Below are 276,276 nucleotides of genomic sequence, written 5' to 3'. Positions count from 1 at the left end.
GGCCTTCATTAAGAAATAGAATTGGAGCATCATCCACCACGCTGTCCCAATTTACTAAAGGGTTTATTATGGTACTGTTTGACTCTGTAATAATCACTATCGGATGTTTATGATTATGACAGCAACCGACGGCTGTCACACAACCGACTTTTCAACTCTTCAACAATCAAGTTACAGTATATTTATTTGTAAAAAAAAAAAAAATAAAAAAAATGCTATGGCCCGTATTCTCACGGAAACTGGTCTGATCACATGTATCATGATACCCCGGTATAGATATCATGATGTAATCTGCTAGTATTATACACGAAAACTATTCAATTCTTGCAAATACGTACTTCATAAACCAAAAATTAACATTGTGGTTTATTTTGCTTTATAGACTACAAGCCCTTGAATAAAAATTACATGTGAAATAAATCAACATGAATAACGCTTAGAAGGCTGTTACTATATCAGAAAATAACTCTGAGCACTATGCCGTCATTTCTGAGCGGCACGGTAGCTATTTTTAATACAAAAACGATATTCTCTGTTTACTGATACAAGACAAAATTTCAACGCAAACACAAGCCATGTTGTCGCTTGTGTTGCATAAATTTTCCTCAACGTTTATCTCGTGACCGAATGCTGGGAATAAAATGACAGCTGCATACGATTTTTTGATTTATTTTGTTTTTTAAGTATATTTTTTTACTTTGGTTTGAAGGCTTCATCATTCTCATGTAGCAATGTAGTCTATTCTTATATTATACAGTTATACCAATCGAAAGAAAAAGGTTCCGGGTTCATTGTCTGCGATTGACTAATGCATCTACCTTTCTGCATAGTTTAAATATGAATTAGTTTCAATGATTTTGGTATACAGATTAATACTTTTACTGAATTACTAATTATATACTTTTCAGCGGCGAAGAATTTATGGAAGTCGATTCCCGCCGGGTTACTTTTAAAAATCCATGCATATTCATGGTTGTACTAGATATATGAAAGACTTTTTTTTTATTCTTTACAAGTTAGCCCTTGACTACAATCTCACCTGTTGGAAAGTGATGACGCAATCTAAGATGGAAGTGGGCAACTTGTTAGGAGGAGGATGAAAATCCACACTCCTTTCGATTTCTACACGGCATCGTACCGGAACGCTAAATCGCTTGGCGGTACGTCTTTGCCAATAGGGTGGTAACTAGCCACGGCCGAAGCCTCCCACCAGCCAGACCTGGACCAATTAAGAAAACCTCATTCGGCCCAGCCCGGTAATCAAACCCAGGACCTCCGTCTTGTAAATCCACCGCGCATACCACGCCACGAAGGCCGTTGACTGGAGTTTGTATACTATACCTATGAATTTTCTTGTCTTTGCGACGGCTTACCTTCATCTAATTTACAGCCTCAATAGCTCAACGGTAAGAGTGGTCGGACTCATCACCGAGGGGTGGTGGTTCGGTCGCCGCCCCGTTGGTCTATTGTCGTACCCACTCCTAGCACAGTCTTTCCCAACTAGTTGGAGGGGAATGGAGGTATTGGTCATATTTAATACATATGGCAAATATTAAAAAAAAAATCCATCCTTCGCCACTGATACTTTTGCATTTTAATATTATTCTACAACCATCTGGCACGGACAGAGGCGACACGGGTGCCCGGACAGTGGAACTGACATAAAGCAAAGATTGCCTCGGCGGGAGTACCGTTAACAATGAGAATACTAACCGCGGCAGATTTCATTTTACCTTGTAATTTTGCTGATTTTTTATAGCAAAATACCAATAACAAGGTAAAATGAAATATAAAAATAAAATATATATACAATATATATATAATATCACCAAATCAATGTCACCGACATAGCTCAACGAGTTGCGAAGCTGAAGTGGCAAAGGGCGGGGCACATAGTTCGAAGAGCCGATGGACGTTGGGGTCCCAAAGTGCTGGAATGGCGACCCCGCACTAGTAAGCGCAGTGTTGGCCGACCCCCCACCAGGTGGACTGACGACATCAAGCGAGTCGCCGGGATTCGCTGGATGCAGGCGGCTCAGTATCATGATGTTTGGAAGTCCCTACAAAAGGCCTATGTCCTGCAGTGGACGTCCATCTGCTGATATGATGATGATGATATATAATCAAAGAAGACAATGTTTACTAAAATGTGAGTATTAAATCAAAACCACAACAGTATTGTTCGCATTTGTTCATCGTAATATTTATTTCTCATCTTATATTCATATATGCATGAGCACTGAAATGCAATGGCCACGAATGACCACTGTTGGGACTACAATATTTTAGATGCAGTTTCCAACGTTTCGTTTCATATTTATGAATTTTAGATTTTTATAGATCTGAGTCACAAAAGTTACGTTTCTTATAGTCCAGACTATTCTCGTCTTGGATGACTCAATGTAAAGAGAAAAAAACCGGCCGAGTGCGAGTCGGCCTATGAAGGGTTCCGTAGCAACAAATAACATAAACTTCTTTCTCATTAATTACATATACACATTATAGTAAACATATTACGATTACGATTTATGACGTACTTATTAAAAAAAACTACTTACAAGATCTCGTTCAAACCAATTTTCGGTGGAAGTTTTCATGGTACATACATACATACATGGTACATCATATATATATTTTTTAATTTAATCATTCTCTCATTTTAGAAGTTACATGGGGAGGGACACACATTTTACCACTTTGGAAGCTTCTGTCGCGCAAACTATTTAGTTTAGAAAAAAATTATATTGGAAACTTCAATATCATTTTTGAAGATCTATCCATATAATACCTCACACGTTTTAATGAAAAAAAAATGAGTTTCAGTTTTAAGTATGGGGGACCCCCATAATTTTTTCTTTCTTTTTTTTATATGAAAATCTTAATGCAGCTCACGGAATACATCAACTCACCAAGTTTCAACAGTATAGCTCGCAGATATATTACAGCACGGAATAACATATAGACTACTTTTCATCCCAAAAAAATCCATGGTTCCCGAGGGATTTGTGAAAAACTAAAGTCGCGGGCGTCCGCTAGTCAAACATAAAAGGCTTGTTCAACCTTTCTATCAAACAACAATAAACACAATGTCCATCCATCCACACGGGTGCATCACATCGATTTTTTCTATTTCTGCATTCATCCTTGAGACGCGACTGAATACCTCTCAACTATAAACGGAATGGCATTCCGAAAACCATTATATATTTATAGTCTTCGGAACCGGTCACTATGACAAGATGTGGTTGTTGATATTAATAAGCGATAACTTTTATCGTTCATTAGTATCATACTCGAATCGAGTAATAGCGGGGAATAGACTGTTCTGGTGTCAGAAATTCGGTTTATACCCCTATCCTACCCCTAACCCTACCCTACTCCTACCTACCCCTACCCTACTTTTCTGGTTGATTTTTTACACCTTGTGTCCGAAAAACTCAAATATCTTACGGAACCCTATTTTTTTTCCAAAATAAAATTTAGCCTGTGTTACTTGTGGATAACGTAGCTTTCGAATTGTAAAAGAATTTTTAAAATCGGTCTAGTAGTTTTAGAGCCTATTCATTACAATTAAACAAACAAACATACAAATAAAGTTTTCCTCTTTATAATATTAGTAGAGATAATATTATGCAACTAGCAAACCCCCGCGGAATTTTCCGCGTAGTTCCTCTTCTCGTAGGAATAGGGGGTAAAATATAGCATTAATGTTACTTTTTCTTATTATCTATTTACAGTAATCCCTTGACTACAATCTCACCTGATGGTAAATGATGATGCAATCTAAGATGGAATTAAGCTAACTTGTTACGAGGAGAATGAAATCCATGGATCCCGAGGTATTTATGAAAAAGTAATTTCCACGCGGTCTAAGTCGCGGGCGTCCGCTAGTCTTAATATATATAAATCTCGTGTCACAATGTTTGTCCTCAATGGACTCCTATACCACTTAACCGATTATAATAAAATTCACACACCATGTGCAGTTCGATCCAACTTGAGAGATAGGATAGTTTAAATCTCAAATTATAGTCGCAATTTTAATTTATTGCTAATTATTTATCTCTATAATTATAAAAGAAAGTCGTGTTAGTTACTCCACTTATAACTCAAGAACGGCTGAACCGATTTAGCTGAAAATTGGCAGGTAGTTTAGAGCCAGGAGAAGGACATAGGACACTTTTTTTGTAGGGGTAGGGTAGGGGTAGAGTAGAGGTAGGGTAGGGGTAGGGGTAGGAGTAGGGTAGTGTAAGGTAGGGATAGGGAAGAAGTGCAAATAAATAAATTAATAAGTCAAAGCGAAGCTTGAGCAGGTCCGCTAGTGTATAATAAAACAATGATACCGTCCAATTGTAGCATTATTTTATCGACGTCCAAATAGAGTAGTTACTTATGTCCATAAAAAAGTAATTGTTACGCTGAAACAATTATTTATTTATTGTACTTCAAGGTAAGCAATCAATCAATTGGAAAAAAACATTCTAGAACCTACAAATAGGTAAGTCACAATCGATAAACGTTAAGTCCGTTAGGTAATTTGAATTACTTGTAGTTTATTCATTGGTTCAAGCTTTTTTCGTTTAGTCCATTTTATTTACGTGTTCATAATTATCTAGAGTGGTTCTAGAACCAAACTAATATTACAAATGAGAAAGTAAGTCTGTCTATTTTTTTTTAATGGTGAAACGATTTTGATGATTTTTGGAACAGAGAATATTAAACCTTGGAGCAGGAAATTGACTTTTATTTATCCCGGAAAAATTCATGGTTCCCACGGGATTTATAACATACAGAATTTAACACGAACGTTGTTGCAGACACCCGGAACTAGACAATACGTAATTGTATTATATTATTTTTTTATTGTTTGACAAGTTAGCCCATGACTGCAATCTCACTTGATATTAAGTAACGATGTAGTTCTAAGATGGAAGCAGGCAAAATTGGAAGCGGTACAAATTTATAATAACTCTGACGGTCGGTATGCGGAGCGAAACGCTAAATCGCGTTGTTGGGCAGTACGTATTTACCAGTAGCCACGGCTAAATCTTTCCAGACCAAATCTGAGGCAATGTAGAGAATATAAACTCCTACTGTTGAGAACCATATTAATTGTGACAACTGTGACAACTTTTACTAGGTAGTATATTATTAACTAGCTGACGCCGCGCGGTTTCACCTGCGTATTTCCCGTTCCCGTAGGAATATGGGGATAATATATAACCTATAGCCTTCATCGATAAATGGGCTATACAACACTGAAAGAATTTTTCAAATCGGACCAGTAGTTCCTGAGATTAGCACGTTCAATCAAACAAACAAACGAACAAACAATCTCTTCAGCTTTATATATATTTATATAATAATTTTAAAAAAAAAAAAAAATTTAAATTATTGATTATTGATAACTCTGACTCTTCAATTCATCGATTCAAAGCCAGCCTCTTCAATGGCAGCCATCGCTACTTTGGACTTATCTTATCTCTCTTATCTTTACTCTTATATTGATAACATTGATTCTTCTAGATCTTTTCATTTCATTACTCATTTGGTCACGTAGACCTACAGACTACAGTAGAGCAACTAAATAAATCATGCTTACATTTAAATTACAGAATCACGTACTTCAGTAATGTATCTCGAGGCGAGTCATGTTTTATGAATGGCGTGAAGATTTGTACAGACCTCGTCGGTGTTTCCGTTACATATATTACACAATCCCTTGTAGTAGATTTTGTACACCAAAGGGAATCAAAGGATCTGCCCACACGGTTTACGTGAGTAAATTAGACACGATATCCGACGCTTCGTATCTAAATCCTTGTATCCTTATTTTATTTTTATGTTGAATCTTGCGATTATTTAAGTACGTATGAGTAATTTGCACATAGTCCTAAATTGTTGTCCTAATTTCTATAACAAGATCCCCAAGACTGTGATGAACCTGCCAATGCATAGCTTTAAGCAATGTGTTAAAAACATTTACTTAGTTGAGGTTTACACCATTGATGAGTTCCTTAAATATAAAGGCGCTTGGAGGCCATTGGATCAGCTTCCACCTTCACACAGGAAGTAAAACTATAAGAAATTGTTGAGTTTCTAGCCGGTTTCTTCTCAGCGTGGTAGAATCTTTACAAATAGTCAACTGACGTGTCAAAAGTGCTTCTAAACTGAGCCTACTTGAATTTAGAAAAATATTATTTTTATAATTATAATAAAGTAGCTACTGTTACATATGCTCAACACGATACTATAGACAGAGAGCGATACTTAGCATGTGTAATTGGAATGTTTGCTTCGAGCATGCTTATACAGAAGCATACTTGAAAATTACATGCTTATTGCTAGCAAATGTAAACTTATAATAAGCATGCTCGTATGGAGCATACTTAATAGATCGTTTTAGCATGCTATTTTAGAGCATGTGTAACAGTACCTTAAGGGCCAAGACGTCATTCTAATTCTAAAAATTTCTTATTATTGTTATATCTCATTTATTTTTGTCCTTTTTTAATTTCTTAACAATTTTTATAGGTAGGTAATATTAATATACATTATTATTATTACCTTCGAATTATTACCTTAGCGATAGAACATTACGTTCCGTAATTTCCACATACCCACGAGAAAAGAACAACAAACGCTTAATTAATTCCCATCGCTTTGAACACCACTTGTTTGGGATATTTGAGCCCAACTTTTCGGCATTAAGCCCCACACCAATTACGTATTTCGGGCTACTACGTAGTTAAGTTGAGTGCTACGACATGATCAAATAACAGAGTGGAATGAAAAATGTTTTTTCACTTCTCTTGCTTAAAATGTCCTTCATTGTAGCATACCTGACCAAAAAAACAGCATATTATACGAGTATTTTAGCTCTAGTGGAAAAAGTATTAGTTTTTTTTTATTAGTCAAAAAAGTATTTTAAACTAGATGACGCTCGCAGTTCCCGTTCTCGTGAGAATATAGCTTATGACACTCACAAATAACGTGGCTTTCCGGTAATAAAAGATTTTTTGACATTGATTCAGTAGATCCATAGATTACCACAACTTTGCCTATTTATAGTATAGATAGAAGAGGTCCGTCCATTAAGTCCGAATTTCATGAAATGTGACTTATATTCGTGACGTGACTGACTGGATCATCGACACAGTCCAAACTACCAAATCTAGAGATTAAAATTATACTTTTAATTTATAGTGTAAGCTTTCACTAACAAAGGCTTTTAGAAAATGGACTTTTTAAAACAGAAAAGAAGGATAGAGAGAGGATTATTCATTATACTCATTTATTTTTTACTTTTTTTTTTTGTTTGGCCCAAAGCCTTGCCATCCAGAGGGGTAATAGTGCCAGCGTATTGGGTACCTTACCTATGGGAGAACAATGAGGTGGTGTGTATTTCTTATAATTATTTTATTTATTATAAATTTAAAATTGAATATACTGTTAAAACCTAGTATTGCATTAATGAAGAAGAAGAAGCACAGAATACATATGAATTGACATTCAATTCATTGTACTTAAAAATATTGTATTATTCTTTTCTTTGTAATCGATAAAATTATTACTTTCATCATCATTAACAGCCGATAGACGTCCACTGCTCGTCATAAGCCTGTTGCATGGACTTCCAAGCAAAACGGTCTCGAGCCGCCAGCATCCAGCGGCTCCCTGCAACCCGCTTGACGTCTTCAGTCCATCTAGTGGGGGGTCGACCAACACTGCTTTCCGCAATATTACTTTAAAAGTGTAAAATATGTATGTACATAAAAGACAACCAACAAAAACCTACATCACAGTCAGCACGTAGTAAAGACTAGTCTACATTGTTTATACAGAGTGGCAGAGTTACTACAATTGTAATTTTCTCACAATGTTATTTTAGTGAGATGAACATATTCTTATTACCTTGGACGAATATTTTACTTAGTTAGTCATAATTATGTAAAATTATGTTATTCTGCGTCTAATTGTAGAATAATGTGCTATTATGTTTGACATTTTATTTAAAAATTCTTTCTAGTTAAATTCTATATAAAATATGTACATATTAAATTAACATGTACATATTTATGCATGACCATTTTATTTTCTACTACCACGAGATTTACTCAATATTGTATAGACTATAGAATATATATTATAGAATATAATACAGCCCTAGTCAATATTTAAGTTATGGTAAAATGTATAAAGGCTCAATTCTATAATATGTACCATAATGTTAAACCTACATTTTCATGAATAAAATATCAATATCAATATAAATAATATAAGGTTATCAAGTATAATACAATATACCTAACCTACCTACCTATTCAGCCGATGCAAGAGGCCTATGTTCACTGCTGGACAAAGGTCTCTTGCATGGACCTCCAAGCACAACGGTCTCGAGCCTCCAGCATCCAGTGCTACCCGCTTGATATCCTCGGTCCACCTAGTGAGGGGTCGACCAACAATGCCCTTTCCGGTGCGGGGTTGCCATTTCAGCACCTTCGGACCCCAACGTCCATCAGCTCTTTGAACTAAGTGGCCTGCCCATTGCAACTTTAGCTTCGCGACTCGTTAAGCTATGTCAATGACTTTGGTTCGTCTGCAGATCTCCTCATTCCTTATTCGATCACGTAGAGAAACTCCAAGCATAGCTACTATTACAAAATAATTCATATTATACCACACCAGTAACTACATTGTTGATTTTTATAAACTGTGATTATTCTACAGCTTTAATTTTTGAGCAACACATCTCCAGCATTGTTTGAACAAAGCTTTATGCACTTAGCGCATTTGCTTTAGACAGTGTGAGGTCACGATTTACGTGTTGGCTACAGTCTCGTAAATGCAGTTTCGTAGCGACGCCGTAGCTCGTAGCTTGACGTCACGTCATTTTTATGCAGTGAAAATAGAATGTGAATATTCTATGTTCTTATGTAGCTACGTAATAGAACAGGAGCCTGCCATCAGCAGCATACTCTGTAACGATGCTTTGTGTAACTTGCAAGTGCGAGTTACGAATTCAACTCTATCTTTCTTATTCTATAGTATCCTGATAAACAGAGAGAGATATAGGTTAATTTGTGACTCGCACTTGCTAGTTATTTAAACCCTTGACGTCACCAAATTAATTCAGCCAATATTGATATCTTTGTGTGGACTATTATTAGAGTTAATAGCTTACAAAAGTGCAAAATCATTCAAACGTAAAGCGTGTTTGTGTATATTTTGTTTAGTAAAATATGAGAAATTTTATCTTCAGTAGCCAGACACAAATTCTCAGCAAACCAAGCCAGATCCAGGTCTGGCTGGTGGGAGTGGTTATGGGTGGCAATTAAGAAAATCTCAATCGGTCCAGTCAGGAATCCAGGACCTCCGTTTTGTAAATCCACCGCGCATACCACTGCGCCACGGAGGCTGTCAAAAACTTCCAGCTTTTTTAAAATGACAAAGGTCTGACACCCACACGCTCTTTCTCTATTAGCTACAGTCGTGCAGCATAAAATGCAGTTTCGTAGCGACGCCGTAGCTCGTAGCTTGACGTCACGTCATTTTTATGCAGTGAAAATAGAATGTGAATATTATTCCATGTTCTTGTGTACGTAATGTTCTGTTGTTGCTATAGTATGCGCGTTATCATCTGAGTCGTCCGGTCATAAAAGTCAAAAAAGATAGGAATGTGCAGCGCGCCTACCTGCGCACCCTAATTATCGATAAACGGCTACCTGCGCACGTGCTAATGATGAGTCAATAATGATTTGGACGATTCTGATTGGTCGGTTTCTAATGTAATTGCATTGCGTATTTTTTTTGCTATAAATGTGTTTACTGCAATTAAATAAATACATTCATGTGTTACTCGTTGCGCACTATGGATACTTTATTTTCTAACGTTGATCTGAAGAAATTACATGGCGATATTAGCCCTCAAGCTCGAACACTGATTCACAACGTATTCCTGTTTCTCAATGAATTGAAAAGTTTATTTAGTTAATAATTATATAATATGAAATATGTATTATATTAAATCAAATATTGTTAATTTTTTTAATTTTGTGAACAAGATACGATAATAAACTTTACTTATCGATAATATGTCTTTCATTGTTACACCCTTCACTAGACGGCTCCATAAGACCCATAAGTGCAAGCGAGATAGATATAGAGAAATGATTTATGGCCCTAAGACTCAGTTGTTAACGATAGTAGTATAGCACTCGACTGTTGAGTCATTCCACCGAAATGCGCTCGAAAAGCTATCTTTATGTGTAAGAACAAACCTAGGTGAGTATGTATGTACTGCCGCATGGAAATATATTATGTAAATAGATTAACACATTGACATATTTAGCCCGGAAATAATTATAGACATACATTATCATTACTAACCCATATTCGGCTTACTGTTGAGCTCGAATCTCCTCTCAGAATGAGAGGAGTTAGGCCAATAGTCCACCACGCTGGCCCAATGCGGACACACGCAAAGAATTAATGCGGATTGGCTGACTTCACACACGCAGAGAATTGAGAAAATTCTCTGGTATGCAGGTTTCCTCACGATGTTTTTCCTTCACCGTTTGAGACACGTGATATTTAATTTTTTAGTTGTAGACATTACTTGTCCAATATTCGTGATGAATCTAAACGCAAATTATTGCCAAGTAATCCATTAAATTTCCAATGTGTTGAACTTTGGTATAGAAATATACATAGAGAAATCGGTTGAACATTATGAGGCTGTAAAAGGTGGAACAAATTAGACATAAAAGAAAAGAACCGCTATGTTAATTGGTGCGTGAAAATTATGCATGCCCCCACTTCGGGGTATTTGAGCATAACTTTTCGGCAGTAAACTTTACGCCAATTAGACAGGAATATTAGTAGAATGTTCTATTCATGAAAAATTGCATATACTCGTATGAAAATTCACGTGAAATTCTCGTCTAAAGATATTACGAGAATTAATTTTTAGACAGAACGGTTTTCATGTAATCGAGATAAAGAAAGAAAGAAAACAAAATTGCCTGTAGCTACGTGGCATGTCGATTCTCTTTCTACAAACGTAACGAAACTAAAAAAATGATGGAAATGACATTCGTTATCGACAGGTCACGTCACCAAGTTATCGATCAGTCATTCTCATATATTTTTTTAAAATTCGAAGCTTTATAGAAAGAGAACCGACGGGATGGCTACAGAAGTGGTCTTCATTTAGTCTGTGAAAATATGAAAGATATGAATATATGAAAATCTTGTAAGTATGGCACAATTCTATAACAGATGACTAGATTAATGAAAATGTAGAATAATCAGTAGTTATCTTTACGAGCCATTATTTTATTTTAAAGAAGTTTCATAGTTCAACAAATAAATGAAAAGTTATCGTGCACTGCTAACATTAAGTAAACGTAATAGCAAACAGGTCTTTTAAAATAAATGGCGTGTATTGTCTGAATAACAATTCAGTGTTTCTCACGATCACTGCATGTAAAAGCAATAAAAATGATCTTTTATGGAACATCCTCGAATGCAATTGCATTTTGCAATCATTTATGTATTTATTCTATTTACCAAAGGCAATGTAGACGTAAATTAAATACAAAATAGTATATACTAGCGGACGCCCGCGACTTCGTCGGCGTGGAATTCAGTTTTTCACAAATCCCGCGGGAACCATGCATTTTTTCGGGCCTCATCATTTTTAACTATGTGTTAATCCAGAGTAAAATCTATTTCCATTCCAAATTTCAGCCAAATCGCTTCAGCAGCCGCAGCGTAAAAGAGGAACAAACATACTTACACAACAGTACAAACTTTTGCCTTTATAATATTACTGTGATTAAAACTCAAATGATAACATTAAAGAATGTGTAATTATGTTGCCAGTCCATATAGTTGCAAAAAAAAAGAGAGAACACTGTATAATTTAAATACACCTGCTTATGTATTATACAGAGTGCTCAGGAGTATTTCCCACAACTTCAAGATATTGACAAGTCCACCTATAGGAGTCGAACAGCATAACTTATTTTTTTTTATGTTTTCATACAAAGTAATTCAAATAATTACGACTATCCATGTAACACACGCCTTTATCTATCCTTGCATCTTGAAATACATAATCGTAGTGGTAAGACTGTCGATATCGACGAAATATTTCGACTGGCACTCCGCACTTCACTAGTAAGGTACTTCATTATATTTATCAATGAATATGTTTGGCTAGGTAAAATAATTATAATACAATCAAATAGTTCAAGTATTTATGTGTTAGGCCACGAATATTTCGATCGACGTAGATCTTGCGATGCATCGCATCCTTATACACACAATTTAAGATCTATTAACAAAATTATTTTTTTTACTCCGAAAACATTCATTTTAGACCACATGTGCCTTCGACATCTTTAATTAATTTTCCTTATAGAATACAACCCTAGTATAATGAGAAAAACTCCCGAGCACCCTGTATATTATATAATAGCGCTTAACAACTCTGTTTGTCGTCCAAAGCTTTAGTTTTTTCGGTTGGACGTTTGCGTAACCGTCAAAGCGAATCTTGACAGGAATATGATGATTTTAACGCATCTACTCGTTGACCAGTAGTCGTGGTTGATCGTTAAAATAATATTGGAGTTGTTTAAATAAGAAAAGTATTATAAATTAAGCAGCCAAAATAAGATATTGGCTAAATTTCGTGTATCTTTCGGTGAGAAGTCAAGGGCGGCGCTGTGGGTCCCGGCGGGCTGATTTTCATAATAAAACCATCCCCGCAAATAGACCCCTTCGTTCCCGCGCCAATTTGTTTTACGCTCCCCTCCCTTTTACTTATTGATTTATTAGGGGGGTATTATCATGCGAGATTTTGTTTTTGTAATACGCTCCTTTTATTTACATGCTAAAGTTACACGTAATATCTTAGTTAATAGTATATTATGATATAAGCTCAAAATACAGAAAAACACGTAAGTACGTTGAAAATTACAGCCGAAGCGATATTGCAAGCTGGACCCTTAGGCGAGAGCTTTAGTAAGAAAGCAGAGGCTGTAATTATCAAAGCGCACGTATGTTTTTACGACATTTTATAACAAATTTGCGAGGAAACAAACTTTGAACACATTTTCTGAAAATGAATTTGTTGATTTTTCTGTTTTCCATATGATGACATCAAAATATGGAAAACAGAAAATATATCATCGATATTTTTGCACAGATAGCAAAGTGCGTTCGTTTTATTTTTTCGGCAAATGCACCAAATACAGCCAGTATTACTAATTAAGTAAATTAATATTTTCGTTTCTGTTACAGATAAAAATGATTGTTATATATTGTCAAAATTATTAAAATTGAAGAATTAAATGCTTTTTTATTATATCTATCTCACCAAGTTAATTTTATTCATAAAATTTTGAGCACTTTTCTAACATAAAAACTCTTTGCCAGGAAATGTACCATTGTATTGCTATGACCGTAATGGCTGGTAGGGTGGTAACTAGACACGGCCGATGGCTGCCACCAAAACAGATTTGAGACAATTTAGAAAATGTAAAATCCTATACAGACCGAGCTGAGAATCCAACCCAGGACCTCTGTTGCGCCAGAGAGGTCCTGGGTTGTCGTACTACATGGAAAACTTTCTTAGTTCCGTGTAACGCAGTATGAATCATTATGACTGTGACAAACATCGCCGCAGCCTCAGGCTACACTAGCGGAGGAAACACGAGTAAGTAACGAGTAATATATACTCATACCTTACCCAAGTTTTCTGTGCCCATTAATAAAATGGAGTTTTATACAAAAACTCCGTTCAAGTTAAAATTTTCGTCTTTCACAAACTTATGTTTTAATTCTAAATGTGATTGAGTTAAAACATACCTACCCAAAATAATATAATAAAAAAATAATTAATTTGCCTGTAATTTTGTTTAAGTATATTTTTAATACTTACAATGCTACAACTTAGCCCCAAAGTAAGCGTAAAGCCTGGTAGCGGATTTTATCATATAGGTATATTTATTAATCACAATTCACACTATCACACTAATATTATATTGGCGAAAGTTTGTGTATATGTGTGAAAGTGTGTAAGTATGTGTGTTCCTCTTTTACGCTGCGGCTACTGAAGCGATTTGGCTGAAATTTGGAATAGAAATAGATTTTACTCTGGATTAACACTTTTCATCCCGGAAAAATCCATGGTTGCCGTGGGATTTATGAAAAACTGAATTCCACGCGGACGAAGTCGAGGGTAGGCGCATAAATGCTCATCGGAGAAAAAAATAGAACACATTGAAAAAGGTTGACAAAAATACGATGAAACTTGGTTGAAAAGTAATACAATGTCATTGAACCTAGAAAAATTTAATTTAGAAAAGTTAATTTAACAAAAGTTTATTTTAAAAATTCTACAGAAAAAAACGATATTCATGGAGCAAAAAATACCAAAACAATTAACAAGTTTCGAGAATAAACGTTGAGATTCAATTAATTTGTATTGTTTGAACGCGCCGCGTCATTTGGTATTTAACAGAGAGATTCACAGTAATTGGTCAAACCTACTTCAGTTTAACTATATTTATATTCAAGTACAGTACAGTATTTTACATTAAAACAATGTTTTCCATTTCCATAGGGTTCCGTAGTTCACGAGGAACCCTCAATATAAAGGCATTGCTGACAAATTTATTTTAAAAAGACTGTATTATAAGTTTACAGTACGTATTGTAAGCGACAATAACAATAGGTTCCTACTGACTTAGATCAATAACTAGGAACGTATTCCTAGTGGTCAGTAGGTAAAGTTCATGTTAAAAACGTTTACCATAAGGAAACTTCTTTATTAAAAGAAATTTAAACCTATATGGCAAAATCCAAGATAAAACTTAAATAACACTAATATTATGAAGTGTAAGAGTTTCTTTATATATTGTATTTTTGTATGCTATAGCTTGTATATTCTTGGGGAATGACATATTATAGGAAAATAATAAAAATCTTTTATGAAAAATGACTGGGATACTACATTTAATTTGTTCAAAAACAAAAATTATGTAACAGTGTTATTCATTGTATAAGTTCCACTAACAAATCCAACGGCAAACTTCAAGTCTAGCAAAGTTTCACAGCGTGCAACTTGAGAGACGCAGTAAATTTAATACTTGAGTTAGACCCATTCATTATTTATTACATTATGTATTGTATTTGTATTAATGGCTTGTAAAAGTGTGTAAACATTTAAAAAAAAATCAAAAATTCATTTATATCAAGTAGGCTCAGTACAAGCACTTTTGATACGTCAGTTAATTATTTGTAAAGATTCTACCACCGGTTCGGAAGGCCTCGCGTAATTTTAATTTATATATTGCACGAACTGCTCTTTTCTGAAGTACAAATATGGAATGTATATCAGCAGCCTTGCCCCACAACAAAATACCGTATGACATTACGCTGTGAAAGTACGCAAAATAAACAAGTCTAGCTGTGTCAACATCAGTAAACTGTCTTATTTTTCTCACTGCAAATGCAGCTGAGCTGAGTTTACCTGACAGTTTTTCTATATGAGCACCCCACTGAAGTTTAGAATCCAAGGTCACTCCCAGGAAAACTGTGGAATTTTTTATTGTATTATTTGTTATATATACAATATACAACAGACCGTTCTGTGTCCATAGAGTTAGGAATGAAACATATATGTCAGTCAAATAAAATACTTCAAGAATTGTGACATCACATATTTATTCATTATTTACTATACTACAGATTGACCTAAGAACCGAATTGTAATGTTCTAACCTAACTTATCCTAACTTAACTTTAGATTTGACTAAATTATACGTATAATTAACAATAACAACATTTTACTAATGGAAGAACAGTGTTTAAAAAAAGACAGAAAAGAAAAGTGCTAAAGGAAATAAAAAAGTAGGAAAAAATCGGAATGAATGCCATAAATATAGCCTCTGCTATTAATAACTCTATGCACCTACAGTTGTTTTCTTAGAAATAGTAAGTTCAAACGTATAAAATCAATAGTGCTTTCAAGTTAGATCTCCCGTTGACCTGCATAAACTGAGAGTTCTTGTACAAACTTTACTGTGTACTTAGGATACTGTGCAATTGCGAAATTCAGTTTATTTCCACAAGTTTTCAGAAACTCAACGATCCCTATTTACCTAACAGTGATTTTGTGTAGAACACTGTGCTCCACACACGCTGTGACACAAATGTAGATCTTTTTATTATTATTTTTTTTTTATATTTTCCCCAAATTAGTTGACCATACAGCCTGGTCTTTTTATTAATTCCGTGGGATTCTGACATTTCTATTTACGTTTCAGTTGTTTCCTTGAATAACAGTTCCCATAAAAAAGATGACAAATTCAACTAAAACGAAACTTATTGTTTCGATTCTAAAATTTAAATTATTAAAGGCTTAAATTTCAATTAAATTATAAATCAATATAATATTTTCTTAATTTTATGTAATACAATTTACAAAATATCAAATTCTAGTTGATAAATTAAATCAAGAATATATAAATAAAATTAACAACTAAGAATAACCAGATATAGGTATCCTTCTCAAAAAACATACAGCAGAACATAGAAACTACTCTATAACGAAGTTGATTAAAAAGAACTAAAGAACACACTCTTACGCTCAATATTTTAGTTCCTCAAAGCATGATGTATTCATTAAATTCACTATAAATCAACATTTAAGAAAATTCACTATTTAACAGAAGTCGTTCACGGCAGATTTATTCGTGCAATAATTCATTCTAGGGAAGAAAAACTGGCACAACGCAGGAAAGTATTCCATTTATCTTACGGGCTGAAGGAAGCACTTGAAAAAATGTTTCCAACTCCTGGTCGGCTTTACACTAGTAGCTTGTATTACACGTACTTTATTTTTAAATGGTATCAGGTTTCTTATTATATGAATGCATAAAATGAGATTTTAGATACAAAAACATAAGCATGGACTCACAGATAGACAGAAACCTCAATTCATAAGTGCTTATGTTAAAATCTGTCTAGAATTAGAGGAGGATTGCGATCATTTTAAATAATATATTGTAGATTTATTTGAAAAATAATAATATTACAAATCAGTCAGAGCCAAGTTTTGTAGGATAAATAAAGAAATATCCATTATCGGACTATTTTCAGGGGCATATCTATATTCTAAAGAAGTACAGTTTGTACTGTTGGTAATAATCTATGAATCTACTGAAGCCATTTTGAAAATTCTTTTACCACTAGAGAGCCACGATATTTGTGAGTGTATTAGGCTATATTTCATCCTCTTAATCTGATGGAAACGGGAACTATGCGAGTGGAACTGCGGGGCGTTGGCTAATTTGTGATAAGTCTGAAAGATGGCTTGATAGAAAATTTTTCCATGGTTCAACTATGCAACTACCATGTTAGTTCATCATCATCATTCCACCTATTTTCGCCTCACTGTTGAGCACGAGTCTCCTCTAAGCATGAGAGGGGTTAGGCCAATAGTCCGCCACGGTGGATCAATGAGGATTGGCAGGAATGTTTTTCCTTCACCGTTTAAGACATGTGATATTTAATTTCGTAAAATACACATAACTGAAAAGTAAGAGGTGCATGATCCGGACTGAATTTGAACATACGCCCTCCGAATCGAAGACAGAGTTCCACTGGGCTATCACGGCTCTATCTCTGGTGTTAGTTATTATGGTCATATTAATTTGTATTCAAACATTTACTTGAGCTTGTTGAACGTGATTCTTGCAGCAAGATAAATTATGTCTGTATCGGAAATGGAAATGGCGCGACATAAATTGCTTTCTCGGTGAATAGCTGCGCTCACTCGGGGGATTGGTAATGGAAAAACAACGTGAACAATCCAAACGTTATTAATTTTTACCCGTGAATCGTGATACCCGTGGTTTTGAGTGGAATTGACGATTTATATTAAATACCTAAATAGTTACATTTCAAAATATCTATATCGATCTATAAAACAAAGTCAGTTTAGTAATTAATCTGTAATTCTGTAATTAAGTAATTATTTATTATTATTTCAATATGGAACAATTAAGATTCATCGTAATCACAAGTTTATATGACGTAATCTGGTGATTACGTCTGATATACAAAAAATCAGGTCCAGTATATCCCATGTGAACAACACGAATTTATCTTATATACAGATAAGATAAATTAGTTTTTTCACGTAGGAAAACTAAATTTATTACCTCGATTAAAGAAAAAACAATTATTATTATTATATCGCTTTTACTTATGCGGACTCAGAACACAGGTGAGACTCGTAATAACGGAGAAATTCCGCAAATAAGTTCCCGCGCTAATCTCACGAACTACTGGTCCGATTTATAAAATATTGCAGTGTTAGATAGCCCATTTATCGAGGAAGGCTATAGGCTATATATTAATCCCCGTATTACGGGAACGGGAACCACGCGGGTGAAACCGCGCGGCGTCAGCTAGTATTCCATAACACACATACTTATTCCATAACTAATTTACACTTCGTCAAATTAAAATTATCGAAATGGTCGTTTAAAAAGCACACAAATCAAAATCGGTTTTAAGCAACCCTTAGATGCAAATTCACTGTGTATTCCAATTTCTCCGTTTGTAATTTTCAAAAATGTTTCAAATCCTAGAATTGTGAATTGGGTCGGATGTAAAAGCGTTAATAGTTTCCGAAAGGCCTAGTTGTTGCGGAAACGCTGCGAACAGCCAAAGAGACGAAAATTCCTGTGCAGTTAGTGGCTGCGGCGATAAATAGCGCTTTTGAATTCACTTCAACATCTCTTTAGGAACCTGTGCTGAATTTCAAAGAATAATAGAGGGAGAATTTTTATTCCAAAATGGTTTGAGTGCATTTCATCGCTTATACCTACCTACACTGAGAAAAAATTTCTGAAGCACCATACTTAAAATACGTGGCAAATCAGACATTATTAGCCGGCGGGGCACTATTTTTAATATAAGCTCCTTATGTACAATGTACATGGTGTTGCTTCTACACGGCACAGTAAGCTGCATCATTACTAAGTATACGACATCTTGTACGTATGCTGTAGTAAATAGTAATTAATGTGCAAGCACCTTACATAAGTGACTCATTTAAGTAGCTTATTTTTCCCAGTGTAGTCATTCACATGAAAAATTCTATTAGGTAGATACTTAGATGGGAGCCGTAAGGGGAGCCCAGTGAATCTGACTTCTGGCTTCGATTCGGAGAGCGTAGGTTTGAGACCGGTTCGGGGCATGCACCTCCAACCTTTCAGTTATGTGCATTTTAAGAAATTAAATATTTCTAACAAAGAAGGAAAGCCATTGTGAAAAAAACCTGCTTATCTGAGAATTTTCCTAATTCTCTGCGTGTGTGAAGTCTGCTAATCCGCATGCGTGAACTATTAGCCTAACCCCTTTCATTCTGAGAGGAGACTCGTGCGTAACAATGAGGCGAATAGGGGATGATGATGATACTTATGATACACTTGAGTAGTATTTTGTCTTCTTCAAAAACACGAATTCGTTGAAAATTTTATTACTTAACTAACTTTTGCCTACGTCTCCGAGGTTTGTGTTTTATCCCATTTGGATTTGATTTTGCCCGCGACCTATTTTATCGGATAACACTGTAAAGAACACCTTGGCATCAAGAATGCGTAAAACTGTACTATAAATGCTAAGTTTATTAATACTTCTGTTTGCTACTGTCGAAGTCAGCAAAGGCTAAGTAAAATAAAAATAATGAATAACCTTAATTGGACAAATTTATATGTATCTGTTTTGTATATTTAAACCAATTCGTCACAATGAACCTAATCTGAAGCTATGATGAACGTTCTCAGAGGTATATAAATTAATAGTAGACCTCGCAAAATTTCTCTTAATATTATGTATATGTAGATAAAGATAAAAGTCTGAATAATATGTAGATAAAGATTAAAGTCCATGCCAATATGCTATGGGCTACTTTTTATGTTGATATTTCTTCTGGATATACACGGGTGTACCACATGGCACAACTAAATTAAAATGTACTCGTAGAAGTTAGATAAATTTCTCCTTCTTTGCCGTCACTAAAAATGTAGAGTGCCAAACAACGATATTTTATATTATACATATGTTTCATCCTTACAAAATCACCGCAAAAAGTTATCCGAAGTTAGCTACTCCACTGTGCGCACACATGCACAATTTTATGTTTACGTATATTTAAGTATATATAGTTTCCTGAACACACAGACAGAATATTTAGGTACCTATTTATTTTTTTAAATAACTTTCGTTGTACTACTAGAACTAAATGAAATTAAGACAATTACGCACATTTGTCCACCTCAGTTCTGATGCGCTAATGGCCTATCTCTAGTATAAAATATCGTTGATGCCAAAACATGAAACTTCGTCGCGTATTCATAAGGTGTTGTATTTCCCACCCACCTGCAGTCAAAGAGTTTCTAGAGAGTATTCATAAGTTTAAATTAATTAACTCTACACTGCGACACTTTGCGATTTCGAGACTTTATTTCAATTGCTAAACAGAAAGCACCGCATACTGAATTTTTATTTGCAGCAATCCTACTAATATTATAAACCCGAAAGTTTGTATGGATATTTGGATGTTTGTTACTCTTTAACGCCGCTATTACTGAAGCGATTTGGCTGAAATTTGGAATGGAAATAGATTTTACACATAGGCTACTTTTTATCCCGGAAAAATCCATGATACCCGAGGGATTTGAGAAAAAGTAAATTCCACGCGGATGAAGTCGCGGGCGTCTTTTAGTTGTAGATATTAAGCCTCATGGAGTAGAAAATTTATTATTGTAAATGTCCAATATATGATTACAATCAATAAATACCTCAATACTTTTAATTGGAATACTATTCCAATTACCTATCACTTCTAAATAGATTTTTATTAAAATTTAATTGCAACAGTATAAATATAAGCTTTCATTGAGTTCGGGCTTTTACAAATACAAATACAAAAATATTTGTTTCATAAAATATTGTTTACTAACAGTATAGTGATTAAAATCATCCCAGTAAATTTTATCTGAAACTAAAATTTTATAACCAAGTAAAGGAGACTAAAGTTTATATTAATATGTAGGTATAACCTTAAAATTACGAGTGTTTTCAAATTGTTGTTAAAGAAATCGTCACCACCAGACTGCCAGAAATATCATCATCATCATCATCATCATATCAGCCAATGGACGTCCACTACAGGACATAGGCTTTTTGTTGGGACTTCCAAACATAACGATCCTGAGCCGCCTGCATCCAGCGATTCCCTGCGACTCGCTTGATATCGTCAGTCCACCTGATGGGGGGCTCAACCAACATTACGTTTTCTAGTGCGGGGTCGCCATTCCAACACCTTGGGACCCCAATATCCATCGGCTCTTCGAACTATGTGCCTCGCGCATTGTCACTTCATCTTCGCGACACGTTGAGCTATGTCGGCTTAGCTCAACGGTTCTTCTGCAGATCTCCTCATTTCTGATTCGATCACGCAAAGGTTCTCCTAGTATACTCGTAGCTCATTTTAATCGCTCGCTGTGTGACTCCGAGTCTTCTTAGGAGGCACATAGTTAGTGACCAAGTCTCAGAACCATAGGTCATCACTGGTCAGCACTGTCGGAAGACTTTTGTCTTCAGGCACTGAGGATTGGTACGAAAGGATATCGCGAAGTTTCCCGAATGCGGCCCAGCCGAAATATAATAGGCACAAAATTCATAACGAATAAAAATCAATGCAAGGGAAATACGTGAAAAAATTTCATTTCTAATTAAAAAATAATTGGCATGAAACACTCAGCTCTCAATAGCGGGCATGCCTGCCACTTGGCCGAAATTTAACTGTATATGTTTTTATGTGAATAACTAACGGGCACCCGTGACTTTCTGTATCCACTTTGACGGCCTCCGTGGCGTAGTAGTATGCGCAGTGAATTTACTAGTCGGAGGTCCTGGGTTCGATCCCTGGCTGGGCTAATTTAGGTTTTCTTAATTGGTCTAGGTCTGGCTGGTGGGTAGCTAGTTACCACCCTACTGACAAGGACGTACCGCAAAGCGATTTAGCGTTCCGGTATGATGTCATGTACTCGTACAAACCGAAAGGAGTGTGGATTTTCGTCCTCCTCCTCACAAGTTAGCCCGTTTCCATCTTAGATTGCATCATCACTTACCATCAGGTGTAGTGATAACTTGTAAAGAATAAAAAAAAATAAAAATGAATGTTAATACAAAGTTTAATCCCCTTTATTATTGCTTTGATTTTTTATTTTCAAATACATGGTGTCTCTCTACATGCGTAAAACTTAGCGGATTTAGAAAGAAACGAAAATTTTAACAGGCTACATATCCATAAACAAATAAACATTATAAATGTGACAGTAAGCCTCCGGGGGTTAAAGAGTAAAAACAAAGTTATAAGAGCTTATTCATAAAAATATATATTTAATAACGGGCAAAACGGACGAAGTGATTCTATAAGGGGTATTCCTTTTGAAATATGGAACCCTAAAAATAGAGCACATACATAAATCAATTTAGTTGTTAAATATCCTAGTCTAAGTGTTCACTTACTACGATATATTACCTAAATTCATTCCACTCACACACACTGGAGGCACGACGACGTTGAACCCAATATCACGAGATTACAATTTCCTTGTTAGATTAAATCCGAAAGCTTTCATCTTAAACAAAGGTAAACGTACCTAAATATCGCTACAGCACTAAAAGTCCGCTTTATAGCACGTTATTTCGCGCAATTCGCTATAAAAACGCTTCCTATGGGCAGTTTGTACGCGCTATAAAAGCCGATGTGGGTGCTAGATTTAAATTTAATAAGTGCGCATTGCGCCTCTGCCTGCGATCGGAAAGCTATGTGTTTTCTTAATAAGTTTTTTCAAAATACATACAAGTAGGTATATGCCGTTAGGTAAAGATTGGCTTTTAATTCAACCTCCACAACGTTCTAAGCCATTTTCTGAAAGTGTCTCAAACGGTGAAGGAAAAACATCGTGAGGAAAACTGCATACTTAACGTTTATCTATTAACACTTAAACCACCTAAGATTTGACGGCTATCAGTTTAGTTTTCATAAAGTAAATATTTAGTAATGTTACCCATTAGTATTTTAATAAATCCCACTTTTCCAATCTATTAATAATACCTTCAAACGATCAATTCTTGTAATATATGTTAATAGGAACGATAAATCAATCGAGCCAGTGTTTCATTTGTAGAAAATGTGCCATATATCTCGGTCATCCACAAATTTAGCAAATAACATAATAATAAACGAAAATCCTTCAATTGAACTCTGCGAGATGAAAAAATTATGTTTTCAAAATTAGGTAGGTACTACATAAACCAAGTCAATGACATTTGAAGTAAGATTGCTTCGTTGCATATATTGCCTGGTTCATTTGCTTTTTTTAAGGCCAGGGATATAGCCTCAAAAGCAGATTTTTGCACAAATATAGCCCTTAAAATTGCAGAAATAAAAACCATCTGAAATAGAAAGTCGTACAGCCTGGCTTGCAATCATCAACGGGGTCAAGCATAGGGTATGGGACAATGAAGGGTTCTTGTAAAGAATCAAGAGAGTTCTGTTTCTAGTATCAGGATGTTGAATAGAGGAAAATTTCATATTGCAATAGTACCTACCTACATTATCAAAATCTGAATTTTAAAGGATTGAATTGATTTAAATTTAAAAGAAAATTTAGTTTAATAACTTGTATAACTAGGTATAGTATTAGTATACATATATTATAAAGAGGAAAGGTTTTTGATAGTTTGTTCATTTAATTGTTTGCATTGAATAGGCTGCGTAGCAGTGGCGTAGTGTGCCTTGGGCCCTCAATCAATATTATTTGGGGGACCCAAATGAAAAGTAAAGATTTCTTTGACAAAAGAAACAAAAATGCTCGCTTATTAACCTATGTAGGATGTTTCCAATTTTTGGGCGCACGCTTAATAAGGCAAAATAGAGATTACTTTTTTTGACTTGTTATTTCTGAAGTGAAAACTCAACAGTTTTTTCCCCGAGAAGAACCAAATTAAGTGAGAATGTTGACATTTTACTAAAAAAAAATTAAAAAATTAAACTGAATAAAAACTAAATTTCGCTTTCACACGTAAGGGGCCTCTGTCGTCCGGGGGCCCCGTATCATTGATATGGCCCTGCTGCGTAACTGTTGGGAAGCTACACTATCCCCGGGTGCTAAGGCTATATTTTATACCCGTATTCCTACGGGGTCGGGAACTACGCGGATGAAACCGTGTGGCGGCTGCTAGTGTCATATAAATATCGGTTAATTTATTTCCATATAGATGGTATGATGCATCTTCTAGGACCAAGGCGCGTTTGGAACCCTCGTAACTTTAATTTTAAGTTTTCAACTATTATTACCACCATTAGATTAAATTATGACTTAATCCTTACTTTTCAAAAAAGCTTGTTAACTAAGCCTAATTGAAATAAATGAATTTTTAATTTTGATGAAATTACTAGCAAACGTCCGTATCCTCCCGTGAAATTCTGTTTTTCCCAAATGTTTGTCTTGCAGGTAAATGGAAATTTCATGGCGACGTTAACAAGCTTTCCTCTAAAACAGTTTGCCAGTTATGGGGAAAATCCACCATGGAACCTTCATAGGCCTTAAATATTTAAACTCACCCTTAATAGCAGGTGTGGCGTAGAACTATTTTAAACTAAATAGTCACACACTCAGCCTTAAAAGACGTTCCTCAGATGTTGCGAGGTGTCTGTATCATCATAAAATAAGCGTCAAGACACACATCGCCATTTCACGCGAGAAAACCGTAAAATGTTAATGTTAATGACCACTCAGCCGTATATACCCTACACTCGAGCCTTACCCTATATGACATTGGAATAATGGGGTAATCAGCGAAAAATAATGCTAAAATATATTTTAACTTGACAAAAATAATGATGAAGTAGAGTTTACTTTGTTTTTCTAAATAAATATTATAAAGATGTACTCGTAAAGTGTGTGTGTTTAAGAGGGGTAGATCCAGTTTACCCCCTACATCGCAAACTTTAGCTCTTTATATTATTAGTATAGATTAGATTACATACAAAGTTTAAAAGAGTTACGATATCAATTAAACTCGTAAATCTGCTTGACTAATTTATTTATTATTCTAATTCTGCAAATGCTGTGTCGTAAAGTGCTTTAGCGTTTCGGTACAATGCAATTCGAAACCAGATTTGAAATTCAAAGTAATCTTTATTCGAATAATAAATGAGCATATCAATCATAAAATGGTAGGTAGATTCCTGTTTAATGAGTCAGTATCTATTTAACTACGTCTCTTAATATTTTTGACTAGCCGACGCCTCGCGATTTTACCCGCATAGTTCCCGTTCCCGTGAGAATATACCGATAAAATATAGGCAATAACACTCACAAATAACTTGTGGTACAAGAATTTAACAAAAACCGATTCAGTAGATCCTAGACATTATCCCCCTACTACTGCATCACAATCAAATAGATATAGAGAATAGGTATAGATAATTAAAAATTTTAACCTAAATCTACAGCTTGAGGGGTTTTAAATACCCATATGAAGAGGTTTAACACTTATTACGAATACCCATAAAATTTAGAAACAGTAAACCATTGAAAAGAGTTAAGAATATTTAAATACATAATATATCTCTAGCACTTCCTTGACCCTAAGTCATTGAATAATATCACACTAAAACTTCATAAATACACATTGTTTTTACTCAATCTAAAACGGCCGCCATTAATGGTTCAGTTACTAAAATCTTGAAGAACATTCAAAGAAAAACACGCAATAGTTTTTAACTACGTTAGAACGACAGGAGGTCGCCGATTCCAGCGTTTTTACATTTAATTTTAAAACAACGTTTATTTAAAGCTTTAGTTTTTCTTTTAACTCATGATCCCTCAGGATAAGCCGTCCTTTTGTTACGGATTCCAATAAAATGCAATTAGCTTTAGTGCACTTTATAGTAGATATTTTTTTGCTTGCTTATTCTGTTTTGTTCATTTTACTTATTTCTTATTTATTTTTCGATCTATCATTAGTTAGGCGGGTAGGTACTAGGTATATATTATTATGCTATATCACCTAATGACTGGCGACATCAAGCGAGTCGCAGGGATTCGCTGGATACAGGCGGCTCGGGATCGAGATATTTGGAAGTCCCTACAAAAGACCTATGTCCTGCAGTGGACGTCCATCGCTGGTGTGATGGTGATAATGATGACCTATAGCAATAAAATTAAATTTCCTCAAGAGTCGCAGTCCTCATGTGCGAGGGTTGTGACCACCATCTATAATCTTACTCCTTAAGGTGTTGTGCCATCTTTTTTCTATCTCCGGCTGTGTAGTCGCTTTTTTTACTTTGTGTCTTCATTGACATGATGGATTCCTTGTGATTATAATCACGGTGGGTTTCTTGGTCCTTTTTTACCAGTCTTTCAGAGGTCATTTACTTCTCTCGGTCACTGGTTACCGCTTCATGAGCGCTAGGTGGTCATGGTGTTGTCAGGCTATTTCCCTCCGCCTGAGCTTGGCGTTGACCTTTTTAACCGACTTCAAAAAAAGAAAGGAGGAGATTCTCAATTCGACGCGTATGTTTTTTTTACGTTTAAATTTCTTTTTAATTCTTTTTTTGTTTGAAAGAGTATACTTCCACGTCCAACTTTTCAGTTGTGTGCATTTTAAGAAATTAAATATCACGTGTCTCAAACGGTGAAGGAAAACATCGTAAGTAAACCTACCAGCATACCAGAGAATTTTCTTAATTCTCTGCGTTTGTGAAGTCTACCAATCCGCATTGGACCAGCGTGGACTAAAACCTAACCTCTCTCATTCTAAGAGGAGGCTCAAGTTCAGCAGTAAGCCGAATATAAGTTGATAACGAACGAATATACAAATGTTAGTATAACTCATAAGTTTTCAAATTATAACACACATTAGAATGTAATAAGCAACCAGTTTTATAAATTCGATAGCTTTAAAACTTGTTCCATTTCCCGGCAACAGCAACCCAATCTCCGGGGAGTTTGAAAGGTATCGAAACTCTGCTTATGCAGGTCAACGAGAGCTCAAACTTGCAAAGTACTATCGATTATTAGTTCGGTCTGATTTATAGGCTACGAATAAAAAAATACTAACTAGGGAAACTGTTAAATGGAGAGCCAGTTATTTGTTATTTTTACCCGACTTTTACTTTATTCTCGTGGGATAAATATATACCATATCCTCAGGTCTACAGTTCTTTGTAGCTGTGAAAAATTAAACTTCTAAGTTAACGTAGAATATACAGCTGTCTATGGCACAAACCATTCCATTGGTAATAATATCGTAATAAAAAAAAGAAAGAAATTAAGGTGAGATCATAACACTATAAAAAATTTACTTTCTTTCTTTTTCTAAAATCTATGACGTAATTTCATTACACAACAACACTTAAGTATTACTCCAATTTCCATGTACTTTTTTATGCAATTAAAACCTTATTTTCCAACACTGAAATCAATTGCGGAAAATAGGGGACGATAAGAGGAATTGCTGTCGTTTCATTTAGCGGGATGGTTTTATTATGACAAGCACCCTCGAGGGTCGACGGGGCTGTATGTAGTCATTTGTGCCGACCGTTCCATCTCTCATTGCTGCTCTGACTTGAACGTTTTTCAGTCCTTCGCTGTTGTGTCATTTGTCATGCCCCGTTTTATCTTGGGGATGAATATCTTATTAACAATTTGTAATAATATTACAAAGCGAGGGTCTATAAAAACCAGACCTTCGTAATTTCATAAAGTTGATTTGTCAGGCCATGATTGTAACTTATGTAAGCACGGTAGATAAAGATACCATTAAATATACAAATATGAATTTTGTATATTTAATGGTATCTGACTTATCTTTGACGAACTTGTTGGCCAAGTTGACAATAGAAAGGTTCTGGGTTCAATTCCCAGCACGGGTAAGTATAAGATTTATTATTTTTACTACCACCCTAATGTACCGCCAGACAAAGATGTACCGCGATTTAGCGTTCCGGTACGAGCGTGCGTGACTCAAGATCGTGAAGTCCCTACAAAAGACTTATGTCCTGCAGTGGACGTCCATCGGCTGATATGATATGATGATGATGACGGTTAACACCTAATAATAGAAGATCCCAGCCCAATCAGTTATGAAAACTTTGTAAAACAATAAACTATCATTTCATTTCATAACACTTAGGTACGCCTCAGCTTGATGCACACTGGTAGGTATTTTGTAGAACGTCTCTTGCATTGCGAAGTTTTGACGGCCTCCGTGGCGCAGTGGTATACTCGGTGGATTTACAAAACGGAGGTCCTGGGTTCGATCCCCGGCTGGGCAGATTGAGATTTTCTTAATTTGTCCAGGTCTGGCTGGTGGGAGGCTTCGGCCGTGGCTAGTTACCGGCAAAGACGTACCGCCAAGCGATTTAGCGTTCCGGTACGATGCCGTGTAAACCTAAAGGGGTGTGGATTTTCATCCTCCTCCTAACAATTTAGCCCGCTTCCATCTGCCTGCATCACCACTTACCATCAGGTGAGATTATAGTCAAGGGCTAACTTGTACAGAATAAAAAAAAAAGAAGTGCAGGTTCGTTTATTGGCGACGATTTCAGGTAGACAATTAAAAAAAAAATAGCACTAGTAAAACTACGTAATCCAAATAAAAAAAAATATTACTACAAAAACAAAAACCCGACTGCTTAATGAACTGAAAAGAGAAAAACAAGTAGGTATCACATTATCTGTATAAAGTTCTGACTAAATTCTTTATGATGTCGCATGCGGTGACAAACATTGGTATTTCATTGTTTGCCCGTAAGAAAGTATTTGTCCCCGCCTGCTGCACCAGAAAGAATGTAATAATTTAGTTCCTATAAAAATCTTGATAGATATTCAGTCGGGCAAACAGATACACAGACAGATATACACACGGACGGAACAACAAAGTGATGATATAGATGTGTTCCGTTTTCTTGTAAGGTAAAAATTCTGTTATAATAAAATCAAGTTAAGTCGTTGAGTAGTTTATAACGTAACAACCCTCAATATACTTGAATTTTCTTTGATATTATTATCTATAATCTAATTCATATTTTAAAATAATCAGCTATAAATGCAAAAAATATTTCAATAGTTGGGTACCCACTTGATCTTGATTGATACTTTAAAAAGAAACAAAGGAATACTACCTACAAAGATGATTTGCAAAGCTTGTGTGAAAGCTCTTACTTTTTCCACTTGCCTTGCTTATTTCTTTTAAATTTTAATCATCAACACAAAGTACAGGATATCCTACCCTTGACTCAGTCTAAGTGAAGGCAAGCGCCTTGAAGACGCTTGGAGTAGCTTTTGAGGTCAATGCTAAGGGCTCTCAGAGTAGATAAAAGATCACCGCTTTGCGAACAAAAACTGTAAGCGAAATGGGTTGAAAAATACCCATCACAAATCAGAAAATGTTTACAGTTTTCGTCTACATAACAAAAGTTTACTAACCTTGCAAGTTACTCGTATAATAAAATCTCCTATAACAGGGTTTCCCAAACTTTCAGCTCCACGAACCCCTGTTAAAATTTCCAAGTGACAGCGAACACCTTTTACGAAATGTTTTTGTAATATTAATGTTATGGATGTGCTTGTTACTTGTCGCAAATGGATTCAATGTTAGGAGTAATTTTGGACAATTTAACCTTAATTCTGACTAGGTATGAATTATCAAGCATTACGTAAATCTTGTCGCGAGACCCTGCCGCAAATGGCGAACCCCTAGGGGTTCGCGTACCCCACTTTGAGAAACCTTGTCCTATAATAATAAGCACAGGATATGCACAAGCATAGTGAAATCTGTTACCAGGGTCGTAGCTACCGCAATATCAGCTGTATCAATGATATGGGGCCCTCGGACTACAGTGCCCCTTATGTGTGAAAAATATAATTTACAATGTCACTTAAAAACATATAAATAACGTCCCGGAATAAAACATATAAATAACTGCCTCTATAGTCAAAATTTCACTTCAAAAAATATGGAAACTTCGTACATAGGCTATGTTATTGACATTTTTATTTTAAGCTAGCATTTTGCTTTTTATTGTGAAAATCTTTACCCTAGGCCCCTCCAACTCATTTTGATACAGGGCCCCTCCATGGCACGCTACGCCACTGTCTGTTACAGGATTAAACATAGCTTAAACTCGCCAATCAGCATTGGAGCATTGTGACGGGTGTAAACTCCAGATTCTCATATCAAGGCCTGGCCCTGTAGTAAACTAGTTTCGAAAATTTGCTGATAATGATAGTAAGTTTTTTGACGGCCTCCGTAGCGCAGTAGTATGCGCGGTGGATTTACATTGGCCAATTGAGCTTTTCTTAATTGGTCCAGGTCTGGCTGGTGGGAGGCTTCGGCCGTGGCTAGTTACCACCCTACCGACAAAGACGTACCGCCAAGCGATTTAGCGTTCAGGCACGATGTCGTGTAGAAACCGAAAGGAGTGTGGATTTCATCCTACTCTTAACAAGTTAGCCCCCTTTCATCTTAGATTGCATCATCACTTACCATCAGGTGGGATTGTAGTCAAGGGCTAACTTGTAGAGATTAAAAAAAAAGTAAAATTCAACGAAATTAATAATAATAATAAATAATCTTTATTACCATACTTATTACTAGGCATACATAAAATCAATTCAATTTTAATTATTGTGTTTAAGCTATAATACAAAAATTAAAAAAAAAAGAAACTAATTATTATTACTCGCCTACCTAGTAACATGGCCGCAAACTCAGCCTTATGCTGTGCAAAGTCATAAAATTATGGTCATAAAGGATCTAAAAATTTAGCGTGATTAAGCAAAATACTTTCATGTAACATTAATATACAATTTATGTTGAAATGCTTAAGAATTCAGTCCCGTTGGAAAATGTTGGCTATCGGTACATGCATTGCAGTTCCGCATATAAAGTAGAGCAGCGGCGGTCACGTATTCTGCTATGAAATGGAGGTAGGTGTGGCAGATGCGACCAAGGATAAATGTTATACGACAACTAGGACTGCGAAATACAAATGAGCATCGCTGTGGCATAGTTGTGGCGATGTTCACATTAGGTATGTATTCATTGAAGAGTTTCTCTCGAAATACAAAGAATATATATTTTTTTTTATTCTTTACAAGTTAGCCCTTGACTACAATCTCACCTGATGGTAAGTGATGATGCAGTCTAATATAGAAGCGGGCTAACTTGTTAGGAGGAGGATGAAAATCCACACCCCTTTCGGTTTCTACACGGCATCGTACCAGAACGCTAAATTGCTTGGCGGTACATCTTTACCGGTAGGATGGTAACCAGCCACGGCCGAAGCCTACCACCAGCCAGACCTGGACAAATTAAGAAAATCTCAATCTGCCCAGCCGGGGATCAAACCCAGGCCCTCCGTCTTGTAAATCCACCGCGCATACCACTGCGCCACGGAGGCCGTCAAAAGTTGTGAAGTGTATCCCAAAGAGTGCCCAATATAAAACCTCAGATTAATCACACTAATATATATATTATAACGGCGAAAGTTTGTGTGTAAGTGTGAAAGTATGTAAGTATGTTTGTTCCTCTTTTACGCTGCAGCTACTAAATCGATTTGGCTGAAATTTGGAATGGAAATAGATTTTGATATGGAATAACACATAGGCTAGTGATACTATAAAACCATGATTTTGAAATATTGTTAAGTATATACAAAAAGTCTACGAGCCAGACATGCCTCATTTTATAAAAGTTGACCTCTGCCACCGATTCTGGAGGGTGTGGATTCGATTCCAGTTCGGGCTATGCATGTCCAACTTTTCAGTTTTGTGCATTTTAAGATATTAAATATCACGTGTCTTAAACGGTGAAGGAAAAACATCGAAAGGAAACTTGCATTCCAGTGAATTTTCTTAATTCTCTGCGTGTGTGAAGTCTGCCAATCCGCGTTGGGCCAGGGAGGTGGACTATTAACCCCTCTCATTCTGACAAAAGACTCAGCTTTGAAAATGGTCCCTCAATTGTATAAAAAGGAAAATATAATAACAAATACTTTTTATACCTGGATAATTGAGACCTTCAAAACCTCCCAAAGCCAAACTCTATAGTTTCTTTCTGTACATAACTAAGTCAGGGCATACAACAAGCTTTCACCTATTATAATATACAAAGGTCTGACTACAACGGGCTTCCATTTTTTAAGACGTTTACCAAAAACCTTTACTTTGAAATATTGACGGCGTCATCTTTGACATATATCCATCAAAGGCGACACTTTAACTTTATGGCGGCTATTAACTATTTTGGTATTTATTATCAACTAGCGGACGCCCGCGACTTTGTGCGCGTGGAATTTAGTTTTTCACAAATCCCTCGGGAACCGTGAATATTTCCAAAATGAAAAGTAGCGTTTGTGTTAATCCAGAGTAAAATCTATTTCCATTCCAAATTTCAGCCAAATGGGTTCAGTAGTAGCGGCGTTAAAGAGTAACAAACATCCCAACAAACATCCATACAAACTTTCACGTTTATAATATTAGTAGGAAGTAGGATCTATTAAAAAATCATCAAATCAATTGACAAAATGTCATACTGTACAATTTCCACCAGTAAGCACCGGATGATATTTATTACATAGTCTCAATTACGGACATGGATCGGGTAACACGTATGGTTGATACGCTATAACTAGTACCTATGTAAAGGTAGAACTTTTCTATGTGGAATAAACCTAAGAGCGTCTGACAAAAAAGGATACATATTCAAAATAAATAAAACCACAGTCACATAAATAAACATGAAGCTTTCACACGTTACTATTCGATTCGGGATTTCGGGATTAGAGATTCGATGCTAAAAAAGTCTGTTAACTATACATCTATCGGATTCACTGTTCTATATGAAAATTCTAAAAGAAACTACAAAATGTTACGTTTCTAAAACAAAATAAATTTCCCCATCGCTGTAAATGTTTTCCGTTCATTCGTCGTTTCCGCAATAACAAATAAAGTAAGCAAACGAAGCATTTATTAATTCCTGCCTTTTGTAAATTCCGACAGCATTTTTGCATGCTATTCAATTTTGAGTTATTGCCTTACAGCCAACAGATTTATGTTCGGGAGACTAAAGTTTTATAAATTGTTTTTTGAACGTGTAATACTTTTATATCAATTCATATTTACATACGTACTGTGTAAATTGGTGTAATCTAATTTGGAATTCGCCAAATTATAATAGCCTCAATAGCTCAACGGTAAGAGTGGTCGGACTCTTCACTGAGGGTGGTGGTTCGATCACCACCCTGTTGGTCTATTGTCGTTGTCCCACTCCTAATAAGTACTGTCTTTTTCGAATTGTTCGAGGGGAATGGGAATATCCTACTTAAAATATTATAAACGCGGAAGTTTGTAGGGATGTTTGGATGTTTGTTACTCTATAATGCCGCTACTACTGAAGCGATCTGGCTGAAATTTAGAATTGAAATAGATTTTACTATGGAATAACACGTGCTACTTTTTATCTAGAAACATCAATGGTTTTCCGAGATTTGCAAAAACTGATTATTTTGATGATATGAATGTTTGTTACTCTTTCACGCTTCGACAACTGAACTGAATCAGCTGAAAATTGGTATTGAGATATATTATAGCCTGGATTAACACATAAGCTACTTTTTATCCCGGAAAAATCAATGGTTCCCGAGGGATTTGTGTAAAACTAAATTCCACGCGGACGAAGTCGCGAGCGTCCGCTAGTAAATGCTATAAATTTTAAATTCATTATCGTTATTCGTCATTATCAGTCGATAGATCGTACACTGCTATGCGTAGGCGGCCTCTTGTATGGACTTGTAAAGGACTTATATGCCTCACCTATTGCCAATTATTTATCGTTGATACTTTTGTATATATAACAGATTGTTTCTTTTAGGGTTACCGCATCACGATTACAGCAAATAGTTGTAGACAACATCAGTTAAACCACAGTACAAGGCAAGTTCAAGGTATGTACCTACAACACGGTCATTCGAAGAGAAATTTCAAAAAAAAAAGGGTTCATATTCTCGATGTTTTTTGAGTATTTTCAACACAATAACGTTACATGCATACAGGTTTCGCCACACAAATTAATAATATATTTGTAGGATACAGAATAATTTGTAAAAATTAATAATGATTTATTCAAAATTTAATATTAAATAATGCGCACTGCACCTCATCATTTAATATTAAAGTTGTTGTTTGCAATACAACGAAACGTGGGTAGGTACAGGTAGTGAATTAATGAGGCACTGTTGCCGTGTTCAGAAACTGCACACAGATAATTGATAACGATCGGTCTGTATTTTATTGCTGAATGCTCCGTTTGCAGGATAAATAAATAGGATCCGTTCAGAGGAATTGTATAGAAAGACTAGTAGACGCCGAGCGGTTTCACCCGCGTGGTTCTCGTTCCTATAAGAATATCGGGATAAAATATAGCCTATAGCCTTCCTCGATAAACGGGCAATCTAACGCTGAAAGAATTTTGCAAATCAGACCAGTAGTTCCTGAGATTAGCGTGTTCAATCAAACATACAAACAAACTCTTCAGCTTTATAATATTAGTATAGATTTCATTATACCCAGTGGCTTAAGTCATCATCATCATCATTACCAATCTATATTCGGCTGACTGCTGAGCTCGAGTCTCCTCTCAGAGTTAGAGGGGTTAGGCCAATTAGTCCACCACGCTGGCTCAATGCGGATTGGCAGACTTCACACACGCAACGAATTAATAAAATTATCTGGTATACAAGTTTCCTCACGATGTTTTTCCTTTACCGTTTGACACACGTGACATTTAATTTCTGAAAATGCACACAACTGAATAGTTGGAAGTGCATGGCCCGGACCGGATTCGAACCCACACCCTCCGGAATCGGACCGGACCTTTTAACCGACTTCACAAAACGAAATTTTGTCTCTACGCCCGCAAGAAAATCAGGGTAAGCTTTCGTTTCACTTTACAACGAATGAATTCCCGTGAATATAACTTGAAATATGTGACTTTCTTGAATAATTTCATCCCAATTTGTCTGTACCATTATCCAAAATAGGTAAAGCCATAAAAGCATAACAAACAGAGAAAAAGTCTTTCACATCTCGCATGTATTATAGTATGGATATACATCTACGGTTGTAGATAGAGGTGGGAGCTTACAATGGACATGCTGGAGTAAATTAATGAAGGTACTAAAGCGCACTTCAGTATTGTAATTGGATGGACAGCGATGAGCGTAATGACAGAGTTGCGGCTCGGTCTATAAATGAGATCACACTTAATGACATCTTTAACTGATGCAATTGCTTTAACTACGAAACAATTATGTTGCAAATTAACTATTAGCATGACAAGAGAGTACAACATATTAATATCTACCAGGGGCGATGGTTCCTAACAACCCGATTCCTATCGGGTTACCTTTTAAACATCCACGAGTTTTACGGACGTTAGTAATAATTTAACGTACTAAGCCAAAAACACATTCAGACTAAAAAACACATGAACGGGTTATACCTACTAGAAAATTTCAGTCTTCCCAACTGCTATCTACGAATATTTAAAAAAAACATAATATTTTACTAGAAATTTAACAGTAAATTAAAAATTAATGTTGGCAGATAGTATCTATGTACTCTTTGGATTAAGCAAGTTGAGAAAGATTTTTTATACAAGGCCTGGAAAATTTATGAAAGAATTTTTAACGAAAGGGATGTTTCTAAATAATAAAACGGTAGAAACTGAGTATCTGAACGATAAATTAACTAAAATAATTACAGAAAATTGTAGAGCGCTTAAAGAATTTTCACCTATTTTTCAAATAGGTACGAGTACCTATACATTACATATACTTACATACATACATGCATATACTGATTCAGTTTCCTTGAGATTCGTTGTAAGGAAAAAGAAATTCCTCGTTAAGGATATCGCAGACACGCTGGTTGTTTATTGGATAGACTCTAATTATTATCTAAAGACAAGTAAACAACTGTGTCGTAGCTCGGTCTAATATTTGCAGTAGCGTAATGACATTGATCGTTAAGCTCAGACTAATTATAGAAGGACCTGTATCGCACTCATAGTCACGAACAAAATTGTCTGTAATTTTCTGAGGAAAACGAGCTTAGATTTGGTATATATCTTATACTAAACTAGAAGTTTGTGCCCGTTTTTACACCATTCAATTACACAAAAAGATACTTTTACGGAGCTCTTTAACCGACGAACACGATTACAACTATGAAACATCGATTATATAGATACAGTTTTTATAATCGCATTAGATCGTTGATCATATACTTTGACAGAAATGTAACGTCTAACGAGGCAGGTCCTATACAATAATTGGTCTGAGTCGTTAAGTAAAGCTAGTGTGTCTTAACGTTGTTCCCCCTTGGCTAGTCCCGCACTAACCAGCACCGGGCACAGGGGTTCTATTTGAACCCCGGCCTCCCCTTTATTTCTTATTCTATAAATTAAAAATTGATAAAATAATATAACATGTGGCAATACAACTGTAATAATGTCATATATATAAAAATGAATTACTGTTCGTTAGTCTCGCTAAAACTCGAGAACGGCTGAACGGATTTATCTTATCTTGGTCTTCAAATGTTCGTGGAGGTATAGGGAAGGTTTAAACGGTGAGAAAAATTAGAATAATTGCCGGGAAAACCATAAAAACAACCCTTTTCTATTTCCCATACAAACAAGTCAAGGGGTAGGGTATGGTAGGGGTAGAGTAGTGTAGAGTAGGGATAGGGAAGAAGTGCACATAAGTCAAAGCGAAGCTTGACCGGGTCCACTAGTCTTAAATAAATATTATGTAATGTGAATATTTAATACATCCAGAGAGTTTAAAATCCAAAATAAGTTTATATAGAAGTAGATATAGATTACTGTGAGATTAGATTACTGTGTGACGTGGCCCAGTGGATATGACCTCTGCCTCCGTCGTGCCTTCTAAGTCGGATGGCGTAGTTTCAAATCCAGTCAGGGGCATGCACTTCCAACTTTTCAGTTAAGTGCATTTTTAGGAAACCACCATCATGAGGAAACCTGCATACCTGAGAATTTTCTTAGTCCTCTACGTGAGTGAAGTCTGCCGATCCGCATTTGGCCAGCGTTGTGGACTAAGGCCTAACCTATCTCTCAGACTCGTGCTCAAAAGTGATCTGAATATTTAATGTTTTTAATGATGACGATGATCATAGATTACTGTTAATAGCGGATGTCAAATCTTGTGGAATTACCCACCTACCTACCTACCTAACTATCTAGCATGAAAGAAAATCACTCACCGTTTAGTAATTGCAAATAGGTTACCTACAGTGTGATTGGTTGTTAAATGAGGGTGTTGCGGCTCGATCTAATTAAGAGGTCGCGTTGATTGACACTGAACATTAACTGATCTATGTTAAATAAGGTAGTGGATGCAATCACGAATAGTGGATAGGCCGTGGTTAGTGAATTGTAATGGTGCCGATCGATCTAATAGAGAGCTTGTTTAGAATGGGACTTATCGTTTAATTAATTATCGAACTAAGTAGATGAAATGAATGTATTAGATAAATAAATCATAGGCTGCACTTCATAGATGCATAAACGCACTGCATAACCTGAGAATTTATTACGAACCTGTATAGGAGGAGGAATTATCTATTTTGTACTATTTGTACGTACAGTGCCTACTTGAGAACACTGTGCACGCCACTGATCATAGGTAAAGCTTTTTTATTTATTTACCCACGTTTAGATAATCCATACTTAAAAAGTTCACTTAAAATTCAGATTTTTCACAAAACCCGCAGGAAAACGCAGTAATCTTGAAATTACAGACAGATACTTCATATGTGAGCAGTGATAGCCCAGTGCATATGACCTCTGCCTCCGATTCCGGAGGGTGTGGGTTCGAATCCGGTCGGGGGCATGCACCTCCAACTTTTTAGTTGTGTGCATTTTAAGAAATTATACCACGTGTCTCAAAACGGTGAAGGAAAAACATCGTGAGGAAAGAACCAGAGTATTTTCATAATTCTCTGCGTGTGTGAAGTCTGCCAATCCGCATTGGGCCAGCGTGGTGAACTATTGGCCTCTCATTCTGAAAGGAGACTCGAGCTCAGCAGTGAGCCGAATATGGGTTGATAACGATAATAATTATAATAATTATTGTATAATTTTATTGGAAATCCCTGTTCTCTCAAACTAAAATTAAAATATGTAGATTTAATAATTACAAATTCTAAAAATAACCTTTCGAATAATATTTCTTTCAGTTAGGTACAAATCTCGTTAAGAACTTGGTGTGTAAACAGACTAAGCATAGAATCTAGAACTCATCAAGCCATCTACTCATCTTTCAAACTCCACCGAGATTGAATTATTGAAAAATGGAATTACGTCACAGCTATCGAGTTTATTCAATAAAATATGCGATTTATTAAAATACACGATCTTATTATTCACAATGGTACTCTCTACCAGCGGCGAAGAGTTCATACAAGCCGTTTCCCGGCGGTTTACCTTTAAAATCCATGCATATTCATTGTTGTACTGTTTCTCATATTTTTACAGGTTCATCTGTAGATATATGAGAAACCGGAGTTAAAATTTCCTTTTCTTTGGGACGGCTTACCTTCGTCTAAATTCCATACTTCGCCACTGCTCTCAATTCTCATTACAATCTCTATTCAATCTACTTGTACAAATATTGAAATCACGAGCCCGCCTGTCCGCATAGGAGCAGCGTGGTGGGTCTAAGCTTCATATTCCTTTTCATATGATAGGCCTGGCTCTGTAAATGGGCCATTCAAATCTGATTATGATGATTCATAGCGAGAGCCTGCGCTAGCCAGACATGCGCCATTTAAAAAGAAACTGCCCAAATTCATCCCATAGTCCAATTCCCATATACCTACCTACTCAGCGTCCCCCCTATCCTTAAGTTGGTATTATACAAAGAATAATTTAAAAAAAAACCTAGGTACGTAGAATATATATGGTTTGTTCCTCCTCTGGAATCGGCACAACATGATAAGGACTTTCCGGAGGGTTTGAAATTCTTTCTAGACGGGGTGCTCCTAAGCAATTGCTTAAAAAGCTTAAATAGGCTAATCTAGGACTGGGTATATTTGTAAGAGAACTACGGAGGTCAGTGGCGTGCATAAGGTTGTCGATCAGGGTATGCACTAGTTATAAAATTAAGCAAACTGGAAAAATCTATGTTTAATAAACACTAAGAAGACAACTTTTAGGGTATGCAGTACTTTGATCAGGGTATGCACTAGTATAGTATAGTATATATATATATATATATATATATAAAATATGAAGTGCACGCCACTGACGGAGGTGGCATGTAAAGCAAGCATGCATGCATGCTTTTATGGCTAAATACATTAAGTCATCATTATTATCATCATCAGGGACATTATCTATCCGCCATTCTTAGTCCGCCTGGGAGGTTTTGCGAAATCAGCGTTTTTGAGGAAATCTCTTCTAGATTTTTAACAAAACAATGAGATGTTCCTAATTTATAGATCTTTACAAAAAAATCCGCTGGCATATATTATGTATCTATCTTTTAAGGCTAGCTTACTTTATTACACCCATTTATCTAAAACTAGAGGACGCCCGCGACTTCGGCCGCCCTAAGTCTACTTTAGCTATGTACGGATTTCGTGACAGGGTCACGAAATCCGTACATAGATAAAGTACATAGCGGACATCTAAAACGATTATAAACTATCTCCATGCAAAATCTCATCTTTGTACCGTCAAGCATTTCGATATTTCCTTTTGCTTTTATATTATAACTAGCTAACGCCGCGCGATTTCACCCGCGTGGTTCCTGTTCCCATAAGAATACGGGAATAATATATATACTATAGCCTTCCTCGATAAATGGGCTATCTAGCACTGAAAGAATTTTTCAAATCGGACCAGTAGTTCCTGAGATTAGCGCGTTCAATCAAACAAACAAACAAACTCTTCAGTTTTATAATAATAGGTACAATGTACAATGAATGCTTACACGGGACGGAGTCGCGATCGTCCACTAGTTTGACATTAAAATAATAAGGCTCTTTTTAAATGTGTGACATCTATTTCGGTTTTACCTAAATTGGTTCGTAAGCCAAAACATTTACATTAATTCACAGGTATCGTATAGTTAGGCAAAGTTTACCTGTTGATATAAAGTGGATTGATGGTCGACTAACTTCGGAGGTCCTTTGACTCCCAGATCACGATTAACCGTTGGACATTATTAACACTCGATGATAACCGTTACCTAATATCCTTTAAACCCAACAACCCGCATTGAAGGGGCAAAATGGATTTAACCTTTATATAAATGTCGGTCTCCAAACTGTGGTACATTAATTAGATTAGATTTGTAGTCGGTAATAGAAATAACATCCTTCTATTATATTTTCCTTGTTTAGGTCATTAGGTACGAGTATCGACAATGAGGATATTTTTGTGAAATCTACTAAACCGAGGAATATGTTTTGTAAAATGTCATGTGCTACACATTTTTTATTAAAGGTACTACTTTTTTTTTTATTCTTTTATAGGGTGATAACTAGCCACGACCGAAGCCACCCACCAGCCAGACCTGAACCAATTAAATCACAATCGACCCAGCCGGGGATCGAGCGGACCCAGGACCTCCGTTTTGTAAATGCACCGCGCATACCACTGCGCCACGGAGGCCGTCAAAAGTACACGTTTTAAACTCTATATTTATTGTTAAAAACTGCATTAAAATCCATTGAACCGTATTTTAAATATTTTTAGCGTGCAAACGCAGGAAGCGATAGCTGTATAGTATAGGTGGTATGTAAAAAATTAATAAATACCTAAGTAGGCTTATATAGGTACATAATACCAAACAAAACCTTGTTAAAGTTTTCGTGAAGACCTTCAAAATAACGTAGCAATTTTCATGCGAAGAAAATTTTACGGAACATTCTTCCGTAGCAATAAATAACGGCGCGGACTAAATCGTCGCGTGCATTGTTTCAAAAACATAATCACGTCCATTAAGCTCCACAAAACAGTAAGCGAAGTTTAACTTGCTTATTGCTATATTTTGATATTTAACTTCTTTCCAAATGTTTTCATAATTTATTTAGCATTTAGAACGTTACACTATGTTTGTTTGATTGGTTGAAGAAATTAACTACTACTTGATATTGGACTTTTTTGTGTTAGATAGTCCATTTATCGAGGAAGGAGGCTTATAAGGCTATCATCAGGCCACGACCAATAGGTGCGGAGCATCATCAAAAATGCGACAAAATCAGGAAGAGTTTACCGGGGGAGCAAGATCCCCGCGACGTGCAAGTGCAAGAAGACGAAAACAGAGTTACGCAAAATCATATAAAGCTTTGGTCTCTTGATCGCGCCGCACGCTTCAGACGCTAACTGCGACGGAACAAAAGATCACTTTTTCATTTATGAGCCGTGATAGCCCAGTGGATATGACGTCTGCCTCCGATTCCGGAGGGTGTGGTTTCGAATCCGGTCCGAGACATGCACCTCCAATTTTTCAGTTGTGTGCATTTTAAGAAATTAAATATCACGTCTCTCAAACGGTGAAGGAAAACATCGTGAGGAAACCTGCATGCCAGAGAATTTTTAATAATTAATTCTCTGCATGTGTTAAGTCGGCCAATCCGCATTGGGCCAGCGTTGTGGACTATTGGCCTAACCCCTCTCATTCTGAGAGGAGACTCGAGGTCAGCAGTGAACCGAATATAGGCTGTTAACGAAATTATGAGCATCGTGTTTTCGTTTTAAAAATAAATAGGTACTTAATTACTTACTTACCTACAGAGGGCACGTATATACCTACCTATTTTGTAAATCACACCTATGCTGAAATAATAATCCACATAAGTAATCACTTCGGAGCTTTCCCGGAAAACTAATTTGCACTTGCCTAACGCCTAAGTGAATTCAATTTCCACTGAGTCACACCTATCTGATGTGGCTGAGTGGAAAGGCAAGTTGCTTTTAAAACAGTTTGTTTCTAATGCAAGGATGGATAGCGCTTTAATCTTTATATTATAACTAGCGGACGCCCGCGACTTCACCACTTTAGGGATTGAATTTAAAAAAATCTTAAATCACATTATATTTCGTAATTTTTTTTATGATTTAGGAACCAATTTTTCAAATTGTAACTCTGAAAATGGACGACTTGCCAAACAACCCCTTCTATTTTTATTTTAGGGATAAAAAGTAGCCTATGTTCTGATCCAAGGTCCCATTTATCATAATACGAAAATTCATCTAGGTCGGTTCAGCCGTTTAGCCGATAAAAGGTAACAGAAAGATAGACAGACTTAGTTTTGCATTTATAATATTAGTATAGAATATGTTGAACGGATGCTGAATTAATATGAGAGGATAGTTGTGTCCAAAATATATCTACGAAATTTTTTTTAAATCGTATCTCGCAGTAATGATGATGGACCCCATTATATTTTCTAGGTGCATGTCAAGGAGACGCGTGACGTTTGGTTTTTGTGTGGGTTTCACCGGCTTCACCACGCTGCTTGTAAAGACTCACCCTGGATCATTCTTTACTCTGTGGCTAATTTGTACACATTCTGTTTGAAACAAACGTGCACTGATTGGTCTTTGTCTTTCCCACAATCAATAGGTTCGTTAAGAAAAAAAGTTGCCCGTTTAATTGCATTAGATGTAGGTAGCTGAAGCGACAACGTCGGATATAGTGGGGCTTAAATAATGAAATCATTATTCTGGGCACGTATGTATGCGATTGGTAGTGCGGTGGGATTGCTCTAGTTTCACAAAAGCGTACCATTCATTGCACGTTAGCGTCGTAGTGAAACAATAATGAAAACGATTATTGTATTGTCATCGGTCCTTAATAAGTGTGCACAATTTCATTTTGAAATACTGGAAAATCGAGCTCAAAGATTTGGTTAAATACTTACACGCTATTCATACTTACATTAATGCCTAGTTCGGACTACTTTAGTAGATATGTTAGTCGAGTATGAACGAATTTTGGGCGATACTTACATCCAAAAAATTTTCGTACTCGACTAAAATACTAAAGTAGTCCGAACTAGGATTTAGGCTACGTTTCATTGAGCAATCCGCGGGCCTATTACGTATTTCGGTGTACCATTGAAATTATGAGTCACTTTTTCATCGTACCTATTCGTTTTTGCCATCATATTGTGTTTTCAACTAAATGTCTTATTTATCGTTATTTTACGTAAAGTGGAATTACCTAGTAAAGTAAAGTAAAGTAAAGACTATAACTAAAAGACAAATTAACTTCGTCAAAGCAGGCTTAAAATCGAATCTCTCTAGTAAACCCTATTAGTAACCCTAGGGTCATTGGCGTATCTAGAATTATTTCCTAGGGTGAGCCTGGCCCCCGACATTAAGACTATTATTAGTAATATAATAGAATTCCATATCGGTAGCCCAGAATTACACACACAGACACAGATCCATTCTAGGGTGGGCACGGCCCACCCCGTATACCTACGCCCATGCCTAGGTTTTGCATCTGATTGGACTTTGTAATGGATAGGTACGTGTGAAAAACATTATAAAATCTCAGAGGATGTCGCTTTTCAAGATCTAGACCAGACATTTTCCCTTTTTCCAAACAAACTAAGCGAGAACAAACTTGTTGAGCTTACAGTGCCGTGGGAAACTAACATTCCAAAGGACCACAGCATAAAAGTGAATAATTAATATTATGAAGTACCTACCTGACTTAAAATAGCTATCTAGTTATTCTGCACGCCGTAGAAGTCGGTCCGAGAGGATTACCAGCAAAATCTCTCTATAACTTGCTTAAAGACCTTGGCCTCTCTAGAACTGCAGCAAGTTATATATTAGAACGGGTATCCAAAGCTGGAGCAATAGGACTCTTAATCGATTGAATTCCTTAACCCTATGTCCTTTGGCTACAAGTTGAGGACTCTGCTCGGAGTTTTTCTCTCTACCACTCGATGGACCCGGCATCCGCACGGTGAATCCATGAAATGCTAAGATAATCGTCTCTCTGATATTAGCACGCCTAGCACATAAACGAAAAACCACTTTTTACGTAATTTCGTTGAGATAGTCATGTTATATGATCGTAAAAACAAAACATCACTGTCGCTTGATTTAAGACGGTTGCGACGCTCACTATATTATAGTGAAATGGGAACCAGTGTGGTCTCAAGCGTAATCGTTAGGATCGGGAAGTGGAACGTAGCCTTAGGTTTAGGTTTAAATCAGAAGCTCAAAAAAACAAGAACTCAGAGCCTATAAAAAGTACTAATGTCGAATTCAGAGTTACCAGTTAATAAAGAATTACCCAAATTGCAGGAAATCTAAACACAATTTTGGATCATTTCCAACGTAGGGATTGACAGTACGTAGATTTTTTTAAATTTTGTATCTATCTTCAATAAGACTTTTAAAAATTAACATCGGTGTTTTCCAAATTTTCCAAGAAAAAGATAAACTATACGTATAATATGGCAAAAGCTAAAAATATGTTAATACTGCATTAAATAACTTTTTCTTTGATTTCTACATCTGGGGAATAAATAGCGAATTGGAATATTTTGATTTGTGGGGAAATAGGAAAATAGACATTGGCAATGCTATTTCAAGTTGTCAATGTCAAAACAAAAATTGATTCAAAAGTCAAATTCAAAACAAAGCTAAAAATTTGTATTTTGTAGCTAAAAATCAATAAAGAAGTATTGTTTCTTAGTTTTACTTTTAACTATTATGTATTAAAAATGTATGATGAATGTTAAACTCTAAACAATAAAAAACATTAGATCTATTTGAGTGAACTATAATAATGGTGCGCCGGCAACGTGAACCTAGTTCGACAGAGGACGATATTGTAATCGGTAAAACTATATTAATATTTTGCATGTTCTTTTATTAAAATTATATATGATTTACATATTAAATTCTCGTAGATACCTCACCACAAAAGAAGCACAAACGGCACAAACATAAGAAACATAAGAAGCGTAAACTCGACAATGCATACGACAGCGATACTTCGATCGATGTGGCTTACGAGGACATCGTAGACAAATCTTACAAAATGAAGAAGAGGGACGCGCCGAGCACTTCAGCGGCTGATCTACTGAAGGCCCAAACAAAGTCATCTTCGGATTCTCGCAAATCAATTCCTGGCTCAACATCCAGCACTCCACCTAAAGTTCCACCTAAGAAGAAAAAAGTTAAAGGTCGTGACAGTGGTACATCTAGTGAGGAGGAACGATGGCTAGATGCCATAAAGTCTGGAAAACTGGAAGAGGTAGTTTTTAAATTTATTAAATATTTATTACTGAATATTCAATTTTACAGATCTAAGACAATGTGACAACTTAATTATGTAAATAGGTTGAGCATAACATAATGTAATAGTTGTATAGGTACTTTATGAGTGGTATGGATGGTACTATACTGAGCAAAGGCCTCCTCCTTCCTCTTGCACTGTCTTTTTACAATTATAGACTTGTATGTTAACCCACTTTCAAACAATGTTGTATGACATATTACAGAGCTACAATATATAAAAAAGTAATAATACAGACATACAAGTTTAAATATATATAAATAAGACTTTTATTAATAAGTGTGTTGTAAAATTAAACAGCATTTGACGTAGACAAGTATTATTATAAGAAAATTTTTAATGAAGTTTTTATTTATATGTTACAGGTAGATGAGGAATTAAAGAAAATTAAACCAAAGGATCCTAAAATGATGACTGCCAGACAAAGAGCTATGTATGAACGGGGCACAGATAAAGAAACCATACCAGGAGGTGAAGTTCTGCTTGCATTACCTTCAGGTTATAAGGAAAAAGTTATGACAGCGGAAGCTATACAAAAAGCTGCATTGAAATCTCAAAAAAGAAAACAGTTAGCTGATGAAAAGAGAGAGAAAGATAAAAAGAAAACAATGGATCGTCTTCTCAAAAAGCAGGAATCAAAGAATCTTAAAAATGCACAGAAAGGCAAACTGCTCAGAAAGCAAGAACCAATGATAGTTTATAAAAATAATAACAATGAAATATCACTGTCATTACCTTTGGGTATCCCCTTTCCATTAGAAACTAAACCTCCAATTGAACCTCCTAAATTAATTACATGTGGTGTAAATGAATGTAACAACATTAAAAAGTATAATTGTTCTAAAACAGGTATACCTTTGTGCAGTTTAGAATGTTATAAGAAAAATTTGCTTTTAATAAATGTTTAACAATATACAATCAATTTATTACAACCCCTATTTTATACTGGAAACACAAAAAATTGGAGAATGTTGAATTTTTACCAAAACAGATAAAATTTAAATTTTTTGGCTGATAAAAAAAGCATTATCTAATGCACTGAATTTAAATGTGGTTTACCTGGCTAGATAATATTTTTTATTAAAGAGGAAAAGGTTGATAGTTAATTAATTGAATATATATTTAATATAATTAATTAAAAATATTAATGAATTGGTTTGTATCATTCGCTTTAATCTTGGGAACTACGGGTCCAATTTGAAAAATTATTTCAGTGTTAGATAACCCATTTATCGAGGAAGGCTATTGGTTTAATATTATCCCCGTATTCCTACGGGAACGGAAACCATGCGGGTGAAACCGCTTGGCGTCATCTAGTAGTAACTATGCTATGAGTATTCTATGACAGCAAATGGAGAACTAGATTAAACATTTACTTCATCATTATCGGTCCACTGCAGGGCCTTATAGGAGCGAGGATATAGAGCCAAGGCCATGGCCATGATGCTCCAATGTGGGTTGGCAGGCTCAAAGTGATAATGATTCTTTAACAACCAACATCAAGATTGACTAACTGCTCCACCCCAGATGATGCAAAGCCACAACGGTTAACCACTGGGGTCAATCAGGAATTATATATTCATCATCATCATTATCAACTCATATTCGGCTCACTGCTGAGCAGGAGTCTCATTTCAGAATAAGACTGGTTAGGCCAACAGTCCATCACTATGGCCCAATGCAAATTAGCAGAATTCATGTAAAGAATTAAGAAAATTCTCAGGTATGCAGGTTTCCTCACAATGTTTTTCCTTCACTGATTAATACATGTGATATTTAGTTTCTTAAACTTAAAAGTGGTAAGTAGTTAAATAAATTGGTAAACAAATTAGACAGCTAAATAGTGAGCATATATTTCATAAAAGTTAAGAGAATATTCATAAAGATTTACTGTTACATAAATAGATTAATATTAGACATTGTACAAATAAAACATTGTCTTTTGAAATAAAGAATCACATTAACAGATGCGCTTACTAAAATTGCTATAAGATAAGTAAACAAAAGAAATAATATATTCATGTTCAAACACAAATTGCAACAATAAAAATAAGAAATGAATAGCCTCAAATAGAATTAATTATAACCTCTGTTCATAATGCAAACCATACAAATTAAGGCCAGCCTTCATTATAAACAGTCGAGTGTTGCTTGCATAAAACTCATATGAACCATGACTAGTTAGATGTTACATAATCAAGAAATAAAGAGATGCAATTAAATTCAACAGCCAAATAATGAAATGCCTAGAAATTTTAAACATACATACTATTTGATGTATGTACATCAATCTCCTTTAAAAAAGTGGATGCACAATTAGCGACCAAAAAACGTCCCCACTCAATGAGTGCCAAACGCAACTTCTTGGCACTCAATTCAAGTAGTCGCATTTGCAAATTCAACCTTAAACTCAATCTTTAAGGTTCAATTTGCTCTGAATTTGGGATTTTGTTGAATATTGGACTATATTTAAAACTGTCAAAGTGAAATTTCCTACACGATTATGCATCCTTTTATTATAAAAGGTCAATGTGTATGTATGTTTAAAATGACTATTATTTATTGTAATAGGTACAGAATAGAATTTGCCACAGGCCCTAGAGGCTTAGATAGTCTAGTTACACCAGCGGTAATCAGAGCAAGCTACACTAACTATTAAACTAGTACACATACTGTCCGTGTCCATAGAATAGAACTAACTTGATTTATTTTCTTGTTTCAGTCATAATAACTACACCACAGAGCACTACTATAAGTACATACAAACAATACAAGAAATGGAACAATAAATATAAGACTAGACTTTGATGTCACAATCTTTTTTCCCACTTATTTTATTGGCATCATAAGATCACTATAATATTTAGACGAAATTACATACATCATAATTAGACAATTACCATTGAACACACCAATATAATAACATTTATTTATGATTAATTTGTAGCAATATCTCCTATTTTGAGAGAAAATTCATTGCACATTGTTGATCATTACACTTACCATGTACATTATATTTTCATAAATTCATCCACTATAATTCACTTGTCAGGAAATAGCTTCAATGTGTAAATGTCCACTAGCATGTCGCATCTTTGCTGCAATAATGTTATATCTCTAAAAACACTATTTTACTGGAGGCTATTTTTTTAACTTCCAAAAAAATTATTGCATCTAAACAAATGTGTTTTTTCCAGTATATAATATTATATTTATTATTATATATTACACTTGAAAAAACACATTTTTTTTAAGGTACTCCCCAATGAGTGTTTGATTGAGTGTTTACTGTACCTTAAATTAGAAAAATCGTAATATTATGTTACAGTCATTAATCTACTCACATTGAAAGCTATTTACGCACAAGTATAATTATGTATCCAGAAAATAAATAAAGTTTCTAAACAAACATGATCCTCATTTAATTGTGCCATATTTACATAAGACAAAATTTTAGATAATTGCACCTAAATATAAATGTAATTTACCAATTCATTAAGCCTAAGTTACATTGATTACAATTTATATTATGAGCTTTTTATACTATCTGAAGCTAGAATTTCACATTCATTTGGCAAATTACTTGAGCTTGTATCAAGTGTGACATTATTAATTATTAGCTATTTCCTAAATGTAATTTAATCAAGTGTATTGCAAAGTTTGCACATAATTATTACATTATTCTAAGATTAAGTATTTTATAATAATATTATTCAACTAGAATTTTACATTTATTTGTGAAAGGAAATTAGATGATATTGCTATTTAATCAGAGTAACATTTGATCGTGCAATAGGACATTGAAATTAGAAACATAAATAATTGAAATAGAATAGAAATTATATTGTGTAATCATCTTACATTTACAATACTGTTATAAAAATTTTAATTATATACAAATTAATAATGGACTGAATATGGAATATGTTTTACATTTTAGTTTATGGATTTTTAATGCAAAACTGAAAACTAAAAAATATGCTATACATTGTTATACAAGTCCATAATTTAGCAAAATGTTCTGTATTTATGTTCATTATAAACTGTATAAATATATTTTATGATGATGGAATGTTTTGCATTAAAAACATCATACTTTTCAATATCTACTAATTCTAGACACAAATATATTGTCCAATTCCCCAAGTTCATAGAGTAAATGCTTCACTTTGTTTATCTCAGAGGTCACAGGTATAGACAGACTCACAGAAAAGTTAATAGTTTAGTTAGGTCTTAAATACCAAAGCATGGCAGCCAGCATAATATTGGTAGGAAGTAACCGGCTTGGTATCAAACGTTAGTACGTTTGGAGCTCCTCAGGCGGGCCAAGCCTGACTGTAACCGCTAAGATTGATTGTTCTGTTTATTTGATCTTAGTCGGGCCAAACCAGAGCGCTCTTCCTCCTCGTCACTGGTACAAGAAAGTCCACCGACAGCACCTCTGGACGATGTAGCTTGTATTAAATCTTGATCTGGTCCATTACGACTCTCGTAAAGTAAAATTCCCAACGTTTCTTCATATATTCTGGCTTCAGGAAATTCAACTTTGGTATGCTTTTTATCAGTAGCGTACACAATTGAAGTGCAACACACTTCTGCACACTTTTTACCGTGCCCAAAAAATGACCAACAACAAATTTCATTGGATCCAATTACATCTTTTATGAAGAGAACTCGCCCACTGAACCGTAACGATAGTTTGTCAAACAGTTCAATATTCTTAAGCAAATTGTCATCTGATGTGCTTGTATAGGAATACTTGTTGTTATGCCTGTTGATGAGCAATTTTACCACAGGCTGAAAAATAAAATTGTGCATTTTAAATTGATTATAACATGAGATTTCTCATATTTTATTTTTTTAAATGTATTACTTTTTTGTAAATGTATATTCATTTTTAATAAAAGTAAATGTATATTCTTTTTTTATAAAAGTATTTTAGAATAGAATAGAAAACATTTATGTTGCAAGAATTTTACTGGAAGATACCTGTTTTAACAAGAAACATAAATAGGATGTGAACACCGGCCCATGCAACATCTGCCCAGGGATCCCAGGTATACCTCCATATAAAAGTATATGGAGATGATAATATGATGTATAAATAAGGATCTGATTAAATAATCGGCTTAATAAAAATATGTTTCTTAAAGAAAAATTTTTTTTTATCATTCTTCTAGGGCGAAATGTTCACTGGTGTACCAAAGGGGCGAAGTAACATTTGAAGCTGTATTATTTTTTTCCGTTGCCAACAAGTTTAACAAATAAGAAAACAAAAGTCTTCAAAAACATCGTAAAACTCAGGCTGACAACAATCTTAGCTAGTTGGACAAATTAAAGATGACTTTAAAATGTTGTAAAATGTTAAGTATAGCAAACTTTTTTTGATAAAGTAATGATTTCATTATTAAAGTAGATAGCTGGCCGGTTTGGGAAGGCGTGGGCCGGGGATGGGCTTTCCTTTCATATATTAAAAATAGGAATGGAAATGGTGTAGAGGAATTATCAGGGTTTCCGCTTGTATGTTTACAAAAATAAATAGGACAAACAAACCTTAGATGTGGACATAATAAGAAGTTGTTCCTCCTTCTGTGAAGTAATCAGTGGAACCCTACAAATGGGTTCTGCCTCCCTTTCTTTCTTACTAAGTGCTTGCTGGCAAGAATCTGTCAATTCTTCGATCAAGAAGTATTTCGCTTCTGCCAGAAGTTCCATAATTTCTCTATAGCTATCTGGTAAAGCAACTGTACCATCCCGAAGGTAATTCAGGATCGTACCAAAATGCTTTCCGCAACGATCGATCAGTATCCAGCCTAAAATTATAAATAAATCACAATATATACAGGCAATTATTCAATTTACTTAGAACTAAAAATAAATATCCGAGGGAATGAGAAATACCTTCTGAATCCGTGAGGACTTCCATTCTGCCACTAAACATGGTCCGTAGCATATTGTCACTTTTCGTTAATGTACCAATGGTGGTGTAAAATAAAGTACCACCCACATTTAATTTTACGTATTGAGATGGACTTCCTTTTATCAATGTTTTGTGGTCGCCCGACATTTTTAGTAATCGAGTTTTTAGACCTATCTATACTTTGGAGATCCGAGTCACTAAGCAAGTGACAATTCTTATGAAAGTATGATTTTATTCATTTTCTAATATCATGCTGTTTTTAATAATTTGTTTTTTGGAAGATTTTTAATTAAAACAATATTTATCGGACCACTTTTTTGACAAGTATTTATGACCACAGACTAAAATTACCTTCGATCCAGTACAGACGTCAGACTACTATAGATTATAAATATTGTATGCCATAAATAAATAAATCCATAAAAATCTATTGCCTATGAAAAATCTGTATTTATGAGTGAGTTACTTTTGTAATCAAAAAATTCTGAGAGATCATTATGGCTACGTTCCACTAAGCGATCCTTATGATGACGTTCACGACCACAGGTGGTTGCAATCACAAATTCAAATGGAATAGGCAACCCAGAGAAAAGCGCAGCCGTGCTTTTCACTGGCAGACCGGTCCCCCGTAACAAGCCCGGACTCAAAGAAGTCTCCCTTTACGGAGCTCCCATACCCTGGCAATGTACTGCCAAGTCCTGGCCAAGTACCTAGGCGTAACCTTTGACAACCGCATGAGCTTCTCCAAGTACATCAATAACACGAGGAAAAAGGCTGCATACGTAATGCACCGCCTACACGCGATGATTAACAAAAAAAGAAAATTGTTCTTCCGTTCAAAGCTAACGCTTTATAAAACCACGATCCGTCCGATCTTAACCTACGCTAGTGTAGTGTTTGCCCACCTTCCCAAAATGAAACTTAAGCCGCTCCAAACATTGCAAAACCGGTTTCTGCGACAAATCACGAGTGAACCCCCCGAATGGCCCTTTAAGTCGAGGTCCGAGTTTCATAGGAAACGCTCTTAGAGAGTCGTTTCGTCCTCTATCTTTATTTCAGCCTTCGGGTCTCATCAGGCGATGCTTCTGCGCTCGCCCAAACCCCCCGGTGATGCCGTAGTGGTCCCACATGGAGCGACACGAAAAAAAAGTTCTTTATATTCTTAGCATTTCTGTTACATTTAAAAATTAAAAGCGATAATCTCCATTTAAAATTGCTGCTGTTCTAAAATATTCCATTTGCGGAAATAGTAGCGCGGTACATAGACGAAAACGTCGGACATAGTAGTTCAACCCAACATTTTAGTATTACCTTCACTTCTTCTCCTTGGAGTACATATGCTTTGATCCGGCCCCTTGACCACAGAACTATTCTTATTGTTTTTAACTAAACTTTTGTTCTGTGGCAAAAACAGGAAGTAGACCATAGATAATACACTTATACTGGTATAGATGCGCAACGTTGAAAAAATTTCTAGTGTTTTTTATCCACTAAATATAGATGGTGCTAAATATTGAAATGTCTGCGTCGTACCAAGTAAGTCAAAAGATGGCGCTGTTTAGCATTACCGAAGGGTTTATATCGAAGTTCTACATCTAAATATTTTAAAGGCAATCATGGTAAAAATTTGATAACCTATTAGTTATTGTGTTACATACAACACAATAATATTACATAGGTTACCAAATTTTTATCATAATAACCTATTAGGGGATGTTCGTAAAATAAAACACTGAAATATTTATTTACTTTTATATTTAGAATGTATTTTATAGTACTGGTATGCGTGTGTTTTAATAAAATCATTTTCATTAAATTTCGCCATTTTACCTTTTAATATTTTATTTACCCCCATACACCAACTGTTAACAATAAGTTTTATTGACAATGCAATGATAAATTCTTTTAATTTAGAAAAATGCGTTGGACATTTTAAAACTATATTAAAATCGCAGTACATTTCAATGTGAAACTTTATTTCATTGGCTAATAGTCGAGACTCCGGTGATTCCTGCATGCACCGAGCGATTGAATGAAACACATCTTTCATCAATATTGAAAATTCATTACTTGGGTAATGTAACGACTTTTTGGTGTAGTCCCTTTCATATATATATGAAGCATCTTGTTTTTTTTTTGAAATTAGCGACTCGGTGCAAACAGGACATTTTTTAAAAACTATTCTTGCTTTTTTTAATATCCAGCCCGCCACATATTTTTTTGTTTCTTTATTAATAAAATTTTTACCGGTCTCTTGGCTGGGCTGGATAGGAGTCTCTAACTCTTCTAATAATAAATTTATACTTTGCACATTTTTACGACTTTCATTTTTGTCAGCGCAAGTTTCTTTCTGTAAGAAATTTTCCATTGATTTAAATAAAACATTATTGTCGTCCTCACAGTTGGCGTTTACAGAATGGGGGGTTCCGAAGCTGTTGATAATTAAAGTTTTATAAGAATTTATAAATTGATCACACGTAGGGTTTGTGTTTCTCACACCATTACTGCGAATTTTACAAAAAAAGTTTTCAAGTGGATCTTGATTTAAGTTTCGTGGGAGCAGGCTTGTCACGTTAAAGTTATTTTGTAAAAAGGTCCACATTTCTCTATATATGCGAATATTATGTATAAAATTCTTTATAGACGGAACTTTTTCATATACTGTGGTACCATTTCTCTTTTTTTTTTCATAGCCCATTGACCTTAAGACGGGTAATACCTGCTCCCATAATTTAAAATGTGGCGAACCATTTTTTAGGCAACATCTAAACTTTTTGCTGCTATCTTTATAATTATGTCCATTGAACGAATCAAATAGCTGGTCCATTATACGTAGCAAATCTGCTGTGTCTTCACATTCTTTTGGAAGGATTCCATGTTCTGTAAAAATAAAACACTGATATCATAATTTATTACTACTTACTATACAGTAAAAATGAAACATATTGAAATCCACAAACAATTATAGAAAATAACATATTATGCAGCATTTATTTGAAAGCTTGTTTTTGTGATTCAATGTTTGAGAAAAGTTTTATTAATTTTTTAATTTTACATACATTTCAGATAAAATAAACATACAAAATAGTAAAAATAGTTTAATTAAGCAAATGTTATTAATTTTAGCATAATACTTACTAGTGCAAAATTTAATAGCATTTGATAATCTTTGGCTGAACACCTGTGCAGCATACTTTACTTTCATTTTTGGTATTTTTTCTTTTATAACATGTGAATCAGTCAATTTATTGACTAGTCTTAATTCATCCTCTTCGTCATCTTTTTCCATAAACATCAGTAAATGTTCCCATTTACCCACTTTAACGATACCATTTTCAATGAATCTTAAATTCTTAAGTAATAAATTATTTCTTATACCTTTTAAGAGGTGTGGTGGGTCAAAGAGAGGAAATATTTTGATGCCATCAACTTCAAAGCTGTCACTTTTAAACTCTTCACCCTTTTTTACATATTCCTGCACAGTGTCCTCATGTAAACTTTTAATTGTGCTCATATTCGTGGTAGACTGGTCACACACGGTGCAAATAATTTTTAAGCCTGTTGAAGAAATAGCTCTTATGGATTCTTTTATAAGAATTTTTAAATCATCCTTTTTAGTGGCACTTTGACAAAAAGTAAATGAAATGGGCTGCTTAAATTTTCCCTTGATGCTTTTAATCATAATCACTAATGCATGGTCAGCTATTTTCTTCGTTTTTTTGTAACCAAAGTCTTCAAATCCAATTATTTCTTTACAGGAAGTATTATAATAGAGACCAGGTGATAAAGCAACTTCATCGAAAATAAGACTGCACAACCTTTTCTCCATTGGTAGTTTTCTCACTGCTTTCTTTAAATTCTCTATAATATGTAAATTAATTCCTGGCTTCATAACTACATAACTTAAAAGTTTTTGTAATGTTCTCTTAGAAGGCAGAACAAACAGCTTTTTAAGTAGATTATAGCCTTTAGGGCTTTGTTTCAAAATCGTCAAACAAAGTATTTTCTCTTTTAATGAATATTTTCGTCCCCTTGGCCTTTTTCCATGTTTTAACTGCATTGTCATGAAAATTTTCATGGGTTCTGGAAATTGTTCGATAACTTCTAAAAATGCTTTTGATTTAGAAATTCTTCCCGCCATTCTTATCATTTGGGTTTGAGTTTCACATTTTTTTCGAAGTTTCGTAATAGTTTCCTTAAGCGAATCAATTTTCTTTACAAGACCTGAAAAACGAAAATACAATAAAAATACAAACAAAAAAAATTCGGAGCAATAGATTAAAATTTCAAAAAGGGAAAGATATAAAGTAAATATGCCAACAATTTTTTAAGGTGGCACCATTCTAAAAAAACATATATTCGCTTTAGACTTTTATATCCCCATTTATTATATTTTTAAAATTACGTTTTATTTCTTTATTTATAGTTTTATTAGACATGCTGTAAAACACTTAGCTCTATACCTCAAAAACTACTAAACCAATTTTGATGAAACTTGCACTGCTCCCGGAGTATACCTTTACTACAGCCAAACTCCATGTAAAATGTTTTCTTTTTGTTTTTTTTTATTAATATTTTTAATTTTAAATATAAATATACTTAAACAATACACAAGACTATCTAGCCCCAAAGTAAGCATACAGAGTAGCTTGTGTTATGGGTACTAGGATAGTTGATATTATAATATTCGTATACATTTATATAATACATATATAAATTATAAATAAATAAATAAATACACACAGACATTGGAAAACACCCATGCTCATCACACAAATATTTTCCTGTAGTGGGAATCGAACCCACGGCTGTGGATGCAGCAAGCTACCCACTGTGCCACGCGGCCATGGTTTATCAACAAACAAACTAAAAATGAAGGTACAAAACGCAAGTTATTTAATTCCTAATTTATTTAAAATTATGTATTCTTTGTTTATAAAATGTCATTTGAAAGATATTAACTATACTCCTTATGATTAACGGTTGCCTGGAAGATATCACTTTAGAGATAAGGCTGCCGTTACACCATACCTGTTACATTTTTTCCTTTTAATTTAATTTGTAAAAGTCGAAAGTCCCAGTAAAATTGATTCAGCCATTCCAAAGATTAGCCCGGACAAACAGACAGAGAAAAATTTTAAAAAGTTCGTTTGTATTTGTTTATTGTGTAAATATATAAATATATGCACTTAAGAAAACAACAACTTCTTTTGAAATCACAGACAGACACTTCAAGTTTATTAATGTGTATTAATTTTGATAATATATAAGATATTTATATTATAAAATTTTTTACCTCTAGATTTATGTGAAGTGACCAGTGAAGCCCCATGCACACCTCTATATTTAGGCACTTTATTAGAAACTGAAAATAATAAACAAATGATTTCATTACACACATACTAATATTAAAAAGCTAAAGGTTTTGTTTAGTTAAACGCGCTAATCTCAGGAACTACTGGTTTGAATTGATAAATGATTTCTGTGTTGGATTATTCAGATAGACTGTATGACATCACCACATAATAAAATAGTAGTGGAATATCAATGGAAAATGGGACAATAGGAAGAAATTATTCCTCTTGAGAGGTATTAATAGGTAATGATTATGTATTGAACCAAACTCTGAATACTCAAAATCAATCAATCAAACTCAAAATATTCGTTTTTAAAGGTCTGAGATGAAACACCAAACTAAATCAGTAGGTGCACTGCATAGACAGTAACAAATATATAAAAAAATAATTAATGAGATTTTTGCATTTTGAATACACTATGTACTATGTATTTCATAGAATACTTTGAATAGTAAGGAAAACTCACCATTTAAAAGAAAATCAAAGTTGGTTGCAGGAAGAGTTGTAGCAGTAGTTAGTGTCACTTGTTCTTCAGCTGGATTGTTTAGAACAACTTGTTGAGGTTCCATTAAAGAAGAATGAGGTGTGCTTGTAGATGTTGCCACAACAGATCCCAAAGCTTGTGCTTGAAGACCTTCTGCTGCTAAAATGTAATTGCAATCTCAGATTTAGTACATAATCTTTTTCATTTGCTTCTTTATTATTTTATATACTCATAGAAGAGACATTCATAGGAGACCCATAGTTTGATAGTTGCATCATACATGACTGTTTTTCTCATTTTTAATAGGTATATTAAAAATGGGTTTTATATGGAAAGTGGTCTATGACAAGACAATATCTGGCAGTTAATTTAAAATAATTGCACCATCTTTTATTGAAGAAGCAATTTAAGAGTATACAATAAGTAGGATTACAAGTTCTTCATGGATTACAACTTTACAACTGTAGATAGATAACTGTAGGTAAAGATCTGATTTTTGTTAAATGTTACAGATTAAATTATCAATTCACTGTAATACTATTTTTATAAATAATATTTTATTAGTTTTGTAAAAGAAGCTTTGAGTAAAAGATTTTTTAGTCACTAGTTAGTACTGATCACCCATGTGGCCTCGTCAGATGTCCCCTTAATAAACAATAATAATCCTTGAATTTTAACATAGAGAAATTCATTTTGATCAGTTCAGCCATTTAGCCTTGAACAGGTAACAGACAGACAGACAGACAGACAGACAGACAGACAGACAGACAGACAGACAGACAGACAGACAGACTTACTTTCGCATTTATAATATAAGTATAGATTATTTATTGACTTACTTAAATACAATGTAGGTACTGCATTTCCGGTGAGCCGGTGACTTGGCAATTGAAAATATTTCTCGAAATGTCTGTAGCAGAGCCGGACATTATTGTATATATATTCATTGCCATATTCTTGAGTTGTTGAACTTAATACAGCTTTCCAAGAATTAAACTTTTCCTCGTGTTGGAATTGCCACTTTGGAAATCGATGCAGTGGACCTGAAAGTATGAGGAATTGAATATAAATAGCAGTTGCATTTAAGAATATAATAAGTTATAATAACCTTGCTTGCCCCACTGCTCTTAGAGTTTAAAACAAAACAAAACCTATAAAGTATAAAATAAAATTAGTCAGCTGGGCTCTCACACTATTTTATGGTTAATTTCTCGTCTTTATAACTTCATTCATAATTGCACAGACAATACCTTCAGTTTTCCCAAAGAAGTCACCAAATTGCAACCAAGATACAGATACAGAATTTGATCTACATGTGGCCCAGTAAGGGCCTTGTAGAATTGTACATGCAACTCCTTGCTCTTCCATATTGCCACACTAGCTTGGTTAGAGTAACTAATTACTATAGGCCTGCGCCATTTCTCTTTGCCAAGGGATAGCAGGGTAAGACCCTTGTCCACAGCAACAACATCCTAATACATATTTACATTCATCTTGAGAAAGTGATCTCTGACATTGCACACCTCACGATTATGGAGGTTCTTGGCATTAAGGAAACCACATCCTCCACACTCGCGAGGGAGGTACAACCTCATTACAGATGAACGGGGGTGATGCATCTGGTATGACATCAGCAGTTTGCGGACTTAGCAGTTCAGGGAATCCAGTTCTGTTTAAGTGTGTATGAGTAATGGTATAACCCAGCCATTGAACCTTGTTACCGCCTAATATAAGACTTTTTAGAACATTTTTCAGGCGGCTGGAGAAGCGTTCCTTTACTAACTGTTTCATATTTCCTGTCTCAATACCAAGTGCTTCTGACAATCCAAAGTATTTATAGGTCTCGCTTTCACGGAGTGGTCTGAGAATGACAGTTTCTGAAATAACTATATTCTCTGCACTAACTATCCTGCCTTGCTCTACATTGATAACCGCACACTTGTCTACACCAATGCCAATGTCATTGCTAAAGTTTAATTAATATTAAATTTTCATTTTATATATTTACCAAGGAACAAATTCAAAATGGAGGTAAGTGTATATCGCTAGTCACTTTATTACGGATTAGTACGGATTAGAGAAAAGAATCACATCATATAACACGTAGCTAACTTTAATAGAAAAACAAACTTAGTACTTACCATCTACAGTACACCCAAAATAACATTTCATCAGTGATATTCTGGGCATTTTGTCCGATTACGAATGCAGGTAAGTCGAATGAAGCAGGAAACAGAAACCAATATGAAAAGCCGGGTAAAATCGTTTTGTGAAGAAGATGCCGAGTCCAAATGCAGTCCAAGTCGTCGTTTTTTAAAGAAATCACTTAAAACACTAAAATACAGAAGGAGAGCGTAATCAAAATTCACCAAGCAAGCCACATTCCACCACAAACACAACGTAACGGCTTTCGAATTTTGAATGAAGTCAGTAATTTTTTTTTATAACCTTTTTACGGCTTACACTTCTAGCCTTTTTGGCTTTAGCCCTGCCATCTAGTCACGACTCTACAAAACTCAGATAAAAATTTTACTTCCACGAGCGCTAGATGTCGCTAATTTTTTTGTGAATATTCAACTCTGAATTTGTATGACTGTTTCACCCCCCTGAAGTAGACTTACTCTGTGACCTGTGTTGTCTATGAAAGTGCTATGAAGTTATGAACCTTGTGTCTGTGTTAGGTAACCCAAAAAAAGACAAAAAATAATTATCTGTAAAAATCGGACGGCTAGGCTTGCCGCCTGCGCGATTTTTTTAGGGAATTTCGCGCGTCAGTAATACATAAATTCCAACCTTTGTTTAATGCAATAACAAGCAAAATGGGTGCATATTTATCAGAGCCCGTTACTGAGAAAATGTCTAGTGATGAAGTTAACGAAAAACTTGAATGCGGTTCAAGCTCCATGCAAGGTTGGCGTGTCAACCAAGAGGTACGGTGGTGTTTCGTTGCTAATTATACCATTCAACGGTGCTTTCTACGTCGATTTATCATAGCTCTATTCTTTAAGCTCAATACGTATGTATAATGTAATTTAAATCAGGATCGTAAGTTTGATGTTGCATGATTTGTAAACTTAATTCACGTTACACTTACCGTACAGGATGCAATGCACAAAAGAGTCCTGTTTACTAATATTAACATAATTACACTTAGTTATTATTAAATCTATGTTGTGAGCTTTAATTTGAGTTATATGTACCGTTTCAGGATGCACACAACACTATCTTGGACTTTGACGAAAGTACGTCACTGTTTGCCGTATACGATGGGCACGGTGGCGCGGAGGTTGCTACGTATTGCTCACAGAATTTACCCAACTTCCTCAAAAACACCGACGCATACAAATCTGGAGATATGGTACAAGCATTGAAGGATGCCTTCCTAGGGTTTGATGCTACAATTGCCACTAAAGAGGTTATGGACATATTGAAAGAATTAGCAGGTGTGGTACCTAAGAACATTTTTGTAGATAGTTAACACTCTTCAATGTAATTTAAGTTGAAATTTATTTAAACACTCATATGAAATTGTCATACAATTTTGAATTTGCCTATGCTAACTTGTGTAAAAGTACCATAACATTGAAAGTACTGATCCTCTTATACAAAACCAGTCTACATAAATGAATGTTATCCATCCATCAGTTGTCAATTTCATTTAGGCGTGTAACTTTTACTAGTAGTCAACACCCCACAGTTCCATCCACATGGTTCCTGTTCCTGTGAGAATATGGGCATAAAATAGCTCACTTTTTTGCATATACAAATGTGGCTTTGTAGTGGTAAAAGAATTTTCATAATACAGGTCAGTAGATCCAGAGATTGCCCCCTACTATACCACAAACTTTACCTCTTTATCATATTAGTATTAATTAGTTACGTCAATGCACCTCCAACTTTTCAGTTGTGTGCATTTTAAAAAATTAAATATCACGTGCCTCAAACAATGAAGAAAAGCATTGTGAGGAAACCTGCATACCAGAGAATTTTCTTAATTTTTTGCGTGTTTGAAGTCTGCCAATCTGCATTAGGCCAGTGTGGTGGCCTAACCCCTCTCATTCTAAAAGGGAACTCATTCTTAACAGTCAGCAGAATATGGGTTGCTAATGATGAGTTTAGTTTGTCAAAATTGTCAGACCACCAAAATTTCCCAGTAATTGTGAATAAAATTTAAATTGTTTTTATTATTTATGAATAGGTGAAATAAACCCGCCTGGGCAAAGTGATAATGAAGAATCTGAAGATGAAAACATTAGTAACCTCTACAAAGATGCTAGGCTACCATTACAGGTAACATTATTGTATTATGTTATTTAAAAGTTATTTATAAAATAAACAGGCTTATGTTTAAAAGATAAAGCAATGTTTTCAATTCCGCAACTATTGGTGGACATTAATTTTTTCTCGTACATACATACATACATATCTCAAGATACCTACATAATATATTATGTTGTGAACAGAGAGTCAACATACTGGGCTAGCACTCCAAACAAGTGCTTGCCTGGCATGGTCAACCTGATTCAAACTGAGTTCTACCTTTATTTTTATGTATTACTTTACTTTTATTTTGCCAACAATATGATCCCTTAAAAAAATACATAGACAGCTGAACATAGAACCTACTCATTTATGGAAGACAGTTATAAACTTGCAACTGGATACTGCAAAGGTTCTCAGCACCAACATGTATTAAAAGCATGCTGGAGGTTAAAAAATATGATGATGATGATGATGATGATGATGATGATGATGATAGATAACAAGATTGTGTTTTATTGTAGGAAGTGTTGGCCAAATATGAAAACAAGTTAACAAATTTGCACCGAGCCAGGCTTGGTGACACAGCCACCCCTATGTCCCCTTGTCTGCGTGCCAAGAAAAATGGTGAAGAGCCAAGTGCTTCAGGTATGTATGATTATGACTTCATCCTCAATTTCTTTAAAAGATATGGATACTGATCTCCAATAGACAAAGGAACAAGAGCAAAAAAAAAAATGTAATGTAACACACACACATATCAGCATGAACATTTTGGTATTCTCACCAAAACTTCAATTTTATGAAAGGACATCACCAACCTGGCAAAATCAACATAGAAACATTTTTGGTATTTTTTTGTAAATTGTGATAGGACACTTACACAAAACAATAAATATCAAGTAATATGGTACCGCAAAGTACATAATAAGTGTATTTTTTATTATTGTCTTGTACTCTTAGGATGTTACTTTAATTTATTCTACCCATAAATACCACATTCATTGTGCACCACAATTTAGAAAAAAGCAAGTTGTTTATGCCTGCTTCCATACAAAAGAGTCCAAACCTGTTAATTTTTTAACCAACAAAAAAAGAGGAGGTTCTCAATTCGTCAGAATCTTTATTTATTCCTATATGTTGTAGGTACCGGTGCATCAAGTTCAAGTTCAGCAGTAGATGTAGCTGGTTCAAGCTCAGAACAAGTAGAAGATGAGGCTACATCAAGCAAGAATGGATTGTCTTCAACTGCAGAAGAGATTAAGACTGAGGAGGACTCTGGTGTTTCCTCCACAAATCTAAATGAAGAAGACAAAGAGGTTAATGGAGAGGTAATTACAGAAGGAATAACTTCTTATGGGAGGGTAAACCGCTTCGTAACATAACGCGTTACGGCGCCAGTCTATCTTGTTTCTCTTTCTATCAAGCATATGGCAGCAGGTATAGCTCGTAATTAAAACATAAGCAAGTCATAGACTAAATTTTAATTTTATTTTCTAGGTGTCTACTACTGACAACAATGATGCAGCAGAGACAACAGTATCTATGGAAATAGACAAAGCAGTGACCACACCAGATAGTTCTGGTGAAAATTGTAATCAGCCTGAACAAAGTGTTGACTCAAAGCCATCCGAAAATGGATCATCCACTTCTGATGTATGCAATGGGGAGGTGACAGAATCAAAAATTGATGGTGAAAATAACATAAGCTCCTCAAATGGATCACCTAAATCTGAATCCTCTAAAGGTATGTATTTGTTTATATAGGATCATATATATTTTTTTTGTTTTGTTTGTTTTGCTGGTGAACATGCCTAGGCCTATATGAAACCTCGGACACTAGGCGACAACCAAGACTTATCATTGGCCATGGTCTTAAAAACAATCTTAGACTGTGGCCAGATTGGCAGCCACAAATGTGACCAGTTATTAAGCTGCCAATATGGTAGTTGACTCATCAAATTTAATATAAACAATATTAATTTAGTGTAGTACATGGAATAAGGGTCTGAAATATATCAATATCAATTAATAAAAGTTAAGGATTAAAAACTTAATTTGAATATCACATATTTTATCAAATTTTCCAAACTTCAAAATGCTGTCGTCCATTTTGTGACGACACAGCAGTGTAACTTTACAGAATCCAAGGGCAGGTTATGGTCGTAGTAACTACTGTGTGAGATCCCTGTTTCGTAGTCTACTATTTGCCTATATTATTTTTAAATATTATAAATTTGTTATTTTAACAGTAGAGAAAGCGTCATCAGTCTCCAGTTCAAAAGCGGCACCAGAGAGACCGAAGAAGTCAATCCTCAGGCGCGCCGCCGCTGCCGTGTACGAGACACTGAGACAAAATGCAGCCGACGATGATGAAGAGAGTGACTCCAATGATGAGACATTTGAGGGTGGAGAAGTCAACTCCTCTGAGGACGAAAATGTTAATGGAGTTGAGGATTCATCTGAAGATGGTGAGTTATGAAAACATGAGGATTCTAAGTAGCTGAGTCTTTAGAAAGGACATTGAATCAATCTGGCATAATCAACCCACTGGCATTTTGATTTTTTATCGAAAATGTATTGGAAGTAGTATGAATAATGATTTTAAACTTATTTCGTGGTTGTTCATTATGAATGTTATTTAAACGGGTACATACCAATATTATTGTCGAAATATCGACAATAAAAATCTCGTCGTTTTATCGTGGTATGTACCCGTTTAAATAACATTCATAGTAGTATGAAAAGTTAGAGGACTTAAACAAAAATGTCAAGTGACATGGTAACCCTAAGTGTCACGTGAGTTTTTAAATTAAAAAATGTGTTTAGGTGAAGCCGAGGATGAGGATGAAGAAGAAGAGTATGAAGCAGAATCCAGTGATGAAGATGGAGAGGAAGACATCAGCATGACAGAAGAACCCGGCAATGATAGTGGATGTACTGCTGTTGTAGCAATGCTCAAAGGTATGTGTCTGAATTTTCAGCAGTTTTCTATTCTGTATTAAATGATCTGATCTTACGAGATGCAAGCCACAAGGTATCTTGTAAAGACAAAAAGACATTATTGTAGAAAAATGGCAGCAGTATCCATATAATAGAGTAGTGGTAGTGGACCCATTGATAACAACCCATTATTGTATGTGCAAGAATACACATACCTTGGACAAGTTGTTACCTTCAGGGACCAAATGACTAAAGAAATCAGCACGAGAATTGCCGTTGGCTGGAAAAGATATTGGTCCCTGAAGGAGATAATGAAATCCAAGGAACTGAGCATGGTAATTAAGTGGAAGGCCTTCAACACGTGTATCTTGCCATGCCTAACATACGGCTGTGAAACCTGGGCGCTCACCATGGCTCAAAGGGCTAAACTGGCCAGGTGCCAACGATCCATGGAGAGGAGCATGACTGGCCACAAGAAAAATTATAGGGTAAGAAACACTGACCTTCGAACTAAAACTGGGGTCACCGATGTTTTAACTCGTGTCGACCAGCAAAAGTGGCGATGGACAGGCCACATGCTAAGGGACACTACGGGGAAGTAGTGCAGACTGGTGACGGAATGGTACCCTAGAGATGGCAGAAGGAATCGGGGTAAACAGTTCATTAGATGGGAGGATGACTTAAAGCTCACAGCAGGTCCAAACTGGAGAAGGGTCGCATTAGAGAGAGAGCAGTGGAAGTCGCTGGAGGAGGCCTATGCCGAAAGGCACACTATGTTAAGAGATATTCTTTAAAAAAAAAAATTAAAACAAAATGTATTGTATATATAATTGTAATTTCTTAACACAGAATAAAGGGCTTATTATTATTATTATTAGTGGACCCATATCAAATTTAATAAATAGTAATATAATAATAATTAATAAAATAATAATAGTATAGTACATGTTTTAAGGGTCCGAAATATATCGATATTAAAGAATCGATAAAAGTTAAGGATTTCATACAAGACTTGATTCAAAAATTATGAGACGAATATCTTAGCATTCCATGGATTCACCGTGTGGGTGCCGGGTCCATCGCGTGGTAGAGAGAAAAGACCACGCGATGGACCCGGCACCCACACGGTTAAGTTAAGGATTTCATAGAAGACTTGATTTAAAAATTATGTTTTTAATAAATTTTTCTAACCGTAAAAACGCTGTCGTGTGTAGTTAATGTATTAAAAAATGTCACATTTAATGTAAGGAAGCTAAAACCGTATGAATTTTTGACAATGTCTTTTTCTCTGCAAGAGAGTTGTAACACCTCTGCTTTATAAATGTAAGGTCCTAGGTAATGTATAAGTTGGTCTAGGATATGTGTTGTTTGTACTTATTCTCCTTCCAGAATATTATTTGCACTGTACATAATTCATTATAATTTATATGTTTATAGGCACAGAGCTGTTTGTCGCAAACGCTGGTGATTCCCGCTGCATAATATGCAGAGAGGGTAAAGCAATAGACATGTCGGTAGACCATAAACCAGAAGACACTGCAGAGCTGGAGAGGATCACAAAGGCAGGCGGCAAAGTATCAAATGATGGCCGAATCAATGGTGGATTGAATTTGTCACGAGCTATCGGGGACCATTCATACAAACAAAATAAAGAACTGACTGCTACAGAGCAAATGATTACAGCTCTACCGGATGTGACAACACTTCAAATTGAACCTAAGAAAGATCAGTTTATGGTTTTGGCTTGTGATGGCATTTGGAATTTCATGTCTAGTCAAGATGTTTGCGACTTCATTCTGCCCCGACTAGCCGAAGGGAGGGAGAGGTTATCTCAAATTTGTGAAGAGGTATGTTATAGTTCTTTTTTTTGCCAATTTATTGTGTCCAATCAGAATATAGAATACACCAGAACCATGTTCAGCTGTGAATGTAAAGCTGGCAATGTGTATAAAAATTGTAACAACAACCCTCAGAATACAGAAAAACACCAGAAGAGGTGACCGTGCACACGAGTGAAGCCATTAAAAATACACTTTTTATGAATAAATACAATTACAAGTGATTAGTCACTCTGTGTATGCTATGTATGTGACAAATTTAATTAAATTTTGCAGTCTTCTGCTATTCCTTCGTAAAAATAAAAATGCCATTGGTAAAATAAAAAAACTATACTACAGCCTTTCTTGATGAGTACTTTTTACCAACAAACGAATTATAAATGAGGGTATAAATCACTAGTCATTTCACACTTAATAATGATTAGCTGACGCTGCGCGGTTTCACCCGCGTGGTTCCTGTTCCCGTAGGAATATGGGGATAATATATCCTTCCTCGATAAATGGGCTATCTAACACTGAAAGAATTTTTCAAATCGGACCAGTAGTTCCTGAGATTAGCGCGTTCAATCAAACTAACAAACTCTTCAGCTTTATTATATTAGTATTGATTATAATTAACTTGCTCTCAAATTAATGAAAATAGAGTTTATTAGTAAGCTTAGAACAATTAGATATGGTTAATATATTTTATATAACATTTATAATCAAACCATTTCCTGGTGTATTCTGTGTTGGTCCATATTGTATGTTTTGTACCTGTCTACATAATACATGTAGGTATAGCTACATAATACATAAGTCGCTTGGTTAGATGTTACATAGTAATATTAAATTGGATGATGGATTGGTTAGCTCGACTCCCCCCCCCCTATAAACAGCTGACATAATTTAAGTGCCTTTATTTATATTAAAATTGTATTTACAGATGTTTGACCACTGTTTGGCACCAAGTACTATGGGCGATGGTACAGGCTGTGACAACATGACCGCAATAATTGTGCGGTTCAAAGATGGCGTCATTGATGACATTGGAAAATATACAAATAACATTGAGGGTACAAAAAAACGTGCAGCAGAGGAAGAACCCAGTGATGACCTCCAAGAAGTGAAGAGACAAAAGGTCGATGACCCGTTATCAAGTTCGGACGTAACCTCCAGTGTTTAGACCTTGACTATACATTTTAAACGGAAAGTGTTCAAACTTCAGACTAGTATTGTAGAATGGTAGAGACATTCTAACGAAAAACGCTATTGTAGTACCAGATTCAAAATAATGGATTTAGCCCCTATTCGCAAGAGAGTTTTTTAACGGACGTTAAAAAAGCGGATAAATACAACAAATATATTCCCAAGTTCATATATGTTTGCACAACAATGTTTTTAAAACACAAATCTTTTTTTTGAAGCAGTGTTCATCAATCTCCTATTAAAAAGTGGATGCACAATCAGCGACCAAAAAACGTCCCCACTCAATGAGTTCCAAACACAACTTCTTGGCACTCAATTCAAGTAGTCTCATTTGCAAATTCAACCTTAAACTCAATCGTTAAGGTTGAATTTGCTCTGAATTAGGGATTTTATTAAACTAATATACTTAAAGGCCTAGAACTATATTTAAAGGCCTTTAGGTCTAATTTACTTTATCAGTAATTGTAAAACTGTCAAAGCAAAATTTGCCAGATAATAAGAGGTCAAAGGCAGTGTTGCATTTTCAATTTTGGGCGTTGGAAATAGACCTTTATTTGACTTCATACTTTGAACGCTTTTTCAACGCCCGTTAAAAAAACTCTCGTGCGAATGAGGGCTTAGAGCATGCTATAGTGAGACTTAATCATTGTATGATGGCAGAATGTGTCATCCTATGCTCCTACCATTGGTAGGTTTGGAAGGTACAGTACAATGTAAACTTTGTTGTTTCGGACTATCGTGCCTTATGCTGTGCGATGAGAATTTTTAGGTATCAACGGTAACGTAGCGACGCAACGGAGCCACACTGCGCATGCCTCTCTCCCATCCACTGTCTTGATTTTAGCGTACTTTATGTACTATCTGCGCGTAGCGATACATGCAGCTAATTTCCGTGACGTCATAAAGTTTGCATTGGACTGTAAAAGGTTTCAAAGTTCAGACCCTCAAGTGTCAAATATAAAGCATTTTTTTTTTTGAATATTTTTCTCTGTATATTACGAGAAATTATGTCCCCACTTTAACTTTATGACAGCCCTTCGAAAAACAGTTAAAGATTAAACTTTAAGGGCCTCTAACTTCATTTTTAAGCGTATCTAAGGTTGCCATAATGCTAAGGATCCTTATAACCCCAGGAACCCCAGGAAAATATCAAAATCTTGTGTTTTTTTGTACTCAGACATTTTAGGATGTTGATCCTTGCAACCTACTACCCTCCAAAGCCTCGTTTCAAACTCTATAATTGGCTACCATATTTATCTATGGTAAGAGCATAGACTAATTGGTTGATTTACCTGTGCAGGCTCTCGTCGTATAATGATCTTAATAAAAATAGACGCACATATTATGAGCCTGATAAACATATGCATATCTTTGCTATGGTTTCTAGGGCTAGTTTCATATTAGTAGGGGAGCCCGGGATGCTAAATCTGCAGTTACTCGAGCATCATGGGGACCGATTTGGTAGATTAAATTTATAGGAATAATAAGTGGTTATTTTCTTATTTCGCTTTTAGCGGTGGAAAACGAAAACTACAGACTTTAAAAGCAATTTTTATTACTTTGGCTTACTGAAATTGTCAGAAAATTTAAGCGATTCATTATCCATCAAAATGGGTAAAAAGTTAATCGCGCTCATAACTCGAAAACTAAAATATAAGGGTTTTATTTTGTAACTTTGAAACCCTCCCATTCCATTATGTTACACTCAAATCGTCAGATTTTCGACTCGGCTATCAACTCACCTACATTATCTTAATCTGACGTGCTGGTTGAGTATTTCTGAAGTTAGTTTTTTTTTTTGGTTGCCCTAAACGTACCAATATTTGGTGGAGGTACTCAACAACGTGCAAGATATAGTCCCTTATGTTTATTTGCCGCGCTCGAGTAACTGCAAAAATCCCCTCTTCGGCTCCCCTACTATAAGGTTGAATTGTGCTGTTAAACAACTGTTAATAAAGTGCGCTTTGCAGTGTTGAAATATGTGTTGTATGCAGCTAGTTAGGCTCGAGCTGTTTATTTTATGATATGGGATCAAAATAAATCATGCAAACACAGGTTTTTTGTTTTCAAAATCGAGTAGCGACTGATTTTTATGCTGTACTTTGATTCGTGCTCATCTTCGTAAATATTGTGTGTTAAATTATATTTTTTTGGTTTATTAAAAATTTCATTTCTGTTAACATTTTCCAATGGGAGCATAATTTATGGCATTGTCAATGAATCTTCACAACATGATACACTAAGCAAAAATGCCATTATTAAACAAAAATACCCTAGCTATTGCATTAAGTATATCTCAATATTATTTTGATGCATTCTTTACAACAATACCTTGCATCAATTAAGTTAATTTCTATATATTAATCGAACCCTTTGAACACCTTTTTGATTTTACTTTGATTAACACAATTTAGTTAAATACTTGTACTTTATTGCATTACTAGCGGACGCCCGCGACTTCGTCTGCGTGCAAATCAATGTAAATCCTATTTCACCACTTCGGGGGTTAAATTTTAAAATTTTTTGGATCACATTATATTTCGTATTTTTTTTGTGATTTCATTCATTCATTCAGTAGTTTCAGCGTGATGCCCGACCAAGAAAATCACGGACAGACAAAAAAATCGAAAAAAAAAACATTTTTTGCTTCAGTATCGATTATATGTATAATGCCCTTCAACAAAAATTTTCAAAATATCGTCATTAAACAGAATTTGTTACAGTTTTATTATAAGTATAGATAAACAATCAGTGATAGACGTAAGCGAAGACTAGCTGCATTAATAAATTATTATAGAACTGACTTGTTAGTAGTTAAGGAATAAATATAAGCCTATGGTAATAGTGTTTAGGTTCTTTTGTAAGTTAAGAAAGGACTATGAATTTCATAAAAGTTTTTCTGTTTGGTGAGAGTAGAGTGTGCTTTATTTTCAAAACTATGTTAGAGTGCGCGCAAGATAATTTGCGCGTGGCCAAAGTCGGAACTAATCAAAAGTGCCGCCATCTTGTCGTCTATCTCTATCTATCTTTTTGCGGGTAAAAGAGATCACTAACGCTGGCAACATAATGCGCGCAAGAATTTTGCGCGTGGCCAAAATCGGAACTAATCAATAGTGCCGCCATCTTGTCGTCTATCTCTATCTATCTCTTAGTGGGTAAAAGAGATCACTAACGCTGGCGACATAATTGCGCTCCAGTCGCGCGCACTTATCTTGCGCGCACTCTAGTGTTGTTTTTTTTTAATTTCAACAGTTTATTATAATCACAAGTGCCCAATTTTGTATTGTTTCAAAAAAAAAAAACATTGTTCTTGGTGATTGGTCAAACAATAAATTGTTATAGGTATGTTCCTACAAAAGATTTTCAAATCAAGGGATGTGAAATTTAAATACCTACAAATAATTAGTTATTATTATGTATGTTATTCCTTAGTCACATAAGAATTCATATTTTTATAATTGCTGCTAAAATTTTTAACTTATCAGTGACAGTGAAAAATTTACACATTTTGTTTCCGTTGCAATAACGGTCCACATAATTACATATTAATTTAAGAACTTTCCTTTTGTGAATTAAAAGAAATACATTTTTACAGACCCAGTTACTGTATTATTTATTTATTTGACAATTAAAAGAAACCGTAAGATACATATTATTTAAAAAACAAAACCATCAAGAATCGTAATTGTAATGTTAGCGATCGTAGAAAGAACTCTACGGCCTGTAGCCATCTCGTCGATTCTCTTTCTACAAACGCTAACGCTTCGAAAACCAACAAAATGTTACCTCACCGCGCCAGATAAGTTTGTACAACTATACAGTGTACTTGTATCGTACATTGTATATAATGGTAAGAGCGGTCGGACTCATCACCGAGAGGTGGTGGTTTGATCCCCGCCCCGTTGGTCTATTGTTGTACCCACTCCTGATACAGTCTTTCCCGACTAGTTGGAGGGGAATGGAAATATTGATCATATTTAAAAGATATTGCAAATATTCTTAAAAAAAAAACTTTGTATGGATAATGGACCTAAGGTGTCATTTTAAAAGTGACGTCACATCTTACGCTTCGTTGCTGATATTCGCGATAGTTGTACAAGCAAACTTTGGCAATGGCAAGTGTACATGATCATGTTATACGAGTAGGTATTGCAATTTATTCTAAAACAATCATGGTATGATATAATTAACAATAGCTCTATCTTAGCTGTGTCAAATATTCTATAGTTTCCATTTGGGTTGCCTCCAATATTTGTAAAGCATCATATTCACTGTCCAATTGTTCCAATACTATAGACTTGTCGCTTATTTCTGCCTGAAAAATAAGATCACTTTATAATTATAAAGCTATCTGAAGCTTAAACTACGCAAATTATTGCGTGCAATTATTACTTGTAGTTTTGCTTGTTCACTTTCTCTGTCTTTGGTGATAGATTTCAACAGATTAGTAGCACCTATGGCAGCCATCTTTTGCTTCTCTACGTTATCTCCCAATTCTTTAAGCATTTCCAACAAGGTTGTAATTATTTTGCCAAAATCTTGTACTTCTATAAAAATAAATTAAATTAATTTGAATAATGTGATTATTAAAACATTTATTTTATATTATAACAGTAATTATTTAATTAAATAAGACAAAATCGGTTTGAATCCTCCAATGCACACCAATAGCTATTTTTCTAGAGAGCTATTTGTCTACGAAAAATGAGATGTGCGATAGGGGAACATTACTTGTCTCATATTCTTTGCTAGTTTCCTTTAAATCCTCTGTTTCCTTAAGAACCACGTTTTCAATTATTCTAATTTTATTAATTTCATCGTAATAAAGGTAAGACTTTTGTAATTCGTCAGCCATTGTGAAGGGGATAAATATAATTTATTGAAACTAGTGACAAAAATACTTAAACCGTGCTTTTATAACTTTAAAACTATGGATTTGGAGAAATTTTAAAATCTTTCACTACTTTACTTTTTGACTTTGTCAGTTTGTTTTGTACAAGCAGTTGCTCGGCAACGGAACAAACGCTGTTACGCTGTAGTCGCGGCGAAAACGTCACTAATGACGTCATTATTACGCTCGCGATAAGCTCACAACGAAACGAATTAGATCAAAGTCACCAACACAGCTCAACGAGTCGCGAAGCTGAAGATGGACGTTGGGGTCCCAAGGTGGTGACAATGGCGACCCCGCACTAAAAACGCAGTGTTGGTCGACTTTCTAATACCAGGTGGAGTGACGACATCAAGCAAGTCGCAGGGATTCGCTGGATGCAGGCGGCTCAGGATCGTGATGATTGAAAGTCCCTACAGAAGGCCTATGACAGTTAAATTTTATTTATATGTATTGATGAATTTTGCCGGCCTCCGTGGAGCAGTAGTATATAAACTTCTATAGCCGCACGTAAAACGCGTCGCCACGGCATGCGTCGCCACGCTATGTGATGGTATATATCAGGGGTGGCCAACTTGATTAGACCCAAGATCTAATGTTTACTATTGAAACCCTGAATGATCTACTCGTATATATTAGTGTGAGTATTGCGTTTTTTGTATCCAATTCACTATGATCAATGAAATCATTAAACCGATAAATTGAACCAACTTCTCGAATTTCTGTAATCGCTTTAGCGAATTTCGAAGTCTGCTACCACTGCCCTAATTTCTGTCGTGTACTTCAAATAAATGAAGTTGTAGGTAAACGTTTTTACAAAATATCATCTTTGATATTTACAAATTGTTCAAATTTTTTCTTTTCTATGTCAACTTCTAAATCTTAAATTATATATTATATTTTTTATAAAAATTATACAAGATGATGCGTGAAGCAGTTGCCGATTACGTTGCGCAGTCTGGTCTACGTATTTATTTTTTTGCCTTGCCACGATCTACTGGACTAACAGTCGCGAGCGACCGGTCGATCGCGATCGACCTGTTGGCCACCCCTGGTATATATAGTATAGTAATATAGTAGTAGTATAGTATAATAATAGTATAATATATAGTAGTATAGTATAGTAGGTCCCTACAAAAGGTCCATGTCCTGCAGTGGACATCCTTGGTTGATATGATGATGATGACATCAACGCCCCAAATGCTTCATAAGAATTTATGATTGTAATGCTCGAAACTAACGCTTGCGAGCGATTGATACGGGGAAAAGTATAGTAGCAAGAGTGATTGTTGTGATCGCTTACGGCTTAGTAGAACATAGCCATAGTGGTTAAGGCTATGTTCTACTAATATCATTTATAATCAGTGTAGAACCTAAAGCCAAGCCATACAATATACAATCAGTTAAAAAAATATTACAATGCAAATGTCAATTATGAAAACAATGAATGTCAAATCAAATGGTGTCTCACTCTCACTTGTAATAAATATTCTCTCGCCTCTCGCTCATTTTATGTCAATTGTCATTCAAACACACAGTGAAAATTGAAATGTCATTGTCAAATCAAATGTCAATATAACGACGAGTCGACGAGTGTCGAGTTTGTGTATCGACAAAAACAAATTTTACTTGAAAATAAAAAACAAGCATTAAAAAATGACATTGCCCGAAGGATAATAATGATTCGATTATTATGTTGAATATTTATCTTTATTTTAAACTAATAATAATACTTGTAGTGACCTTCTAATAATTCCATTGTATTGTGTTGTTTGTTAAACATTTTATGGTCTGGTAAGTTGTATGATATAATACATATGATTATGTTTACGATTGCTATGATAAGCCATAATAGTAAGTATCTTTTTACATTGCGCATATGGTTGTCTTTCAGTGTAAATATGGAAAGCCTAAGTCAGAATGAAAAAATAATCTGGAACTGTTGGGAGGAGAAATCACCACGGGACGTAGTTCGGGAGGCTGCGGCGAAGGGGACTCATGTCAAGCTTGCAATCAAATATCTCATGATTAAAAACTCTTGGAGCGAATCAACAGCACAAGATTGGTTTATGGCAGAGGTACATACATATAGTGTTGCACATCCTTTAATCAAGCCTAGTGTAATGCGAGGGGTAGCTGCGATAGGGCATGTACCATCATTTTGTGGTAGAGGAAATGTCTCAAGCAGCTCCCAGGACTTCAGAATGCATTCAAACTCGTCCCCCTGCCCAACTTGTTATCTAATCTCCATGCACCACAAAACATTATCACACAAAATCACATGCTGCTCAACAAAGAACTGAACTGAAATCATCAAATACCCTTTTATTTATGCTATAATTGTCATAACTTTTTACGAATGCCTTATTTTTATAATGATATAAATAATGAATAATAACACCAACCATACAGAAAGAACATAACATCACAATACATCCATAAAGATATGTGTTGCCTGGAGAATCACTGCCTTCTGTATCCAACCCTTGATTCGGTAGTTAAGCCAAAGCTTCTTAAAGTGGTGGTCGAAGGAGGCGTCTCTTCTGCTGCAGATGTCAAGGGGGCCACATACTGCTCTGACGGCTACAGAGACAATGAGTCAAAAGATCTTATTATTGTTATAATTTGACAATTAATACTTTACCTCATCTGTCTAATGAAGTAGCTTATGTGCTATTCCTACTTAATAGACTATAATGTTTTTCTGTGCATTGTTTTATATATGATCAGATTTTATTGGTGTTTGGTTTTGGACATTTTGGTTATTTGCAGGTTAAAGCATGGACTGTACAGTTACTAATGCGAAAGCAAATATTTAAAGTTCTCCATATTCTAAATAAATGCAATATCAATCCAGAAGAACATTTAATAACTCTGGCAGAAATTTCACCTGTAATTGAATATAGAGATTTCATTGTGGCACACTTGCAGAAACTAGTAAAGGTGACTGTCATACTTTAAATTTTATATCTTTAGTTGTTTAACACATATTTGGATTATCTATCTATCTTTGCTGTATTCAATCAGAAAATAGAAATTGAATGTATGTTCATGAACATCTTTACTACACTACTAATAATTTCCTCTTTATTTCTACTAATTTCTCAGTATTCAAAATCTATTTTTTGTGTTTAAGGATATGAAAGGTGAAAATTTAAACAGATGGGAAAATTTCAAAAGACATTGGAACTTAATTCGCTATCTTGAGAAGTCATTTGAAGTTGATGGTACCTTCAAACAGAACAAAGTTTTTGGTACTGGCAGTAACAGAGTGTTTGTGAATGAGAGTGAAATTAAGGCTTTGACTGTTGAGAATATAGAAAAATATCCCCCTGACTGGAAGTGTAAGATTGCAACAACATTGTTCTTTGACACATTTGGTAAGTTATTTAGGAAATATGATAGTTACAAATTATTTCATAATAATATAATTATCAACCATTTGGGCTGCCACCACTTTTAGTGCACTGAAGCGGAACAAGACAACAGAACCGGAGAAATATTAAACAAAATCTCCGCTCCTCTTAAGTGGACAGGGACTTGCGAGCTAGTTTAAAAATGCATATAGAACTAGTAAGCGGAGCGGGAAAACGAAGCAGGAATCACGTGCGAAGTGCTCTGGTGGAAAGACACAGTACGCAACTCCGCTCTGCGTTAGTCTGTTTCTCTGATACGCTCCCTCGCTCCGCTCTGGTTTGAACATTGGTCAATGTTCGCTGACTTGTAAGTGCAAGTAATAATAAAGCTGGATGGTGGCAATGGACATCATCATTATCAGCTGATAATGATGATGTCCACTGCCACCATCCAGCTTTATCAGCTGATAATGATGATGTGATAAATGAATGTTTAATGCAAGTAAGTCAGTCAATGCAACACAGCATAAAAAAAGGTACCCACTACACATTACATTAAAGCTAATGTTACACAAACTCTGCTGTACAAATCAATAAAACAGCCTGTGTAACTATTTTTATTGTTTACTTGTTTCAGAATTTTCATTATTAGATTTTTCGACTCCTCTCACTGTGTGGAACTATTTAGTTGATCATAATAAATCCATGATACTTGTTCGTTGGATTAATGTTCAAATGTCAGAAGTAGTACGGGACATGAATGCTCGCTACATTTTTTTTAATAATGATAATTTTGTGCAGAAGCTACTGAATGTTGACACCAAAGGTTTCACTATAGAAGTCCTTGATACTTTAGATGAAATATTCCGTAAGTGGCCTATTTCATCAGAAATGATTGAAATCATTACTAATAGTGACTGTTTTGAGTACACAAAAATGTGTATTTATGATACTTTAGCTTCATATGGGATAATTGTTGAAAAGGAAAAGAAGGATTTGTACCAAATTATTGCTAGATTAACAAGAACTCAAAATTTGAAGCTGATTGATGATATTTTCTCTGAATCTTGTGCTACAATGAGTATGCAAGAGTTCTATTTAGAGTTGGCAAAATATTTTGTTAAAAATAAACTGTACAAAGTTTTGACCATTTGTATTGAGGGTCACATATTAGATACTGATTTATCAGAAGTAGAGCAAGAAGCTAAGGACTGCATACAGCTGTGGCTATTGTTTAAAAGTATCGAACAAACATCTGATAGACAGAGCCATGTAGTGCCTGTGTACAAAACTTGTCAACAAATAGCAAAGGATGATATTGATAATTATATTTCTTCTAATCCTCATTTAGTATTAGGTATGATTTTACTGGAAGACAACTTGAATTTGTTTGACATATTTTCAAAAGAAGAATTCTTGCAGTTTAAAGATTTTAAGTTACCAAATAAAGGTTACAAACATAAACATCCTCATTTGTACAATGTTTACAAAAAGCACAGTAGTGAAAATGAGATGTATGAATGTAAAGATGTAAATGTCTATCAGCTACTTTCTGGGTATCGAGGACTAGACGTTTCAAAGATATTTGAATTTCAAATATTAAACATTAACAGCAATAACCAGCTGCCTGATAAAACTGATCGACGAAGCTTAGGAAGTCTTTTATCAAATGATGTAGACATGCGTGGTTTAAAAGCATTCACTCAAAGATCAGTAGATATGCCAGACTTTGCCAATGAAAAACTTATGAAAAGATATGGATATGATGCCAAATTAAATCATACTTATTATTTGAAGCAATATCGTCCTTGCAATGCCAGCCAAGCATTTGTATCTCAGCAGTATCAAATATACAATCGTTTACAAGAAAAGAGTATTAAAAGCGCATGTTGCGAAGCACACGCTTTAGCTCTTCAGAATTGGTTCGATACCGCAATGACAGCTTGCGCCATCTCTTTCGTCGCAATGATCGGGTGTAATCCCACTAGATGCAGAGTTCATATATCAGCTACTAAAATGATAAAAAATCACCTGATTCATCGTAAAGGGTATCCAGAAAACGAAGCTAATAAAATAATAAATGACTTTATGATTAAATTGATTCAAAACAACGACGAAACTTCAAAAACTATTCTGAAGTATTTAGAAGAAATAACGTCATATAAATTGAGAGAAACTCGAGAAAAAAATGGAAAAGATGATATGTCTGTCGTGTTGTATGAATCTCAGACCATGGTGAAATTTGCGATGTTGCACAATTTACAACTACCGGAGATGCAGTTAAGGGAGTATATAAAAAGTGGTAGTTGGTTTAACTTTCTACTTTTCGGCGATGTATTTAGATATCCTCTGTCCCAAATGTTACAATTGTCGCAAGAATTCGAGAAAACATCCCACGCGGAGCATTTAAAACACATAATGCTCCATAAAAGTATTGAAGATGACAAAGAACAAAAATCTAACTCCAGCAATGGTCAACGAAGACTAACAAGACTCAATTCAGTGGAAACTGTGAGTGCACAAGTGAATTAAATACCATAAAGTAAACTAAAAATTAAGGATTCATGAATTATTCTTGTTTCAGAGTCCTACTCAAAGTGTAGTGTTTGATTTTCCGACTAGTACTTACATGGGCCGCGAACTGTGGGAAGTGGCGGCGGCTTGCCATGGACCGGAAGATCCTCCTGCTGCATTGCTACGTGCTGCTGACTTATACCGAGAACCGTTGCTTGTACTTTTAGCTAGTTGTTATGAGGTAAGACTCGGTTCTGTGAACGTTACTTGCGTTTTTAGCATAACTCATAAATGAAACAACTTTGCTGGGTAATATGAGACCGAAAGTTTTTTGAAGGTTATTTTAGTCATGTCATTATTTTTTAGCCAAATGCAGTGGATGTGCTCTGGGCTCACTGGATATTATCTTCTTTGGAACCAAACAATCGCAGTCGGGAGGCTCTACAAACAGTGATTGCTCAAAATGTACCGTCGCAGTTATTCCAGAAAGTGGCTGAAATATGTCTCACTGAAGGATATATTACTACATTGCATGAATCCATGTTGATATTTATGCCGGTAAATATAACGTAGACAATTTTCGTATAGATTCACCAGGTTCGTTGATTTTAATATTGGTGTGTTTATCTATTTCTATTTTTGTTACACAGGAAAGTCCTCTATCATTATTGACATCATTCCTTTATCGATGTATAAGGCTGCTCACTTTTGATTCTGTGACAAACAAGTATTTGACTAGCTTTCTGCAGCATTGTCAACGTCGATATAGCGTCGACGCAAGCGGCCTAACATGTAACCTCTCGAAGGAGTCCCTACAAAGAATAGCCGTGGCATTAGTCAAAATAACCCTAACACACATTTTTGACATGCCTTTTCATCAAAAGGAATTCTTGAGATGCCTCTCTGAAACCCGCTTTGGTAAAGATTTTATTGGTAAGTATATTTACAATGACTAATTAAATAAGACGGTTCTTAACTGGAACTTTTATAAGGTTTCACGACGTCGTTACATGGTACATAGTTTGCATTAAATAATATTGGAGTTTTTTTCAAATAGATACCTCGCCATAATTGATAACTTCTTTTGAAACCTAAAATGGTATGAAAGCTAAAGTGACATATCTATCTATAAATTTATATTTCAGTGCAATCGCCAGATTTTATGATGTTGTATGAAATTTTCGAAATAAGTATGGAAATTTCGTCTGTGATGAACATATCAAAGATGTTGGCAGATGATGCGCAGTCGTATTTCCTAGAACGTATTGAAATATATACGCGTGATAATAATTACGATGTAGCATTGAAAGTAGCTAAGTTAGCAAGACTACCGGTTGATGACATTTTGGTGGCAGAATGGGATAAAAAGTGCACAAGATTGACACTAAACACTGAAGATGAATTGGTTATTCATGATAAAGATTTAACGTTCACCGTTGCTCAATGCAGTGAGGCTTTTAAGGAAGCTGGTGTCACTTTCAACAGGGCGATAGAGTTTCTCGCAGGCGTCCCTCTTCATATTGAAGACCGAGAACAAAAGTTCTATGCATACAGAGTAATTTTGAGTTGGTTTGAAGAAAACCGAGTGTATGGTGAGAAAAGGGAAGAAATTGAACACGAAATGTGGGACGCGTATTTACATAGCAAAGCTAAAATTGTGTTCAAAGACTATAATGTTACCATAAATTTTGTTCTAAAAGATCAAACAGATCTTTCGTACCCCCAAAAAGTTAATTTGATGCATGAAGATAAGCCATTTTCGTTAAGTTTACACGAGATCGAGGTGGAATCGGATGTTGTGAATATAGAAAACGTGCAGTTGTTGGAAGATCCAGAACTAATAGATCGTTGGAAAAGTGCTGTCAATGATTTGTTGGAATCAAAACTTCTTGTAGAAGGATTCCGGTTGGCTGCTTTGTATAAAACGCCTGAAGAGTATCGATACGGGTCCCCTGTTTGTCCTGTGCAAATTATCAGAACCTGCCTACGTTTAGCGGAAGGGACATGTTCACCTTACGAATTGCCACAGGAGTTGCGGTTGGTGATTTCCTCGCCTACACTTCAAAACAAATTGACGGGTGTGTTTTCGTAATTTTTTATTATTATTTTGCAAAAATATAGTTCTATTTATAATATATTTTGCGTTAGTTTCAGAGGCATCCGAGACAAGTTTTGAAGAATTAGTTGTGATTCAGGAGCGGCAAGATGGGGAGAGTGTGCCTCATTTGGCTGCGCGGGAGGAAGCCGACCGCCTCTCCGCGTTGGAGGCTCTTGCGGTTCGCAGTGGCATCTCTGTTGCTAAACAGGTAATTTATAAACCTAAAACTCCGTTTAGCTTTGAGGATTGTAAAAGTCCTGGAATAGCTGGAATCTCTGGATATCAATTATTTAGAGTGGAAACATCAACCGAAGTTCTGCGACGTGGATTCATGTACGGTTATTCATTTTATCCAAAACGTGTCCTAGCTCTATAATCTTGTTAACATCATTTCGTGTCCATACACTCATATTGTGCACGGTTTATTGGCCGTCTCAGTTTATTCTATCATTTTTTGATGATAACAACTGATGTGTGAAGTATTCTCAAATATCCTGACTGTTTTAGATAACCAACTATTTCCGAATTGCGCTGCAAATAGGCTGGGATTATGCATCAGTGCTAAAGTATCAAAGCAGACCTTTGGACTTCATCAATTTGGTCAGCGGCAGAGCTCGAATGTCGTTGGCAAATCTTGTTTTTCGTACATTCAACATACCGTCAAAACAAGTAAGAATCAAAATGGTTTTTTACAATCGGTTGAGTAATTTATTTCGATATAACTGTTAATACTTATTATTTTTGGCCAAAGCTATGTGTATTCAAAATTATGTTTTAGATTGCAGAATATTTGTGCCGCGAGATGGTCGCTGCGATAATATCACCACATCTAGTTAAAACTTCGACGTTCAGGCAAAAGGAACATTTCCAGTACACGCTGTGGGGTTACGTTCTTGATTCGGACATCGAAATGTTTTTGAACATGCGTCCAGACGCTTGCAGCCAAATCGGTCGGTTAATTCTCGATCATTTGATGGCGTTCCAGAAGATTTATAAGGCGACAAGTGCCTTGAAGATTCCTGAAAACAGTTTGGATGATAGTTACCTTGATGTGGAGACTCTGATCGATGAAGAGTACCAAAACGTTGAGGGGGATGAAGTGGAATCAATAATGACTGAGGAAGGGACTATAATGTCCGCCGAAACAGAGTCAGTTTACTCAGTTTCCACTGTGTATAACGCTGGTAATAAGATGTCACGTGACTCCAGGAGGAACTTGTTTGATGTCATCTCTCGAAACAACATTCATATAAGATACGAAGTCAAATCGAACATCAGGAAGATTACCAAAGGCGCCAAATTGTCGACGAAACAGGTGAATATCGAAATCAAGCATTACTTATTTTTTATGATATTTGCCTTTTTAAACCGCGACCCAAAAATAGAGTAGACAAGAAGTGTTAATAAAAGATTAATTTTCCTATTTTTCGCATAAATATTTTGATTATTTTGAATTGAACGCGAAGAAAGAGAAAATGAACGACTTCAAGATTGTAGAAATTGTAGAATTTAAAACAAGTCTACCATAAAAAAAGTCTACCATTAAAAACAAGTTTTTTATTATTTGTTAATAAAATGAACTTTGAAAATGAAAGTTAAAAACCTACTAGTATGAAAATACTCGTTAAGACGACTCAAATGAGCCCAAACTCGATGGAGTTGTGTCGTTTAAATACGGAGTTCCTATGGCCACCTTCCAGCTCCATGATCAGGTCTATATCATAATAATATTGCATTGTCGTTTGATTTATATATGCATGCAAGATTTGATAACAGACAGACAACGGGACAGGTGAATAAACGCTTGTTTACATTGAAGGTAAACATAATATCGATCGAGCTGCTGGTGCTGGCGCACGAGTGCTTCTCATGTGCGTGTGATACGGAGGGCGTGGCCGTGGTGCTGCGGTCGGCGCAGGCGCTGTGTGCCCGCCTACTGGCCGCGCGCTCTTGGCGACTCATGGTGCGCCTGCTCACCGGCCTGGCGCGGTACACCGAGTGCGCCTACATCTTACAGGTATCACTATTACTTTTTAATATTTTTCTCTTTGCCAGACTCAGAGGCTTGGTCGCTGACTATGGGCCTTATTGGAAGGCTCAAAGTCACTCAGCGGGCGATGGAGCGAGCTACGCTTGGAGGTTTTGTGCGTGATCGAATCAGAAATAAGAAGATCCGCAGACGAACCAAAGTCACTGACAAAGCTCAGCGAGTCGCGAAGTTGAAGTGGCAATGGGCAGGCCACATAGTTCGAAGAGCCGATGGACGTTGGGGTGGGAGGTGCTGGAATCGCGACCTCTCACCGGAATGCGCAGTATTGGTCGACCCCCACTAGGTGGACCGAGGATATCTAGAGTTGCAGAGAGCCCAGAGAGTTGTGCTTAGAGGTCCATGCAAGAGGGCTATGTCCAGCAGTGGTCGTCTATCAACTAATAAGGTACTCAGAGGCTTGAAGAAGGTAAATCTGTTTATCTGTACTAAAGTTATAAAGAGGAAAGATTTGATTGATTGTTTGCGTTAAATAGGCTTCGAAACTACTAAACTGATTTAAAAAATTCTTTAACTATTGGGAAGCTACAACTACTTCTACAAATAGAGTGATAAATCTCACTAAATCTCACGGCATCTTTCTGTCTGGTTGCTGCCGCACGTATTTTTTAACCGACTTCAAAAAGGAGGAGGTTCTCAATTCGGTCGGTATTTTTTTTTTTTTTTTTTTATGTATGTACACCGATTACTCAAAGACGCCTGGACCGATTTCAAAAATTCTTTTTTTGTTTGAAACGGTATAGTCCCCATTTGGTCCCATTGCCATCATGACAAGATCTGATGGTGGAATCCTGGAGAAATTGAGGGGAACTTTCGAAAATTATATGGGTGTCTACTGTGTTCGTAAACTTTTCCATTTAGTACCTTTAAGAAATACAAAATTATGAAGGTTTAAAATCGATCTGATGATGGAGTCATAAAACAGACGAGGGAACTCCTTGGCGATTTACAGCAGTTACCTTGTGTTTGGGCTTGATTAATTTGTATTAATGAGAACTTTCCACATAGATAGGTTGTGACTGTCATTTAGGGGTGTGGTGATGAAGACTAAGGACAATTAAGGGAACTCCTTAACAGTTTACAGTAACTACCTTGTGTTTGGCCTTGATTAATTCGTATTGCTGAGAACTTTCTACCTAGATGAGTTGTGTTTGTTATTAGGGGTCTGATGATGAAGACCAAGGTCAATGAAGGGAACCCCTTGACGGTTTACGGTAGCTACCTTGTGCTTGGGCTTGATTAATTTGTATTGCTGAGAATTTTGTACAAAGATGGGTTGTGACTGTCATTAGGGGTCTGATGTATTCGTTTGAGATGAAATTTTACACTAAAAATTGAAAAATAATAAAAAATTTAATAAAAAAAATACAACCGACTTCAAAACCTAAAAACGTACCCACTAAACTAAAAAGCGAAAAATAACATCATAATATGTTCTACCTGCTGATCAGTAGAAGTCGGTGCTTAGCCGGTGTTGTCTTAATTTAAGCCATTTCTGACAGGACCACATGAAACAACACTGTCTGCAAAATCTAAATCTATAAGATATGCTCACATGGCTTGAATTAATACATCACCGGCTTAGCACCGCCTTCATACTGATCAGCAGGTAGAACATATTATGATGTTATTTTTCGCTTTTTAGTTTAGTGGGTACGTTTTTAGGTTTTGAAGTCGGTTGTATTTTTTTTATTAAAATTTTGATTATTTCTGATTGCTTATGGTTTGCCAACGGACAGCAGTCCCCATCGACATATACTCGTCATTTGCGACTCTCTTGATCTTGACACTTGATTCTTGACAGTTGCCACCCCACCACCTTGAAAACTTAACAGCTCCTGTTTTCCAGGGTATTCATTTAATTTACGATCACATTAGAGTTTTAAAATCTCAAAGCAATTATGGTTCAGTAAGTAAGAAGTTTTACGAGTAGTAGTTACTAGAAATAATATTTTGATGTATTGTTTAGGCCCTCCGCGACAACCACCAGTTCGAGTTCCTCCTCGGCCAATTCGACTACATGCTTGGCCAGCATCAAGACAAGATCGCCGAATTCAAACACGGCCTGCTGGACTTCCTGAAGACTCACTGCCCCGGCGATACAGACACTTACATAATGGTCGCATTACATTTCAACATGTACGCCGAGGCTGCGAACGTGAAGAAGAAACAAGCAATGGATCTGATTGATGACTTGGAGAAGATGGCGAGCGATACTTCTAAAACTTCTAGAAGATCCTCTCAGCCGGTGTGGCTTCTTATACATGATAATGTGCCGACGAGGTCGCTTCTGGATACGGCGTTGATCCACTGCACTGATGCCTGTGAGCTGTACCTGCAAGGAGGGTGTACGGGGTTTGCGGGGGAGATGGCGAGTCTGGCGCAGAAGATTGCGTTACAGATATCCCTTCTCAACGCCTCGCCTACGCGACTTATTCTCAACAGAAGCACGGAACAGACGTACAGCCTTGTGTCAGAATATTTGAGGTATGCAATGTATTTTGGTAAAGAAATAGAAATAAGTTTATTTGATTAAATTGTTACAACACAAGAACAAGATAAACTCGGTAACATAACATTGTGCATCAATAACATGAAAGCCTTTATGTGTATACAACATATTTTTACGCGAATAGCTTCATGGACTGCTCACTAAGAGGTCGCACAGACTACTTTAGTATTTTAGTCGAGTACGAACAATTTTTAGGCGGTAAATCCAAAAATTGTTCCTACTCGACTAAAATACCAAAGTAATCTGAACTAGGCCTAAAGGTGACATCAGTCGAGTTTCTTTGTTATAACTTCTAAATGAATACAATTTTATACGGTATTGTATTAATTCTGAGCAACACTACAACAGTCACTCCGCATTGGGCCAGCGTGGTGGGCTATTGGCCTAACCCCTCTCATTCTCAGAGGAGACTCGAGCTCAGTAATGAGCCGAATATGGGTTGATAATGATGACTACAACAGTAGTGAATATTTTTTTTTCAATTGTGGTATTCTTGGAGTTGAATGTAATCTAAAATTGCAAAAAAGCGCAAAATTGGAAAGTGTGTTTATCCTTGCAAGTCCATATCATATATATTGTTATTTATATATGATGATAAAAATATATGTTTTTTTTTCTCTTTTGAATTTTAATTCTATATTATGTAAAATTTTAATTGGCAACCCAATTGAATATGATATTGACACTATACTTATGTACTCGTATAGTCTACAAAACTTGAAGACGTGAATTTGGTATTAAAAGTTTTAAAATCAACATTTTGCTTTAATTTAAGTATATAATTATATTTTGGTATTCCTTATTTCGTACATTTAGTAGAAAATGATTTTATATTCCAGCTTTATGGAGGGGTTGGTGCTTCTATCAAGCAGCGGGAGCGCTGCGTGGCGTGAGTTGGCGTACCGCCGTTCGCTGTCCAACGACCAGGCGTACCTGCGCGACATGGCTGCGTACCGGCCCGATATAGCGCACGACTTTCTCAACAGGTAATCTATTTCAATCATTCATCCGTTTTTGCTAAAAGTCCTGTCTAAGTAGATATACTTTATTGTTATATATATTCTAAGAATTCTCAAAGTCACACCAACATTGGACTCTCATTGGAATTTTGTTTCTTAAATTTTTAGCAAAATTTTTTTTACTACGATTAATTTTTATTCATGATCGAGATGGTTCTTCATAATACAATTTTTTGTACTACAACTAATTTTTATTCATGATCGAGGTGGTTTATCATAATTCTTGAATACAATAAAAATCCAATATTCTACTTTTTTATTTTAATGGACAGAATTCATGTATTAAAGTTATTCTACTCACATTAATGATTCGGTAATGTAAATTTAACTTAGGACATTTTAAACTGTACCAGAGAGGTCATCGTAACGTGAAAAATTATAGCTTGGCAACTTCGTTCGTAACACTCTCGATGGTCCGCGTGGGGGGCGTGTAGCGATGAATGAAAAACCCACGACTGATGCACCTCACTTCCCCGCACGCACGATTTCACACACGCGCAATCTTTCCCCCCGTCGCCCGCATATCATGGGAGTATAATCAACGAACTTGCAAAACTATAGCAGTTTTCTTCTTTGCAGGTATAAATCCGATAAGAAGAGAACCCCTACATCTCAATTGGCTATGTCAGAACTGCGTGCTTTGATTAGATGATATAGGGCCAAAAACTGTAAACTTATAAGATCTCACTCTTAAATTCATAATCATAGAGTTTATATTCCAAAGTTAGTGATTTAATGTCTTTATACTCGTATAACTTATAGGCTTTAACATAAAATGACATATATCATATTTATAGATAGATAATATATTCTTAATGTAAGTGTATAGCTGTGATATTCTAAATTGACTGAGAAAATGATATTTTTATAGCTTTGTAGTAGAATAAAACCTTTATTATATTACGTCTTCTTTTATTTATTATTATCTTTAACTAATACGTATTTACCATTAGTATATAATGACACAACCTGGGAATTTGGTATTTTTAATACTTACCTACTGTAAAAAGACATTTTTTATTTCCATTGATTTTTTGGAGTTTCAAGTAAAACGTTTAAAAAGTAAGTTAGTTACACCATAACTACTCATTGATCATTGTTGTTGAATTTTGCAAGAGATGAGGTCTGGAAAATATTTGATATTCCAAAAAACTTATCATTACCTGCGACATATTATAGATCTAGGTAAGGTAAGGTAGTAGATAGGTAGCTAGTTTATATGAATGAAAACAAAATTGTTTAAAATATATTTTATTATAAATTAACATAAACCCAACACAAGATATTGGCTATATCTAGTACACAAAGTGACAGAATATAAAGCCCTAATTTAGGGTACAAGTGAAAAGAACCTCAGTCCTTCTAATACTCGACTTACACAGTTCATTTAAGTAACATAATTACGTAAAAAATAACTTGGCCTGTCAAAATGCGTGCACAATTTAAAAAAAAGTTATTGAGACGATTAGTTGCTTGAACAACACTATAGTACGCGCGTTAACAACTGAGTCTTAGGGCCATAAATCATTTCTCTATATCTATCTCGCTTGCACTTATGGGTCTTATGGAGCCGTCTAGTGAAGGGTGTAACAATGAAAGACATATTATCGATAAGTAAAGTTTATTATCGTATCTTGTTCACAAAATTAAAAAAATTAACAATATTTGATTTAATATAATACATATTTCATATTATATAATTATTAACTAAATAAAATTAATCTTCATCTGAGTCTTCATCATCAGAATCTTCGTCTTCTGCCAAATTTATTATAAGCGGCGCGTGATCTCTAATTAGAGCTTTTTGTAAATCTTTGTTTTGAAGTTCTTCGGCATGCCTAACACATTTGGCCCAGTCTTCTCGTGTGACATTTTCTATGGCTCGGTGGAGGTGATTTTCGACATCTGCTATCTTGAAGGTATTATTATTCTTCGCAACTTCTCCCTTTACTTGTGCCCAAATTAATTCTATTGGGTTATATTGACAGTGATATGGAGGGAGCCTTATTACTTCATGACCTCGTTCATTTGCCAGATGGTCTAAAGCGTAGACCTTCTGCGGGTTACTGGCTTTTACTTTTCTTATTAATTCTTCAATAATTTCGTTGCTGGAATATGGAATCTTTTTCTTTGTCAACCATTCTTGAATTTCAGCTTTCCTCGTGTTTCTTGTGGGTATCTTTTCCAACTGTATCGAATGATAGCTTGCGTTATCGACAATTATAACTGAGGGCTCTTCAAGTAGATTCAGGAATCGCCATGTAATTTCTTCAGATCAACGTTAGAAAATAAAGTATCCATAGTGCGCAACGAGTAACACATGAATGTATTTATTTAATTGCAGTAAACACATTTATAGCAAAAAAAATACGCAATGCAATTACATTAGAAACCGACCAATCAGAATCGTCCAAATCATTATTGACTCATCATTAGCACGTGCGCAGGTAGCCGTTTATCGATAATTAGGGTGCGCAGGTAGGCGCGCTGCACATTCCTATCTTTTTTGACTTTTATGACCGGACGACTCAGATGATAACGCGCATACTATAGGTACAATTTTAGACGGTTAAAAAACCGTAATTCTCAAAATTTGATAGTTAAGGTCACAACAGATTTAAACAATGTCCTATCCACAGGAATATACAGGGTGTCCCGTAATTAATGGATAAAACGCAAATAGAAGATACACTACCTAATTATGTAAAACTAATTTGAATTGTTTACAAAAAATCCTTAGGGTGACCATGTTATATTTTTTTTAGGATTATTCAAATTTTTCTATCTTGAATCAGTTTTTTCAATGCTATAGCTGCTGTAACTAAGGATTTTTTGAAACTGTTTAAATTAGTTTAGATAATTAGGTGGTGTATCTACCATTTGCGTTTTATCCATTAATTACGGGACACCCTGTATAATATGCACCAAACTTCTAGTCTGCTCGGAACACCAGACGTCTAGTCGCGCAGTTTAAGGAAACATCTCAGTCCGGCATATAGAATTCAACGTTAGAATGGACTAGAAATTTGACGCATACTATACGTACCTCCAAGTATATTTTAAATATTTTCCAAGTAAATTGTGCACATATATTAACGGGAACATACAAAATCTTTTCATACAGAGAGACTGATTTATAGTTAATATAAAAATACTGGAATATCGAGTAAAAAAAATAGAATTATATACTTCATAAAAATAACAAAAATTAATTCATAAAGAGATTCATTAAAGCGAATAATAAAACCGCATCTAGGTAGGTATATCTAAATCATAGATACCTATAATTTAAATCTTCGTCTTACTGCAGATTTACATCAATGTAGATTGTAGGTACAATATAATTGATCAAAAAATGTCATTTATAACACTATAGAAATGATTATTTTTACCTAATTGTTAAGAAAATAAAAATACAAAAGTTACTGTTATGAAAGGCAAGAAAATCTTTTAATATTTTTATTTACAAAAATAAATCACAAATAGGTAATCAAGGCAAGATGTAAAACAAAATTGTTGCACCTATAGGTGTTAGTACCTACTTAAAAGTAAAACATTTATAAATAGTGAACAAACTGTTCCATCATATTTAAAAAAAAAACAAAGTTAAAAATCATAAAAAAGGTTTACACCTGTCCCATATAAAATTTATAAAGCCTCATAGGTTTCGTATGTATTGTATTGACTTGTACACAGTTACGTATCTAGGGTGGGCCGATTAGTATCATAATATATTTTTATATTGGTAGCCCAGAATACTAGGGTGGACACAGGTCCATTCCAAGGAGGAACCCCCCCCCCCTTCCTCCCTATACGGCTATGCTTGTACAGTAGCGTAGCTAGGCGTGGGCGAAGTGGGGCCCCCCGTCCACAGCCTTGCACTATAGGTATTGTCCTGGGAGAGCATAAGGGAGATTTTATGGTGTGTGGAATATTATTAAAATAAAGGCATTTTTTTTCTTTCTTTTCTGGCATCGATGGTGGCAAAAATATAGTAGAAAAGTAAATCATGTCAAACAGTTTTAATGTTTTGAAAGCCATCTTAATAAGGTAATAGTTAGTTAAAAGATAAATTGTTAGTCAAAATGTTCACAATACACTACGAACTCCACAGTGACACTTCATAAATTATTATGAGACAGGATGTTTCAATAAAAAAAATCGGACTGAGAGTATAAAGATTGGAATGTTTATATGTATTACCTATTCTATGTATAAGAGGTAAATGCTTTAACGTATAAACATTACTGCTACAGAGAAAATATTTTATTTTTATTATATATTTTTATGAAGTTCGCTTAATTTGATCCCCAAGGAAATATCATAAGTAAAGGTTGCGTATTGTTGCATTGAGTAGTAATTAAACTTGTACCGTTATTTCAACAATATTATAAGTAAATAGAGGTGATATTTTCCATAATTTGGGCGTATTTCAAAGAAATAAGCTTTACGCTCTACAACTAATTGAGTTTAGGTGTATTAGCTAATTAGACAGCTTATAATATTTTCACCTTCTGGAGCCGGTATATCTGCCTCTTTCTATTTATAATATCATTTTAAAGACTTTAAATACATGGTAGTAATGCTAATTGCGTCTACATAAACAGAGCTAAAATATGACGCTTAATAGAAATCCTGCAATAAATTATTATTTACAGACATTAATAAAATAAACGTTGTTTTCTTCCTACATAATTGACACCGGTAACGCAGTATCTCACTCTAACATCTAGTTATTGTACTTCGTGGTGGCCTCGCAATACTTAACATAACGTGCGCTGCGTTCTTTCCGTTTAGCCGTCTATACAGTAAAGCCCCAACAAGGCCTACGGACTCTCGGGGCTCCGTAATGAATGCATGTTCATTTAAAAAAATAAAGAGAAGCTACAAAAGTTATATTTACATTAATTTCATTTGAATAAAAAAAAATATTCATTAAGTTATTGTTAAGTTTCAAGGGCCCCAATTCGTTGTGTCCGAGGATCCCCGAATGGGTAAAGACGGTCCTGACACGCTCTAAAAATAAATTGCTTTTCATTTGAGCAAATAAAATATCGAGTTTACAACTCCACCTAAAGCAAGAGAATTGAGTTTCATATAAAAAGGAATATAACACCGATCATCTAACAGAGATCAGAACGTTCTAAACGTTTCTGAAACATAGCCTTAATTTTTTAATACTTAACTATTTACAAATTGCAAGAGATTATACATACACCAATTTCGATTCAGTTTCGCGGAGCTAATAAGTGTAAATAAGTAACCGCAAATAGTAGATTAGAAATTTCATTTAAATTGTGCCTATTTTCTCGTAAGTCTAGTCGTTTGCGAGTGGACGTTAGGAAAAATCGCAAATAGGCTACATCTATCAATAGGGTAGATTTATTGACTTTAGTAAATTTTTACACTTTTGGGCCCTTGCAGAGGCGTGGCAAGGAGTGGATGATTTGGGCATTGTCACCTTACGGGCCTCATGTCTCAAAAAAGGCACAAAAAATGAAAAAAAGAGGCATGGATAATCCGGAAATAGCAAATAGTTCAAGACTTGATGCGATGCAGACAATCTTCACATTAGTGAATGTTTCCGCAAAATACCACTAGAATTCTCCCTTTCTCCATATTCATTGCATCGATGTAACTAATTCGTAATACCTTGTGTTATATTCTGTGGTAATAATTAGATGCACACAATACTCAATATTTGAATAACGATTAATTGAAAAAATTAACCATGCCTTTTAAAAATAAATAATAATTTTCTTCTAACCAACTTGTTACGATAACAGTTCAACAAGGAGGCATGTAAAGACAAAGATTTATTAAGACTTCCACGTTGCGAATTAATTGAAACTTACGCTTGAGATGCGGTAGTTCAAAGGGCCTATAAAGGTCATGACTTATTACAAGCACTCGAAACTAACTCCGCCTCGCCTCGTGCAGTTTGAATTGTTCTACAACCATACTCTCACTTTATCCTCTCTGTGCCTTAAGGATGCGATTGCATAACGGATTTGTTGCTTAAACCAATCAGATTATTATTAACAAATAAATTGATAATTCAACCACACCTATAATAATCTCATTGGTATGTAGAACTGACGCTTCAAAACTGAGCCCACTTACCTAAATGAATTTGATTTGTTTTAATTGCATCTGCTTCACAAAGCACACTATTACCTAATATCATACCAAAACACACATTTCATTCATTTTCAAATAACATCATCACAGTCTTTCACAGTTAACCTACTAATGCCGTTCCAAAACAAAAACTATTTACATATTGATTAATAAAAATATTTACACAAAAATTAAAACTAAAAAATACATGTATTACCTATAGGATACGTGAGAAATTACTTCTCTTATTAATCGATCTATATAATTTTACTACATAACTAAACTGGACCGTGTTTGTACAATTATACCTACTATTATGTAACATATATTGATCTGAGTAACTGATCAGAGCAATATTTCATTTCCGCTCTTTTTTAGTTGATTTGTATGTTTGTTACAGAATCATACAAAATATTTTTTTTATTTAAGATGATTTCAATTCAATTTAAAATCTCACGGTCCAGTGACCTGTGACGGGGACATAGTCGCGGGTAAAATATTAACTACAGTGAGTTTTTGCCTTTTACTTAACACTGATATGAAAAAAATACATTTTAATACTTTTTACAATTGAAAATAATAGATTTATAAGAAAAAAATCTTATTGTCCTACCCAATAAAATAAACAGAGCTGAGTTACGAGTTTTTTAAAAACTATATATGAAGGAATTTCATAGGTGTTGACGATACGAGTATAAAATATATTTTTCTATGACGTCATCAATATAAATATAACTAATAGACGCTTGTTTGATTACATCTTATTCTACAGTACTACAGTATTTACAGTAATAATTGCAAGGACTCTTGCGGAGTGCATTTTTACTGTAGATTTTTTAATTCTCAGCGTTAACAAGTAAACTTTAAGCAACCATTTAATCTTAACTATACAGAGGTAACATTTGATTTTTGGATGGAGCGATTTTAAAAATTCTTTCATCAATGGAAAGCTGTCAGTGAGTAATATATTTTTATCTCTGTATTCCCACGGGACTGGGAACTATACAAATAATGCTTGCTTCAGTTCTACTAGTCCCAACACTTTGCAGGATATGCAAGGAACTATTTTTTAAGTCCTGCCCTATGTTCATCTATCAAATGCGTACCTTCTTAGTTGCTAATGCCAACAATAAAAATATGTATTGATCGAAATCGTTTGATCGCTTTAAGTTATTTAGCTAATTCAAAAACTAACAGATATCTAATCTACCTTTCATACATTTTTAGTCAAAATATGAAAGTGCTGGCCAAAAAAAAGTGCTATATTATGTTAGTAGGCGTTTAAACATTTTTTTTTATAATGACACCTAAGTTGTAGAATCCTTGATTTTTTTTAAGTTCAAAAATCTATCTTTTTTGCTCTTAAATGAAATGTGTTTTTTCATTCTTTTACTTTTTTGAGCACATTACATAACTGTTTTAAAAGAAATACATGTTATACCTATACAAGCCTACAAGCCTTGCAATGGGTAAAATAGTCTATTCACAATAATGACTCCAGAGTTCGTCAAAGTTAGGTAATGTACTTAAGTAGGTAAGTATTTAAAAAAAAATAGAGGAGCGCTATACGCAATCAAGAAATAAACAAAATACCTATGTAACTCCATCAATCGTTAGGCATGATACAATTATATTTTAATACTTACATATTAACTTTGTGAGATTGCCTCCTCCGACCATTAATATTACTGTTTTTATTTTTATCTGAGACTCTTGTTTTTCATAAAATCACACCCACACTGTCCAATCTCCCGACTGACTGACGACTTGATAAATTCTACGCACACGGCATATTCCAGACGCATAGATGATGACATTCAACCCTAGAAATCTTTTGTACGCTAAAAACGTCATACAGGAATGTTTGTACTTTTGTTTCAATTAAAATACACGAGCATTGATGACGCAAATACATCATTTGTTTCATGTGCGAGTATTTAGAAATTAAGCTATGTTCGGTTTTTATAACTTCTACCTTGGCGTAAACTAAGTAGGTAAGGGAAATAAGATTTTATTTCATTACTCTACTTAATATTAGACGATATCACGTTTATCATTTAGTCGGTTTCAGGAGTTGGTGAGGTGTGGTAGTAGCTTATAATTACAACTCATACTAAGTATCATTTAAACCTTAAACTACATGAGTAACACGGTAAGAGTGTTTCTCCTCGATCACCGTTTGTATTGTGCGGTGCACATTCTCCGGTAAGTGGTCGAGAAGCATTCTAGGCATCACTTGCAGTTCCATGAAGTCCTCGGGACAAGCCCACCGCATCTCGTACGTTGGTTCCTGCGTGCGCACTTTCCTGTAAAATAAAATCAATATCAACATTATTTTTAAGTGAAATATAAATTAGATGGTAAAGCGTCACTTACGCCAGGCACACACGGTCAATTATCGAAATATTGTTTTCACTCTATATCCCTAAGCGCACTGCAGAATCGACAGTATACTTGACCGTGTGTGGCTGGTGTTATCTTACTGAAACATTAATAGTTTTACGTTTATGAAATACATGTATATATACACATCGATCTATTTAATGGCCAACTACAGAGCCCCCTTCTCTTTTAGCAAAATCTCCTAATTTAATATTATCTAGAAATGTTTTCTTACACCTTAGGTTACTTACATCCTTACAAAGTTTTAAGGAAATCGGTTTTTACGTGGGCTTAGTAGAATTGCACACGAAATAATGTAGATACCTAGTCAGTAATAGTCACCAAAAACTTATTATTATTTGAAATATAATATGTAATATGTATTAATTACCCTTCCTCGTCTGCTTCATTGCTTTGGTCAGACATAGACAAAAAAAAGACAATCGAATAATAATGTATTTATCATAATTAAGTAATTAATTAATTGAGTTAATACACGACTTAGTGAACTAAAAAAATGGGGTGTTTCTGCACTCTGTGTCATGTACAAGGTCATAGAGTTGTACGTGAATACGTTTCTCTTTTTGCGTGGGGGGTTAAAATGATTGATAAATAAATAAACAAGAGAAGAGCTAGCATACTTTTCGATTCCCATGCGCTTGCGTCGTACGATGTGTAAGATTCTGCCGGCTGTGAAGAGTCGCGCTGAGGAGAACCGCCGCGCGAACACATTCCGCGATACTAGCGCCGCCTCCTGCAACATACCACGACCAAGATCTATACTAACTGGATAGATGATGTTTATCGAAAATATGATGAATATGATGGCTGGGCTCACAATATGTCTTACAGGGCTAAGGACCAGTGGCGGCCATCCAAGCAGGGATGACTGCCCTAATTCGGCACGTCTCTAACTGAACCCGATGCTGCCCCGACACAGGATAGCGAGAATTCGCAGTCCGCGCGGGGCTACCGGAGTTGAAGAAGCACCAAACTCTTAGGTTTATGGCCTCAATCCCGGAAGGGGTTGGCAGATCACCGCGGGAGCGAGATCTTTGCCTCGAGGCCCGTACCCGCGCCCCGTTTACACGGGCTGGAGAAGACCCACACTTCGTTATCGAAAATGTTTGAAAATATCGACTTCCGAGTGGGCAAGAGACAGCGCCACTAATAACTGAGAAAGCAACAAATGTGAATGATACACCGCATGCGTTCGTCGACCTCGACCCATAGGCAAGGATGCCTCAGCCCCAAAAGGTTCTGAAATCACTGGGGTAACAAGTTTATCCACCTTTTACCAGGGCAAAGAAGTGCCTCCTCCTCGCGGCCGGTTCTCTCACCCGACTCATTCGAGAGAAGAAGACTCACACGGGTGCATGCGTCAGAAAAAGGGTGTAGGTTTAAATTAGTCAAAAATTGTCAATGGTGGTTACTTCCTCAGTAACTAGAGGCGCTGGTCGACTAAAAGCATTACATCGTCATCACTGGCCCACAATACTTTGACGTATGGCCGCAAGCCTGACAACGACGACATCGCATGCGCCTTACCATAAGACGGCAACGCCATGGCCATAGCCTATCGCGATGGCCAACGTGTATCCAGAATAAGCTAGATTTTGCTTTATTTGTGTGACCATACTGTAACGAACGGGGGAATGGAGATGCACAAAATTAATAAAAAAATGCAAAAAGGTATAAGGTAAACATGCTGTAAAACACAAAACAATTACTAATATTATATATCCACCATGAAAATTAATAAATATGTAAAATATATTCAAGCTAAACAAATCACCAAAAAAAAAACAATGAAAGAAAAAGATAGAATAGCTCTCGCTGGCGATTTCTTAGTTCTTCATACATTCCATTATGACAGTCATGTTTTGTCACCCACACCTTCACCTTTACTGCTCGCCTCGGTCACTATATTCAATTACCCAGTCAATTAAGTAAAGAGTTCAATCGATTAAGATAAGAAGTTGTAATCTGGTATACCTACACCTTCATGTTATGTTTTAAAAGTTGTCTTAAAAGTCTCATGAAATCTCGAATCTGCGTCGTAAGTCGTTGAAGGTCAAAGGTGGTCAAAGCCACAATAATTTTTTCGTGATTATTACGGTTTAGCTGCGATGATATTAACATTTACATATTATAAAATCTTTAAGGCCAGCCACACAAGATCAAGTTTAGCAGTGAGAAAAATATCGAAACCATAACCATAACTATACTTCGATATTTTAACTGACTATAGATATACTTACTTTAAATATAACTTACATGTAATTTTTTACCGGGGGTGAGCACAGAAAACATTGCGTGAGTAAAAATTTATAAAAGTATACTTGATAGTGTGTAGCTGGCATAAGTGTGTTATTGTGAAATATAAACGTTAGTGTCACTCACGACAACGATGAACACACAATGAATTGAAGATGCGGTGATTCCCAAGCGGACGGCACGGCACACGGCACACGACACACGACACACGTAACCTGGTAGAAATCTCAACTGACAGCACTCACGGTGGAGACGCTCTGCACGAGCAGCGCGTCCGAGTCGTCAGAGTTGTTCGCCTCCAAGTCCTCGGGCCGCCGCCATGTTGACTCCAAGTCGCGTGCTGGCACTCCGAACAGCGCGTAGCCGAAGCCGTTCAGCATTATCCGATACTGTAACAATAAGGTTAAACACCTTTTTTAGCAAAGTAATTATCTCCATTTGATGTTGAGGTGGAAATGGCATACAAATTAAATGTCGTCGGCTAAATAAACCATTCGCTTCTCTCATTTTTCAACATATCACACACGTGTCCTTTTCCACGATCCAACCACCTCTTCTTTGGCCTTCCTATCTTCTGGTGTCCTGTCATGTGAAATTTTAACATTCTTCTGGTATAACATGATGGCTATATGACAGAATAAAAAAAAACATATAATAGCCTACCACAAAAAATATTAAATTTATAAGTTATAAAAATTTTAATAAAAAAAATACAACCGACTTCAAAACCTAAAAACGTACCCACTAAACTAAAAAGTGAAAAATAACATCATAATATGTTCTACCTGCTGATCAGTATGAAGGCGGTGCTAAGCCGGTGATGTATTAATTCAAGCCATGTGAGAATATCTTATAAATTTAGATTTTGCAGACAGTGTTTTTTCATGTGGTCGGTGGTCCTGTCAGAAATGGCTTAAATTAAGACAACACCGGCTAAGCACCGCCTTCATACTGATCAGCAGGTAGAACATATTATGATGTTATTTTTCACTTAAAATTATTAAAATTTTTCACGTAAAATTTCATCTCAAACGAATTCATCAGATCCCTAAAGCCCCCAAGCACAAGGTAGCTACCGTAAACCGTTAAGGAGTTACCTTAATTGACCTGGTCTTCATCATCAGACCCCTAATATCAGACACAACTCATATAGGTAGAAAGTTCTTAGCAATACGAATTAATCAAGGCCAAACACAAGGTAGTTACTGTAAACTGTTAAGGAGTTCCCTTAATTGTCCTTGGTCTTCATCACCAAACCCCTAAATGACAGTCACAACCTATCTATGTGGAAAGTTCTCATTAATACAAATTAATCAAGCCCAAACACAAGGTAACTGCTGTAAATCGCCGTGGAGGTCCCTCGTCTGTTTTATGGCTCCATCATCAGATCGACTTTAAAAAATTGTAGTGCTTAAAAGTACTAAATGGAAAAGTTTACGAACACACTAGACACCCATATAATTTTCGAAAGTTCCCCCCAATTTCTCCAGGATTCCATCATCAGATCTTGACATGATGGCAATGGGACCAAATGGGGACTATACCGTTTCAAACAAAAAAAGAATTTTATCTCATAAAAAAAAAATACCGACCGAATTGAGAACCTCCTTTTTGAAGTCGGTTAAAAATGCGTTTGTATTTTGCATTTTTGAAAACGCCAAGAATATAATAACCTTTTTTGGTATCGGGAGGGAAACTTCGTCGTTCGTTTCGCCATGTTTCTGTCCGTATGTCCGTCCGCGGTTTAACTCTAAGACTATTGGTATTAATTAGATTATTAGTACCTAACAATATAAGAACACCAACAAAGACATAAAATAAAATCACGTAATAATTCAAGAGATCATTAGGCTCTTGAAGAATTTGAACAATGTAAATTAGCATTTGAAAATCAGATCAACTCAGAAGCACACATTTACCTTAATTATGATTATATCAAAGGCAATTGTTAGATACCTTTGGCAGTTTGGTGGCGTGTATGGTCTGAATGACCTTAGTGCGCAGGTTCTCTATACTGTGCACGCTGAGTCGCATGACCAGGTCGTCGCCCACGCCGATTGACAGGACGAAACTCTCCGTAATGCGCGCTGCTTCGCGGCTTATGAGGCCCGCTGGAATATAAACGACAGGAAATTCAATTAAAATGCACGTTTCGGTATGTATTTTACTTGTTGGCCCATCGTTTAGCCTATATGGAGATCAACGAGGTCGAACTGTGAAACACGGCTTATTTTCAGTTGAAATTTTCAGCCCGAAAATTGGTGGTGTGTGTTGCTTCGGAGAGTGATAATTTGGGGAGTGAAAACTCGGTAAATTGGGCCGAATCGAGGGTGGGCGAACTCGGTACTTGCTCTTTGCGTGTTCCCGGGATGCCTTGCCGGGACGGATAGTGTCGCTTGCCACCACACCTAAATGGCGACCACGACCAGAGTAGACGTGGACGCCATTTAGTTGCAGCAAAAAAGAAGAAAGAAGATTAGAAAGAGGCCTTTCCCTGAATGGGCTGTTGAATTAGGATGATAATGATGATGATGATGGTAATCCTTACCTGGCGTTGAAAACGCAAACACTTTTAGATGAGGATATTTTGGTCTTAATTTTAGCGCTACTAATACTGCTACTCCTGCACCGAGACTGTGACCTGAAAATAAAACAGATAGATAAAGTAATATAGATAACTTCCTCCTTGGTGCTATGGTTAGTCTATATGGCTTTGGATCACGAGTTCTAGAAGAAATTTTCAGCCAAATTTCTCAGCCTGGAGTTGGGAAGCTGGTGGTGGCGCCAGAGGCATAGCTAGGTAACTAAGGGCCGTGATGCACATGAAAAAAATGGGGCCCCACACTATCTAGACTGGTTAAGTTTTATCAAGTAAAAATATTAAATATATACAAGTACATAAAAATACCAAGTTACTTTATCATCAGCTCTGTTTCGTTTTCGAAATTTTCTAAGTACAGTTCGATCGCGATTTTTTGGTAAGGGTTACAGGGCCCCTGAACTTTAGGGCCCCGAGGCATTACACCGCCTAGCCTCTGGGTAGCTACGCCATTGGGTGACGCCCCCGTTCCTCAGAAATCAAGTTAAACCGTCGGTCCCGATCACTCTAGCCTGACACTTTAATGGACGATTAAAATTAGATGATATTAATGATGACTATAAATTAGTAAGTGCAACTGCAATCTGAACTAAAAGCAAGTAGATAGGAATACTAAACTTAGATCAAAAGCAAGGTGTAGCTTTGCTACCTACCTGTTAATATAAGATCGTAATGTGGGAACTGCTGGAAAGTTCTGTCTAGTACCGGCATGAGCCGCCTCAACATCTTGGCGGCGCCCATTGACATGCCTTTGTGAGCTGCCGTGTCTTCTGGTAATCCTGGAAAGTATGATTATTCACTGGTGAAGGATAAGACAATAATTGTTTTCTGTTATTTTTTTTTAAATTCGGTTAATTTCAATTCGTAAAATCAATCAATCGATCTTTGGGATCTATTTTGTTAATTATAATATCAAATACTATAATGAATTACTAGAAAAATTACGTCGATTGATCTGACGCTCAAATCTCTATTAGTAAAAAAATCGTGTCACCACCGTATTGTTTTGTTGGGAACGTCATATGTGGCCGCGTGTACCGATAATGGTTTAGTTAACAATACCTACTGAAAACGTAAATTACATGTTACATGTGATCTTATATTTTATTTTTATCTTATTTTCATATACATGTTTGCTACTATCTTACTTACCATCTGCTTCAAATTTTTCGGAACCGGCTGTTAAATCTGTGAATATATCACTCAATGATATGGAACCTCTGACGGCCACCACAATGCTCTCCCGATCGTGGTCAACTATCACGCAAAACGGTAACTATAACAACAAAACACACATTTTAGATGTTAGATAAGTAAAGTTATACCATACAAATATGATGTTACGTCTTTAAGCCCAAAACCGTTTAGTCATAACCACACGACAATTCATCATCATCATTATCAGCCGATAGATGCCTAGTATGGACTTCCAACGCCTCGATCCCGAGACGCATGCAGACAGACAGGAGTCGTATTTAACGATTTTTGATTCAAGGCTGACATGGTAATCTATTCATAAGCTAAATTACGTAAGTGTTGAGGATTCTGATGATAGATGAGGAATAGTGGACGAAGAAGACGAAAGTCTTCGAATAGTGAATGTTGCCAGTGATGACTTACGGATCCGAACTGTGGCCCTCATAAAAAGGCTCAAAATCACTCATAGGGCGATGCCGATGGAGCAAGCTATGCTTGCAGTTTCTATGAGTGATCGAATCAGAAATGAGGAGATCCGCAGAAGAACCAAAGTCACTGACATAGCTTCGAGTCGCGAAGCTGAAGTGGCAATGGGCAAGCTACATAGTACGAAGAGCCGATGGACGTTGGGGTCCCAAGGTGCTTGAATGACGACCCCGCACCTGAAAGTGTAGTGTTGGTCGACCTCCCCACTAGGTGGACCGAGGACATCAAGTTGCAGGGAGCCGCTGGATGCTCGCGGCTCGAGACCGTGGTGTTTGTAAGTCCATGCTAGAGGCCTATGTCCAGCAGTGGATGTCCATCGGTTGTTAATGATGATGATGATGATAATGAATGATAGATAATAATAGAATAAGCAATGTCTATTGGTTAATACTCAATATAGAATTACAATGGTATCCTGGCCTGGCCCTTAAATTATTATAGGTAAGCAGTGTTTTAAAGGCCAGATGTAATATACCGCCGATTCAAATGATTACCCAGGAACTGAAAGCATTTGAATCTCTGATATATCTATAATTTACAAAAGGAAACTCTATCATTTGCAGTATAATGTGGGAAAGTGCATAAATATAGAATGACTAATATAAAGAGCGCGTCATTCGATTTTATATCTACCGACATTGCCATATTTATCTCTCAGTAACAATGCATTTGCGTTTGCTGCTTTGGATATCTACCTACCTATTATGCAAATTGAAACAAAATTTTTCTTTGTTGTTATAATATTATTTTAATTGAAATATGTATTTCTCAAGACAATTTATCATTCAGAATCTGTTGTGAAACAAGACAAGGTAGCTGTTTTAACTCATCCTGATAAATAAATCAATGGAAGGTTATTTTAATAACAAGTGGTTAGTAAAAGAGATATCATTGATGCTGATTGATGAAAGCGAATCTCAACGTACTTCAAAGACGCGATTGTTGAATGATGCAAATATGATGTCATCGGCAGAAAGCTTCGACATGTATTTGACTCCAGCGAAGTGGCACAGGCAGCAATTGTCGTCTGTCACTATTGAGTTCTTTGGCCTGAAAGATAAGAAAAATTCTATAGTTTTTAGGAGCAACAGAATATAAATAGTGGTCGATATCATTAAAAATTATAGCTCGACCAGAAAAATTAAGTAGGTAGGAAGTACAGACGGCAAAAATACTTGTGGCGACCTTTCAAATTAAATCGAGTTTTTTTGCAATTATATGGTCCGTCGATTTGTTAATTAAATCAGTGTAACTATAAATTATTAATAACACAATTCATCATGATTGGACACTGCATTTCATCTACGATTTTTGTGTTAGTCATATTCAGCCAACTCTTATAATAACATGATTTCTTATTTCTTTGTAAATGGTTTCTGGATGTCTTCAACAATAGCTGTAAAATATGTTTGATGAATATTCGCCATTGGTTTTTATTGTTAGGTATCATTTAAATTAAAGCTTCCGTTTGATAGATTAAAAATTAACGGCGACTTGATGACGACTTCTTAAATCTAGACTTGAGTTAGCCAGACGGTATTGGTGCTAATTGTCCTTTGTCCGTTATAGGTTATAAACGGTTATAAGTATGTATATGCATATAGTACGGTACATTTGCAGTATAGTGTCATCATCATCATTAACATATTCGGCTTACTGTTGAGCTCGAGTCTCCTCTCGGAAAGACACGTGATATTTAATTTCATAAAATGCACACAACTGAAAAGTTGGAGGTGCATGCCCCGGATCGGATTCAAACCTACACCCTTCGGAATCAGAGGGTGTAGGCAGTGTAGAAAATTGTAAATGTGAATTAATGAAATAGATGCACTTCGTTATAGATCAAGCAAACATGAAAAAAGTTGTAGTTAAGTACTCATAAGAATACCTGGCAGCTTTATCGCTTAAAAGCGCTTTCTATTAAACAACTTTGTTGCCAAAGGCAAGAGAAATATCATTTGTAGGTAAACTGTAGGTAGTAAGTGAAAAACGAGTATGTAGCGGTAAAATCACGCACACACATACACATATAAATAGTGTCATTTAACTTTGTAGATGTAACTTTGTCAAGAACAACGAAGTATTAACCGATAATATTAAACTAACTATTAACCGATAATATTAAAGGTTTGCTATGGATCCTTTTAGATTTCGATGTTTTTCTCTTTTTTATCAGTTTAAGATTGTAAGGAATAAAAAGTTTTAGAATTTAAACTATCGTGAGTGTTATTCATATTATAAACACGTTTAAAACTGACGACTGACATGACTAAGAGCCCCGTATGGGTTCGAAACTAGTCGGGCATACTCCGACGTTGTCCCACGTGAGATATAGCCGTGTTAAAATAATATGAATAGAAAGTTCTTAACAGACACAGAAAACTCACCTACAACAACAACAGGTCAACTGTCGCGCCAGCTTGCAGAAGCCAGTGAAGCAATGTCGGTATAATACATATGGCCATCCGTAAGCAGCTATGGACAGCCTGAGATAGTGCAGTGCGTCGTCAAGATTCATCCAAGGCGGCGTCTCTGAGAATACTTTGTTGACGTCAGTTGTATAAATCGGCTCCTCGTCATTGAGCATTTGTATTCGACGCATCTCTCGTGTTTCCCGCTTTTGACGTACTCTGAGGAGCACGCATCCAGCCACTACGTCTGATGGAACCAAGTCCGTTGATCTGAATAAAGCGCTGAGCAATGCTGTAAAAGACAATACCGTTAAATACTACAAATATCTAGTCCAGTGGATATGACCTTTGCCTCCGATTCCGGAGGGTGTGGGATCAAATCCTGTCCGGGGTATGCACCTCCAACTTTTCCGTTGTGTGCATTTTAAGAAATTAAATATCACGTGTCTCAAACGGTGAAGGAAAACATCGTGAGGAAACCTGCATACCAAAGAATTTTCTTAATTCTGCCAATCTGCAATGGGCCAGCGTGGTGGACTATTGGCCTAACCCCTCTCATTCAGAGAGGAGACTCGAGCTCAGCAGTGAGCCGAATATGGGTAATGATGACTTCAAATATTACAATCGAACTAGCTAACTCCGCGACTTCGTCCGCGTGGAATTCAGTTTTTCACAAATCCCGCGGGAACCATGGATTTTTCCGGGATTAAAAGTAGTCTATGTATGTATCAATGAGGTAAATCTATTTCCATTCCAAATTTCAGCCAAATTGCTTCAGTATCCGCAGCGCAAAGGAGAAACAAACATACACACACACACCAACTTTCGCCTTTATAATATTAGTGTTATGTATAGATGTTTGTTACTCTTTCAAGCAAAAATTTGAAATGGAGATAGATTATACCCTGGATTAAAGCATAGTCTACTTTTTATTTCGGACAAATCCATAGGTCCTGTGAAATTTGCGAAAAACTGATAGCATGCGGACGAAGTCCCTTAAGTATTTATTATTTTTTAAATATCCTTTGCTAGTTCCTCAAAATCCTTGAATGTGATTAATAGATAGATAGCGTTCGTCAATTCTGCATCTAATGATACTCAAAGTTTGCAAATCGTTATGACTTCCGTGTTATTGTTTGCTAACCAACGATGTGTAAGGTTTATCACGGAGGCCTATCTTTGAAGCATAGGGTGTGACGAAATAATTGACACAAATAGTTTTTGCATAGTCAAATAAAGCTTAAGCATCCAGGCATAAACTCAAAACCTTAAGGCATCCCTGTTCGGCTACTTCTCATAGAATACTATAGCTTGGGAAAGTTCGTAAAACTCCCGATGGTATGTGATGGGGCCGAGAGGAGGTAGTAATGCCCCGCGCGCACGACTTCATACCCGCGTGCCCCCCCCCCCCCCCCCCCCCTCCTTCGTCGACCGCAAATCATGGGAGTGTCATCAATGAACTTGCCAAACTATAAATGCCAAAAATTAAAAAATCACATTTTAACCGATTTAAAAATGGAGGAGTTTTAGAGTAGATTCTTACCAGCAACTTGCTGAAAGGCCTCCTTTCCATGTTCGTCTCTCTTCAACCAACAAAAGGCCCACCTGAACCTTCGCGACCATAATCCAGTCACTTTCCTATGGTGTCGGACCTGGGTCGGCGTGTCTTGCATGTCGCCATAGTTCACCGACCCCAGGGGGTCAAACACCATGAACAGACCGAACACGGTCAGACCTAGTTGGACCCAATTAAATAGGACTATACCTGAAATAAAAAGTTACATTAGATTGTCTATAATTAATAAATTTAATAAAAAAAAATCAACCGACTTCAAAAACATAAAACGTACCCACTAAACTATAAATGGAAAAATAATATCGTATTATGTTCTACCTACTGATCAGTTTGAAGGCGGTGTTATTTATCCATTTTTAGTGTATTATACTAGATTTGGAAACCTTCCTTCCAAAAAATTAGAAAAATTCTTTCAAGGTATATTGCTCTGTGTAGTCATGTTAAAACCCCCAATGACAGTCACAACCTATATCTAATTGAAAAGTCGATTTCTCCAGGATTCCATCATCAGATGATGAAAATGGGAAAACCTCAGGAGCATACCCTTTCGAACAAAAAATAATTACTTAAATCGGTCCAGGCGTCAGTAATCAGGTTATATACAAAAAAAATATACGCTCGAATTGAGAACCTCCTCCTTTTATTGAAGTCGGTTAATAATTAAATAAATTTTCTTAATTTTACTTCATACATATTACTATGTATGAAGTAAAATTAAGAAAATTACTTATAATAAGATTGTCTTCAAAATTTATGTACTATGCTTAAAATTTCATTTTATTTAATAATTATGACCAAAGTACTTTAAAATACCAGGTAAATATGTATGTACATTTTAGGTAAAATAATGATTTCCTCTAGTATTAATAATAACGAGTTTGTACGTTATGTAGATTTCTCACCATTTTTTGTTTTTCTTTCAACAAAAGATAGATGGTGTTCTGAGGATCATAGTCTTTGATGATATTAGTTATACAGTAAAATAAAAAACTGTGTAATCATATTTCGAAGTAAAACCGGATTTTCAAGCTATTACGTAGCCTTTATCGCGGGCTTTGAGCGCAGCGACGGAATCAAGAAATTCCGTAACGAAAATAAACCTAACACCCAAGCCGAGAAATGTGTTAACTTGATGATTAATTTCGACGTTATCACGACTTAACTAGACAAGTGGTGTGAAACTAATTGACAAAACTTATTAAACCAGAGCTCGATTCCAGCCATAGTATCATCATTGTAATTATTTTTTTATTTATTTATTATTATATTTTTTATTCTTTTCTAAAGAAAAAAAACACTGCATAAATAAAATGAATAAATAAATATAAACGCATACGTTGATAAAAAATGCTATGCATGCTTCATCGCAGCAGTCCCCACGTATTTTTTTTTATATATTTTTAATCAGCTTGAAATAGTTTTAAAAGCTAGTTTATATAGTTACTTACTTTGTATAACAATACTAGAAAACTTATCCTTTACAGTACACTGTATGACTTCACAGAACATCCACATGGTCCCCATTACATTCAACCCAATCTCGGGCAGAACTAAAAATACTCTGGAACAAAAAGAGAAAATAATTTTAGCAAGATTTTTTAAGTTTACTCCATAAAAATCGGTTTTTTATATATAGCTCCCGGTATGAAAAAAAATTCGGCAGTAAAATTCAATGAACGAATGACGGCGTTACGTTTTTTGTGCGCAACCTATTCTGCGCACCTTTCACCATGCCCTGCTCCTCGATTGCGCACCTTTCAATTTTCAGATGTACATAGTGTATGCTGCGGGGCAACATACAGTTATTTAGACAGTCGATCTAAAAGAGTAAACTCCATTCGTGTGTCGGAGCTGACACACACTTTTTTTTATTCTTTATAAGTTAGCCCTTGACTACAATCTCACCTGATGGGAAGTGATGATTCAATCTAAGATGGAAGCGGGCTTGTTAGGAGGAGGATTCACACCCCTTTCGGTTTCTACACGACATCGTACCGGAACGTTAAATCGCTTGGCGGTACGTTTTTAGCAAGCCCAGCCGGGAATCGAACCCAGCACCTCCGTCTTGTAAATCCACCGCACTTAGCACTGCGCCATGGAGGCCGTTAAAAAAATATTTCGTTACTTGTTTTACGGAAAGGTATCTTGGATTTTAATTTAACTTGAGTTCAAGGGTATTTTTTACTCAGGATTCATTTATACCTTCAATCAAAAAGGGTATACAGATATCGTCGAAACAAATAAATAAACGAGCACAAAAACCCATCGACAAAAACGTGCTAAGTGCGGTACGTACATAGTAACTCGGCAATATTGTTGTATTAGGCCAAGAATATAATAAATGTGACTACATTTAGATTACGTATGGTATGCAACTAATTTCCGCCTTTTTAATAAGTTAATTTAGGAGACTCAGAAGTGATTTCAAAAATAAGAAAACTAATGTCGAACAAAGTATACGATTCACAACATTTGTCAGGACAACTTAATTAACAAATCAAACTGTAACCAAAATAAACCCCTAGAATGGCAGAGAATGATCTTGAGTGAAGTCACGCACTTGTGAATGATGTGTGTAGGGCTTAAGGCGCCTTTGACTGTTAACAAACACTCCCCTTTTCCACTCAAGTCACTCTCCCCAAGTAACCCATAAAGAATTACACAACAAAAGATGTAAACGGCTCGAACGCCACGAGCACACTGAAACCGTCCGTACCGCAAGTCGTTGCAACGCGGCGATAACAGATATAATTTATTTATTTATTATTCTACAAAATAAAAATTCATAATTTAAATTAAGTCTAACCATGATGCAACACAAACCACAGCTGGTTTTACTATGCACTAGCTGTTATTACTTATACTATATTAAAAAAAAAACATTAAACAACAAACAAAAAGAGAAAAGAAAAAAAAAACAATACAATCATTAGCGGGTTGTAATAATACAGCATTTAAGTAATTAATTCTTAGAAATTATTTTTCCTTTACGATTTTTTCTGGCGATTTTAAATACTTAGGTAGGTTGGTAGGTTGCTTGCTGATGGACCCTGGCTTAAATGACGCCCCGCGGTTTTACAAACGTACTTTCTGTTTCCGTGAGAACACGTGGATAAAGTATAGCCTATGACACTCACAAATAAGCGGGCGATCCAGTGGTAAAAGAATTTTCAAAATCGGTTTTTAGACTATAAGCCCTTGAACAAAAATTACCTGTGAAATGACCCAACGTGAATAATGCTTAGAGGGCTGTTACTATATCAGAAACTAGCAAACTCCCGCGACTTCGTCTGCCCTCAGACTTCTTTAATCCAGCCTTTACAGTAGTATCACTGTAAAAATGGTGTAACTTCTCCCGTTTTCCCAAAATTTCCCTTCACTGCTCTACGCTTATTGATCGTAGCGTGATGAAAAGTATACTATAACCTACCCAGAAATATGAAGAATAATTGTACCAAGTTTTATTAAAATCCTTTGTGTAGTTTTTGTTTTTTTATCGAACACTAGCTGACGCCGCGCGGTTTCACCCGCGTGGTTCCCGTTCCCGTAGGAATCCGGGGATAATATATAGCCTATATAGCCTTCCTCGATAAATGGGCTATCTAACACTGAAAGAATTTTTCAAATCGGACCAGTAGTTCCTGAGATTAGCGCGTTCAATCAAACAAACAAACAAACAAATTCTTCAGCTTTATTATATTAGTATAGACTAACTGTGAGCACTATGCTGTCATTTCTGAGCGGTACAGGTGAGTACGTACTTGTAGTCTATTATTAGATCCAGCGATTACCCTCTACAATACGACAAACTTTAACTCTTTATTAATATTAGTATATATTGAATCTGATCATATAGAAGGTCGAAGTTGTTTCCAGCCTGGTGGCACGTCGATTCTCTGTCTACAAACGTTAACGCTTCGAAAACTAACAAAATGTATGGGAGTGACAGATCCGATCGACAACTTGATCACGTGACCTGTCGATAGTGAATGTTAGTGAAATCATTCGCATACATTTTTTTTTCGAGGCGTTAGCGTTTGTAGAAAGAGAATCGATGTGCCGTCACATGGCTACAGGAACAAAGATGTTTATGAGGCATGGCATTAGTAGAGTTCAATTGTTCAAGAACATAACAATTAATGGTATGGATTCAAACAATAATTGAGTCTTGCAGATTAAAGCGTTTCTATATTATTTCTATAAACTGCTACATCATCGTGTAGTAGTAACTTCTTCTAATATTTTTTAACATAAAAATTAAACCAACTTCAGACATGTATTTCAGTTATTTTGATTTTAACACAAAATTACTAAACCGATTTTTATGAAAAAGCAATGGCACCAATCTGAAAGTATACTCTTTAAAACAAGAAAAGAATTTTCTAAAATTGGTTAATACTTATATGACGAAGGTGAATTGAGAACCTCCTTCTTTTTTCTAAATCGGTTCATAAATAGGTACAACAGAAATACATTATCTGTGAAAATCTTAATAGTCGTAACTACGACGGACCAAGGCGCGTTTGGAACCCTCGTAACTTTAATTTTAAGTTTTCGACTAATTATTATCACCATTATCTAATAATATTATTACCTGATGTTGCTTGTAAATTAAGCATAATTGGAAAAAAATAATTTTGATTTGATTTGTTTCATGTGATACATCCTAGTGACAGACCGACTGAATTATAGACAAATGGACAAACGGACGGACAGCGGAGTTTCAGTAATAGGAAAAATCATCAACATCAACCCATATCCGAATCACTGCTGAGCTAGGGTCTCCTCCCAGAATGAGAGGGGTTAAGCCAATAGTCCACCATGCTGGCCCAATGCGGATTGGCAGACTTCGCACACGCAGAGAATTGAGAAATCCTCTGGTATACCTACAGGTTTCCTCAGGATGTTTTGCCTTCACCGTTTGAGACACGTGATATTTAATTTCTTAAAATACACACAACTGAAAAGTTGGAGGTGCATGCCCCGGAACGGATTCGAACCCACACCCACCGGAATCGGAGGCAGAGGTCATACCCACTGGGCTATCATGGCTCTTTAAGTACGGAACCCTAAAAATTCCGGAAGCCTTTGTAAAAGCAACGGTAAAGTGAGCGCCTATTATAAGGGTATGATTAAGATAAGCACCGCTCTACACGCTTATCAAGATTTCTCTCATAGACAAAGATAATAATTAATAACAATAATCATTAATGGAAGCATGATATCAGAATATCCCATTAATGAAAGAATAAAACAATAGTTAAAGTAAGAATCGACCGTCATTTTACAGACCATCTAAATCTTAAATGAGGGACTTAGGTGATTACAGTTTGTAAGTAAAGATAGGCTATAGAATAATATAATAACCAATGATTTTAAACTGTTAGATATGTTACACGACTGCAAAAAGTGATCCGAAATTTAGTTACACTGACTAAACAACTAGCACATTGTAGACAATATTAAGGTAATATATATATTTCTTTTATTCTCTACAAGTTAACCCTAGATCGTACCGGAAAGCTAAATCGCTTGGCGGTACGTCATTGTCGGTAGGGTGGTAACTAACCACGCCCGAAACCTCCCACCAACCAGACCTGGACCAATTAAGAAAACCTCAATCGACCCAGCCGGGGATCGAACCGAGAACCTCCGTCAAGTAAATCCACCGCGCATACCACTGCGCTACGAAGGCCGTCAGAATAACTTTCGTTGTTTACTATGCAACTAAATGAAATTAAGACAATTAACCACCTTTGTAAGCTTCTGTTTCAATGCGCTAGTCTAATAGTATAAAATCTTTGATAATAACGGATGAGAAAAAAATATCTGATAATATAAAACTCATTTAACTAATCCATCAACACCGTAGGTACGGATAAACAATGCATATCATTAATACAGTAATTAAAATGATAATTGTTTCAGTAAAAACTAATCACACCACAGAGGAAATTAAGTTCCAGTGTCAGTGATTAGTGAAAATGGAACGATGCCGCCATTAATCCAAAGGCCAGAAGATACGTTTAGTACCTACGGAGAAACTCGTGGTTTTTATACACGCTTACTACAAACCTTGTATGCTTGTAATACTCTCTCCGATACGTACCGGAACGCTAAATCACTTGGCGGTACGTCTTTGCTGGTAGGGTAGCGCCGAAGCCTCAGACCAGCCAGACCTCGTTATCAACCCATATTCGGCTCACTGCTGAGCTCGAGTCTCCTCTCAGAATGAGAGGGGTTAGGCCAATAGTCCACCACGCTGGCCCAATGCGGATTGGTAGACTTCACGCACGCAGATAATTAAGAAAATTCTCTGGTATGCAGGTTTCCTCACGATGTTTTCCTTCACCGTTTGAGACACGTGATATATAATTTCTTAAAATACACACAACTCAAAAGTTGGAGGTGCATGCCTCGGACCGGATTCGAATCCACACCCTCCGGAGTCGGAGGCAGAGGTCATAGGCAGAGGCATATCCACTAGGCTATCACGGCTCCACGGCTTAAACCAATTAAAAAAATCTCAATCGGCTTAGCCGGGGATCGAACCCAGGACTTTCATTTTGTAAATCCACCACTGCGCCACGGATGCCGTCAGAATAATTAAATGTAGATAAGTATATACTTTCAGGCTATTTTGTAAACATGGTACTGATACAGGTACTTACTTAAGTAACAATAAAGGCGAGACGAGCCTCCGAACATCCGTCTCTGTGATGGTTCCCCTCGCCGACTGCTGCGCCAGGGCTGCCAGCAGCAGCATGAGGCACGCCTGCAGCGTCAGCGTGCCGCATAGATACAGCCGCACGAACGAGCCGCCGTGCCAGCCCTCCGTCTGACATTGCCATGTTATGGGGTACAGGACTTCCACTACCAGGGCGATAAGGACTAGCCTGGAAAGATACAAGCCTAAAGTTAGATTAGCCTAATAGTAGCACGAGGCACGGTTGCAGCGTCAGCGTGCCGATAGATACAGCAGCACGAACGAGCCGCCGTGCCAGTGCTCCGTCTGACACTGCTATGTTATAGGCAAAGATAGATAGTAAGTAGCCTAAAGTTAGATTAGCCAAGTGGCAGAATCAATCATTATCACGCATCATCACTTACAGCGTAAGCGCAGGACACCGATGACGTCGCATTCCGCGTGGCTCACAACATTGTATATGACACCGGCCCAGGATATCAATAAGCAAGCAAGTCCGCGTGGGGTACATGGACTAACACCCAAAACGACCCATAGACCACAAGGACACAGCCACGAATGGGGCTGGAAAAAAAACAGGGTAACAACATCCCCTGCGCCTTACCCGGACAAAGAAGCTAAGCCTCGAGGCGCGTACCCCCACCCGGATTTATCATCTAGGTGGAGATGACCTGCTTGCTGATGTGTAAAGATTGAATAGAGAATGAAAGTTACGCTGATTTTTAAGCAACCGGAAACGCGGGCATCCGCTAATATATTAATAATATTAGTATATATATACTTTCTATAACTAATCTATCAGCACATCGGCACCAATGGGCAGGTTCTAAGGTGTTAAAAATCAAGTTAACATTGGTTTAACTTTGTACATTTTATGATAACTTTGAATGATGAATTTACATCAATTGTAGACAAAGGTTGTATTCGCTCGTAGGTGCGGCCGTAAATTATTCAATTAATCTGTTGTCAATTTAAATATCAATTGACCTAGATTTACGAGCTCAAATGAAGTTATTATTAACTTGGCATATTTAATTATTTCAATTATATTCCTCACTAGCGCACGCCTTCGACTTCGTGAACGTGCAAACCCTGAACTACGACATTCGTTAAAATATACCTACGTATAAAATTCCCACTTGAATCACTGAAAATAGCCTAGTAGCCTAGTAGAACTAGGAACTAAAATATTTTATACAAAGATACAATATAAATTCAATGGATAAAGTAATGTTTATTGTTGTTAGTCTTTGTAGAAGGCTTTTGTCTAGTTGTTGACGTGCAACGCTTTTTGTTTTTTTTTCTAATTGTGTAAGTGCCGTGGGCTCCTTAATGGGACCCGGCGTCACCGGGGGATTTGGGCGAGCGTAGAAGCATTGCCTGATGAGGCCCGAGAAGCAGAAGAGATGGGCAGAATGACTCTAACGTCTATCGGCTGATAATGAAGAATGATGATCAGGGCCGGCCCGTCCATATGGCGAACGGAGCAATCGCTCTAGGCTCCAAATCTAATTGATAATCCTAGTCAACCGTAGACGGCACTGCGCCTGATTTTCAATTGGTTACCCCAGAGTATGGTCAAGATCTTCGCGTTCCATTCTTACTTTACACTCATAATTTGGTATAGGTATCTGCATATTATTAGGAACAAACAGGAGAGGCGCCACAATTGTATATCGCTCTATTTAAAAATTTACTTCGGGCCGGCGCTGATGATAATCATGATTTAGATTTTAGGCTAACGCTTGGCTGCAATCAGAAAGGAAGGGCATTCTATGTTTTGCAGTGCGAAACAGGAACAAGGAACTTAAAGCGTATTCTTACAACATATAATACAATACAATACAAATATAAATACAATGAAAAGAAAACAAAGTAGTGTGTATTGTTAGCATTTAAAAATAAGTGGCAAACAATCAAGTTCCATTATGTCAACTGAATGCTGAATTGAATAATAAGCAGGAGATGTCCAAAAGTAATGAAATGTCCGGTCGGGGTTAAGTGACCGAGAATCAGCAAATAATGGCAATCAAAACGATTCCGCGACAATTCAAAAGCCATTATGAAGCAATCAGACACTGGGGCGAAGGTCGCTGTGAGCTCGAGTATTACTGACAGATCATTGAAGAGAAAGTTCATTCATCCAGTATTTGGATCAAGTGAGCTATTTGATGAAAGCACATGATTATATTTTATTTTATCATTAAATAAAAATTAACTTAAAGCTTTAAGAAACTTGACCACCTCTGGTACGTTAGTAATCGTTTGGTTTTCAGTATACGCTGACAGATGATTGAAGAGAAAGTTCATTCATCCAGTATTTGGATCAAGTGGGCTATTTGATGAAAGCACATGATTATATTTTATTCTTATATACAAATTGAATAAAAGCTTTAAGAAACTTGATCACATCTGGCACGTTAGTAATCGTTTGGTTTTATACGCTGACAGATAGATCATTAAAGGATCAAATACTGGATGAAAGTTCATTCATCCAGTATTTGGATCAAGTGGGCTATTTGATGAAAGCACATGATTATATTTTATTTTTATATACAAATTGACTAAAAGCTTTAAGAAACTTGACCACACCTGGCACGTTAGTAATCGTTTGGTTTTCAGTATACGCTGACAGATCATTGAAGGGAAAGTTCATTCATCCAGTATTTGGATCAAGTGGGCTATTTGATGAAAGCTCGAGTTCATATTTCATTTTTATATACAAATTTACTAAAAGGTTTAAGAAACTTGACCACATCTGGCACGTTAGTAATCGTTTGGTTTTCAGTATACGCTTACAGATCATTGAAGAGAAAGTTCATTCATCCAGTATTTGGATCAAGTGGGCTATTTGATGAACGCACAAGCTTATATTTTATTTTTATATATAATTGACTAAAAGCTTTAAAAAACTTGACCACCTCTGGCACGTTAGTAATCGTTTGGTTTTCAGTAAAACTTGAAAAGAAAGTTCCTTTATCTAGCATTCGAATCAAGTGGGCTATTTTGTTTGATGAAAGCTCAAGATCATATTTTATTTTTACTATAATCAAAAGCTTTAAGAAAGTTGATGACCTCTGGAACGTTGCTAATGTTTTGGTTTCCAGTATTCAAAATATATCATTAAAGAGAAAGTTCATTAATCCAGTATTTGGATCAAGTGGACTATTTGATGGAAGCTCAAGATTATATTATTATTTTTATATCAATTAGCAGTTAAGGAAGTTGACTACCGCGTTCGCACGTTAGTAATACTTTGATTAGGCCTTTTTACAAGATAGCTCGCTACCATCTTTGAGTATTGTGTGAGAGTAGTGTAATTTTTTTTTAAATAATAATTGCCATATATTTTTTTAATTTGACCAATATTCCCGTTCCCCTCCAATTAGTTCGAAAAGACTGCGTTAGGAGTAGTTACGACATTAGTCTAGCGGGGCGGGGTCGAACCACCACCTCTTGGTGATGAGTCCGGCCCGTTTAACACTGAGCTATTGAGTCTTTAAAATAGAATGTAATACCAGGAGAGATCACAGACAAGAGCTGTGTCTTGCCGTTTATTTAACAACTAGCTGACGCCGCGCGGTTTCACCCGCGTGTTTCTCGTTCCCGTAAGAGTAAGGGGACAATATATAGCCTATAGCCTTCCTCGATAAATGGGCTATCTAACTCTGAAATAATTTTTCAAATCGGACCAGAAGTTCCTGAGATTAGTGCGTTCAATCATAAACAAACAAACGAACTCTTCAGCTTTATATATTAGTATAGATTGTATCTACTACATATCCCGTAATTTAGATATAGTTGCCATGAGGGCCCTCACTCTAACATGACAACGGTCTTAGTAAGCTAGTAAGAAGACCTTGAGTTGGACATATTAACTAGGCTACTTCACAGTTACTTCACTTACAAAACAAGGTTAAAATCATACTGCGATATTTCCTAACTATATTTAGTACTTGCTTCATAATTATGTACTCTGACTCAGAAATACAACGCCCATAAAATTATGCGTCTCGGATTTGCATATGTTTATATTTGGCAGATACTAAGGTGCAGTGATGTTCAGTGAGATTGGTTAATTAGAATATATGTAAAGTAATTAGAATCTAAATAAAGTAATAAGAATCTAAATAAAGTAATTAGAATATAAGTAAAGTAATAAGAATCTAAATAAAGTAATTAGAATATAAGTAAAGTAATAAGAATGTAAATAAAGTAATTATAATTAAGGTAGAGAAATAAGAATTCCAGTAAAGGTCAATGAAGTTGTTGTTTCTTTATCTATAGCGAAATCTCAGTCCAAAGAAGAACGTTTAACGGTGATGATCACTTCACCACTTTAATCTTCTTTTTTCTACTAGACATTCGAAAGATTTAACTTATCTATTAATTAGTCACGGTAATAATGCGTAGGAATCATCATCATATGAATGTATGTATGAATATTGTAAGTTAAGTAATAAATAGTACTTGGGGTTTCTCTGCGTGATCGAATTAGACTCCGCAGAATCCGCAGACGAACTAAAGTCACTGATATAGCTCAGCGAGTCGCGCAGCTGAAGTGGCAATGGACAGGCCACATAGTTCGAAGAACCGACGGACGTTGGGGTCCCAAGGTGCAAGGCGACCCCGCACCGGAAAGCGCAGTGTTGGTCGACCCCCCACTAGGTGGACCGAAGACATCAAGCGGGTTGCAGGGAGCCGCTGGATGATGGCGGCTCGAGACCGTTTTGTTTGGAAGTCCATGCAAGAGGCCTATGTCCAGCAGTGGACGTCCATCGGCTGGTAATGATGATAATGATGAGATATATTTACAACTGTAATAGATTTGTACAGAGAATATATTTAGGAAATAAAGAAATACTAAATAAAAGAAGATACTAAATTTGTGTTCAATTCAAAAAAAACATAGACAAGTATCCAATTACTTTTGGCTTAAACAGAATCATCTGTTTGAAATGTTTGTATTCTGTGTAAACAATATAGAAGACATTTTTATTCACAAAGTATTGCAAGGATAGTTGTGGCGTCATAAATTGTAATTCAAGCTTTCGATATCGACATTTTCTCGATTCAGTTGTTCATTTACTAGCAAATTAATGTCTTCTACTTGCTCTTGTTATCGTCGCACTTGGGAAATACTAACACTAACTAAGTAAACAAATATGAAATTTACTAAAAACTTATATTTTACATAAATATAAATAAAGTTCATATAAATTCAATCAACAACGATGGGATTTTTTTATTATTTTTTTTATTTTTTACTAGGTTAGGCCTTGACTTTAATCTCACCTGATGGTAAGTGATGATGTAATCTAAGATGGTAGCGGGCTAACCATATTAGGCACATGGCACGTGAAGAAGCAAGCTTGTGATAGGTTGTCACGACCCTCAGTAATGTGGAATACGACCTCAAGGAGGAGGAGGAACTTGTTAGGAGTAGGAAGACAATCCACACTCCTTTCGGTTTCTACACGTCATCGTACCGGTGGTAACTAACCACGGCCGAAGCCTCCCATCAGCCAGACCTAGACCTTTTAAGAAAACCTACATCCGTCCAGTCTGGGATCGAACCCAGGGCCTCCGTCTTGTATATCCACCGCGCATACCACTGCGCCGAGCAGGCCGTCAAAGGACATTGTAGGAAATTAAGGACCTATCAAAAAAAGTAAGATAGATTTATATTAAATTCAGAGAATGTAACAATAACAAACCCTATCTAAGAATTGGAATAAGGAAGTTTGGAAAAAAGATGAAAAAATACTAAGAAGTTCAGAAATATTCCAATAATGTATCAAAGAATGGTTAAATTGGTTGGAAGAAAAAATCCAATAAAGAGTTCGGAAAAGTTTTATTCGTAGGCCCGCAATTTCTTTCAAGGAAAATCACGTTACCCAATCAACTAATCAAGATATCCAATAACAAACATTAGGCACAACTTTTAAGATATATGTATAAAAGAAATCACTTACCAGACGAATCGGAAAAGAAGTTCGAATATACTCGGAAATACGAGATCGTCCGAGGCGGCCAGCCATTTGCGCCCCAGGAGCCGGAGCGCCGGCATTCTGCGACAATAGAAAATGTTCTTTATTACCTGCCATCAGGGGGGAAAGTGGCATGACAATGAAATAAAAACGAGATAAATGGTAGATCGCGCGTTTTACTACGGAAATTCCAGTTTCGTTGTGTAACCGAGCAAACAGCTCATTTTGCGTAAGTCCGTGCAGTAATTTGCGCAAATACCGAATACATCGAGAATAGCAACTTTGTGGTTTTTCTCGTCTATTTTCTAGCTACAATCATGGATTTTACTATGATTAATCAGTCTTTAGAATTGTATTTTACTCCTATAGTAAATAGGAATTTATTATCGATTGTCGTCAGATAATATTATCAATCAGTAATAATATTCAATGCAGTGAAAAAAAAACACGCTTTATTGTTTTTATTATCTCAGTAAGTAGTGTTGTGTAACTCAGGAAGTATTTTTTGTCACACGATAGTCGTCAAGCTGAAGAATCTGCATTTATTATGAGAAAAGTTAATATAAACCAATAATTTGCATTAATCCTATAATACATTTAGGTATATTACTACATACCTATAACATATTTAGGTATGTGTCACAAATTTCTAAAGTTTTAATTTGTGTCTTTTGAAATTTTGTAAAGTTTAATGCTGAAGAGACATGCTTTAAGGTGGTGCATAATGGTAGGATGATTTTTGTTTATTGAGAATAATAACATTTATTACTAACCTATCACGTCACATATAGGTAATAACTGTTATCGCTGCGTAGCAACGACTTACGGTACGGACGGCTTCAGTGTGCTCGTGGCGTTCGAGGCGTCCACATCTCTTGTTGTGTAATTCTTTATGGGTTACTTAGGATAGGCGGGGAGAGAAACTTGAGTGGAAAAGGGGAGTGTTTGTACACAGTCAAAGGTACCTTTAACCCTACACACATCGTTCACAAGTGCGTGACTCCACTCAAGGTCATTCTCTGCCACTTTAGGGTCTTATTTTGGTTACAGTTTGATTTGTTAATTAAATTGTCCTGACAAGTGTTGTGAATCATAACCTTTGTTCGTCATTAGTTTTTTTATATTTGTAATCATTTTTGAGTCCTATAATATAACTAATAAATATTTGCACAAAAAATTCGAAAGTTATACACGTAATGAAAAATTACAACTAACGTTGCAAAATTAAAGTTAATTAAGTGGGTTTTTGAGTGACAAGAAATAATATTGGTTGGGAGAACATTTTCCTTAAAATATCCTTGAAATATAATATTGACTGTGCCGAAAGCTACTCATTATTACAACGAACTGACACCGAAGTTAACAAGCTGAACAAACCGTCAGAAGATATTTTTGCGAAATTGTTTACTATCTGTCCAGATTAGTCAATTAATCTCTATAGAATAGAATAGAATAGAATAGGAATCATTTATTTCTTAACACAACACATAACTATATAATAACTTAAAACTAATACATATATATATAGAAAATATGTTGTGCCAAAAAAATGGACCTGACTCAGCTAAAATTTGTTGTGAGTACATCAGTACCCACAACGCTATAAGTATACTAATATTATAAAACTGAAGAGTTTTGTTTGTTTGATTGAACGCGCTAATCTCAGGAACTACTGGTCCGATTTGAAAAATTCTTTTAGTGTTAGATAGCCCATTTATCGAGGAAGGCTATATATTATCCCCATATTCCTATGGTAACGCGCGGTGTCAGGTGTCCTATATTTATATGAACGTAAAAACCGAGTGGCTTTATATTAAACTAACCGACGCGACGCCTCGTGGTATCACCCGCGTAGTTCTCGTTCCAGTGAGAATACAATATAACCTATGACACTTAGTTTCGACGCGCTAATGCCATATCTAATAGTATAAAAAAGCGTTGCCCCTACAGTACCAAGCCGTGACGGCCCAGTGGATATGGCCTCTGCCTCCTATTCCGGAGAGTGTAGGTTCGATCCGGTCCGGGGCCTCACCTCCAACTTTTCAGTATTATTAATTATTACGTGTCTCAAACGGTGAAGGAAGAACATCGGTGAAGGAAACTTGCATACCTGAGAATTTTCTTAATTCTCTACGTGTGCTAAGTCTGCCAATCCGCATTGGACCAGCGTGGTGGACTATGACCTATCCCCTCTCATTCTGAGGGGAAACTCATGCTCAGCAGTGAGCCGAATATGGGTTGACTTGCCTACAGTACCAAAAACTTTACCTCTTTATATACTATTAGTAGTTCTAGATAGATACAGTCTTTATAAGTAGGTATACTAGTCGAAATTTATTATATCTTCCTATTATTTATTAAATACGTAGGTATACGTATGCACCTTCTTGAAAATCTTCAAAAAAATCTGGGAAGCGGCTTAGTTGTACTATGTTAGGATAAACATATTAAGTATCTATTTTAAAAGATATTATGTGTCTCTTTTGTGCTTCTACTTTGATATACCTATAACGTTCTCTTTCGACACTGTCGTTTTCGTAACTGAAAATAAAATATAGTTTGTAAAAGATATCTACAGTTTTTTCCTACAGTTACGGTATTACACCAGTCCATTAAAATTTGATAGATGACTTTAAAGGAATAAGCATAAGATATTAAGTCAATGTGAAACGAAATAGTGGTAATGTATCTAACCGCGACATTCATCAATTTTAGACACGTATAATAAGAATAAAGGTCGTAACTCATTAGACCCGACCCGCACCGCCTCGCCTCGAGTGGTTAGTATTCTTCGTATGCACATCAACTCCGTACCATCATCGGATCGCCTCGATCGCGAGATATCCACGCACGGACTGCGAGTGGGCTACTCGATGATAGCTCGCTGTTGACATGGTTGCCTCGCATGAACCGCGAGTTGGCAACGCGCGGTTCACAGGTGGACAACGCGGCGTCTACTCGTGGTCCACCTGTCGACTCTCGAAAATTCGTTGACCACGCGAGGTTCATTAGTGGACAACGCGGCGTCCACCCGTGGTCATCTGTCGACGACAAGTGGACGCTTAATGACGAGGCGGTACGGGTCGGGTCCCGGGTGGGACTAATGAGCTACCTTAAACGCGAAAGTCTGACAGTATTTTATCTTTAAACTCATACAAAAATGTAGGTTTTACAGTCATTTTGCTATGCAAGATTATTAGAAATAACTTCAAGATGACTTCAAATATTTTTGAACGCTTTGGCTCCTTTAACTCGGACTCAAATATAGTGTGAAAGCTTTCAACACTTTTGCAATAAGCAAACTTGTGTAGCTATACGTGTCGCATTCTCCAATCCGCCTTGGTGTCCTACATTCTGCATCCAGTACGGTGAACCCGGACGAATATTTTGGGATCAGAAATCTTATTCAGTCTTGTTTACTAACTAGATGTATTCGATATAATCTCGCTCGGTCAGTGGGACTATGTAGATCGGGCAAATTTCAAACAATCGTGCGAATGTATTTATGCGTCCCAGGCCAATTCGCGACGACATGAAAATATTTTAACGAATACTGCGAAGTTTTCCCGAGATGATTTATTAGGGTGCGAAAAAAGGACAAAGACAATATATTTTTTTGTTTATTAAATGATTTATGGCGTATAAATCATTAGCACGTAATTGAGAAACCTTCTTGAAACTTTGGAATCATTAAAGTATTTTTATAGGTATATTTTGATTTGCGGTTACTGTCGCCTCGACCTTTAACATTTTAACGTTGACAAAGTTTTAAAAACAGTTAGCTAATAACTGATAGCTTGATTACCTACTTCTTACTGCTCGCTTAAATACTAAAAAGGCTAAGTTGTACGATCTGAATTTCAAATTGAAGTGGATTTCATTAACTAATTTTAGAGTTCTAGCCCGATTCCATCTTAGACTGCATCATTACTTATCATCTGGTGAGATTGTAGTCAACGCCTTTACCCGGCACATATAGAACTGGTTGGAACGATTTGGCTGAAATCTGGAATACAGAAAAAATTATCTGCTACTAGTCTTAGCTTAGCTACTTATTATCCCAAAAAAATTGATGGTTCCCGCGGGTTTTGTGAAAAACAGAATTTCACGCGAACGAAGTCGCGGGCGTCTGTTAGTATTCTATAAAATATCAATACGTTAAAGTTTACGGACATAACATCCAACTTCCTACTAATATTATAAACGCGAAAGTTTGTATGGATATTTGTATGGATGTTTGTTCGGATGTATGTTTGGATGTTTGTTACTCTTTAATGCCGTAACTACTATACCAATTTGGCTGAAATTTGGAATGGAAATAGATTTTACTCTGGATAACCACATAAGCTGCTTTCATCCCGCAAAAATCCATGGATCCTGAGGGATTTGTGAAAAACTAAATTTCACGCGAACGGAGTCGCGTGCGCCCGCTAGTTATGATATAAGTCAAGGGTTAAGGAATTCCATTATCAAGGAATTCCTTAATCCTACATCCATTGGTCACAAGTTCTGGACTTCGCTCGGAGTTTTCTCTCTGCTACGCGATGGATCCCGCACCCAAACGAACAATCCATGGATTGCTAAGATATTCGTCTCTCTTTCGTATAGTTAATTTTATCCAATTTATCCAATGTCACAGATTTGCCTTAGGATGGATATGAATTATGTAGAAGGAACGAAAAAAGCAGCTCTTTTACGAGCGTGCAAAATTGAATATCACAACTTTATCCTGATTTGTACGAAGCTTACCTAACACCGAAAGTATTAGGTAGGATAATATAACATCGTAAAATATATGCTGCGGCTTTACACAAATAGAATTTTCTTTTTCCCAGTCACTTTGAAAGGTTGAAGTTCAGTGTATTTTAGTGAGCGGTACGCAAGTTATTCACAACGTTCTCTATAAATAGGTACGCTATTATATATTATGTGGATGCTCTGAGAGGATAGGTAATTTAATAAATCTACAATAATGCAACCCTAGAACATCCGGGTGAAGTTTTATGCGAGTTATTGATCTCATAAAGGAGATTTTCAAGATTTTCTCTTCATAGATATTAAAGGATTGATTCAAAGCTCATCAGCCTATTTTAACAGCCTACGATAGGGCCAGGGGAGAGGAGGGAATGAATACACTACAGTTACATTAGAATATAGTTTACTGAGTACTCAAGCCTTCCTTATGAATCTATCTATTAGTGGAAATCGTATGAAAATTCGTTAACATTTAGTTTTCTACTTTGTTTCGTAATATGTATATTAGATGACGTTGTTTTATATTATGTATAGATAGTTATGATTACAATAATTAGGTGTTTTAAAAGTAAACATTTTCTAAAAGAAAATTTAAAAAAGAAGCGCCTGTCCTTCGTCAGATCTGTCAGATAAAACGAACAAAGAATACTTTGGCGTTGTACGAGTAGCGACTACATCAAATGAAAGGTAAAAAATTACAAAGTCACCTTAAAAGCTCAGTCACTCAAAGAATAAGGCGTCTTAGCAAAAAATATAGCCGTTTATTTAAATTCTTAGAAAGTCATTGAGTATGTTAGTCATTGTTCGATTGCCTGCGCTACGTAAAGTATATTGAATGTGTGTGGGCTCTCTTAAAGCTTTATTCCGTGACACGTGGATGGTAAGCAAATAGGGGTTGGGATCGTTAACGCCTACAGATACTTATTCCGCAATTTTGATGGGGTTTTAGTGCCGTATTAATAATGACGATAATCTGGTTAAAGCCGAAAAGGAAAAAGTATCAAAATACTTGGACCTTGCTCACGAGATTACCGCCATGTGGAATGTTGAGTCAACTATTATTGTTCCGATAGTTGTTTCAGTCAATGGTCTTATAGCGAAAAGCTTCGACCAACACCTTAAGAAGCTTTCGCTTAACTGTTGGATCAAGAGTCGGATACAAAAGGCAGTGATTCGTGAGACGGCGCGTATTGTGAGTAGTTTCCTCACTCTGGAGCCCTGACCACCGGTTGCTTGGGCACTCAAATGTCCCGCAGCGGGAGGGTTGATTTTTTTTTATTAGTTTTTAATAGTGTTTTGTATATTTTATGTATAAGATTGTTAAAAATTTTAAAAAAAGGAGAAATAAATAAATGAGAGACTAAAAAATGGTAGATTAAGTATAAAATTGAAAATATTAAGAAACCCCTGTGTCATGAAATTATTAATAACACTATCGATCAAGTCATCAATTCTCTTTCAACGCGCTTTCATTTCAGACCTCACTCGAATATATATGCAGACATTCGGTTATTTTTCCCCACTTTCACCCTTTACAACTTGTATACGGCTCAAACATATTTAAGAACACTCGCCCATCATCATTATCAACCCATATTCGGCTCACTGCTGAGCTCGAGTCTCCTCTCAGAATGAGAGAGGTTAGGCAAATAGTCTAAGATGGAAGCGGGCGAACTTGTTAGGAGGAGAATGAAAATCCGCACTCTTTTCAGTTTCTATAAGACATCGTACCGGAACGCTAAATCGCTTGGCGGTACGTTTTGCCGGTGGGGTGGTAACTAGCCACGGCCTGGACCAATTAAGAAAACTATCGACAGGTCACGTGTTCAAGATCTGTCATTCCCATACATTTTTCTAGTTTTCGAAGCGTTTGCGATCGCGTGAAGAGAATCGACTTACTACTTGGCTACAGGGGCTGATATATTCCAAAACAACCACAGTTCAAACTCCTTAATTGGATACTAAGCATTGAGTTGTTGAGGCTAACTTAAGTGTAATCTCCCTGTTCGTATGTCTAGACTAGTTAAAAACCCTATGCAACTAATATAGGTATGACGTACTAAAAAAAAGACAAAATAACGCAATTTAGCTCCAGAGCCTCCGGATAATAGATACGCTAACGTGATTTCCGGCAAATCTCATAAACTGCGAGCCGTGGAGTGCGTTAGCAAACAAGGGTTGGGGACGATAAATTTTATATTGTCGCTCGTAATAAACAGCGACGTCGAGAGCTCTGAAAAAACAACATCGGTAAATTATATGTGGATGTAAGTACCTATTTAACGGAAATAATATGTGTATCTGGTATATGTATGAATCGGTTGCACGAGGCGTTATTAAAACATAAGCGTATTTTGCAGTGCAATAGGGGTGATGACAGCTTTTAAAATTAAATTGTAAATTAGGAGTATAATAAAATAAAATATATTGTAAAAGTAACAGGATATCTGCGATCGTTCGGGTTCAACAGTGTCATATTTCAACTTGAAAAACGCCCCATACAAAATGGCACGAATTAATGACGTCGTTTATCATAATGATCGTTAGATTTGTATGGGCGTTCAAACAAACTTACAAACATCTTTGTTACTTATGGTTTATATATTGAAAAATGTCCTATTTAATGTAAGGAAGCTAAAAATATATGAATTTTCATCTAATTACGAAATGTTTAGAAGATTTTGAAATAAATAAAATTGACCTTGTCAAGTGTCAAGTGTCTCATAAAAACATCAATTCAAACCTAGTCATCATTCCCGTTATTCTCATGGGAACGGGAACTACACGAGTGAACCACGCGGGCTAGTTCTCCATAATAAACAAACATAATTACTACTAGGCCGCAATATAGCCCTTGAGTTCCATTTTCCAATAAAGGAATGTTAGAATCACTGCCCGACTGAAACTTACATAAAATATAGCCTAATTCAAACATTCTTCCACAAATTCTTCCTTTATATTGTAGGTTAAAGACATATTTGACCTTAAACTCCCAAAGTAAAAGGCACAAGGAGTTTACAAATAAGGGTCGGGCAATAAATTCCTATTTCTTCGCTTTTTTCTACTATCTGCCACAATAATTTTCTTAGCTCGCGCTAGGGCCAGAGCAAATTGTATAAGGTTTATATATACTTCTATACACAGAAATAGTGCTTCTATAGATATACGTATATTTCAAAGGCCTTTATGCCAGATCGAGAGCCTGCAATAGCCTCACCAGATTTGAAGAAGGCTAAAAGTCCAGTGGATATGCCTCCCTTCTCCGATTCCCGAGGGTGTGGGTTCGAATCCAGTCCGGGACATGCACCTCCAACTTTTCAGTTATGTGCATTTTAAGTAATTAAATATCACGTGTCTCAAATGGTGAAGGAAAACGTCATGAGGAAACCTGCATATCAGAGAATTTTCTTAATTCTTAACGTGTGTGATGGCTGCCAATCCGCATTGGGCCAGCGTGTGGACTTTTGCTCTAACCCCTCAGCAGTGAACCGAATATGGGTTGTTAACGACGAAAAGTCACCTATGCTACTGTACTGTACTGTGTGACTAGTACAGTATTCAATTATGGAGTTTAGACCGTAGTAGTTTAGATAGTGGTGGATGTGGAATTTAGTATCCTCAATTGTCAAAGTATAAAACGCAATTTTTTTAATACTTCCTACGGGATTTCATGAGAAATCATGTACCTTCATCCATCCATCCATCCATTCGCCAGGATATAAGCTTCCTGGCAACGTTTTGCTACCCTTAAAGTTTGATATACTATGACCGGTTTTAAAAAGTTGTTCCATATTTAAGTAACTGACGATTGGGGCATAATTTCTCCTATTATGTCGAAAAAAAGTAGGAAGAAAATACGCTTGCTTGAGTACGCGGGCAGTTGAGGTTCTGGCCCTTTCAAACCTTCCAAAGCCGCCTTGTTAAAGCGTTAGCTTTAGCGTTCTATGTTCAGTGGTAGGACCAATGAGCTGAACTTTTAGCATTCATAAAATGAAGTATGTGTGGCTAATGCAGGCTCATAGTTTATTAGAAGAGAGGGGGAGTGACAGCGGCGAATGTACTCATTTCTATTCTTGCTGGCTATTTTGAGCAAAAACTAACTGCCCGCTGAAATGATTTGTTGGGTCGAATGAATGCTTTGTAACGCTATATCACCAAAGGCTTTTCTAAATGACAGGGAGACATGGAAGTTGGCCGTCAGTCATATATTATTAAATAAACTAGCAGAGGCTCACGATTTTATTTGCAAAAAATCGATGTAATTTTACTTGTAACTTTTTTTCGAGGATTAAGTTGAAATTGTAAGCTAGATGAAATTCCGTTTAATAGTTTTTGAGTTTATTTATTTAAAATGCAGCTTATGTATCATGGTTTTGCTTCTAAACTAGTGGCACGTCGATTCTCTTTCTACGATCGCTAACGCTTCGAAAACTAGAAAGATGTATAGGAATGACATTTGCTATCGACAGGTCACGTGATCAAGTTCTGTCATTCCCATACATTTTTTTTATTTTTCGAAGCGTTAGCGATCGTAGAAAGAGAATCGCCGTGGCACTTGGCTAGGGCAGGACAGTAAGCTGCACCATTACTTTGTACATACAGCATTTATTTTACGTATGCTGCATCCGTAGTAAGTAGTAATTAGCAAGCTCCTTACGTAAGTAGCTCATTAAAGTAGCTTATTTAGCTCAGTGTAGTCTATTGTCCGCTTTGGCCGTTTATGTTTTTTTTTCAAACATTTTTTTATGGATAAAAGACGCAATATACTGTGCTTTTTTAAATACGTGGTACGGAACCCTTGATGTGCGAGTCGGTCTCGTATTTGCTGGGTTTTTATTTCAGATACCTATTTCCCGATGATTTATTATTTTTTTTAATCACATTTACTATTAAATCACATTTAATAGTTTACAGACGAAATGGTCATAATTCTACAGACGTATTAACTTAGACAAATAATTTATGTACAAAGGGATTACGAGCTTAAGCTTTAGTGAATAATTAATTAAAGTCAACAATATAGGTTGTAAGATTTGTCTTAAGTTTATTCGAAATCAGTGTACTTATACTTACTTATATCCAGTTTTCAACATGGAGGTGATATCTCTATGTCTAAATATTGTTTTTTTTATTTATGAAAGGAAAGCGCAGTGTTGGTCGACCCCCCACTAGGTGGACTGAAGACATCAAGCAGGTTGCAGGGAGCCGCTGGATGCTGGCGGCTCGAGACCGTTTTTTTGGAAGTCCATGCAACAGGCCTATGTCCAACAGTGGACGTCCATCGGCTGATAATGATGATGATGAATATTCTTAATCATCCGTTACATAAAAGACAACCATTAGTTGACTGATCTATCAACACACAGCTCACACCACTTAATGGATAGAGAATTTAGAAGTGGCACGCAGATATAGTATAGTGACATAGGCATCCGCTAAGAAAGGATTTTCAAAAATATACCACCTAAGGAGAGTTTCCATGGGATCAATATTCCAAATTCGAAGGCATCAGCATACACATTGATAATCAAGGGTCTTGATCCTCTATCATCCAAAAAGAAAATGCAATTGTTTTTAAATTTACTACGTGATACGGGGAACATCAGTAACCGGGCCCTTAGGAGTTAAGTTAAGGTAACTTGATGAAGCAATCTTCCCCTGTGTCACTCACAGGTCTCATTATCCTTGTGTTACAAATAATTAATTTACTCATGCTAGATGGGATCGGCACAACATGATTTAACGTTTTTTGAACTTTTCCAAGTTTCTAATATTTTTCTCGATTGTCTCTTGCTTAAATAGCTTATAGCCTAATCCAGTACTGACCCTTAACTTCGTTATGACCCTTCACAGGAGACCCTTGAAGTTTGATTGATCTTTAACGGCGTTTATTTGTTGTTTTAGGCTCATAATCCAATAAGGAAGGCCTTATCCTTCTGTGGGTATCGCTTCGTTATAAATAGGGTTATAATTGATGAGTATGGAACATATTCAATAGACATAACAAGTCAATAATTAAAAAAAATTAAATGGCGTAGGGTGGGGGTAGGGAGTAGGGTAGGGATAAGGAAGAGCTGCACTTAAGTCAAAACGAAGCTTGACCGGGTCCGTTAGTACTCAATAGATTTGATAGTGTCCCTCCATGGGTAATAACATCTCACTGGTATTAAAATGCTGATGAAGCTTTCAAAGCGCCCAGACGGTAATAGCTATTGATTCCACATTAAAGCAGCAGTGGGCTCAATAAATAAAATGGAGTAAAATGAGGGCTGAGAGCAACTGCCACGCAATTCTCTAATTAGATTTTCTCTTATTTGCTTCTTGGAAATAAATTCGTTTAAAAAAAGGCACCAACGACTTTTTGATGTTCAGACAACAAAAAAGGCAACAAGGTACAGCAAGGCAACAGATGGCTAACAATATTAATTAAAATAATAGAAATGTTTGTTCAGACTTTTATATAAAAGTAGGCTCTATAGAATGGCATTTTTAAACCGACCGACCGAATTGAGAACCTCCTCCTTTTTGAAGTCGGTTAAAAAATATATATTTAGGGGTAGGGGTAGTGTTATATATAGTACTTTAAGACTCGAGTGTGCAGGTGCTCGTAATCAACCAACACGGGGATCCTATTGTGAATTTCTAGGAAGTCTAAACCAAGAATATTTTAATTTAAGTATATGGTCTACATTTCCAGGACGGTCTGAATTATTTAAATTGTATCCGTTCGATATTGAATGTTTCAGTTCTAACCTTCATATGAAGGTTTCTAATATAGAGACTTTAGCGTATGAAGTGGTTTGTTTAGCATATATTGCGTTGCGCCTGATATTGCTTTTACTTATTCACGAACAATTTCAATTTTCTGTGTTCTCTTTGGATCCTATTATATGTAAAACTAAACAAAATTTGTTGTCTACCACAAACGTTAGCTGTAAGGTTTTCTATGTTCTGTGTTTACCACTAATCTATATAATAACAAAAAATATATCTGTAGATATGTCTCGGAAAATCTGTAGATACCTACTATATTATAAAGAAGTGTAGTTTGTGGTATTGAAGACCGATTTTGAATTACTATATATATAATACTAGCAGACGCCCGCGACTGTGTCTGCGTGAAACTCTACCCCTACCCTACCCTACCTCTAACCTACAAATAGTAAAACGAGATAAAAAATATAAGCAAAATAACATTATAAATTCCTCAGCGAGATCTCTGCAAACCAAAACACCACGACGTCGCTTGGGGGTAAAAGTGAAAACACCTAAGCTATTGCTAGTTATGGCGATCGTACTGTTACCCCCAACTGACGTCGCTGAAATCCCATTAAAGAGCTTAACACAACTTACACAATCAGAAAAAAGTACTGTCTGGAACAAACTCTGACACAAATACCTCTTAACAGTAAAACAATTTAACTCTGCCATCAATTATCAGGCCTAAATAATAACGTAATAACTTTATTCAAACACATCTATTGAATTTACTAAGTTTATAGGTCGATTTAGTTTGATATTAAACTATTCCCGACTCGACAGAACTTTAGAAGCATGAGATGCCGGCCTTTTGTTAATGTTGTTGAACAAGCTGCCTGTGTTGATTGGATTGGGAATTGGCACGCATAGTTTGCGTTTCTCCCTAGTTTTCTGAAGATGGTCAACTTGTTCAAGTGACTATTGTATGTTGGTTGATGGTTTATAATTTAAAAGAAGTCAGTAAAGTTAGTCTGCTGGGGCAGTAAGTTTACTAAATAAATTTTTTCACTCTGAAAAAATTAAAAACTTGGTCATCGTAGGAAGGCTGCTAGTCTCTTGGTTTTTGGAGCTATTTGAGTTTGTACCACCGTCGCATCGCAAGACACCGGGTAGGTTTCCATCCCTACGTCGTTGACATTCCTAGAACTGGTACGAAGCGATTTGCTTCTTCGTTTCTTATACACAAGGCTAGGATGTGGAACTCTCACCCGAAGTCAGTATTTCCTAATTTTTACAACCTGGGCATCTTTAAGATGAGACTGACTAGGCATCTTCTAGGCAAGCGCGTTCTACCTTAGGCTGTGCTTAGGCCGCATATCTACACTTTCCATCAGGTGAGATCGTGGTCAAGCATTTATTAAGATTTGCTAGCCAACAAATCAACAAGTGCCTACTTTAAATTGTACGTTGGTTAGTGATTTATAATTCATAAGTAAATGAGATCTGCCAGTCAATCTGCGGGAGCGGTTAATCTGCAAAATAAACTATTTACGGAGATTCGCTAACCTAAACCTATTAACTAGTAACCACCTTAAACTGTACGCTGTTTGTTGGTATATAATTCACAAGATCGAAATTGATGTCTGTTGGTCAAACTGCGAGGGCGGTTAATCTACTAAATAAATGATTCATTGAGATTTGCTAACCGATATCAACAAGTATCTACCAAGGTACTTTAATAAATTCTACTTTGCTTGGTGGTATATCTAAATATACATAACTCAAAGGTGACTGACTGACTAACTGATTGGCATACTCGTAGTGATCTATCAACACACAGCCTAAACCACTGGACGGATCGGGCTGAAATTTGGCGTGCAGGTAGATGTTATGACGTAGGCATCCGCTAAGAAAGGATTTTGATCAATTCTACCCCTAATGGGACAAAATAGGGGATGAAATTTTGTATGAAACTTTGTCAATTTTAAACCGATCGGGCTGAGACTTTGCATGCATAAAGTTACTATGACGTAGGCATACTCTAAGAAAGGATTTTGATAAATTCAACCCCTAAGGGGATAATATAGGGGATGAAGGTTATTTATAAATCTTCTTAGATTTTCGAACTGAAATTAAAGAATGGAGCTACAATGATAAAGACGTTAGCTTAAATAAAATTTTGAAAAATTCAACCACCATGGAAAATAAGGGATGATGGAGGATCTCCTTTGTGCTGCGGCTACTCAAGCGATTTTGCTTGGAGTAGAAGTAGATTTTACTCTGGATTAACACATACGCTACTTTTCATCCCGGAAAAATCGATGGTTCCCGCGGGATTTGTGAAAATCTGAATTCCACGGGAAAGAAGTCAGCTAGTTTAAGTATAACTCTAGATAATATTATTGCGTTCAAATGTGAATTTTTATTTCTTCACACCATAACTTAATCCTTTTCGCTGAGATTTCAATTGAAGATAAATTATACCATGGGTTTACAAATAAGTTATAATATATTCAGGTAAAATCTATAATTTCTGCGATATTTGTAAAATACTTACCATCAGGTGAGATTGAAGTAAATGGCTAACTTGTAAAGAATAAAAAAAGTAACACAGGAGTTGATGAGGTATATCGGTCAAAGTGCGGGGGCAGTTAATGCAAAATGAACTGTTTAATTTAGATTTGCTAACCTATATCGAGAAGTGCCCACTGTAAATTTACAAATAGCTCTTGATGAAGGCTCTATTATTGCATCCCGAATGACGTCAGCCACTTGGGTCATCGACCGCTGACGCAGCATTCGAGGCTGAGGAAAGCTGCTTGAGTGGGTAATTTGAGACTTATACACTGCACGTTACTTCGCCTTTATGACTGGATTACTTTTTACTGATGTGATAAAAAAACTGAATTACTCGAAAATTACCTACCTACTTTTGTGTAATTTGCATACAATTATCAAATATCTTTTACAATCCATATATTATTTTATAATAGATAATAGACAAAGAGAGTTTGTTTGTTACGCTTTTACGTCTAAACCACTAAACCGATTTTAAAAATTGTACTACATGGATGGAAAATGGAAAGCTACATTATCAGCGCATATTATGATTTATATTTTATCTTCGTATCCTTACGCGGCGCGTCCACAATAATTTTAAGTATATTTATGATTATAGTAACTAGTGTAGGAAATAGTAGTCTGAGACGGATATGACGTCGCTCGATCTCGTGTTGGCTCGTGCCGACGCTAGGTGGTGTGACTTGTTTCCGTTAAGAGTTGGGAGTTAGAGAGGGGTAGCGATCGGGTGGAAACGACTGGCGATACGCCGTACGGTCATCTTCAGTGGTCTCGTGGCGTTCGACTCGTCCACAACTTTTGTTGTGTAATCCTTTATAGGTTATTTGGGATAGGTTACTTGGGAATTGGGGTAGACGGGGAGAATGACTTGAGCAGTGAATGGTGAATGTTGGCATGTCGAAAGGTAATAGGTATCCCATATACCAGCATCCGGAGTGACAAGCCTATGGGTCTGCCCTGGGTATTCTCAGCCATTCTAGGGTCCTATTTTAGTTACAGTTTGATTTGTTAATTAAGTTGCTCTGACAAATATTGTGAATCATAACGTTTGTTCGACATTGGTTTTCTTATTTTTGTAATCCACTTCTGAGTCTGTTAACTTCATTCTGTATAACCTTTTTTCAGAATGTTATCAGATTTTTTGAGTTTGTGTAATAATCATCTGTGGCATATGACCATGACTATCATCAGATCTTTTATGAATATGTATTAAAGCATATTACATCGTGTATCTAATATACTTTGTACTTATGTAAAATATATTTTGCATAACAATAACAAATTAAAAACATAATTCTGAAGCCAAGACAAGCGGTCCACAAAAACATTATTTTGGCTGCGTGGCGCAGTGGGTAGTGACCCTACTTTCTGCATCCACGGCCGTGGGTTCGATTCCCACAACTGGAAAATATTTGTGTGATGATATATATTATATGTCTATCTTAGACTCCGCGCCACGAAAGTAGTCCCGCGGCTAAAACCTGAACTAAAATTGACAGCGCCTTACACAAATGACGTCCACGGGACTTCATTTGTGGCGCGGAGTACCCATTTTTCTTTATCTTTTTCGCGGCGTTTTTCTTACTTTGGGGCTAAGTAGTGATGTGTGTATTGTGTAAGTATATCTATTTATATTTATATTAACAACGACGTTAAGATTTAATATACTATTTGTGATTTGTGGTTTTGTTTTGATTGTGCTGGTGTAAAGACCGGTGCGTTTGTTTATGAAACTGAAGGAGCATAGTAAGGCAGAAACATAATTACAAATTATTAACTATTTTTAGTGATTTATTAACCTGTTTACCAAAAGAATGTTTTTGGTTACACGTGAGTTACATACATACTCAAAAAGAGGATTATAGACAAAATACCGTCCAATGGCGTCGGAGTTGTCAAAGTCCCATCTCTTTCGTACTAACGTAATGAAAGAGACAGTCGTATTTACGGTTGTGCCGCCACTCGTTGAATTTTGTCTATTTCTCTTTACGAGATTATAGATTACTAGCGGACGCCCGCGACTTCCTCCGCGTGGAATTTAAGTTTCACAAATCCCTCTGGAACCATAGATTTTTCTGGGATAAAAAGTAGCCTACGTGTTAATCCAGACTATGATCTATCTCTACTTCAAATTTCAGGTGATTCAGCTCAGTAGCCGAGGCGTGAAAGAGTAACGAACATTCATACCATCAAAATCATCCATGTTTTGCAAATTTCGGAAAACCATGGATTTTTTCGGGACGAAGAATAGCCTATGTGTTAATCCAGAGTAAAATCTATTTCCATTCTAAATTACAGCCAAATCGTTTCAGTAGTTGCGGCGTTAAAAAGTAACAAACGTCCAAACATACAAATTTTCGCGTTTATAATATTAGTAGGATTAGATCGGCATGATGTATATCGCGACCAACATTTTTTTTTTTCACCATTAGTTTTATTGGATGTCATGCCGTTAGCGCTGCTGGCATGTTGGCTTATCAGATGAGGTGAGTGAATAGCATAAAGAAACAATTGTAAGCCCACGTATACATTATAGACGTAGTAGATACTTTTTTTCATTTGTTGTTATCGTTTCTCGCTCCAGTTTTTCTCTTTGTTACAAACTCAGCTTTGATCGTAGCTTCAAAATAATAAAGCGTTCAAAATAGAAACATTTTCGTCGTAGATTTACTGAACGATTTGACTGGAAAAACGGACAGATTCATTCTATGTCAATTTGAAAATATTTCAGTTTACACACATACAAATATATGGAAAATTCTTATATAACCAAATTAATTTATTTATTATAAATAGATATTTGCAAAATAAATCTTGATGAATTTGAATTTATGATGAAGTAGAAAAAGTAGATTAGAATTAGTCGAGAGTTGAATTTCCTGTGAAAATTGGATAGAATTATATGTATTAACAGAATGAAATTTAAAAAATCTTTTTTTTTCTTCTGCAAGCTAAAATTGCAGATTTTTGTAACACAAAAAAAAATCAAAAATAGCCGGCCCAATGTTTTTGGGAATAACAAAAATACTGAGTTATTTTATGAAGATTGATTTTGAAAGAAGAAATGTTCCTAAAAAGTTTTCGGAACTTTCCAAAAATCTTTTTAGTCTATAAATCATTTGTATAAATACTATGTAGTACGTACCTACTTATATGATAGGTATACATAAATTCACATTCCACGTGTAGGTATAATAACAATACACACCCACAGGTCGGAGGATTGAATTACGTCTTGCGTAATAACCAGTTCATTCAAAGTAATTACTGTTTCAGCACATAATAAATTATTGGCGATTAAAGTAATCATATTTTGCTGTAGCATATTATATTTCATATTAAGACTAGCAGACGCACGCGACCACGTCGGCGGGAAAATAGGTGTAAACTTTCTTTTTTATCATCATTATCAACCCATATTCGTGCTGAGCTTGAGTCACCTCTGAATTAGAGGGGTTAGGAATAGTCCACCACGCTGGCTCAATGCGGATTGGCAGACTTTACAGACGCAGAGAATTAAGAAAATTCTCTATTATGCAGGTTTCCTCACGATGTTTTTCCTTCATTGTTTTCTTAAAACGCATACAACTGAGAAATTGGAGGTGAGGTGAGGCGAGGATTTGAACCAACATCGTCCGAAATCGGAGGCAGAGGTCATATCCACTGAACTATCACGGCTCTAGCGTTCTTTCTACTTGACCATTATTTAGAAAGAATGAAAAACCAATATCCCATGCATTGTTTTGTTGCATCTTGAAGTGATAATGAAGCGTTTTCGATAAAAGCTCTTACCAACAATTATTAGTCGTATCGTTATATTTCAACCGATTTTACATATTGTACACCAGTTTTCACATCTATCTATTGGTATGAAAAAGCAAAGTCCACTGATAAAACAGACAAATTAAAAAAAACCCTAAGCCGTATGAGATTCTAATTGTGCTATATTTTAAGATTTACGCCAGATTTATCATGCCGTAAAGTGAGCTAAACATGAGTTTATTACTCACTAGCCGACGCCCGCGACTTGGTCCGCAGGAAACTCGATGTAAACTTTCAACTACCCCTATACTACCCCTACCCCTACCCTACTCCTACCTACCCCTACCATACTTTTCTGGTTGATTTTTTACACCTTGTGTCCGAAAAACCCAAATATCTTACGGAACCCGATTTATTTAAAAAATAAAATTTAGCCTATGTTACTTGTGGATAATGTAGCTTTCGAATGGTGAAAGAATTTTTAAAATCGGTCCAGTAGTTTTTGAGCCTATTCATTACAATCAAACAAACAAACATGCAAACAAAGTTTTCCTCTTTATAATATTAGTATAGACGAAAAATAACGTAAACGGATATACCCAATCAGTTACAACACCAAATAAGAATTCTATTCTTGTTTATTAGATCAGGTGTAAAGAACATGCAACAAATACCTGAGTTATAAAGAAGCACCTACAATAAAAAATCAGCTTAAATGGGCTAAAGGAAGCAGTAGAAAGTCAAATGGCGTGATGTCTGGTGAATGGCATAACGGTTGCCTAACACTGAGCTAACGCCTTAATCTCGCTTTGTTAACATTATATTGCTGGTTTGGATATAACTGGCTTTACAACAAGCAGGCTTTATCTTTTTATATGTATTTACTAGATTACTAGAATGGTAGCTGTGGGACATACGAACTATTTATTTATTTATTTGTTATTTGGACCACCAACAAAATTATATGTAGGTATACAGAATTAAAAAACTTTAAAACTAGGGTATAGAATTAGAACGATTAAAAATTAAGTGTTAAAAAAAATTTAAAAAATTAATTAACATAAATTTACACAAATTAAAAACAGCGAAAGAGAAAAAAAAAACAACAATAAACACTAGGAATTAGTTAAAAAATAAAAGGAAACTGTTAATTTTACAACTAAGCTCAAAGGTTATTAATTTTAGTAAGTAACTTAAAGCCAAAAGTAAAATAGCCAAACTTAAAACAAAACAAAACTAAGAATTAGATAAAACATGGGTTACACAACCAATGACACATGAAAGGCGGATTGTTAAACAGACCTACCTCTTCTTAATAGTATTAATTATTTTGGACTTAAATTTATACATTTTATTACATTATTTATTTACTAGCGGACGCCCGCGACTTCGTCCGCGTAAATTTCGATGTCAACTTTACTACTACCCCTACCCTTCCCCTACCCTACCCTACCACTACCCCAACCCTACACTACCCAACCCCTACATCTACCCTACCCCTACACTACCCTACCCTACCCTACCCTACCCCCACCCTACCCCTACCCTACCCCAAACCTACCCCTACCCTACCCCTACCATACCTACACCCTACCCCCATCCTACCCCTACCCTCTCCGTACCCTATTCCTTTCCTACCCCTATCCCAGCCGTATCCCTATCTCACGCCTATCCTACCCCTACCCTACCACTTCCCTATCCTACCCGTACCTCTACCCTACCACTACCCTACCTCTACCCCTACCCTACCACTACCCTAAACCTGGCCCTTAAGCTACCCTACCCCTACACTACCCCTACGCTTCCCTACCCGTACCCTAACCTACCCTGTAACTTCTCTATCTTACTCCTATCCTTAGCAAAATCGGTGCAGTCCTTCGAGAGTGGTGGTATGACCAAGAGAAATAGATACCTCTATGCTAATAATATAAAGAGGTAAAGTTCGTGTGGTTGTAGGAGGTAATCTCTGGATCTACTGGACCGATTTGGAAAATTGTTTTACCAATAGAAAGCTACGTTATTTGCGAGTGTCATAGGCTATGTTTGATCCCCATATTCACACGGGAACGGGAACTACGTAAATAAAAGCGCGTCATATATAGCGCGGGCGTCATATAGCGGAATTTCTGCGTCTTTTAGAAATTTTGTATTATATCCGAAACTATTTAAGTAATTAACATACTGTAAAGGGCAAATCTTATCTCCATAATATCCTTGTCTTTATTAAATAATTTATTTTAATAAGGATTAAAGTTTAGTTGTATAAATAATGACGTAAACCTAAGTATATAAAATTTATAATTTTTAAAACACAAAAGGTACTATATCTGCTAATATATAGAAGATAGATATATGGTGTCGCGGATTTTTTTGTAGAACTTTTAAAGATACATAAAGTCTCCATACATTAATTTCAATTTTACACAATAGTTAAGGCAGCGCATGCGAATAAGTCTGTTTAAGAGGATTTTCAGTCCGACCTGTATGACAAAAACTGTGATAAATCGGCTAATATATATGATATCAATATAAAATATAGCCTATAGCACTCCCCGATAATGTAGCATTCTACTGGTGAAAGAATTTTTAAAATCGAACCAGTAGTTCCGAAGATTACCCCATTTAAAAAATGTGACAAACTTACAAACTTACAAACTTTACCTCTTTATAATATTAGTATAGAGTATAGATTAGTATAGATTATATTATTAATCATTATAATATTTGCGTGTAGTTTTTTAAATAAATATGGTAATAAATTCTCTTAAACACATTTCTATGTACTTTTATCTATGTATTTAGGTTACGTAAACTTTATCTGATTTTTAAGATTTTTACATAAGTCGAGTTATATATTATTTAGTTATAAACATATGAGTATAGGTACATAACTTGTATGTCTTATTTACGGTAGGTACTTTTGAAGATTTTTTACAGACATACGTTATTGCAATCTGATCCTCTTGAATCACACTTCAGATGATAAAATGCATTTAATTTAAATTACAAAATGTTGATTTTAGAAACTAGGTAGGTAGGTATCAAGTAGGTACTTCACATGGTTGACGTTTCAAAAGGCAGTACAGTTAATCTGCTTAAAATGAACAATTTCATACCCGAGCAACTCAAATATATTAACGGGGTAACTTTGTAAGTCACATTTACGTGATATATTAAATTTGTAAAGTGCTTCATAAACCGAGGAACGTTGCAAAGGCTCATAATATAATTACGTTGAAATTCCACGAAGCTAAAGTACACGGTAAACTTTGCTGTTATACCTAACATATGAGATGGGTACACCGCGTTCCTTCTGACGTCATACTTACCTCTGAAGCCTTAGACACAATGTTATTCATGCTTGCATTTTGGCTCGCATTCAAACACAGAATGTATTTTAAATAATAAAGTGATCTATGATTAATAATAAATAAGTTTTATCTCTTATTTATTTATCCATTTTTTTTTATTTTTAACAATGTTGATAAAATATGAAATAAAAAAAACACTATTAAAAATTTATAAAAAATAATTCAATTCAATGCGGAACATTTGAGTGCCCAAGCAACCGGTGGTGAGGGTTTCAGAGTGAGGAACCTCCTCACAATACGCACCGTCTCAAGTGTTCCCGTTCCCGTAGAAATACGGGGATAAAATATAGCTTGTAGCACCCGGCGATAGTGTAGCTTCCCAACAGTGTAAGAATTGTAGAGCCGTAGTTTCAATGCAAACAATCAAATCTTTTCTGTTTCTTTATCTATCTATACTAAATAGATTAATGTAGGGGAGTACATTAATTTATTTAGTATAGATTAATGTACTTTTATTAGGTTTATAAAACTTTAATTAACCAAACCTTACTCGAAAAAGATGCAAGAAGTATTCGAAGGTTTTCGCCATGTATAATTGAAATAAATGAAATTTGAATTTGAATTTATACCTTTCTATTTGCGGTAAAAAGTTCATTTGGGAGTTACATGTACGGTGTTGGACGTCAGTTAAAAATAAAAGGTTCATTAGGTCTCCGTCCTGGGTAACATTTAGGTATACCACTGTCGAGGGACGGTTAGGTATTCCGAATAACAGAGAGTAATTATTTTTCATGGACGACCCTTGTAACTGAAATATCTGAAACGACCACCTGATGCCTAATTAACTACTACAAAGAAATAAGGCTATTATAGTACACATACTATGTCAATAATATTTTTGGGTAAGTTTCAGTAAAATATAAAACTTACGGTGTGATTATCATAAAAATTAACGTCTTGATATCTATGTTCTATTATATTCTTTCTATGTTTGTTTGAAATACCATATAAAGCAGTTGTACGAAAGGATCAAAAATAAATTAATCAAATTCGTCTACAAGTAACTAGGTATAGAAAACAAGTACTTCTGAAACTTTATAAAATATTTTATCCGAAATCCGAAAAAAAATATAACTTTGATACTCTAGGGATTTTCGGAAAACTATTCAAATTAGTTTTAGATAATTAGGTGGTGTATCTACCATTTGCGATTTATCCATTAATTACGGTACACTCTGTATACAGGATGCTCGGGAGTAGTTTCCCATAACTCTAGGGTTATATTTTTTAAGGAAAAATTAATAATAAATGTTTAAGGAACATCTGTCCTAAAATGAATATTTTCGGAGTTCAAAATATTTCTTTTGCAAATAGATCTTAAATTGTTGAATAATATGTATAATAAACATGTTCCTTGAATATTTTTAATTAATTTTCAGTAAAGGATATAATCCCACAGTTATGGGAAATCTCCCGAGCATCCTGTATAGGTACTTACACATACGATATGACTCCTTAACCTCCGGATATTAAAGTCAAAGCCTTAGCGCCTACAAGGCGTTACCTTTAATATTTGAGGAGCACTCGCTTGATGCTAAAACAACGTGAATACGTGATGAAAGTGATGCCGTGGAAAACATTTTCATATTCATGAACTGGGACTTGGGTTAGCTATTGTCCCTTATTGCGTAGGAAATAAGAGCTATAATGTGAGCTGGGAAATTCTTTTGTCAGTCACCGGTGATAAGGGGGACTTTTATTATGCCCTTTTTTGAATCGTTGTATACCTAAGCTAGAAGTTTTATCCTTTTAGGTTATGGGCCTTGTTGTTTTTTCCAAGTTGCTTATTGTTTTATATTTTATTTTTTGTGTTGTTTGATAAAGTTTTGCCTTGCTGCCTCGTCGGTTATGGATCATCTTGTTAAGGGTTTGTGTCGTAGTTGAGAAAGGATTTTCTGCATTTCGAGGAATCTATTTATATAAAAATTAATCCATATTTCCCTTGGTCACGCCATCACGCATTCTTTTTTATGTGTTTGTTAATGTCAGGAGAAGGTTCTTATGACAAAAAAAAAATAAAAAGGGGTAGGGGTAGGGTAGGTTTAGGGTAGGGTAGGGTTTAAAACATACAAACAAAGTATTAAATCTTTCCTCTTTGTAATATTAGTTTTAATAATATACCTTCTGTACTGTAATAGTGATAATGAATGAAAGTAATCAAAAGAGAGAAAAATAGCGGCACCGGCGGTAAACACAATTTATTGACAAAATCTTCGATAACAAAATGTTAGCAAGCAAGAGCACGATAAAATAAAAATTACTGCAGACAAACCATTACATTTTCAATACATCTAACAATAATTATAATATTGTTCTGTTTTTCTTAACTGTACTCGTATATTTACCCAACTTTCCAAAATTATCTGCCTTTTATCTGAATATAAATATATTATTACATTTCGATAAAAGAACCTTCTACAGTATTTATAGAATAAAATAATAAGAAAGTAAAAGTTAGAACTTTTATTCCCTTAAATATATACTTGTGCCAGTTTTCGATAACGTCTATAAATAGAAAGGTTCAATGGCTATTTATTCATTCGAACTTTCAATGAAGTCCTACAATAAATTTATGATTGAAAAACTTTTTTAATGAAAAGGTTTATTTTTAGACTAAATGTTGGAAACTTGATAGAGTGTTCTAAAGTTCAAAACGATATTATTTATTGTATAAAATTGATCTTCTGACATTAAGGCTAGGGTTGCACGCGCGGGGTCACGTCCCTTATGCATAATAACATCGTTGTAATGGGGCTGTGAAAGAGGCGATGACACGCTACTTCTAAGCCCGAGTTCACATTTATACATAATATTATATTTATAACACATTTGCTCGTAAAGTATCGCTTATTTCACCAATTTCATTAGGGTAAGTCCAGGATAGATGCCCCACTTTTCGAAAATGCTAAATAACTCTGAATTTTATAATCTTTGAGCATTGCGTTCTTTGGGATATATTAAATATATTTCATAATGTTCTATATTATCTGAATCGTTCTAATGTAGACTGTGTAGATTTTGTGTAAATTGTAATTTTTTGGACCTCTAAAAAATGGGATAGACGCCTACTGTGGCGGATAGATGACTTATCATGAAAAAACTTCTGAGGATAGGTGCCCTTAGTGGCGATTGGCGACTTAGTTTTAACATTGCAATTGGTTTGTTCTGAAATCAAACAACTATATTATTTTAATCAGTCTTTATGGTGTTTTATATAACTTTCATTTTCATTTCTTGGCCATCTTCGTTAAAGTTATGCTTTAGCTGTAGCTTTTTAGCAAAATGGTATGCTAACTGACGTATTGCTGTTCGATCCGGCGGAAATCCAGCTTCTCCTAATTTGGATGTAAGAGCTACGAGTCGTTTTTTGTTATTACAGGATGTTTTCATAAAACCAATAAAAATAAATGCTAGATATATATAATATTTTTTTAGTAATAGTTATGCCAGATAGTAACTACAATGATATGATGCAATACAATACAATAAGTAAAAGTAAATCAAATTTAAAACAACAGTACATATACAGTTATTTTGAAAATAAGATTTGCCATTAATGGCAAATCTTCGTCTTAATATTTTAGATGGTATTTCTTATATTCTAGAAATCTGATTTACCCCTTTCTCTTCCTTTTTCATCTCTTCAAATGCTGCTAGCATACTGCCTTCGGTTTAGGTTACAGTACGAAGGACAACACCCTGTTTTCTTTTATATTTACGAGGCATTTTGCTCTCCTGCAACAATACAACACTTATAATACACAGTTGGGGATGGTTGCCCTTAGGGGCATCTATCCTAATAAAAAATGGGGCAACTATACTTTTTGTAGGGGATAGATGCCTTTATCGATAAAAACTAAAGATGAGTTTCAATTACTATAAAATCTATCAGTTTACATAGGCTAATCTTCAATGCAATCAGACAAATAGAAAAAAAATAGACATTATAAGCGAGAGAAAAAATACACTGTTGAAAGTACTTACGAATCTTATTTTGGCGCCTTTTGTCGTCTTACCGCGAAAGATTTTTACTCACACAGACGAAGCGCATGCACTCCGGTCAAAATTCCTCCCGACACTAAGGTTTGCGGGGGGAGGACTCGTTACTTACAGTAAAATTTAACTCCTACAGTGCTCCTAACATAGTGAAATAAAAAACGAGTCATCTATCCCACTGGGGCATCTATCCTGGACTTACCCTATAGTATGTATGTATCTCATTACGCACATGTGTAATGTAAAGTAAAAGGCAAATTTTGTTAAAAAATGTATATTAGATAAACGTATTACTCGCTCGATAAGATCATAACCGTATTGCCGATGCGTATCATCGTATTTGAATTTAACTTAGAATGGTACTTGCGATACGCATGATACGTGGTCTCGATACGACGCCACAGAAAACATATGTACAAGTACGCTCTGATACGATACATGACCAGTTCCATGCATCCATCTTTAATACGCAATCATAGTGATTACGTATCAATGTGACAGTGATATACGAAATTTCGTGCGATCCACGCATATGTAGATCAGGCTTTATATACATCTAAAAAGTTTCAATGTCAAACTAATATAGTAAGTAAGTAGTTATTATATTATAATTTATACTTTATGCAGACCGTAGAATGCATGTAGTTTTTATGCATGTACTTTAAACACAAACCAATAAAATAGTTATTTTTAAAATCATTGTGAATATTATGTTAACTTAATATTACACCCATAGGGTTCCAAACGCGCTTAGTCTGACTCTTGCATATTTTTTTATATTTCATAGTTGACTATTCCAGTATAAATCAGTTTAATTTGCCTAAAACAGAGCTCCGCACCTTCGAGCATGAATAAATAAAACCTATTATAGTCAATCGAACAAGAGCTCTGAACTAAACTTAATTTACCTGTATTAGTAGGTCAATTATCTATACTTATAATAAATCTGTAGAGAGGTCAATTCTGTACATGAAATATATTTCCAAAATAACTATCAGGGGGTGATTAGTGGTCGATACTGATGCCAAAAATGCAATCAGTAAAATTTTTGTCTGTCTGTCTGTCTGTCTGTCTGTCTGTCTGTCTGTCTGTATGTTCTTTATAGAAACAAAAACTACTCGACCGATTTTAACAAAACTTGGCACAATTATTCTTCATACTCCTGGGCAGGTTACAGTATACTTTTCATTACGCTACCGTCAATAGGAGCAGAGCAGTGAAGGCAAATGTTGAGAAAACGGGAGGAATTACTCCATTTTTTAAGCTTCCGTCGCCGTCGCATGATCCCTACCATAGGGGTAGGGTATAAAATATAGGGGTAGGGTAGGGGTAGGCGTAGTAGTAGGGTTTCACGCAGACGAAGTCGCGGGCGTCCGCTAGTGATTAATAACCATCGTGCTATCAGACAAAGTTGCAGGCATCTAGTCGTATTATAATTTACTAGCCGACGCCGCGCGGTTTTACCCGCGTGGATCCAGTTCCCGTAGGAAAACTAGGAAAATTTATATCCTATAGCCTTCCTCGATAAATGGGCTATCTAACACTGAAAGAATTTCTCAGTAGTTCCTGAGATTAGCGCGTTCAATCAGACAAACAAATAAACAAACAAACTCATCAGCTTTATATATTAGTTTATATTAGTATAGATATTCTCTTATATCATTGCAATAAATCGGGTAAATGTACGATTTGAAAAACGCCATTTATTGTTTGTTGGTCAGTGTCAATGTCAATATAGCCGAGGATTATTTGCACTCATCAAGGTTAAAGCCTTGTTACCCACATTATAAACAAGTGGTGGAGCGAGGTATGCTGATGAAATATCTCCGAAGACATACACGCTAAGTGTGATGCTAAAACCTTTTAAATTCAAGTTCAAAATTAATTTATTTTAAGTAGGTAAGCTTAGATTACAAGCACTTCCAAAAATAATATAAAGCGCAAATGGTTGCATTTCTTTTAATTGATAATGGCTCGGGATTGACTTCATTGGTTTAATAGTAACCGATAAAGACGTAAGGCTAATCGATTTAGTGTACCTACCTGTATGATGCCACGTAGAAAGCAGTCAGGGTTATCTATATCGCATGGAGCTAAGGCTAATGATAAATTAAAAAAATAAAATAAAGAAAACAAAGGCTTAAACATACTCGTCGATTGAGAATAGTATTTAGCATATTATGAAAAAAAATAGGTAGTTATTAACACTTCTTGTTTTCAGAGCTGTCAGAGTTAGTATAACTATAACTTACTAAGTAGTAACTTACTATACATATAAAAGTATGAATAGTAGGTAGGTAGTAATCAGAGGAAAAGTGTTTTACTTTTTAGTCTGTTCACCGAAGTACAAGAATGTCAAGGGATTACTGAAAGGTTTCTTTCGCGCTCAAATCCTATATGGTTTTCTGTTAGGTAACTGTGTTTGTTTACCAATATATAGCTAACGTAAAAATGTACCTAGTAATATTATATGACTCAAAAGAGATTACAAATATAAGAAAGCTAATGTCGAACAAAGGTTACGTTTCACAACACTTGTCAGGACAACTTAATTAACAAATCAAACTGTAACCAAAATAAGACCCTAGAATGACAGAGAATGACCTTGAGTGGAGTCACGTACTTGTGAACGATGTGTGTAGGGTTAAAGGATCCTTTGACTGATATCAAACACTCCCCTTTTTCACTCAAGTCACTCTCACCGACTATCCCAAGTAACCCATAAAGAATTACACAACAAGAGATGTGGACGACTCGAACGCTACGAGCACACTGAAGCTAACACGAGATCGAGCGACGTCATATTTGTCACAGACTACTATTTCCAATACTAAACGGCGATAACATTAACTAACTATGTAGTCTACGCAAATGTTTCTACTTTTGCATTTACATGGTTTTTTAACACGTACGACTATTAAAAATAATTTTCATGTTTAAATCTCCGATGGAGGCCATCACGTTTAAAACAAAAAAGAATTTTTGAAATCGGTCCAGGCGTCTTCGAGTAATCGGTGTACAATTGTACATACATAAAAAAATACCGATCAAATTGAGAACCTCCTCCTTTTTAAAGTCGTTTAAAAATAGATTGACCATTTGAAGAAACTAGTTGAACTACCGGCTTTTAGATTATCAATCGTTTTAAAATAGAAACCGAGATGGCCTCTATATTTGAATTTGTAATATGCTTTAATTTTGTCGAGTTTGTTAATTAAAAATCAATAGTTGAGTCACAGTCAAGACCGTTCGATGCTCGGTCTATTACAAAACACTGTGGATGTATGGAAAAGTGGGAAGATCTATCAACATGTTGTAATTATTAGCGTGATTGTAAACACTACATAATAGTACAAGATCCGGCTTAAGAAATATATACCCATAGATGATACATTATATATTGAGATAGATACGCAACTCTCATTTCAGTTAAAAAATTTATGTACCGTGATCACTAGATGGCGCATTCTAATTAGATTTATTGGCTACCCATAGATGGCGTTCTCTCTACGAGTACAATCTATATTTTAGTTGTATGACTATTGCTGTTTGTTTTCCTTAATTCTTATATATTATTAATGAAAAAAATTTAACATAAACATAATATTTACAAAATCACCTATTTCACTATATAATACTAATGTACCCAAATATTTAAAATTGCCAAATTTTATAAATATATAGAAATAAGGAAAACAAACTGCAATAATCCTTCAAATATTAAAGGATTTTTAATCAAAGAAAGAAAAGAAGATTCTTATTATTCAACGATTTATTTTTTCTTTTGTGATTATGAAAATATCTTAATGCACTTCAGCAGCCTGATAACATTAGTGCACCAACTATGAATATTGACGTTTATGATTATAAATAACCACTGATAACATCTACACACTGGTCACCTTTAAAAACACGTAAAATTGCTGGCGACATTTTCGCCACGCCGTTTCGCGACACACCGGGCCGCCTTCTGAGCATAGTTCCGATGGTGGTCGAGCATGTTCCATGGTTAATTATTAACTATGTACACCAAATCCACAAGTAATACCCATTATAATCACTTATTTGTACCGATTACATCTTATTTTAATATTTTTCATTCACCATTGCACCAAGTTTTAAACAACATGTCACTATAGCAACAACAGAAAAAATTCGAAGACAGCTAAACTGTCATATTTGAAACTATATTTTTTTAAAATTTTCATAGTTTGAACAGGAGTGATTTTAATCAAATAATGTGCTTCATGCGTGCCATCTATATTGTGCCTGAGAAAACTTCGCTTAAGTTTTTGTACCGTGAGCGCTGGAAGGCAGCACTTCATACAAAATATTTTACGTAAGCGAACTGTGCGGAAGTTTCACCCCCATGTATATACCCTCATCTGTTATTTAACGATATATGAAACGATTATTTTTTTATTAAATGTATTTAATCTAGTTACTGCTTTGCTCAATTAATAAAAATTGTACTCTAGTAAAAGAATATACCCAACAGAATAGAAAACGTAAATGTTACCTGCTTTAACACTGCAACTGTGGGGTTACCAGGTATAAACAGATAATTAATGTTATATTTAAATACCCTCATCATATATTTAGTCGTCTAACATGTCAAATGAAAGTTAATTTTATACTTAATTTAACTGTATTAAGTTGCCTTTGGTCTAGTTCATGGTTTCCTAGATTTTGTATGAAAAATGTTTCTGACCTTAGTTTAACTAGATATTGATTGCCTTGCCTATTTGCAAATATGCAATGTGTCATCGTAAAAAATACCTATCATTTATTTCTTATCACTAATAAATAACACATGCGGGTATATATTTCTAATGCCGGACCTTATACCAATAGCGATATCACAATTTCATATAGAAGAAGAACACACAAAAATGAAAGATGAAAAGAAGGAAAATAAACAGCAACAAAAAGTTGAATTGACGTACTAAGGCGGCCTAACTGCTGCAAGCAACTAACTGCACTTTAGATTGCCTTAATGAAAAAAAAAATTAAACGACTTCATTCTCTGTGACCACTACACCAATATTAAACAATATAATATAATATAAGTACATAAAAATTAACAAAAAGTATAAAAATAAATAAGATATAAACAAGTTATATTTTAAACGCTGAGCACTTGTCATGTTAACAATCGTGTTCATTTACTTAGCATTACAAAATTAACCAAAAGAATTCAGTGTGTGCAACTTACATGATGCATGTTTATTTAGCATTACAAAATTAACCAAAAGAATTCAGTGTGAGCAACTTACATGATGCATGTTTATTTAGCGCTTAAAATAATTATAAAATTCAAAAGATTTAACTCGAGATTTTTAAAGACTCACAAGTCTTAAAGAACAGTTTTTAAAGTCATACTTGACATAATACCAATATTATGAATGGCCTCTCTGTTTCAAAAAACATAATAATATAGAAAATTTATATTCTGCAGTCGGTTATATTTATACCTAACTTTCAAAAAAAAATCGTGTCAATACTAATGCGTTATTCAAGTAAATTTAAGATTATAATCTTAAATTTAAATACTCGTACTTGAGAATTTTTGATACGACATTTTTTTTTAATTTAAAAATAGCCTACTGTAAAATAGACATTTTCGAGATACTACGTTATTGAAACAAAGAAGCGAAAGAAAACTTTATTGTAAAACAGTATGAACCGTAAAAAAGTTGAAACGCCTACTTTGGTTATAAAATTGAGCATTACGTATTCTAGGACATCTGGTTACGTTATATCGTCTGCGTTTTCTGAGTTAACTGGGCTTGCTTGAGTAATAAAAACGGCTATATCTGACAAGAAAATAGGTTAATGTGTTTCGTCAACAGGATACGATATTAAAATGCGTTAATTATGAATTTTATAACCATATCTAGTCAAGAGTTATCTGAGTAATGGTAAGTTTATGAAAAGTTTCTTTCGTAAATACTTCTAAGCTACGAGCTACATATCTTTAATCTCTATAGTGGAATTATGTCCATGTCTCAGGACAATAATGCACGGGAGCTTAAAAACAATTATTTACTCGTATAATTTGCTATATCATTTGCTTATAAGAAAAATTAAAAACATTGGAGCATCGCCAAAAGGCAGGTCCTTCGGTGTTCTACAAGATTTAAGTCGGAGAGTGAACCGAGGAACTTCGATCTAGTTCTCCTTCACCATGTTACTACTACTACTACTACAGAACTGTCAGGTATCCCAGTAATCTGCTTCTTTAGGTAAGTAGTTGATGATGTCTCTTGGACTCGAAGCGTTTGGGCTCTCTGTTCCAGAATGCCTTTCTAGCTTCCGTTTTACCTACCACCCACAACGTGGCTATCTTCCAGTATCTAACTATATATAAGTATTCCTTAAATTCAGTAGGCTGTGGGTCATTTCAACAAATCTTTCACACTAGGTAGTATCTATTTTTACGTTAATTTCGTATAAATATTCAATGCTTCAAGAAGCCACTTTCGCCTCACAGAAGACGGTAATAATCCAATAACGCAACGAACATTGTGGCGTAATAATCCGTCGGTGCAGCGGTGATTCAGTTATATACTCGTGCAAACTTACGTTACGTATGTGATACATACGTTAGGTAAGTCCGAATTTTGTGTACATTAAAATGTACACATCATTCGGACACTCGATGGACTATTTATTATTTACTTATTTGTTAAGGAAAATCATTTATGAATGAGCCACCCATGTTTGAGCATTCTTTTTGATTTAACAGGCTTAAAAGATATAATTATGATTTTTTTGCAAAAAAAGACTTTTATATACTTTATAAGTAAAGAAAATCAAGAAGTTAAATTATTTTAACTAGGACTGGGACTTAAGCCCCAATTTATTTTTTTTGTGCCCCCCTCGCAATCACTATACGGCCCCCTAAGGAATCATGCCTCACTGGTTGTAACGCCCGACATAAAATAAAAACGGTTGTTAAAAAAGAAAGTGGTATTTTTAGGCCAAAATTTTTTAAGTGGTTAAAAAAAAATTTCATGGACTTCATAATCTATACTAATATTATAAAGCTGAAGAGTTTGTTTATTTGTTTACATGAATGCGCTAATTTAAGGGACCACTGGTCCGATTTGAAAAATTTTTTTCAGTGTTTGATAGCCCATTTATCGAGGAAGGCTATAGGCTATATATTATCCCCGTATTCGTAGGGGAACCAGAACCACGTGCGTGGTACCGCGCGGCGTCAGCTATTATAGTAAATAATATACTAAATGAACGTCTGCCACTCATTAAGTTTTGTTATTTCTAAGTACAAATAGGACTTTGTCCAGTTTTTAATTCTCACGTAATATTTGTCGGAATATAAAAAAAAGTAGTGTTACTACCTACTCACTAGAATTTTTTGTTTCCTATGTAATTACATGCATAAATTACATAGGAAGCTTAACTGTTGAGACTTATAAAAGTTAGTTAATAAAATATATATACTGTTTTTTTTATTACACAATACTACTAAATACTTCTTTTTCAATTAATAGCCATTTTCCGTAATAAAGCTATTCTTTTACATTCATCGATATGCATAAACATTGACATTGAATTTCTTATCAATTGTTATTTATTGTTAGAATTATTATTTATTTATGCTCTTTGAGTATAAAACAACCTTCTATACTACATAATTTAGTTATATTATAAACAAAATTCTACTAATATTATAAACGCGAAAGTTTGTATGGATGTTTGGATGTTTTGTTACTCTTTAACGCCGCTACTACTGAAGTGATTTGGCTGAAATTTGGAGTGGAAATAGATTTTACTCTGGATTAACACATAGGCTACTTTTTATCCCGAAAAAATCCGTGGTTTCCCAAAATTAGCGAAAACTGATGATTTTGATGATATGAATGTTTGTTACTCTTTTCACGCCTCGATTACAGAAATTTGGTATTGAGGTATATTATAGCATGGATTAACACATAGGCTACTTTTTATCCCGGAAAAATCCATGGTTCCCGAGGGATTTGTGAAAAACTAAATTCCACGCGGACGATGTCGCGGGCATCCACAAGTAATATTATAATGTACGATAAATCAACGAAGGTGTAGAATAGCTTCGCTTTTGGGTGCAATAAACCAAAAATAGCGTACATAATAAATCAGATAGACGTAACTTCTATTAATAGTATACTTTATAAGTGTGGTTTATTATTTCCTACGAGCTTCCCACACTAATCCTCTTGATGGGTACTTTTGTCGACTTTGTTTGTTGTGCGCGTAAATATTGAACTTATTTTCTTTGCCCGAGTAATTTCCGCGTAGGCGTCGGCGCCTCTGACAAAGGGGAATGGCCACCGGCCCATACGTCGGGAGACCCAGGTATACCCCCGTATAAAAGTACATGGAGATTGTTGACGGCCTCCGTGGCGCAGTGGTATGCGCGGTGGATTTACAAGACGGACGTCCTGGTTCGATCCCCGGCTGGGCAGATTGAGATTTTCTTAATTTGTCCAGGTCTGGCTGGTGGGAGGCTTCGGCCATGGCTAGTTACCACCCTACCGGCAAAGACGTACCGCCAAGCGATTTAGCGTTCCGGTACGATGCCGTGTAGAAACCGAAAGGGGTGTGGATTTTCATCCTCCTCCTAACAAGTTAGCCCGCTTCCATCTTAGACTGCATCTTCACTTACCATCAGTGAGATTGTAGTCAAGGGCTAACTTGTAAAGAATAAAAAAAAGATGATAATATGATATATAACTATGAATCTGGTTAAATAATTATATAAACTGGTTAAACAATTTTTATATCACTCTTCTAGGGCAAATTGTTCGCCAGTGTACATAAGTGGCGAAGTAACATTTGAACTGTATTATTTTTTTGTATTATTTTTTTCTGTTACCAACAAACAAGAAAACGATCAACGAAATTAATCATAAGTCTTCAAAAATATCGAAAAACTTAGGCTGTCAACGTTCTTAGCTGGCCCCGTTGTGGACAAATTAAAAATGAATTTAAAATGTCGTTGTAGAAAACTTTTTTTGATAAAGTAATGATTTCATTATTATAGTAGAATTATCAAGATTTTTTTAGATATAAGTAAACTGCCGGGTGGTTAGGGGAGGTCTGGGGATGGCCATTCCCCTTTGTGTTATCGAGGGGTCAGCGTTAATGAAAACTTCAACGTCAATCGCTCGCTTCGAGATTCGACATTTACGATGAGATAATCGCTGGAATGAGAGACTGCGGTCCTCAGACCACTTACCATAGGACCTGCCTCGCTAAAAATTACTCTGTCAAAAGTATATGATCACGATCTAGCGTGTTTATAGAAACTGCGCTAGGCGCTGTGAAATCGATGTTACATTGTGTTAAAATTACACGTGTATGTATTACGATTTAAAAACGCATTTGTGTGTAGTGTAAGGACACAGGATATATTTATTGGTGTTAAATATTATAAGCTACACCCGTTACCATGCCTTATGTTGACGGATTCAGGAGCGCACTACAGAGGGCCTAGTGGCAGTCTGATACTGTGACGATCGTCACAGTATCAGACTGCCACTAGGCCCTCGCGTTAACGTAAACTCGAATTTCTAAGGAATTGAAACAGCGCCATCTAGTGGCACTACTGCACAACTGATCAATTTCATATATATTCGCGTTTACGTTAACGCGATAGTAACAGTATGAAAATTTTAAAAACTCCTACTAGGCACACTGAACATGTTCATAGTGAGTTTACCCAACGAGATTAAAGTTCTTTAATAAGTGAGTAATGGTTTTCCATTTAGTTTATTTCATCCACAGAACATAGAAAACGCTGAAGCTAACGCTTCTATCAATAATAAATTAAAATAAAGAATGGGGTTATGTATTTGCAATTAATACTATAAAAGCTTCGATAACGAACTCGACTGCCTGGAAAGAACTTAAAACGGCCAACTTTATGGCCAAGTGCGTAAAAAAGTCCCAGGAAAGAAAGAAAATTTCTATACAGGGTGTCATTAATTAATAAAACTCAAATGGTAGAGACATAGCTTTATTTTCTACAATTCTTTATTTAAATAGTTTTAAAAAATCCCTAGGGTGACCAAGGTACATATTTTTTCAAGTTATTCATCATTATCAACCCATATTCACTCAATCACTGCTGAGCTAAATGCTAAGCTCGTCTCCTCTCTGATTGAGAGGGGTTAGGCCAATAGCCCACCACGTTGGCCCAATGCGGACTGGCAGACTTCACACACGCAGAGAATTAAGAAATTTCTCTGGTATGCAGGTTTCCCTACGATGTTTTTCCTTCACCGTTTGACACGTGAAATTTTATTTCTTAAAATGCACACTAGTGAAAAGTTGGAGGTGCATGCCCCGGACCGGATTCGAATCCACACCTTCCGGAATCGGAGTCAGAGGTCATATCCACTGGGCTATCACTCTAGTTATTATTAATTTCATAATATTTGTCTACATCATGAACATTGACTGATCATTGCAAGTATTTACATAGATGCAATATTGACAGTATATGTTGCATCACAAAATCGAATGATCTGCACAGAAAAGATGTAGGTACCTACTCGTATTTCAGTTGACTCATTCAATAATTCAATTCTATGCTAAACGCTGCGTGCGCAGGCGCTGCGAAGTGACCGGTTCTTTTAAATTGCATATTATGTGATTGGTGCGGAATCCGTGACCTGGATGTGAATAACTCGTACAAGCTAGCGCGGGTAGGCCTATAAATACCTTCGTTATTTCAACCTTTTGAAGTACTTACTAATTTTAACCCCCGTACATATAAAAAAAAGAGACGCGATAGCCTAGTCTATCTGATTCCGGAGGGTGTGAGTTCGAATCCGGTCATGCATCAACTTTTCAGTAGTGTGCATTTTAAGAAATTAAGTATCAAATGCGGAAGGAAAACATCGTGAGGAAACCTGCATACCAGAGAATTTTCTTAATTCTCTACGTGTGTGAAGTCTGCCAAAACGCATTGAGCTAGCGTATTGGCCTAACTCCTCTCATTCTGAGAGGAGACTCGAGCTCTGCTCAGCAGTGAAAAACGTGGAATATGGGTTGATAGTAAATGATGACTTAAAAAAGTGTTGTTATAAGTTTGACGTGGATGTGTGTGTCTGTTTGTGGCATCATAGTTTCTAAACAAATAGAGCGATTTTGATGTGTTTTTTCGAAAAAAGAATATACCTATGGAATACTCTCATGACATGCAGTTGGTTATACTAAACTAAAAAATTAAAAGTCAAGTTAAAAAAACGTAGACACAATATAGTAGTTTTAAGTTGATGATGGTTGTTGGGAAATAGGAATAGAGAAACAAATCAATTTTCCTCGAAGGAAATCCTTTTATTCGATAGGAGCTGAATTTATTGTTATTTCAATTTATTCAAAACGAAATAAAATGGAAATAGAATCTCACTTTAATTTGTGCTTTTAAAATGGTTTAGGTAGATATCTTATGTTTTGTGAAGTTACAATAATGACAGTTTCGTATTAAAGACACAATAAGGTGATCAAAGTCGACGATCATATCGGCTATTTGTATCGATTAGCCCTAATTGAAACTCGTGGATCGATAATGCGAAGGTTATCATGCAAATTATCGATTGTTCCAGCAAGTAGTACGTCTGCGAAAACAATTATGAAAATGAAAATGGTTAAATATATGTCCAAATTCTCATAGGACGGTATTGTTATTGGATACAAGGAAATTAGTAATATTATAGTATGTAGTCGTGTTATACCTACCAACTTAATCGTAGGTTACGTATTGTTTTCTGATATGGGTATTCAAAACAGATTTTGAGAGAATTTTGACGGCCACCGTGGCACAGTGGTATGCGCGTTGAATTTAAGACGGAGGTCCTGGGTTCGATCCCCGACTGGGCCAATTGAGATTTCTTAATTGGTAAAACACGTACCGCCAAGCGATTTAGCGTTCCGGTAGGATGCCGTGTAGAAACCGAAAGGTGTGTGGATTTTCATCCTCCTTCTAACAAGGTAACAAGTTAGCCCGCTTCCATCTTAGATTGCATCATCACTTACCATCAGGTGAGATTGTAGTCAAGGGCTAACTTGTAAAGAATAATAAAAAAAAAGATTCATAACTTAGGTACTTAGCATTGGCATTTACTTAAAGACCCTCAGAAATTGTTCGTTTATTTGTATATACGTGATACTGGTACATTAGTACATATAGATCCAACTAAGTAAAGTAAGACACAATACAAAAACAATAAATAAAATACGTTGTTAACTAAATAAAACAATGAGGAAAACACTTCGACTTTTATGTGTCCCGGGTTCTACTAGGTACGTAGTGTACTTTTGCTAATCATCAGAGACATACTTGATACTTTAGCCACTTCAGCTTACTTCACCATCTCATTGTTTTTTAAATGTTTAACAAAACTAATGTAATATAAGATCAAAAATCACCGACAATATTATTAATAATAAGTCGGTACAAAGTTTTACACAGTATAAAAAAAGCAATGAACTTTAGAACTGTCTATTTACAGCGTTCTAAATTCAAACCACCTTATAATATATTATTATTTACGTGAGTAAGCACGACTTTTCCTCATTGGTATTTTGATCTAGTGAGGTGAAACAGATATTTATAACACTACTAATATACTGTATATTAGTAGTAACCAGAAATGTAAAACGTAGTGCCATCATCATCATCCCCACTTCATATATTTTACTTATTTATTTATTCATTTACTTTTTCTCAGTGCTCATACACGCTTGAAGGCTTTTCTGAGCGCTGCATATAATAATTCCTAATTTACTCGTAAGTGTTGGCCAATTAAAAGTCTTAAATATTTACTTAAGAGATTGGGTAGTAAAAACTGCCTAATATTAACTTGAAAGATTGGGTAGTAAAAACTAAAAAAAAATATTTGGAAACCAATAAAGGGCAGTAATCCGTTACATAAAACAGTTTAATCTTGGTTATGACGTACATGGGATTAACGAACTTTTCGTAATAATATCTATCATTTAATTATATCGTATCACCTGATTAAAGATTTATCAGCTCATATATTTATGGATAACTTTTATTACTGTGATGTACATGATGCTTATTATCTATCTACATAGCTTATAACAAATATGCCACAGGTTGATACCGACTATTTTTTTAGGGTTCCGAACGTAAGCAGCTACATATAAAACGGAACCCTTATAAGATAACTAGAGTTTCTATTTATCCAGAATAAAAATTGACTGCGATAGAAAACAATTACCTGAATATAAGGTCATAAGGATTTTAACTGTTTTATAAGGACATTTTAAAAGAGCAACTACATACTATTTAGTATCTTGTCGGTTCTTCTCTGCATAACCTATCTAACCGGTGGCGGTGGTAGAGTCAGTTGGACAAATGTCAAACTTGATGTTTTAAAAATGCCTGTAGCTTCAGCCTACTAATCTTCAATTTTGACTTTTGTCAATAGGTAGGTGTAAAATTCAATTAAATGTCAAAAGATAAAAGTTTTACAGCAAGAAGACGACAATACCCAAAGAGATCTATCGATAATTCTGTGACATCGGTCCATATTCTGGTTAGAAGTTTACAAATTGTAACATTCCCGTAACTCCCCGGCTCAGTTTCAACTTTATCACTGTAAATGATTGCCGTCTCGTATAGACGATGTCGAGCCTGAAATATTGGATACTTATAAATAGACTTTGTCGAAAATTTATCATTGAACTCAATTTACGTTGATACGAAAAATACATTATCGTACATTATATTACTAGCTGATGCCGCGCGGTTTCACCCGCGTGGTTCCCGTTCCCGTAAGAATACGCGGATAATATATATCCCGAATATAAGAATAGTCTTCCTCGATAAATGGGCTATCTTTTTTTGGGAATGGGAATGGGAATGGGAATTTTTCAAATCGGACCAGTAGTTCCTGAGATTAGCGCGTTCAAACAAACAAACTCTTCAGCTTTATAATATTAGTATAGATGTATATTATTCTGAATGACCATCACAATGACCTCAGCTCAGCTGTGTGACTCAGAGTCACACAGCGGGCGATGGAGCGAGCTATGCTAGGAGTATCTTTGCGTGGAGGAGATCCGCAGAAGAACCAAAGTAATCGATACAACTTCGCGACTCAACGTGTCGCGAAGCTGAAGTGGCAATGAGCGGGGCACATAGTTCGAAGATCCGATGTACACTGGGGCCCGAAGGTGCTAGAATGGCGATCCCGTACTAGAAAGCGCAGTGTTGGTCGACCCCCCACCAGGTCGACTGACGACATCAAGCGAGTCGCAGGAATTCGGCGGTTCAGGATCGTGATGTTTGGAAGTCCAAGAAATAGAAGAACTTATATGATTCTGAAGGATTTAATATAAAGCAAAAATAAGTATTATTTTCAAAAAGTTTTTCTATTATTATCGATACGTTCAAACACATTTGGATGAAACGTCGAACGTAATGGAAATAAGATTTTTGATCTCTTCTGTAAAGTATGAATATTCTGCATTTTTTAAAGCAGACTGACACAACATAATAACATTTTTCTAAAATGTAAAACTCTTTAAAACCCACGGGTTACTACGTATGTAATGATGCCCTTAGAAAGTCGTGCATCCAAGTACTTATTGGGAAAAAAGTGATTTCCAAGAAAATAAATAAGTGATAAGTTACATCATGGCCTACGTGTCTTTTGTTTAAATCTTTTACGTGTATAGCAAATATTTGTTTATCAAGCAATCTTTGAGACGTTATACCGACTCAGCGTATACGCAAATTGACGTCAATTGCGTTCCAATTATTAAATAACCAATTTGTTTTGAACTTGTTTTCAAACGTACATCATCAATCAAAATAAAACACTTGTAACGGCTACCGATATGTCATATTTAATTGTATATGCGAACGTGCACAACATATTATGTGAGCTTACATTTGTAGCTCAGACACGTACAATGATACTATGCTGCAGCCTTATGGTAGGCGTCCACAGATCTGCATCATACGTAAAATAAAAATCCGTTTGATGCGATGCGTCAAACACCAATAATATTTTATACTAGAGATGGGGTACTAGCGTATCAAAACTGACGCGGACAAATGTATATAATTGTCTTAATTTCAGTTATGAGTTAGTCGCTTATTAAATAACGAAAGTTATAAACATAACTAAATATTGCCTACAATATCGAAATTGTGTGTTTAAACTATCTATACTTATAATAAAACTGTAATAAGTACATTGAAGATATTTTGAAAATTTTAATTCTAGGGCATTATATAATCGATACTGAAGCCATAAATATTGAAAGGTTGAAAGTTTGTATGGAAAGTCCTGCATTTTTAGAGTTTAAAAATTTGTTAATAAATCATAAAAATGAATATAAAAAATATAATGTGATTCAAAAATTTTTAAAATTCGGGTTGAATTTTTAAAATTTTTATGTGTGAATAAAGTGGTGAAATAGGGCTTGAAAGTTTACATTTCCACGCGGACGATTTCGCGGGCTTCCGCTAGTATATAATAACTATATAATAATATATATAATATAGGTAAACACAAAATTGTGCATGTGAGCGCTTAGTAGAATCGCTAAATTCGGATTACTTTTTGCGGTGATTTTGTAGTCAAGTTAACTATAGTATACAATAATCATTGTCCGACACGTACGATGCGGATCTGTGGACGCCTGCCCATAAGCTGCCATATTTTTTATTGAACGACAATAGCTTTATCATCTTTTAACTCGGATTGAAGTCCGCCATCTTTGGATTTGCGATTTTCCAACACGTTGCGGAAAAAATAAAGTATATCTCTCTAGTATTGTACGAGTATGTATAGTAGTATTTTTAATATTATCTAACTTAACATTTTTAACAAACATAATTTGATAAAACTATTTAATTACCTGTTAACCTTATTAGGTATAGCAAAAACATATATGAGACTAGAGAAAATTTATATAAAATACTAGAGGACGCCCGTAAAATCAGTTTTTCACAAATCCCGCGGAAACTATACTTTCTTCCGGAATGAAAACTTCCAAATTTCAGCCAAATCGCTTCAGTAGCCGCAGCGCGAAGAAGAAACAAACATAGTACACACTTAGGTACAAACATAGTACCTATACACTTACACACATACATTCGCCATATCTATCGCATTACAAAATAAATAAGACTATAATATAGGTATAATTATGATCCCGGATGGATTTTGGAAGTAGGTAGGTATGTCACAACGCTTCCTGGTATTTAGATGCCACAAGATGAGGCGTTCACAAAAATAGAAACAACGCATGGAATGATGACATATTAAATTGTTGTTTATTATGTTCATACTCGAAGTCCTTTACTGTTTTACGAATTGCTTTGTATAGATTTTATTGATCAATTTGCTGTTACAGTTTTATTACAAACTTTACGACATGTAAAACTGCTGTAAGTAGGGAAAAGTACCTTTTGCTATGAATCATATTCGTTTATTATATAACTGCATTTACATGCACTTGATAGCTACATAAATAACCTGCCTTTCCTGAAGACTCATTTGGAACATATAATGGAGAATAATTTTTCTATACTTTGTATTATTTGTACGTAAAGTAAAATTCGTGATAGCCCAGAGGCTTAGACCATTTAAATAACAGGACCTGCCTCGCTAACGGTTACCCCTCTGGCAAAGATCAAAAATCTATGATCTAACGCGTTTATAAAAACTATTGCTATGGAATCGATGTTTCATTGTTGTAATCGTTTTCGTGTAAAGAGCTCCCTAAGAATGTCGGTTTATGTAGTTAAATGGAATAAAAAACGGCCAAAAACTTGTAGTTTAGTAAAAGATGGACTACGTTTCATTTGAAAGTATTTAAACCTTAATTTTTTCACAACTTTTCAGTTGTGTGAAATTAAATTATCACGTGCCTTCCTTCCTTCTTCACCGTTTGAGGGTGAAGGTAAAACATCGTGAGAAAACCTGCATACCAGAGGATTTTCTTAATTATCTGTGTGTGTGAAGTCTGCCAAACCCCATTGGGAGTCTACCAAACTCGAGCTGAGTGAGCCGAATATGGGTTAGTAATGATGAATGCTGATGATGTACGTAAGTAAAGCCTCAATAGCTTAACGGTAAGAGCGGTCAGACTCATCACCGAGGGGTAGTTGTTCGATCCCCGCCCCATTGGTGTATTGACGTACCCACTCCTAGCACAGTCTTTCCCGACTAGTTGAAAGGGAATGGGAATATTGGTCATATTATAAAAAAATATGGCAAATATTCTTTTTAAAAAAAAGTGCCTATGTAAAAACATGCGTGCATACCACTCTACAAAGGTAAGTAAGTGTCAAAAACTTAAAACAAATAGATAGCAAGTAACACCATATCAACGTCATCAACCCATATTCGGCTCACTGCTGAGCTCGAGTCTCCTCACAGAATGAGAGGGGTTAGGCCAATAGTCCACCACGCTGGCCCAATGCGGATTAGCGAGAGTATTAAGGTATGCAGGTATATTCTCTTGTATGCAGGATTCCTCACGATGTTTTCCTACACCGATTGAGACACGTGATATTTAATTTCTTAAAATGCACACAACTGAAAAGTTGGAGGTGCATGCCCCGGACCGGATTCGAACCCACACCCTCCGGAATCGGAGGCAGAGGTCATATCCACTGGGCTATCACGGCTCTTAAAACACTATACATATAAGTACGGCCATATCAATATAACAGACAACACAATCATGGCTCTGTAAAATGTATATGGCGATTGTAGTGACACGTTACTGAATATATTAACATACACATAGCAATTTTAATTTTGAAATACCTACCGTGTCTGATATACCTATTACTTTTAATGAAACGTCATATTTATTTAATTTATTAAAAGATTCTTGCTTGACGACAAAAACTTGCGAGTTATTAAATAATCGTTATTCTTTAAACAAGTTCTTCCTCATTCAGTGAGAGTGAAACTGCGAATATATCTTGGGATTTAACGATTTGACTGCCGCGATTGGCAAAGCTTAGTGGTTTGGAGGAGGACAAGGCGGTCTTGGGATCGATCCCCGGCTGGGCCGATGAGATTTTCTTAATTGATCCAGGTTTGGCTGGTGAGTGGCATCGGTCGTGGAGATTTACCACACTACTGGCCAAGCCGTACCGCCAAGCGATTTAGTATTCCGAACCGAAGAGGGTTACAAGCAAGTTAGCCCTCTTCCATCTTAAATTGCATCATCACTTACCACTAGGTGTGATTGTAGTCATGGGCTAACTAGTAGAAAGATTATAATAATAGTTAACAGACTGTATCGTCACTTATTAACAGGTGGGATAGTAGTAGCTATGTAAATCGTTTCGGTATAATACCGCGTAAGAACCGTCTAAGCTATGGGTAGAATAAGATTCCTACCTCTATCGCCTCTAGGCCGCCCGCGATTTCGTCCACGTGGAATTCAGTTGTTCACAAATCTTGCGGGAACCATGAATTTTGCAAGGGATTAAAATTAGGTAGCCTATGTGTTAATCCAGAGGTAAATCTATTTCCATTCCAAATTTCAGCCAAATCGCTTCAGTAGCCGCAGCGTAAAGGAGGAACAAACATATTATACATACACACAAACTTTTATAATATTTAGTGTGATACTCGTTGGTACATTGCACTCAACAACAGTTGAGATCAAGTCAAGCGTGAAACTTATCTTAACTAACTTAAGACGTAGTGCGATATGTGTGTAAAATCATCCAACAGGATCGATCCCTTTTACTTTTATGATAAAGCTCAGCTTTGTAGAAAAAGAACACTTCGTTTCACAGCTTATCTCGGCTTTGTCACAGTAAAGATATTACAACCAGTAGTTGGACTTCATACTAGAGGTCGAAACGCGAGCTATACCTACGCACCTTGAACATGGGGTGATCGTAGGGTGAAGACAGTCGCGACTGTGCCGCGGTGACGAAAGAACGCACGGTGTATTAACAGAGTAAAGTGTATTAATAGTATTAGATTTTTGAAATTATGACCAGTAGGAAATACTGTGCCGTTTTTGGATGCATGAATTCAAAATTATCCCATCCAGAGATAACTTTTTTTAAGTTACCTGGAAACTCTGAAAGGTAAGACTTTAAAATAAATTTACTTATTAGTAGGTAGGTGCATAATCTTGTAATTTTTTAATGGATAAGGTATTTCCTTTTATCTCCAGAATAAAGGTAGGTATATGGATTAGTAAATAAAGTGAATAGAGTAAAGGAAAGTGATTGACACGATTGAAATAGGTAGTTATACGCGGTTCATGAATCACGATACAGTAGGTACGATAAGCTTGTGTTAAAACCTCGACTGCTTGTACAATGTTTTGTGTGACTGTGCTCGGATCATTTGTGTTTTGTTACCCGACTGCGGCGAAGCCCAAAGGAGGAGTATGTGTTTGAATGTTATGACTTGTTGTTGTATGCGGGCGACGGGAGGAAAGGACTGCGCGGGTGTGAAGTCGTACGCGCTGGGCATCGTTACCCCCCTCCCGGACCGCGCCGACCTTCGGGAGTGTTACGAACAAATTTGCCAAGCACACATACTGATAAATGATATGTCATTAGACTCGTCTAGATAGGCCGAGTGTCACTGGGTAACTTAGTTCTTAAAAAATCAAAATGGCGGATTTTATGCGCTTTAATGTGCAAGCTCATAAAACTTTTGCTCAGCTTGGCATTGGTGACAAGAATTTTAACCGACTTCCAAAAATGATCGTATCGTATTTACAGCGATATTTCCGTCATTTGTAAACCGTTTCTTTTTTGTTTGGATGAATATTCTTTCAGGTTAGTCCCATTTTTTTCATGTCAGGATCTGATAATGGCATCCTAGAGAAATCTAGGGGAACTATCGTATCGTAGGGACAATAGGGATGATGACAGTTTTTTAAATTGTATATAAATTAAGAGTATACTAATAGTAAAGCAATTTTGTAAAAGTAACAGGGTATCTGCGATCATTACTTTCGGAGCTACAGGGATTTAAAGAGTCAGATTTGCGGCGCTGCCGCGGATCCCTGAAAAACGCCCCATACAAAATGGCTCGAAAAAATGACGTCATAGGCATGTAATGGTCGTTAGATTTGTATGCGCGTTCAAACAAAATTACTAATATCTTTGTTATTTGTGCGTTTATCTTTATAGTTCATATATTAAAAAATGTCACATTTAATGTAAGGAAGCTAAAACTGTATGAATTTTCATCTAATTACGATAAAAAAATTTTAGTAGTTTTTGAAATTTTATAATCTCATTTATTTTGCAAATATCCAGACAATCTTTGCTTTTTATATATAAATTAGTTAACATTGACCCTATTTACCCGAATGTATCATAAAAATCAATATATTCAAACCTAGTCATCATCCCCATTAGTGCGTTTGTTCATTGTTTCATTATCTATTTTAAATCACTACAATTTCATGAAGGTATTTATCTTTTTTTTTATTTGTTCACGTAGTGTGGAGGTATACCTAGATGGCATCACCTAAATAAATATGTTTAAGAATACGACCAATCCTTCAAGATCATTGACGTAGTATCAGCCTTAATTAAATCAACCAATCAAAAAACACGCATTTTTATTTATCACTTCCCATTTTACTACAATTTACAAAGTATTTTATTTGTTTATATAAAAAAAGTTTATTTACAATTACAAAACTAAGTGGAAACACAAAGTTAGCAAATGTAATTAAAATGCTGCAGGCGGGCAGCCCTATGACATGTTTACGTACCGCGCGGCTGTAGGTATTTATTTCAAAAATACGGCCGAGTTATTATACTGCTTGTAATATCTTTACTGTGGCTTTGTCGAACCGCCTACACATTTTAGCGTCCAATTTATTTTGTCTATTCCTATAACTGAAACGTTTCTAAATATAACCAGCTAGTCAAATGATGCTTAAAATCTATGCTAAGATCATAAAGAGGAAAATTTGATTGTTTGTTTAACTAATCGCAAACGTATCACTATTACTTACTTTTATAACTTATAACCTATAACCTACTTATTAGAGAGACGAATATCTTAGCATTCCATGGATTCACCGTGCGGGTGCCGGGTCCATCGCGTGGTAGAAAAAACTCCGAGCAGAGTCCTGAACTTGTGACTACAGGATGTAGGGTTAAGGAATTCCTTGACGATCGATCAACACTCCCCGTTCTCTGCTCGTGTTGTTCTCCCTGCCTAGCCACGTTAAGTAGTTAACCTAGTATGTAAGTACTAACGTTTCTAAAATCGCAATTAAATCTACTTAAATCAAGTACTATTAATTGATATAAGGACATAATATTAGTGCCCACTACAGCTATGTTAACTTCATATTATCAATGAAATATCAATGAATAGATAGGCCCCGTATTTACTCTGAGATAGTTTATCAATGAATAGTTAGTATACTTTTCGCGGCTGAAGGGTTAAATATAGATGGACCGAGTGGGTAAAACAGGGTTTGTTCCGCCCACAGGATCATGTCTAATCCCCGCTTTCTCTCGCCTTGTTCGTGTAATTCAGTGAATACAATTCCATCTCTTGTTTGTTTAAAATACTATCGGACGCCCGCAACTTTGTGCACGTGAAATTCAGTTTTTGAAGTGAAACTTCAAAGTTTTTGGAGTAAGCTAAATGTGTTATGAAAAGTGTAATCGGGCGAGGCGAACGAACTTTGAGAGGGAGAGCTATAGAAATTTTACTTCAGTCGTGTGTTAGCATATTCTTTTTTTTTTATAAATAAAGCGAGATTGTTGGATTAAAAAGTAGTCTTTATGCTACGCAATAACCTCTTCTATTGTAGAGTGAAAGTTCCATTAAAATCGGTTCCACAGTTCTAGAAATAAGACGGACAGAATTTTTTTAAAATGTTTGTTTGCGTTTTAGTTCGTATTATTACTATTATTTCGTGGTAGAGGAAACACCTCGAGAAATACCCAGGACTTGGGACCTTGGGAGTAGGCTTAAAGGATCCTTTCAGGGTCACCTTCCCTGCCCGACATGTTCTCCATGCCCACACAAAACAATTTATGATCAATTATTACAACACAAACCATTTTCAATAATTACAATACAACACAAAACATTATTGCACAAAATCATTATCGCGATTGGCAGCGTTACGGTATCCACGCTGTCTAACAAACAACTGAGCTCAAGTCATCAATCTGATTAAAATCGATTGAGCTCGATCTGATTAAAAGGTCAAAGAAATTGACTACAGCAGTTTTCATTAATCTATTTGTCTAATATGCCTTGGCTAATTGCTTAGTTACATTATCTAAGCTGAGGTCTGTACTTAGACGAAATTTCCATTGCTAGTTAGGTCACAGAATACAATTATAGTACAAGGCTATGCATCAATTAACCGTTAAAGACAAACCGCAAAGCGGTTTAACGTTCCAGTACGATCCGGTATGTTGCTTAGTAGTCTGGGATATGAATTTTAATTCCGTACCAAGTCAGAATACGCTAAATCATTTTATAAATTTAAATTAATCACCAATATGTTTTCGTTTTTAAAGAATCTAACAAAATTGAGTTAAGGAAATCTTCCTTCTTTTATTATAGGTACAAATATAATAATGTATCCGACCTTTTGCTGAATGGGACGCTGTATAAATTCTAGTAGAAGCCTTCGGAATCTAATAAAAACACAGTCACAGAGAGGAAGCGAGAATAGCAAAATAAAATTCCCCAGCTAGTTCTGTGCTGCTCACATTGTTTATTGGACAATAGTGTTCCACTTTATAGCTCGTTTAAAGGCCGGCATACTGAACGAACCAACAATGTGTGTGTCATTGTTTCCATATAGTCTAAGATCCAGCGTTAGAAATATATGTATACCCTCATCTGTTATTTATTAGTGATAAGAAATAAATGATAGATTATATTCACAGAGATATTACATTGCAAATATGTAGCCTAGTTAAATTAAAGCCGGCGTTAAAGACAAACTAATACATAAGCTTTCATTTGATGTCTAAATAACTAATGAAAGTATATAAATAACATGAGTTTTTTTTAATATGACCAATATTCCCATTCCCCTCCAACTAGCCGGAAAATACTGTATTTGGAGAGGGGATAATAGACCAACGGTGCGAGGATCGAACCACCACCCCTCGGTGATGACTCCGACCGCTCTAACCGTTGAGCTATTGAGTCAACTGTTTATGTGGCAACCACACCTCTGCAGTGTGACAACAGACAAACTTTACATTTTAAATGCTTCTGGATATATTCTTTTAACTAGTGTCTATTTTTTTAAATATTCAATTAATACTATAATTCCGCAATTTAACTAGACAACCTATGTGCAATGTAATATTTGCACATAGGTTAAATGTGAATATTTTCTATCATTTATTTATTATCTCAAACAAATAACAGATGAGGGTATATATTTCTTATGCCGGATCTCGTTCTAATAGCGTAGGCATTCCGGTCACTCGTTAAAATCATTGAGAGATATTTCATAATATTGAAAATTAGTAGCGTAGTTCCCGTTCTTGTCTGAATACGGAAATAAAATATAGCCCATGACACTCACAAACAACATGGCTTTTAAGTGGTAAAAGAAATTTCAAAATCGGTTTAGTAGATCCTGAGATTATCCCCCTACAGTATCACAAACTTTACGTTTTTGTAATATTAGTATAATTAGGAGTCGCCGCGCGGTTTCACACGCGTAGTTCCTGTTCCCGTGGGAATATGGAAATAAAATTTAGGGAAACAAAATAAGTTCAGTAGATCCAGAGATTAACCAACCAAGTACTTATATTAAATTTTGTTTTAATTGTTTTAAGATGTTTTATATGTTTAAAAAAAAAATACATTGAATATTTTATGGTTTACAGCTACTATACTCGTACTAATAGATAACTGTATTTTTAATTGATCTTCCTCTCTTATCGCCTCGTAGATAAAGAACAACTCAACTAATTATTATGTACAAGACGTGCTGCGTGCCAAGAATGCTAGCTGCATTTCCGCATTGAACAACTTTGATTTTTTAACATAAAGTTGTTTTAACTTTATGTTGTTTAAGTTACTGTTTTTTATTTTTTTATTTTATATTTATAATAACTTTATTGCACAAAACAGAAAAATAACCAAAGAACACATAAATTTTTAGGCAAAAGGCGACCTTATCACTAATAGTGATCTCTTCGAGGCAACCTGTTTTTTAATTTATTTTCTCTCACCATTGCAACATGAATGAAGCATAATAGTCCATTGACTGAGCGTGCACTTCATAGATGCATAGTGGCGTGCACAAGGTCTTTAACTAGGGTACGGGTACGGGTAGGCACTGTACATACAAAATGTACAAAATAAAAAATTTCTTCTCCAATACAGGTTTTAAATGAATCATCCAGGGTAGAACTGCATTTTGCATCTGTGAAGTGCACGCCACTGTGCATAAATCAACTACATACTTGAAGGAGTCTCGTTACCGGTATTGAAGGAACAATTTTCTAGTTTTAGTACAAATTTTACATATAGTGCCTACCCTAGTTGAAATCCTTGTGCACACCACTGCATATAGCGTCTAACGGAATCATTCAGTCCCTGTGTATCGAATTCAACCTCTATTTGTTTGAGAATTTGACACTCAGTTTGTGAATCATTCCCTGGGGGATCATTCCCTGGGGGTGCCCCTACAATGTCTATGAATACCACTTTAAGTAAGTTTTGTCATATCGCGATTATCATATTCATAATGACGAAGTTATGAGGTAACAAACATTAAAAAAAAACCGAATTGAGAACCTCCTCCTTTTTTTAAATTTGTTGAAAATTGGCTGATAATTATGATGATAATCATCATAATTATCAGCCAATTTTCAACAAATTTAAAAAAAGGAGGAGGTTCTCAATTCGGTTTTTTTTTAATGTTTGTTACCTCATAACTTCGTCATTATGAATTCCACTGTTATATACTGTGCTTATGTACAGTAGACAAAATGATTAGTACATACATTTATAAAATGTGATAATGAACATGCAACCTTTGCACATACTTAAGTATACTATGTATACGTTTTTTAATTATTTACAAGTTTATTTTATTTTATGTCTTATATATTATTCTTTGTAATTGTTTTTTTATGTGCAATAAAGTATTAATAAAAAAAAAACATCTTACAATTAAAATGATTTATTTATTATTTTTTCCTCTCATAGAACAAGTAAAAGATGCTGGTTAGTTTCATATGTGTTACGTAGAGCCTTTTTGGAATTTGTGAGGCGTTCCGTACCCATGAATCTTTTTCATCTTATGTAATCGCATTCTTGGGCGGAGGAAAATATCGGAAGGATGTTTTCGGAGAATTTGCAAGACGTAACATTGTAAATCATACCCACTGAATGCGATGTGAATCTCTTTAGCGAGATGTGCGTCAATTTGAGATAACTGTAAATTTGTCAGGTCCACAGAAATCTTAATAACAAGACATTGTCAAGATTTCTGTGGTCAGTCCAGGAACACAAACCATAAGTAAAAATAGAGTTTAGATCTATGGTTTTAAGAATGTGTCGGTAATATGTCGGTGATTTTGGTTCTTCTGCGGATCTCCTCATTTCTGATTCGATCACGCAGAGATACTTAGTTAGCGAGATGTGCGTCAATTTGAGATAACTGTAAATTTGTCAGTCCAGGAACACAAACCATAAGTAAAAATAGAGTTTAGATCTATAGTTTTAAGAATGTGTCGGTAATATGTCGGTGATTTTGGTTCTTGTGCGGATCTCCTCATTTCTGATTCGATCACGCAGAGATACTCCTAACATAGCTCGTTCCATCGCCCGCTGTGTGACTCTGAGCCTTCTTATTTATGAGGCCCATAGTTAGCGACCAAGTCTCGGAACCATAGGTCATAAAATCTTTGGCCGTATAGAATTCAGAATTACCTATGTTATTTCATACATAAAACCGTGAAAAATGAAAGCTTCATATTGTTATGGTTATGGGACGAAAGTTTTCTAGTTCATAGCTCGTTAACATGCCGGCACCAATAGGAGCCGGTGTCATCATAGTTTCCACAACATGAACATTCGGGTCGGGGACGCGGGACTTGCATGCGAATTTATGGAGTTATTGTGACAACGCTTTGATTAGTAGCTACATTTTTTACGACAATAGTGTTGGGTAAAGTTATCCCGATTGATTTATTTTCGTTTCGAGATTTTGAAAAGTAAGTACGTCACTTTGCAGAAGTTAGGGGAATAAATAATGGATATATTTCGTGGATAATAGGAAAATAAATTTATTATTCCCTATTTAATTTGAATTTATATTATTCTGGTAATATGGATTACGAGAATAACATAGATTATTCCATGGTAATACTTCCCCGAATATTTTCTATAAGTGGAGATACTGTTCGGTAATAGGGATGATGACAGTTTTTTAAATTGTATATAAATTAAGAGTATGCTAATAGTAAAGCAATTTCGTAAAAGCAACAGGGTATCTGCGATCATTACTTTCGCAGCTACAGGGATTTAAAGGGTCAGATTTGCGGCGCTGCCGCGGTTCCCTGAAAAACGCCCCATACAAAATGGCACGAACTAATGACGTCGTAAGTAATGTAATGATCGTTAGATTTGTGTGGGCGTTCTAACAAAATACTAATATCTTTGTTATTTTTGCGTTTATGTTTACATTTCAAATCTACGGGCAGAAATAACTATAACTTGTATTCAAAATATTTATGTAAATTGTTCTCATTGTCAAGGATTTAAAATATCTGAATAAGTATATTCGCGGATAAATATTTTAAACATAGTTCATTGATATTTAAATCACTGGCCAATTAAATAGAAACGTCCTCGTACATAAACTTGATGTGAGAGTATGTCTCTACTTTGAATGTTTTTGCTTAACAGTTATGAACGAATTATATTGATGGTAGGAATATTTTTTCATATTTTGTATGAAAGAATATATAATAGACTATCTATTTTTTCATACAAAATATGAAAAAATATTCCTACCGTCACACATTCAATTAAAACCAATTATAAATAATCGATAGAAAATCGACATTTGATTATTAAATTAACATGTTTACAAAATAGCCAGAGTACATATCTGCGAGTACATTTATTTATTTATTTATTCTGACGGCCTCCGTGGCGCAGTGGTATGCGGGGTGCATTTACAAAACGGAGGTCATGGGTTCGAACCCCGGCTACTGAGATTTTCTTAATTGGTCCAGGTCTGGTGGGTCTGGTGGGAAGCTTCAGCCGAGGCAAGTGTACTGGCAAAGACATACCGCCAAGCGATTTAGTGTTCCGGTACGATGTCGTGTAGAAACCGAAAGGGGTGTGAATTTTTATCCACCTCCTAACCTGCTCGTGGCCAGTTTGCCAGGTGAGATTGTAGTCAAGGGCTAACTTGCAACTTAAAAAAAATATATCGATAAAAATATCGATAGCTATTTGTCAATCTCTACACAGTTAAGTAGTTAATAATATTGATAATTACTATCTGAATGACACTCAATAAGTCTTTAATTTTATCTGTACTTAATTATAGTACTTGAAACGGAGTGGTAGCGTAAAAAATGTCAAGTGGAACATTCTTTACGGCAGATTATTTATTATTTAAGGTAGGTCATCTTGGCCTACTTCGCTAAAGATAGACTGGTTTCGCATCTTTTTTTTAGGCTTTCGTAACGAAACTGGAATATGTGCCTAAAGAGAGGTATTATGTAAAATCCTATTATTATTATAAACGCGAAAGTTTGTATGGATGTTTGGATGTTTGTCACTCTGTAAATTAAAATCCATGGTTTCCCGAGATTTGCGAAACTGATGATTTGATGATATAAATGTTTGTTACTCTTTCACGCCTCAACTACTGAACCGAATTAGCTGAATTTTGGTATTAAGATATATTATAGCCTGGATTACAACATAGACTACTTTTTATCCCGGAAAAATCCATGGTTCCCGAGGAATTTGTGAAAAACTAAATTCCACGCGGACGAAGTCGTTGGCGTCCGCTAGTAGGAAAATAATGTCTCCTGTATATTGAGAAATTCACAAGCATACATTACAACTTGCTAAGTAATTGCTTCTTCGAAAATGTAGTTTGTATGACGAGATAATTAATTCGGCTTATGACTTCATACTAAATTTATTGCCTACTCAAAGTGTTACATTTTCTCAAGGTACCTGTAATACGTAAGTATTTTCTAATTAAAAAATTCTTCCATTTCAATTAAGGTTCAAGTCCCCGAGCGTCAAGATATTACGAATTTCTAACTAATTAACTGTCTAATAAGGAAAATTATAATTATTAAAATATTCAGGCATATAACTATGTAATGTAATCTATCATTATGTCATATTTGATTATACAGATATTTTATTATTTCACGCACTATATTAAATGTAAGACAATACAAGGAAACATTAAAAATGTACTATAAAGTAAAGAATAATTACGTTTAATGGGTTAATAAGTCCAGCATAAATGACTTTAATTAAAGTGTATATTGGTCAAATATGTGATATATTTTATTTCTGTTTAAATAGTCAAACAATTTTATAAACATATCGTATCGTATGACTTTTAATATATAATTATTGCTAATACTGTTATTAATATAAACCGAGCCAAACATAGAACCTCCTCATTCTTGAAAATCGGTTATAATTACCTATAACCCACTTTAGTAGTCGGATAAAAATTAGGATTTGGTGTCAAATTATTTTCCTCTTTGTAAGCTCTAATAAATCTCGTAAATAGTTTAATTACATTAAAGCCACTTCGGCTTCAATCAAAATTGAAATAATAACGCCGTTATAATTTTAAAGCCTCTCTCTCGCCACAAAAGTAGCAATTATACCATTTTGTAAAATTCGGCTTTCATCTTGCGACTACCAGTACCAGAAAAACTACAATATAAGTATTTTTTGATAAAAAATACGTATTTTTTAATAGAAATAACTCTACAACTACATTTACTTAGTATAATTGTTTTCATTCTTGGCGCAAAGTAGTATTTACTTGTTTATTAATTGCATATAAGTTAGATGGATAGCAGAATTCCCTCGAATTCACAAAAATAGTGAAATCATTTATTTCAACTAATCTTACAAAGAGGTAACGTTTGAGTATTGAACCTATTTTGATAATACTTTTACCAGTAGAAAACCACGTTATTTGTGAGTGTCTATATTTTATACCCGAATTAACACTGGAACGGAAACGGCGCGGGTGCAAACGCGCGTACTTAGTATGGAAGCGGTTCCTTTGAAAACTTTTGTAATTATCGGAATTCGTTCCGTATCCTCAAATGCGTATCTAGAAATCCCTAATTAAGTGTAGAATACCGCAGATCAGGTATCGCGTCACGGCTGAATAACCACAGATATAAATAGCTGACATCGGAGACAAGTGTATCGGCTCAAATCCTTTGTTGAAGCTCGTCTACTTTTGGAAGTCTGTTTGCTGCTTTGCTTTTATGTTGCTCTAGGCTCCTTAATGGGACCATAGCGGGGTCACCGGGGGGTTTGGGCGAGCGCAGAAGTATCGCCTGATGGGACCCGAAGGCAGAAGCAGGAGAGATGGACGGAACGACTCTCTAAGGGTGTCACCCATGAGACTCGGACCTATAAGGCTTAGAGGGCCGTTCTAGAAGGGTTGAAAGACAAGCGTTTGACAGTAGACAGGTGAATTAAGGAGCTTTAGAGTGTAAAACTCCCCAGTTTTACATAAAGTACCTTCCAAAACGAATCTTCAGATTATGGTAGGCGTCCACATATCTGCATCGTACGTATCGGACGCATCGTATCAAACAGATCGTTATTTTATTTATTCTATTAGTTAAATCAACGGCTAATACATTAAGTTCGTGCTTATAATTATGTACATTAATAGAGTAAATGAATGCTTAGCTACTTATAGATTCTCACAACGTTCACAATTTTTAGTATATGTCATTAAATCAGTAGCTATATTATGTAGTCGTTTCCAATAGTTCTGTTACAATATAAGATTTTAGTATTTACAATAAAATAAAAAATAGTTATATTCTGTGTATAGAAAGGCATACAAGTGCATGCACTGATCCGCATCGTACTTATCGCACGAATCTACCGTAAAATTAAAATCGTTCGATGCGATGCCTTCGATATGTACGATGTGAATATGTGGACGCCTACCATAAGCAAAGTACCTATCTTTTTCAATTTAAAACTGGTTAATTTGTATTTGAGTAAACAAACAAACAAAGGAAAATATTTAATCTTACCTCTTTATTTTTAATATTTAGATAAATAAAAACTTCTATCTATGCACTCAATCCAGTAGAGTATTATGTCGAAATGTGATTAGATAAGGCGATAGCAACACTTATGAGATACTACCGGGAGTGTTATTACATTTTTGAGTGCCTGAAAGTTCATACGTAAATGATATGCAAAAATATTTTTTTATCATTTTAATGTTGTTGTAAAATAATGCTCATATATACTAATTTTATAAAGCTGAAGAGTTTGTTTGTTTGATTGATTGAACGCGCTAATCTCAGAAACTACTGGTCCGATTTGAAAAATTCTTTCAGTGTTAGATAGCCCATTTATCGAGGAAGGCTATAGGCTATATATTATCCCCATATTCCTACGGGAAAGGGAATCACGCAGGTGAAACCGCGCGGCGTCAGCTAGTAATTAAATATGTCAATATAAAAACGTAAGGTGTCTCCAATAAACCATAACATCAAAAAAGCTATATTCTACTTCTTATCTATGAAAAAGCTGCAAGATTTTTATACATATCTTCCTATACTACAGATTACAGCTTTTCTTGATGAGTACTGTTTACCAACAAAGAAAATGAAATGAAGGTAGAAAAGGCATGTCATTTCATAATTAACCGACTTCCAAAAAGGAGGAGGTTCTACGTTCGGCTGTGTGTATGTTTTATTTTATTAACATTTATGTATAAAAGTGCCCAATGCTTCCCTACCTCCGTTAAAAAAAATATTTTTTAAGATTTTATTATTTAAGACCAGTAAGTGTTAAGTCTCTGCGCTAAACCGCGGACGTACAGACCGACATGGCAAAACTATAAATACGGGTTCCTTGTGGACTACGGAACCCTAAAAAGGAGTGTCTGTCTGTAATTTTAAATCAATAAATGCATGTGAAAATATATATAAACTATCTAATATATAAAATATTCATGTCACAATATTCGTTCCCATGCTCCTCCGAAACGGCTTGACTGGAATTTTTTTAAGCATAAATTCAGTAGGTAAGTCTAAGAATCGGATACTATCTTTATTTCAAACCCTTAAGTGATAAGAGTTGTCCACCCTAACATATTTTTCTATACTGCCAAACAACCAATTCGTAATAATACTTAAAAGGCAATTTGAACTTTAATACCCATAAAGTTAAGTGTTAGTGGAAAAGTTCCGGGAAGGCAAAACAATTGATTGACGTTAGTGTAGGGGTAGGGTAGAGGTAGGGTAGTGGTAGCGTAGGCGTAGGGTAGTACTAGTGTAGGTTAGGTGTAGGGTAGGGTAAGGGTAGGGTAGGAGTAGGGTAGGAGAAGGGTAGGAGTAGGGTAGAGGTAGGGTAGAGGTAGGCTTGAGTAAGTGTAGGGTAAGGGTAGGGTAGAGCTAGGTGTAGAGTGGGAGTAAAATAGGATAGGGGTAAGGAATGAGTCAAAGCGAAGCTTGACCGGGTCCGCTATATATGTATATAAGTACCGGTACTTATTTCCCTGTTTGTTTGTTCCAGCAATCGCTGAAAGCACCGGACTGATTTTGACGGGCCTTTCACTGGCAGATAACTGTGTTTCATATTATAAGAAATAAGTAAATAGACTATAATTTATCCATATATCCCATGGGAACGGGGACTATGCAAGACGTCCGTGAGTGACAAAATGTAAGGTAAATAAAAAACCTGTAGATTAATAAGAAATTTAGAATATAATTTGTATTACCTATATTAGATGATCATGTACCGCCGAGAGAAACTGCCACGAGGGTATCAGCTACGGCGACACAACCATGTCCTCGTTCTCAAAGGACCAACTGGCTCTCCTGCGTGTCCTTTCTCAAGTCACTCAAAAACGTGTCACACAAACTACAACTTGATGTACGACCACAGTAACAGTTATACGAAATCACACACAAAAACAGCAATATCTGAGCTACTTTCACTTAAAACGCCGCACCAAAATACACCTTCTAACCTGGCATGATTATTGCAACTCACTAAATTCACTGCGCCCGGTCGTCTAGATTCTTCAAGTGGTTGTCGGAAAATTTTCACTGCGTCTCATCGGTTAGGTTATAGAGCAAATGTGCGGTTGTTTTCATTAATGAACAGAGTTTTCTGTCTTCCTTTTTGTTTACAATAGGAACAGAGCACGCGTTAACGAGTGACCACGTCGATTTGCGAGCGCGACCGCCTGCCTTATGCCGAGCCGCGAGCGAGACGAACCGAGCGAACTGACGCCTGAGCTCGAGCTGTCAAACTGAAAGGCCTGTGAGCTCCGAGCGCGGACTAGTCCGCAAGTCTCAACTCGACACTTACGACGTTTTGCGTCTGCCGGTAAATATTTCCCCGAAGCAATCCGAACTCCGACGAAGCCCCGGTATCGGGCCTTCGGGGCGCCAAATATTTTCCTTCACGCTCTGCTCGCGTAGACAGCTTGTAGGGGCCAAGTGAGACGGACACGGAGCGAAGAGAAACTTCAATAGTGGAACTGCCAGTTTTCATAATCGTATGCAATATATCAAATGTTATGGGCTGCTTTTATTAGTGGTCGTTATATAATTTTTACATGAAATGTGCTATGTAAATATTTGGAATTGCAAATGCTTTTGCAGAAAGTTTATTTATCTATCTAGGTAATGCAAATATACGAAATTAATATTCATAACTTAGAAAAAAATATTCTATTAGGTAGGTAGCTAACCTAACCAAGTAAATTGAAGTTGCTACGGAATTTGTCAAAAGAAAAACCGATGTGCATCTTGAGCCCCGTTAGGGTTCCGCAATCGACCCATTGCCATAATAGAAGGGTGGTTTTTGGTTGGTCGACGGCAGCTCTGTAAGTGATAGTTTCGTTTCGTTCGTTATCAGCCCATATTCGGCTCACTGCTGAACTCGAGTCTCCTCTCAGAATAAGAGGGGCTAGGCCTAGTCCACCACGCCGGCTCAATGCGGATTGGCATACTTCACACACGCAGAAAATTAAGAAAATTCTCTGGTAGGTTTCCTCACGATGTTTTCCTTCACCACTTGAGGTATGTGATATTTAATTTCTTAAAATGCACAGAACTGAAAAGTTGGAGGTGCATACGCCGGACCGGATTCGAACCCACCCCCTCCGGAATCGGAGGCAGAGGTCTTATCCACTGGGCTATCACCGCTGTCAAGCATCCATTTACTGTGCATTAGCTGTGTAACTATTTTCATGGATAAAAATTTGCACATAGTTCACAAACAAACCCTTAAATCGAAAAAGGGTGTTGATGATCTACATTCTACAATATATATTAATTTTAATAAGACTTTCCAACGAAATTCCACATGGTATATACGTGTAAAAACTCCTTACTTTACAATTCACATGTAGGGGAGAGTACCTTTATTGAACAACGAATAACAATAGCCACATAGGACATTACTTTCGGAAATCCGATAATTGTGAGTGACTATCGAAGTTGAAACAGTTTAGCTTACAGTAAACCATTTAAAGGTATTCTTTAATAACTCTTGAAGCGCGAAAAAGCGACAAGTGTTGACATATTGCTGAAACCATCAATATAGTTTTAGTCGTACGTCAACTAACCCTAAAAACCCAATAAAATTTTTGCTCAGTATCGATTAAAAATCTGTAAATTCGATGCCATAAAAGTATTTGTACTTTTAGTTGATTGTATGAATTTATCGTACCTTTCGTATATCTTTAATAACGGACGCCCGCGACTCAGTCCTAAGCAAAATCCGTCTACTAACTACAAACTACCTCCCTGCCAAATACCATCTTTGTACGTCAAGTGGTTTTCAAGATTTCGTGATGAGTAGAAAAATGTCTATACGATTGTTTACATTTTTGACTTGTTCAGACGGTAAATTAATATGTAAGTATCACTTGATGGTACTTGACCGATAAATTATAATTAATCGGTAATCTAAGATAGTTAGTTACCAGGACGATAACTCTACTTTTATCTTTTCACACACTAAAGCATGTTTTCTGAGACTAAAGTCTAAACGATCAATTAGGCATGAGGTTTTTTTACTACATTGACATCAAAAATATAATAAGTTCAAAAACCCATGCATTTTGTGACATCTATATCTAAACTTATAATTTTTGTCTGTCTGTCGGTCTGTCCGTGGTTTTTGTTGACCGAACATCACACTGAAACTACTGAATGATTCAAATGAATCTTGGCACGATTTAAAACCACGAGGTGTCGGCATATTTTAAAACATATAGGTAAGTAGTTTACAAGTTATTCAAGTAAATTGATTAATTTTCTTATCTCTGAAATGAAAAACATACACAAATTAGTTTACCCTACATAATAGATAGATAGACCTATCTATCTATTATGTAGGGATATATATATACATCTATATTATATATCTATATTATATTTATTCTATATTCTATTATAAAGCAGAAGAGTTTATTTGTTTGTTTTGTTTGATTGAACGCGCTAATCTCAGGAACTGCTGGTCCGATTTGAAAAATTCTTTCAGTGTTTGATAGCCCATTTATCGAGGAAAGCTATAGGATATATATATATTATCCCCGTCCCCTACGGGAACGGGAACCACGCGGGTAAAACCGCGTCAGCTAGTTATAGATACATTACAAGGATAAAGGAACCTTGATCTAAAAATCTAAATATTTGTGCACATCACTGGCTTGTAAGCATGCAGTTTGGGGGCCAAGTTGTCATTCCGGCTTGATAACGTTTGACCCATGCGTCACATACATGCAACAACCCAAAAGAAGCGGATAGGCCGTCGATATCTACTCGTAGTAGCCGACACGATGCCGGATCCTCTTATCTTATCGACCACATAAACAAATTCCGTCTACTGAAGCTGACAAAGTCTTTGTAACAAATATTATGGTTAACTGCTGAACATGCTCAATAGGGATGATGACAGTTTTTTAAATTGTATATAAGTTAAGAGTATGCTAATAGTAAAGCAATTTTCTAAAAGTAACAGGATATCTGCGATCATTACTTTTTTAGCTACAGGGATTTAAAGGGTCAGATTTGCGGCGCTGCCGCGGATCCCTGAAAAACGCTCCATACAAAATGGCACGAACTAGTGACGTCACTAGTTTGGCTTTCTGATCGTTAGATTTGTATGGGCGTAACAAAATCACTAATATCTTTGTTATTTGTGCGTTTATGTTTATAGTTCATATATTGAAAAAAAATGTCACATTTAATGCAAGGAAGCTAAAACTGTATGAATTTTTATCTAATTACGATAAAAAAAATTTGATAAATTTTGAAATTTTATAATCTTATTTTTTTTGTAAATATCCAAACATTCTTTGCTTTTTTTGTATAAATTAGCTAACATTGACCTTATTTACCCTTATGTATCATAAAAATCAATTTATTCAAACCTAGTCATCATCCTCATTTTGTGAGCGTCCTAAATACTTGGTCTTATCGAATGACTATGTATTTGCGGCGCTTGCCTGTGTGACCTTAGGCCCATGGTCAAAAGATACTAAAAAAATTGTCAATGCTATGTCTAACAAGCACTTTGGGACCCCGTATCGGAAAGCGCAGTGTTGGTCGACCCGCTACTAGGTGGACCGAGGACATCAAGCGGGTTGCAGGGTGCCGCTGGATGCTCGCGACTCTAGACTGTTTTGTTTGGAAGTCCATACAAGAGTCCTATGTCCAGCAGTGGACGTCCATCGGTGTCGGTGTTAATGATGATGACGATGATGATGATGATGATGATGATGATGATGATGATGATGATGATGATGATGATGATGATGATGATGATGATGATGATGTCTGACAAATCGATCCATGCGTAAGATGACCTAAGACCTGGCGCTTATTTGGCCCAAAGATTAAGGCCTTGTCGTCCAGAGGGGTAATTGCCAGCGTATTGGGTACCTTGCCTCTGGGTGAACAATTAGAGTTGTATTTCTTATAATAATTTCATTTATTATACATTTAAATTTAATATACTGATAATTCTTAGTTTTAATTTATTTTAATTTAATTATTAATATGTATAATTACAAATAAAAAAGGCTATTAAGTATGTAATTTATGGTGCAGTAAAAAGTAATTAACCAGTCAAATAAAGATACTTCTGAGTAGACACAATGAGGATTTCTTAATCGGATCAGGTCTGGTGAGAGGCTTCGGCCATAGTTACCACTAACTAGGTACGACCAAGACGTGCTGCCAAGATGTGCCTACTCCTACCAAAAGGGGTGTGGATTTTCTTCCTCCTCCTAACAAGTTAGCCCGCTTACAACTTAGATACCATCATCTCTAACCTTCAGAAGGTCCTAAAAAAATGTCATAGACTTTAATCATCAATTACCATTATGAGCCGATGGACGTCCATTGCTGAACATAGGTCAATAATTTGACGTTTATTCCTCTAGTAACAAAAATGGACGACAGTGTTTTTGACGTTTGGAAAAGTTGAAAAAATACTTTATGTTCTAAAATTAATTCTTAACTTTATTAATTAACATCGATATATTTCGGAGCCTTATTCCATGTAGGTACTAACTACTATACGAAATTAATATTTTTTATATTAAACTAACCGCGCCCTGCCCGCGACTTCGTCCTCGTGGAATTTAGTCTTTTACAAATCCCGCGGGAACCATGGATTTTCCCGGTATGAAAGTAGCCTATGTGTTAATTCAGAGTAAAATCTATTACCGTCCGTGATTACACAGCCATTCATGACTACAACCTATTTAAATATTGCAAAGTAAGTACTTTGCAGTTTTTTTTATTGTTATTACAGCTTTAACATACAGTTATTTGCACACCAAGCACGTCTGGTTACATGGCAAAAAGTGCATACCAAAACAATAAATTAAATGTTTGCAATCTTTTGCGATTTCGTCAACTTTTCCTACATACACAATTTTATGAATAGGTACATAAATACGTGTTATTTTGAAATATTTTTAACAGTTAAAACACGGACTACCTTAATTTTGTCTATAAGTATATCCTAGTTATCTATTAAATATGCTGGTATAAGATAACGTATAACAATAAAAATATTTTTTTTTATTCTTTTACAAGTTAGCCCTTGACTACAATCTCACCTGATGGTAAGAGATGATGATCTAAGATGAAAGCGGGCTAACTTGTTAGGAGGAGGAAGAAAATCCACACCCCTTTCGGTTTCTACACGGCATCGTACCGGAACGCTAAATCGCTTGGCGGTACGTCTTTGCCGGTAGGGTAGTAACTAGCCACGGCCGAAGCCTCCCACCAGCCAAATAATTATCTTCAAAGTTCATAATTGAACTTTGAAGAATAATTTGTATCCTACTCTCTATGATATTTTGTGCCAGTCACGTTTATCTTCTTACAGTACAGTGCGGGTTATTCAAATCGAACTGACACTGAACAATCTAACTACAATAGCCAGAGAGCACGACACTTATTTCAATATACTTGCTACCATAGACGTCTTAAAAAGTCCAGACACCATCTCCTGAACTAAAAAATGACGCACCTCAATTTTGCTAGTTCGCTAAAACGTACACGCCGACACGCACACAGATGCAAAAATGAAGACACACCGAGGCCATTATCTTCTGGCAATACACTTCATATTCACTGATAGCAACTCATTATGATGCTTCAGCTGTTTGACAGCGAGATACCGTCTGCCTTTTTTATTTGTCTATGCTTGCTTATATTTACGTTAACTCTGAACAAGTTATTTACTGGCGTCATTGGTAGCGTGAGTTACATAAAAAGTTAAGTAGAAAAAAATCGCTTCTACATCTAATCTTATGTTACACGTTAATTACGAAGACCTGCGTCACAATCATATCAAGATATTATCAAATATCGAATTATCTCTCAGCTCCATATTTTTTCTTTATGTAATTATAAGTCCCGAGGTCTATTTTTTCATAAGTATTAATAAAAGTATAGGATTAGTCCTATGCTAGAAAAAAATAATCCCTATGCTTTACTAGTATAAAAACGCAATAAAAAAAATATCTTTGCACATATAATTATACTTATGTACTTGTCGGCGGAGCCGTGATAGCCCAGTGGATATGACTTCTGTCTCCGATTCCGGAGGGTGTGGGTTCGAATCCGGTCCGGGGCATGTACCTCCAACTTTTCAGTTGTGTGCATTTTAAGAAATTATATGTCACGTGTCTCAATCGGTGAAGGAAAACATCGTGAGGAAACCTGCACACCAGAGAATTTTCTTAATTCTCTGCGTGTGTGAAGTCTGCCAATCCGCATTGGGCCAGCGTGGTGGACTATTGACTTACCCCTCTCATCCTGAGAGGAGACTCGAGCTCAGCAGTGAGCCGAATATGGGTTGATAATGATGATGATGATGACTTGTCGGCGAGTGAGTTATTTGATCGGTTAGCAAAATCTACGTTAATTATTGTGACATTATTAGAATCAGGTTTTCGTGTAATTGGGATTTAATTATTTACTGTTTAAATAAATAAGACTGAAAAGGTTGATAACGTGACTCTCGTCTAATAGCATTGAGATTGAGCAAAATGGCGCGTGTCTGGTACGCTTGATAGGTACAGGGGTACCCTGCCCCCACTGTAGTCTTCTAGTTGAGCAGTTGAGTTGTAATCTCTTCTTTGAAATGGATAGTCGTCTTCTATTTGTTAAGCATAGTAAAATAGTGATAGAGTGGTAGAAGTTAAGTAGCGAGTCAGTGAATATAGTGAGTGAGTTATCGTCCGATCCGGTTAGTATTGCATTGTTATTTACTTAGCTGGGAGCCAACGCGAGCGGAGATGGGGAGCATTGACTAGTCGTAAAGGGGCCCCTCAACCCAACTGCCATCATTTGCAAGTCTGAGATCCGCTCGTGATCGCGTGACAGTATTAGTCAGTTCGTTGTTCTGGTAATGATCGCTAGAGTTACTTTGTGTATCTGCCATCCTTGACACGTAAAGCTTAGAACCTGCTCTGAGGTTCTCCGTTATCAGAAGTGGAATTTAGTCAACTCCGCCGACATACTCGTAACAAAGTTTTCATGCCGGATCAGTTTGTGTGAACTTGATTGTGATAAACTCAAAAAAAGATTACAAACCAATAGCTACCTACTAAGTCATAGACTTGGGACTTCTTAAAATAATATGTCATAATATGCTAATAAAGGAGTTAAAGAGATTAAGTATCATCTGTCTCAGACGGTTAAGGAAAAACATCGTGAGGAAACCTGCATATCTACCAGAAAATTTTCTTAATTCTCTGCGTGTGTGAAGTCTGCCAATCCACATTGGGCCAACGTGGTGGACTACTCCCTTCATTCTGAGAGGAGACTCGAGCTCAGCAGTGAGCGGGTTGAAAATGATGATGAATATCCTGCTAAAAGAAAATTGCCTCGTTGGTGCAGCGTTTAGGGTGCGTATGTAGCACGAGGTAGGTACTGGGTTCGAGTCCTAGGTCGGGCTAGGAATGACTGAGCCTCTCTTTCTTCTGCTAAGAAACATTTAGTAAAAATTCTCAAGTTGTAGGTGGAGACTCGTGCTCAACAGTGAGTCGAATACGGGTTGTTAATGATGATGATGATGAATGATCGTCGTCATCGATCACACTAAACCCGCCAACCAGCGTTAAAGCAGCGTGGTCTAACTCTAAGACCCATATTCCCTCTTCCAATAGGAGGAAGGCTTGGCTCTGTATTGGGCTGTTAACTACTAGAAAGAAGAAGAAAGAAAGAAAATAAATTTATTCAAATTTAAAAGTTACAAACAGTATCCTTAACTAAAAACAGCATGTCTGTCTGTAACCCTTAAAAAGGAAAGGGTGTACAGCTCAGCATATGCCGTGTACTATATACAAGCATAATACACGGCGCTGATTTTCAGCTGAGACCCGTGTGAAGCCACAGCTAACATAAAAAAAAATAAAAATGAGAACAAATTCAAGTGAATTAAATTCAATCAGAAGCAGCAAATATGTTTAAAAATAATAATTAAGTACCAATTAAACTACAGATGTAAAGATATATAGTGTGATTTATATATGAATTTATAATGTGAAGTGTATTTATTACTAAATGTATAAAATATATATGTACCTATAATAAATAGAAAATCAAGATAAAGAACTACTACTACTGTATGGTGATCATGCTTTGTCATAGTAATTGATGAATGAGTTGAGTTGGTATACCTACTACCTACCTACAAAATATTCAACGTAAATCATAATTACTTAAGTAATAACATCACATAAACAACTAAAATTTCCATCGTTTTTTGCTGATTGATTTATTACTATTGTTTATTACGTGGCTTTTATAACTATAAAAGCCACTTACAAATAAGTAGGTACCTACCTAATTTAGTCTCAATAGCTCGACGGTAAGAGCGTCGAACTCATCACCGAGGGATGGTGGTTCGATCCCCGCCCTGTTGGTCTATTGTCGTACCTACTCCTAGCACTGTCTTTCTAGACTAGTTGGAGGTCAATGGGAATATTGCTCATATATAAAAGATATGACAAATATTCTTTTCAATTTATTGTCTGATACAAAAAAATTGTTACCATTTTTTGATGCTAATTAAATTGTCTACAACTTAGGTCTTATAACTTTTTGTTGTAGAACCATAAAGAAAAAGTTATAACCGAAAATCTAAAAACGCAGGATAAGGCCCAAAAAATGTAACATTTCAATAGACTAAATAGACTAGAAGTATGGCGCAGTTTTAATTAAAGAATGCTACCTATTCTTCCGCACAAAATATATACAACCTTCTGATCTACACAATTATTATATTTTATAATATATATTTACTGCGCCGGCCCGAAGTAAATTCTAAAATGGAGCGAGATCCAATTATGGCGCCTCTCCTGTTTGCTCCTAATAATATGCAGATACCTATACCAAATTATGAATATGTAAAATAAGAATGAAACGCGAAGATCTTGACCGTACTCTGGGGTGACCAATCGAAAATCAGGCGCAGTTGACTAGGATTATCATTTAGGCGCGCTCTAGGATTTGGCGCCTGGAGCGACTGCTCCGTTCGCCGTATGGACGGAACGGCCCTGTATATAAAATAATATTTCAATGAATAGGTAGGTCATCTATTAGTCAACCTAAATAGCTTGCAACGACCATGTGACGCAGCGGTAAACGCGTCGCTTAGTAATTGTGGTGTCGGGTTTGATTTTCGGCTCTGTAGATAATTTTTTTTTTCATTGTAGAAAATTGACAGTCGTTTTAAGTAATAAATACTTAAGTAAGATTTTCAGACATATTATTTTTTTATAATTGTTATGTACTTACTCTGTATGAACAGTAACGTGCTTACATAAGCACGTGGGCTTGTTTTCTTACAGCACAGCCACACACCGCACTCCTCATAAACCAGATTTCAACATTTAACACTTTTTATTTTGCATTGCAACACACCGCAAGTAAAAACATACACAGCAAATAACAGGTGTAACCCACACAGACGGGCAGCTTTCGCTCAATATGTGTTAACACTAAACCAACACTCACACAGGTATATAAACACCAACACTAGATAATAAAATTTATCTTGTTCTTTTCCACTATATTTGCTTAAATTGTCGTAATAACTTGTAGATAATTATATAAAGAACTTGTTTATAAGACGCCGCGCAAGTAACAACACTACGCGTGGCACAGAATCACTGGCATTCGAATTGGTAAACAGTCGATGGTCCACCAACCGCGACTGCTTCGCTGGGTAGTGGTGGGACTAGCGAACCGACGACCTAGTGAGATGGATGCCACAGAAATCGAAAAACGCGTCACTTTCGCCGTCTGATGAGTGGTGCCGGCATTAATTGCTTCTATTAGAATTAAATAAAACACTCATCTTATTATCTTTGTGGCACACAAATTTTTGTGCATTTCGAGTCGAAATAAAGTAAACATAAATCACAACTGTGGTTTATGTTGCACTATGTTAAGCTTAATTTCAATATGTATTTTTTATAATATAGCCGACGCCCGCAACTTCGTCCGCGTGAAACTCGATGTAAATTTCCAACTACCCCTAGCCTACCCCTACCCCTACCCTACTCCTACCTACCCCTACCATACTTTTCTGGTTGTTTTTTTACAAAACCGAAAAACCCAAATATCTTACGGAACCCTATTTATTTCCAAAATAAAATTTAGCCCATGTTACTTGTGGATAATGTAGCTTTCGAATGGTGAAAGAATTTTTAAAATCGATCCAGCAGTTTTTGAGCCTATTCATTACAATCAAACAAACATACAAACAAAGTTTTCCTCTTTATAATATTAGTATAGATAAATAAATAAAATAAATAAATTATGAGAATGTCTGTATCTATACGTATGTATTGTACCTAATTTTCGAGTTTTATACGCACTTACGTATTTTACCGATTTATATATATAATAACTAAGTTTGTGAGATTTTATGGTTCTTAGACTAGAGTATATTTGCAGATATTCGGTTTTTCTTACCCACTTTCACTCCCCAGAATTTTTAAACGGCTCAACCAATTTTCTTAAGTCACATACAAAACAAACTTATTGAATTGAAATCGCTTCATCCGTTCGGGAGCTATGGTTCACAGACTGACAGAAAGATAGACAGACGGACAGACGGACACATCAAAATTATAATACCCCTCTTTTGCGTCGGGGGTTAAAAAATAACAAATGATGTTAATTGTTAACATATCTGACCATCATTAAATAAAATAATTATAAAATTAGATTGTATGCCAAGAAACCATTACTAAACTATTGTACGTTCACAAGAGCTTTCTTAGAAATAGTTCATAGCAATAAATTATGCCACGGTTGCCTAAGCTAGTAAACAAGCAATTAAGTTAGATACAAATCTTATTTCATACTTGTGGTTTTCCTCGCGGGTAAATGTCCTTGCAATTCTAATGAGCTAGTTAATCAACTTAACTACAGTTTATTATTAGGTTTAAACATTCCTTTACATGTACTTACATAAATATTATTATATTTATTAGTAAGTACAATAATTGTAACAGTTACGTTACGCTAATAAAAAATATATTCACTATATAAAACTCTACTACCGTGACAGAGTCCACAAATCTGCATTTGACTGGCGTGGTGTGTCTAAAGCTAGTTTTTACGTGATACAAATATAATCAAAGTATACAGAAGGATATCTTCCTGCGCAACTCATCTGTCACAAAGAACAATCTATTAAAATTAAAAGTATTAAATTAAAATTAATTAAACCACATTACAATAAAATTTTATATTTTCATTTCTAAAAAGCGACTTTGTCTGAGTGAAATTCAAAAATCCCGTGGAAAGGAAACCATGGATTGTTTTTACGTAAAATTAAAAAAAATTGTAAATTGGTTGTTTTGGTATCGTGTTATTGAGAAAACGGTTATTTTAAATCAATGACAGACGCCTCGATTATATTTATATGTATTAGGTTGTTAGTATGTATTGATTGTCGACATTTTCTATCCATTTGCCTTAGATTTTATTAAAGCCATTTTCAGGGATCGATGGATACGTCGGAAAAGCAGTATTGGGAAGGTCAAATTGTTTATGAGTTATGACGGGCAGAATTCTTCGCAACCGCAAAAAGGAGGAGGTTCTTGTGTAATAATTGCAATGTTTTTTTACGATATTTTTTAGATTATTCAAAACACTCTTCATCATACCTACTTATTTGTATTTTTAATTGCAATATACTTACTCAATGTCAATGACGTATACAAAATAACCGGATGCCACAAGATAAATATAAAAAGCTGTCCGCAAATATCTAAGTACAATAGACTGGCTATAACAAGGAAGTGGTCGTGACTTCGCTTGACTATAATTCGATGGTGCAACGAACGAGAAAGGAAAACAACGTTCTAAAGTGGGACACTGATAAAGACTGGTAAGGATCGTTACCTAAGTTAGAATGCGTTGTTTCCGCGCGTATGCTTAGATGACTAAGCTGAGGTCTGAATCTCCCAATCTCCCAAGAGACACTAAAAAACAGCTTTTTCTTCCCCGCACGTAAGTATGTAGGTACTTCTAGTTGTAGCCCTCTGGCAGAAACTCTACAATCGACAAAAAAACAGAATGTGACGCTGTTGTGATTTTTTAAATCCCAATTAAGGAGTCTACAGCTGCAAATAAATTCTGTACCTAACACTCTTGCCTTTCCTGGCAAATGATAGTCAAGTAAAACTAGAAGAATACGATAAAATGTATAGTTATCTTTAGAAGACATTTAATCCTATCCTACTAATATTATAAACGCGAAAGTTTGTATGGATGTTTGGATGTATGTTTGGATGTTTGGATGTTTGTTACTCTATAACGCCGCTACTACTGAAGCGATTTAGCTGAAATTTGGAATGGAAATAGATTTTACTCTGGATTAACACATAGGCTACTTTATATCCGCACCGTACGCATCGGTCGCATCGCATCCAACGAATTTAATATTCTTTGATTTAATAGATATTTTATATTCAAAGTCATACAAGTGCGTCCACTGAACCCCATCGTACGGATCGCATTGAACGGATTGTAAGTACATAAAATCCGTTTAATCGTTAAATTAAAAATCATTTGATACGATGCGTCCGATACGTGCGATGAGGATACGTGGACGCCTACCAATTGAATTCAGTAATGAATAGAGTAGACTGGGCACGGTTGTTACAATTTACAATAATGTTACTTACATTTAGCTACAAAATGTGATTTTTATTGTGTGTTTAATGCAGTCATTAATCATTGTACTACAAAATATTTCGTTCAAGATTAACGACTACATCACTACTGACTCAACGTGCATACCTCATCTACTACAGAATACGAAACATAACATTTGCATGTTTTTGGACCGCTAAATCGGATGTTTACGGTTTTCTTCCATCATATAGTTAGCCTCCCGTTCGCGCTCGATTGCCTCCGAGGCGGCGAAAGCTAGCCACACACGGTCCGGTGTATCCGCTGCCGGCTTGACGTCCGGTAAAACTCATGACGGCTCGACTTGAAGCAAAAATCGCGACCAACACACGATGATTTTTACCCACTGCCGAATTAAGATAACTTGTTGTCCTAAGCAATCTTTCCCTGTGTGCCCCGTGTCCTAATATAAACTACAAATCATCATCATCATTATCAACCCATATTTGGCTCACTACTGAGCTCGAGTCTCCTCTCAGAATGAGAGGGGTTAAGCCAATTAGTCCACCACATTGTCCTAATGCGGATTGGCAGACTTCACACACGCAGAAAATTAAGAAAATTCTCTGGTATGCAGGTTTTCTCACGATGTTTTTTCTTCACCATTTGTGACACGTGATATTAATTTCTTAATATGTCCACAACTGAAAAGTTGCATGTTCCGGATCGAATTTGAACTCACACCCTCCGGAATCGAAGGCATAGAATATAGATCATATCTAATGGGCTTTCGCGGCTCTACAACTAATTATAATATGAAATACAAATACTCAATTTTAACAATGTTATTACATACCGTAGATATGTAAATACCAATTAACGTCAATTTAAAACGCGCGGATTTTGACATTTCTTTCGTTTTCGTGTGCAACGTTTTTTTTTCGATCGTTAATATGCCCTTCTAGACGAGAATCCCTATGCAATTAGTGCTTATATAGCTTATAGGCTAATCCAGGGCAATTTACAGGACTTCATGCCGGCAGCGATGCAGGCATGCGAGTATATCGGACCGTGAGTGACCAGCTCGAGGCGACCTTTTCCCATGGTTGACGGTAGACGTCATGGGATTTTACGAACCCGCAATTTATGTGCGCGATCGTTAGCACGATACTTACGAATAATAATGCAAGTGTTATTATAAGAAACGCATGAATAACTATTAACTGTAATGTAATAAATATGTATAATAATAGAAATAACTTGCAGGTAATTTGATATTTACAATAAAACTGTAACAGATCAAATTCTGTACGTTGAAAATATGTTGGAGGAATATGATTAAAGTGGATAAGAGCCGTGATAGCCCAGTGGATATGACCTCTGCCTCCGATTCCGGAGGGTGTGGGTTCGAATCCGGTCCGGGGCATGCACCTCCAACTTTTATGTGCATTCTAAGAAATTATATATCACGTGTCTCTAACGGTGAAGGGAAACATCATGAGGAAACCGGCATACCAGAGAATTCTTTAAATCAAATCAAATCAAAAATCATTTATTTCAAGAAGGCTCAGTTTACAAGCACTTTTGACACGTCAGTTGACTATTTGTAAAGATTCTACCACCGGTTCGGAAGGCAGGTTCTGCTGAGAAGATACCGGCAAGAAACTCAACAGTTGCTCTTTTGAAAAAGTCATACAGTATTATAATTTTTAATTCTCTGCGTGTATGAAGTCCGCCAATCCGCATTGGGCCAGCGTGGTGGACTATTGGCCTAACCCCTCTCATTCTGAGAGGAGACTCGAGCTCAGCAGTCAGCCAAATATGGATTGATAATGATGAAACTAAAAATATATTTTTTTTTATTTTTTACGCGTCTGTCTGTCTATAATTTTGTTGATCGGGCAAATGAAACCCGGCACGATTTCATAATCGACGAGATCATGAAGGTTATAGGATACTTTTTGTCTACGTTACGTTTGGATTTAAAAAAAAATCAATGGTGTCACCTCGTGCCTCAGATCGGAGAGCACCTTAAGCTGTCGGTCCCTGTCGTTACCATTAACATCATATAATGATCATTAACTTTACCATATCATTGGGAAAGCCGACCCCGTATAAACGGGAAAAGGCGAGGACGAAGAAGAAGAAGAACTTTACCATATCACCCAAAGCCCGCCAACCCGCACTAGAGCAGACTGGTGGGTCTCATCTTTAAGGAGGGAAGCCTCGCCCTGTAGGTGTAGTAGACTGTTAAGATGATAATGGGTCATCATCATCATTATCAGCCGATGGACGTCCACAGCTAGACATAGACTTTCAAACACAACGGTCTCGAGCCGCCAGAATCCAACGGCTTTCTGCAATCCCCTTGATATCCTCGATCCACCTAGTGGGGGGTCGACCAACACTGCGCTTTCCGGTGCGAGGTCGCTGTAAACTGATCCTGAACCGCCTGCATCCAGCCAATTCCTGCGTCTCGCTTGATGTCGTCATTCCACCCGGTGGGAGACCGACCAACACAGCGCTTTCTAGTGAATTTTACATGGATGTATGCAAACTTTAATCAATTAACGACCACAGTAGATGGACTATCAATTTAAATTAATGTAAAAAGTTGAACCACGCGATGCATTAGGCCCCGGCATGTAGCGGCACTACGGACTGAAACAATTTGCTAAATTGTACTAGACATGCGAACGACGACCTTGCCCTTTTAACTACCATATTGTTAAGATAAGTGCTTGGCGACTAGTCCTAAGTAATCAGCAAATTTTTAGGGTTCCGTAGTCCACAAGGAACCAAGATAGATATGACAGGTAGATTTTTTAGCTTTACTCAAATACTGGATATCACGGGTTCGAATATAATTTACATTTTAGGATTTATCAATAAAGACAAATAAAACGAAAAAACAGAGATAATACTTATTTATTTAAGGTACAGATGGCCGATCGCATAGATTACAATATCTCTAAAAAATTATACAAAAATTATACCTTCAAATGATTTCCCTATTTACAAGAGCAGGTATAGGCACTCATAAGTTGCAAACACATATTTGCAAAACAATTAATTAACATTTTGTTCTCATTATAACATTAATACAAGTCACATGGTATAACATAATTCTGAATACATTCATTTCTATTTACAAGACAAACTCATAGCATTTTATATCTAAATCTATATTATTTCTAACAATTATTTTCATATATCACCATAAAGGCACGCGCACATGTGTGACACGCCACTCTACGCCATGCCACAAGCCAGCCGATGCCATTGCCACACAGAGCCAAAGTAAGCTTTTAAGTTTAGGTGGTGTAGCAAAAGCAAAAGTGGTGTTTAGGTTTCCAATCAAAGAAACTGCGTTTGCAGTCTCTAATCAAGATAATCCGTAAAAGAGGTGTTTATTTTTAGTTAACGAAGTACATATCTAAACAAATCCCATCATAATATACCGGTAACTATATATGTCCAACTGACAGAGCTAAGCTTAAAGAACAGCTATGATTAATGGTAGTAATACTTGAAGTAATGTAAGTACTTTCCCGGGCACATTGCCTTCGTCTTTCTGATTAATGTATAGTACCAGTATGTATAGTATCTATGTGTGGCAAAGCTTTACAAATGGCGTCGAGTGACGGATGGCACATATGTATACGCGGCCTAATGAACCTGTATTTAACATCTCGATCAACTACAAAGTAAATATCACAATGATAAGAAATAACTAACGTATAACGATGAAAATCTTATTGATTGATAACGGAATAAGTAATATTGATTAGTTTATGTATTATCGAATCGAGACAAAAAAAAACTTAGACAAATTGGATATCTTAAGTCAGTCGGTTTATTTTAACATTTTAACAAATGTATTTACTACTGATACAACTTAGCTTACTATAAACTATTACTATACTTTAAAGCTTCTTTGTTTTATAACTTACGCACGGAATTTAAGTAGGAATGTATGTAATACCTACCGTATTAAGAGGTAATTTGCTTAAAATATAAGGGATATTTACAAATCACTTGTAAAAGGACGACGTTTTGTAAATATAAGGAAAATAAGATAAAAATAAACTCTTCTAAAGCACAAAAGACCCGCTGATGCAGGGCAAGGATTTATGGAAGATAATAACGTTGGATCAAAAGATTTTAAACGCATCCAAAAATACCTAATTTTTAAATATTGCTTACTGAATATATTTTAAATCCACGTTGTAAGGTTTTCGACAAATGTAAAGCAAGTAGAAATACCTACTTACGTAGTACATACCTAATTGAATTGATTTCTGGTTATAATATAAATAAGTATAGGTAGGTATGTACCTACTATGTATACTAAATTACTAAGTACCTAGTATAATTTGATTTTAGAAATTGCAGTAGGCTCACAATTTTTCATATTAGAATATATATATAAATATCTCCAATTTGATATTTGCTTCCACGTTTATTATGCTCCAGCCTCCAATTTAAATTATTGGAAAGTTATCCCGGATTCAGAATTTTATATGTACAAGTAACGTATTTCTGCATATTCTGACGTACCTAAGATATTTTAAACGGCTGGAGACTAACAATCATAGATAACCTAATATAGAACTGAATTAAAAAAAACAAACGTATTAGAAATGATAAATCATATACCTTTTCGCAGATTAGGCCTTTCAATTAAAATAAAAAATATTTATGATGATATACATACAGGTATATATGTATTGAAATGGCGACCCCCAACTGGGTAAATCTATGAAATCATCTACGTAACAGAGGACCGCTATGGCAGTCCAAACTGCCCCCCTAGCCAACTGGCACGTCGATTCTCTTTCTACGATCGCTAACGCTTCGAAAACTAGAAAAATATATGGGAATAACAGATCTTGACCACGTGACCTGTCGATAGCAAATGTCATTCCCATACATCTTTCTAGTTTTCGAAGCGTTAGCGACCGTAGAAAAAGAATCGACGTGCCACTTGGCTATTGAGGCTGTATTGTGTTTGTTTAACTTCACAAGAGCCCTATGTCCAGGAGTGGAAGTCCATAGTGATGAAACTCGAACTTATTTGCTTCCCAATAGAAAGCAAATAAGTTCGGGATTTTCTGCAAATAGGATCCTTTAAACCTTGAACTGTGTTCGCCTTTAAATACTATCTATAGAATCAATGAAGATGATTTTGCAAATTGTTACTCGTTCAATAATAATAATAATCGGTTAGATTGCTGTGTTCAAACAAATGAAACTTTTTATAGACGAGTTTTTATAGTTGCAAATTTTTTCACGAACCTGGATTTTTTGTACGCGCGTTTAATAATAAAAACATTAGATATAAATTTTTAATAGTGTTTTGTAATTTATACTTATATTGACATTGTTAAAAATTATAAAAAAAGAACTAATAAATAAATGAGAGATAAAAACATTACCATTTGCATTATCCTAGTTTCATGAATTTATGATTTTGAATTGTATTTTTAGATGTATTCGATGTAAAAGGCTCTACAATTTTACAGTGTCTTATAGCATACATATTAATAGCAATAATTATATACCACGTCTAAATAATGTACGTATTCCTTCTTAATAGAGAATGCTTCGTGATAGAGTTTGTAATTTTTATTTCAATCGGTTTTAAGGTAAAACAACCAAATTCCGCGCAATTCTGCGGTTTAGTAGGTAAGTTTCTTGTTACGATGAATAACGTTATAAAGAGTTTACGCTGTTTTAAGGATTTTACTATGACAATTTTAGCAAGCAAATTAATCTTATAAACGGGATTTGTTACATATTTTTAATAATTTATTTTTCTAAAATTTTATGTTCAATTACTATAAATCGTCAGAGACAAGCAAGTGATTATTCATACTTCTCTAAATATAACTTCAAATCACAATCATATTCAAATAATATTAAACGTAAAGTCTCATTGAATCAAAGTACATTTTGAAGGTGTTTGTAAAACGGCAAAAATAACCAAGCACCAGTTTACGTTAAGGCGACAAGTTCATGTTTAAGAAAGATCCTTAGGGCGAAGCCTCATTAGTGCGTTGCGTGACGTCGTCGCAACGGATCAACACCGGAGCCCAAACAGGGCAGCGCATCACCCTCCCTTCGCTTCGTGTTTCGTCTGTCAATCCGTTGAAACGTCGCCTGCGACGCAACGCTTACTATGTGGCATATTATTTAAAATATAAATAAAACGCTACGTAGGACAACCCACTAATGAGGCAGAAGTGTAAGATTAAATTGTATGTAATAAAAAAATGTATATTTATACAAACTCTTGTGAGGTAAGTCATTTAAAAATTATTAACAAAACATCCTAATAAAAAAATCCGTTTCAGTTTCAAATATACTGCGTATAGATAATTCTAACGAACATAATATTTCCCTTCGCCTGTATAATTTGTAATTGTTAAATAATAGTATTAAACAAAATATTAAAAATTACAAGGATTTACACAAAATAATATAAACTGACTACCATCATATAAAAATGGCACCTCGTGATAATAAATTAATCAATACAATATTCATAACCCAATTTAAATTATTTTTAGCAACCAAAAAATCAATCCTGTAACCCTTGCTCGAGTGAATAAGGGTTGTTGCAACCCCAACATGTAAAGAGTAAAATATTTCAAATTTCATGTTTCAGTATGTCTGAAGAAGATTACGCGTTATACAAGTCTTTATTTATGTATATTATATAATATATGAATATTGAATAGGGATGATGACAGTTTTAAAATTGTATATAAATTTTGAGAATGCTAATAGTAAAGCAATTTTCTATAAGTAACAGGATATCTGCGATCATTACTTTCGGAGCTACAGGGATTTAAAGGGTCAGATTTCCGTCGCTGCCGCGGATCCCTGAAAAACGCCCCACACAAAATGGCACGAATTAATGACGTCGTTGATTCGCTGATCGTTAGATTTGTATGAGCGTTCAAACAAAATAACAAATATCTTTGTTATTTGCGCGTTAAGTATTATAGTTGTTAAAATGTCACGCAAAAAATATATGAATTTTCATGTAATTACGATAAAAGAATTTTAGTAGATTTTGAAATTTTATAATCTTATTTATTATGTAAACATCCAGACAATCTTGGTTTTTTATATATTAGATTAATTAGGTAATATTCTCGAATTCTCATAAATATCAATATATTCAAAAGTCATCATCCCCATTATAATATTATGGACGGTTAATTTGGCTGGTGGGAGGCTTCGGCCGTGGCTAGTTACCACCCTACCGGCAAAGACGTACCGCCAAGCGATTTAGCGTTCCGGTACGATGCCGTGTAGAAACCAAAAAAGGGGTGTGGATTATCATCCTCCTCTTAACAAGTTAGCCCGCTTCTATCTTAGACTGCATCATCACTACCATCAGGTGAGATTGTAGTCAAGGGCTAACTTGTAAAAAAAAAAAAAAAAAGTATGTAATGTCTATTGAAAGGCAGATGAATCACAGCGGTCGTATTAACTCTATTGGTCTTTAGATAACATTATGACGAATGTCTGAAGGTTACTTCATACAAATAAGCACAATATATTATTCAATTTGCATGATAAGTTAAACTTAACTATTAACGTGAATTGGTTGTGTGGGAATTTCCAGTGAATCACTTTTGTATACTTATTAAAGACGATTATTCTCAGTTACAGTTCCGCCGCCCAATAGATTAAAACGACCTGTCAAAAACGCAATCTCTGAGCGGCCGAATAATAAGACAGTTTTTAAATGTGTGAACGCGCCAGGTTCATAACTTAACATTTACTTAAATCACTGGTATAAGCATTTTTAAACCTTCACGCCATTTTCAAAGCAAATAGCGCATATTTTATGGTGACGTTAAACAGTGTTGTAAAGGCGCCATACTAAATGAAAAAACAATAGGGAGTTAACATGATTTACATACAGCCGAACGTACAACCTTCTCCTTTTTGGAAGTCGGTTAAAAATAAAGTATAATTTTAGAGCGTGCACTGTGACGTCACAAAAAGTAAAAGACACTTTTCTATTTATGCCTATATGTATGGATGATAATAACCATTACCGATTGGACAGCTTACAATTCTTATAAGTATAGAATACATTCATAGAAAGTGAGAAATTTCTCAACACTGGATTCGTCACAGTTGTATTTTTCATGGTTCACACTCACACAATTATCCCGATAGCAAGGCAATTGCAATCGTAACAATCGCATCTCAGTTCATCTGTATGGATGATTATGTCGATGGCGATTACCGGTTGGTAGTCTTCAGTGGCAGGAGCGATTACCGGTCGGTAATGTTCTGTGGTATTGCGAATAACCTGTTGGTAGAGTTCCTTGGTAGGGAGGATTACCGATTTGTAGTGTTCCGTGGTAGGGAGAACTACCGGTTGGTAGTGTTCCGTGGTAGGGAGGATTACCGGTTGCTGGTTTTCCTTGGTAGGAGGGATTGCCGGTTGGTAGAGTCCCGTGGTAGGAAGGATTACCGGTCGGTAGTGTTCAGTGGTAGTGGGACAGCTTGCCGGGTCGCCGGGGCGGCGCGCTCTCATATTCGTAGTAGTTAGACTGGGGACGTATGCCGCTCTCCTTGCATGAGCGCTGGGAATGGTAGCCAGCCGCGCCCGCTCGACGGCTGTGAGGACAAACAATTACATATTATATTAAGACACTAGATAGATGACGCCGCGCGATTTTACCCGCGTGGTTCACGTTCCCGTATGAATACGGGAATAATATGTAGCCTATAGTCTTCCTCGAAAAATGGGCTATCTAACACTGAAAGAATTTTTCAAATCGGACCAGTAGTTCCTGAGATTAGCGCGTTCAATCAATCAATCAAACAAACAAACAAACTCTACAGCTTTATAATATTAGTATAGAAGTATAGATAAACATCGTCATCATCATCATCATCATCTTCATCCTCATCATCATCATTTTCATAATCATCATCATCACTATCAGCCTATTTTAGTGTCCTACTACAAGGCCAGCTGGCCAGTTCACTAACTTTCACATAACATGTTAAAGTATTTTTCAGATAGCATGGGTACAGTGACGCCTGTATGATGTTCATCAAGATTGAAACGAACTGTCACCTGCACCATCCTACATGAAACGAACTTTAGTGGACGTACGAGTATACGCAAGTTACCAACTAGATATCTGTTAATAATTTTCCACAGAAAACATATGGTAATTCTCTGTAATTCTTAAGTCACGTGATTTCGTATTATTTTTGTTACGTTTCGCATCGTACAGGAGAGGTGACCTATATAGCTTAGAACACACCATGTTTTTCTGATTCAGGTTGGCAGATTTTATTAACATTGTATAATTTAATTCTACTTTGTACTGCATTCCAAGAGCCGTGGTAGCCCAGTGGATATGACCTCTGCCTCCGATTTCGGAGGGTGTGGGTTCGAATCCGGTCCGGGGCATACACTTCCAACTTTTCAGTTGTGTGCATTTTATGGAAATAAATATCACGTGTCTCAATCGGTGAAGGAAAACATCGTGAGGAAACCTGCATACCAGAGAATTTCTTAATTCTCTGTGTATGTGAAATCTGCCAATCCGCATTGGGCCAGCGTGGTGGACTATTGGCCTAACCCCTCTCATTCTGAGAGGAGACTCGAGCTCAGCAGTGAGCCGTATATGGGTTGATAACGACGACTGCATTCTATTAAGTATTATATACTATTTCTATTTGTACAGTGTAATAACAGCTTGCTTGAATGTGTAGCAAATTAAAGTTGGTCTACTTCCTTTAACTCCTTGTAATATAATAAATGACAGCAAATGTTGAAACACGTAGGAGTATGTGACCTAAGATCTTAGAGTACTGATATTATACAATTATCTATTTTGTAATACAAGGCAAGGACAATGTGACATATTATTCGCCTGCAAAATTACAAAGCACGTGAAGGTTATTAACCACTGGCTCTTGAATCATACTTGTAGTATATATATATATATATTTTTAGATTTCATAGGACACAAAAATTAATATAGTTACTTAACTAAGAAGTACTATTTAAGTGGATTGATTTTATGATACTTACTTACCTACAAGTATGATTCTTATCAACTTGTTAAATATTCAAGAGCCAGTGGTTAAAAATATTTATTATTATTTTTTAGTTTATATATATATATATATATATATATATATATATATATATATATATATATATATAAATATATATATATAATAGATTTTCATGTCCAACAGTCAAAAGTCAATAAGCATTTATTTCTATTAGGATTCGTTTACGAGCAGTTTCGAAAAGTCAAGTAATAATATTTTTAGATTATCGAAAACTTAAAATCAAAGTTACGAAGGTTCCAATATATGTAAAGTTCATCCAATTGATTAAATTTACATTTTTTAGATTTTATTGTTTTATTTAAATTACTTGAACGCACCGGCGATTTAGAATTTTATAAAAATTTTATATTTAATGGTTTACTTTTTTCCATTATGTCCACAGTAATTTTTTAATAATAATATTACAAAGCAAAATTAGCGGTTTTATTACCAAGACACGCAAACATTAATAGACACTACGTAATGGCATCCACAGACGTACCAACTCCAACTCCGTTTTATCAGAATACTACTACTAAATACTTGGCAAATTCGTTCATAACAATCCCGATGTCGCAAATAGGTACGTCGACCGCTACACATAACTTACTAGGTTACGAATAAGTTTTCAAATATCTCTAGATATCTTGCCCACGACTAATGCACCTTACTTCCGGCCACTGCCCCGCGCGCACAATTTCACACTTTCGTGTGTTTCGTCCACCGTCACCCGCATACCATGGGAGTGTCATCAACAATCTTGCTAAGCTATAGCTATTGAATTTGTATCTTTATAGTATAAACACGTTTTAATATATGAGAAATCGACAACATGTTGGTATGTCTGTATATGTTTTAAAACTCAAACTAGCAATAACGTACGAAAAATGAACTCAATAATTACAAAGCACGTGCATCTTACCGCCACACGACCAGAAGCAGGAAAAAGAAATATTTTATTAAATACATATTAAATGTAATGCTTAACTATAAAATTTTGCATTAACTACTCTAAAATATAATTTCGGGTAAATAAATATATTATCTGAAGTAAAGATATTAAGTGTTCATTTACACAAGCGGCAGCTGCTACCGACGACCGCCGCCGAGAGTCGACTGCAGTCGGCGACGCCGTCGCCTGCCGCCGAGACGTTGCCGACTGCAGTCGACTGCGGTCGTCGGTAGAGTTGCCACTCGTGTAAATGAACCCTAACTTTATATTCAAAATTATTCTTAACAAGAAACTAAAAAAGTTAAAGAATAAAGAGGTAAGGTAGGTATGTAATAGAATCCAGAATCATACTAAATCTTAGAAAAAGCTTGTGCTACCAAATATACATAGTATAGGTACCTAATATGAATCTATAATCAGTATAAAAGCTCCCGCAAAGTGCCTGCTATTCCTGTAGGGAATAGGTACTTCGGGATTATTAAATTAAACTAGAACTAAAGCTTATGACTAAAAACAAATTGCAGGGTTAAAATAGGGTTCTGCATTTTTAGGATTTAATTATATTATTAATTTAATAGCCCAGTTGATATAACCTCTGTCGCCGATTCCGGAGGGTGTGGGTTCGAATCCGGTCAAGGACATGCATCTCCAACTTTTCTGTTGTGTGCATTTTAAGAAATTAAATATCACGTGTCTCAAACGGTGAAGGAAAACATCGTGAGGAAACCTGTATACCAGAATTTTCTTAATTCTCTGCGTGTGTGTAGTCTGCCAGCATGGTGGAACTTTGGCCTAACCCCTCTCATTCTGAGAGGATACTCCAGCTCGACAGTGAGTCAAAAATGGGTTGATAATGATGATGATTAATTATTATGCTATAATTTGTATCTAAATTATTTAATGGTGGATAACGTCTGAATAACGTACGTAGAGGTTAAAAATCAAGGTTGCAATTCGCGCAGAAACACAATTGATAAAAATCAAAACATTTATCTTAGAGCAAAAACACTAACATAATAGTGGTTATTTTAAATTCTATTCAATGGATACTTCTAGAGAATTCCTAGAATCCTAGCGGAGTATTTGAGTTAGTCGCATACAATACAATCGCATAAATAAATACATAAAATACTTAGACACTTTTTAAATGGTGAAGGAAAACATATTAAGGAAACCTGCATATCAGAGAATTTTCTTAATTCTCTGCATGTGTGAAATCTGCCAATCCACAATGGGCCAATGTGGTGGACTATTGGCCTAACCCCTCTCATTCTAAGAGGAGATTCAAGCTCAGCAGTGAGCCCTATATGGGTTGATTATGAATTATCTAAGTCTGATGGGATAGTAACAGCACGACTGACGGCTATAGGTACTGCATACGGAACGACATTAGGACGGGGATGGAAGGGCCTTTCTGAAAGGGTTTTGGTCTGACTGTATCAGTCCGGGCGACCCCATGTTAAAAAAACTGCGTCCGAGTGACGTCAGATATCAGGGACCTCGCTTTTTCCAGCGAAAGCACTGTGTAGCTTGTGTTGGTGTTGCTGGGAAGCACTGTCGTTTACTATATCATCGTCAAGATCGTAAAGGACATAAGGGCAATACGTACGTATGCACAATGCACACTACAGGACAAAGGGTCTTAACCATGTGGCACGTCGGTTGTTTTTCTACACTACAAAACGCTACACTACACTATCGCTTCGAAAACTAACAAAATGTATGGGAATGGCAGATCCGATCGGCACCTTGATCACGTGACCTGTCGCTAGCGAATGTCATTCCCAAACGTTTTATAATTTCGAAGCTTTTCTAATTACGTTTATCTACCTATGCTATTTTTATTACGTTTGGAATAAAAACAGCATAACATAAAATTGAAAAATTTTAAAAAACCCCCGAAGGTCATGAAATTATTAATTATATTCTCGATCAAAACATCAATATTCTCTTTCAGTGCACTTTCATTTGAGACCCCACAGACATTCGCAGACATTCGGTTATTCTTCCCCACTTTCACCCCCACAACTTTTAAACGTCTCAACCGATTTTCATCAAGATCTAAGAACTTGCCCGTAAGTCACCTTTCACACAAATAACTAAATTGAAATCGCTTCATCCGTCCGGCAGCTATGGTGCCATAGGCAGACTGACACGTCACGGGGTTAAAAGTGAATTGCCATGCCACATGGCTACAGGCTAAGAAGTAAAAAGTAAAATCGGTCTCCCTATCACTCACTCGACAAAAGACTACGCCCAAACTGGGTATCCATAACTTGCATTATATACTTAGACCGTTATTAATGGTCTAAGATTATATAATAAAATTTAACTAGTATAATTATTATTATAATGTATAATGTTATGTGTGGTATTGCTTGATTATTAAATAAATAAAAAAATGCGTGCATACAAAGTACACATGTCAGAAGTTAAACTTCTTTGGCGAACTAATTTATAAATCTTGTTTATATTTATACAAATCTAAAACTTTAGATTTCCGAGACTAAGAGGAAAGGTGTTGAAAATTAATGTAAATTATAAATTTAATTTTTTCAATTTATTTCTTTAATATTTACATTCGCGCGATTTCTCTCTCTCGTTCAATCTTTCTCACTTGCTTGCTCTCTACTCTCACTCCACGGCTAGTTGCTTCATGCTACGTTCGCCCTGTCTTACTCTCTCAATCAGTCTCGATCGCTCTCTCTCTCTTTTTCGACACTTCCGTTGCATACCGGCGTGACACATCTGTAAAAATTTTACCCTCATGCGCCTGAAGAAGTTTCACTTCAATAAATAAAGTATGTAAGTCAGTTAGAATGAGTAGAGTTAGCAAGTCACCTGTCATCGGCTGGCGGCGGGTCCCGATGCGCGCCGCGTCGCACCTGTCCAATCTGCACCTCGCTCAGCTTCTCGCGGCGCGCGCTGTACGGACAACTACTTATATACTTATATGTATATATTTTGATATATAACGGAAAGGATTCACAATACTCACTTCAGATTCTGCTGTATCTCCTCGTAGTTGACGTAGTGCCCGGTCGGGCCCCAAGCGCTGTCCATGGCCTGTTTGTAAATAAACAATATTTTAATTAGAAATAGTAGTAGTAGTTGTAAAATATTCAAATTAGATGACCACTCTTATTAATTATTTCCACTTTGTTATATTTATGTCAGTGTTTATTTCTAGGTTATATTATTTTATATCATCTTATCTAAATCACAGCACCCCAATTGCGGAGACAATCAACATCTCGCAATCGCACATTGTAGAGTCATCATCTCCTGAGGTGATGACTCTCCAATGCTCCAATTTCGCAGCGAAACGTACACTAGATGATTGACTGTGACGTTTGCATTTAAATTTGTCGGTTTTCGCTAAGAATAACAAAATACTTGGAATTACACTCAGCTATAATTATATATACAGGGTGATTCGGTCTTTAGTGCGGATATTTTTTTTCGTGGTTCTGTATCATTAATAGAATATAAATCTACAAACAGTTCGATACATTTTATGTAATTTTTTTTTTAATTTATGTCTCTAAAATAACAAAATAATGTACATATTATTACTAAACAAGATATATTCAGCTTAAAAGTGATCTGGTGACGTCCTTTAGGTATCAAACGAAAATAAAATAAACGCACAATAGGGTGACCCTAAAATTCTGTTCAAAAGTAAATAACTTTAGCTAACGATAATTTTGTTATTTTTGAGTTAAAAAAAAAAAGAAAAAATACGTGATCATTAAATTTTGTTTATGTACAAAATATAAAAATATCCGCACTAAAAAAAATTTCTTCCTGTATATATATATATATATATATATATATATATATATATAAAGGAAAATAAACACGGACAGACAGACAGATAAAAAATAAAAAAAAATATATTTTTAGTTTCAGTATCGATTATATAATGCCCCCCACAAAAAATTTCAAAATATTTCAAAATATCTATATATATAGTGTTTATTTTAGTTTTTTGGGCATCACGCTGAAACTACTGAATGAATTCTAATGAAACTTGGCACGGTTTAAGACCATAATACAGAAAAGGTTATATGATACTTTTTATTGCGAAAATAAAATAAGAAGGGGTGAAATAGTGTTTGAAAGTTTGTATGGAAAGTCCTTAATTTTTAGAGTTACAGTTTTAAAAATTTGTTCAAAAATCATAAAAAAAAAAGAAATATAAAGAGATTAAATTTTTTTTTTTAATTTAAACTCTAAAGTGTTGAAATAGGGCTTGAAAGTTTACATTGATTTCTACGGGAACGAAGTCGCGGGTGTCCACTAGTTAAGTAATAAGGGTGCCTACCATCGGCGCGGGCGCGGTGCGTCCGGCGCGCGGACCGCTGCGTCGCTCCGCACGCAGGATACGCTCCGAGCTGCCTTGCCGCTGCGACCGGCTCTCCTCTCTACACAACATTATTATGTTATCAAATGTTGTATTATCACATCACTACAATAGGCTAGTTGACACTTTTTTTACTGGTCTTTCGATACAAGATTTAAAAAAAATTATATTTTTTTGAAATTTTTACATTAAAATCTAAATTTTTAAATAATTTGACAATACAAGCCAATATTTACCAAATGACAGTAACTAATTATTTACCAAACGCGTTTGGTTGAAAAATTTGATGAATTTATAAAAAACATTAAAATAATAACCGCGTGCAGCGTCCTAACGCAACAAGCACGATCTGATCACTAACTTTAATTTTCAGCCCAAGGACGCGTCGATGTAAACACAAACAGTCAAAAGTCATTATTTATTTCTAAAACGTACTTTTAAAACGTCAGGTTAAATTCGGACACTATCTGATTGCACAGCATACGCCACCACGAAAGCGAGCTGAACGCCTGGCATTAGCTGAACTTTATTATTGAATAAAAAAAACAAATTATTTTATTTGATGAGCAATGCATGCTACAGTTTATCCATGAATCTCACCTGGCCGGCAGCGCAGGCTCCGCCTCGTCGATCCGCTCGTCGATCCTGTTGTGCCTCTCCAGCAGGTCGCGCGATATGGACTTCTCGGACGAGCGGCCCGGCTGCGCGCGCCCGTACGCCTCGGGCTCAGTCTTTTTGTTGCTCGGCTTGCCGATCCTGCTGACGATGGAAACAGTTTACATAAAGTGGTCGATATACAGCGTAGTTAATGTAAAATATTGTTGCTAGGTCGTCGGCATGTCGTCAAAAATATTTTACAAATTATTGTCAGCAGTTTTAAAAAGATTTATTGTGTAGGAGCCCTTATTCAGGGTCTCAAAAATATATTTTAAAATTTTGAGAGAGACAGTTTCCATTTCCGTTTACAGTAGTCCTACCATTGATTGATTGTATTAGTTTCCAATGAGAGGTATTCCGGTTTCCATCACTAATTTTTTCTCTAAATACAGTTCACCCAGGCCAGGCGTCACCATTTAACCATTTTATACTTTAATATTATGTTTGACTCTTTGGATTCTCTAAGTCTAGGGTTTTTTTTTTAAATAACAGGCAACCAGAAAATGGGAGACTCCGAATAACGGCTCTTACATGATAAACGTTTTATTGGTAGGCAGCTGTTTCAATATAATTAATGTCGAGGAGTATTCCTTAAAATGGAGAGTACAATAATAATACCACAAGTAAAAATGATATGTTAAGAACACAGATTAAAAATTAATTAAGGCAGATAGAACGCACGGACACGACAGTGTTGTAACCGTTCCAAAATACAAAATTCAAAAATACATTCTCGTGTCAGTACGAGCGAAGCGTCGCATCAGTAATTTTCAATATTATTCAAGAAAAATGGCGTCTTATTTTACTGAATATTTTAACTGTTAACACAAACTAAAGAAACAAGATGGAGTATTTTTTATTGGTTATTGATTATTATATTGACTTATAAACACAAATTATGAAAAAAGTTTGTATATGCGGATGTCTAGGAGACGCGTGTCGTTTGTTTTTTATGTGGTTTTACCAGCTTCAGCACGCTGCTTGTAACGACTCATTCTGGATCATTCTTCAATCTTTGGTTAAGAATAAGTGTGACGAACCTGAACATAGTAGACAAGGACTTGAGCAGCGAAGGCTTCTTGTGTGAGAGTGAAGACTGCTGCGGGGAGCCGCGCACAATGACGTCAGGCGCTGCATTGTCATCCGTGAGCCAGTGCTTCAACGCTGGGAGATTAAAGAAATCTTAATATAAGAATTCTATCCTAATTATATTTTAGAAATATACAGGGTGTCCCGTAATGGATAAAACGCAAATGGTATGTAAACAGCACCTTTCTTGGTCTGTGGCGACTGTCAACTGTCAACTGTCACCTGTCACCGGGCTTTTAGGAGCGAAAAAGATTGTCGTGACATCTGGGGACTCAGATGTTAAAAATTAAAGTAAAAAGTGTATAGAATTATAAAAGATTGTGTATCAAAAGACTTTAAAGCAACAGTGATTATCTAATAAACAGTGTAACAGCTTTAATTGTTGTTTCCCTTTCAATAAGAGCAACACAATTAACTACAAAACATTAAATAAAAAATTTCATAACTTACAGTGTATTGTTATTTTAACATAAATAACATTATAGGTATTTACAGCATCTAATTATCTAAAACTAATTTGATTAGTTTTCCAAAAATCCCTAGGGTGACCAAGTTATATTTGTTTTGCGGATTATTTCAAATTTTCTATCTTGAATCATTTTTTTTAATACTGTAGCTGCTGGAATTAAGATTTTGAAGAACTGATTTTTGTTAAACATTACTGATTAAATTACCTATGTAGGTACATGTTAATTACTGATTTTGTAAATAATGTTTTAACATTTTTGTTGGTCACCCTTGTTTAGGAAAACTGTTCAAATTAGTTTTAGATAATTTTTATCCATTAATAAGGACACCCTGTATATAATTTTTTTTAAGAAATGTCATTATTGAAGGAAAGAAGTTTAAGACTTTTTTTAACAAGACATTTTAAAGTCGTATGCGGATTTTCTACGATTGTATATAAATACTAACGTGGGTGTGCCCTCGCATAGATGGGCTCGTTCCGGATCGGCTTCCTTTGTGTTTCCTGGATAGCTGTTTGAAGAGATTCTAGGCTCGATGACTTCCTCATCCCCAGCGCAGGCCCGACTTGCATGGCTAAAACAATGCGTTTTCTTATTATAATGATATGTTTTTAAAACTATTTTAATCATATTAATAGATATAAATTAATAGCGGGGAAACTCTAGAAATAAAAGGTTTTCTTCTTGGGTGCCCCAGATAAATGACATTAGGCCTGAGATGCACATTTAGAGACGAGATAAAGACAGCTGATGTCGTCCAATAGCAATCGAAAATATCGGTCCCTCTTTCGTAGTGTTGGGACAATAGAGAAAGAGCAATATTTCAACTCTGTCGCTATTGGTCGATAATGTCTTAAGTCTACACGAGAAAATGCTTAGGTACTGACCACCAGATAACCCGCATTGTCACTAATTTGCTCAGATTAATCATCATCGATAAATTAAATCGATAATTCATAATAGATTCTTTTTCTACGATCGCAAACGCTTCGAAAACTAGAAAAATGTATGTGGATGACAGATCTTGATCACGTGACCTGTCGATAGGAAATGTCATTCCCATACATTTTCTGATACAGCCGTGATAGCCCAGTGGATATGACCTCTGCCTCCGATTCTGGAGGGTGTGGGTTCGAATCCGGTCCGGGGCATGCACCTCCAACTTTTCAGTTGTGTGCATTTTAAGAAATTAAATATCACGTGTCTCAATCGGTGAAGGAGAACATCGTGAGGAAACCTGCATACCAGAGAATTATCTTAATTCTCTGCGTGTGTGAAGTCTGCCAATCCGCATTGGGCCAGCGTGGTGGACTATTGGCCTTACCCCTCTCATTCTGAGAGGAGACTCGAGCTCAGCAGTGAGCCGAATATGGGTTGATGAGGACGATACATTTTTCTACTTTTCCAAGCGTTTGCGATCGTAGAAAAAGGATCGACGTGCCATTTGGCTACGGGGCCTGGTCCTTTAGTACTCGTGACTGTTCACCTGCTATCAACGCCATTAAAAGTGCCGAAACAACATACCGTTGATGGCTTTGGTCTCCTTGATCTTGCGGTAGGTGCCGGTGGCCTTGGCGTCGAGCGCCGCGTGCCGCTTCTCCGACATGGAGCGGCGCCCCACCGCGTCTCTGCTGAACGCGCCGCCGCCGCTCTCGCTGCCCGACTCGCCGGCTGTGCTGCCTCTGACGGACGAATAACGGACGGACGAATAAGAGACGTGATAGCCCAGTGGATATGACCTCTGCCTTCGTTTCAGAGGGCGTAGGTTCGAATCCGGCCAGGGCATGTACCTCTAACTTATCAGTTATGTGCATTTTAAGAAATTAAAAATCACGCGTCTCATCCGGTGAAGGAAAAACATTGTAAGGAAACCTGCATACCTAAGAATTTTCTCAATTCTCTTGTGAAGTCTGCCAATCTGCATTTGGCGTGGTAGACTAAGGCCTAACCTCTCTCATTCTGAGAGGAGACTCGTGATCAATAGTGAGCCGAATATGATGATGATGATGATGATGAATCAGACAGTAAAATCTAATCTTTGTTTTATATTCAATTCAATTCAATGAGGTCTAAGATGGCACGCGCTCGCCTAGAATCTTGCCTTACCAATGTTTTGCAAATCTAGAACCTTTGGAAAAAACTAAAAATAATCTGTTTGACAAAGCTTAGGCAACGGTTCCTTGAAAACAGCTAAAAGTAAGCTAAATTTTCCTGTTTAAAGTAATTTTTCGATGGAGTGCGCGCTCGATAAGTTTGCGCGTCGCCAAAATTGGAACTAATCAAAGTGCCGCCATCTTGTAGTCTATCTCTATCTACCTCTTGGCGGGTAAAAGAGATCACTAACGATGACAACATTATCGCGCCCAATTGCGCGCAGACTTATCTTGCGTGCACTCTAACAACCAAATCTTTCAGATGACTTGAGCAATGGAAATAATCGTGGGATATCTTACCTCGTCCCATAGTCCTCTTCGATGATAACATTATGGTGAGCTGGCGGCGACCGCGACATATGCACATGTCCCAAATTCGGTCGGTAATGGTGTCCGTTCGACAACGGCACGTCCAACTGAGTCGCCATATAATAACTTTCATTCCGAAGACCAGTCAACCGATCGATCACAGGATTCCATCCGTCCAGTCGACTCCATTCGAAGCTATCCCTTTTACTATCATGGGGAATCGTATCTTTGTCCCTTTCCAAATAACCTTTACTATCGTCCGATTGGTTTGAAACCCAACTGTTGTTGTTGTTTATTGTGATTATAGATGCATGTTTCTTCGTACTTCTAAGCTCGGGATTGTCGAAGCCATTTTTGTTGGCTTCATGTTTTTGGTTGTAATTATCTAGCGGTTTGTTCTCATTGTCGTGTGTCGTGTTGTATATGACTGTGTTGTAGTTTTGCGAGTTACTGTTTTCGTTTGAGTTTGTCGTGTCGTTGCCGTTTGGTGGTGTGTCATCTTTCCACCTCGCTAAGCTGTCCATACTATCTGTAAAATGAAGATTCTGTTAAGTGTGTATAGTATTACAAAATTGTCTGGCCATCTAACTTATCAGCCAAGTGGCACGTCGATTCTCTTTCTACGATCGCTAATGCTTCGAAAACTGGGGCTAGGGCTTAGCGGGGCTGGTGAGAGAGTCTCCTCCCAGATACAAATTCGGGTGGTGGGTACAGGCCTTGAGGCTATGCTTCCTTGCCCAAGTAAGGCGCGAGGGATCTTGTTCCCCTGGTCATGTTCTTCCAGCCCTGTTACTTCATATACTTTTTGCGTCAGTTCCACTGGGTCTTACTTACTACGTACTTTTTGGCCACTGGGTCAGATAAGTTTGTGGCACTTATAGGTACTTAAGCAATGCAGTCAATTCCGAAATAAGGTACGCATTTCAAAGGAATCGCTGGAAGCCGTTCAATTCGTAATTTAACAATCTTGTATTTAGTCGATCTTTTATACAGATTTACAGACATTTAAGGAACCAATTCAAGACATTAATTGGGTTAACAGCATATTTATTAGGACATAGGTCAATCAGTAATAACTCTCACCCCTACAGGAGTTTTTGAAAATGATTAGTACTTACATAATACCCTTGATCTACCAGACTTTTTAATAGACAACGGACGGGCTGTCCGTCTGGTAGCTTCTAAGTTAATAGTTAAACTCACTATGAAAATCAAGGTCAAATGTAATGGTTAAATGCTTACCAGTCCGTCTAGCAATTGTCAACGATATACTGCCGTGCACGTTGGGTTTTGAATGCAGCAGCGCTCGCCGTAAAGTCTCCATCGCCTCGGCGTTGGATTGTCCCACCAGTGATACGCCGTTCACACTTAGCAACTGATCGTTTGTATTTAATCTGTAAAATACACGAGCATTTTCAATAGCTTTAGTTAGGTAAAGTTGTTGGGATTAAAGTTGGGATCAAAATTGTCGGCCCTACCCTCATCTTTTTCCAATCAAGTCGGACTATCTCATCAGACTATAAGACATATAGGTGTTTCACACACACTTCTGCACTATGTAGGTCCTGGGTTCGATCCCCGGCTGGGCTGATTTTGATTTACTTAACTGGTCCAGTTCTGGCTGGAGGGAGGCTTCGGCGGGGGCTACGTACCACCCTACCGGCAAAGGCGTCAAGCGATTTAGCGTTCCGGTACAATACGGAAACCGAAAGGGGTGTAGTTTTTATCCTAAACCTAACAAGTTAGCCCGTTTCCATCTCTGATTGCATCATCAGTTACCATCAGTTGAAATTGTAGTCATGGGCTAACTCGTAAAAAATAAAAAAAATAAATAAATAAAGAGTAGAGACAGAAACCTGCCGGCCCTACTCTAAAGTTTTTCCAATCATATTGGACTGTTGGAGGGAGGGACTATTCCCTCTCTTTAAGAGTGGGTAGATCTTTGCACACACACACACTTCTGCACTATCTTCGGAAGCTAGACACGTAAACCGTACGAATTATATAATTCATACGGCTAAAATGTCAAGCCAATATGAAATTGACCATTATGGGCAAAAATCGTTCAAGATGTACCTCCTACATTAGAATAATTTATTACCAGCGAACAGTGGTTTCACCTGCGTAGATCACGTTCCCATGGGAATACGAAGAAAAAATATATAACCTAAGCTACTCGCTGACAGTGTAGCTTTTCATCCATGAAAGAATTTTTAAAATCGGTTTAGTAGTTAATTTATTTAATTCGTACTAAACAAACGCAAATAAACATTTCAAACAGGATGTAATATTTATATGAAATTAATTTGTCCTCCAAAAGTTCCTTACCTTCCATCCCTGGACACGGCACCTCCATGTAGTACGGATTTGATGAAGATGCCCAGGTCGTGAGGATCCGGCCCAACAGTCACTTTGCCCTTCACACTGATGCCGAGCCCAGCCTTCTCCGAGTCATGGACTGGTACGTCTAACCTCATGATGAGGCGATTCCGTAAACCAAGTAGCTGGAAAAAACACAATAATTCTGAAAACGGAGTAACAAATTGCAACAATGTTTTAAATGACGTATTTGAGATAATAGGCGTATCTATTTTATATTTGGGTTAGGGGTTAGGGGTTGGATAGGAAAATAAAAGGGTTCGAAAGATTCTGTATTCTGTATGTAAGATGAATAACTTGGAAAAAATATGCTGTCCGTTGTTTTATACATTTAAATTTTATACGTTTCAATCATTAAAAACTAACTTTTGTCTTGAAATTTTAATAAATAATCCTAACATTAAAACAAATTGTTCTATACGTGTGGACGTGGTTTTTATAAAGAATAAAATATGAAAGTAGAGAAAAAAATATATGTAAATGAAAGTAATTGTCAAACATTATATCCGTATGAATAATAATTCGTACGGTTTACGTACGACTAGCTTCTTCCTTACAGTCATTTAAATTCTTACCGAACTAGAAGACGAATTTAACGCTTCCTGTATCGCTGTATCTATTGACTGGTCCTTCAGCAGGTCGTCCTTCGAGGAGCTCTTTGGTATGCGACCCCTTACAGAGTTGTTGGTGGGGTTGCTCTGGTTGATCGCGTTCACTATGCTGGACACGCGGCCGTTCTCGGGTTTGTTAGCTTCAGTTGGCTTCGCTTGTGTGATGGGTGTAGGGCCGATTGACTTCTCCACATACTTGGTTGGACTTTGTTGTGGTTCTACCCTCTAGAACAAAAAAATACACTTGTTTATTTATTCTTACGGAAGCCAACAACTTTGTCTGCCTTTGGACTTCCTTAATCCGGCCCTGTCGCAAAATCCATTCTTAGCAGTCTGAAAACGTCTGAAAAATAATCTAAAAGTCTAAAACTAAATCTCCCTGCCAAATTTTATGTAAAGCGGTTTCCGATATCGTATATTTATATTGAAATTCATTTATAATTAAAACAAAGACAGGTAAGTCACACCATTTATAACAGCTAAACAGATTTGTAGGCCCAAGAAGCGCGCCACATCTCGTCAAGTCAAAAAGACATTATGACTAATAGCAGCGTATCAAAAATATAGCTCTCTCTTACGTCCTATCGCAACGAACAAGAAAACAATATTTCGATTCGGCTCCTATTGGTCGACAATAATATTATATCGTTTTCTCTTCACGACACACACGTTGCGCACGTTGGGGTCCCAAGGTGCTGGAATGGCGACCTCGCACCGGAAAGCGCAGTGTTGGTCGACCCCCCACTAGGTGGACCGAAGACATCAAGCGGGTTGCAGGGAGCCGCTGGATGCCGGCGGCTCGAGACCGTTTTGTTTGGAAGTCCATGCAAGAGGCCTATGTCCAGCAGTGGACGTCCATCGGCTGGTAATGATGATGATGATGAGGTATATATAAGCGTACGTACCTGCGTCCTATGTGGATGTGTTCGTTCTATGACAATGTCGACGGCGGCGTCTGTGGGCGTGTTGCGCAGCAGCGTGACCACTTGCTGCTGAGTGAGCCCCGCGACTGGCACCTTGTTGACCGACACCAGCCGGTCGCCGGCGCGCAGCCGACCGTCTGTCACTGCAGCACCCTGAAAGCAATACAAAAAAGTGTGTGTCAGCTCCGACTCAGATCGACTGTAATAGAGAGATGCACTCATGTGTACGCTGTTGGCGTCAGCGTATGGTGAAAGGTGCGCAGAATAGGTTGCGCACAAAAACGTAACGCTGTCATTCGTTCATCGAATTTTACTGCCCATATTTTTTCATACCGGGGGCTATATATAAAAATTGATTCTTAAGGAGTAAACTCCAAAAATATCTATCCGTTATAGTTTTTATCATAATGCTTATTGATAAGTGGGTTTGCGTCAGCTGCGTACTTGAGGCCCGTGACGTCATTAGGTAGGGCTTCAGTTAAACCGCCACTTCTTTTTAAAGTTAGTTTACTTCTGAGCTCACAGCCTCGAAAGTTGAGAGCTCTGCCATTCTATACATCCTATGACGTAACGCATTTGCCGAATTATATATAGTCACTCTTGACTTGAAGATACCCATATTGAAGGTGGTGGGGAAAACGGAAAGGCGGAATGGACATGCTTGAAGATACCCATATTGAAGATGGTGGGGAAAACGGAAAGGCGGATGCTATATCTTACGTAACAAGCCAGTAGTTACATCGAGGTTACACCACTGCTTGGACATATTACAAGGCCCTGAGTCATGTATAGTCAAGACTCCTGATTCCTTACCGAATGTTAGACTCACCTTTGGCAAAATATTCTTAATGTAGATAGGACAATGTCCTCCGGTGGGGTTGTCCCTCGTGGTGATGGTGAAGCCGAGCCCCTTCTCCCCCTTCACCAGCGTCACCGGGACAGTGGTCACCGCGCCCGACGGCACCTTGCTGCTGGGGCTGACAGGCACCTCCATGCCTGACACTGCGCGCTCGCTGTTACCTAATACCATAATAAAACTCTGTATTTACCATCATCATATCAGTCGAAGTCCACCTCCTAAAAGAGGTATTTGATAATACTGTAAAACAAGTTGTAAAAAAATAGGAAATCCCAAAATAGGGGTAGTAGAAAAATCGAAAAAATATTACGCTGCCGCGTTTCACATCTTGGATCCTAACTTAAAGTCCAGGGTCGGGATTATTGTAGCTACATTGAGCTTTCTTACTTTTAAGAAACACACTCTCGTGCCTTGTAGTTTAAGACCATGTCATTATCATAAAAGACTGTGATAGCCCAGTGGATATGACCTCTGCCTCCAATTCCGGAGAGCGTAGGGTCGAATCCCGTCCAGGACATGCACCTCCAAATTTTTAGTTATGTGCATTTTAAGAAATTAAATATCACGTATCTCAAACGGTGAAGGAAAAACATCGCGAAGAAACCTGAGAATTTTCTTAATTCTCTGCGTGTGTGAAGTCTGCCAATCCGCATTGGGCCAGCGTGAAGGACTATTGGGCTAACCCCTCTCATTCTGAGAGGAGACTCGTGCTCAGTAGTGAGCCGAATATAGGTTGATGACATGACATTATCATAATTGTCTGGATATAACAGTATACACCATAGCTAAGCTATACACTATAACTAAGCTCTAAACCCTATTTCGGTAAATAAATATGGGTAGTTTAGAATGCTCAGCGGACCATTTAAAAAGGCTGATAACGGTGAAGTTTACTAGGCCATTTAGTATATACAGTATGACAAAAGATTACCCATCCCTCGAGACCTGTTGAGTTTCTTGCCGGCTCTCAGCAGAACCTACTTTCCGAACCGGTCTTAGTCTTTAGAATTAGACGATTTAGCGTTCCAATACGATATCGTGTAGAAACCGAAAGAGGTGTGAAGGTGTGCTTTTAGAATTAAAAAGAAAAGACCTACCTGACGGTAACAGATCAAGCTGCCTCTCCTGCACTGGATGCACGTTGGCTACGTTGTTGACTCCCGATACCCAACGGTGCATGTCTTCCACTCTAAAAACACGGAATTAATTCATTCATACAAACACGTCACTGTTACTACGCATTATCAGTTTAAATCTACACTGATATTATAAATCCGAAGAGTTTGTTTGTTCGAACGTGCTTATCTCGGAAACTACTGGTCAGATTTGAAAAATTCTTTCAGTGTTAGATAGCCCATTTATCGAGGAAGGCTATAGGCTATATTTTATCCCCGAATTCCTACGGGATCAGGAACCACGCGGGTGAAACCGCGCGGCGTCCACTAGTTGCATTGTAATAAAAATATTAATATTTTAAGTGATGAAAATAAGAATATTGTTGTGTAACTTATGTTTCTAGAACTCAACAGTGTGAGATTCGAATTTGTCTCTCTGTCTTTATTATCGTGTTAAACAGGGAGTTAGAGACTAATTAGAAATTTATACTGTAGAGATAAAAATAAACGGCTTGACAAAATATTTAATTTTAAATTGAAATAATTGATATGGATTGATTATTTTCTAAAGCTATTTTCTAACCCAACAGATTAGACAGTTAGACACACACTTAACTAACGACACTTCACATAATATTAACTGTGACCGAAGCATTGTATACAAATATAATTACCAGTTTAGTAATATGGATGTCTTTCTGTAACGTGTTATGTATTTGGAGATTTTCTAACTACTAACTGTGAGTGTTTTCTTAAAAGATTACCGATTAGATAGAAAACCTTCTGATTGACGAATTAATCTGTCAGTTTTATCTATCGGCATGATAATCGTGAGGAGGGTCATAGCTCATTGAAGCCGCCCGCATTTGACCACCAGCGCAGCCTAGTAGACCTATGACATAGGGATAGGATGGCAAAGTATTTTAAATTATCAATTTAATTTAATACTACATTGAACTAAGGTATTATATTTCAATGACCATGGCATATTGAAGGTTGGTCGCGGTATCGCAAAAGATTTACCATGTCAAACCATTATTATTTAAACTTCTATACTCGTACTCATACGTTTATTACATAGCGCAGCTTTTATGAGGCGAGACAGTCCTGTCGCATGCCAGGTGGCTCCAATGAGCTGTGACCTTAGAAATAACACAAAAAGCTTCCTTTCAGTGGTTTATTTATATCCTGCAGGCCAATTCACTATCTTTGACGTATGTTAGTTGACTTAAACGAAATTGAGATTCTATGTAACAAATGTCATCAGGTGCCTACTTATGACCCTTCGTGGATATACAGTAGGTAAATGACATTTCTTACCGATTGAGATCATTGCTTGATGGCGTATCTTGTCCTAAGGGTTCCTTTCTGGCGTCTCTGGGAAGACTTTTGCTGCCGTATATTTGGACTTTGTCGGCAGCATCGAGCCATACTCCACTTCTGTAAAAAATACCAAAATAATTGTTTTTATTTTATTACTAGCTGACGCCGCGCGGTTTCACCCGCGTGGTTCTCGTTCCCGTAGGAATACTAGGATAATGTATAGCCTATACTATAGGCTATACATTATCCTAGTAAACAAAAGAGGTACATTTTGGAATGTTTTTATTACACGCATAAATTAAATTATTGTAAAATTTGTGTGACTTCTGTTGCTGCAGGTTAGATGACAAATAATTTATGTCAAATACCTACTTTACACATGTTTTATGATCGGCGACGTGCCCAAAATATTGTGTCGCGTGCCATCAATGGCACGCGTGCCATTGGTTCGCCTACCCTGGCCTATAGCATTCCTCGATAAATGGGCAATCTAACCCTGAAAGAATTTTTCTAATCGGACCAGTAGTTCCCGAGATTAGCGCGTTCAACCAAACAAACAGACAATCTCTTCAGCTTTATAATATTAGTATAGATTTATTTGTTCTATTATAGTAATTTACGTCAATAACTCCACGGTTATGTTACCGAACTAATTTCCGAGAGGTCTGGGGTTCTATTCTCCATTGGTCTACCCACAAAGTTTCGCTTAGGTGGATAATATTGATCATGTTTATTAATATTTATTAAAATAATACTACTTACAAATAATAAATAATAATTTACAATGAGGTCACGAGACACATGAGAACGATGTTATTTAATTTAGGTTTACGACTTTATCTAAGGCCATACAAAAAAATACTCAGGTTACTGTATTACGCATCTAATTCATTAAATGTAAGCGTATCACGCAAAACACGACTAGTGAGTCATACTACAGGACAATTATAGAAAAACAACGATGTACGACCATACATATAAGAGTATACACATATGTAACTGCATTCAGTTACATATGAGTATAGTACTCGTATTTGTATGCTTGTAGAAACAGAAAGAGATGATTCGCTTTGTAGAGCGATCTGTCTCATGCTATAGAGTTACACCGAGTTTCTACGTATGACATATATAGAATATATATGTACATATATGTATAGAAAGATTTGTATAATCATACTACAATAATACTCATATTGTCAATAAAGTGGGATAAGGTTTTGTCATGCCCAAGGAAATAATGTCTACTGTAATATAGCTAGGTATGACTTATAGTAGGGGAGCCCGGGATGCTAAATTTGCAGTTACAAAAGCGTCATGGGGACCGATTAGATTTGGTAGATTACTCGTAGATGATAGGAATTATATGGTTAATGGTTATATACTTTTTTCATTTTTAGCGGTGGGAAAAAAAACTGCAGACTTTAAAGGCAATTTTGATTACTTCAGCTTACTGGAATAATCAGAAAATATATTAGAGATTATTTTTGAGACTATTTACTTCAAAATAAGTAAAAAATTAACCACGCTTGTGGCTCGGATACTGAAATACAAGGGTTTTATTTTGTACAGTCAAATAGTTAGATTTTCGGAATCTACACCTTTTAGCTATCAACTAATACACTTTATCCTTATCTGACGTGTTGGATGAGTATTTTTGAAGTTCATTATTTTTACTTCAAAAATATTAGGAGTTCATACTTGGTGGAGCTACTCAACAACGTGCAAGGTATAGTCTCTTATGTTTAACTGCCGCGCTCGAGTAACTGCAAAAATCCCGTCTTCGACTCTCCTACTATTGCAGACACGGCACGACTTTTACCCTGCTCTATTGACAATTTTATTGTGCGTGTACTTCACTACTTGAGCATCATAACCGTAAACGTTCCCTTACCCTGGTCCGGAGAACTGCATGGACAAGCGGTTGGACTGTCGCTGGAAGTGCTGGGCGTGCCTGTCGGGCGTCGGGTCGGGCGCGCGGCCGTCCAGCGGGTGCGCCTTGTGCGGCGCGCGACTGCCCACGCCGTCGTCGCGACACACCACCGCCGCTGACCAGCGCTTCGTCTGGTCTGTGACCTGTAATAAACAATAGTTTTTTACTACTTACAACTTTTAGTTGGCCGACTTAGTTGGCCGATTATAGAACAGGTATAGCGATATACGCACATATGCCCAACTAAATCGTCCAACTAAATCACGCATAATTAAAAAGTCGTCCAACCATCGGCCAACTAAAAATTGTCAATGAGCCACCCTAACACTTCACTACATAGTAACAAAAACAAAGTCGCTTTCTCTGACCCTATATCCCTATGACCCTATGTATGCCTAAATCTTTATATCTAATCCGGAAAAATTCATGGTTCTCGCAGGATTTTTGAAAAACTGAATTACACGCGGACGAAGTCGCGGGCGTCCTCTAGTTAATGATAAAAAGCTTATTTAAGTCTCTTCTAAATTATTCACAAGTAGGTATTTTAAAATCCACCTCCACGCACGAGTGTGACACTGCTGCATGTGACACTCACCTGTCGCTGCGGAGGCAAGGTGTCCTGGTGCAGCGTGGGCTCGCTGCCGCGCCGCACCTGCAGCCTGCTGATGCCGTCCTCGAGCTGCGCGATGCCACCTCCACGCACGAGTGTGACACTGCTGCTTGTGACACTCACCTGTCGCTGCGGAGGCAAGGTGTCCTGGTGCAGCGTGGGCTCGCTGCCGCGCCGCACCTGCAGCCTGCTGATGCCGTCCTCGAGCTGCGCGATGCCACCTCCACGCACGAGTGTGACACTGCTGCTTGTGACACTCACCTGTCGCTGCGGAGGCAAGGTGTCCTGGTGCAGCGTGGGCTCGCTGCCGCGCCGCACCTGCAGCCTGCTGATGCCGTCCTCGAGCTGCGCGATGCCACCTCCACGCACGAGTGTGACACTGCTGCTTGTGACACTCACCTGTCGCTGCGGAGGCAAGGTGTCCTGGTGCAGCGTGGGCTCGCTGCCGCGCCGCACCTGCAGCCTGCTGATGCCGTCCTCGAGCTGCGCGATGCCACCTCCACGCACGAGTGTGACACTGCTGCTTGTGACACTCACCTGTCGCTGCGGAGGCAAGGTGTCCTGGTGCAGCGTGGGCTCGCTGCCGCGCCGCACCTGCAGCCTGCTGATGCCGTCCTCGAGCTGCGCGATGCCCACCTCCACGCGCGAGTGTGACACTCACCTGTCGCTGCGGAGGCAAGGTGTCCTGGTGCAGCGTGGGCTCGCTGCCGCGCCGCACCTGCAGCCTGCTGATGCCGTCCTCGAGCTGCGCGATGCCCACTTCCACGCAGGAGTCCGAGTTGGGCACACGCATGCTGCCACCAACGCCGCCGCCTCCCTGCAATACATACAAATATTAAATAAATAAAACGCCTAAATTTTATTTGCCCACGCCATGACTCAAACCCTGGACTTCATGATCCTCTTAGCCACATAGGTTACCACTGGACTATCAAGCCATTCCGGCAACTCGTAGGTACCTAGTTTAAAAGAACAGTTATTTAATGCTATAACAGCAGGAATTATTTATTTTGCAGAGAAGAAAATGTAAACTGTTCTATATATACCTACTCGTATTACATTATAAATTAGAACACAAAATTATTACACTTTTAATATAAATATTCGGTATATCAATTCTCACTATTTAGTAGTTTTCAAGTTTATCGCGAAGAAACAGACAGACAGGCAGACAGGCGCGGCGGAAGACTTTCTTTTTATTTATTTAATTATTTATTATAGTTTATTATAATGTACATGTACCTATGTAAAGATAGATATGTATTTCTCTAGTAGGTCCATTTAATTTTCTTATGAAAACAGTTTTTAAGTATAATTACATATTGACTTCGACTTTTTCTATATAAATTAGAAAATAATTTAATTTCATTTATTATCTACTGTTTACTCACCTTTTCCAGGCACACACAATTTGGAAAGCACTGTCCCATTTTGAAATTACGCACGAATTTAATTTGTTTACTGTCCGAAAACATGTCGCGATATGAATAATAAATCTTCTTTCCGAAAAGTAAAAATTTTACGGACCTCGTCACAACGTGTCTTAACATGTTTTTCATAGTAAATGCCGTGGTCGGCGCACTTTTTTTCCTTTATTCTTTCCCATAGGGAAAATGCAAAGGTATTACACCGTACAGGCCTCACTGAATTTCAATTCGCGCGCGAATCATTAGGTGTTTGTTTTTAATCTACACGATACAAGAGTATCATATTTTTTTTAAAATAACTGCTACATTGGTCAAGTGGTTAGCCTGTGGGTTCGAATCCTGGGTCGGGGTAAATGAGGTACTCGTACTTACTGAGTTTTTCTTTCATAGAAGAAATTTCAAGTTAAATTCTCTGTCTCCAGTTGGGATATTGGTGGTGTGTGCTTTGGAGAACACGTTAAGCTGACGGTTCCGTTCACTATCATTAATATCTGATAGTGGTCGATAATTAACATTACCAGCCCGCCAACACGCATTGAAGCAGCGTGTTGGGTCTAAGCTTCATATCCCCCCTCCTATAAAGAGCAAGAACTAGCCCAGCAGTAGGCCTTTAATATAGGTTGATAGTGACAGATGGACATTTCTACTCTTTTGATATAGCACAGATTTTCGACGGCCTCCGTGGCGCAAACGCAGTGGATTTACAAGACGGAGATTCTGGGTTCTATCCCCGACTGGGCCGATCAAGGTGTTCTTAATTGATCCAGGTCTTGTAAGGCTTCAGTCGTGTCGCCCGCATATCATGGGAGTACTTGCCTGATTTGTTTTATTGTCCACAAGTCAGCCCTTGACTACAATCTCACCTGATGGTAAGTGATGATGCAATCTAAGATGGAAGCGGGCTAACTTGTTAGGAGTAGGATGAAATCCACACTCCTTTCGGTTTCTACACGACATCGTACCGGAACGCTAAATCGCTTGGCGTGGCTTAATAGTAGTAGATAGATTTATTTACCCGAAACATGTCAGGGGAGGCGGTGCCAGCAGAGGAGCCGCTGGCGCCATCTGCCGGCGCGGGTCTGGCGGGCGCTTGGTTGGTGCACTCCGCGGTCAGGGTCTCGCGGTCATCCGCCACGTCGCGCACGCGGTCGTCGGGGTCCAGGATACCCCCCGAGCTGGCGCGAAGAGCCCGCACGCCCACCCATGTCTCCGGGCCCTGAAATTAAAAAAAAAAATTAAGTTACTGCGAAATAGTTTACAGTATACTTCGCGCCACGAAACAAATTCCGTAGACGCGGCGCTGATGTCTTAATGGAGACTTGTTTCTACTACTAATATTCTCTCTTTTTAATTATCTATTTTATGCAGGCTGTACTGCTTTCAGTAACTAGTTACAGTAAATAAATTTTTTAAATAATTTACTTGTATCAAATTAACAGAGCTATTACTTATGAAAATAAAAATAGGAGTTCATTGCTTTTAATACTTAATAAAATTTAAATAATATTTTTTTATATTTTTAATGTTTTGTTAAAAATATAAAAAAAAGTAAATGATGTGTTTTTTTTTATTTTGCGCTCGGCCGGGGCTTTGGTCGTGGCATTCTACCGGCAAAGACGCACCGCCAAGCGATTTAGCGTTCCGGTACGATGTCGTGTAGAAACCATAAAGGTTGTAGCTATTTTCATTCTCCTCCTGACAAATTAGCCCGCTTCCATGCTTCCATCTTAGATTGCATCATCGCTTACCATCAGATGAAAAAAAAATAAGAATATTCGAATTTCAAACAAGCAATTCTGCGTAAATACTCGCACTCGTCGACATGTTTTCAGTGTTTTAAACCACTTTTATCATGCTTTTATTATCACAGTTACCGACTGAAGTTACTGAAGCATAAATTAAATGCATGATTAGCACACAAACTGCCAGTACCTACCTATTTAATGCTTATTTATGTATAGATAGCAAAATGTTGAATAAAAATCTACCTACAACTGTAAATTTCATACAGTCACTTGTGTTTGAATAAATATAGTTGTAGGTCATATGCACGCTATTGACGATCAATTATCCTCACGTTTCTGCAGTACCCACGACTATAACTGATCGTGTATTGGTCACTGCGTGCATGACGGCTCGACTTATGAAACGTCTTCGCTGCCGTTTGCGCTGCAGAAACGTGAGAATAATGGACCGTCAATGGCTGACTTTAGGTGCTAGGTAAGTAGGGTTATAACAGGTTACAGGCAGGTGGTTTGTTTTATAAAATGGCTTGGAGGCTGTGTATATGACCCATATTTATTATTTATTTATTTATTATTCTACAAAATACATATTTAAATTAAGCCAAACCATGATGCAACACAAACCACACTTGGTTTTACTGTGCACTGGTTATAATTACATAGGCAGTATTAAAAAAAAAACTAACAAAAAGAAAAAAGAAGAACAATCATTAGCGGGTAGTAAAATAAACAACTTATTTATTGTGTGAGGGTACCCTCTTTGGGTGTCTTTGGGCACAGTAGATATATTACAAGCAGTATAATAACTCGGCCATATTTTTGAAATAAATACCTACAGCCGCGCGCTCCGTAAACATGTGATAGGGCTGCCTGCCTCCAGCATTTTAATTACATTTGCCAACTTTGTGTTTCCATTTAGTTATGTGATTGTAAATATACTTTTTTTTAAATAAACAAATAAAATACTTTGTAAATTGTAGTAAAATAGGAAGTGATCAATAAAATGCGTGTTGTTTTTTGATTGGTAGATTTAAATAAGGCTGATACTAATCAATGATCTTGAAGGACCTTCATATATTTATTTTGGTGATGCCATCCATCCATTACCACCACACTAGGTGACCAAATAATAAAAAATCGATCAAGTGCGTGTCGGGCCACGCGCAGTGTAGGGTTCCGTAGATTATGTTAGCACTTTAACCCCTTATGTAATGTACAAAAATACCGATAACGATACCCCCACACTATAGAATAGACGATAAAAAATTGACCCTGACTTGGCATGTAGGGAAGGAACAACAAAAAACAAATTGAGATTGACCGGGTTCGCTAGTAGTTTAATAAAAAAATCTGGATAGGTATATTGATATCAGCTGGCTCTTTACTTTTTTTATTCAAATACATTAAAGTATGAGCAACACAATAATGTTGTTAAATTCAAACAACTTCTTTACGTAACTTCTTTATGTATACAAAACATACATGTCATAAGATTTAAATCTATGTATTACATAATAATCAAAGAAAACAACCTAAATGAAGAAGTTAATAAATAATTATTTAATAATATTATATTAACGTTTACGTCATTTACCTGTTTACACAATTTTATCATTTAAGCATTTATTTATATATATATTTATTAAATTATGCCTTTAGAATACAAAATATTAATCAAACTTTATAAAAATAATAACTTTTTTCCTAGTCGTCAATAAAAATCCAATACACTGCGTTCGTCACCGCGGCACAGTCGCAACGGTCTTCACCCCACGATCACCCCACGTACGAGCTGCGTAGGTATAGCTCGCGTTTCGACCTTTAGTATGAAGTCCAACTACTGCTTGTAATATATCTACTGTGCTTTGGGTATGTAGGTTATATCCGCGTTAATTTTCTAAAACTACTGATACAATTGGGTAGATATTGTGTTATTATAGTGTATTTTCAAAGTAATCATTTTTTGAAATGAAATATATTGTCTTTTGTTGGATCACAATTAAAAAAAACATAACAATTTAATGTACGGGTCGGAGATTAACGTGTGAGAAATGTCATTGTTTATTAGTTTAACGAATTTTTGTTTTTCCTCGTAGGTATTGAAGGAATAGGCTACTCGCCTGCTGTATAAAACTAAGAAGATTTTTTGCATATAGGCAGTTTAGATGCCTAGAAACTCTAATCACATTTTTATTTGTGAAAATAATTTCGTAATTGTAATATTTTTATTAAGCAAAATTGTATTTTTATCAAGTCACCGCAAACGCCAATCATAAACTGTGACATCATTCGCTACTATGCATCAGTTTGTGATCGGTTTGTGAATAAATGATTTGATTGATTGATTGATTGACTGCAAACGCCAATCACGCTGTTATCTCTATGAATGACGTCATTTGTTTCGGCGGCAAAAATTTTACGTAGATATTTTTTCATTTATATTAAATTTTTTACTGGTTATTATTGACAAAATAAAATATAGCTTATAATACTTCATAATTCAGTTTATACACTGTTTACAAAAGAGGCAAGTAGCTTATTCATCACGGCACTTCAGAGTTGTCTCGACCGCGAGCGTTCCCACGCGTTATTTGCGCCTTTCAATCCACTCATTGAAACGATCGCGTGAACACTCGGGTTTTATATACGATTGTAGATATATCTATGTTTTGCGCGATTGTCTGTTTGTTCGCGATCCTTTGTACGACTGTCAGCCTTGCTCCGTCGAACGACGACAATGGTGGAGCTCCACAGATTATCGTTAAAGCAAAAAAATGAGAACTGCGCAAGTAAAATAGCATTGTATTTTTTTGCTATATCCATACAATTTTCATGTTCTACATTTGAATTGTAGTGATATTATTTTACCCGCATATTTTTGAGTTATAGATTACATTAGTTTTATTTTACCGCTGTTTTTTTAAGGAAATTTCTTCAATGTAACCTAATAAAAGTGATAGCCCAGTGGATATGAAATCTGCCCTAGATTTGGAGGGCGTAGGTTCATGCCCATAATCAGCAATGTACCTCATCATCATCACTAACAACCCATATTCGGCTCACTGCTGAGCTCGAGTCTCCTCTCAGAATGAGAGGGGTTAGGCGAATAGTCTACCAAGCTGGCCTAAAGCGGATTGACATACTTCACACATGTAGAGAATTAAGAAAATTCTCTGGTATGCAGGTTTCCACACCATGTTTTTCCTTCACCGTTTGAGACACATAATATTTAGTTTCTTAAAATGCACACAACTGAAAAGTTGGAGGTGCATGTCCCGGACCGGATTCGAACCTTCCAGAATCGGAGGCAGAGGTCATATCCACTGGGCTATCACGGCTCTCTAAAAGACATAAAATTTTAAATTATCATGACCTGGAAATCGAACCTAGTACCAGATGAGCTCTAAAGTATACTTAGTGTATTTATTATATTTATGCTCCTATGTTTATAGATAAAATAGATTATGAATTCCAGGCTCGTGGCTAATTTTCTATTACGTAGGAGTGTTCTATATGAATATGCACGAGGTTTTTGTAGAAATCTGAGTATCTAGGGATTAGTTCTACAGGGATTGTGGAGTTGGCCGAAGCATTAAGTAAAGAGACGTTTCACTCACTCGAGGAAAAAGCTAAATCAATGATTACACCAACAATGGTGTAAAATATTTACAAGAAGCTAAAACTAAAACTATCCACAATATAATATAGATAAAAGCGCTTGGAGGCCATTGGATCAGCTTCCACCTTCACACAGGAAATAAAACTATAAGAAATTGTAATTGTTATCAATTGTAAATTATAATACTGTATGACTTTTCAAAAGAGCAACTGTTGAGTTTCTTGCCGGTATCTTCTCAGCAGAACCTGCCTTCCGAACCGGTGGTAGAATCTTTACAAATAGTCAAATGACGTGTCAAAAGTGCTTGTAAACTGAGCCTACTTGAAATAAATGATTTTTGATTTTGATTTTGATTTTGATATTTTGTTACTGTGCGGTAATAGTTTCCGACATTTTGAATTTTCTTGCTTCCTTCCGTCATATTGATTTTATTCCAATAAATTAAATCATAAATTCCGAACCACAAGAGATAAAATCGGTTCAATACCTTACCTACAGATGCTGAAATTTAAATATGTACTCGTATTTTGACCTTGCCGGAGTCGAGGGCTTTACCGTGAATAAAATCAATTATATCGGAAACAGTGGTGATTTTACGGTCGATTTTTCTCTCTTTCCATAATTTTTCCGGTATTTATATATGAAATTGATCATATAGATTTTAGTATTTAATTTTAAAATTTATACCTAATTTAAAAGGTTTTATGATAGGTATGTGATCGTAAGTAACGATGATCATTCCTCCTAATACAGTCTTTTCTGACTAGTTGGAGGGAAATGGGAATATTGTTCATATTTAAAAGATATGGTAAATATTCTTTAAAAAAAAACATAAAATAAAATGTCTAATGATCACTATTAGATGTTGATTATAATTACCGCAGTCAACGGCTTATCGTGTCCACCGAACAAAATTCTTGGCTTGGTGTTGGGAAGTTAGTTCCCAACTATAGCCTGGGAATTTCGTGCAAGAGAGAAAAAATCAATATTTTTATAGCCAAATCCAAGGTTATCATGATCCGAAGTCGGACCTGATCACTGGAATAGTATCTAAGGCAGTCTAACGTTTATCGCAAAAAAATCCAGGATATAGTTCGTACCCAGCTATATGATCTTTTCTCCCGCTCCTTGCTGTCCAATCAAGCCCGTCTTTTGAGACGGGACCTGGCAGCTGCCCCTCGCAGTCACCCACTTCAGCGGGACACCCACTACCAACGACATAGTTTGACAACGTTTGATAAAGGCAAAGACGTTAAAAATAGTTCGTACCCAGCTAACTGTTCTTTTCTCCCGCTCCTTGCTGTCCAATCAAGCTTGTTTTTTGAGACGGGACCGGGCGGTTGCTCCTCGCAGTCATCCATGGTCTGACCACAAACACATGGCCCTCATGATACGAAAACCCGCATACCCACTACTAACGACATAGTTTGACAACATTTGCTAAAGGCAAAGACGTTAAAAATAGTTCGTACCCAGCTAACTGTTCTTTTCTCCCGCTCCTTGCTGTCCAATCAAGCTTGTTTTTTGAGACGGGACCGGGCGGTTGCTCCTCGCAGTCATCCATGGTCTGACCACAAACACATGGCCCTCATGATACGAAAACCCGCATACCCACTACTAACGACATAGTTTGACAACATTTGCTAAAGGCAAAGACGTTAAAAATAGTTCGTACCCAGCTAACTGTTCTTTTCTCCCGCTCCTTACTGCCCAATCAAGCCTATGTCTTTTGAGGCGGGACCTGTCGGATTCGTCGCAATCATCCATGGTGTGGTCACAAACACATGGACCTCATAATACAAAGCCGCATACCCACTACCAACGACATACTTTGACAACGTTTGATAAAGGCAAAGACATTAAAAATAGTTCGTACGCAGCTAACTGTTCTTTTCTCCCGCTTCATGCTGCTCAATCGAACCCGTCTCTTTAGACGAGGCAGCAGAACAGGCGGCTCCTTGCAGTCCTCTATCGAGTGACCACATATTCACGGACCTCATGACACGAAGTCTTATAGGCTACCTACTGGATCAATGAGGCAGAATAACTCTTATTGTAAGCAAAAAATAGTTCGTACCCAGCTAACAGTTCTTTTCTCCCGCTCCTTGCTGCTCAATCGAACCCGTTTCTGGACGAGACAGCGGAACAGGCGGCTCCTCGCAGGCCTCTATCGATTGACCACATATTCACGGACCTCATGACACGAAGTATTATAGGCTACCTACTGGATCAATTAGGCAGAATAACTCTTATTGTAAGCAATAAATAGTTCGTACCCAGCTAACAGTTCTTTTCTCCCGCTCCTTGCTGCTCAATCGAGCCCGTCTCTTGAGACGAGGCGGCGGCACCGGCGGCTCCTCGCAGTCATCCATTATGTGACCACAAACACATTTTCACATCTCTACATAACACTGGTTTAACAATTCCGATTTCACTAACTTTTATTTGAAAAGCGGTGAAACGAATTCGCTCTATTTCGGCACATTGTTTTAGAATTTGGCACTCTAAGTAACAGTTTCTGAACAATTGTGAAGAGTACACTGGACACTGTTTTATTTAACTACAACTTCTAGATACTTAGTTAAATGCAATGAGTCTAAAAATGCGTATATTTCGCTTAAACATACGGTTTTTTTGTTTTACTTTCTCTTAAAAATTATAAAATAAAATATTAGCTGTTCGTTAATCTCGCTAAAAATCAAAAGCGGTTTAATTGAATTTAATTTTTTCTTTTACTATTGTTTGGTCAAGGTTGTTAAAAAAAGAAAATGGGGACTATACCGTTTCAAACAAAAAAAGAATTTTTGAAATCGGTCCAGGCGTCTTTGAGTAATCGGTGTACATACGTAAAAAAAAAAAAAAAAAAAAAAAAAAAAAAAAAAAATACCGACCGAATTGAGAACCTCCTCCTTTTTGAAGTCGGTTAAAAATTAGGATAAGCTGAAAGTAACAACAGAAATAGTCGAATGTAGATTATGTACCTAAATGTAGTTTAGATTTAGTGATAGGATGGTTAGCTGGCTTAAAATATATACATTTACTGATATAATATGTGTATACTAAGCCAATATTTCTTTAATTCCTAAAATTTTGCCACACGAAACGGGTATTACAGTTCTTGTAAGGTTTCAGTTGAGGATTCGCTAAAGCAGAATATTGCTAAAGCTACTTTTCATCACTTAGACTAGCTAAAGATATTGAATGTGTTACTAATATTACCAATACCAATTCACAGAAGCGGAATTAAATTACATTGCGACCTAGGCTTAATCTGGTATAAGGCTTCCCCATGTTTACTAATTGCATAAAATAAACAATACCGGTACCTCATAATTCCTATGAAACTTAACTTTGCCACTTTCTTAACTACTTTTAATACAGTCTTTTCCGACTGGGAATATTGGTCATATTTAAAAAGATATGGCAAATATACTTTAAAAAAAACTTGATTTGTACCAAAATGTTCAAGGTCTACCTCTAGGTTATATCAAAACATATATACGGAGTAATTATAGACAAATTTCTAATGTAATTTTTGTTTTATTATTTTAGCTTTTTCTTTTAAGATCACTGACCAATCTAAATCCCATCATAATAATTGTAGGATTGATCTTACAAAGGAAAGATGAAAGCATATTTTTCATTGTATTATATGTTCTTTGTGGTGTACAATAAAGTGTATTTTCTTTCTTTCTTTAAAATTTTATTATATATATCCTATTATAATTTTACGATAGTGACAATTATATTAGTTTCAGTTTTAACCGTGAATTACAGATCCCATATACGTATCCACTAAACTATATTACTTGTTGTTTTCACTGGTTAGCAGGTTAAGTTAAATCCTCTCAACAGCATTGAGAGTAAAATTATCAAAAAAAAAATCCGCATAAATAAAATTATAAATAAATTAATCTTAGTTAAGTAAACGCTTGTACAGTTAAGTACTTCTTCCGTTTTTACGCAGTTCAAACGGTTCCATCACAAGTACATCAAAGAGTCAGTTATACCGGGTCACCGGTGCGGATGAAGCCTTGACCTTCGCGCGCCGCCAACCAAATACGGCGAGGCGTGCACCAGATGCTAGGCAGCAGGTACATCCCATTATGGATCGCGTGATTCATTGCAAATCCGCTTAACGGGAACAACGCTTTTTTCCTATCTAATTATGATAGACCTTCCTCACGAAAGAGTTATTAGTTATTACAATGTAATGAAATCTTTCCTTGTCATTTTTATCGGTCATTCCATATCCCACTTCTGATTTTAGGAAAACTCAGAAGTTGATTAAAAAAAGATAAGAAAAACTAATGTTAGAAAAAAGGTTCAAATTCACAATATGTGTCAGGACAATTTAACTAACAAGTCAAAATGTAACCAAAATACAACGGAGTTCGCTGATCAAGACAGACAGAGATTTTCCATTGAAGTATAGTTAAACAAGTTAGCCCTATTCTGTCTTACCATTTCCTGATAAGTATTTGACCATAGATTATTTTAATGATCCTGATTATGATGAGTCCGCGAGGCTTATTCTACAACAATAATGGTCTGAACGTACCTTCTGTTCTGTTACTTTCTGACTCTTAGACCATTGGTCTAAGTTCTGACTCTAACAGCCAGTTTCTTCATGTAAAGCTAAAGTAACAGTAAAAGTAGTAAGTAGTAAAGAAGACTTTATTTTTTAGTAAATAAGACCGTCACTTTTGATTTATGACGTTACTTTGACTGTTACTTGCGATGAAGAAACTGGCCGTAAGTCAAATGACATTTATAAACTTTCTGAGTAAGATATGAAAGCTAAAAAGGTCCAAATCTAATAAAAGCCTTAATAGAAAAGTTGTGAAGAGGCCGGACTCGGACCGGACTTGCTTGCAATGACTACTCTTCATTTAAGTAATCTTCAAAGATAAGGAAAATGAATAAAGAAAAATCAGTTAAATATAAAAATCCTTGCCTTCCATATTCCAAAAGAAACAATGGGAGTAATTTTAAGCGTAATCTAATTCCTTGTTTTAATTCTTGGTGCTAAATTCTATCTATTCATCTTTATTAATATTATATAAAGCTGAAGAGTTTGTTTGTTTGTTAGAACGCCCTAATCTCAGGAGCTACTAGTCCGATTTCAAAAATTCTTTTACTTTTAGATAGCCTATTTATCGATAAAGATTATAGGCCCGGGATAAATATATTTTATCCCCGGTTTCCTATGGGAACAGGAACCACGCGGGTGAAACTGCGCGGCGTCTACTTGTTAAGCTATATGATACAATACGAATCCACCTTCCAAAGATACAGATTAATTTGATTTCGAATGAAAGGCAAACCGCCATTTAGTGACGTTCTTTTGATATTTTTATTGTTCTATAAAATTGCAGCTATCATAAGTTTATCGATTAGGTAATAAAGATCGCGATTGATATAATCGAAACTGTTAGGTAAAGAGTGCTTCATATGATTAGAACTTTTTTTTTCATTGCAGGAAATATCGTCTTCCGTGACGCTAAAAGGGGAGTGATACCAGTCAAAGGCGCCTTTAACCCTACACACAGCGTTCACAAGTGCGTGACTTCACTCAAGGTCATTCTCTGCCATTCAAGGGTCTTATTTTGGTTGGTGGTTAGTTTGATTTGTTAATTAAGTTGTCCTGACAAATGTGAACCTTTGTTCGACATTAGTTTTCTTATTTTTGTAATCACTTCTGAGTCCGCTAAAAGTCGGTTCAGCAGACGCGGCTGAAGGTCAGTCTAGTTATCAAATCAGTACATGAAAGGAGTGGATCTAGAAAAGCTTTCAATCAAGACTTGCTTAGGGATATTTTCATTTAAATTTACGAATATATGGGCTAAACGAAAACAGTACACTATGTCTTGGAAGCTATTTACAAAATCGCTAGCTGTAGCATTGCGCATAAAATAAGTTGTTATATTGGTAGCAAAGTGTCTACATTTGCGCTCCATAGTTCTCTTAGTACCTAAATAGTTTTTTATGCTAATATTGAAATAAGATGCTCGATATGAAGCAAATCATAAATATGATTGTCTCGTGCGTACAAAACGAAGCATATTATTCACGGAAGGAAAGTAGCATGTGAAGAAATGGTAATGTCAGCGGTAAGATCACGCGAGAGAGATTCCTCGCATCACAACACCTATGCGTACAGCACGAATTCCGAGACGTGTGCAATGTGCATTTGTACATTGTATATACATATAATCAACGTTATAAAATAAAATCGGGTCGAGTGAAGCTGAGAAATATAATCAACGTGATACTTCGTAGTAAATGGTTTATTTCTTTATTTGTTTGCTGCACTAGACTTCTTACCACTTCACAAGTTTAAATAGACAACGCGCTGTGAAGGATGTGAGTATGCAAAAATTGAGGACCGCATTCTGTTTACAGTTTTGGACTCAGAAAAGCATGTAGATTATGATTCTACGTGTTGCCAGGAGGAGTGCTGGTCTAAAAGAGGATAATAGGTAATCAATTATTAAAATACACTTTTCATAAATCAATGTCCCAAAATATCTAAACTACCCTTATAAAAGTCTTTTTTTCTACATTGGGCTCATGGACTTATGATTATATGACCTCTGCCTCCATATTCCGGAGGGTGTGGGTTCGAATCCGGTCTAGGGCATGCACCTACAACTTTTCAGTTTGGTGCATTTTAAGAAATTAAATATCACGTGTCACGTGTATCAAACGGAAACCTGCATACCAGAGAATTTTCTCAATTATCTGCGTGTGTGGACTGTTGGCCTAACCTAACCCCTCTCATTCTGAGAGGAGACTCGAACTCAGCAGTGAGCCGAATATGGGTTGATAATGATGATGATGAATGACTTATGTGCGATATGTGGTCACGTTAAGGTTACTGAACTGTGAACGGCATAATCACCTGGGGGTTTGGCAACATGAAGGAGGATGTAGAAAACAAACAAGAGTTTCCTCATATCAAAAAAACTCGAGTAGTCTATGGAACTTGAATACAATTTCTGTTAGGTTAGGTCAACCTTTAATTTCACTCTGCTCCTAAACCTCAGTTATAACAAGCAGTTAGTAGGAAAGCAGGGAGCATAAAATGGTTATATGTAAGAAATCTAAAAAATGTACTTGCAAAAAACTACGTTTTCTTATTATATCTATACTAATCTATACTAATATTATAAAGATGAAGAGTTTGTTTGTTTGTTTGTTTGTTTGATTGAACGCGCTATTCTCAGGAACTACTGGTCCGATTTAAAAAATTCTTTCAGTGTTAGATAGCCCATTTATCGAGGAAGGCTATAGGCTATTTTTTATCCCTGTATTCCTACGGGAACGGGAACCACGCGGGTAAAACCGCGTGGAGTCAGCTAGTTTTGAATAAAGGGCTATGCGATTCGATTACCTATCTGATTTTTACTGTCGCTATGCAAGTACAATCAAAAGTGATTCAAACCTTGTACAAATACAATGGCAAATATGTACGTAACTCAAACAATACGCAGTTTTTGTTACGATAACTGATCATTATCTTTGCGTCAAGTTTGTCGAAGGCCTTATACGGTCGACGGAAATGCACTCTGTTATGGTTCGGGGATCATGCGCCGAATCGTAAACGATTAGATTTGCGTCAATCAATCAGGTTCAAGTCATTATCGAGCTTATAGACCTACTAGCTGACGCCGCGCGGTTTAACCCGCGTGGTTCTCGTTCCCGCAAGAATACGAGGATAATATACAGCCTAAGCCTTCCTCGATAAATGGGCTATCTAACACTGAAAGAATTTTTCAAATCGGACCAGTAGCTCCTGAGATTAGCGCGTTTAATCAAAAAAACAAACAAACTCTTCAGCTTTATAATATTAGTATAGATAATTGTTATCTACAGCTTAAGTTATATGCCTGATGGTAAGCGAAGATGCAGTCTAAGGTAACTATTCAATCTTGAATTGAAGATACCAATCAATAAAATCAATATCGAAGCGTAATTAAGGAACGAGGAACCAAAATGTTACTATGCATCCAAGAGACAGAAATTCGATTCACTTCGATGTCGCAGAGGTAGCCACAGTGAAGTTCAGACCATATCTGTGTCAAATAGAGATCATCTTATTAATTGATCGGCCCAATCGAAGAAATTATTAAGCAACCGATGTTTTAATGCACCAAAGAGGGTGTCAATGTTTGAGGTCATTAATTCTCAGTACAACTTCACACCTTCTTTTTAAGTTATACTTACTTATAGCATTTTATTTACTTATACTTTAGCATCATTGAATACGGGACGGCATACAAGAAATGATTGATGTCTCGACAACTCAGTTGATAACGCGCTTATTACTCGTACCTATAACATCGGAATACTGTATCTACATGGTAACTACTAATAAATAATGTGACGTTACGAATTGCCGTTGTATTCAACCGATTCACATCATTATTTCTGCATTAGAGTCATTGAATGACAAATCAAAAAAATAATGATAAATATCATTTTTGTTATCAAAATATGTGATGAATCATTGTCATGATGATCATTTCACTAACATTTTTTTAAATCCTACGTTCGATTTGTATTAAACGTACCTCAAGGTCGTAACTCGCAAATTACGTAAATACATTAAGGTGTGCTTGGCTGTGTTAACACTCCTCGTAATTTGCAATTCTGCATTTGAAGCAATGGGGATGATGACTAGGTTGGAATATATTGATTTTTATGATACATTTGGATAAATAGGGCCAATGTTAACTAATTTATAAATAAAAAGCAAAGATTGTCTGGATATTTGCAAAATAAATGAGATTATAAAATTTCAAAAACTATTAAAATTTTTTTATCGTAATTAAATAAAAATTTATACAGTTTTAGCTTCCTTACATTAAATGGGACATTTTTTAATATATGAACTATAAAGATAAACGCACAAATAACAAAGATATTAGTAATTTTGTTTGAACGCGCATACAAATCTAACGATCATTACATTGCCTATGACGTCATTTTTTCGAGCCATTTTGTATGGAGCGTTTTTCAGGGATCCGCGGCAGCGCCGCAAATCTGACTCTTTAAATCCCTGTAGCTCCGAAAGTAATGATCGCAGACATCCTGTTCCTTTTACAAAATTGCTTTACTATTAGTATACTCTTAATTTATATACAATTTAAAAAACTGTCATCATCCCTATTCAAGGCATTCGAAATATCACACTATGGTCATCGTTTAAATAACCCGAAAAACTGTTTTGTTTATCATCATCAATACACCAATACATATAAATAAAATTAAAGTGTCTATATGTGATCTTATGACTGTGTTTTCTCAAGTGCTTATAATTATTTACACAATACCAAACCATAAAAAAGCTATGTCCGCCAATCTTTGCAACGGCTTAGCCGATTTTAATGGGGCGTTCACTGATTGATAGAGGAGGTCTGGAGCAACATATAGACTACTTTTTATCCCGAAAAAATACATTGTTACCGCGGGTTTTGTGAAAAAGTGAACTTCACACGAAGTCGCGGGCGTCCTAGTCGTTATATTACCTATTTTTTATATTTAATTTATAACACAAGTTGCGAAGTACCTAAGTCATTCTTATTCGTAAACTAATTTACTATTTATGATATTCCTGGAAATGTGTGTTTTGTTAGGTATTTGTTTTCTTAAATTAAAATATCCAACATACACAACATTCTGGCAAATAGAGAATGATTTGATTTGATTCTTCTTACGTAAAAAACGTTTAACGCACAAAAAAACAAACATTTCCACATCTCCACAACGTTTCACATTAATGGCAATGCAATAATTACACCCGTTAACTTGAACGGTTTTCCATGCACGATTGTAAAAACAAAATGCATCCTTGCATCACTTTAGAAAGAAAACGCTACAACAATATTGGTATCAGCCTAACTTTCTTGCACGTTGTCGTAAACTTATTAATGGTATAAGCCGTTAATTTAATTACTTATAATATAACTTCACAATTTAGGACGCTAGTAAGAAGCAATGGCGAAAGAGCGTGTCGCACAGTCGAGCCGTGCCGCGGCGTAAACACAACTGAAGAGTGAAGGCAACTTAGTTAATAAAGATCGCACAATAACCACGATAATCAACTTGAAAGAAACTATTTCGACTCATTTACAAATAAATAACACATTAGTATTTGCTGTATGATGTTTTAAAGCTAACGTTAGTTAAGCAGTTACTACTACAACTTACATTTGTTAACTCTTCTAATACCTACAGTTTATTTCCCATTACGAGGGATTCATTGGAAAACTTTGAGTCTATGCCTTGTAACTATGCTTAAAAGAAAACTTAGAATTTAATCATGTTTTTAAATTATTTTTGGTAATTTACTGCTAAATGGCTCCAAACAGTAGTGTTTGAAATTCCATATATAAGGCCTATGAGCAGCATTTTATTATATGATCATCATCAGTATCAATTTATCGGTTGATAATGATGATGATGATAATATATAAAACTTGAAAGAAACTATTTCGACTAATTTTCATAGAAACAACATATTAAAGCAGTCTTTGCTGTATGATGTACTAAAACTAGTGTTAGTTAAGCAGTTATTACTACAATTTTTACTGGTTAACTCTTGTAATGTAAAACTTTGGGTCTGCTTTACATCTAAACTTAAAACAAACTTGGAAATCATTATAGCGCGCTTTACATGGTTTATTTTTAATAATTTACCGCTGGATACTGGCGGCTTGAAACCGTGGTATTCGTAAGTCCATGTACAAAAGGCCTATGTCATGTGATGGTGATGACGTATTTTATAATTGAAACTAAGTAATTGAAACTACATATTTAAATTGGTCAAATATATTACTTAACGCTATTTTTATCCAACCCATCAGTTTTACCATTAATAGACACATAGACATACAAAACTTAATAGCTATTATTGACAATAAGCATTAAGCGCACAAGGAGAATACTACCGCCTACAATCAACTATTAATAATCAAAAGCGGTTAATTAATAAAGATGACCGAGGCCACTAAGTGACCTTCAATAGTAAAAAGAAAGACTTGAATCAACTTGACTTAACTAACGTTTAACTTACAATGTGTAGGAGTACAGATAATAAACAGACAATAGTTAGATAAAAGGACTTAAAATCCAAAGTAAATGAAGGTTTTTAGCATTTCTTTAATTAAGTTGGATATGAAGGACAGGTAAAATTTTTGCAAAAGAGCAACTTTTGAGTTCATTGCCAAGTTCATTATCCGTATCCTAAAAACTAAGTATTTTTGTTACCTATTTTATAAAGAAATCTATTATGATCGGACACAGTCTTGGTAATAACTACATCTGTGAAGTGCTGATTACCAATTCTTAGTTGTTCCCTGTTAGATAAAGATTTTTGTGTTGAAGAAAAAGATGGTAATTTTGATAAAGAAATAACTCTTTTTTAAATCAATACGAAAGACATCACATGGTTTCAAAAACTTCTTCTTTCTTCTGGGCCGTTTCCGCACTTAGCCATGTGATTGGCCGTTATGTGTGTTCAAAAACTTCGTGGTCTCCGTTAATTTCAAACATCGAGTTCACTATAAACAGTTTTGAACAGTGTCTACATGTCTAGTATCTACCAATGTGCGTGGCCTCAAGGATTGTTAATCAAATTAGATGTTGCGTCCATTCTAAATTTTCGTAATTCTTATTATTCAGACAAAACATTTGAATACATTAGTATGTGAATAATTGTGACTTAGAATATAAGATTTTCAAGGAGATCGTTTGAAATCTGATGGCAAAAATTGGAGAAGGTAATGAATTTCGAAACGTAAAAAAATATATAGTCGAATTTATTTTGTTTAGCATAAATTGGGAATGATTATAAAGGATTCTTGTGTTATTACTAACCTGGAAACGTGCACACCATAACTAACTAAAGGTTCAATGAGCAGGAACTTCAGTCGCGTCAGGTTAACCACACCATCTAGTATATGGTGTTACTGGTACAGTTATGTTTATGTACCGTGTTGTATGTAAAACGCTTAAACGCTCAATCATGCGTTCATTGCAAAAGGCAGTAAGGAATTATAAGAAATTAGCTAACATCCATGATTTTGATAGCAACGACAAAAGCGGCAAAGGCCATATTGAGTAAGAATTAATTTTAATTAATTAGGTACACACGTTAATCTACCCACAATGATATTCGAGTTTATTTTTTAGATTTATTAGATGCACCAACAATGGTAAGTTGCAAAAAACATAATAATAACAAAATATATAAAAAGCAGTAAATATATTTAATGCCTACAGTTTATATGCCATATTACAGTTTACACATATTACATACATTTTTAGCTTCAAGAAAGAAACAGAATCGTTTATGACCACGGTTTAAAAAGGCTTATTGGTTCCAGAAAAAGACAACGTTTTCGAAAATCTCTTTACCACATAACGTGTAATAAATGAAAACTGGCTTACGGCAAGGATCGAGGCTTAAAATAAATAAAGGTTCTTGAACCGTCCTGCAACGATGAATTTGAATTTAATTCAATTCCACTTTGAAAGATGAAGCAGCAGTTTACAAATTGATGTTCCTTAATAATTTTAATGATTTAAATTATGAGCATGAGAAGCTTCGTAATACAAAGATCAAGTAATTACAAACATTTATAAATTTAAATTAAGTACTCAGTTGATTTTAATAATTATACAAGTAACTATATACAATTTGCATAACAAAGTTGACGGTTCGTCACTCTTTAGGATGTAATTTTTAATAATAAACGACATTTAACTTTGTGTAGGACAACTATTTGGGCCAAAGGAGTTCTAGTGTGATCTAAGTAATTTTAAACTTTCAGCATTAACTTAACCACTTTATTATTATGATTCTAATTTTGCTACTGGCACATTTAAATTTACCTTCTATTTGATAGAAGGTAAATTTAAATACCTTTATTACCTTTAACCTTAACTTTAAATATTTTAGAAAATCTTGATTTTTACGGTGCTGCAGCAATTACCGTGCCTATACAAATCCATACAGGTATATTGAAATTGATAATAATTACATATACACCGAAAAACCCACGTTAAAGTTAAGGCAGAAACAAAGCTTCCATAGGTGCTTTCAAGCGTCAAGCGTCATTTTATTCCTCTCCATTCAATTTGATTACAAGAGCTCTTCATTATCAACATCACAAAACACGATGCTTACTCGAATCAATAAACTTTACTAGGAACTTTAGAATTTTCGAACGAAATAGAACGTTGGAACTTTGAAACGAAATAGAACAGTAGAACTTTGGAACGAAATAGAATAGAGGAACTTTGGAACGAAATAGAACGGTGGAACTTTGTAACGAAACAGAACGTTGGTGTGGAATCACTTGAGGCCTATCCCTTCTTAGCACAGTCATTGTATTGTTTCATCAAGCCGTTCCCCTAAGGGATTGCCGAGTTAATATTTGTTGTGTGATAAACAATAAGCTTATCATAATAACAAGGTGATGACTTGAAAAGTTAAAGCAGATAAGGGAATGTGTGTTAGTATGACGTTAAAAGTGGTTTATCATCATCTAAGAAATAAGAAATCTGATACAATACAATAGTTTTTATTAGAAGTAACATACAAATGCATATAGAAATACATATTTTTAAAATGCACAGAAGCGACCAGCTAAGTCAATAATGATTTAAAATAAAAAGCACTAAAATAAAAATAAAATCATACGCTTTAATAATTAAAGATTAGCTTTTTATCTAAATATTGATATAGATCAAGGAATATACGAAAGTAAGTCTTATAACATTGGCTGTAATAATAGAAGACAAGTAGAATATAACTGCTATTGCTGTACAATAACAAACAGGCGCTAGATTCCTATCTTACCATAGTCTATTGGTTTAATATACTTACTTAAAATAATATGTTTTAAAATAGGTATTAATAATCATCGCTTAATTCGACTTGCACTTATTACTCTCTCCCATGTATAACCTTTAATTCATTCATACTATCAATGTTGTTTAATGTATAGCATGCAGACTACGATTAATAACCTATAACAGTCCAGAGTTATATAATTTAGGTTATATGTATTATATGTAGGTACCTAAAATATAATATAAGAGCCGTGATAGCTCAGTGGATATGACCTCTGCCTCCGATTCCGGAGGGCGTGGGTTCGAATCCGGTCCGGGGCATGCACCTCCAACTTTTCAGTTGTGTGCATTTTAAGAAATTAATTATCACGTGTCTCAAACGGTGAAGGAAAACATCGTGAGGAAACCTGCATACCAGAGAATTATCTTAATTCTCTGCGTGTGTGAAGTCTGCCAATCCGCATTGGGCCAGCGTGGTGGACTATTGGCCTAACCCCTCTCATTCTGAGAGGAGACTCGAGCTCAGCAGTGAGCCGAATATGGGTTGATGACGACGACCTAAAATATATACATGAGGAAAACTTTGTAGATTGGTGACCTAAAACTAATTGTTCTATATATACATTATTTATCATTTATTATCAGTGTTACTATCTATAATAATATATGCATTAGTCAACGCGGAGCACTATCTGTGGAATGTGACAGATTAGCTTCAACACAAGGCTGGCCTTAATAGATCATTAAGCAATTACTTACCAATTACTCTAAAGGAAAAGTCAATCAATCCATTTTAGACTATGAGAGAGTTAATTGAAACTCAAATTAATTTACATTTAAGGTTTACCACCAACCAATCAAATGAATTTTACGTACAACATGATTATTAGGAATTGGTCCGAACACGTTTGAATAAAAATAATGATGTCTAAAAAAGGTTACAAACAATAAAATTAAAGTAAGAACTAAGTGGAAGTATAACAAAGGGAAACTGTGGAAGAACGTCAAAAAAATTACAAATAAAAAAGTGAAATAATAACAATAAGCGGAATTATAACAGAAAAAAGGGTGGAAGAATTAACTCATTTATGAGTAGTGAGACAAAAACAAGTCAATTATGATGTAAAAAACCTGTCTCACCTTGGAGAAAATGTTTCAATATGACGAGGTAATCAATCACTTGCATTGCCGTTAAGTTGAAGTAATATGATTGAGCTCAATATAAAATTATAACATATAGTAATAATAATTATATTAGAACTGGCAAGTGGCAACTTTCCAATATGTACGAACAATATACATCGCCGGAGGCACTGCGCAAACATTATCTGTGTGGCATATGCTATCAATCTGGATTTAAAATTGAATTTCGATTATATTTAGCATTTTAAGTAGAGAAAGAAAGTTAATGAGATATATGGCCAATGGGCATTGAACATTAAGCGCCAGCCATAATATTATCATTTATTACAGAAATTACCTTTCCATTTGAAACAGGAGATAGTTTTCGGGAGTGTTTTGATTATCTGCCATCTGTAAATGCGTGAGAAAGTAGTAAAACCTTTATTAGTTTACGTTTTTCTCTACGGCTAGTAAATTCTGGAGACAAGTAAAGTGTATTGTGAAGAATTTGTTCTGCATATAATATTACTTAGCAATTGAATGGTCCTAAATCTATTACAAAAGAGCCCTTACCCCTTAGTTCCGTAGCAATAGCTGCCAGTTCAACGACCGTATTGCGTGTATCATTTACTAAGTCGTATGGCATCGACAACATAATTGTACCTTACCTGCCACGAGTTAATGAAGTACTTTCCATCGCTATTACAATAGGAACCGCGAAAGTAACAATATCGTCGCGCATATAAATTTTATGTAGTTAACTTATTTCCTAGCTTTGTTCAGAGGTGCCTTATGAAGCCTAGTCTTAAAACTCGTAGCAGGCAAAGGTCTAGTCGAAATAAACCGAGTAAGCAACGTTCACAAGTGATTTAAACCTTTAACGAACTTTGGTATATAGTCGTTTGTTATTTACATTTTCATCTAGTGAAGAATATGTACTCTTAATTTTCGAATCATAGCAGATTTCCTAACATTAGGTTATGATCGTAGATTCCAAAATGCTTTATCTAAGGTCACTCATAATCTTATAAGAGAGTTAAGCTAAATAATTGTGAGACATTCATTAGCTTTAAAAAAAAGAAAAGATAACCTTCGTTTACCTTTAAATAGCTAAGTTAAAAATAATAAATCTTAAAGGCTTACAAAATGGTTTACTTAGTCTTGAGAATTGTAAGCTTTTGTATTTGCAATGTGCATTGTACAACTAAGACATTACGAAATGAACTCTAGCTTCCATGTTAAGTGTTTCGGCTTGGTTCGCCACTAGCTTGTTTAGTTCATCACGATCATGAACGTGTTTGGCCTCACAACAGTCAAAACTGACTAGTTGATCCTATCTCGAGGATCTTCACAGAAAACAAATTGATACTCAAAGACTGTCTCAAAACTACCTACTATGGCTTACAATTCTACTCGTATAACGTTAAAAATATGGATATTTTCTCGATCAAGGTTACTTAACGCGTTTTTATTTAGCGTCCTTCGAATTTCCTTAAAAATAAAAATGTTAACCTTTCACTTTTATCTGCATTTGCAACAGTGTCAAAATAAACGTTTATTTTAGCTTAATTTGCTTTTTTTAGCTTATATTTTTTTTTATAATCAATAATATATGTATCTTCTGGAATCAAATACTACTTGAAGTTTTGAGCAGCAAAATATATTCATACTATATATTTTTATGGGGAGACCCTTGGTCCATGGTGTCGCAGTGCCAAGATTTTTCTCTAAATAATTTCATCGGCTAGTTGCCTCGACTGATGACTGGTTTAGCGCAAAGTATTCTTACCACCATACCACGAGGGTATGATTTGCATAGTTATTAGGATAAGTTAGCTTAAGTTTCTTATTGTATTATTTCTCAGTAAAAAATGCATTCAATTCAATATACTCGCCTTTGTTTACAGCAACACGTTTGACGTTAGGTATAATTTCATGGTACACAAACATATTACTCATTTTTGTTTATTGATATATGTGATATAGATTAATTTCCTTAATGTTAATGCTATGCTATCAAACTTAAGCTATCAAACTTACCGTTTCATTGACTTTGGGCAACAAATTCTTTTGCAACTTCTGGACCGGATAAGTCTGCCTCCACCCGAACAACCTCACTAACTTGTCCGCCACATCTTCACACCGAGGCGGATCTTTCATAGTTTTTATTGTTACACTTTAAACCACTTTAACTATCGAAGGCATTGTCTCATAACGGAGGTAATTTGAAACACGTTCTAAAAACTTTTGTAGAGACTCCTTACAAACACAAGTACCGACTCATTACTGACTACATCGTATAGATATTAATAAGTTCTAATAAACAGACGCGCAAAAAGTGCAAAAAATGTCGAGTGACGCGGCCGAACAACAGACACATTCTATTCGGCCTCGTCGGTTATCGCTCCATCGTTATTCGTTATCTTCAATCCACGCCCCTCCTATTCACTTGTATAAAGCGTTGCATCTGCAGGCTCTATCTTAGAGACTAAACCGCAGAATACGGAACTTAATAAACCGCCTCGTTGGTCTAGTAATTAGCCTTTGTGGCTTCGGATCACAAGGTCCTATTCCCATAAGTGCTATGATTTTGTGGGATAATCAGTTCCAGAGTTGGGATGTTAGTGGTGTTATACCTGCCTCGGAGAACACGTTAAACTGGCGGTTTATCATTATGATCTGATAGTGATCGCTACAGTCAAACACCATCCCTCCCTGCCCAGTACCCACAAAACCGCATTGTAGTATCGAAGGGATTAAAATCTCATTAAATTAGACTGAAGATAATGATGACGGAACTTTATAAAATGTAATATATGACACGTATTCAAATTGTTTTTACACCTCACACCTGCTTTAAACAATGCTACACCATTCGTAAAGTAAATAAAAAAATATGAATAATTTGGCGACAATGACTCTTCCGCTCTATATATGGCCTCTAATAAAACTTGAATCAAATTGAATTAATTTAGACAAAGTTAATAGACAATATTTTTTTTCAATTTTATTCACTGAGTTGCAATTAAACGCAGCTAATCAAAGCATAATTTATGAAGCGTTGGCACAGGTTACTTAAGCAGACAATTTTAAATGCAAGTATCAGAAATTATTAGCTTTAGCGGATTTAGCCCATCATTGTAGTCTAAGGTCAATCACCTTCATAGGTAAATAACGGCTATGCCTCTGGAGCGAGCTCGGTTGGATGGAGTAATCCAAAGGGGACCTTCACCTGACCAAATGCGGAAAAGACCTACAGAAGAAGGAAAGATAAATAGGTAACTGGAATATTAAATAAAAATTGTGTGGTCGGTGCTAGGTGCCGTAGTAAGTCGCATAAAAAGAACTGTGTTCCAACAAAAGGAAAAAGCAGGTAGGCATCTACAGCAACGTGATTTACACTTCAATATCAAATTCTGAGAAGCGCTTTGCAATTCTCTGATTGGTTTTTAAATCTGTGATGAAATAATATCCCGCTTTCCACTTTATTAGGGCTTTAAATTACGTAAAAACATTCTGTCATTATGTTTTAACAATCGTCCATAAAGTCATTCATCTACATGTTACCAAATACGAGCCAACCCATTGTTGAAAAGTTGAGATTATTCTATCGTGGGAGCTAGACTATTTAAGAATTAATTGTTGTGAGATGGTACATTTTGAATTTTGGGTACACTAGGGTTTTTCTTTATAATAATGATTAATAGACTAAGCAGATGATCCACCCTATGGTAAGTGGAAAATAATGGCTTATAAAGGGAGTAACACCCTACACACTACCTACGTTCTACAAGTACCGCCTCGTGAGCATCAACATCAGGCGTAGATTTTAAGACTGTAACTACAACAGCAACCATTACCTTGAGACCACAACACAGCAATGGCTCTGCAGGCATAAGCATGGCGATAGTAATTCCACGATCGAGCTCTATCACAAAATAAAAGCAATATAATAATACATAATGATTGAAGCAATTTGTAAGGCTTTTAGATTCACTCTACACAAAAAAGTAAGAGAGGTATACATGCTTGGAAAGAAGCGAAAGCAAAGTGAAGACAATCAGGTGATATAATTTGGGAGAACAATTTACAGTTGGGTGAAGTTAAAATTAATACGGAGGTCTTTTGTAAAAACCCAACCGCAGATTATAGCTGACTCAAATAATAGCATAGCAGCTTTCTATGATGAGATCTGGGTATATAGATCAGCGACAATTGCTAGTGTAGCTCTAAATGATACAACTGCGAACCATGACAATGGTGGTATTTAGGAGTGCCGCCACAACTGTATTTATAATTTCTTACTAACATACTTGACCGGAATTTGTTGTATGTACACCCAACAATAAAGAATGTTCATAATGTGTTTGTATATTTTCATTAATTTCTACCCAATCCCATAGTGATGAATCTTTTGAGATATTCAGATTATGCCTATGAAAATCCTGGTAAAAAATTAAACGATTTCGTGGCATTTCAACGAATGCCGAAAACAACCAGTAAAACACAGATTTGATGTTTTGGTTTTGCTTACTTTATCCTTTCGTTAATATTGAAAATATGATTCATAAAATCTAAAGTAGAAGATATTTATGATAAAATGTATAATTAGTTGTCGTAGGTACAGCTAATTAGATTATATAGTTAGTTACCTTGACAAGTGTGGTGTTGTAAAATGATACCTACATCTAGTGCTTAGAAAGCAACGAATGTAACTAACTCGGGCATATAGACTAGAAAGCACAAGCATAAAATGAAACTAAGACGCATTTTATAGGTATCGTATGGAATGGCTCAGCAGGTTTATAATTACATGTTATTACATTATCTTTTATATATTTTATTTATATATATATTTTTATATATATTTTATATATTTTATTTTTATTTTATTATATATCGTAAAGCGAAAAGTTCTGTCTCGTATTATTGCTCTGTGGTCGCAGGCGACTTGCGTGCAGTCATGCCACACTGGATATTCAACAAAAAATGATGCAAAAGCAAGTTCACTTGTTTTTTGTTCAAGTTTTACTTGTACTTCTTTACAAACCCATGAGCGTGCAATGAAGACGTTTCCTCAACAACTGTGGAGCTGCTAAACTTAAATATTTTAAGGTCTTCACGGTCCTAAAGAACTTAATGTGTATGATCCCGAAATTGTCAAATCCAAAATTCCATACCTCTTTATTTACAAAAATTTTCTCGTCACAATTCAACCTTCACTATCGGTTGCGTTATGCAGTGGACTGTGCAACTTTTGTGCTAACAAATACCTACAGAGTTAAGTGACAATGCCTTCAATTGCCACGTCCGCGTTCGTCATTACTCATTACGTTCCTAATTTAAATTTATCTTAGCACACTTCACTGCTCACACTGTGTATGTTCGATATTCGAAGGTGAACGTCACTTATTATAGCGGATGTAAACAAACAAGAGGCAGCGCGGCGGCGGGCAACTGGCTCAGTTTTCTGCGCGTGCGCCGGTCGCGTCGACCCGGGGCGACGGGGCGGGGGCCGGGGGACGGTCGGCAGGTCGCCTCCGCTCCCCTCAGCTCGCCGACCGAGCTAGCCGCCCCGTGTAAACAGAGATTCGTATTTCGATCCTACAGATACTTAATTACTTAAATAACACCTGATATGTCATCAATTTTCGCTATATCTACAGAAGGAAACAATGTAAGAGTTTTAGGCCTCTGATTTATAAGCATGCTATTATGGTCAATAGGTTTGCGTTTGACCAGGTTTGACTGTAGCTAATAATGCTTGATGGAAATTTAAAAATATACTTATACATTAAAGATGTCACGCAGTTTGATCAGAAACGTTGCAAACATTTGGTACAGGTTACCTTGATGTCGCAACATACGTATTTCGCCGTTATCGACGTCTACAAGTTCAAGAGTTCAAGAAGAAGGAACAAAAACGTGGAATTCCTAAGCACACTCTCAAAAGTTTTTCCGGTAGAACACCAAGAAACATGCGACATTGCAACGGTGCAACAAAATTTGCAATTTTGTCAGTTTCAATTCATTACCTTCCCTCATTCCTCAAAGCGCGGCAATCTATAGAGTCTAATGTATTGAGCTGTTAATTTAGATTATTACCTCTATCTTTGAAAAATGTCGATTTGTCTCAGAGAGCATGTTAACATCGTTCCCGGTTATTATCATTAACATCTAAAAATGATTGTCATAAATACAAAAATTTTGAGTATCATCCTGTTACCCGTATTTGAAGCTCTTGGTCTAAGCTCAATAACTCTTCTCTTCTAAGGATAAGAAATGTTAGGTTCTGTAGTGGACCTTAAAAATACAAATGATGATGATCTATCAAATATAATTTGAAATCTAGTATTCTCGACTCACAATACGAAACGTTTTGAGAAAGTAATGGGAATATGGAAGGAAAGAAGGAAGAATGATGGAATTTTACTACAACATCCTCTTATTAATTAGGAGGTGTGTATTATTTATAATTAATATTCATATTAAAATAAATAACAGGAAACAAGAGATGGGAAAGGCATTCTACATCATGATTGATTAGCAACACCGGATTAGAAACGAGGAAGCCATACAGTTATTGCGTATTAGTGGAATGTAAAATACATATGGTTACATTACAAATTAAGTAGGCAGGTATAAATTGGACACAAGAGTTCTTGTGATAGAATTAGCATGATCAAAATAGCAAAGATAATTTACTACTTATGTATTTTACTTTTCAGATTTAAAAATATGACCCGATAATCCATATCCATATTTACTAATATTATAAAATACCAAAGTAAGTCTGTATGTGTGTCTGTTTTCACGATCACGACTAAATAGTACAATTAATTTGAAGCAGCAGATTATACTCCTATGCCACTTTTTATCACGAAAGTATATAGTAAAAGGGTTGAAAGTTTGTAGGAAAGTCTGAAAAATATACTAAGAACTTTTCTGCTTTCCTATATTTAAGAGATTAAGATACATAATTGCGTAAATCATAAGATAAATAGAAAATATAATCTTTTTTAAGAATGTTACAAACTCCACTTCTAAAGATTGAAAATTATATTTAAATAATTATGAGGATCACCATCCTATCCTATCCTACTATCGTTACTCTTTAACGCCGCTACTATTGAAGCGATTTGGCTGAAATTTGGAATGGAAATAGATTTTTCTCTGGATTGACACATAGGCTACTTTTAATCCCGAAAAAATCCATGGTTTCCCGAGATTTGCGAAAACTAATGACATTGGTGATATGAATGTTTGTTACTCTATCACGCCTCGACTACTGCACCGAATTAGCTGAAATTTGGTATTAAGAATATTATAGCCTGGATTAACACATAGGCTACTTTTTATCCCGGAAAAATCCATGGTTCCCGGGGGATTTGTGAAAAAGTAAATTCCACGCGGACGAAGTCGCGGGCGTCCGCTAGTAATGTAATATTTCAATTATTTCCAAAATTTCATTTCTATCAGCACGTTAACGCTTTGTCCTATTAAAATGACGTTGGAAGGACTCTGTATAGGCACAGGCAGGAAACGGTTTGCCTGTCCGTATGTGCTGTGGCTGCGAGGCGTGACGGACGCGACCGGCGGAACGGTCGGGGTGACCGTCGACCTGATCCAGTTGTCATCAAGGACAATGGACACTTTCCCAAAGGAAAGGCGCCTATATTATTACGCGTCCCCTTATTCATTTTATTTATTTCAAAGGTAACTTAAGTAATAAGCTTTATGAAGGTCTAACCTTAGGTCTGAATTTATCTTTAAGTAATAAAACACTTTATTTGCGAGTTTATTAATAAATAGCAAAAAAAAGTTATGAATCATCGATCTATTATGTGTTTGATAAGGTTATGAACAATTTATTCATAAGGGGGACGAAATGATCCAGTGACTTACCAGGAGACAGTACAGACAATACAGTAAATGTGGGTATAGTGGAAATGGTTCAGCTTTGACCAGCTTTATCTTTTCGGCTTGACGGATTGACTTTAAAAATAGCAAAACAATATTTATGGTTAATTTAATCTCTTTTATTAAATTTTTCTTTCTTTTCTTTTCTTAAATATCTCTTCTCGATTTTGATATTTTGATTGCTCTGATGCATTTTAATAAACATGCATTCTACTCTTAGACCATTAATAACTAAGCATTCTACTAAAAGCAATTATAATAATATTGAGCTAGCGCCATCTAGACTTTTAGCTGTAAAGTACAACGTAATTCACGGTCTATGGCTCCAGTGTGCCAGGGTTGTACAAATTACAAACTTACAATAGGTACTAGAATAAATTCATTACACGTATTATTTGTAATTTAAATTACGAATTGGTTGGTTGGAAACAAACCAGGCACAGCTCTACGGGGACGAAATGTTCCCGTGACTTACCAGGATACAAGAATACAGGAGGAGGTGGGTATAGCGGAAATAATTTAGCTTATGGCCGCCCAGTATCTTTACGGCTTAACGAATGACATTAAAAATAACAAAACAATATTTATGGTTAACTCAAACTGTTATATCAAATTTTTCTTTCTCTTTATCTCTTCGTGATTTTGATATTTTGATTGTTCTGATGCATTCTACTAAAAGCAATAAATAATATTGAGCTAGCGCCATCTAGACTTTGAGCTGTAAATTACAACGTAATTCACGGTCTATGGCTCTAGTGTGCGAGGGTTTGTAAAAGTGACAAACCAAGAATACTAGAATAAATTCATTACACGTATTACATTATTTGTAATATATTACGAATTGGTTTTAAAAATTAAAAATATAAAAGTAGGCAGGTATAACTGATTTATACCTGCGTAGTTTGTAGTTTACTCCTTACACTAGATGGCAGTATGCAGAAATCTAATACAGATACGAATTTTCGTTCAGCTATTTGCTAGTTAAGTAACTGAAGTATAGTACAATATTTAATAAAATACATTATATTACTATATTTAAATACATAGGTACATTATATTATTTTACTTGATAAATACCTAGGTAAAATAATATAATGTACTATTGTCAAACAATTTGTTTTAGGTACTTTGAAATAAATAGATAGTGCAAAAAAAAGATGCCGATGAATTGATAACCTCCTCCTTTTTTGAAGTCGGTTAAAAAGGTATTCTCGACTCAGCGGTAATATAATATTATGTATTTTTATTGTATGTAGGTACGAATTTTTGAAAAGTGTTATCTAAGCAAGAAATACTATTATTCCGTATTTTATTACTTTATTATAGCCGACCTTCCTACTTACTTATGTAGGTACCTAATTCGTATAATTATTCTTATTTAATTACGTTTAAAAGAGACATTCTAATTCTAATTTATAATGGAACCGGAAATATTGCATGTTTTTACTTTTGCTCGTAGGTTACAAAACCAATGCACAGTTTGCTGACCTCAATGAAAAATCAATTCCCATAGAAACCCCATAAGTGTTTTGCTGCTAACGCATATGGCTTACACGTTACATATATACATAATTATCAACTATTACATACATATAACCCGTGTAGCGGTTGTTATGGGATTATTTTCACAATGTAGGAGTTTGTTGTACCTCTTTAAAGCTTCGCTATGCCTTAGGCCTTATTAGAAGGCTCAAAGTCACTCAGCGGGCGATGGAGCGAGCTATGCTTGGAGTTTCTCTGCGTGATCGAATCAGAAATAAGGAGATCGAGACGCAGACGAACCAAAGTCACTGACATAGCTCAGTTTGTCGCGAAGTTGAAGTGGCAATGGGCAGGTCACATCGAAGAGCCGATAAACGTTGGGGTCCCAAGGTGCTGGAATGGCGACCCCGCACCGGAAAGCGCAGTGTTGGTCGACCCCCCACTAGGTGGATCGAGGATATCAAGCGGTTTCAGGGAGCCGCTGGATGCTGGCGGCTCGAGATCGTTGTGCTTGGAGGTCTATGCAAGAGGCCTATGTAGCTAAGTGGCCTAGCAGTGGACGTCCATCGGCTGACAAGTTAAGCACTATGCACCTGATACATGTTTGCCATGATACCCACTAGATGGTGGTACTGCTTTTAAATAATTATAATTTAATTTATATAAAAAAAATATGTACTATACTAGTATTTATATAAAAAAAAATACGTGAATCCGTGGGAATTGTATGTTACACGAGAATACCAGCTAGATATGGACGAATCTAATGAAATGGGTAGGGAGGTACCTACTACTAATTAAGAAAATCTCAATCGGCACAGCCGTGGATCGAACCCAGGGCCTCCGTTTTGTAAATCTACCGCGCATACCACTGCGCCACGGAGGCCGTCAAGATGTCCCAGAAAAGCAAATTAATCTAAGTTAGAGTAACTGAACTATGAAACTGTGGTTATTAAGTTGACCGCATGCATCCGATTTCTAAATAAATCAATCTCTTCTTCGATTTATTTCGAGGTCAGTAACCTCTACATATAATAAGTTCTAGGTATGTGATCAATTTTAATCTGGACATTAATTAATGTTTGGTACAGAATATACAGAATATAAAATAATATTTAAGTAAAAATATATTTTTAAGACTAAACGTTTACCTACCTTTACCTAGGTACATCTAATAAAGTTCGCTATCAAAATTAAACGCATACAAAATAGTTATACATATAGTTAGAAAATTTAAAAGTTAAAAGTTTAGAGGAAATGTTTGTAATATAACTTCTTATCCTATAATGGCATGCATAGGGGTATAAAATATAGCCTATCATAAATAAAATTTAAAAAAACGTGGCTTTTTAATGGTAATAGAATTTTCGAAATCGGTTTAGTAGATCCAGAGATTACCCCAACAATGCAACAAACACATTACTCTTTAAAATATTAGTATATACATTTAACCCACACCCACATTAGATATCACAATAAATAAGAATTTGTGAAATCGGGCAAAACCGCAGATAAGAGTTAGTAGATCGTATTTTATGTAAGCTGGTACCTAGTAACCTACTTGGTGCCAAAATGTCTTTATTGATACGTGTCCACGGCAACCAAGGCATTTGCCGCTTTATCGATTACCCGCGAAGGCATTTTACGTTCACTCGCTATTTCCATAAATTCCTATGCAAGCCTTCTAAATTGAATACGAAATGCGAATGTGTAACAAAGTCTGTTGACCTACAAATAATTAATTGGTAGGTAAATCAATTTTTGCCATGAAACTTAGATAGATAGCTTGTTACATTCATTATTCAACTGAACCTATACCTATGCTTAAACTCCCATTGAAATCTGAATCTGATTGAATGAAATGAAATCTGGTTGAATCATCATCATCATTACTATTAAAAGCTGATGGACGTCCACTGCTGGCCATACAAACAATCTCTTGCATGGACTTACAAACAACACGGTCTTGAGCCGCCAGCATCCAGCGGCTCTTAGCCTCTTTTTGATTATACAAATCTACGAACTTACTTTAATTCTTTCGAAATAATATTCATTCTCTCCCAAGAAATGCAACACTATTAGGGGTACTAATGGCGGATTTATGACGTTTTCAATGCAGTAGTCGATTTGACGTTTGCTGTCAATTGTCATAGTAGCTTTAAGGGTGCATCTAGTTATAACTCAAAAACTTGCGTTTTTATTTTATTTATTTCTTTTTGTTTAGATTCCCTTTCAGTTCATTCAACTTATTAAGCCTCATCGACTTTTACATGACATCATACTGAGACACAAGGTATCCAAACCTACCCCAAATCAACAGAGTTATACGCTAAGTAGTTCGCTTTTACAAAATGAAAATCACCGATATTGTTTGATTTTTAAAGGTTTCTCATAGAAGTTATTAAGTCATGTTATTTATATATCGCTAATTGAATTGCAACGAAGCTGCAACGTAAAACATATAATAAGCCCAACTTAACTGTATCCTTCGAAATCAATTTTGAAAATAAAAAATACATATTTTTTATTACAAGTAATATGTAAATTGACGCGTAATGGAAATCTTTACCAATTTCCGTAAGGATGCACCACAATTCGTCAAATACAACGTATATTATATTGTTATAAGTTCCAATTTGGCCTTCACCTTTCTTTCGTGACCCTTGCCTCAGAGAGAACATTATGCGGTCAACCCACCGGGGTTATTAGCATCGAACTGACGTCTAATAATAAAGCCTTAGTTCATTGAAGCATTTTAATTTTTAGTAGGTCATTGCTCTACGCGTATCAGATTTTCATGAGTAGGGAATAGATTTGCCATAACGATAACATATTTAAATCTGCTGCTAAAATGCTCTTGATACTCGTGAGCCGTGATAGCCCAGTGGATATGACCTCTGCCTCCGATTCTGAAGGGTGTGGGTTCGAATCCGGTCCGGGGCATGCACCTCATGCAACTTTTCAGTTGTGTGCATTTTAAGAAATTAAAACATCGTGAGGAAATCTGCATACCAGAGAATTATCTTAATTCTCTGCGTGTATGAAGTCTGCCAATCCGCATTGGGCCAGCGTGGTGGACTATTGGCCTAACCCCACTCATTCTGAGAGGAGACTCGAGCTCAACAGTGAGCCGAACATGGGTTGATGACGACGACTCGTGATATAGAACTACGTATAGAGTTTATAACTAAACTCAATTTTCGTTTGGCTTGCATAATCACTGAGGAAAGGTTAATTTGGTCATCAATCTGGTCACATTATTTTCTTCACTTCCGAGAGATACGCGTAAACTTTTTTCAAAACGAAAGAAATGTGTAGCATTGTCTGTAAATAAACGTTAAATGTCATTTCAGTGCGACGTCGTGTGACTTATACGTGTTGAGGTACCAAATAAAAAAAAATACAAAGATGTGCCTATTACTATCGCGTTGACGTAAACGCGAATTTTTATGGAATTGAAGCAGTTGTGCAGCAGTGCCACTATATGGCGCTGTTTCAATTCCTTAGAAATTCACGTTTATGTTAACGCGATAGTAACAGTATCAAACTTCCATTAGGCCGCCAATACGGAAACAATAGTCAATATTTAACAATGAATCGAACTTTCCTAATAGAACAGTATAACTTAAGTACTTTGGATTATATAGTACTTACTTATATAATCCAAATAAAATGTAATCACTTAGATTCGTGTAACACGTGAACCCAATTTTTATAGATATCGTACTTTGTAGTTAACGTATTAGAAACGCGCGTAATTTCCCAACGGAACAATACTCAATAGAGATTTGTGAAAACTGAACACGATACCAATCCAATGTTGTCGTGACCTTGCTTTTTTCTTGGCCTAGCTTTCTTGTCATACAGCGATGTGCTTCTGGGAAGTACTTCGCAGTATTGTGTCTTCGCTACAGTTGTTCATCATCATATCAGCCGATGGACGTCCACTGCAGGACGTCGCCTTTTTAGGGACTTCCAAACATCGATCGATCACTATCAGATGATGAGAGACGTGATAGATAGCCCAGTAGATATGACCTTTGCCTTCTATTCGGAAAGACTAGGTTCGAATCCGGTTAGGGGCATGCATTTCCAATTTTTCAGTTATGTGCATTATATCACGTCTCTCGATGAAGAAGGAAAATAATCGTGAAGAAACCTGTATACCTAAGAGTTTTCTAAATTATCTTCGTGTGTGAAGTCTGAATGAAGACTCGTGGCTCAGCAGTGAGATGATGACGATGATGATGATCAGATGTTAATGTGGTAATGGTTAATGGTACAACATAACAAACTATTCATTACATAGTTTTAATATGATAAGTTTTTAAAACTGTTTTATTTTTGTATGGCATAGAATTACTAAGCCATCTCTAAAAGGCGACTAAACAAACAAACCTTGACTAGTTTGTTTTTTATTAATCCTTTTATGTGTATATCAGCCTCCAAAAACCGAAAATGTCAAAATATTCACTTATGTAGTAACTTTTTTCCAATTTTGAATTTTTTGTATTAAATCAACACGACTTAAAAAATACTTTGGAACCATACAAGGTAGACGACCCCATTAAAGTCATTCATGGTTAACTACACACTTAATACCACCAGGGAAGTTAAATGTCTAGTGACAGCATGATCTGGACCAAAATAGTGTGATGGATTACGAAATGGGCAATTTTACTTTCCTTTTTTACGAGCAATGACACGTCAAGTTGGTTAATTGGTATTCAACAGTTTTGGATATGTTTCTTTATTATTTAACGTGAAGTGAAATTGTCTTGAGTATAATCACAGTACTGTGGTATAATGTACATTTAGTATAGAGCAATCTATACTAATATTACAAAGCTGAAGAGTTTGTTTGTTTGATTGAACGCGCTAATCTCAAGAACTATAAAAATTCGTCCGATTTGTGAAATTCTTTCTGTGTTAGATAGCCCATTAATTGATGAAGGCTATAGGCTATATATTATTTCAGTATTCCTACGGGAACGGGAACCACGCGGGTAAAAGCGCGCGCCGTCAGCTGATACCTAATATTTTTGCAGTATAGGCGAAGAAATACGTGATAGCAGTGGATATGACCTCTGCCTTCGATTCGGAGGGCGTCGGCTCGAATCCGGTCCGGGGCATGCACCTCCAATTTTTCAATTGTGTGGATTTCAAGAAATAAATTATCACGTGTCTCAAATTGTGAAGGAAACACATCGTAAGTAAACCTGCATACCTGAGAATTTTCTGTGTGAAGTCTGCCAATTCGCATTGGCCCAGCGTGGTGGACTATTAGCCTAACCCAATAAGACTCAACAGTGAGCCGAATATAGGTTGATATTGTTAATAATACATAATTAGAATCTTGATCTGTGGTGGTCAAAGAACATCTTAGACTTAGTTTTCTGTGGCGATGGTTTACACCATTGTAAGTGTTCCGACTCATTTGCTCTACAATAATAACAACTTGATTAATCCTGTGATAAATCAGGTAGGTAGGCATCGGCAGCGGGATCACGACTAGTCGAGTCCGGTTGTGTGTACAAAATTATTGTTTTTCTTTTTTGACAGAAAGAAGTCAGTGATGGTACACCCTCGTGTTTTAAAGAGCATGGGAAGACGTCGATCGCGGTTATAATAATCACCAATAGAGTAATTGCTCTAAGGGCAAAGCCACATTGGAAAAGTTCCAATTTCCCCTCTTACTTAGTAAAAAGATGTGCATCATCATCAGGCTGTTTAAAATAGAAGTATTATGGTAAAATGATTACCTTGAGTATTCAACATCATCGCAAAAATGAACCGATGATTTTAGACAAATCACGTCACACTCCATTAATCTGATTGGTCTATTTTTGCACGTCGACACTTCCGTGAAACTGCAGCGTGCGTTTCCACGTGAAGGTTGTATGTGTCTGTGTGACCACTTTCATTAGCGGCGGAAATTCGTAGAAGCCGGAAAGTGTAGCTGTTGGTCGGTTCACTTGTTCCATTCCGGTGAGTGAGCCTGCAGGGTGGCCAACCGAGGGTGACCGACGATCGTGGGAGAAAATGAGAGTGACTATTTTGACCCCTACGTATCTTCAACGTCGTCAGGTCGTGGTTCAGTCGTCACGCAACGTATCAGCAAATTGCGTAGCCTTTATTACTTATATCAGTCTTTTCTTTATTCTATTTTGGTTTAGTTTTGAACACGGTCGAGATACTCATGATTATGATGATGATGGATGATAATGATGATGCCGATGATAATGATTAGTTCTACTGTAAAGAAGGATCTTACGAAAGTTTGTACGATCGAGTTGTTTGATGTTCATTTTTAACCGACTTCCAAAAAAGGAGGAGGTTATCAATTCGACGCGTATGTTGTTTTTCATGTCTGTTACTGCATAACTTCATCATTTCTTAACCAATTTTAAAAATTAATTATTTTTTGTTAGATAGAGTATACTTCCAGATTGGTCCCATTTAATTTTCCTGAAAATCGGTTGTGTTATTTTGTGTTAAAATGAAAATAACGAAATGGCACTAATTAATACGTAACATGCTTGGCACCGCCTTTAAATTTATCAGAAGGTAACCCATACAATGCTATTTTTCGCTTTTTAATTTATTTTTGTGATTTTGAAGTCGGTTCAATTTTTTGTTAAAAAATATTTTTTATATACGAGTAGGTACGTGTACCTTTTTTAAACTACAAAGAAGGTTTGAAATATATAATAGATTTTGTATAAAACTTACATTATTATGCCAATCATTATTTAATAACAACACGGAAAATTTACAATATTTAGGTACCTCTCAAGGTAGGTTAAGTCAATAAAAAAATTGCTACCGTTTTCCTACGTGAGTAATATTGCTTGAATCACTTATATTAAGTAGGCTTCTCATGTAGGTATTTGTTTAGGCGTAAATAAAATATTATATGTATATGAATGTAGAGTAGGTATAAGAACTTATAGAATGGACTCGGTGGTACAGCGGACAGTCAATGCATTCTGTAAAGTATTGTGACACACAGCATTGTGACATCGTTAGTTTCCATGGCAACTTCATTGTTAGTGTTAGTGTTCATAATCCTATGAACATAATGTTCAATTTCAAATAAGATGTGTTATAGGCGAATAGTTCGTCGACGAGTGTAAAATACCAGAATCGGACTGCTGTAAAACTCATCGTGTGTTGGTCGCGATTTTTGCTTCAAGTCGAACCATCAAGCATAACGCGACTTACACATGATTAGGTTTACTGGACATGGTCATGCTCGCAGCGCTGCAGGCATGTAGGTATATCGGAACGTGGGTGGCTAGCATGCTTAGCTTAGCTGCTTAGTTGGTGTTCAAGCAGCCTTATTTTAAATGCCTGCTATATACTTACTCACAATATGGTTATGTACGAGTAGGTAGTTACATAACGAATATAAATCAACTCGCGTTCAGACTAAATAACAGGAAATTATTATTTGTGCAATAATAATATATTTCAGTTCGTCCGACGCTCGGCTACCGAGCGCCGGTTACTACAGTATCTCTTAGATTGTTTTTAATTTCAATAGGTGTTTAGCAGTTTTGCAGATATATAAATGTGTACAACATCCTGGGACACTGTTTGTCTAACGTAGTTGTATTGAATTAGTGCATAAAAGTGTTTAAAAGTGGCATTAAACATTAAATCTAGTGATCGACGTTTTGATTTACAAGTGGGTATTTGGATAACAAATTGTCGCATCGGTCACTTAACATATAAGCACTGCTTTGAGGACAAACTGTTATTCTCGCCAGACTTTTATTTTTGTCGCTGTGATCAACAATATCGATGACGTAGTGGTAACAATAGTGAGACATACTGAAGTGAACCAGAGATCAAACCGCGAATCATATTTTTTTTTTTTCCTTTTTTATTCTTTTTTTTTATTTTTTTTATTTTATTTATTTTTTCTTTTTTTTTTTTGTGTATCGTTAAAACTTTGTAATGAAAAATGTCTGATCCGGTTATATGGGGTTGTTGTGACATCAATAATGCCAACACAGACGATGACTGTATTAAGTGTTACGAATGTTCTACTCACTATCATATACTCTGCCTTCAACCAACAAATAAAGCAGAAGCCACTTTACTAAGAAAAAGCAATCGTGATAAATGGAAATGTCCATTGTGTAGTGGGGTCAAAACTGGCAAAAACGACGATACTCCAGTTCGTTCAGATGGCAACAAAATTACTATAAGTCGTTGTAAAAAACGCATTGCTTTGTCGTCTCCACAAGAACCGGTCGAATCTGCTATAACTGGCGATGAAGTAAGGGAAATTATTCGAGAGGAATTAAAGTCCTTGATGAGTGAGAACTTATCATTAATGAATAAATCCCTGTGCACTCTTTTAAGCAATGAGCTTAGGGATATCAAGAGTGAAATGCAGGCAATTAAAGACTCTGTGGGATTTTTAAGCGCTCAATACGAGGATGTTATGAAAGATTTTAAGGCAGCATCTGAGACTATTGCAGAAGTGAAACGTGAGAATATCAAATCTCAATCAAAAATTAAGGAGCTGACTCATCAATTAAACGTTCTGGAACAAAGCACCCGAGCCAGTAACATAGAAATACAATGTCTACCTGAAAAAAGAAACGAAAATCTTTTGGAAGTTGTGCAAAAGTTAAATGACGTGATTGGAATTGATGTTAAGGAGGAATACATTTTAAACTGCACTAGAATAGCTAAGAAGAACAGGGAAAGTCCGAGACCCAGATCTGTTATTGTCCAATTCAATTCACCTTTGACGCGCGACAAAGTTTTGGCTTCAATAGTACAATTTAATAAAATGAAGAAAACTCCTGACAAACTAAATTCGTCTCATTTCGGCTTCTCTGGTGAACATAAGCCTATATATGTTATGGAACATTTATCATCTTTTAATAAGGAACTGCATGCTGCCACCCGCGTCCGAGCAAAAGAAAAGGGTTATTCATTCACATGGATTCGCAATGGGCGAATATTCGTCAGAAAGAATGTGAATTCGGAGTACAGACTGATTCGAGATTTCGAGTCGCTAAATAATATTTTATAGTTTAGTTTTATTTTATATTAAGGGTTTGAAATGTATTGGAACTTAAATTTACTAAATACGATTTCTTAAGTATTTATTACCAGAATGTACGCGGGCTGCGTACCAAGACAAACAGTTTTTATAGTAGTGTTATTAGTACTAATTTCGACATAATTGTTTTATCAGAAACTTGGCTCAAGGACTATATATTAAGCTCAGAACTTTTTGATGGTAGGTATACGGTCTATAGGCGCGATAGAAATGAATCTGCTAATCACAAAAAGGATGGAGGTGGAGTCCTGATAGCTGTTAAAAATTCTATTAAATCTAAGCGACTAAAACAATATGAAAGTAATAACGAAGATATTTGGGTTTCGGTGGAATTTCATAACAAGAAATCCACTTATTGTTTCAATATCTGTGCAATATACTTACCACCTCCTTTTGATAGAAAAAAGTTAGAGCTTTTCTTCGACTCATTCAATAGTCTAAAGGATAGATTAGGAGGACTTAGTTGTATCATCGGCGATTTTAACATGAGCTTTATTGATTGGGATAATCAAAATAATGCAATAAAAAATTGTAACTCATTATCTGCGCAAGCATTAAATGATTTCCTATGTATTAATAACCTTCAGCAGCGCAACTCTGTGTTTAACGTAAAAGGAAAAATTCTCGATCTCGTCCTCTCTGATATATCTGACTGTAGTGTATTAAAGTCTCATAATGCTTTGTGTAATATCGATGATTACCACCCCCCTTTGGATATAAACATTGCCATTCACGATAAAAAAATGATGTCGAATAATTCTACTATAAATAAGTACAACTTCCGGAGAGCAAATTATGATCTTATTAACAACTTTTTGAAATCCGTAGATTGGAATGATTTATTTAAACAATGTAATGGTGTGGATGAAATGGTGATTGAATTAAATAATATTATTACTACTACCCTACATAAATTTGTACCCGTATATAAAACTAAAAATAAACGTTACCCTTTTTGGTATAGTCGTAGTGTCATTAAAATGTTAAATGAAAAAAATAAAGTCAGAATGAAATTTAAAATGTACAAAAATCCAAGAGATGAAATAGAGTTTAACATACTTAGAGAACGTAGTGAATTTGAAATAAAAATCTGTTATCAATTATATTTGGCCAATATGGAAAACCTTATTAGTAAGAATTCAGCCTATTTTTTCTCCTACATAAAACGAAAGAGGGGCACTGACAGTTCGTATCCAGCTACAATGTGTTATGGGGACATTGTGTCATCTGATGGTTTGGAAATATGTAACATGTTCGCTACTTACTTCGAATCTGTATACAAGGATGAGCATCAATATGATCCGTCTAAAGACTGTTTAATAAGTAGAGAATATTTCATTTCAATGTATAAGCACTGCGATTCATTTTCGATCATATCGTTTACAGAAAATGATGTATTAAAGAAGTTATTAAGTATTAACAGTTCAAAAGGCACTGGGCCCGATATTGTTTCACCACATTTCATACTTAAATGTGCTCGGAATTTAGTAAAGCCGCTGACAATGATATACAACAAATCAATTTCAGATGGTGTCTTCCCTTTAACGTGGAAAATTGCAAAAGTAGTACCTATCTTTAAAAATGAGGATAACACCCACGTGTCCAACTATAGGCCGATTTCGTTGCTTTCCACATTTGCTAAAATCTTTGAAGCATTACTATGTCCGTATATTCAAGGTCATTTCCAAAAATATATGATCGAATGCCAGCATGGTTTTGTTAAATCAAGGGGCACCAGCACTAATCTAGCAACATTTGTTGAGACTCTCTCTGAAGCTATTGACAAAAATAAACAGGTAGATGCGATATATATGGATTTGAGTAAAGCGTTTGATTCAGTTTCACATAACATATTAATTTACAAATTAAGCGCTTATGGTATATCTGGGCCACTTTTGGAATGGTTCAAGTCATATCTAGCCGAACGTTCTTTTTTTGTGGTTGCAGGAGGATATAATTCCATTCTGAAAACAATAAAATCTGGTGTTCCCCAGGGATCTCATTTAGGCCCCATTTTATTTAATGTATTTATTAATGACGTCATTAACTGTTTTGTCAACTCAACGCCTTTTATGTACGCAGACGACTTAAAGATAATTAGAATAATTAACAATGTTGAAGATGCTAATTGTCTGCAACGCGATATAGATAAATTGATACAATGGTGCACTGAAAACAGTCTTAGTTTAAACATTAAAAAATGTACTCACATTAAATTCTCTCGAAAACGTACTCTAGTACCCACAACTTACTTCATAGAAAATAATTGTCTAAATGAAGTACACATGGTTAAGGATCTAGGAGTAATTGTAGACCGTACTTTAACCTTTGTACCTCACATCGATAGTATTATTAGTAAGGCATCTAAAATGTTAGGATTCATTATAAGGAATGGCAAGGAATTTACAAGGACCAGCACAAAAATGTTACTGTACAAATCATTAGTTCTAAGTATTATGGAGTATGGTAGTATAGCTTGGAGACCTCATTATGCTACTCATATTCTTAGGGTTGAACGAGTTCAAAAGCGCTTCCTGTGGCATCTCACCTTTGTGACTGGGAGGGGCAAATGTTTAAAGAGTTACAGTGAGCGATTAAATTTTTTCAATATAGATTCCCTAGAAACTCGTAGAAACAAACTTGACCTAACATTCTTATTTAGAATCTTCAATAATAAAGTCGATTGCCCCTCACTTCTTCAAAGTTTTAATTTTAAAGTTCCTATAAGATGCCCGAGAATATCGAGAAGGAAAGACTTTCTACTTCTTGGTCCCCGACGATCAACAGTTATGGGTGCAAACTCGCCAATCTCAAGAATATCAAAATTATACAATAAGTTTTATATGTTGGACATTCATAATGGGTCCCTAGCCAATTTCAAAAAGGAAATGCGTGTAGCTATTAATCTATTTTAATCATATTACATTATAATTTATATTTTATTTTTTTTGTTCATTTAAATGTACTCGTATTTTAATGCATGCGGTTTTTTTTTTCTTTTAAATTTGTATTTATATTCTTTTACCTATGTATAGCTGTAAAACTGTTTAACTTTAACTTTAATTAGTATTATTAATATAAAGATAATCTTATTATTTAGAGCATGTAGTGTTAACCTATAAGTGGCCAAACATTTTGCCTTGTTACCTATGTTATTAAAATATTATATAGCTTGTAAGAAATGTAAGGTTGTTGGTTAACCAAATAAATTAAAAAAAAAAAAAAAAAAATATTAACATCCAGTTTTGAGCACAGTAGGTATGTAGGTACTAGCTTACGGCACGTCCATGACCTACGTAGTAAATGGTTTTATTTAACTTGATAAATATTACAAAGACAGGATTTGAATTTTTGTTTGTTTACTACGATGTACTAACTCAGAAACTACTCGACCAATCATAAAAATTCGTTCACTGTTTAAATATACAAAAATATTCCGACACCGGATTAGCACCGTCTTTAAACTAATCAGCGGGTAGAATAAATGGGTACGGTTGTATTTTTTTAATAAATTTTTATAATACATATTACATAAGTGAAGACAGATTTGATGAAAATATGCCTATATACATTTATAGTCCAGCAGGCTTATTCACTATCTTTGTAGTATGCTAGTTGACTTATACGAAATTGAGATTATGTAAGACATGTCATACAGTGCATACTGGTAGATATCACACATGACGTTTCTTAATCGATTTGATGTTTATTTGAATAGGTTGATAATAAATACTGAATAACCTGGTATACATATAACGTATTTGTTTTTTTACTCACCTACCTACCTAAGCCAATTTAGAAAATATATAATCCTATTCCTATACTAACTTGAGCCGGGAATCGAAACCAGGTTTTCTCTGTTGAGAATCACAGCCCTACCATCTGTGCCAAAGAGGTCTTCAGTATTGTGTACGTTGGTTTTTCACAGCCCTACATTTCCTTGTTATGTCTGCCCGTTATAATCACACATTCATTGAATATAACACGATATTGTGTTACAAAGCCTTGTACGGGAACAAAGCAGGTTTTAAATTTAAACATTGCGAAATGTATTATGCCTGCGACCGGCTCACGCACTTCATATTATTTTGCATTTGCGAAAAATTAACAAAGGAAAGGATGAAGGAACTTGTAAACATTCAATGAAATATTTGCAAATCTAATGATAATATTTTAACCTGATACTATGAGTATGCCACTGCTATATGGAGGCCGTTGAAGTAGTAAGCACTATAGGGGGCGAGGGGTCTTGGCTTTGCCTATTTTTAATTTTTATTAAATTAAAAGGGATATATAAAATCTCGACTCGACTCACCCAGAAACTTATTTATTTACATTCCAGAATCATTGTGGTTTCAACAAACAAACAAACTTCCAAAATCATGTCGAATATATGAAATTCTTTATATTTTTTACCGTTAGTCATTCACCACACTCACTTTTAGTCATTCAACTCACTTGATGGTAAGTGATGATGCAATCTTGTATGGAAGCGGGCTAACTTGTTAGGAGTAGTTGAAAATCGACACCCCTTTTGGTTTCTACACGACTTCCTACCGGAAAGCTAAATCGTTTGGCGGTACAAAACCCGCCAGACCTGGACCAATTAAGTAAGTCCACAAAAATGTTCGATGTCGATCGATCGATAACTAATGCCTTGTTGGTTACGAGGTTAAATTCCTAGTTAGCAAACAAATAAACAAATTATTGGTGTATTTTTAATCAAAGCAGCTTAGATATGGGAAGTCGGCAACACCATTAAGGGAAGTTACAAGTCGAAATACCCCAACTCTCATCTTTCTAACAACGGTCGTGTCTATGTTCTGTTGGTTGGTTAAAGTCTTGAGTCCGATAATAATCTGTCCAGATTCATTGGTATCAAACTATGAGTGAGAGAATACAGTGTGCATCTATGTTAACGCTCACACTTGTGCACTGTAAAATGTACTGCGTGAGATGACTATAGAGTTAGAATCAATAGACAGCACATTAATTGTTCCATATGTTAATATATGTAGGTACTAAGCTTCTATTGTCTAGTTTATGTTATCTATACTCTATACTAATATTATAAAGAGGTAAAGTTTGTAAGTTTGTAAGTTTGTCACATTTTTGAAATGGGGTAATCTTCGGAACTACTGGTCCGATTTTAAAAATTCTTTCACCAGTAGAATGCTACATTATCGGGGAGTGCTATAGGCTATATTTTATATTGGTATCATATATATTAGCCGAGTTATCACAGTTTTTGTCATACAAGTCGGACTGAAAATCCTCTTAAACAGACTTATTCGCATGCGCTGCCTTAACTATTGTGTAAAATTGAAATTAATGTATGGAGACTTCATGTATCTTCAAAAGTTCTACAAAAAAGTCCGCGACACCATATATCTATCTTCTATATATTAGCAGATATAGTACCTTTTGTGTTTTAAAAATTATTAATTTTATATACTTAGGTTTACATCATTATTTATACAACTAAACTTTAATCCTTATTAAAATAAACTATTTAATAATCACAAGGATATTATGGAGATAAGATTTGCCCTTTACAGTATGTTAATTACTCAAATAATTTCGGAGATAATACAAAATTTCTAAAAGATGCAGAAATTCCGCTATATGACGCCCGGCGCTTTCATTTACGTAGTTCCCGTTCCCGTGTGAATATGGGGATCAAACATAGCCCTATAACACTCGCAAATAACGTAGCTTTCTATTGGTAAAACAATTTTCCAAATCGGTCCAGTAGATCCAGAGATTACCTCCTACAACCACACGAACTTTATCTCTTTATATTATTAGCATAGAAGTCTCTATTTCTCTTGGTCATACCACCACTCTCGAAGGACTGGACCGATTTTGCTAAGGGTAGGAGTAAGATAGAGAAGTTACAGGGTAGTGTAGGGTACGGGTAGGGAAACGTAGGGGTAGTGTAGGTTTACGACCGGGTTTAGGGTATTGGTAGGGTAAGGGTAGAGGTAGGGTAGTGGTAGGGTAGAGGTACGGGTAGGGTAGGGAACTGGTAGGGTAGGGGTAGGATAGGCGTGAGATAGGGGTACGGGTGGGATAGGGGTAGGATGGGGGTAGGGTGTAGGTAAGGTAGGGGTAGGGTAGGGGTAGGGTTGGGGTAGGGGTAGGGTAGGGTAGATGTAGCGGTTGGGGTAGGGGTAGGGTAGGGTAGGGGTAGTAGTAAAGTTGACATCGAAATTTACGCGGACGAAGTCGCGGGCGTCCGCTAGTATTTTATACAATGAAGAATCATTCATCAGTAATGTTAGTTCCTACTCACATACACATGCTATTGATTGTAATATTGTTATCAATCGTGTACCGGAGAATGTAGCACAATTTTTTGCCCGATAAGGACAGGTTCAATTTGCAGTGACACAGTAATAACACGCTTAAATTGCATTTCATATCATATATGTATAGGTATCTAAGTTATCTAAAACTATCGTGAGGAAACCCGCATACCAGAGAATTTTCCTAATTATCTACGTGTGTGAAATCTGCCAATCCGCATTGGGCCAGCGCGGTGGACTATTAGCCTAACTCTTCTCATTCTGAGAGGAGACTCGTGCTTAACAGTGAGCAGAATATCAAGGCTGTCAATGATGAAGCATCTAACTAGTAGACGGTCGCGACTTCGCACGTGTGGAACCCACGGGCGCAATATCCCACCATGCATTATTTATTATTTTGTTATATTTTAAAATAGGGTAGGTAGTTTTCCGACACTGCCATCATCATTTACATAATATTACCTAAACATAAACAACCTTGTGAATCACTCTGTTGGTGAAAATACCATGCAAAATCTCCATGCGGGGGAGGACTTTGTTTTAGTGGCGTGCACAAGGTGCAAAACTAGGGTATGCACTGAAAAATGTGTAACCTCTACCATATCCTACATATAGAGGCGTTATAGAAATAGATGTTGGCGATTCTCAGATCTAACAGATATGCAAACAATTTCATAAAAATCGGTCCCGTTTCTGAGGAGTTTGGTATCAAACACATGAGAATTTAATAGACATAGATGGATCATTATCTATCTATTCAAAACTGTAATGTAGTCGGATATTTTACAGAATTATAGGTGAGCAAACTATTAGTATTTTGTAGTTAAAAATAGTACTTAGTAGTAGTTAAAAATAGTTTCGTACTTAAGTAGTACAAGTAGGTCGTCGTGGTCGTTATCCACCCATATTCGGGTCACTGCTGAGCTCGAGTCTCCTCTCAGAATGAGAGGGGTTAGGCCGATAGTCCACCACGCTGGCCCAATGCGGATTGGCAGACTTCACACACGCAGAGAATTAAAAAAAAATTCTGGTGTGCAGGTTTCCTCACGATGTTTTCCTTCACCGTTTGAGACACGTGATATATAATTTCTTAAAATGCATACAACTGAAAAGTTGGAGGTGCATGCCCCGGACCGGATTCGAACCCACACCCTCCGGAATCGGAGGCAGAGGTCATATCCACTGGGCTATCACGGCTCGTTTTGTACAAGAAGGTAAATATTTATACTTATTATAATAGCTTAAAATTGTTTTACTGAGCATCGTTCTTGAGTTGGTCTTTCAACTAATTTTAATATTACCAATCAAAGCCTCCCGAACCCATATAATACCCGCGTGACCCATAATACGTTGTCTGCATGGAAGTTTTCAAATTAATATTAAGTACCGCCCAAATGCTTCCATAATCTTCTTATGACATATTCGAAGGATTACGTTACAAACCGTACTAATAACTCTTTGTACAAAGGAAACTAACTCTTATCAAACTTTAATCCTCTCAACGTGACATAATAAGTTTAGTTCATTAATTGAATATGGGTTTGTATCGGCTAAAGGGTTAAGTCGTATTGTCAAGTGATTATGAGTTGTTGGTATGGTACGTATAGGACAGTGTAAAGTCAGCCATTGACGGTCAATTATTCTCACGTTTCTGCAGGACAAACGGCAGGGAATACGTTTCATAAGTCGAGCCGTCACGCACGCAGTGACCAATACACGATCGGTTATAGTCGTGGGTGCTGCAGAAACGTGAGAATAATTGATCGTCAATGGCGTGCATATGCTTGGTATCTACCTACGCCAGGTATATTCTAGTTGTGTTTCGCGGTTTCTTTCGCGTAAAATTAAAGCGTTTAGATAATATAGCCTGAGTTACCTATACCTCGATTTGCTAACCACTGACGATCAAGTAAAACTCACATGTTTAGTTTTATCGTTTGTCGAGTTAGCGCTGCAGGAATGTAAAATAACTTGATCGTCAGTGGCTGACATAACAGAGGTTCACATTTGGATGGAAACAAAATAAAAGTAAACTATACCTATACCTTCTTAGCGATATTCTATGATGTAAAGCGACCTCGACAAGTGGACTAGACGTTTCGCTAAATCTTTTTTCGCTAGAATACTCTCTGAGATGCTGAATTGCATACGAGTAGCTTACTGAATATTAAAGACTAGCATTAATCTGAAACCTCAATAGATCAGCGGTAAAGGGGTCTGACTCATCACCGAGAGGTGATGGTCCAATTTTCGTCTGATGGGATATGGTCGTCCCCATTTCTCACTTCTTAATCTTATACAGACTTTTCTTGGAGGGGAATGGGTATATTGGTCAGGTTTAAAAAGATATTGTGGCAAATATTATGTTTTATAATATGAGATTGTTTACGTGAGATTGCTTAGTATTTATTTTATTCTCTTAAATGTAATTGTGTATCTACTAACATATTTTATAAGATAACATAATGTAACTAACCAATAGGCCTTTGTAGCCATAAATAAAGAAATTTATTATTATATTGTTATTTTGAAAAAAATATTTTGAAAAATTGAATTACACCCATGTATTTATTTTTTTAATTAATGTATGTCATACTTACCTACTCTTTACATACGAAAAAATAATACGAGTAATAATTTACAAAAATGTAACCTCTAAAAGTCTTTTCTTTTCAAAGTCTTCGCAACATGGCGTTTTAGCATCATGGATTAAATCGACATAATTTTACAAATGTCTACGTTTTGACATGGTGGAAATAAAAGATTTTTATTACATCCATGCCTTGATAGAAAAACGTTTACGCCGCCGTAGCAGCGTCGAGGATGGAATAAAAAATACGAGAATTGATCGGGACTAGACGAGCCTACAATGATTCTCTAAAAGGCTTGCAGGTAAGACAGCATTCCATAGCTGTAGGGCTTCCACCCGTCTCACATTCTATAGAAAATCCTATGATAGTTTTAGTTTTTTTTTTTAATTGATCCTAAGACTATTTCGAGTCGACATTTTCCAAATCGTGTAATCTACAAAGTTAATCTAAATTTGTTAAATTTTTCTTCAGGTATTTCTTTAAGAGCGCGCAGCACGTCGGTACGATATGGATAAAATTCGAAGCGCAAGCGAGACGCCGAATTATGACTTTCACGTGAGTGAAAAGCACGGAGTGATTGACGCACGACGCAAATTTTATGACGTGAGCGCCTAAACCATTTTTACCTAATTGCAAGTAAATTAAACAACATAACGAAAAACAAAATGGCCATGTTCAAGATATATACCTAATTTTTCTTTACAAAACAAAAATTTAAGAAAATAAGTTTGCTTTTCCTGAGATTGAAAGCAAAACATGTATTTTTCAAAAAAATAAACTATTGAGAAAAGTTTTACAAATTGTGTATTTTGTATAGTCATAACGAAGCTAACACTTTGAAATATCATTTACTTAAATATCAGGCTCCTAACTTTTCCAGAATCTGAGATCCAGAACCATTTGTAACCACCAAATTACATATTGCACACTCTTAATTATCAAATATTTACCGTCACACTAAGTTTTTAGAATATAAAAGGGTTGTAGGTATAATAACAAATAAATAAATGTAGACATTATTAAATAACAAGCGGACGGCCGCAAATTATAATTTTTTTTTGTTCAATGAAAAGCTACTGTAATTACAATTACCGACCACAAAAGGTAAGCTGACTCATATCAAATTTAATTTAAACAATATAAATTTCGTATAGTACATGGAATAAGGGTCCAAAATATATCGATATCAATTAATACAAGTATAAAACTTAATTTAAAAATCATCTATTTTTAAAATTTCCCATACGTCAAAAACCTTTTCGTCCATTTTGTGACGTCACAAAGTTACTTTATGTACTAAACCGTCTAACTAATTGTTGACTACTATTTTTGTCAAACGCTCCGTTTGTAAAGGATTTGTTATAGTGACATCTAAAACATAATTCTGAAATAAATAATGCACAACGATAATTAACTATTTACAACCATTTTAAGAAAGTGTCAACTAGCCTATTATTTAGTTTCGGAGGTTAGAGTGATCAAACTGGCAGATAAAATTTCATCCAAATCCATGCATTGTGTAATTAAGTATAAAAGATTCAAACACACAAATACTTTCACTTTTTATATATTAGAATTTTAATGGAAGAAATTAAATAATCATGTCCCATAGTCCCGTACTGATAACTTGTCACGTTGTCACTCTCACATCCCGCCTCACCTATCCGTGATCAGTCCGACTTCATCCGACGCGCACGCAATTACTCGCCAGCAAATGTATTGGTCCAAGAGCCTGTCATAGCCAGACCTTCTTTATTTATAAGTCATACCTTATACCTACACCTAAGAGAGGATTTTAGTTAATGTATTTTTAGAAATCGCGTCTGGATGGTGGTCTTGGGAGGTAGCAATTGTAACACAGGTCCAGTCCTCAATCGCCCAAGTATAAGGCCAATATTTTATTTATTTGTTCTTTGTGGCAATATGAGAAATCAATCTCGTCTTCAGTCGACAGACGTTTCATGGCAAGTCATCGAAAGTAGGGTGAAAACCTTAGGCTGACTTTACAAGCACTTTCTAAACGTCAAGTAATTATACATATTATACTACTAGTATACTACTATCTACTTATACAGTAAAAAAAATAATTTTAGAACACATGTTCTTTGAACATTTTCAATTAATTTTCGGTAAAGAATATAACCCCAGAGTTGTGCGAAATATTTCCAAGCACTCTGTATACATACTCGTACCTATATAGGTATACTAAATAGGTTTCTGGCGACTGAGGACCGATAGAAATATTAAAAAGATTCGCTTTGTACTTGGTTGATTGAGGTTCTGATTCTTTTGTATCTGCTACCTCCCAAAGAAAAATGGTCCAAACTCCTGCCTTGCCTACCGTATTAAGTTCCGGGACACCCCCATTTTACTTACGAATGACCACCTTTATAAAATGACAAAGGTCTGGCCGTCCAGGCTGTCGCCCTGTACCTACCGCTCCTATAAAATGACATAGATGCTGACTTTCCCACATGTCAACCTGTTCCTAAACAAAAACACAGACAATCTTCTATGTATATAAAAAATAATATAATATGAATGTTGTAATTTTACGCTTTTCTAAACCATTCACCGGATTATAAAATATGTGAGAAACAAAAAGAAGTTTTTATTTTAGACCCGTAGGTTTATATGTTTGTATTTTTTAATTTGTATGTCCGAGATTTTCTCGAAAATTATTATATACAGTTAGGATTCTCTGATTCGGTTTGGATTTCGTTAAGCTTACTTTTCACGCAAGATTTTAGTTTACCTATGTATACCATTATTTTATTAAAAGTTGACTTAACAAATGCAGATATAAATGGGATATTGAGATATTGCGCTTTTAATTGTTTAATTATATTTTATTTTACTACTTAATTATTTATCATTAAATATAAATTCACAAAAATGCAGTCAATTATAAAATTATGAAAAACAGTTGTGACATTCATTCATAATTGAGGTATGGATAGGAATTCAATTATATTGTAGTACATAGCAAGTCAATTGTTTAAGTTTTTTGTTTGTATTAATTAATGTTTTATTTACGTTCCGCTCTACTGATTCATAACAAAGAATTATATTATTATTCGTTGAATCACATCCGATCAGACGATATAATTCGGAAATAAAATTATAATTGTGTAGTGTGTATTTGCCTGTATTGTACTTATAGTTATAAACTTATAAGTAACTTACCCCTCTAGTAGAATAAGATGGGACACAAATAAGGGTACATAAGAAGCAGTGTTTGTTACGTTAGACATTGAGTTACTACTACAAGAGATGCCGTCTAATCGAAAATCTAAAAATGATGTCAAATCATCAAAATGCGGGTTAGCGGGCAACATAGATACGAGAACGTTAAGATTTACAAATAATAATAACCATTTCTTTTTATGGCAGTCTACTATCCCGCTCGGCACTAGAGGTACTTACATAGAAAGGAAAGATTATAAAAACTCAAGATAATGGGCGTACGGCGTGTTTGGGATAGTTTATTAAACTACCTGAGAACAACAGGTGAGCCTCGTTCTATACACGATAATGCTGCGGATTGTTTTTTTGTTACACTTTTTTGTTTCGCTTTGGAACTTCCGCTGAAGTTCTTATCTGTTTTATTTATTTCAATATCCTTAAAATAAATTTAAAGTCTTTTTTTGTTAACATTTTTACCAATTTGATAAAGTTAATATACTTAAATCCTCACGAAATCTTCTTGACATATCTAAAAGTAGTAAGTAAGTAGGCTTCTTCTTACTGTTCTACTTTACAGCTACTGCACATATATCTTTTTAGTGCCTTTTACCCATAGATTTATATAACATATATATATAATCCTGCGAGTAGTTGCATGTTTTATGTGCCCCGAAATGGGAGCCCTTGACGCATCGCTACGCTACGATAAGCACGCTTGTGTGCGTGTCAGCGAGTAAATGTTTAGCTCTTACGCTCACACGCTCATACGTTTGGCGTGAAAAATTGTTAGAGGCCTAACCTTTATTTTTTATTTATTTTATTTTAACCTTAAGCTTTTACCCTTTTTTTGTAAAAATAGTGAGTACATTAATTTGTAAATTTAATAAGGTACCACTTACCCAGATACTAAGAATGATGTTCAGTCAAAGTTTCCAGTTACATAAATAAATAACTAGTAGGTACGGAGGCTCCGCAATAATTATTACCTACATATACTTGTTACAAAAAAAGTACTATAAAAAATACAATGGGTATCCACGGTTGTTAGTCAAACTTGTTTTCTAACATGAAATTCATTAACGCTACTGTATTCATAGGGAAAATTAAAGCCACGAGGTCAGTAGTGTGAAACCGAATTTTCCAAGATTTTAATCAATCCTACCTGATTTATTTTAAATATTATTTAAACGGGTACATACCACGATAAAACGAGATTTTTAATGTCGATATTTCGACCCAGTTGCATGGATCGTGGTCACGACGGGACTGAAGTTGCGAGATGCGAAGTTGACATCAGCTGTTAGGGGCAGAATCGAACTACCCTCTTTCTTGTTCTTTTTCTTTTTTCAACAACCTCGCGTTTTTGGCTGTTTAGGCAAACCACACTCACGACATCGCTTTTGTTATTAGGCGTTTCGCGGCGCCCTCTTGGTTTGCACAATTCTACCACCGGGTTCCACTCGCTGGCTAGTTTGATTTATTTTGTCCAAAATATGGTACTCAGTAGTAAACAGTAGATGTTATAGTTTCTTAACCATTATTTACTACCATAGTTTACTACGCAGTTGGAAAACACACCGACACCATACGTGAATTTTGAATGCAGGGGAATATTACCATTGATTGCTTTAACTTATTGATTCAGTACTTAGCCAATTAAGCTGTATAACGACGAACATGCTATTAAAATAATTATCGAGTAGGTTAGACAGTATTACTTTTCTAAGCTACTCGTATTTATTTTATTTCATGTAATTTCCGTTGTCGGGCGCATTATTTTTCGATAAGTTTTTCCTTTTCATAGGGATATATAAGCATAACTTTCCAAATGATCGCAAAAGTGGACTACGTTCGAAATGCCAACATCAAGGTGCCGTAAGACTTTAACTTCGAAGCTAGAATTAAGAAACAATAGATATCAGGTATTGGAGAATGACAAAATACTTATTTCACGATAAAAAAAGACATCCACCACCAGTATAATGCGCATCACGACATGAAATGAGAGAAAGACAAAAATGTCGAACAATACCGAACAAATATCGCTCTTTTGTGGGCTACTTTGGCTTACAGGATGAAGTCGCATACATCAATTAGTTTCTAATAATAAATAATCCTGCGACGCAAAAGCAAACGAGAAACGATCATTATGTACCGACACATAGATGTGTAGCTAATTGTGATGTTTACGCATTACATGGTGAGTCACCATCCACCAGCGCCGCACCATCAGTAATCAACCTCACCGCGAATTAACATTATTGACGATACCATTATTGCCAATACGAATCGGAATGCCTACACACAAAAACGGTAAAGAAACTAACGAGTTACTTTTTGTTGAAAACCAATTTGGAGAGGCAATTGGTAAATTAAATTGTTCAGATATTAATTTTTTATATGGAATTGAAACAGTTGTGCTAGATGGCGCTGTTTCAATTCCTTAGAAATTCGCGTTTACGTTAACGCGATCGTCACAATATCAAACTGCCACTAGGTCCTCTGATGATGTAACTTAAAAGTCACGCAAACTCATCTAAATAACGACAGATCAAGTTTCTACAGATAATGGAGTTCCGAGGGTCATTCCATTGCTGTGGCCGTTTACAAAGTTACGGATTGTCTCCTAATTGGACATGAGGATGAGACGTGACCAAGGGTGCACGTGTTGAAATAGTTAAGCATTCAATAAAACTGTCATTGCAACATTACAAATAGACGCGGTTGCAGCAGCGTGGTGGGTCTATTACTGACTGCAGTGGTCTAATAAAATACTGATGAGGCAACTTAAAAGTCACGCAAACTCGTCTAAATAACAACGGCAGACCAAGTTTCTGCTGATAAAGCAGTTCGGAGTAGCCGAGAGACATGCCATTGCTGTGGCCGATTACTAAGTTACAAACGCAACGGGCGGATTGTCTCTTAATTGGATATGAGGATGAGACGTTTTACGGCCTCCGTGGCGCAGTGGTATGCGCGGTGGATTTACAAAAACGGAGGTCCTGCGCTCGATCTCCAGCTGGGCAGATTGAGATTTTCTTAATTAGTCCAGGTCTGGCTGGTAGGAGGCTTCGGCCGTGGCTAGTTACCACCCTACCGGCAAAGACGTACCGCCAAGCGATTTAGCGTTCCGGTACGATGCCGTGTAGAAACCAAAAGGGGTGTGGATTTTCATCCTCCTCCTAACAAGTTAGCCCGCTTCCATCTTAGACTGCATCTTCACTTACTATCAAGTGAGATTGTAGTCAAGGGCTAACTTGTAAAGAATAAAAAAAAAAAGACGTGACCGTGGGTGCACGTGTTAAAATAGTTATGCATTCAGTAAAAAGCTGTTGTTGTAACATTACAAATAGACATGATAGCAGAAGCGTGGTGAATCTATTGCTGAGTCCGCAGTGGTCTAATAAAACAAGCCGATGATGCAGATTAAAAGTCACGCAAACTTGTCTAAATAACGTCAGATCAAGTTTATAAAGCAGTTCGGAATAGCCGAGAGGCTTTCTTGTCGTGGCCGGTTACAAAGTTACAAACGCAACGGGCGGATTGTCTGTTAATTGGTCATGAGACGTGACCAAGGGTGAACGTGTTGAAATAGTTAACCATTCAGAAATAAGCTGTTTTTATAACATTTCAAATAGACGCGGTTGCAGCAAAGTGCTGGCCCTAACACTGGAGTGACCTAATAAAACAAACTGATGATGCAGCTTAAAAGTGACGCAAATCAGTTAGATCAGGTTTCAACTGATAAAGCTGTTCGCAGTAGCCTGGAGCCAAAATGGCGAATTGTTTCTTAATTTGTCATGAGACGTGACCAAGGGTGCACATGTTGAAATAGTTATTTAGTAAACAACTGTTATTGTAACTTTACAAATAGACACAATTAGAGCACGTGGTGAGTCTAACCCTAACACTGCAGTGACCTAATAAAACAGACTGATAGTGCAGATTAAACTCACTCAAACTCGTCCACAGATCAGGTATCAACTGATAAAGCTATTCCGTAGCCAAAAGGCATGCCGTGGCCGATTACAAACCAAACAGCCAACGAGCGAATTGTCTCATAATATGTCTTAACTCTTAAATTTGTCATTAAACGTGACCAAGGGTGCACGTGTTGAAATAGTTATGCATTTAGTAAAAAGCTGTTATTGTAACTTTACAAATATACACTTCAATTGGAGCAGTGTGGTTAGTCTAAGCCTGACTCTGTAGTGGCCTAATAAAATGGACTGATGACGAAGCTTCAAACTCACGCAATCTAGTAGTGTCGACAGAATCAAGTTTTGTCTGATAAAGCAGTTCGGAGTAGCCGAGAGGCATGCCCATTACAGAGTTACAAACGGGCGAATTGTCTCTTAATTGGACATGAGACGTGACCAAGGGTGCACGTGTTGAATGAGTAAGAGCACCTTCATACCCACGCAATGACAAAACCAAATTGAAGATTAATGTGCAAGTCGAGTTCTACGAAGAATAAATTATTTTTTAAAATGGCGCACGAGCCATTGTTCGAGTAGAGAATAAAAATTCCATTGAGTGTAAAAGAAAATACGTAATATACTCGTGAAATATCAGCATCAACTGTTTTGTAACAACCCATTTCCTTACTCTTATTTCCTATATGAGGAAGGACTAAAAACAGTTTGGCGACCTTAGGTTGACTATCAGATTTTGCTGATATTATAGACCAGGAGCAACGGATTGAGGAGAATTCCTAGGAAAATCCATTAATTTCCTATCTCTATCCAGGATTTAAACTCCGACCTCAAGATCCATAGCCGTTCACGTTGATCACTGAGTGAACTAGTCAGTTTTAAATTACATTTATAGTTTAATAATAGAGATGATACTCACGTAATACTCGTAGGATATTATCATGTATTTAGAAAATGTATAGAAAAACGAACTGTCTGTTTAGTTGATTGGATTGGTTCCGGGTATTGTAAGGATTCCGTTACAAATGTTAATACGAACAATTATATTAGAATATACAATGTTATGTAAACAGTAGTTAAGTACTTAATAAAAATTAACATAGATGAAGTCTATGATTACATTGATTCAAGTCTAAAGACAAAATTTTAGATAAGAAGGTAGCTAGGTAGAAGTACCCATATAATTCTATGTTGTAATTTGTTCCATTTACCTAATTAATTTACATGATAAGATTACATAGAGTGTGTATTAGTAGAAAATAAATTGAAACGGTTTTTATGTTTATCTTAAAGTTCCTTTGTTTGGTTGAAAATTTTCGAGATTTTTATTATCTTTAGTTAAATTCTAATGGACGGACCAAGCAGATGACCTGTTAGTAAATGGAAAACTATCTAACCTTAGAGTTATAGGAAATACTACCGAGCATCCTGTATAAGTATAAAGTGTTGATTGTATGATGCATTTATGAAGTGCACGCCATTGAAAGAAAGAGAGAATATTAGTTTATTTGGCACACACATTGCAAACATGTGCACAAAATTTTAGAACTTCATTTTAAGCGTCCAAACTGGCAGAATATTTCGTTTTGTTCCAGACGAACATGTGGAAACAATTTCGTAATTAATAAAAAATAAGGAATTCGACCCCGGGCCTTTTATCCACTTGACAGAGAACATGTGGTGCCTGTAGGTCGACGGACAGATAACTAACGACTTTGTAGAGAGATTTTGTGGAGATTTATTATTACTTAATATGATCTCAGAGGAAGGTTCTCAGCACCAAGGGCTGAGAACTCTCTACTTCATAGCCTGAACCAAGATTCGAAGCCAGAACCGCGTGATCCTAAGTCAAATAGGTTAAACGATGATCAAACGAGACAGATTTTATTTGCTATTCAACATTTCTGTATGTTTTATTCATGTTGAGCAGTGCAACAGCGTACGTACGAGAGGGTTAAGCCAATAGTCCAATACGCTGACCAAATTCGGATTGGCAGACCACACGTGACGAATTAAGAATTTTCTCAGGTATACAGGTTTCCTCACAATGGTTTTCCTTCACCGGTAGGTACGTATGTTCTAGGTTTTTACAGGCTCTCTATCTATAGTATCGTGTTAAACAGAGATAAACAGAGACGAAGTCGAAACGCACACTGTACAGTTAAAACATCGTTAAAGAATATAGTCGCAGACTTCTGTTCTGTGACTTACTACCCCCATAAAACAACATTTTCATTTAGGTACGCTCGTCATGAGCAGTATATTCTCAATTTAGGTAAGTACCTATATGTACGTACTGCATGTAAGGCTTTATAGGAAACCCCGCATGTTAAATTCACGTCACACAATGAATC

The 276,276-nt window shown here is 36.0% G+C and overlaps 8 protein-coding genes across 12 annotated transcripts; 3 read left to right on the top strand and 5 right to left on the bottom strand.

Annotated features, from left to right (window-relative positions):
- Positions 1 to 44,849: 44,849 nt before the first annotated feature.
- LOC112047566 (INO80 complex subunit B) lies at positions 44,850 to 46,450 on the top strand. The gene is made up of 3 exons (XM_024084708.2): positions 44,850 to 45,071; positions 45,144 to 45,490; positions 45,898 to 46,450. Exons 1-3 carry the CDS (start codon positions 45,020 to 45,022, stop codon positions 46,438 to 46,440), a joined length of 942 nt encoding a protein of 313 aa, XP_023940476.1. The 5' UTR covers positions 44,850 to 45,019; the 3' UTR covers positions 46,441 to 46,450.
- A 910-nt stretch (positions 46,451 to 47,360) lies between these two features.
- LOC112047567 (BTB/POZ domain-containing adapter for CUL3-mediated RhoA degradation protein 3) lies at positions 47,361 to 51,820 on the bottom strand. The gene is made up of 3 exons (XM_024084709.2): positions 51,434 to 51,820; positions 51,086 to 51,345; positions 47,361 to 50,329 (listed from the first exon to the last, which is right to left on the bottom strand). The coding sequence occupies exons 1-3, from the start codon at positions 51,597 to 51,599 to the stop codon at positions 49,877 to 49,879; spliced, it is 879 nt and encodes a 292-aa protein (XP_023940477.1). The 5' UTR covers positions 51,600 to 51,820; the 3' UTR covers positions 47,361 to 49,876.
- Positions 51,821 to 53,190: 1,370 nt separating this feature from the next.
- On the bottom strand, positions 53,191 to 59,884 carry LOC112053250 (uncharacterized). 2 transcript variants are annotated; one of them, XM_052881671.1, is made up of 6 exons: positions 59,435 to 59,884; positions 58,133 to 58,336; positions 57,276 to 57,449; positions 56,749 to 56,817; positions 54,591 to 55,676; positions 53,191 to 54,332 (listed from the first exon to the last, which is right to left on the bottom strand). In XM_052881671.1, exons 1-6 carry the CDS (start codon positions 59,481 to 59,483, stop codon positions 53,194 to 53,196), a joined length of 2,721 nt encoding a protein of 906 aa, XP_052737631.1. In that variant the 5' UTR covers positions 59,484 to 59,884; the 3' UTR covers positions 53,191 to 53,193. The 2 variants fall into 2 exon arrangements, with proteins under 2 accessions (XP_052737631.1, XP_052737630.1); XM_052881670.1 differs by having other exon boundaries at positions 57,276 to 57,452; positions 59,435 to 59,883.
- A 98-nt stretch (positions 59,885 to 59,982) lies between these two features.
- LOC112053240 (uncharacterized) lies at positions 59,983 to 71,123 on the top strand. The gene is made up of 10 exons (XM_024092614.2): positions 59,983 to 60,223; positions 60,502 to 60,736; positions 61,492 to 61,583; positions 62,078 to 62,201; positions 62,700 to 62,884; positions 63,054 to 63,300; positions 63,806 to 64,024; positions 64,383 to 64,517; positions 65,934 to 66,343; positions 67,260 to 71,123. Exons 1-10 carry the CDS (start codon positions 60,113 to 60,115, stop codon positions 67,497 to 67,499), a joined length of 1,998 nt encoding a protein of 665 aa, XP_023948382.1. The 5' UTR covers positions 59,983 to 60,112; the 3' UTR covers positions 67,500 to 71,123.
- On the bottom strand, positions 70,752 to 72,949 carry LOC112053232 (intraflagellar transport protein 20 homolog). The gene is made up of 3 exons (XM_024092602.2): positions 72,254 to 72,949; positions 71,915 to 72,069; positions 70,752 to 71,837 (listed from the first exon to the last, which is right to left on the bottom strand). The coding sequence occupies exons 1-3, from the start codon at positions 72,375 to 72,377 to the stop codon at positions 71,721 to 71,723; spliced, it is 396 nt and encodes a 131-aa protein (XP_023948370.1). The 5' UTR covers positions 72,378 to 72,949; the 3' UTR covers positions 70,752 to 71,720.
- A 1,024-nt stretch (positions 72,950 to 73,973) lies between these two features.
- Positions 73,974 to 86,862, top strand: LOC112053224 (spatacsin). 2 transcript variants are annotated; one of them, XM_052881662.1, is made up of 16 exons: positions 73,974 to 74,207; positions 74,308 to 74,491; positions 75,186 to 75,356; positions 75,550 to 75,793; positions 76,407 to 78,280; positions 78,354 to 78,524; positions 78,650 to 78,841; positions 78,934 to 79,216; positions 79,429 to 80,361; positions 80,438 to 80,589; positions 80,889 to 81,050; positions 81,160 to 81,696; positions 82,201 to 82,398; positions 84,398 to 84,915; positions 85,780 to 85,926; positions 86,539 to 86,862. In XM_052881662.1, exons 1-16 carry the CDS (start codon positions 74,200 to 74,202, stop codon positions 86,609 to 86,611), a joined length of 5,847 nt encoding a protein of 1,948 aa, XP_052737622.1. In that variant the 5' UTR covers positions 73,974 to 74,199; the 3' UTR covers positions 86,612 to 86,862. The 2 variants fall into 2 exon arrangements, with proteins under 2 accessions (XP_052737622.1, XP_023948355.1); XM_024092587.2 differs by having other exon boundaries at positions 80,432 to 80,589.
- Positions 86,863 to 87,194: 332 nt separating this feature from the next.
- LOC112053206 (diacylglycerol lipase-beta) lies at positions 87,195 to 184,835 on the bottom strand. 3 transcript variants are annotated; one of them, XM_052881686.1, is made up of 14 exons: positions 184,433 to 184,835; positions 117,689 to 117,784; positions 111,679 to 111,903; positions 106,456 to 106,568; positions 104,975 to 105,196; positions 103,408 to 103,723; positions 101,947 to 102,070; positions 100,490 to 100,613; positions 99,991 to 100,116; positions 99,287 to 99,379; positions 98,695 to 98,849; positions 96,975 to 97,127; positions 95,103 to 95,215; positions 87,195 to 94,385 (listed from the first exon to the last, which is right to left on the bottom strand). In XM_052881686.1, exons 2-14 carry the CDS (start codon positions 117,781 to 117,783, stop codon positions 94,211 to 94,213), a joined length of 2,034 nt encoding a protein of 677 aa, XP_052737646.1. In that variant the 5' UTR covers position 117,784; positions 184,433 to 184,835; the 3' UTR covers positions 87,195 to 94,210. The 3 variants fall into 3 exon arrangements, with proteins under 3 accessions (XP_052737646.1, XP_023948332.1, XP_023948340.1); XM_024092564.2 differs by lacking the exon at positions 184,433 to 184,835 and adding an exon at positions 174,868 to 175,440; XM_024092572.2 differs by lacking the exon at positions 184,433 to 184,835 and adding an exon at positions 174,868 to 175,432 and having other exon boundaries at positions 96,984 to 97,127.
- A 5,863-nt stretch (positions 184,836 to 190,698) lies between these two features.
- Positions 190,699 to 244,878, bottom strand: LOC112053199 (partitioning defective 3 homolog). The gene is made up of 21 exons (XM_052881689.1): positions 244,596 to 244,878; positions 241,456 to 241,674; positions 220,082 to 220,282; positions 218,301 to 218,456; positions 216,991 to 217,172; positions 215,097 to 215,216; positions 213,759 to 213,850; positions 212,632 to 212,822; positions 211,785 to 211,955; positions 210,844 to 211,104; positions 210,218 to 210,393; positions 209,132 to 209,283; positions 207,881 to 208,418; positions 206,952 to 207,109; positions 205,876 to 206,001; positions 204,912 to 205,035; positions 203,815 to 203,970; positions 203,176 to 203,275; positions 201,847 to 201,914; positions 201,690 to 201,773; positions 190,699 to 196,435 (listed from the first exon to the last, which is right to left on the bottom strand). The coding sequence occupies exons 2-21, from the start codon at positions 241,573 to 241,575 to the stop codon at positions 196,303 to 196,305; spliced, it is 3,309 nt and encodes a 1,102-aa protein (XP_052737649.1). The 5' UTR covers positions 241,576 to 241,674; positions 244,596 to 244,878; the 3' UTR covers positions 190,699 to 196,302.
- Positions 244,879 to 276,276: the final 31,398 nt, after the last annotated feature.

Source organism: Bicyclus anynana, chromosome 5 (genome assembly GCF_947172395.1).
Source record: "Bicyclus anynana chromosome 5, ilBicAnyn1.1, whole genome shotgun sequence".
In the NCBI taxonomy this organism is placed as follows: Eukaryota; Metazoa; Arthropoda; class Insecta; order Lepidoptera; family Nymphalidae; genus Bicyclus; species Bicyclus anynana.
Note: the sequence above shows the minus strand (reverse complement) of the source record. Positions and strands in the feature narration are given on the sequence as shown.

Bases quoted from the DNA above. Each gene is read 5' to 3' on its own strand.
- LOC112053232 (XM_024092602.2), bottom strand. From the start codon at position 72,377: ATGGCTGACGAATTACAAAAGTCTTACCTTTATTACGATGAAATTAAT. The intron at 72,070-72,253 runs GTAATGTTCCCC...TTATTTTTATAG, and splicing joins TAGCAAAGAATATGAGACAA to AAGTACAAGATTTTGGCAAA. The intron at 71,838-71,914 runs GTAATAATTGCA...CTTATTTTTCAG, and splicing joins GTGAACAAGCAAAACTACAA to GCAGAAATAAGCGACAAGTC.
- LOC112053206 (XM_052881686.1), bottom strand. From the start codon at position 117,783: ATGCCGGCGCTCCGGCTCCTGGGGCGCAAATGGCTGGCCGCCTCGGAC. The intron at 100,614-101,946 runs GTACGTTGAGAT...TTGTTGTTATAG, and splicing joins TCAACAATCGCGTCTTTGAA to TTACCGTTTTGCGTGATAGT. The intron at 98,850-99,286 runs GTAAGGATTACC...TTTATATTCCAG, and splicing joins GTTTGCGTTTTCAACGCCAG to CGGGCCTCATAAGCCGCGAA.
- LOC112047566 (XM_024084708.2), top strand. From the start codon at position 45,020: ATGGTGCGCCGGCAACGTGAACCTAGTTCGACAGAGGACGATATTGTA. The intron at 45,072-45,143 runs GTAAAACTATAT...AAATTCTCGTAG, and splicing joins AGAGGACGATATTGTAATCG to ATACCTCACCACAAAAGAAG. The intron at 45,491-45,897 runs GTAGTTTTTAAA...TATATGTTACAG, and splicing joins AGTCTGGAAAACTGGAAGAG to GTAGATGAGGAATTAAAGAA.
- LOC112053199 (XM_052881689.1), bottom strand. From the start codon at position 241,575: ATGAAAGATCCGCCTCGGTGTGAAGATGTGGCGGACAAGTTAGTGAGG. The intron at 215,217-216,990 runs GTAAGGGAACGT...TATTTTTTACAG, and splicing joins ATGCAGTTCTCCGGACCAGG to AAGTGGAGTATGGCTCGATG. The intron at 196,436-201,689 runs GTGACTTGCTAA...TTGTCCTCACAG, and splicing joins CCGCCGCCAGCCGATGACAG to CCGTCGAGCGGGCGCGGCTG.
- LOC112053250 (XM_052881670.1), bottom strand. From the start codon at position 59,483: ATGCCCAGAATATCACTGATGAAATGTTATTTTGGGTGTACTGTAGAT. The intron at 58,337-59,434 runs GTAAGTACTAAG...TCATACTTTCAG, and splicing joins TTTTGGGTGTACTGTAGATG to GTCCACTGCATCGATTTCCA. The intron at 56,818-57,275 runs GTGAGTTTTCCT...TATTATTTTCAG, and splicing joins CTTTGATTTTCTTTTAAATG to TTTCTAATAAAGTGCCTAAA.
- LOC112053240 (XM_024092614.2), top strand. From the start codon at position 60,113: ATGGGTGCATATTTATCAGAGCCCGTTACTGAGAAAATGTCTAGTGAT. The intron at 62,885-63,053 runs GTAATTACAGAA...TTTATTTTCTAG, and splicing joins ACAAAGAGGTTAATGGAGAG to GTGTCTACTACTGACAACAA. The intron at 63,301-63,805 runs GTATGTATTTGT...TTATTTTAACAG, and splicing joins TAAATCTGAATCCTCTAAAG to TAGAGAAAGCGTCATCAGTC.
- LOC112047567 (XM_024084709.2), bottom strand. From the start codon at position 51,599: ATGTCGGGCGACCACAAAACATTGATAAAAGGAAGTCCATCTCAATAC. The intron at 51,346-51,433 runs GTATTTCTCATT...TTATAATTTTAG, and splicing joins AGTCCTCACGGATTCAGAAG to GCTGGATACTGATCGATCGT. The intron at 50,330-51,085 runs GTTTGTTTGTCC...TTTATTTTTCAG, and splicing joins TTATTATGTCCACATCTAAG to CCTGTGGTAAAATTGCTCAT.
- LOC112053224 (XM_024092587.2), top strand. The intron at 78,525-78,649 runs GTAAGACTCGGT...ATTATTTTTTAG, and splicing joins TTTTAGCTAGTTGTTATGAG to CCAAATGCAGTGGATGTGCT. The intron at 80,362-80,431 runs GTGTGTTTTCGT...ATTTTGCGTTAG, and splicing joins ACTTCAAAACAAATTGACGG to TTTCAGAGGCATCCGAGACA.